This window comes from Oncorhynchus nerka, linkage group LG23 (assembly GCF_034236695.1).
Source record: "Oncorhynchus nerka isolate Pitt River linkage group LG23, Oner_Uvic_2.0, whole genome shotgun sequence".
Lineage (NCBI taxonomy): Eukaryota > Metazoa > Chordata > Actinopteri > Salmoniformes > Salmonidae > Oncorhynchus > Oncorhynchus nerka.
In genome coordinates, this window is record NC_088418.1 from 44,722,923 (window position 1) to 45,011,280 (window position 288,358).

General features: G+C 44.2%; 14 protein-coding genes and 1 pseudogene across 19 annotated transcripts in view; 5 read left to right on the forward strand and 10 right to left on the reverse strand.

The window, feature by feature from the left end:
* Positions 1 to 15,763: 15,763 nt before the first annotated feature.
* On the reverse strand, positions 15,764 to 17,502 carry LOC115106096 (protein SPMIP1-like). The gene is made up of 2 exons (XM_065008146.1): positions 16,291 to 17,502; positions 15,764 to 16,011 (listed from the first exon to the last, which is right to left on the reverse strand). Exons 1-2 carry the CDS (start codon positions 16,685 to 16,687, stop codon positions 15,896 to 15,898), a joined length of 513 nt encoding a protein of 170 aa, XP_064864218.1. The 5' UTR covers positions 16,688 to 17,502; the 3' UTR covers positions 15,764 to 15,895.
* Positions 17,503 to 21,629: 4,127 nt separating this feature from the next.
* On the reverse strand, positions 21,630 to 23,297 carry LOC115106897 (V-type proton ATPase subunit F-like). Its single transcript, XM_029630093.2, has 2 exons — positions 23,045 to 23,297; positions 21,630 to 22,648 (listed from the first exon to the last, which is right to left on the reverse strand). The coding sequence occupies exons 1-2, from the start codon at positions 23,200 to 23,202 to the stop codon at positions 22,447 to 22,449; spliced, it is 360 nt and encodes a 119-aa protein (XP_029485953.1). The 5' UTR covers positions 23,203 to 23,297; the 3' UTR covers positions 21,630 to 22,446.
* An 81-nt stretch (positions 23,298 to 23,378) lies between these two features.
* On the forward strand, positions 23,379 to 26,033 carry LOC115106898 (ragulator complex protein LAMTOR4-like). The gene is made up of 4 exons (XM_029630094.2): positions 23,379 to 23,607; positions 23,933 to 24,016; positions 24,137 to 24,254; positions 24,373 to 26,033. The coding sequence occupies exons 1-4, from the start codon at positions 23,605 to 23,607 to the stop codon at positions 24,468 to 24,470; spliced, it is 303 nt and encodes a 100-aa protein (XP_029485954.1). The 5' UTR covers positions 23,379 to 23,604; the 3' UTR covers positions 24,471 to 26,033.
* An 843-nt stretch (positions 26,034 to 26,876) lies between these two features.
* Positions 26,877 to 30,381, reverse strand: LOC115106900 (ADP-ribosylation factor 4). The gene is made up of 6 exons (XM_029630097.2): positions 30,219 to 30,381; positions 29,423 to 29,503; positions 28,491 to 28,600; positions 28,218 to 28,289; positions 27,768 to 27,893; positions 26,877 to 27,575 (listed from the first exon to the last, which is right to left on the reverse strand). Exons 1-6 carry the CDS (start codon positions 30,283 to 30,285, stop codon positions 27,489 to 27,491), a joined length of 543 nt encoding a protein of 180 aa, XP_029485957.1. The 5' UTR covers positions 30,286 to 30,381; the 3' UTR covers positions 26,877 to 27,488.
* A 62-nt stretch (positions 30,382 to 30,443) lies between these two features.
* LOC115106899 (GRIP and coiled-coil domain-containing protein 1-like) lies at positions 30,444 to 39,625 on the forward strand. Of its 2 annotated transcripts, none has more exons than XM_029630095.2 (3): positions 30,444 to 30,747; positions 32,507 to 33,692; positions 36,733 to 39,625. In XM_029630095.2, the coding sequence occupies exons 2-3, from the start codon at positions 32,586 to 32,588 to the stop codon at positions 38,107 to 38,109; spliced, it is 2,484 nt and encodes an 827-aa protein (XP_029485955.1). In that variant the 5' UTR covers positions 30,444 to 30,747; positions 32,507 to 32,585; the 3' UTR covers positions 38,110 to 39,625. The 2 variants fall into 2 exon arrangements, with proteins under 2 accessions (XP_029485955.1, XP_029485956.1); XM_029630096.2 differs by lacking the exon at positions 30,444 to 30,747 and adding an exon at positions 31,492 to 31,579.
* A 41-nt stretch (positions 39,626 to 39,666) lies between these two features.
* On the reverse strand, positions 39,667 to 47,137 carry dennd6b (DENN/MADD domain containing 6B). Of its 2 annotated transcripts, none has more exons than XM_029630105.2 (17): positions 46,698 to 47,137; positions 46,420 to 46,458; positions 46,265 to 46,307; positions 45,474 to 45,586; positions 45,003 to 45,083; positions 44,781 to 44,841; positions 44,494 to 44,636; positions 44,299 to 44,354; positions 44,001 to 44,123; positions 43,780 to 43,875; positions 43,533 to 43,693; positions 43,294 to 43,448; positions 43,137 to 43,190; positions 42,945 to 43,054; positions 42,727 to 42,829; positions 42,467 to 42,541; positions 39,667 to 42,326 (listed from the first exon to the last, which is right to left on the reverse strand). In XM_029630105.2, exons 1-17 carry the CDS (start codon positions 46,848 to 46,850, stop codon positions 42,204 to 42,206), a joined length of 1,689 nt encoding a protein of 562 aa, XP_029485965.1. In that variant the 5' UTR covers positions 46,851 to 47,137; the 3' UTR covers positions 39,667 to 42,203. The 2 variants fall into 2 exon arrangements, with proteins under 2 accessions (XP_029485965.1, XP_029485964.1); XM_029630104.2 differs by having other exon boundaries at positions 44,781 to 44,886.
* A 145-nt stretch (positions 47,138 to 47,282) lies between these two features.
* Positions 47,283 to 54,930, forward strand: LOC115106902 (leukotriene A-4 hydrolase-like). The gene is made up of 18 exons (XM_029630103.2): positions 47,283 to 47,484; positions 48,202 to 48,332; positions 48,581 to 48,701; positions 49,536 to 49,709; positions 50,021 to 50,073; positions 50,194 to 50,266; positions 50,429 to 50,569; positions 50,670 to 50,693; positions 50,795 to 50,865; positions 51,059 to 51,170; positions 52,098 to 52,242; positions 52,339 to 52,442; positions 52,550 to 52,620; positions 52,789 to 52,843; positions 52,955 to 53,050; positions 53,162 to 53,244; positions 53,332 to 53,436; positions 53,621 to 54,930. Exons 1-18 carry the CDS (start codon positions 47,311 to 47,313, stop codon positions 53,751 to 53,753), a joined length of 1,866 nt encoding a protein of 621 aa, XP_029485963.1. The 5' UTR covers positions 47,283 to 47,310; the 3' UTR covers positions 53,754 to 54,930.
* A 1,414-nt stretch (positions 54,931 to 56,344) lies between these two features.
* Positions 56,345 to 83,878, reverse strand: LOC115106901 (protein-methionine sulfoxide oxidase mical3a-like). Of its 2 annotated transcripts, XM_065008147.1 has the most exons (31): positions 82,746 to 83,878; positions 81,235 to 81,605; positions 80,616 to 80,823; positions 80,344 to 80,460; positions 80,152 to 80,253; positions 79,718 to 79,974; positions 78,859 to 79,116; positions 78,594 to 78,709; positions 78,215 to 78,341; positions 78,052 to 78,145; positions 77,797 to 77,944; positions 77,233 to 77,429; positions 76,882 to 76,982; positions 76,675 to 76,779; positions 76,356 to 76,490; positions 73,638 to 73,751; positions 67,326 to 67,512; positions 65,726 to 65,856; positions 65,429 to 65,501; positions 64,920 to 65,163; positions 64,347 to 64,540; positions 61,934 to 63,106; positions 61,748 to 61,848; positions 61,392 to 61,472; positions 61,155 to 61,205; positions 59,060 to 59,320; positions 58,586 to 58,679; positions 58,401 to 58,451; positions 57,327 to 57,426; positions 57,062 to 57,135; positions 56,345 to 56,948 (listed from the first exon to the last, which is right to left on the reverse strand). In XM_065008147.1, the coding sequence occupies exons 2-31, from the start codon at positions 81,568 to 81,570 to the stop codon at positions 56,761 to 56,763; spliced, it is 5,418 nt and encodes a 1,805-aa protein (XP_064864219.1). In that variant the 5' UTR covers positions 81,571 to 81,605; positions 82,746 to 83,878; the 3' UTR covers positions 56,345 to 56,760. The 2 variants fall into 2 exon arrangements, with proteins under 2 accessions (XP_064864219.1, XP_029485958.2); XM_029630098.2 differs by lacking the exon at positions 61,155 to 61,205.
* A 98-nt stretch (positions 83,879 to 83,976) lies between these two features.
* On the reverse strand, positions 83,977 to 92,673 carry svopl (SVOP-like). Of its 2 annotated transcripts, none has more exons than XM_029630108.2 (17): positions 92,642 to 92,673; positions 92,235 to 92,394; positions 91,454 to 91,612; positions 91,265 to 91,356; positions 91,051 to 91,149; positions 90,880 to 90,951; positions 90,627 to 90,751; positions 90,460 to 90,523; positions 90,262 to 90,387; positions 89,928 to 90,056; positions 89,777 to 89,850; positions 89,414 to 89,613; positions 84,851 to 84,962; positions 84,630 to 84,711; positions 84,418 to 84,507; positions 84,170 to 84,283; positions 83,977 to 84,058 (listed from the first exon to the last, which is right to left on the reverse strand). In XM_029630108.2, the coding sequence occupies exons 3-17, from the start codon at positions 91,605 to 91,607 to the stop codon at positions 84,047 to 84,049; spliced, it is 1,545 nt and encodes a 514-aa protein (XP_029485968.1). In that variant the 5' UTR covers positions 91,608 to 91,612; positions 92,235 to 92,394; positions 92,642 to 92,673; the 3' UTR covers positions 83,977 to 84,046. The 2 variants fall into 2 exon arrangements, with proteins under 2 accessions (XP_029485968.1, XP_029485966.1); XM_029630106.2 differs by having other exon boundaries at positions 91,454 to 91,619.
* A 368-nt stretch (positions 92,674 to 93,041) lies between these two features.
* si:dkeyp-27e10.3 (UPF0606 protein KIAA1549) lies at positions 93,042 to 106,886 on the reverse strand. Its single transcript, XM_065008148.1, is given in 22 exon segments — positions 93,042 to 96,048; positions 96,223 to 96,377; positions 96,463 to 96,590; positions 96,679 to 96,731; positions 96,900 to 97,202; positions 97,331 to 97,478; positions 97,798 to 98,042; positions 98,125 to 98,321; positions 99,245 to 99,387; positions 99,472 to 99,677; positions 99,911 to 100,095; positions 100,321 to 100,498; positions 100,636 to 100,790; positions 100,894 to 100,953; positions 101,206 to 101,392; positions 101,531 to 101,661; positions 102,534 to 102,702; positions 102,941 to 103,026; positions 103,283 to 104,190; positions 104,192 to 104,402; positions 104,405 to 104,611; positions 106,668 to 106,886. Coding segments are annotated over 22 exon segments (4,413 nt in total). The 5' UTR covers positions 106,798 to 106,886; the 3' UTR covers positions 93,042 to 95,820.
* A 1,319-nt stretch (positions 106,887 to 108,205) lies between these two features.
* On the reverse strand, positions 108,206 to 118,276 carry parp12b (poly (ADP-ribose) polymerase family, member 12b). The gene is made up of 8 exons (XM_029630111.2): positions 117,890 to 118,276; positions 117,334 to 117,469; positions 115,909 to 116,173; positions 115,720 to 115,815; positions 113,851 to 113,977; positions 109,620 to 109,788; positions 109,150 to 109,270; positions 108,206 to 108,912 (listed from the first exon to the last, which is right to left on the reverse strand). The coding sequence occupies exons 1-8, from the start codon at positions 118,234 to 118,236 to the stop codon at positions 108,812 to 108,814; spliced, it is 1,362 nt and encodes a 453-aa protein (XP_029485971.1). The 5' UTR covers positions 118,237 to 118,276; the 3' UTR covers positions 108,206 to 108,811.
* An 852-nt stretch (positions 118,277 to 119,128) lies between these two features.
* On the forward strand, positions 119,129 to 134,604 carry LOC115106909 (KICSTOR subunit 2-like). Its single transcript, XM_029630113.2, has 3 exons — positions 119,129 to 119,660; positions 131,966 to 132,254; positions 132,938 to 134,604. The coding sequence occupies exons 1-3, from the start codon at positions 119,432 to 119,434 to the stop codon at positions 133,755 to 133,757; spliced, it is 1,338 nt and encodes a 445-aa protein (XP_029485973.1). The 5' UTR covers positions 119,129 to 119,431; the 3' UTR covers positions 133,758 to 134,604.
* A 178-nt stretch (positions 134,605 to 134,782) lies between these two features.
* Positions 134,783 to 167,251, reverse strand: LOC115106907 (SLIT-ROBO Rho GTPase-activating protein 1-like). Its single transcript, XM_029630110.2, is given in 26 exon segments — positions 134,783 to 136,405; positions 136,408 to 136,633; positions 138,272 to 138,593; positions 143,231 to 143,344; positions 143,745 to 143,925; positions 144,290 to 144,363; positions 144,584 to 144,805; positions 147,633 to 147,738; positions 148,387 to 148,521; positions 148,605 to 148,682; positions 148,839 to 148,899; positions 148,980 to 149,013; positions 149,129 to 149,156; positions 149,434 to 149,518; positions 149,615 to 149,812; positions 150,287 to 150,388; positions 150,524 to 150,745; positions 150,850 to 150,978; positions 151,109 to 151,300; positions 151,943 to 152,005; positions 153,308 to 153,415; positions 153,532 to 153,586; positions 153,698 to 153,893; positions 158,949 to 159,026; positions 159,123 to 159,220; positions 166,625 to 167,251. Coding segments are annotated over 25 exon segments (3,216 nt in total). The 5' UTR covers positions 159,145 to 159,220; positions 166,625 to 167,251; the 3' UTR covers positions 134,783 to 136,220.
* A 65,611-nt stretch (positions 167,252 to 232,862) lies between these two features.
* On the forward strand, positions 232,863 to 239,786 carry LOC115106910 (arg8-vasotocin receptor-like; annotated as a pseudogene).
* A 48,181-nt stretch (positions 239,787 to 287,967) lies between these two features.
* The window catches only part of LOC115106911 (peroxisomal succinyl-coenzyme A thioesterase-like), a 4,352-nt gene continuing 3,961 nt past the window's right edge, over positions 287,968 to 288,358 (reverse strand). For both annotated transcript variants that reach the window (XM_029630116.2, XM_029630115.2), the window contains 2 exons: positions 288,310 to 288,358; positions 287,968 to 288,179 (listed from right to left, as the gene is read on the reverse strand). The exon at positions 288,310 to 288,358 is cut by the window's right edge and continues 93 nt beyond it. In XM_029630116.2, the coding sequence (XP_029485976.2) occupies positions 288,049 to 288,179; positions 288,310 to 288,358 (180 nt within the window). In that variant the 3' untranslated portion in view covers positions 287,968 to 288,048. The remainder of the gene's footprint in view (positions 288,180 to 288,309) is intronic.

Genomic DNA, 288,358 nt, shown 5'->3' on the forward strand with positions numbered 1-288,358 from the left:
GCTGTAATCGCTGCCAAAGGTGCTTCAACAAAGTACTGAGTAAAGGGTATGAATACTTATGTAAATGTGATATTTAAGTTGTTTATTTCTAATACATTTTTTTGTCATTATGGGGTATTGTGTGTAGATTGATGGGGGGGTTGGGGGGGGGGGGCGATTTAATCCATTTTAGAATTAGGCTGTAACGTAACAAAATGTGGGTCTGAATATTTCCCGAATGCACTGTAAACATTTGTCATGCCACGAAAAGAGATACGGTTCTCAGAATCCGCATTTGACAAAACAGTTCCTCGAACTATGCATCTGTATTATTTTCTCAAAGTACTGAGACAGCGGATGAATAGGACAATAATGAGTGTAGAGAACAAGTGTGACTGTGTGGGGAGAGTGTGTGAGCGATCTGGAGATTCTTAGATGAAAAGAGAGAGAGAAAGAGAGGAAAGAAAAGATAGGCTGGGACCTGCTGACGTAGCCTCCGCATATGTTCTGTCTAGAGACTCTGTGTGCGTGTGTGTGTGTGTGTGTGTGTGTGTGTGTGTGTGTGTGTGTGTGTGTGTGTGTGTGTGTGTGTGTGTGTGTGTGTGTGTGTGTGTGTGTGTGTGTGTGTGTGTGTGTGCGTGTGTGTGTGTGACAATAAATGACCTCAAAGCCCACACTATGGGCCCCAAGGAGACGTATGCTGTATGCATGGACGATTAATAAGCAGCTAGTAAGCAGCAGAGGACGGAAGGGTTGACCAGAGGGTGTGTGCGTGCGTGTATCTCTGTCTTTGTGTGCCTGTGTTGTGTGGTCATTGTGTGCCGACAGTATGTGTTTACGGCCACATTCATTTATATTCAGAAGACATTTGTTTGTTTGTGTGGCCCGTGGTTGAGTTGAGGGGATGTCACCAAGTCCTTTTTATATCTGTCACCCTTTCCCTGATGCCTGTTCCTTCACCGGGTCCCTTTTAATTTGATGCCTCTGTCCCCTAAGAGACTCTTCCAGAAGACCTCACTGAAAGTGCTCAGTAATGTAAAAACCCTGGGGTTATCCCAACAGGTCTGGCTCTTCTCCCTTCATCCATCCTTCTTCTCAAACAAGGGCAGTAAACATTACAGGAACCTGCATAAGATGTAAAACTGAGACTTATTGGCAGTATTGACAATACCTTAAAATGACGGACCTCTTTAGGTTGTGTGGTTCCGGCTACTTCTCATAATTGAATTCCAAATGGTGGTTTCGGGCTGGAAGAGACACAGAGGGGAAGATCAGTTCTGTTCTGAATTTAGAGAAGTATGTTGTGCTGTAATGGCCATAGACATTATTACAGTGGACTATATTACGACTGAAAACTGCTGTTCACAAATGCTCTCCATCCAACCTCAGTGAGCTCGAGCTGTTTTGCAAGGAGGAATGGGAAAAAATGTCAGTCTCTCGATGTGCAAAACTGATAGAGACATACCCCAAGCGACTTACAGCTGTAATCGCAGCAAAAGGTGGCGCTACAAAGTATTAACTTAAGGGGGCTGAATAATTTTGCACGCCCAATTTTTCAGTTTTTGATTTGTTAAAAAAGTTTGAAATATCCAATAAATGTTGTTCCACTTCATGATTGTGTCCCACTTGTTGTTGATTCTTCACAAAAAAATACAGTTTTATATCTTTATGTTTGAAGCCTGAAATGTGTCAAAAGGTCGCAAAGTTCAAGGGGGCTGACACCATTCAAACCAATGAGGGTTCGGAACGTTGAAGCCAATTATCTCAGAATCGTCTTTTTATAGTCCCCAGCTCTCAATATGTGTGTGTGAGTGTGTGTCAGTCTGTACGGGTGTACGCATTTTTGGGTAATTTATTTTATTTTCTGCTCTTGGTTTTAGTTAATCAAGCCAGTCAAGTGGCTGCATACTAAAAGCTATATTACCATTTCTTGGAATGAAAGTGAACGTGGCTGAAGTACTAAATGCATAAGTAGGAGGAGAGGGAGGTGGATTACCAATACTATTTCACCATTAAAGTGGGAATTCCAAAACTTTTGGCCCCTGGGGTCTGGAAGAAAGGACAAAGTGAAAAGCTATGAAGCTGACACCAACTTCAATTATGGCAATGCAGTTTCCAGAGACAGCCCACTCCTTAGACTTCAGCCCGGCCCAGATACAATGGACTCCTATCTCTCTTATAGAAAAAAAGAAATAAAAACACAACCGTGACCTCTGCATTTCCCTCTGAGAGAATAATCATACACGTTTTGAAGTAGAAAGGACATTTCTGTAGTGGAAATGAAAGGTCCCTTTGAGAATTTCTAGTGGGGACATATTTTACGTTACTTTTGGCAACATCTCCCCCCTTTACCACCCTAAAAGTATTTTACTGCTAATTTGAGCGGTAACTGCCTGGTGGAAACAATAACTACAGATATTACAAAAAAAGTGTTAACATTACAATGAGAGAGTACTTAAACTTCCATCTGTGTATGATTCGTCATCTGGACCCGGGCCCAGTGCTGGTGATGGTGATGTTGTTAAAAGCCTGACAAAAGCTTTTTGTTCCAGCATTATGATACATTCACAGCTGAATGTTTCCATTCCAATTAGGCACTGATTGCCTTATTACCCAGCATTATGGGAAATAGAGGAGCCAAGCGAGAGGCGAGGATGGCTGTCAGCCTATACTGAAAGAGAGAGAGAGAGAGAGAGAGAGAGAGAGAGAGAGAGAGAGAGAGAGAGAGAGAGAGAGAGAGAGAGAGAGAGAGAGAGAGAGAGAGAGAGAGAGAGAGAGAGAGAGAGAGACACTGCAGAGCAAATCTTCTTTTTAAGAACATTTGAACCTTTATTTAATTAGGCAAGTCTTCTTTGCGCATATAGACTACATGACCAAAAGTATGTGGACAACTGCTCGTCGGACATCTCATTACAAAATCATGGGCATTAATTTGGAGTTGGTCCCCCCTTTGCTACTATAACAGCCTTCACTCTTCTGGGAAGGCTTTACACTACATGTTGGAACATTGCTGCGGGGACTTGCTTCCATTCAGCCACAAGATTACTAGTGAGGTTGGGCACTGATGTTGGGCGATTAGGCCAGGCTCGCAGCTGCCGTTCCAATTCATCCCAAAGGTGTTTGATGGGGTTGAGGGGCCTTCCCCAAACTGTTGTCACAAAGCTGGAAGCACAGAATCTCCTAGAATGTCATAGTATGCTGTAGCTTTAAGGTTTTCCCTTCACTGGAATTAAGGGGCCTAGCCCAAACCATGAAAAACAGCACCAGACCATTATTCCTCCACTATGTATTCGGGCAAGTAGCATTCGTTCTCCTGGCATCCACTAAACCAGATTCGTCCGTCGGACTGCCAGATGGTGAAGTGTGATTCATCACTCCAGAGAACATGTTTCCACCACTCCAGCTGACGCTTGGCATTGCACATGGTGATCTTAGGCTCATGTGAAGCTGCTTGGCCATGGAAACCCATTTGATGCCGGTTGCCTGTTGAATGTCACTGAGCTCTTCAGTAATGCCATTCTACTGCCAATGTTTGTTTATGGAGATTGCATGGCTATATGCTCGATTTTATACACCTGTCAGCAACGGGTGTGGCTGAAATAGTCGAATCCAATCATTTGAAGGGGTGTCCACATACTTTTGTAAATATAGTGTATGTTTGTATGTGGTTGGGTGTGTTTAACAGGAGGTTGGTGGCACCTTAATTGTGGATGACAGGCTCGTGGTAGTGGCTGCAGTGGAATAAGTGGAAGGGTATCAAATATATCAAACATAAGGTTTCCATCTGTTTGATGACATTCTGTTCCAGCTATTATTTTGAGCCGTCCTCCCCTCAGCAGCCTCCACTGGTGTGCGTGTATGTGCGCGTATTCAGCACGTGTGTATCTGTGGCTGGGTGTGATTGTGCTGTGTCTCCTTGTTAATGGGATTACATGGAGTGTTCTGTTCTAGACAATAGATCCTTCATGGATCAGTTGAAAATGAGTTTTATGAGGGCCATGACTGTGGCCACTTCCTTTTACTGCGTATTTTAGGAGGCTATTAGCCCCTCTCCCTCCCATTCCTGCTTCCTCTGAGTGGATGCCTGAGCCAGATGTCTCCCACTCTGACATTGTCTGCTTCAAAATACCTATGTGTTCTCTCTTTATATCCCCCATAAAAGATACAGGGAACAAATATGCTCGAGACACCTTCCCTTTTCCTCTTACCATTAACCATCTCTTACCATCAAGTCTGTCTGTCTGTCTGTCTGTCTGTCTGTCTGTCTGTCTGTCTGTCTGTCTGTCTGTCTGTCTGTCTGTCTGTGTGTGTGTGTGTGTGTGTGTGTGTTTATGCATCAGAGTGTGACTCTGTTCATATTAAAAAGGTATGGGAGGGATTGAGGACATAGATCCCCCCCCTCCTTCTCTATCCTCATTTCTCATAGCTTCCTTCAAGTGTAACGTTCTTGCTTTGTTCTTCCCCATCCTTACATCTTCCTCTACCTTCACCCTTTCTCCAACCCTCATCTCTCCCTCCTCCTTTATCACCATTCCCTTGTCCTCTCCTTCTGTTCTCCCCACCATAATCCACTACACCATCGTCCTCTCCTTCCTACTCTCCTATTCTCTTTCACCTTCACCAACCATCTCTCCTTTCCTTCCCTCCTCACCCACCTCCTCCTTTCCACAGGTGGTCAAATAGGGACTTCTCTCTCTGGTTGATCAGAGCCAGCTGAACCCACTAACGTGCCCCTGCCTCCCCCCCAGATCCCATCTCCCCTGCTGGGCTGAGTGCTGGCTGGCCTGTCCTTAATCCCCTGGCTGCTCCGAGTCTGCTCTCACCTGTCCCATGTGTGTTGTGCTGATGGCCTGCTTCCCCCTGATACCTGATAGGAACATCACTCACCAGCACCAGAAGGGATTTCAAACAGACGCTACTCCTTCAAAGGCTTTAACACACCTTTAAGTAAACAGTAAAGGGCTCAGGTGTGGATATAAGGTTAAGGCTAGAACAATCCGTTTTAGATGTAATTTAGTCATTCATTTTGCACTGTACAAGTAAACACCCGCCACCAGCTCAAGCGTTCAAACGACACCTCAGTGGAAACAGTTGCAACACGGCTACAATATAAAAAAAGCATCGTTTTTTAATATTGAAATCTTCTGTGTGCCTTTCTTGTTTTACTGTCTCAGAATAAATGTCAGTCACCCGGGTGAAAGGAAATCAGGGCTGTGTGCGCTCCATCATTCTCTGCCGAAGGGCCCCCTGAAGGACATCAAACCCATTCAGAGAAATGCTGTAGAAAAGGTCCAGGAGGGATTCTTACCATAACATGACCATCATCATCCTAATTGCTGTTGTCTTTGTTGTTAAACACTGGGAGATCTGTACGCACACCGAGAGGGCTCACCGTTTGAAAGCAAAGCAGTTTAGATAAGCAAGGAGCTTTTCCCGAGTGAATGTCATGTCTAATGCTGTTATGCACTGCAATGTCCGAATGTGGAAAAACAGCTACAATTTAGAGAGAGGGTGGGTGCATGTATAAGTAGTGTGTGTGTGTGTGTGTGTGTGTGTGTGTGTGTGTGTGTGTGTGTGTGTGTGTGTGTGTGTGTGTGTGTGTGTGTGTGTGTGTGTGACCTTTTATAAATCATCCCCTTTACAGGGTTATTTATTCTGTCTGAGATGATTGAATTGGTGAGAAGTGAGCTTGACAGGTTAAAAGCAGTCTATCCACCTCCTCTTCCTCCCTCTCTCTCGCTCTCTCTCTCCTTCTTTATTTTCAGTCTGCTCTTAGTCGGCTCATATTAGGAGAGCCGTTGTGTGAAGATCAAAACTCTCACCAAGAAGCTTTATATTTAATCAAAACTTTTACCAGACACTATGTTCAGGAACAATGACAAACGGCAGCCTATTGTAAACAGCATGATTTCCTCCATCTGAGCAGTGTGTGGTCTTCACTTGACTTCACTTTACAGGCTAGACTAAAGTGATTCCTTATTATACCACCACGGCACTTCACGTAAGTGATGTAACACTTCCTGATAGGAGTGCGAGGAGAAGTTTGCGAAGGGGGAGAGAAATACAGGAACAGAGAGGGAGATATAGAGTGGGGCAGAGGGAAGGATGAAAGAGGGGAAGAAATAGGGGAGAGAGGGGGACCAAAAGAGGGGTGACATAGAAATAGTTTGAGAGAGAGAGCGACAGCGAGCGACAGCGAGAAAGAGAGAGAGAGAGAGACAGCGAGGGAGGGTGATATAGGGAGGGGTATAGAGAGATGAGCAGGCTGGCTAACAGAGGGCTATGGTATCAGCACAGTGCCTGACAGTCCTTAGCTTTAATTAAAGAGGAATTACATTAATAAGCCTGGCTCTGGCCTGCCACTGGAGGAATTCATTACATTTAGACTGTTTGCAAATACCACCTGATCTAACATCTGTTAAAAGAGGACAGGCTGTCCCCAACCAACCAGCTCTAGGCCTATAAACACTCACTAAAGAGTTTGCTACCAATCACAAATGCTGCATAGCTGTGCTCAGGATAAATTAAGTCAATCTACTGCAATGGCCCTCCTAGCTGGAGTCTACCAGCATAATACCACCCTGCATCCCAATGCTGCCTTGTCTCTGAAGCTAAGCTAATCTTTATATTTTTTAGATATAAGGCTCTATGGCAGTCTTACTACCCCTTCATCGCCCATCAAGAAGTGTTGATGTTCTTCTTGTGTAACTTCCAGGTCAAGGCTGCATCCCACATGGCACCCTGTTCCCTATATAGTGCACTGGTTTTGGTCAAAAGTAGTGCACTACATAGGGAATAGGGGGCCATTTTGGACGTCACCAAGGTCTAAGCCTCAATTGACCTCAGTGATCCATGACTTCATTACAACAACTAGATCACTTCTGTGCAGATGACCATCTCCTTGAATGCAGTGTTTTTTTAAAAGGTTTTTAAGTCAAAGAGAAAGGAGTTGATTTAACTGGTTTCGTAATTGCTTCTTGGTGGCTAGCATAGAGGCCTGGCATGTGAGTCTAGGGTCTGTAGTGCAGGGGTACTCAACTGTGAGCCCCAAATACTTCTGATTTTATTTTCTCTCTGGAAGTTAATAAGTGATTGATTGACATCACTGATTAGCCAGTGAGTTTAATGCTTTTTGAGGTCGGTTCGGTTTCGGTTAGATAATTTTTTTAAATTATCACGGATTTTCTAAAATGAAACAAATTATGACATTACAATGATTTTAGAGCTTTTTAATGGAAATTCCAAAGCCCAAAATAGTAAACATTAAATTGCCAAAACATTTTTTTTAAATGGTCTCTGTCAGGTCCACATTGGGTAGGCATCAATGGGAAATTACTTTGAAATAATACAATATTTCAGTTGTATATATTACTTCCGTTTTATTTGATGACTTTATTATGTTTCATTCCTTATTAAAGTCATCATCTCATCTCTGTTCAGGCAGTAGCAGTCTGCCAGCCAGTTGTCTATGTTCTACCCATACTGTACTGTCTGTAGTCATCCTATATAGCTAGCCTGCCTCAGTATGCTGCAGAGCTGTCTGACAAAATCATTGTACTAGTTCTTCAAAATAGATAAGGCATACTTTCACAAACTGTCTCTGTCCGTGTCGTCGTTGTGTGGTGTAGGCTACATTTTCTCTCTCTCCGGGTGTATGTAACCTAACGTACTGTATCAGGCGTAAAAGTGTATCCGTCCAGAAATCTGAATATAATGAAGAGATGTTCATGTCTCCACCCTAACAATAGATGTCGTTGTCCCAAAGGCTGGGAGGAAGACGACACGCTTAGGTCCAAAATAAGCCCATACAAAAGCATTGGGGTTATTTTGGACAGATTTTGGGAGAGTGAAACCTCTTGCTTCGTCCTCATTCTGTCGGGGACAGAAAAAAACAGGTGCAATGGATTATGGTCGTTGTAGTTAATAAACATGTTTCTGAGCTGAACTGGGTTGAATATTTGCTTAATGAAAACTCCCTTCAGCCCAGCGTCCCACACAGTTCTTGACTTGATTTCTCTCCTGTCGTGAATGATTTGATTTCTTTCTAGAGAAATTGCATGTTGGGCTCCCAAAAAATCAAACTAAATGGAACCGACTTCCGTCAATTAGTTGTTTAATAACTTAAAAAAAAAATGTTTATGTTGCTTTATCGCTTAGTACTACCAGACCGTCCACTCACCGGGTGTCCCAGGACTGAATCAACCTCTGATTAGAGAAGAAGAATGAAAAGCAGAACTATTTCTCACCTCGAGGACCGGATTACAGAAAAGGGGGTGTAATATACTGTATTTGTGCAATAGTGCAACTCCTTGCCCTACCACAGAGACCCTGTTGCTTATCGGCCGGGACAGTATAAGATAAATCTCCTATATATGTAACTATGTACAGTCGTGGCCCAAAATTTTGAGAATGACACAAATATTCATTTCCACAAACTTTGCCGTTTCAGTGTCTTTAGATATTTTTGTCAGATGTTACTAAGCACTTCATAAGTGTCAAAGGCTTTTATTGACAATTACATGAAGTTGATGCAGTCAATATTTGCAGTGTTGACCCACCCTTCTTTTTCAAGACCTCTGCAATCCGCCCTGGCATGCTGTCAATTAACTTCTGGGCCACATGGCAGATGGCAGCCCATTCTTGCATAATCAACACTTGGAGTTTGTCTGAATTTATGGGTTTTTGTTTGTCCACCCGCCTCTTGAGGATTGACCACAAGTTCCCAATGGGATTAAGGTCATGGGAGTTTCCTGGCCATGGACCCAAAATATCGATGTTTAGTTCCCCGAACCACTTAGTTATTACTTTTTGCCTTATGGCAAGGTGCTCCCTCATACTTGAAAAAGCATTGTTCATCACTAAACTGTTCCTGGATGGTTGGGAGAAGTTGCTCTCGGAAATGACTTTACCCCAGTCCTCAGCAGTCCAATCCCTGTACCTTTTTCAGAATATCAGTCTGTCCCTGATGTTTTTCCTGGAGAGAAGTGGCTTCTTTGCTGCCCTTCTTGACACCGGGCCATCCTCCAAAAGTCTTCGCCTCACTGTGCGGGCAGATGCACTCACACCTGCCTGCTGTCATTCCTGAGCAACCTCTGTACTGGTGGTGCCCCGATCCCGCAGCCGAATCAACTTGGTGGTCCTGGCGCTTGCTGGACTTTCTTGGGCGCCCTGAAGCCTTCTTCACAACAATTGAACCTCTCTCCTTGAAGTTCTTGATTTTACGATAAATGGTTGATTTAGGTGCAATCTTACTGGCAGCAACATTTTTGCCTGTGAAGCCCTTTTTGTGCAAAGCAATGATGACGGAACGTGTTTCCTTGCAGGTAACCTGACAGAGGAAGAACAATGATTCCAAGCACCACCCTCCTATTGAAGCTTCCAGTCTGTTATTCACTCAATCAGCAAGACAGAGTGATCTCCAACCTTGTCCTCATCAACACTCACACCTGTGTTAACGAGAGAATCACTGACATGATGTCAGCTGGTCCTTTTGTGGCAGGGCTGAAATGCAGTGGAAAAGTTTTTTGGGGACTCAGTTCATTTGCATGGCAAAGAGGGACTTTGCAATTAATGGCAATTCATCTGACCACTCTTCATAACATTCTGGAGTATATGCACATTGCCATCATACAAACTGAGGCAGCAGACTTTGTGAAAATATTTGTGTCATTCTCAGAAGTTTTAGCCACGACTGTATAAATCATGGAGTAGTGAGTTCCATGGTCCATTTAGGGCAGCCTGTAACCATCCCCCGCCCCACCCGTTCTGTCCATTATAGCCCTCTTCCAAACAATTGTAATATTGACAAACCCATAAAGAGGTGCTTGTGCCTGTCAATCGCTCCTCCAGGCCAATCCATTTAGCTGTGAGTGATGTGAACGTACAAGCAACCCCTCCCCCATCGTGGCAGCTATTAAAACGGATCAGGTTTGACAGCACGCTAACAAAATGGCCCGATGTTTGTGTGTTTGTGTGCGTGTGTGTGTGTGTGTGTTCGTGTGTGTGTGTTCGTGTGTGCCACAGGAGATCGGTGGCACAATAATTGGGGAGAATGGGCTCATGGTAGGGTGTTTGATGCCATTCCATTTGCTCCGTTTCGGCCATTATCATGATTAGTTCTCCCCTCAGCAGCCTCCACTGGTGTGTGCACGTGCATGTGTCATTACTTGTGTGTGTGTGCTTAATGCTTACTGTGTGCTATTAGGAGTGGGTGTGTGTTTGTGTTTGTGGCAGCCTACACGCTGGTGTTATATGAAAAGTTTAAGCGCTGTCCACGCGCACCACTGAGTCGCCAGTTGGACAGGATCCCCTGGAACAGAAGGCCTCTCTCTCTCTCTGCCTCTCTCTCTCTGTTGCTCTCTCTCTCTCCGCATCTCTCTTTATGTCTCTCTGCGTCACTCTCTCCTCCCCGGGCTTTTGTTTCTGTATTCCATCCCTGTGTTCACCCTGCATCAGCCACACATGCCTAGACAAAGAGCTGTGACACACACCTGCTCATGTGTCTCTCCCTGCCATGTTTGATTGCTCAAAGAGCAGCCCAGCCTACGATATAATTATCTAATCAGCTAGCAGCAGCGTGGTGTGATTGCATTCCCAATCAGTTAACCCTCTCTCTAATGCACTGATGAGTATACGACCAACGCGAGATATGGAATGTTATGTCATGGATTGCGTTTTCTTGTCTCCGGGATTGGATTGGTCTTTTTACTGATATAATTACTCAAGTAAACAGAGGCTAAGAACACAGACAGAAAAACATGTTCTGTTATCTCTGCGAGACTTGGAATGGGATTGGGATCATGTTTGGACCACTTTGTTTCAAGCACCAAGTGGTACTGTTGGACGGTTATGACTTTGGGGAAATAAAATGTTGGCAGGATTGATATCTGCAGGTGAAATGGCAGGTGTTGTTTTTACACAAAAAATAGAAGTCAAAATATGCTCCCCCAACACTGGCACAGAGATCACAGTCATCCTCATACATCAGAGAGAGAGAGAGAGAGAGAGAGAGAGAGAGAGAGAGAGAGAGAGAGAGAGAGCGAGAGAGAGAGAGAGAGAGAGAGAGAGAGAGAGAGAGAGAGAGAGAGAGAGAGAAACAAAAACCAAGAGGGACAGCTGGAAACAGTTAGAAGAGCAGGAGAGACAGAGAAAGAAGGATGAAGCACTGAAAACTAACCTTTTCAGCAAACTTGGTAGTGACACCCTCATCTCTTTGAGACTGAACCAGAATGAAGTATGGACAACAACAGAAAAGAAAGCGAGAGGGAAGGAAAAGAAAAAGGGTGAAGATACTTGATTATTTAGGAAGACTTAACCATGCGTGTCCTGTCTAGCCATACACCGTTCACGGCATGTCAGCATGAGTAATTCATCTGCCTACATAGTTTAAACAGAGACAGGTACTTAGCTCACAGCTCAAGGACAGATGGCTTGCTGGGGGAAAGGGTCGTAAAGCAAAGTTTTCAGCAGACCGAGGTTAGCTAACCTTTGGCCTTTTATTCAGAATCACTCAAACGTGTGAGAGATTATTCCTCTCCATTAAACGCTGGCGGACGCTGAGTAGGTTGAAAGTGGTCGCTCGTTAAAACCCACTTCACATGAAGAATGAAGGCTGGAGGTCCGATATGTAACCATTAACTAAACATCTTTACAGTCTACTCTGACTCATTAAATTATGTTAGCCATGCCACTGATCTATGGGTCCATGTCAAATCTTCCATCTTCGTTTCCTGCCCAATTGGAGACCGGTATAGCGCCTGTATGGACATAATCTGTCCAATGGTGAAAGGGCAGGTGATAACAGTCATAGATGGAGGTGTGAATTGTTTAACCGTGCCAGAGATCAGTTCTGCCTGGGTTAGGATGACAAGACCTTCCATCACTCAACTGACAAGTGTGCAGTTTGTCTCTATTGCAACACGCACATAAAACGCACGGGCACACACACTCATTAAAAACAAACGTGTGATGTGCCAGAGGTGGGTGGGGGAAGCGTAGCAGGGTTGACCCCCTGTTATAGATGAAGATGGCAGCAGTGAGTCACAGGATAGGATGAAAGAACTAGTCTGCAGATCAGCGCAACACACGGACAGACAGACACACACACACACACACCATGAGTCATGATGGAGAGGATTAACAGAGGAACTGGTGTAATTTGAATTGCATATATGGATCTCTATTGATAGAAGTGGGTGGTTGAAACTTTTGTAAATATCCCTTCGGAGTCTCAAAGAGATGGATTCATTTTTCCCCCGTTAGTGCTGTTGTGCTGTGGAAGTATTCCAGGAGGAACTAGAGCTGTGAATGTCTTATCTATGAAACAATCCAAAAATAATCCAGGATCAATTTTGAAAATCAAGTAATAGGCCATCGACCGGGAAGATATTGGTTATTTAATTTGATTGGCAAGGAGCTCTATTCATCGAAAACGACAAGCTGATTCACTCACTGATTGGAACAATAATCAGCTTCTAAGAAGCCTGAAACATTGCCAATGTCCTGATGCACTTCAACCATTCTAGTAATGATATATTAAACAAATTGTAACATGCAACAATTTCAAAGATTTTACTGAGTTACGGTTCATATAAGGAAATCAGTCAATTCACGACTGGGCAGGGGCGCAGCCATGGGTGGGCCTGGGAGGGCATAGGCCCACCCACTGGGGAGCCAGGGCCAGCCAATCAGAATAGATTTTTCTCCACAAAAGGGCTTTATTACAGACAGAAATATGCCTCAGCACCCCCTCAGATGATCCCACAGGTGAAGAAGCCAGATGTGGAGTTCCTGGGCCGGTGTGGTTACACGTGGTATGTCGTTGTGAGGCGTATTCTCACAATTCTCTAAAACGATTTTGGAGGCAGCAGAGAAACGGTAGAGAAACGAACATTCACATCTCTGGCAACAGCTCTGGTGGACGTTCCTGCAGTCAGCATGCCAATTGAACGCTTCCTCAAAACATCTGTGGTATTGTGTTTTGTGACAAAACTGCACATTTTACAGTGGCCTTGTATTGTTCCCAGCACAAGGTGCACCTGTGTAACGATCATGCTGTTTATTCAGCTTCTTGACATGCCACACCTGTCAGGTGGATGGATTATCTTTTTTTGTTTAGTATATTTCTATTCTCACTGCTCTCATCACAGTGCTTCGGAATCTGGCTGTGGTGACATTTGGCTGCCTGTGCTAATGCTGTCTCTATGGGAGTGTCTGGGTGGGTAATGAGAGCTATTTATCTGACAGAGCACAGCCTGCTGTCCTGATGGGGCTCTGTGATGAGAGAGCATCATCAGACTAGGAATAAGAGGAGCTTGTAATTTCCTATTTGTTTGATAGCTAAAGTGCCAATGGAGTGAATTGCCATCGCAGGTCTCACATTTTTTTGACAATATCTCCTCTAATGCTCTCTGTTACAATAGAGTATTGGCATTGATCTGTCTATGAAAAAACAGTGGCACTCTCTGGAGGTCATTCTCCCCTGTGTTGTCTGGTGGTCAACGCTGTGATTCAAGTAGAATCTTTGACTGACATAAGTAGGTAATAAATTGGGGTAGTTACATTTCACATAAATGCCAGCCTTTGTCTCTTGGGTTACAGTACATTGCTTTGAATGACTATTCATGTAATTTCAGAGAGCCTTTCGACCAAGCTGCCATATCACATTGTCATGCTCACTGCTCTGTCTATTGTGAGGTGTGGGCTCCCCCTTGTGGTGACTGTACGAATACATTTACATTTAAGTCATTTAGCAGACGCTCTTATCCAGAGCGACTTACAAATTGGTGCATTCACAGTGCTATATTAACCAGACCATCCCCTGGCATACCACAGTATTATATTAACCAGACCATCCCCTGGCATACCACAGTGTTATATTAACCAGACCATCCCCTGGCATACCACAGTGTTATATTAACCAGACCATCCCCTGGCACAGTGTTATATTAACCAGACCATCCCCTGGTATAGTGCTATATTAACCAGACCATCCCCTGGCATACCACAGTGCTATATTAACCAGACCATCCCATACCACAGTGTTATATTAACCAGACCATCCCCTGGCATACCACAGTGTTATATTATCCAGACCATCCCCTGGCACAGTGTTATATTAACCAGACCATCCCCTGGCATACCACAGTGCTATATTAACCAGACCATCCCCTGGCATACCACAGTGTTATATTAACACAGACCATCCCCTGGCATACCACAGTGTTATATTAACCAGACCATCCCCTGGCATGGCACAGTGTTATATTAACCAGACCATCCCCTGGCACAGTGTTATATTAACCAGACCATCCCCTGGCATACCACAGTGTTATATTAACCAGACCATCCCCTGGCATACCACAGTGTTATATTAACCAGACCATCCCCTGGCACAGTGTTATATTAACCAGACCATCCCCTGGCATACCACAGTGTTATATTAACCAGACAATCCCCTGGCATACCACAGTGTTATATTAACCAGACCATCCCCTGGCATACCACAGTGCTATATTAACCAGACCATCCCATACCACAGTGTTATATTAACCAGACCATCCCCTGGCACAGTGTTATATTAACCAGACCATGCCCTGGCATACCACAGTGTTATATTAACCAGACCATCCCCTGGCACAGTGTTATATTAACCAGACCATGCCCTGGCATAACACAGTGTTATATTAACCAGACCATCCCCTGGCACAGTGTTATATTAACCAGACCATGCCCTGGCATAACACAGTGTTATATTAACCAGACAATCCCCTGGCACAGTGTTATATTAACCAGACCATCCCCTGGCATACCACAGTGTTATATTAACCAGACCATCCCCTGGCACAGTGTTATATTAACCAGACAATCCCCTGGCATACCACATTTACATTTTACATTTAAGTCATTTAGCAGACGCTCTTATCCAGAGCGACTTACAAATTGGTGCGTTCACCTTAAGACATCCAGTGGAACAGCCACTTTACAATAGTGCATCTAAATCTTTTAAGGGGGGTGAGAAGGATTACTTTATCCTATCCTAGGTATTCCTGAAAGAGGTGGGGTTTCAGGTGTCTCCGAAAGGTGGTGATTGACTCCGCTGTCCTGGCGTCGTGAGGGAGTTTGTTCCACCATTGGGGGGCCAGAGCAGCGAACAGTTTTTGCGAATAGACTCGCAGCAGAGCTTTACTGGGTCTCTCTGCATTAGGGCTGTTTGAACAGACAGAAATAGAATTCCGTAAGGAAAAGAGGAAACTCATTGTTATGTTGTATGTTAGACACATCAGAATAGTCTGTCTTTAATAGGCTACTACCTATAAAACTGTGGTGAGGGGATATATTTACCTCCCTCTAATTTAGAGAGTGAGGTAAAGGGGCTGGTTGGCATGCCTCTTTCCCTACACATTCAGGCACCCGTGTCTGGCCCTCAATTCCTCTCGCTGTTACCAGAGTAGCAAACTGTAACAGAATCCACTCTATTCTCCGGGCTCAGCGTTGGTTCACTCATCCCTGACTACAGACCAACTCTCCTTGCCCACCTGTGGCAGCCAGGTGAAAGTAAACTGATCTGCCCACTTGTGAAAAGCAGGGCTTAATACGATACTAACCCAGCAGGTGAATGATTCATGACATTAGGCCATAGGCCATAGCCTCATAGCCAACAGGGACAAAGGCCTGAGTGTCTGGTGGATTACTTCACATTGATCATTTAGTTACTTAGAATTGAGTGTGTGTTGAAAGGGGGGCCTTAGGCCAACATGACAATATCCATCTCAAACTCCAGTGGTACAAGTTTCCAGAAACACCCTTTTATTTTACACATTATATTTATCAGCTTCATTTTCGTCTTCACAAAACCATGCGCAGGCGTTGGGTCTGTATTGTCAGTTGAGTCCTGTGCGATCCGGGTAGGCACCAATCACGCCACGGTGTCTGAGGTGGCGGTGCGAGGGAAGACGCCGTTCTTGCGGAAAAAGCTCTCTTTCACAATGGCGTTGAGTGCGTACATCGGGACGTAGGCCTTGTTCATGTCACCTGTATTCAGAAATGGGGCGCAAGCAGGGACAGTTACCATGACAACTGGAGATAAGACATGGAATGTAGTAGAGCTAAAAGCTGGGCAGGACCATGATGTCACCCCCTGAATAGTTTTTCTACTATATGCCCCATTGCATGTGATGTTCCAGTTAATTTAGGCTATTTATACTTTAAACATTCCAAATCCATGAGTGTACTATGTTGCTAGAGTGCCTGTTTAATTGGTTAATCAACAATTAAGCCTAATAATTTAAAAGAAAAAATGTTGTTTTTTACCCAGACCCCATCCATACTGCCAGTTGCTGGTTATAGGATACAGGTACTTGACCTCAGGATCCTTTTGCTTCCTGAGGAGGAGGTATTTGTAGCGTCCAGTCTCCTCTAACGAAAAGCCATCATACAGCACATCCCGAGTCTCTCCCGAAACCGGCCGCATCACATCAATAAGGACCTTCTCATCTCTACTTTTGACCTGCGCCCCATCTCTGGTCAGCGTTTTCAACGGTTTCGCTTCACGTTTAGGTTCGTTGATTTGTGGCAGTTTCATCCCTCGTTTTTCACCCACCTTTTTGACGAGTTTAGGTTTGATCCAGTTATCTCGAAACCAATTTAGTCTGACAATTTTTTCTTTCAAAATAGCCTCCTTCCAAAACTCCTGTTTTTGAGAATCCATGTCCGCTGCTCTTCCCAAAAGCCAGCTAGTCTTCTTGCGGGTTGAGGTTATGCACAACTGTCACCCAAAGCAATAAAATATTTGGAATATCCTTTTATTATCTGGATACATTCAGCACCAATACAATCCCCATCACATTAAATGTGCAAGAGAAATTGCACGAGGTGTAGGAATGAATTTTCCATCACCGAAATGTGTGCGCTCGGGAGACCTCTCCAAACATTTGCGTAACAATAGGTTTATTTCGTCACACCAGGGCCGGTTCCACCCTTTTGATTGGCCAAGCGGTCAATATTTTTTTTGTCCTCCCCCCCCCCCCACCCCCTCTTGAAATCGAAGAAAAAAAATGTACGTTTAATGGGAAATTCTTGCAATTCTACACATTTTGCCATGGGGTGTTGAGAAAATGTTGCAGTTTTAAAGCAAGTTGTCTGCAGTTTTACACATTTTGCCATGGGGCAGAGAGAATATTTAGCCATTTTATAATACATTTCATGCAATTCTATCTCGATTTGCCATGGGCCAGAGAGAAATATGGTAAGCTATATGCTGTTTTAAAGCTACATTTCTGCAATTCTACACATTTTGCCATGACTTATGCCATGCTAATGATATCTGAGTGAGAGTGACTAACCAAATCAATGGGGTCCCCCTGGAATACAGGCCCCTGACCACGTCCCCTACGTGCCCGGTTGCTATTCGGACATGATTACTACAAGTTTAGATAACTGGCTAGACTCATTTACCAATCTAAAAATTGTTAGCTGGCATGACTAATTGAGTGACTGCATAATCAAATTTCAAACCTGCATCTTGTGTATTCTAATATTCTAACTCTCAACAGTTGAGAACCCGATTGGGGGCCCTAAACAACCGCTTATGTCAAGCAGGCCCTGTGTCACACAATGACAAATATTTGATCATTTTCTTTATTAAAAGTGGATCATCTCAAATGAATTAAGAAGATAATTAGAATCTGTCTTTAATAAATAGCAACTTTTTTGTTTTACCACACAAATGACACCCTCTGTACAACTCCTTTCCTATTGTGTCCTCTCCTCCATCACCAAGTGCTGCACATAAGCAATAGGTCGGCGGAGTGACTACAATATCTCCACATTTCTCTCAATCCTCTTGTCTTTCCAGATCAGTAGTGACAAAGGAAAGCGGACAAAGAAAAGTACTAGTTTAAGACAAATAGAGCACAGCCAGCAGCTCCTGTATGAGGCCCCACATCACACTTCTTCTCATCTTCCTCCACTCCTCTTCCTCTCATCTCTTGCCATTGCCATGTGGGTCTCTGGTTGCCCCGCCTGCACTCTCGTCCCCGCCCTGGTTCAGTGCATGGCCCAGGTTAATCAGGGCACAGAGACTCACCACGCAGCCTGGAGGAGGTACTACATATCCGTGCCTAAAAAGAGTTGCCAAGAAGGACATAGGAAACATTGATTTCACTTCAACGATGTACAGTTTTGCAATGCTGTTTTGTCTTCCCTCCTTTAGAGATAAAGCGCCACCTACTGATAAAATGTACGACGAGTGACTGAATACACATACTTACAGTGCAAGTTTTCTTATATTCTTAGCGGAAGGAGGACCGTTGTACCTGGGTCTGTGTGCAGGCGAGGGGAAATAAATGACTAATGACATATTGGAAAATGTGCAAAATTAAAGGGTTGGGGGCCTGTTTATAGTAATAGAATAAGGGAACTCACGTAGTTAATGTTGAGTTGCTATCTGTCTCGTTCTGACTCTGCATCAACTCCTCAGGCCTGTTGGCAAAAGAGCTATCTGTCTCGTTCTGACTCTGCATCAACTCCTCAGGCCTGTTGGCAAAAGAGCAACAACAGAGTGGGAGTTGAACTGTATCAGTATATATTTTCTATAGCATACCCACAACGCTTTCCACCAACGGTCTTCCTCACGTTGAGCCATACTCTGTGCCAGTGCTGTTCCAAAGAATACAGAGCCTGTGTGGATACACAGGGCATATCAGTAGTGAGCTAAACTACTCTGTCACTTCAAGTTATAGAACATTTCTTGTTTACTCAGCTGGGATTCATTGCCTACATACAGTATACATATCAAAAACACACACACACACAGGTCATATAAAAAAAACACACATCAAGGCCTTTAGATTCAACAGAAGAGTATCACTTTAACAGTTACTCTGTCTGTCTGTACTTGGTTTCTCTTTGCGTGATTCTGCTCAACTAGATATTCATGGTTGAGTAATGCCTATCATTTTTTTTATGAACCAGAGTGAGTGTGGATTGAATCAAGGAAAGTGCAGACAGGCATTTATGATTCTATTTCTATGTGAAAAGCAGGCATTTATTGCATCACTCCTGGTTTGTGAAAAGCTTTTATTTGCGTACAAAAGAAGTGAAGTATATTAGGTTTAGTCACTTTAAACAAAACAAGTAAGCATTTGACATAAAGTACTCAACACATTGAATGTGATTTATGGACTATTACAATAGTTAATCTACTTTAAAACGCCCCCCCCCCCCCCTAGCATTACAGTTTCCTTTTCATGCTCACAATTTACTTAAACTCTGGTGCACTACATTTCAGAAATAGTTGTAGTGCATTTTTTGGTTTGTTAGAGAGCCACAACACCTATTACCAAAGTCATGCTGCAACCAATGTGATAACACGTGTTATTTAAAAAACGGTGTGCCAATTCAAGCTGTCCTGTGTCAGTGTCATTTTCTGCCTATCCCATGGGGGTCATTGGTGGAGGCGCCCGCTATCTCGTCCCCTTTCTGCAGGGCTGACCCCAGATTAGCGTTCATGCAGGTGGGAAGATAGCAGAGAGACACACTGCCTCTGGGTTGAAAGGAGGGGAGTATCAGGTTAGTCTGGAGTGTTATGGGAATAACTGTGTCGCTGTTGCTAAAGAAACAGTTAAGGTTATGTATATGCCCTATTACTTTAAGTGCAGTTGGACACACAACAGTTGGACACACACACACAGGCTTGTGTGCTCAGTCAAATCATTCAATCGCATTGTACTTGCCTACATTTAGGGAGACTTACGGTATTGGATGGTCGTAATCCCTGAAGGAGAAAGAAAAAAACACAAGATATTTTTGAAAAATGTGTGAGAATCCATAAAACTTGTTCTTTCAAAATCTGGCAAAATAAGATTGAAAAGAGTCAATCGTGTTTATACAGCTAAAGTACATGTGTTTGGCCCTCAGGGGCCATGCTGAGTTTGAAGAGCTGACTTACAATAATGGACTCATATTCTCCATAGGAAGTATAATTCTGTAACGATAGAATAACTTTGTTGGTCAATTGCACACAAGGTCCAACCAAAATTGTACTTCCACTTTTAACCCAACCCCTCCGAAAAGACACACACATGATTTTGGAGAGGTACGGGGGGCTGCCACACTGGGCGTCCAGGGAGATGTTGTTGTGGGAGGTTAAGTCCCTTGCTCAAGGGCATACTGGTAGGTAATGGCATCTAGGATTTGAGACCCGGGATTCAAACTGGCTTGCCTCTCTAAGCGCTAGGCTACTTGCCGCCCAACATGAGATGCAATGTAGTTGTTATTTCTTCTAAATGGTTTACAACATTTGGTTTCAACAAAATACAAATATAAACCCATAAATATACTCACTGAAAGGGGAAGGGAATCTCTGTTTCATTGGACTCTGTGTCATTCGACATGAAGGGTCTGAAAGAGCAAAGCAGTATGTTGGTCTCACTATTCTCACATTTAGTCAAACACTTCCTAGTTTTTAGTAGTATTATTAGAAGTAGTATTAGTAGTAGTATTAGAACCCAACACTCACTGTGTAGATTTGCCCAGTGTGTCGTTGAGTTGAAGAAGAGTCTCATATTCATATTGTCTACAGAGGGAAAAGAATGCACATGCCTCACAGGTTACAACTCCATCCCATCTATTCATTCATCCATCCATACAACCTCTAATCTCCTATTTCCACAGATAGATAGATATCTTACCTCTGAGTGCTGTTGAAGGGGACTGGGAATCCAAAGACGTAGCCCAGGAGGAGGACACCGAGAGACCAGGCAGGGATCATCTGTTCTCCGGAAGGGATGTCAGGTCCGTGAAAAATCCCCAGTGTTCAGGTACTGGTTCATTCTGGGAGGACCTCTTATATAGCTTACTGAGCACCTCTTGGCAACCCTTCCATATCGTTATAAAGTGCAGGTAGTAGAACAGAGCTGTGTTTGTGTGTTGGTGTTTGTCCTTGGTTCACTGAAGAACATGGGAGAATTGAAGGACTCACACGTCCACCAAGATAAATGATGAGGCCCATCACAAGGTTGTTCAAATATTTGCCAGCTGGTTCACAGCATCCGTGTGTGCAGGCCCCCACATACTGTAATACATCAGGTTCAGTCTCAGGGTCAGGCTTTAATCATGGGAATCACTCCGAATCGGATTTATTGTCAGGGTTAATATACTGAGCTTTAATGTTTTTGAAAACAAATTCAGTGATTGAAGCTTGTCCTTCCACCCCTGGCACAGAGATGTTGGGAAGTACTTCACTTCTGCCTAAACTATGCAGTGAGATGTTAAACAAACTTGGGCTTTATGGGAACTTTACCCTACTTCCCAAAAGAAATGACCTGGTCAAGTCACATCAGGAAAGTTTGTATCTCTTTTACAGACAGGGTTGGAGATAGGCATAGTTGGTAGTGGGGTTTCATTATGACTGACATGTAACATTCTTGTCTTACTTCAGGCTACTTGCGCTATAAGACCTTAGAATCAGCATGGAGGACTGCTGGATCTAATTTCAAGATTTTGTACAGTATGAAATAATGACATCTTCCAAGCTAACACACAGGGAATTGTTTTGGCTTTTGTGAGATTGTTAAGTGTGATTGACTTCTAATGTCAAACATTTAAGACAGTCGTGCTGGTCTTAACATGAATAACTTACACATAACAGGTTGGGATAGAATCATTTTTATTTTTGTACAGGTATAAGTTAAAACTGTCACAACTGCAATACATCACGACATTTTGCTCAAACACTGTTGTTTCAAGCTGTGACATTTGTTTGTGTGGATCTTCTGTTGATGAGATGTACAGTACTATTCCCCAATCAACAGGGTACATGTCACCAGATGATGAAATACTACTTTACAGTTTAAGATACACATAGGGAATGTTTCCATAAATTACAAATGTGACATTAAAACAGACACAGCCATGGTCACATGCATGATCTGACAAATGTTACACTCCCTGAATTGCAGATGACCATCCACGATTCTTTGCTGAGAGGTCTTATGCAAGCATACTCTCCCCAAGGTTATGACAAAATGAAGCAAGCATTTGAAAATCAGACTGGATGAGACCACAAGATTCAGTACCTGCGTAAGATTTCGTACAACATGAATAACCCGGAAAGGCATACAGCAAAAACAATTCAACCATCAATGTGGTCAATGAATATTAATAGCATAATGTTCCAGGCAAAGGAATGAAAAACTAAATATTACATCAAACAATTCAACATTGGGTCTGGAGAAAATGCATTGCCGGCTGGATGGAGCAAGACCCTGGCAAGAGATGAGAGTGGGACTGTAGGTACCACATATGGCCTCATGTCAATATGGATAACACATGAAACTGCCACCAGGCCAATTCATTCTTTACAGCCTTTCATGGTATTACACAAGATAACTCATTTAGGATCATGACAGTCTCCAAAATCCCCCTCTTCCATCTCTGTCCCTGCATCTTTGGGTACGTGTTGTGTGGTTATCGGAAGTCCTCAGCAGAGAACATGCCCTTGGCCCTGCGTAGGATGGAGTCCTTGGAGGCGTCGTATGGGTGCTCCTTGGAGGGTATCTCCAGCACGGCAGGGATGGACTCCATGTGCTGGTCGATGGCGTGACGGATCATCTCTGCTATGAACTGGTTGATCAGGATGATGCCGATGTCATTGCGGGCCAGGAAACTCCTAGGGGGGGAACATAACAGAAGTAAGTAAATTAGAGAGATGATGACTGAATATTACAGTGCAGGTCTTTAAACACCAAAAAACAAGGTATGTTGTCCAGCAGTAACTTATATGGATTGAAAGAGATACTAGTAGTATTTCAAGGTGATATGATTAATCAAATCACGTAACTAGGCCTAATGGAATACAGATATCATGATACCACTTACCTACAGATTGTAGCACCAGATAATGTTTTTTATACCCCCCCGCTAATTTTCGATTTTACCAATGCAATTACAAACATAATAGAGCATCAACTGTCTTCACCCTGTGTGCAAACAAGCGCACAGTTTGTCTGCTTTTAGCTATTTATCTTCGATCTCAACATTTGGTAGATAGCTGGCTATAACTTACTTGAAGGTCTCCTCTATCTCTGCGATGCTTGTCTCCTTCTCGACCACCAAGAAATTCGGGCTACGATTTTTATTCAGCTCGCCAATGCCACCGAGTAGGAACCCGGTACACGTGTCTTCATCACCAATGACGGCAATTAATTTACCTCGCCCAGCCATTATTAAATTCTACAAGATAAAACTGCAAAAAACAAGCAATGACTGGATTGTCTTTCCTTCTCTGAATCACGAAACTGTCAGCTGACCAGTACTTCCGCTCTTGATGAGCTCTTTGGAGATGTCAGCTGTCACAAAACGCAGATAGCGCCATCTACTGGTCTATATCATTTTCCATATCACGAAATGGCGAGCAGGAAAATATGACCTGTCTATCAATGACAATGCAACACATTGAATAGCTTTCAATTGTTTTGTAAACGAAGTAGTGGTTTTGGGTTTATGCCTCATCAAAGGATAGAATCATTCTATATCGGAGTGACGTTACGTCACATCAGCTGAGGAAGTTACGTGAAAAAGAGGAAACACTTCAGATGGGCTTCCTCATCGGGCAAAACAAGTGAAATGGTATACACTCTTATATTCTGCTTTACTGATATTCTGTGACGTTGTATTGTGTAAAAGCTAAGTATTCGGTGGTCCATACTGTTGCGTCAGCTACATTGTAGCCTATTTTGTGTGTACTTTTGTGAGCGTGATAGTTTTCTGGCTCCGATGTCTCGCTAACTAGCTGTAAACACTGATTCTTTGTGGCCACTTCTACTATTGACAAAAGCAGAGTTGATGCAAAGTTAATCTCATTTGAGCCTTAAACAGTGTTTGGTGGCAGGTAATTGTACCTCTGCCACAGATCCGAACATGTGTCCATGTATGTCATTTGTTTGTGTTTTAGACTACTAGCGCTCTGACACAGGGTCTGGAGAGGATCCCTGATCAACTGGGATATTTGGTGATCAGTGAGGATGGCGTATTGGCAGTATGTTCACACAAATATGCGTACATGTATGTCTTGCCCTGGTAGCAGCTTAGATAAAGCCCAGGTTGCAGCATGCCTATCCTCCACTCCATCTGACTCCCTGTTACCCCCCTCTCTCAGTCTGCGGGGGAGCTGGAGAATGATGAGCACACAGCTGGGGTCATAATGCAGATGGTGCGGACAGCATGTCACTTCAGACTACAGGGTGCTGCTGAGCCACCCTTCAAACGCATGTCAGGTAAGTCAGACAACACACCTGGGACCTAGGGTCACTCACTCGAACACACATACACACAGTATTGCTGTTACCAACATGCGGTTCTAACCAGACCTCCTTGTGTTCTATTTCTTCACAGTCATGCTAGAGGACTATGTGTACACAGTGACCGTGTCTGGTCAGAAGGTGTTTGTGGTGAAACGTCAGATCAACAAGAGGGAACCTGTAGTGGTGTAGAACCGTGTAGTGAAGATGGGTTGGGAGGACGAAGGACATCACTCCAATCAATTCACACAGGACAGGGACTCTGTAATCCACTGAACTGTTGTGTTCCATTCCTAGTTATATAAGGTTTTAGAACAACAGAAGAAAGCACATATGAAGTTGTACTGAACAAAAATATTAATACAACATGCAACAATTTCAAAGATTTTACTGAATTAAAGTTCATAGAAGGAAATCAGTCAATTGAAATAAATTAATTAGGCCCTAATCTATGGATTTCACATAAGTGGGCAGTGGTGTGGCCTGGGAGGGCATAGGCCCACCCACTGGGGAGCCAGGCCCAGCCCATCGGAATGAGTTTTTCCCCCCAAAATTGCATTATTACAGACAGAAATACTCCTCAACACTCCCCATTCCCCTACTCAGATGATCCCGCAGGTTAAGAAGCTGGATGTGGAGGTCCTGGGCTGTTGTGGTTACCCGTGGTCTGCAGTTGTGAGGCCAGTTGGATGTACTGCCAAAATCTCTAAAATGACGTTTGAGGTGACTTATTGTAGAGAAATGAACATTACATTCTCTGGCAACAGCTCTGTTGGACATTCCTGCAGTCAGCATGCCAATTGCAGGCTCCCTCAACTTGAGACATCTGTGGCATCGTGTTGTGTGACAACTCCACATTTTAGAGAGGCCTTTTATTGTCCCCAGCACAAGTGTAATGATCACGCTATAGTAATGATCACGTTATTTAATACACTTCTTGATATGCCACACCTGTCAGGTGGATGGCTTATCTTGGCAAAGGAGAAATACTCATTAACAGGGATGTAAACAAATTTGTGCACAAAGTTTGAGAGAAATAAGCTTTTTGTGCATAAAGAATTTCTGGGATCTTTTATCTCAGCTCATGAGACCAACATTTTACATGTTAAGTTTATATTTTTGTTCAGTATAGATATTGAAGAATTCACATTGAATGGGCCAAAATATGCATGTCAAACTGCATGTCATCTTAATTGGTAACTTTGTAATGAGAAATGGAACAGAATAGTGCCGTGGTGTATTAGTCCCTACAGTATGTGATAATGAATTGTTGGTTTGTGTGTGGCAGGTAGACTGGAATTCAATCTATTCAGTTTATAGTATCTGTGCACATGCTATTTAGTTTGAATGCTCCCTAATAACCCAGTAGGGTTTTGTTTAACATACTGAATGTTGCAGATAGAAATACCATGGACAGAGCTGACATCTTTTAAATACCTCTGAGGTATGTCTGTTATACTTAATACATTTAATTGTATTAATGTCATGCCCTACGGAATGTGGCTTGATGGAAAATTATATTTTCAAGGTGACTGCTGTTTTTTTCCTAACCTGTACTGAGTGTCATGTGTGCAATGTTTATATGTAATTGCTATCAGTACTAATGTGTGTATATACATATGCAGTGACTGTTTTATCGTGAGCTATTGTCGTTGCATGATAAATTGTCTGAAATATTTAGGGTCCTTCTCTAAATGAAATAACTTGGTTTTTACTATTTTGATTATCTCAAATAAAGCTTTGCTTATAAACATCCACATGCTTTGAACTTGTTTATAAATGCCTTTTTAAAGTTGCACTATGCTGAAATCACTCTGCAATATCCTGGTTGCTAAAATTGTAATAGTTTGCCTAATTTCAGTTTGTGACAAAACCATAAAGCATAGGATGGGGAATCATTGTAGCATTTAAACTTGAAATATTTTTTCCATAACCAAAAAATATATTTTCAGCTGTTGTACAAAACTGAAAGTAAGATGCAAAAACTAAATGGAAGGTGAAGCATAGAAAGTGAACAAATCTACTGCGTCTTGGCTGTATCTCATTCAGCTGTGACTGAGAGTCCCATAGGCAGGCGCACAATTGGCCCAGCGTCGTCCGGGTTTGGCCGGGGTAGGCCGTCATTGTAAGTCATTTGTTCTTAACCGACTTGTCTATTTTTATTTAACTAGGCTTGCTTTCAATGAATTACATATCTTTAACTTACATCTGTGAATTTGGTCAGGTTCCCAAAAAGTTACACATTGCAGCTTTAAAGCCATAATGAAAATATCTAAGTAGGATTTTAATCTGAAAATTAAGAGGGAAATGTAAATTGGCATGGAACTGTTTTTATAAGCACTTTAAAGCAGTTTACTTTCCCAACTACACAATTTCCCCCCAAGTTTCAATTTACTTTTCAAAGTATCAGAGTTGTTGATAAACCTAAGAATCTGCTCTCTTTGCTTAAAACGTACAAACTAAAACTGAACCGGTTGTTAGGGTAAAGTTATGAAGAAACATTCACAACTATTTGAACCAGGGCTACATCTCAAGATTCTCCATTCCTTCATGACCAACTATGTCCCACCTCGCACTCAGAAGACAATGTTTCAACAGTTGAGAAAAGAAAAATAACATTTTATTGCATCATAATGGCCTTTGAAATGACTGAAGGTCCTGCTCTCTTCACATTGTCTAGGAATGGAACTGGCCTCCAGGTTCAGCTCCCTGGAATGACTCAGTCAGGGAAGGCCAGAGGGGTTTTGCATCCAAAACCCCGCCCCTCCCCCATATACTGTTTCCAACAAACTCCCGGTATCCAATTAACACCCCCCACCCCAACCAACAAAACCTAGTGGCCCACCCTTCCATTCCTCAACGATCAACATCTGCACACAACCATCATGTGAATCTGTTTTTTTAAAACATGCAACTTAAAACAATTTTACTGTTGAGGACATTGGGTGGCATAAAGGAAGAAACAGTCTAAGAGACATCTGCAGGTTTGACAATAATGGGAATAAAAGGGAAGAATGATGAAAGAAGGCTTTTCAGAACAGGAACTGATCACAAAGTCCATAACTGCAAGTTCTACCAGACAGACACACTGATCATTTAAAAGTTGCAGTTTTTTCTTCTTCTTCCATTGATGAAATGCTCAGCCTGCAACCCTTCTCTTGCTCGCGTGTTCAGATCTCGTTCGCTCCGGTCCTGCGATTTCTCCATTCTTTAGCGTTTCGACAGCTCGTTGGAAAGCCAGTCCAGTCCTTCGTATAGCCCAGTGCCCTGGGTAGCACAGGTAGCCTGGACATGCCACTGGAAGGAGAGAGACATAATGAGTTGCTGTACATAAAAGCCAGTAATGTCATACTTATGAATAACTCTGCATTGCCAGTGTATACTACATGGACCACATATTTATCTGGTCAGAAATACATTTTACTGTACAACTCTTTGGAAGGACTGTTAAAGTGTGTGTGCATGAGAGAGAGAGAGATATATGCTCACAACTCTGCTGCGCAAGCTCTGCAGGCCCAGTTTGTCTGTGAGGTCGCTCACTGCCATAGCGTTGGGCAGGTCCTGTTTGTTTGCAAACACCAGCAACACTGCCTCCCTCAACTCATCCTCCTGCAGCTGTAGAGAGAGATAAATATATTAGAAAATGGGTAGGGAGAACAAGGGGAGGAAAACATTTATGGAGGCAGCCATTGTCAATGGGAAACCATTTGCCACAGAAGGCTGTGTGTGTCAACATGGATGATGAATGATCAGTCACAATTGCAACTATATAAATAACACCATTACTTACCACTGAATTACTGTTTATTTTCCCATGTCAACCATGAGCTCAGTTTTAGGTTCCTTTTCACAGTAACATGGTAAATGCCAACACAAAAAGCATTACTGTTCCTTGACCAAAAACAGTATCTTATAAATAAACATGTATGCAACACTTACCATTTTAGACAGCTCCTCTGCCGACTCTGCTACTCTCTCTCTGTCGTTGCTGTCCACTACGAAGATAAGGCCCTGTGAAGTCAAGGTTCAAAAGTCAGGCTACTGTTACGTACTTTGTCTATTCTATATATTCACCTAGCTATTAAGGTAAACAAGGGTTATTTTGACAGGGTCCATTCTGACACATATTGATTCTAGCACTATTTGTATAGTTCAATTAAGATATCAAAGATATGCTATGATGACATCACTGCTGTCACAGGTGTGTCATACCTGCGTGTTCTGGAAGTAGTGCCTCCAGAGGGGGCGGATCTTGTCCTGACCGCCCACATCCCACACGGTGAAACAAATGTTCTTGTACTCAACAGTCTCCACGTTAAAACCTGCTCAGTCACCAAAGAGCGAGAGAGCGCATCAGCAACAGGAATTCACAGAGACTAGATCCAGAGTCACCAGTCTGACCTCTACCAGCATAAACAGCTCCGATCTAGATCATTATGCTAGAAATAAGTTTCTGTATAAAATGGTAAGCTAATTAAAACCAATTTGCAATAGGAGTAAACTATTACATGTAGCTCAAATTGAAAAACGATGGAATGGTGACCCAATTCTGTCTATCTGATCTCAGGTGGGACAAACCATTATTTTCTTCCCTACTTATTTTGTCTAGGAGTTTAGACACGTATCGACCAATCTGCTCCATCAAAAGAGCCCACTCACACAGCAAGCCCCAACAGCTCTGGAGCATGGAGGCAGTGTAGCCATCTACTGTTCTTTGTCCCAGAACTACGGTTATGCAAGGCTTAAAACCATTCAGCTCCAGTTCTATAACTCACTGTCATGTCCAAAAATTGTTTTTTTTGCTGAAATTTGAAAGACTGAATTGTTGAGTGCACAGCTCTGTATGGACCTTATTGACCATTTCCATGAACATTAAACAAGGTAGGCCTACATTCCTGAAAGATTTGGCTCAGTGTGTGTGTGTCATGCTACATCAGTCACAGGACAAGACATCAAAAGAAATCTTAATCATTTGCCCACAAGCTTCATGAGAAAGCAAGTCACCCATTTAAATCAGATTACTATGAAGAGATGCTTTTAAAGACAGTCTGCCAGGAGCTGAGAGGGCCCATGTTTTAGATATGGTTGTGTATGCTAGAGATCTATCCATCTTTGGCTCTGGTCATAGCCAGAGTTATTCTTACCAATGGTGGGAATTGTGGTTACAATCTCCCCCAGCTTCAGTTTGTAGAGAATAGTGGTCTTTCCAGCAGCGTCCAAACCAACTACAGAAGAAAAGAGTAATGTCAAACTTCTCAATCATAATAAATCCATATAGATTTTTTTTGTATTGAAAATTATTAACCTACCAAAAAAAAACAATCAAGACAAACGTATTGTACTGCAACTTCATGAAAGAGATGGGCATCTATTACAAAACAGGTCTGTCTCCGTGTCAAATGAAATCCCTCTGACAGCTATCAAACTGCAATGATTTGGACAACGTATATAAATATATAGGGTAGAATCTGAGCCTTTAGCTCAAATTAGGAGCAACATCCACAACCCCAAAATATAGGCTGTCCAACACATAGGTGTACACGTTATGGCAAGAGGGATGGACATGAATCTAGATGCGTTGTATTGAAAACTATAGACCTATTAAAGAAGTTCACTACATCTACCAACTTGTATAGACCTGAGAAATGACGTAGCTAAGCCATTTGTTGGTATTAAGTGAACAAACTACCAGTAATTATTGTGCAATAGCTAGCCATTTTCCGTCTGAGTGTTATCCTAGCTCGTCTGTGTTTTTACTCCGATTGCTCTCAAACGAGTAATGTTCACGTTACAAGACATGTGAACAGGTAGTTTACTATAACTAATATGTTCACAAAAATCTAAGTACATCCCTGATACGGAAACCCCCTCCCACTAGCTAGCTAACGTCAGCTAGCAGCCAGCTAGTTCCTTGGACAGGTTGATAAGAGGATTGCTCACCCATAAGTATCCTCATCTGTTTCTTGCCAAAAAGCCTGGAAAATATCGACGAAATTGTGAGCCCCATGGTGTGAAAGAGCTCCGCGTGACGATAATAAAATAGAAAACCAAAGGTGTTTATTGTAACCAGACAGAGAGTGGGTGCAGCTTCCCTTTCGCAGTCTTCTCAGATGCCACGTCCAGGCCAACGCGGAATATATGACGTCAGGGCTTCCACATAACTTTATTCACAGACTCTCTCCTTCATTTTTGAACCATGTAGCTGTCGTTTATTGAGCTTTTCATTGTACAGTGCGTATAGTGTACAGTATCAAAATATGAAAATATACAGAAGTCGTTCATTGAGAATGTTGAATACAGAGAATCTTCTCTGTATTTGACAGATAACGGATTATTTCGACCTTCGCAAAATGGCCGCTTATAAAGACTGCTTCTAGTAAAAATAAATTTCACATTTAAAAAAATCCCACTGTGAAGAACAGGAAGTAGCTTGGAAAACCGTCGTTTGTTGACACGTCGTATTCCGAATGTGAGTTTACATTAAAGTTATGACATTGCACATCCTGATTATATGAGTGTAATTTTGATTGTACATTGGTGTATCGAACTGGTTGTTGCAAATTATGCTGTCGAGGAGGGCGAGAGAGAGGTCTTTCGCGAAGACCATTCCAGATTGTTGTGTAGTTTAGCATAGCTAATGTTAGCTGTCGAATAATACATTATTATTATTTGCAACTAGTCTGCCCATGTCGGTTGAAATATGTCTTGTAAAGTAAACAGACCAGTAGACAACACGAACAAAGAGTGCTTCAGAAATAATTCATACCACTTGACTTATTACACATTTGTTACAGCCTGAATTCAAAATGTATTAAATAAAAATAATTGTCACCCATGTTTTTTTGAAAATTTGAGCACATTTATTGAAAATGAAATATAGAAATCTCTCATTTACATAAGTCATTCCAGCCCTTTGCATGACACTCCAAATTGACATCAGGTACATCCAATTACCTTTGAACATCCTTGAGATGTCGCTGCAACTTGATTGGAGACCACCTGTGGCCAATTCAATTGTTTGGATATGATTTAGAAAGAAACACACCTGCCTAATATAAGGCCCCACAGTTAACATTGCATGTCAGAGCAGAAACTATACCCCGAAGTCCAAGAAACTGTCCGTAGATCTCAGAGATAGAATTGTCATGAGACATATATATCTGGGGAAGGGTATAGAACCATTTCTAGAGTGTTGAACGTTTCCAAGAGCACAGGGATCTCCATCATTGGGGAAATGGACAAGAATATGGGAACAACCCAGACTGCCTAGAGCTGGCCGTGCAACAAAACTGAGCAACCGGGTAAGAAAGACCATGATCTAGGTCTAAGGGGTGACCAAGTACCCAATGACCACTCTGACAGAACTACGTAGTTCCTTGACAGTCTCTGCAGCACTTCACCAATTGGGTGTTGGGCAAGACGGAAGCCACTCCTGAGAAAAAGGCACATGACAGAACGCCTGTTGTTTGCAAAAAAGTATGTGAAAGACACAGATCATACAGCAAAAGATTCAGTCGTCTGCTGAGATACAAAGTTAACTCTTTGGCCTGAATGCAAAGTGCTGTGTCTGGAGAGAACCAGTCATAGCTCATCACCTGTTAATTGAGCCAAATACAGGAAAAGCATTGAAGAGAACCTGCTTCAGAATGCAACTGACATTAGACTGGGGGAGAATTACGTTCCAACAGGACAATGACATTAAGCATACAGCCAAAGCAACACTGGAATGGCTTCAGAACAATAATGTGAAAGTCCTCAAGTGGCCCAGACAAAGCCCAGACTTGAATCCCTGTGGAAATACTTGAAGACTGCTGTTCACCACCATTGACAGAGTTTGAGAAAATATGCAAGGAAGAATGGGAGAAAATCCCCCAAATCCAGATGTGCAAAGCTGATAGACATACCCAAGACAACTTAAAGCTGTAGTTGCAAACAAAGGTGTTTCTACAAACTATTGATTCTGGGGTGTGAATACTTATGTAAATGAGATGTCTATATTTTATTTTAAATATATTTGCAAACATTTCTAAACATTTTTCACTTTGTCTTCATGGGGGATTTAAATAGATTTAATCTATTTTAAATTTGGGTTGGAACACAGCAAAATGTGGAATACGTCTAGGGGTATGAATACTTTCTGAAGCCAATGTATCTTTGGCACTAGCGTTAGCTTGCTACTGTTTTGTGATGCTATCTAACAATGGTTCCTCTTACTATATTCCATGCAGGGTTTTTGTTTGAGCCAGTAATCATGGATCCCAGCTGGAAGTCAAGCAACTGAAAATAAAACCAAAAACCCACTGAGCCATGGAGAAGTTTGGGATGAGCTTTGGGGGTGGCCCCAGCAAGAAGGAGCTTGTGGACACCATAGAGACTCAGAGAAAGCAGATGGTCCAGTATCAAACACGCTTCAAGGATGTGGTCAGGGCCTACAAGAGCCTGCTGAAGGAGAAGGAGGCTCTGGAAGCTAGTCTGAAGGTACTGACCGTCTCCCAGGAGGTCGACCTCAGCCAGCGTGGAGATGAAGGCTCTGCCAGTGGCAGCAATTTGACCTCTGAATTACAAGATGATCACTGCTCCATGCACAGCGAGGACAGTCTGGACACAGCAGCCTCCGCCGACACTGCTACCAGCATTACCAGTGGGAGCACCAAGGGCGACCAGGCTGAAGAGGAGCAGGGTAGTAGCCCAGGAGAGATGGGGGCGACCGGGCCTGGAGGCCCCTCAGTGTCCCAGAGGTCTGAGGAGGCTAATGGGTCAGAGAGCGGTATCAGCTCCAGCAGTAGTGGAGGGTCTGAGGTTCAGCAGCACCTTACACCCCCACCCACCTTGTCTATGGAGGTTGACCGGAGGGTTCTTCAGCTGAAGACCCAGCTGACCACCCTGACCAGCTCCCTGGCCACGGTCACGCAGGAAAAGTCCAGGATGGAGGCCAACTTCCAGGCCGACAAGCGGAAGATCAAGCAGGACATGGATGAGCTCCAGGGGAGGCTGGAGGAGTCCAGGAGGCAACATGAAGCCGAGATCCATGCCTTGCATGACCAGCTGGCGGAGAGCAAGGCTCGGGTTATAACCCAGCAACATGAGAGAGAGCAGGAGCAGGGTGACCACGCCCACATGCTCAGAGAGCTCCAGAAATTGCTGCAGGAGGAGAGAGGCCAGAGGCAGGATGCCGAGCTTCGGCTGGAGGACGCCAGGGTGGTCCTGCTGGAAGTCACACAGGCCGCAGATCGGGGGCACGATTATGAGGCCCGGCTAAAAGAGGTGACCCAGCAGAGGGAGGAGATGAGGAGGAGCCTGCAGACTGCGGAGGCGGAGAGGAACAAGCCAGACCCCCGGGTGGACGAGCTGCAGAGGGAGCTGACGGCACTCAAGAACCACTTTCAGCAGCAGATGCAGCATGAGATCAGAAAGGTATGGTCATGATTAGGAAAGACTGTACAGTAAATCCATTTGAATTCAATCACATTTGAACAGTATTTAAACAACACTTTCCATGTATGTTTCCTCATGGAGTAGTAGTCAGAAAGGGACTCTTTGGACCTGAATGCCAAAACATTCAGGAGCTAAAGGTATTCAAAGTGACCCATTTTTCATACAGGCAATTCAATGGTAACAGAATTACACTATGACTCTGATGTTTCACTTTAAAATGTATGCCTAACAAGACCGTTAATTTCCAAGTTTAACATTCCATACAACTCGATGCACAAGGACTACTTTGAACAATTTACACAGAATTTCACAAAAACTGGAAGAACTGTGCAAAGTTTGGTAACAGAATTACAGTAAAATCTCCCAGTTTTCCAAACACTGTTAAATATCTGCTCTGAATGAAGATTCAAAGATGTCTGCAGAAAGAATGGGGTGTCGTGCTATGATATGACACCTTTAGTTTAACAAACAGAAACTTTGGTTATTGAACTACAGTAGGTGAAGTGGATTTACACCGGTCCCTGATCTATACAATCCAGAAATGCATAATTATGGCTATGAATATCATTCATTTCCTGGTGATGTATCCTGAATAGATACACGAATGTGAACATGCATAATATCTTTCTTTTGCACATTTGGGTATTCTACACACTGGCTATTATTATATTGAGCTCTGCCCCCAAACAAGACTGCATTTGGTTGGTCTTTGCCCGACCAAATCTGAACCAATCATAGTCTTATGTTTGGACATCACAGTAGAGTTCAGTTCAGTACAATGAAGTACATAATACTGTTCTTTACTGTACTGTCCACACTTGTGAAACAGAAGTCTATGATTGGTTCAGATTTGGTCTGGCCAGGGCGGACTGACCAAATTTCAACAACTTTTCAACGTCTGAGGACATCTGGTGCTCAGTGGTCGGTGCTCAGTGGGCGAGGATGCTTTTTACAGTAAATGGAAAGGGGGCAGGTGTCAAGAGTCGGGAGATTGTAGCCAATTCAATTGTAGTAATTCTGATAGATTTTTCAGTAATTCCATTACCGATTTGGTAAAAGAATAACGAGTTTGAATCGCTTAATTCATTAACAAACTGATATCAGTAAAAACCTAATTGGTACCTAATTGGTAGGTCTACCTTGTTAGTTCTGTAAACTTTCATTATCCTCCCTCATGAGGGAGAGAAATTTGAAAAATATCTTGATATCAGAATTACAATGCACAAGGCAATGTTTATTACATTTACAGAAGATAATGCTTATTAAATTTACAGGAGGCAAATTTATCCAAAATGAAATGTTTATATTAGTTGGCAGCGGTCTTTACGTCAACATTATTGTGTTTTTAAGACTTTCTAGTAGATTTTGTCTGACTCCTTTTCCATTTGTTTGACTAGACATCAAAGCCTTTGCTTATTCCTAATTTGTAGGGTGGAAAATGGTTGAAAAATGTAATTTCACAGAAATATGGGGGAGTCAGTTGGAAGCTGGGGATGATTAGGTGGCCATGATGGTATGAGGGCCAGATGGGGAATTTGGCCACAACACCGGGGTTAACACCCCTACTATTACGATCAGTGCCATGGGATCTTTGAGTCAGGACACCCTTTTTAACGTCCCATCCGAAAGACGGCACTTCACATGTTGTTGCTCGTGTCCATTTTAAAGATGGAAATACCCATACCATTAGACATCCACGTCTTCATCACAGTAAAATATTCAGTTTGATATCATTTCAAAGCTTCCAAACAGGGTTGTTAAACTTTGATCATTTATTTAAATGATCTAATTAACTTTCAACATCAGTTATCTAAAAACGTGTACTCTGATTTTAGATTTGTAGCTTAGACCCTACTTTACATCAGCTGAGGTGTTTGTGTTGTGCCTGCCATCGGTTGAGACACAACATGCTCTTGAATACAGGTTGGGTGCCAATCATAAATGTAACTCATAGAATGGACCTATCCCTTCAGACCACTGCAATTTAGCTGGTACACCATTTCAATTGAACTAATTACTACCACAAAGCTGGCCGCCTGTCCACCCACCCTCGAATGTCAATTTAAATGGTTATGTCTATTCTATTATCTATATTTATATGATTTCAATAGATTTCCTATGGAGGATTGACAGTTGAATTTAAAACCAATATTCCCATTCAAGTCAACATTCTCTGATGTGTGGACCCCCAACCATCTTTGGGTATCATTTGAAAGTTGACATATCAATTTTATTCCCGTTTTAGTATATTTTTCAGCCCAAACTTGACACCCACCCTGTATTAAAGAGCATGTTGTCTCAACCGATGGCGGGCAAAACGCAAAAACCTTAGATTATGTAAATTAGGGTCTAAGCTACAACATATGAAAATATGAAAAAATATCTGAGTTTATGCATATTTATATAATTAACGTTTCAGGATTTTTTTTTTTTTTTTTTTTTTTTTTTGAAAAATGTTTTTTTTTAATCCTCCAAGAAATTATGAAATCGTTTTGACAACCCTGTTTTTAAGCTTTTAAATGATATCAATCGCGACAGTTTATTTTCCAGTGATGAAAACATGGATGTCTCGGGGTATGCAAAATAGGTAAACTTTGAGCAACTATATCAACTATATCTCTTGACTATTTTGGCTTTCAAAACGTCACTTTCTGAGCACTTTTATAATTGGTAAATATGTATGAAATGTTTCCTTCAAATCAAAAGGGGTGCTGTCAGAAAGTGATTGAGTTCAAATGGATTCACCCGGCACTGATTTTAAAAATGTATCCTGTATTAAGGTGAATGACTTGAACATATAAAATATTTGATCTGAATTTTAACAATGTATTCAACAACCCTTGACCTCTTGTATTAGAAATATATTGATCAAATATAAATGCCATGGCAGAGAATAACATGGCATTATAAAGACACTTGCTTTTCAGGGAAAGGAAGAAACACAATACATGAACTGTTGTCTTCCATTGTCTATTTATGTCTCATGGCTGTCATGTGCCTGTCCTTTCTCTATCTGCAGGTGTCGCAGGCAGAGGAGCGTCTACAGGAGCAATCCCAGCTGGAGGAGGGCCGTGTGGCCAGCCTGGAGTTGCGGGTGTCTGAGCTGTCTGAGCTGCTTGGGGCCTGCGAGAAGGCCCGGCAGAGGGACCAGCAGAACGCCCACCGGCTGAGAGAGCGCATCCTGCAGCTGGACACGGAGAACAAGACCCTGGCCATTGCCGCTTCCACCCGGGGCTCCCCGCTGGACCTCAGCATGGACGAGGCCAGCCTGGATGTGAATGTGCTGAAGGAGCGCCTGGAGAAGGTGAAGAGGCTTCTTCTGCTAGCCACACAGAAGAACCATCCAGAGCAGACCATGGAGATAGAGAAGCTGGCTGAGATGGAGGGGCGGCTGGGTCAGGGGACGGGCAGTGGGGGGGAGTCGTCAGACGGGGAGAAGGCCTCGGCGCTTTACTACCAGCAGGAACTGCGGCAGCTGAAGGAGGAGTTTGAGCGCTACAAGGTGCGGGCGCAGGTGGTGCTGAAGAACAAGAACGCTAAAGACTGTAGCCTGGCCAAAGAGCTGGAGGAGGCCCGTGACCAGCTGGCTGAGCTCAAGGAGAAGTACATCAACCTACGTATCCATGACGACGAGGCGGAGGCCAAGCACTGCCGGGAGCTGGAGGAGTGTCAGCAGGGGATAGGGATGCTGCAGCAGGGTCATAAACAGGAGCTTGACCAGGCTGAGGCCCAATACAGAGAGAGCCTCCTCAGGCTGGAGGGAGAACTGCACCGGCAGAGGGACCGCACTATGGCCCTGCTGCAAGAGAAGGACCAGGAGCTGGAGAAGCTAAAGTCTATCGGCTACAGTCTTGCTGGTTACAGAGGCCACCACAGCGACGAAGGAGACACCGGGGCGGACTGCAGAGCGACTGCGGACGTCGGCAGGAGTAAAAACGCCAACAACATGGACGACACGGCGCAGGAGGAGAGTGACATCATCACCCAGGCGTTGCGGCTGGCGGGGCCCAACGAGCCCACGCTCCTCCTGTACGCCGAGCAGCTGGCGAGAAAGGAGGTGGAGATCGGCTCACTGCGGCGGCAGAAGCATCGGCTGGAGGAGGACGTGCACCAGCTGCAGGGGAGGCTGATCGCCAACGGAGAGCGTTACGACGAGGAGGTGGCTGATCTCCGCGGCCAGCTAGACAAACGGCACAGGGACCAGGGCAGGGAGGGGGCCAACCTGGAGTACCTCAAGAACGTAATCTACAAGTTCCTCACCCTTCAGGACACTAGGGGGCGTCAGCAGACCCTCACAGCCATACTGACCATCCTGCACTTCAGCCCTCAGGAGAAGCAGGCGGTGGTCAAACAGCACCAGAACCAGGCGTGGTGGACGGCAGGGATGAGGCGATGAGTTCAGCTCCTCACTCTGCAAATAATGAGAACTCATTTGAAACATTCCTCGGACAGTCAACAAGTGTGTGTTTAGTTTTCCTGAATGAAGTCTATTTATTTTGGTGTGTTGTTTTCCCAGGATTCTGGTGTGGTGTCAAATGAAATGGCAACCAACATTTGAGCTTTGACGCTGTTGATTACATTTTATTTTCCTCAAGACTTTATTCAAAAGGATTGCTTTATGTGTGAAAGCACACAACATTGGATTTCGCAATCTAATGAGTGGCTCTAGAAGTGTGGGTTTGTATTTGTCACTATGTGAAGCAGCATGTTTGGTTGTTTTGATTCTTTGATAAGATCGAATCATAGCATGAGGCTCACATCTGTGTTTCCAGAGTTTCTGTCAAAAGGGAACCAAATATTGACTGTTCTTACAGAGGGATAAGGACAGAATCTAACTTATTGACAACCTCAGTCTTTATCACCTGTGTGAGTTGTTTTTCTCACTGATTATCTCCTGGGTTGTCCATCTCGGTCAAGGGACGTGCGCCACAGGAAGTAGGATCCTATCTAACACAGGTCCCCAAAAAATTGTCTGAGTTTCCTCATCTGCCTTTGTTCACTAGTGATTTCCTGCTTCTATTTAATATTTAAACTATACCTCTGCATATATTGAAAATACATTTTCGATTGATCTTGGTGAGATATTGCGTTTACACCGGCAACCCAATTTTGATATCTTTCTTACAAGTAGTTTTTTTGACCAGTCAGATCAGATATTTTACTAATAATTGGGATGTCTGTGTAAGCACAGCCATAATGACGTTAAAGGCAAGATTCCCTGTTCAAGCAGGCAGAAATACAGACGGGTGTGATAAGTTTAGCATCATATTGAAATAAAACCAATTAGTGGAAAAAAATTTGGTAAAACTCTACATACCGACTGTATTTCTTTCTGTCTGCATGTAGGTCGAATTGCTCCGATAAACATGAAATGACCCTGGGAATCGATAGAACGTTGCTCAGAGATGCACAAATATGATAACATCTAAATGGGTAACTTTAAATCTTTCCTTTTTAATATTGAGCTACTATCAGTTTTAAAGGGATTATTCAGGATTTGGGCAATGAAGCCCCTTTATCTACTTCCCTGAACTCATGGAATCCATTTGTATGTTTCTGTCTGCAGTTTGAAGGAAGTTGCTAACTAGCGTTAGCGCAATGACAGACTTCCAGTCATCGCGCTAACACTAGGTAGCATTGGCTCGCTGAGCTAACTTCCTAAATGAAGTAATAAAAATGGTATCCGTTCATCTGACTCTGGGGAAGTAGACAAAGGGCTTCATTGCCAAAATCTCGAAGTATCCCTTTAATGCTAGATGTGTTGTACATAATTGTATGATTAAAAAAACAATACTTTGGTTGGTAATTACAGTATTTTCTAGTATACAGTTGTGTGGATAATACAATGTTTATTGATGAAATGCATATTTTTGATTCCCTCAACATGAAAATTAAACTTTTTTTCTCAGCGACTCTAAACGTGTGGGTGCATGGATGTATCACAGCCTCGGAGTTATCTTTTAGCACAGTTTCCAACTTTTATTTGTAACACTAACAGTATATTTGCATCAGAAATCATTAACTTTATTTATATACAAAAAAACTATAGGTTATTACAAATAAGTAAACACCAGGATCCAAATAGTAGATCAGTATTATCAATACTCATCTGCAAACTGCAGTTTACTGCTTCCCTAGTGACCAAATGCCTTTACAGTACTTCACAAAACAAATTGAAGAAAACGTATTTAAGTACCACATATACTGTAGCTATTTGAAAAATAATAGGGCTGCGTTTACAAGGGCAGCTCAATTCTGATCTTTTTCCTCTAATTGGTCTTTTGACCAATCATATCAGATCTTTTGATCAAAAGACCAATTAGTTCAACAATGATCATAATTGGACTGCCTATGTAAAAGGCAAGCCTTGTAGACAGACAAAAGGGAGTGAGGTAGAAGCCCTGATCAGCTGCATTCGTTTTACATTCACTGTTAACCTGCAATGTAATGAGTGGTTGTAGTTTAGGAAAGATGTTAGCTGATGGAGGAATATCTAAGCAGAATTAGCTTGGAGCTGGTGTGGCTTTGGCTAGGACTGGCACTGTCAACCTCGTAAAAAAACAACAACCTGCACATACCCACAAGATAATGTACTACATGTGTTTTTTGCACTCATTGACCACTATAACGTTAAATAAATAAGCTCAGTTTCAGCCATATGTCTACTGTGCACTAAGTACACTACATGGCCAAAAGTATGCGGACACCTGCTCGTCGAACATCTCATTCCAAAATCACGGCCATTAATATGGAGTTGGTGCCTCCTTTGCTGCTATAACAGCCTCCACTCTTCTGTGAAGGCTTTCCACTAGATGTTGGAAAAGGGACTTGCTTCCACTCAGCCACAAGAGCATTAGTGAGGTCGGGCACTGATGTTGGGCGATTAGGCCTGGCTCGCAGTCGGCGTTCAAATTCATCCCAAAGGTGTTCGATGGGGGAGGTCAGGGCTCTGTGCAGGCCAGTGAAGTTATTCCACACTGATTCCGACAAACCAATTCTGTATGGACCTCACTTGTGCACGGGGATATTGTCATATCGAAACAGGAAAGGGCCTTCCCCAAACTGTTGCCACAAAGTTGGAAGCACAGAATCGTCTAGAATGTCATTGTATGCCGTAACGTTAAGATTTCCTTTCACTGGAACTAAGGGGCCAACCTGAACCATGAAAAACAGTCCCAGACCATTATTACTCCTCCACCAAACTTTACAGTTGGCACTATGCATTGGAGTGTTCTCCTGGTATCTGCCAAACCTGTATTCATCCGCCCGACTGCCAGATGGGGAAGCGGGATTCATCACTCCAGAGAACATGTTTCCACTGCTCCCGAGTCCAATGACGGTGAGCTTTACACCTCTCCAGCCGACGCTTGGCATTGCACATGGTGATCTTATGCTTGTGTGTGGCTGTTCGGCCATGGAGACCCATTTCATGAAGTTCCCGATGAACAGTTCTTGTGCTGGCGTTGCTTCCAGAGGCAGTTTGGAACTCGGTAGTGAGGGTTGCAACAAAGGACAGATGATTTCTACACGATTCAGTACTCGGGGGGGGGGGGTCCCGTTCTATGAGTTTGTGTGACCTACTACTTTGCGGCTGAGCCGTTATTGCTCCTAGACGTTTCCACTTCACAATAACAGCACAGTTGACCGGAGCAGCTCTAGCAGGGCAGAAATTTGACAAACTAACTTGTTGGAAAGGTGGCATCCTATGATTGGGCCACGTTGAAAGTCACTGAGCTCTTCAGTACGGGCCATTTTACTGCCAATGTTTGTCGATGGAGATTGCATGGCTGTGTGCTCGATTTATATACCTATCAGCAATGAGTGTGGCTGAAACAGCCAAATCCACTCATTTGAAAGGGTGTCCACATACTTTTATACATACACACAAATCTAAACTGAAATCTGCAATATAAGCTTTCGTAACCTGGATATTTAGAGGCGTTTCAATGTAGTGTGATTTGTTTGTGCTTGATCAATATAAAATACTGAGATTGATGAAAGACTCAAAATGTAGTCACTTAAATGTAATTCACCCCTTTTATGGGTTTAATGACAAATAAATAAAAATGTAAAAGGTGCATATGCTAGTTATATTTTACGCTAACAACTATGCATGTTACATCTAAATATCTGGATTAGAGCAAAAGGCTATACTCACATGTCCCTCTTCCCAGGTATATGCTTCAATCCCTCTAGCAACAATCACGATACTTAGTGAAGGCATAATCTCATGAAGCCTACATTTCAACTACTCTCTATTCCCCTTGACCTAATGTTACTGTCGTGATGAAACAGCTACGTTTCTTATATTACCTACACTTCTAGTTCTAAATCTTCCATTATCCTACTCAGAGGGGGTAGTGGTTTGGGTGATAGCAATACTTTTAGTTTCAGATTGTTATTAAAAAGACATCAAACAAAACACTATTCAGTGTCAGTGTGTGTATATATATATATATATATATTCAGAAGTGTGTCAGTGTTTTAGCATCAGTATCTGTGTAGTACAGTCTGCAGGTCCTCTGGTAGAGAGCTGATGACAGTCTGGAGGTATCCCTCTAGTTTCTCCAGCACCCCTTCTTTCACCGGGAGCTGCTGCTTTCCAGCCTTCATCTGGAGTGGGGGACGCAGACAGAGACTAGAGTAGGCAATGGTTTGCGGTACAGAATTCATTTCCCAACACTAAATACAGAATGTTACAAATGGCACCCGTTGAGGTGAGTGTAATGGACATATTGATGGGTTTTACTGACCAGTTTCTCTCTCAGTTTCAGAACCAGGTCCACGATCTCCACCTCTGACTTGTCTTTGGTCCAACCCAGCAGGTCCTGGGCGAGCAGACCATTAACAAAACATTAAACTAATCAACTCTTATGGGTAGGGAAAGGACTCCTAACTGAAGTGAAGTCAGTGGAGTCATGTGGTTGAGTTTATTGGTCACATGATGCTCTGTAAGTAGAGTTAAAACTAATGTCTTGAGGTGTGAGTGAAGAAGCCTGTGGGGTCAACTCACAGCATCACAGACGACCTCTAGGTGGAGACATTCTAGTTTCTGGGTCATCTCCCTGTGTCGCAGGCGATACCAGCCATCGAAGTTGGGGGACCTGAAGAATTTCCTACAAGGCCATACATTGAAGTGCAATGCATTTATGGATGATTTGTTTAGAAAAACAAACGCCACAACAAGATACAATAGTTAGAAATGACAGATGAGGTGGCAGGTGAACATACCTGTACAGGCCCACCCAATCCCCTTTAAGCACAGAGGTGAGCTGAGGTCCAGCGTGCTCCAGAGTCCCCATGAACTCCTCCTGACTGAAGGGACGGATATGAGGAGGGGTCTGAAACACACACACACGTTATTACCATATTCAAACAGTATCACCATACTATAGAAACAGGTTTGTTATCAATATCACCCACCTTCCAAGGAGTCACAGACCTCTGCAGAGGCATCAGGCTGGCCAGGTAACGTTCCTGGGGGAGACAGCCAGAGAGACAGGTGGGACACACAGCAGGACAGACAGACAGTCTATATAGGGGTGGGATGTTAGTGTGATAGGGAAGGCAGTCCGCTCACCAGTGGGATGATGAAGCTCTGGGTGAGTTCTAACAGATGTCTCCTCAAGATGGCGCTCTGCACCTCAGACGGCCTCTTCCTCTGGATCCCTTTTAGGAGTCTTTTGATGAGGGACTTGTCTTTTTGAAGGAACATTTTATGTGCTGTGTAGATACCTACAGGTAGGGAGAACATGTTTTTACACACTAATAACTCACTCTCTCAAACCATGTTGGCTCCATACCTCCAGATGTTTTTACCTGGTTTAGTGTCCAGCGTTTTCAGCTTGGCTAGTTTCTTCACCTTCACCTGCTTGGGCAGATCACCTGACATCTTGAGTTCTCCAAGGCGTATAATGTGGGGCCAGGACTGGAAGGTCTTTATGAAGAAGGGATTAGTGACCCCCAGAATCACATTGGGACTGGAGAGAGAAAGGGAGCAGGGTGAGTTGAGTTGCCCCCCGGGTATGATAGAGTATAAACAGTGTTTAGAGTAAGCCCTACTCACGGTGCCTGTGTCCTAGTGGTATACTCTTTAAACTCAGTGTCGTGTATGGTGAAGTAGGGCCTGTAATCACAGCAATACCGCAGTGGCGCAATCGAGCTGTAGAGATGGGAGAAATAATAATTTCATTTTACAAACTCCCCGAATTACATTGAGTCACGTTACACACACGAGACGCTAAATGTCATACATCATATGGCATATTTCATGCATTTTCTGTTTACCTCACTAGGGCCAGCACGGTTTCCGAGGAGACAGTGGGAGAGGGTGCCATGACGACCACAGGCTCCCCGAGCAGCATGAGTTCCCAGAGCATCTGCAGGTGGATCAGGAAGGACTGGAAACACCTGGACAGGTCAGAGGGCAAAGGTCAGTTCATATACGATGGATGCTGCTTTCACTAATACAATGCATCCTCAAATTAAACTGAAAATACAGCTTAAAGTTCAAGCCATGTAATTTACATAAACACAAACAGATACATAACTATTTACAGTTTATGAAGTTTAGATTTTCACTTACTTGAACAGGTCAAGCTCATGTATGGTCGGTAGCATCATAGGGGCTGGTAAAAGATTCTGATATAACAGAAACATACTTTTTTTTAGATGAACAGTCCTCTAGCGATACCAATCAACTAACATCAACTTTACTAACATCATGGAGAAGTCATGTTTTTATGGGCATGTGGCCCATCACATAGAAAGCTACACCAACCTCCTTTTGTGCCTGTTTCTCCGGGCTTCCCCCTGGTTTGTCGTTTTTGGATGGGATCCTGACCTGCATGACCACGCCCATCACAGGCAGGTTGAGTGTCAGCCCTGGCACCGGAGATTGCCATTGGTCAATCTCGTTGCACACTGCATGGTGGGAGAGTGAGAAAGAAAAAGGTTAGGAATGTAGAGTCCAGGCTGTACATTAGAGCCCTTAGGTAACTATAATGGGAGATTATTAGAAATAAGATAAAGATAAATAAAAAAAGACAAGAAGTTATATCTCCCCACCTGCTTCAAGGCATGGCTCCAACTTCTCAAAATACTCTGGAGCTATGATCTGCAGCAGGGACTGAAAGAGGTGGACATACGGTAGTCTGGACACCAGTACAAGAGACTAGAGAGAGATAGAGAGTGAAAGGGAAAAGGCAGGAAAGAGAATGAAAGAGAAAACCAAATGTGAATACATTGTGGTTCTGATGACGAATCAGATCTGTAACCTAAGCTCCTCACCTTCTGAAAGTAGCCTCTTTTGACAGAGGCGTCCTTGACTTGTCTGAAGTAGACATAGCCATAGAAATGGGCCAGCTCTCGCTGAGGGAGAAAGGGAAAGATGAGAATAGTCAAGCTATTGCAATGACAGACAATTAGTGGTGGCTGACATTATATTCCACTCCAGTCACTGATTTAAGATTAGCTGTCCCTACCAAAGAACCAACCGTAACCCTAAAAGGTAAGCAACCAAACTGTCCCTGGCCTGGACCACTTATTCAGTCAGGCCGATGACAGACGCCCAATCCCAAATCACCCCCTAAGACTAAACCCTACACATTTGTGGCAATGTGAGAGGATTTGGTTGATATAAGCAATATGGTGAAACTTTCACCTAGCCTATCAGAGTGTATTACCCTATTGCTTACACCTGTCAAATCTAATCAGATCTCCAAAAGTGTGATTTGGGATTGGGCCAGACCGAGGGCTCACCTGTAGTGTGACAGGTGCGTCTCTGCTGTAGGCGTCCTCCTCTCCGAACCAGGAGCCCCTGCGGCCCACAGACTGACGCAGTCTGAAGCTGAACTGGGTGTCTCCAAGGCATCCTGGGAAACACATCTCACAGGTCATGTGACTGATATAGATTTTTGGCCCAATCCCAAATCGACCCAACACGTGGAGATCTGAGTGGATTTGACAGTGTAAGCAATTTGGCAGGGATCATCAACTTGATTCAGCCGCGGGCTGATCTTTTCTTGAGCAGATGCTCAGAGGGACGGAACATAATTACAAATCATTTGTAGACTGCAAATTGACCTCACGTAGCCCAAACAGATATAATATTTGACTAAAACCTAATAATTTCAAACCTTGCTTATACGATCACATGTATCTCTCTACTAAGTGTGGGAATACTTTGGAACAGATTTCCAAAGTTAAAGTCACTTGGAGCTGATTTGCTAGTGTTTTTAACAGTCTTTTGCATCCAGCAATTAAAATAAAAACATATTTAAACAATTTTTGTTTTTGCTCAGAAAACTTTGGGGGCCAAATAAAATGCCCTGTGGGCAAATTTCGGCTCGCAGGCCGCCAGTTGGAGAACCCTACAATATGGTAATAGTTCCAACTTCTGATAGGATCGGTGGAAGTTTCACCATATTGCTTAAAAGCCATCAAATCATGTCAGATCTCCACAAGTGCTTAGGGTCCTGGATCGATTTGGGGTTGGGCCTATGACCGTGATGTATTTTGTGATGATAGTTTGTGTCATCTAATACACTAACCTGAGTAAGAGTCAGGGAAGGACAGGTAGCAAATGCTAGTTTTCTGGAGTTTAAAAGGAGAGAAAGCACAATAAAAGACATACACAATTATTGACAGGCAACTAGCTTGTTATGTATGGGGGGGAAATCACAAAGAGCATACACTAATGTCCTACCTCCTTCTCAGTTAGTTTCACATCGTGTGGGTACACAAGCTGGAATAGAGGAGAAAGTGCCAAAATGTCATGTCACTATTCCACACAAGCGCCAGCAGGCCAAATTGTGAAACACATGAGAGGTTGATGTGGGCCAGGTTACTTGGATCATGTTGATTTCTTTCTGCAAGCAAACATGACTTTGTACACAGGAACATTAGCACGCTAGCTAGCTAGATCGGATGTCAACAACACCTGCTACGGATGCTACAGTACAGTACATTGCAACCCCACAATACCTCTATGGCTTGGCCGAGCTCGAGGTCGAAGGTAACGACGCAGACACACTCCAGCCACGACGAGAAACGGGCCCATGGCAAACTCGATTCTGTATTCTCTGCCGCATTCGCCGACTCAACAAGACGCGATTCGGAGCTGTCTAAAGGGTCCATTACGACTCAGTGGTCCATTTCCTCATTGCCCTTAATTATTGTGCTGCCCTGTTGGCTATTTGCTTCGCTCTCCAGTGAGAAGGGCTTGAAGTGACAGCTGAATCCCCCCGTCCTGTATTAACAGATAGTTGTTCTGATAAAAGCTAAAAAATATATTTAAAAAACAAGCGAAATACAAAGACTGCTTTGAAATCTACATCACTTTTCATATGATTCAAATGTTTTCCCCACGACGTATTTATTAACGCAAAGAAATAGATTGTTGAAAGGGAACGGAAATGTACCAGCTCATTCTGGTACATGTAGTGGTTTGATTATTAATTTAGAAAGAAACTCAACACAGTCAGGTCCAGACTAAACTACAACCCCCACAATGCATGCAGCAGGGCGCTGTCACATGGACGTGCGGTGAGCCGGGTTGTAGTTCATTGCTAATGCAAGTTTTTTGCGCTCACTCTTCATGATCCTGGACCCGAACATGGCTTCAGCTACAGACCCGTGCTCATTTTCCTCCTTCTCCAAGTGCGTTACCAAGCATCTGAATCTCACCTACCATGTGGATTTTGACAGCCATGTCATCAAAGCTAAGGTCGCGCTCACCGTGGAGGTTTTAGTGGATAATTTCACGTCTTTGGTACAGTATTCATCTCATTTCTCAATCTGGTTCGCCAGCAAGCTATTAAACTAGCTAGCCAAGTTCATTAATTCTTCCTAGAAAATGCCTTTATGTTGCTACTAAAGTTGACGTGGGAAAAAGCCTGGTTTCAGTACACGTTGTTTCAGTTGGAAGCCTTGTTTCAGTACACGTTGTTTCAGTTGGAAGCCTTGTTTCAGTTCACTTGTTTCAGTACACTGCTACAAAGCATTTGGTTGAGTTTATCAGACACAACGTATCACACACTGCTGCAAGACACGCTCGGAATATCACTCATTTTAAATCTGATCATTAGTGGGTCAATTCAGGAATGATATGTAGCTAGCCATATGTTCTTTGTGGCACTGTTCTGCTCAGTGACGGTAAGACTTTGACAGGTCGAGTTGACATGTGATACCAGGCACGTGAACTTTAGAACTGAGTCCATACTGTGTTTCTCAGAGCAGGTGTAGGAAATGTAGACCGCGACTTGGGGCCAGATAGAGACAGAATTATGTATTTCTTATGGTGACAGCTGTTTTCAGTCACAATCTGGGGGTAGATGGGTGATGTGGTTCTTGTAGTTGCTGACACACACTGTTGGTTACCCAAACTTATTTCCCCACTTCCTTTCTTTTTGTCTTTCCTCTCAATCTCTCTCTCTCTCTCTTTCTCTCTCTCTCTCTCTCTCTCTCTCTCCATCCTTCCTATGATCAGACCCTTGACACGAAGGACCTGAAGGTCTCTAAGGTAACAGCCAATGGACAGGCAGCAAAGTTCACTCTGGGACCCAAGCACAGCTTCATGGGAACCCCTCTGGAGATCACACTGCCCTTTGACCTCTCCAGGTAACCACACCATAGGGGCCTGTTCAGAAGGATGTAATGTTACAGAACGTGAAGATAGAAATGAATTGTGTAGAACATATATGATTGTTTGTCATATAGAGTAGGGGAATAGTGTCTTCTCAATTTCTATCTGTAACGTTCAGAAGACTGCACATCACTGATTGCACCCCAGGCAACTCAACCCTCAGTTATTGAACTGATGGATGCTGGTTTAGGGGTAATATTTAGTGTGTGTGTTTGTTTCTCAGGGGTCAGCATGTGATCGTGGAGGTGACTTATGAGACTGCACCTAGTGCTTCTGCGCTGCAGTGGCTCACTCCTGAACAGACTGCTGGGAAGAAACACCCCTACCTCTTCAGCCAGTGCCAGGTAACACACACACACACACACACACACACACACACACACACTGTGAGTTTATGGACATGCATAAACATTAAGTCTTATTGTTGTTTTTTTTACAAAAGACTGCGCCACAAACAGTACTTTTATGGTAAAGGTTGTTGCTGTGGCATCAAAATGGAACGTTTACACAACCTCCTCTGCAACACCTGCCCAGTGTAACTGTAGTCACGCACAGAAACCACTTCTGTAGCTAGAAGTTCTTATCAGAGGAAAAGTGCTGTTAAATGGTTATAACCAGTGCCAGATGTGAGACAAATAATGCACTTCTACAAACATAAAAAGTCTTAATTTTTGGTAGGATGCCAGTCTTGCTCAACGGTCATTTTAACTGTCAGAGTAGTTGTAAGACTGCCCCAAAAGACATCCCAAAAGAACACTTCCCCAACCCCATCTTCTGCAACATCCGGCCAGTTGTATTGTAGTCACACACAGAGACCTGTGCTGCTCTTTTGAAGTTCTTAGCTGAAGGAAGATGTAATCATTTGATCGTAACCTGTGCCAGTTGAGGTTTCTTTCGCCCCTGCTTTCTTTCTCCATTATACATCCCTCTTCTTCCTCTTCTTCCTGTATCACCTGTGTGTCCAAAGGTGCAGTGTTCCGCTGCGGCACAGATAAGCTTTATGAGAGGACCTTGATCATTGGCTCCTTTGTCGCTGATATTGATAGCAGCCTTCTATATTACTGCACTCAATATGTCTTTGTTTACTTCAATTAAGTGTATTTGTCCCCTCTTGGAGATAAATTCAGATTAGGTGTCTGATGTAGCAATGTGCTAATAACCACCTCGAACCCCTCCAGGCCACCCATTGCAGGAGCATGGTACCCTGCCAGGATACCCCCGCCATGAAACATACCTACTATGCCCAGGTGTCTGTCCCCAAGGAGCTGGTGGCTGTGATGAGCGCTGTACGGGATGGACAGGAGCCTGATCCCCAGGACAGCAGCCGGGCCATCTACCGCTTCAGACAACCAGTCAGTGTCTCTATTCTCTATCACTTTCTATCCATCTATCCATCCAACCGTCCATTGTCATCCATAGCTTAATGCTGCCAGTCTTGCTTTTTTGGCTTGACTGTTCAAGGTACAGCGCTGCCAAAGTAGCTGCTGATCAAGCAATAAGGAGTTAATTACAAGGAAAGTTGAGATGAAACAGCCAGATAACAAAAGGAACCCGTCGTAGCATGCCTGCAATCTGAATGAAGCCCATTCTCAGAGACTGGTGTTGGAGCAGGTACATGGCTGTGTGTGTCTGACCGCTGTTGTTGACCTTTGACACCTCCCAGGTGCCCATGCCCTCTTACCTCATTGCCATCGTGGTGGGAGCTCTGGAGAGCAGGTACACACACACACACACACCCATACATGTAACTATTGCACTGTTTTCCTACTAATTATTTTAAATTAATAAATGATCTGTGAAATATTAGTAATAGATGTTTGCTTGTTGTTTTACAAGAGAGATTGGGCCCAGGTCTCGTGTTTGGTCAGAGAAGGAGTTTGTGGACAAGGCAGCTTTTGAGTTCTCAGAGGTGAGTTTCTCAGTATTTAGTGTATCTTTGAGGTACGTCGGTGATTTGTCCATGTCCCACTCATTCTACATCAGCAGAGTTTAATATTGAAGTGTGTGTGTGTGTGTGTGTGTGTGTGTGTGTGTGTGTGTGTGTGTGTGCGTGTGTGTGTGACCCTCTCAGACAGAGACCATGTTGAAGACTGCTGAGGACCTTGCGGGTCCGTATGTGTGGGGCCAGTATGACATTCTGGTCCTGCCCCCCTCCTTCCCGTATGGTGGCATGGAGAACCCCTGCCTTACCTTTGCCACCCCCACACTGCTGGTGAGACACCTTACACACATCACAATACCAAATCCACCTGCCTGTGTATATATATATTAAAAATAATTAACCTTCCTTTGTTCCTATGTTTATCTTCTAGGCTGGAGACAGATCCTTGTCCAATGTAAGTAAACACAGTTCACAGGTGTACTTGTCTTCTCAAGTATGTGTTTATATCTGTGTAATGGGTGTGTTAACCTGTGTCCTCCTGTTTTCTCTCTCCAGGTCATAGCCCATGAGATCTCTCACAGCTGGACTGGCAACCTGGTGACCAACAAGACCTGGGAGCACTTCTGGTATGGCACAGAAAAAAACATTCTATCCATTTTTCTTTTCTCACTTGAATGAACGGGAATGATATCATGTCAATTGGTGAAATGAGCCATAACTGAGTATCGGACAAATGGGATGGAGAGATAGAAAAGGGCAGATCGCTTTCCGGAGTTAATGAGTTCATAATTAGTGTGTGTGTGACCCTTCCTTCTCCAGGTTGAACGAGGGTCACACGGTGTACCTTGAGAGAATGATTGGCAGGTCTATGGAGAGTGAACAGTTCAGACAGTTCAAGGCCATGGGCGGCTGGAAGGACCTGCAGGAATCGGTGAGAGAACACACACACACACACATGCATGAGTACACTGTAACACTGTTACACACACTGGTACACAAAGCCTTGTTCACACTTGGCAGTTTGAAGTGAATCAAATGAATTTTTTAATATAATCTGTTATTTTTCCGGAAATCTGAACAGCCAAAAACCACATGGAATCGGATATTTCAAGTCACATTTCAAACCAACTTTCGTAGGTGGTTTGAAGTCCGATATACATCTGATTCCTGGCCATGCGACTTGTCTAAACGGTCAAATTGGCTGAATTTGCTCTCAAGTGGTTTTTATTTGGCATATCTTGTTGCTTGCTAGCTACTCTATTGACAGTTTCACAAGAACATGTGGTAGCTAACTAGCTTGTTAATTGTTCACCAACAAATGAGTGAGTCAGCGGTAGAGAGCGAAACAGCTACCTAGCTAGCTAGTTGACTGCTGTGGCTAACCAAAAAGGACTTGTTTTTGTAAGTTAAATCGTCTCGTCATTTGAGGCTTTTCAAAGTGTTCAAACGCTGTGACTTTGCTCGTTCAAAGTAACTAGGAAACGTCCATGGCAGGCATTGTTGTCACCTTAGATTGTTACATAACTTCTGAGTGACAGGAAGAACGAGCACCGCCGCCAATCAGCCTACACCACTGTGCCCACACCCTTCGTTACTATAACAATTAACGTAGGCATGTCAGCAAATGACTCCTGTCTGAACCCACAGAAATCCGATTCTGTCACTTGTAACTTGCTGTCTGGACAGTCAGTGTTTCAAAACGGATTTGAGCGTTGAGGCCTGCAGTGTGAACAAGGCTTAAGTAATGTCTGACTTCACTGAAAAACAAGCCACTTACATGTTCACTTCTACGTGTGTGTGTGTGTGTGTGTAACTCTGTATGCCCGGCCTTATCTGATCTGTTACCTCTGTCTCCCAGGTGAACACGTTTGGGGCCAACAACCCTCTGACCAACCTGGTTCCCAACATGAATGAGGTGGACCCTGACGATGCCTTCTCCTCTGTCCCCTACGAGAAGGGTTTCGCTCTTCTATACCACCTGGAGGAGCTCATGGGAGGACCTGGTGAGAGAGAGACACACACACACACACACATTTCATTCAGTCCATTTTTTAAATTGAAGACACTTGCTTCGTGTTAATTGGCTGTGTCTCTTACAGAGGTGTTTATGGGTTTTGTGAAGTCGTACATCCAGATGTTTGCTTACAGCAGCGTCACTACTGAGGAGTGGAAGAAGTACCTCTTCACCTACTTTAAGAACAAGGTACAGTAACCGCCACTCTCCACCTAACCAAGCTGCTATCAGAGCCCCGTGCTGTGGCTCTTGACCGTGTCTCTGTGTCACCTTTACCGCTCCCTGTCCGATCTCAGGTGGACATCCTGAATAAGGTGGACTGGAACGCCTGGATGTACACCCCTGGGATGCCCCCCGTCAAACCACAGTGGGTTTACCTTACCTAACCGTTTCACTCGAGAATCACTCACCGTGGCTGCCTGTTACCCCTTTCGAGCCACACTTCTGTTAATTTGTGGGTCTGTGTCACCGTTTACCTGTCCACACAATCTGAGGTGTGTGTGTGTGTTAAATCAATGCCACCCTCCCCCCCCAGATATGACACCACCATGGCAGACGCCTGCATCGCACTGTGTAAGAGATGGGTGAAGGTGAGGGTACATGCTCCACATTGATAATGTGTATGTTCTAGAACCTCATGATGGTAGAAGACAGTATTTTTACAAGTTTTACTGTATGTTCATTTCTCTCTCCCTCTCTAGACCAAAGAGGGGGATCTGGGGAATTTCAGTGAGGTGGATATGAAGACTCTCTCCACCCACCAGCTTATAGAGTTCCTGTCTCTGCTCCTGCAAGAGGTAGACACGCCTCACTGTCACTCACCTGGTCATCATAGCAACCTTCCATAAGCCATGTGATCGTTCTATTGGACTCCAAAGCAGACCAATTACCCTATCTTCTCCCCCTAGGATCCCCTCCCCCTCAGCCATGTGAAGAGGATGCAGGAAGTGTACCGACTCAACGCCCTCAACAACGCAGAGATCCGCTTCAGGTGAGTTCCTGTTCTGGGGTCCCATCGTTCAGTATGTACTGGCAAAGTGTGTGTCATTGGCTCTCACGGTTGGCTCCTTTCTTCCAGGTGGCTGCGGCTGTGTGTCAAGTCCAAGTGGGAGGATGCCGTTCCCATGGCGCTGAAGATGGCGACAGAGCAGGGGAGGATGAAGTTCACACGGCCACTATTCAAGTAACCAACGGCACCACTATCTGAGACAATCTCTGTTATTAGATGCCATGCTTTGTTGTGCTTTCTGGATCAAATGATTTCTAGGCAGCATCTTGTTAAAGACACGAGTCCTATTCTCTTCCTTAGGCACCCTTTGTGTGTGTGTTCTACCTAATCCCGCTCTTTCTCCCTCCCCTTCTTTTAGAGAGGTGTACAACTTCGATAAGTATCGCGAGGAGGCGGTGCGGGTGTTCATAGCCCACCGGGCAGCCATGCACCCAGTGACGTCTAATCTGGTGGCCAAGGACCTGAAGGTGGACACTGGCAAGAGCACCTGATTCTGATTGGAATCCCCACCAGAAGCACTCCGAGACCGGCATTTTTACCCGGGACACACCCCGCCCCATTGCCCAAAACGACCGGAGGAAAGCTCGAGAGAAGCTTTCAGTCACACCCCCACTTTTAATAACTCTACTTTGCTCGGCCGCTATTCAGAATTGTCTTTTTTCTGTTTGTTTTACATTAAGGTTCATGATTCGTCGAGCAGAGTTTTGGTCAGTATTGAATTCAATTCAATTCAAACTAATTTGCCACAGCCCACAGGAAGCAGAATTTGAATTGAAGGAAGTAGAATTGAATTCAAACCAATTATACTAAGACATGGAAGTCTCTTAATTTGACAAATCTTTTATAAAAAGCATATGCCACATATTAATACACATAACATTTCAAATACTATGTCTCTATTCAATCAGATCTGCATAGCAGTTGTTTTGACAACGGAGGTGGAACTGTCAAATCAACAAGTGACTCCCAGCATTATACCTAAAGCGGACATTGCCATTGGCTGCATGGCGTTGCATTAACAGAAATCCCATGAAGCCTTTTTTACAAGTTTGAACACTGAGATGTAATCTACACCTCGATTAGGATGATAGAAATCGTCATTATTTTGTTAAATGATTTTTAAATTATTTCTATATAGCCTACAATTTATTGTTCTGAATTTCTAATGCAAGTGAGACTATCGCCGGTCAACGCTTAATCTGATTGAATATAGGCTTTAGTTTGATTATAACTCAAACCAGTATTTTTCTTTGTCAATGAGATGTTAGCTTATTCCCTTTCCTACTAGTGTTTGATCTAATGCATTCTGGGAAATGTATTCGGATATATATATATATATATATATATATATATATATATATATACATTAAGGAAATTATTATAGACAACCCACGACATGATCTTAGAGTATTTCACACCACTGCAGTTATTTCAAATAGTTTGAAGAGAATGTGCAACTCAATTCAGAATTGACCCCAACTTTGACATTGAGGTATTCATCTCAGGGCAGAAAAGTAAAGAGAAAAAAAGTTCAGATTTTTTTTTAATTTGGGGAGGGAAACTCATTTTAGAATGGTTTACATTTAATCCAGAATCAAATACAGAACCAGTGTGGATTAGTTCCAATATCTCATCCTTTATTTGATGCCATTAAACACCATGATCATAGAGTTGTGAATGTCTCGCGTTTTTTCATGATCAGTTGACAGTATTAGGCAGTTTCACGTCCCAGCATTTGCCCTCTAGTAGTAATCCTGAGAATTGAAGAAAGAATCTGAGAGATGGTTACCAGTCAACACTGGTAACACATCTACAGACTTCCATCCCATTCTGCTGGCTTCAGACAGAGAGAGAAAGGCTGGTAGGTAGATGTGCTGGATCTGGGATTTGTGCTGTGTAGGATATAGGGCACCCAGATTGAGGCCAGGATTCAATCCGATTGCGGGTTATAGGCATATAACTTGCAATTGAGCCAGCATGCAGTTTTTTACTGTGAATGGGATCTCTGGGAACATTGCTTTTAGAAGCTGCAGTGCCTATAACACGTGATCTGATTGAACAAACCTGAGTTTGTTGCTCTGGGGTTGCCTTGCAATTATGGGGTTGTGGGTTCAAATCTCCACTCTGTGTTTTGAATGTAGCCTCGGAAATCCAGGACCTAAGGCAACAGCACTAGTATGCTGGAACAATGTGGGGGGCAACCCATCTGCCTGGACTATTTTTGAATGCATTTTCATAGTCTATATGTTAAATATAAATATAGGAAGAGACATGTTTACAGTGTAAACGAGCTGGTGCCTCAGGTGTAAGGAGCTTAACCTCCAATGAAAGGTCATGGGTTCAAGACCTGCGTGCAGCACTGGAATGTTTCGATTCAGAACAAGGGGATGCTACTCAGTCAAAGAGAAGCGGTCGAGACAATCTCCCAGAGAAAGTGTGCACTTATTTGTTTTCAATAGAGACTTCTCTAGATTTAGAAACGAAGGGAGGGCCCTATACATTGCCTTTAAATTACAATTGGGCTTTAGCGCCGTTCTTCCGCGATACACATTGATCGCGATTTTTAAAAATGTACCCCCTCCGCCTCCTATACAATCAGCCATCATTGTGTGGCAGCCACTCCCTCAGGTGGCCTTGACTCACCCTCACCGACCAGTGAAGTCCTCAGTATCCAACCATGCTCCAGAGCAGGCCCCTGGGTTCATGCCTAGGCCCATGTGCTTTAGGGGCCACAGAGCTGGAGCCACAGACTCCGTTACACTTTTTAAAGAAATCCACACTAAACAGGGGTTTGAACCTACAACTCTTTGGCCACAAGGCAGGGATTTAACCCCAGAGCCATTAACTCCTTCACATACTATATCTTTATACAAGTGGCAGGTTTAGACACGAATGAACAAGCTGAGAGTAATCTCAGCAGCTATTTCTGACTGAACACAATAGCCACACCTGTGCAGGAGACGGGACTGCATAAAAAGATTCCCTCCCTATCTCACTGGAATCCCCAGCCCCCAGGTCGTCCTCCCTTCCTCTCCCCTACAGGAGTCCCCCTTATCATCTCAAATGTTCAAACATGACATCATGATGTCAGAATGTCTTTATTATCCAATGTGTGAAGTAAAACATTATTCATGTCAATTTAAAAAAGGTTTTAAAAAATCAGTGCTGTTTCTTTTTTACATAATATACATTTTTCTAAATGGTTAATAAATAACAATACAATTCATTTATACATGCCACATATCGCCATAACAACAGCCTGGGTGAGTATAGTGAGCATAGGGCCATCAGTCAGTCAGTCAGGGGTATAGCAAGATGTGTGTAGCAGTGGGGATTGGGGAAACATCTTCAATCCTAAAAACTGATCATCCAGATATTGTCCCGCCTTGATCCTGGTCATAACGTTGTATCAGAGGGGAAGTGACCTCACAACCGTGACCCTGATCGCAGCTTTAGAGGGGAAGTGACGTGTCTGTGCTTGGGCCCAGTTGTTCAGGTTCAGGCCCAGTTGTTCAGGCCCAGGCCCCGGGACAGCATGATGGCCTCCAGGTCTCTGTCCTCCTGGCTCTCCTGCAGCCGCTGCTCCTCCAGCAGAGACACCAGAGCATCTCTCTGCTCCACCACCTCCAACATCTCCCCCAGGATTAGCTTCTCCTCAGCCAGCTCTGCCTCACCCTTCAGATGGTCTGAAAGAGAGGGAGAGAGGGAGTGAGAGAAGGCTGAAAACAGAATATATTACAAGCGTTATGGTACTGTATGACGTGTGTGTGTTTCCTTGCATATGTATGAGTGTACTTACCATCCACGGCCATCCTCTCTCTGAGCTCCTGTTGGAGACGGCTCTGTCTATCCTCCAACTCCAGCTCCCGAGCGCTGAGGGAGAGACAGTTGCCATGGAGACCACATCAGTCCACAGGGTCGAGCACAAAGACACTGATGACTCAGATAATTGCATACTGCGACCAGGCATACTACATACTGCCATTTCGTCATGAGCGCTCATACTAATCATACATTTGAGTCCAGTGGTGACATATGGGGTCAAAGGTCATATAGATACTCACAATATCATGAGTTCTGACTCATAGCGCATCAGACAGTTCTTCTGCTGGACCAGCTTGAACCACTGCTGCATCAGAGCTGGATCATCCTGCCTGCCCATGACTAAAGGAGAGAGAGGAAGATGGAAAGAGAGGGAGGGGAAGGGGGAAAGAGAGAGGGAGGGAGGGGTAGGGGGAAAAGAGGGAGGGAGGGGTAGGGGGAAAAGAGGGAGGGAGGGGTAGGGGGAAAAGAGGGAGGGAGGGGTAGGGGGAAAAGAGGGAGGGAGGGGTAGGGGGAAAAGAGGGAGGGAGGGGTAGGGGGAAAGAGGGAGGGAGGGGTAGGGGGAAAGGGGGAGGGAGGGGTAGGGGGAAAGAGCGGTGAGGGAGGGGTAGGGGGAAAGAGCGAGTGAGGGAGGGGTAGGGGGGAGAGGGAGGGAGGGGTAGGGGGAAAAGAGAGAGGGAGGGGTAGGGGGAAAAGAGAGAGGGAGGGGTAGGGGGAAAAGAGAGAGGGAGGGGTAGGGGGAAAATAAGGGAGGGAGGGAGGGAGGGGTGGGGGAAATAAGGGAGGGAGGGAGGGGTGGGGGGGGAAATCAGGGAGGGAGGGAGGGGTGGGAATAAGGGAGGGAGGGAGGGAGGGGTGGGGGAAATAAGGGAGGGAGGGAGGGAGGGGTGGGGGGAAAAGAGGGAGGGAGGGGTGGGGGAAAAGAGGGAGGGAGGGGTGGGGGGAAAAGAGGGAGGGAGGGGTGGGGGGAAAAGAGCGGGGTAGGGGGAAAAGAGGGAGGGAGGGGTAGGGGGAGGGAGAGGGAGGGAGGGGTAGGGGGAGAGAGAAAGAGAGAAGGAGTGTCAGGAACCATGGGTAAGATTGGAGGATAATTAATAGTTGGAGGGAATCACAGGAGGTGGGTGGCACCTTAATTGGGGAGGACGGGTTCGTGGTAATTACTGGAGCCGGATCAGTGGATTGGTATCAAATACGTCAAACACATGGTTTCCAAGTGTTTGATGCCATTCCATTTGCTCTGTTCCAGCCATTATTATGAGCCGTTCTCCCCTCAGCAGATTCACTGGATGGAATGCAGCATAGTATGAGGTACATACCTCCCAGGTGCAAGTCCAGCTCTTCACTGTCATTCGACTCTCCCCAGTAGTCTAAAATAAGAACATACCAGGCAGTTGACCACATGACCACACGTACACTGATCATATGCTTAGTCAAACTAACTAAGAGTAATATAGTTAAAACAAACCATGATGTCAAACAGGTTTGTAAATAGTGTGTTTACCTGCTTCCCCTCTCAAGGCCTTCTCCACAGCCACGCCCCTCTCCTCCAGCTGCCTCTGCTTCTCCTCCACCTGCTCCAACTGCCTTTGGATCATCTGACAAGGCCCATTTTATACACTCAAGCCCTGCTTATACCTGATTCTTACATGCGTTATTTGTCCTGATCTTGTCCACATTCTGATTGGTGTAGAGGTGCTGACTAACGGGGGAATAAACTGGAAGCTATAAAAATAAAGAGAGTCACACACTCGATGTATAAACTCCCAGTCATTTATTGGGTAAACTGACTCTCAGAATGTGGACGGATATGAGATATTTTAATACCACGACTAGACATATTTCTGAACATGTGGGCACAATCAGAATGTGGACAAGATCAGGACAAAATATGCATGTTAGCGCCACCTATAACATCAATGCGGCTTCAAACAAATCATACGCACCGTCACACATACATGAGAAACCTACATCCTACCTGGGCTCTGTGCAGTCTCTTGAGTTGCTCCTGTTTGGCCTGTTTGCGCGCTGCCCTCTGTACCCTGCGTGTTAACCTGGCATCTAGCTCCTCCTCCTCTGGGTCTCTGTGGAACATGGCCTCTGACACATCCAGGCTGGACGGGTCCTTCAGGTCCTTCATGTGCACCAGTACCCCCACCACCTCCGTAGGGCACGATGACTTCCGCTGTGTATCCATATGGGGGGAGCTGTCCAGCTCCCTCTCTTTCCCCACGTGCCTCTTTAGGAGAGAGAGAGAGCGTCAGCAGCCTACACACAGACAAACACACATAGCATGCGCGCACACAGACACACACACACACACCGTTAAGATTCGACCACAGCAGCAAATTCTGAGTATACACACTACTGGGGTTTAGGGACGATAAGGACACAGCACAGAGCACAGAACAGCTTGATGCAACCAATGGGAATGTTCGCACTGCCTTAATGGTAATGTTCGCACTGCCTTAATGGGAATGTTCGCACTGCCTTAATGGGAATGTTCACACTGCCTTGATGGGAATGTTCACACTGCCTTGATGGGAATGTTCACACTGCCTTGATGGGAATGTTCACACTGCCTTGATGGGAATGTTCACACTGCCTTAATGGGAATGTTCACACTACCTTAATGGGAATGTTCACACTGCCTTGATGGGAATGTTCACACTGCCTTAATGGGAATGTTCACACTGCCTTAATGGGAATGTTCACACTACCTTAATGGGAATGTTCACACTGCCTTAATGGGAATGTTCACACTGCCTTAATGGGAATGTTCACACTGCCTTAATGTAATGGGAATGTTCACACTACCTTAATGTAATGGGAATGTTCACACTACCTTAATGTAATGGGAATGTTCACACTACCTTAATGTAATGGGAATGTTCACACTACCTTAATGGGAATGTTCACACTACCTTAATGGGAATGTTCACACTACCTTAATGGGAATGTTCACACTACCTTAATGGGAATGTTCACACTGCCTTAATGGGAATGTTCACACTACCTTAATGGGAAAGTTCACACTGCCTTAATGGGAATGTTCACACTACCCTAATGGGAATGTTCACACTACCTTAATGGGAATGTTCACACGACCTTAATGGGAATGTTCACACTACCTTAATGGGAATGTTCACACTACCTTAATGGGAATGTTCACACTGCCTTAATGGGAATGTTCACACTGCCTTAATGGGAATGTTCACACTGCCTTAATGGGAATGTTCACACTGCCTTAATGGGAATGTTCACACTACCTTAATGGGAATGTTCACACTACCTTAATGGGAATGTTCACACTACCTTAATGGGAATGTTCACACTACCTTAATGGGAATGTTCACACTGCCTTAATGGGAATGTTCACACTACCTTAATGGGAATGTTCACACTGCCTTAATGGGAATGTTCACACTACCTTAATGGGAAAGTTCACACTGCCTTAATGGGAATGTTCACACTACCTAATGGGAATGTTCACACTACCTTAATGGGAATGTTCACACGACCTTAATGGGAATGTTCACACTACCTTAATGGGAATGTTCACACTACCTTAATGGGAATGTTCACACTGCCTTAATGGGAATGTTCACACTGCCTTAATGGGAATGTTCACACTGCCTTAATGGGAATGTTCACACTGCCTTAATGGGAATGTTCACACTACCTTAATGGGAATGTTCACACTACCTTAATGGGAATGTTCACACTACCTTAATGGGAATGTTCACACTACCTTAATGGGAATGTTCACACTGCCTTAATGGGAATGTTCACACTACCTTAATGGGAAAGTTCACACTGCCTTAATGGGAATGTTCACACTACCCTAATGGGAATGTTCACACTACCTTAATGGGAATGTTCACACGACCTTAATGGGAATGTTCACACTACCTTAATGGGAATGTTCACACTACCTTAATGGGAATGTTCACACTGCCTTAATGGGAATGTTCACACTGCCTTAATGGGAATGTTCACACTGCCTTAATGGGAATGTTCACACTGCCTTAATGGGAATGTTCACACTACCTTAATGGGAATGTTCACACTACCTTAATGGCATACGCCCTCTTAAAGGCCAGGGCATGAGGCACATATGCAGACTTGGAAAGATGAAGACCAAAAAACAATCAAAATAGGGCACACAATATATAGTATGTCTAGATCACACAAAACGTACTCTAAATCGGAATGGGAGAAGTGTAACATCGCTCAGCAACTCTGCTGTAACTATCTCTAACTAGACTAGGACACAACAGCCTGCATCATACTGCCACAAAGTAGTATACCTCCCCTTCCTCATTCTCCTCTTCCTCCTCAATGGTTTCCTTCTGAAGGTCTGACGCTAGGTCAAACAGTTCCAGACGAAGCTGAAAACATTCATCCATTAAGAGATTTACCTGAACCTCTGAAGACAGGAGATGATATGGTAGCCAATAAAGACCAGATATCCCACAACACATACGACAACAGCCTCCTATAGTGTGAATGAATTTCCTCCAAACAATGACCGTAAAGATGGTTGGCATCCACAGAGCTGATCAGAGGTCTGTAGTGACATCACTGACTCTCACAGTCAGAGCTGTAGTGTAATGTCAGCCTGCTGCTCTGAGATCAGTGATAGTGTTAGTAGTGATGTTCTTACGTTGGCCTTGGGGTTCATGGAGCATCTCTCCATCACAACAGAGCAGGTGATGTCTGACTCCTCCGGCTCCGACCAGCTCTGGCGCTCCCTGAACTTCACACCTGCACAAACACAGAGGTTCACCTTAGGAATTCACTATACTAGATCACCAGTGTGTGTGTGTGTGTGTGTGTTTGTGTGTGTTACCTCTTCTCTCTGCAGAAGTTTTCCTCCTGCCCTGCTCTTTGGGGGCTGGGGCTGTTGTCGAATTGGGAAGGGAAGTCCTGCCCTTCTTCTTCCTGTCCCTCTTATAGCCAGAGATGACAGCTCTCCACAGGCCCAGGGGTCCACCCTCTCCTATGCCCGCTTCAGACACACTCTGGCTGGGGGGCTGGTTGTCCCTGCGGCACTTACGTGAAGGGAAGATGAAGCCCCCCTGGAGAAGGAGGGGAGGCAGGCTCTCTGTGAGTCTGCGGGGGTCCAGACCTTCTCTGCTCTTCCCTGGGAGAGGCTCCCTTCCTAGGGTGATTTTCATGTCCTCCCAGCCCACCCCCATGGCTGCTCTCTCTATCTCCCTCCTCCTCTCCATCTCCCTCTTCCTCCCGATTTCTCTCTCGTCTCTGGGCACTGCCTTAAGGGGCTTCAGGGGGGACAAGGGGGAGCTGATGTCCTCTAAGGGGTCTATTACTTCACCCTTACACAGCTGCTCCCCAAGAGACCCCGCTCCAACAGACCCCCCCGCGGCAGGCCCGCTTCCCCCACCCACGTCCCACGGATTCAGTTTCTTGCCCCCGACCCCCCGCACAACAGCCGACGCCATGATAGGTGCGGGGACAAATCGAGGGGCAGGGCGAGGGGCGGGGCTCTGCAGTGACTCCGCCTCCACATCAGGGTGGGGCAGGCTATCCCAGCATGCCCTGTGCTGGGCGGGGGGAAGGATGCAGGGAGGGGTGAGAGGGTCCGAGGTAGAGGTGGTGGAGCTCCCGCCCACACCAATCCCTGAACTACTGCTGGGGTCACGCACCCTCTCCTCTTGCTCTTTTCTCTCCTTCCTCTCTTTCTCTTCCCCATCCTCCTCTCCCACTTCCGGACCGGGGAAGCAGCCCAAGGTGGTGGAGGAGTTAGGGGAGGGGTAGGTAAAGACAGAGGACATTGATGTGGGTGCATGTGACGTTAAGGGGGTGAATGGTGTTGAGGCAGTGGCTGGAGTGGAGAAGGTGATATTGGGTACACTGGTGGGGTTGTGTGGACCGTGTGTATCGGGTGCTGTCGAGTCAGGCGTGAGTGTGTCTGGAGAGTGTGTGTTTTGAGAGTGTGTGCTCTGCTGCCACTCGTCCAACGAGGCTACCTCCTGAGCAGTGAGGGGGGATGATCCTTCCTCTGAGAGAGAGAGAGAAAGGGAGGGGGAAAAAGAGAGGGATGAGGAGAGTAAGAGAGATGGAAGGGAGAGAGAGAGAGTAAAGGAGAGGAAGTAAAGAGAAAGTCAGAATCTCTACAGAGACTCTAGATAGCAACCTCCTGTGTCTTACAGGAAATGTTGCTTGTGAGCCACAGTTGGTATTGAGCTAGAGTAGGTATTAGATATTTTTGCCGTTGGTTGGCAACACTGTAGACTTGATGAGGCAAATTATATTATTAATAAGGTTTGGGCAACCATAGCCACCAAAACCATTGGACCGTGGGTGACCGAGTTGCATTCGTTTTCCACCTGGAAGGGCCCCTGTCGGCCGGCCTTTAGCCGGTGTTCAGACGGACGGTTCCTGCCGCCCCACGTGGAATTGCCTCTATCGGGGGAGCCCCTGTCGGAGCCGGTTATCCCCGTTTTAATGACAAGCTTCAGCCGCGCACCGTCCGTGCGAGACCCAGCCGATCCAGTGGCCCTACATTGGTGTTCCGGTGCGGGGAGTGAAGTACCCAGGCAGCGATGCCTGTGGTGATGTTCACCCATGCTGTACCGGCGCCAGAGACACGTATTCTCAAACACTGTCTTTAATAAGTACCAAACCCGGCTGACCCAGTGGTCGCTGTTGGCTGGGTCTGGTGCACAAAACCACGAATATCTCGGAAATGAAACCAGATAGAGACATCCCGTCCCTTTCGGTCCGACCCAGTGCCCCTACACTGGGAGTGGCTCATCCAGGCAGCGACCCAGTGGCCGGTTCTGGTATACAGAACAAAAAATCACCTGTGTAAGTCCATGGGGTGCAATAGTTGAGGAAGTTACTGTAATTTCTGCCCGCTAGTGTGTCATTATTCTCAATGACACAGCAAAACATGCTAAATGGTTAGTAACAAAACAATTACCATAATAAAAAGGATAAACATGTTTTGTTAGCTTTCTCTCCTGTGGCGGTGCTATCTGTCTCTATCTGAGCCACAGACCTGAGTGACGCTCCCTCTCCCACGGAGAGTACTCCCCTTCTACCAGCAGGGGGAGACACACCAGATAGAGAGACGGACAGGGAGGGAGGACACACATACACAGACACCGAGAGAAAGAGGGTTGAGAGACCAGAATAGAGAACAAAAGAGAGGAAAGGAAACTAGTCTAGAAAGAAATCTTTCTGACTGACAGCACAGAGACACACACACAGGAAAACAGAGAAAAAGGCACAATTACCATCACTAGATAACTCCTCCTCCTCCTCATCAACCTCTCCTTCCTCCTCTCCTTCTTCTGTCTCTTCTTCGTCGTCTGCTCTCTCTCCTCGGAGGCGTGCGTGTAGTTCCATGGCCTTCCTCCAGGAGTCTCTAGCCAGGTCATTGGTTTGAGCCCGCTGCCTCTCCCCCCCCTCCTCCGTCTCTGATTCCGAACTATGAGGAGAGAGGAAGGCAATTAGTGTGTGTGTGTTCGTGTGTGTAAGTGTGTGTGCAAGAGAAAGGGGGGAAGAGAGAAAGAGGGAAAGAGAAAGAGGGAAAGGGAAAAAGAGAGGGAGAGACAGAGACAGAGGGAGATAGATAGCGAGAGAGAAAGAGGGGGAGGGATAGAGAAGGAGAGAGGGAGATATATAGCGAGACAGAAAGAGAGAAAGAGAAAGAGGGAGAGACAGAAGGAGAGATCGCGAGAGAGAAAGAGGGGGAGGGAAAGAGACGGAGAGACAGAGGGAGATAGATAGCGAGAGAGAAAGAGGGGGAGAGAAAGAGGACACGCTAGATAGAAATAAAGATACATTTTTGTTTGTGTAATGCTGACCTGGAGCCCTCGTTGCTCTTGTCCCACAACGGGCTGCGCTTGTGATTGGCCTTCTTCTCCTCTGTCACCAGCAGACTGAGGTTGTAATTGGCCAGCGTCTCCTCTGGCACCTCCTCCGGCTCATCTGTTAGCTGTTCAGTCTCCAGGCTCCCCAGGCTCACATGGTAGTTCTCCAGCTCTATACGTTCTGGCGTGCCGTGCACGCGCTTAGCCAAGCCACACTCCCTCTCAATCAGAGATGCCACTGAGCGCACACACGCACACATACACACACACATAGAAGCTTTACCAAGCCGGACCCACTCCCAATCAGAGACGCCACTGAGACACACACACCAGCCACACACACACAGACATACACTTAGCCAAAGCCAAACTCAGGACATTCTTTACACACTCAGCGGCGTCACTAAGACACACATTCTGTGCACAAACACACACACAAACACACACACGCATTACGACTGAAAACACACACATGACACAGATACATGAACCTCTTGGCTTACCTGAGGACTTGCGATCTGCTGTCACCACAGTCACTGAGGAGCGAGGGTTAGTGGACAGAGCAGCTTGGGACTCCTGGACGGAGGGGTCAAAGAAGGACCAGTGTATTGATCTACAGAAAACCTCATACATACGTGATGTGTTCTCCTCGAAACAATATAATAAACAGAGAGAGAGAGAGCTCATCATTAACTGAAACCTTAATTGCTATGTCTATACAAATATCAGGAGTTAAAACCCCAGATCAGCCAAGAGCTTCTATTTCGCCAGAGTACGAGGGGAAAGGCAGAAGTCCTTACCAGGTGGGTCCGCTGAGAAGGGGTCCGTTCGTAGGGGGTTGGGGGCTGATCGGAGGTCGGGGGGGCTGCCCTCTTCCTCTGGACCGGCCCAACCAGACGGACGTCATAGTGTGGCTTACAGTAGAACTTCCCTACACACAGAACCAATGAGTTAGAACACGAGACACCGAACCGCCCGATCTGCAGCTCCCATGCATCTTACAGAAGAACTTTAAACAAAAAACTAAGTGTTATCTAACTACAGTAGAAGTACAGAGAAAACCGTGTTAAATATCGTACAGGTCTCCTCCTCAGCTAAATCTCATTCACATTTCCACACAAAGAAAACAGTGTCCCTCGACCTTGAGGAAAAGCTACATCTCTCAGCCTCCCGGGAAAAGAACGGGGAGAATGAAATAGAGTTGTGTCTTACAGTGGGACTCCTCCATAGAAAACAGCACCGGTCTACAGACCGACAGGAAGACACAGTCGATCTGGTCCCTACACTGACAGACCACTTCATATATAGTCTACCCTACACACACTTCTCTCCCGCCTCACACTCAAATGGCTATCATGTGACACCTCATCACTGATTGGTTGAAGGGTTTGAATTCAACTTAGAAATCAACTCCTGACATGACAGACATCTTTTGTATCTGCCCCCCTCCCTCCCTTTACAAACACACAGCACATCTCTAAGAAGTACAATACACACACACACACACACAGTTACGCAAGCAGGCATGCACACACACACACCATAGCTTTTTGTGGGCCCTATGTGAGATTTGGTTGGGGGGCCACCCCCACTTCGTGGGCAAAACATTTTGGTGGCCCTCTTATTCACGGCAGAAATAAACATTTAAGTTTTACATTTAATTTCCTGCAGTTCTACATATTTTGCCATGGGGCCAAAAGAAAATTGTGCAATTTTACAGCAAATTTTTTGCAATTCTACCCAATTAGGGGGCCCCGTAATTGGGGCCCCGTAATCTAAAGAAATGTCAGCTGACATGGCTAATTGAGTGACTGTCAGTGACTGACATAAGAAGAGAAAAACTGCTAATGTCCAACCAAATTTTTTTCTTGCACCTTGTGTATTCTACAGTAATCAAAGATAAACAACCACGCAGTCGGTCCAGGGAGCCCCAGGCCCCAACGGTGCAGTAAGCAACACACTGAGTTTGTGTTCATCATGTGTTAACTGAGTTGGTCTCTGGTCTGCTGATAACCTGGAAGCTTTACAAAGTGATCACGCGGTGTAACATCAACCCAGCCCAGTGCAGATTGGAGAAATCTGTATAAAAACAGAGTGATTGAGTGTCACTAACCCTCATTAACTGCAGGTCAGAGCTGCATTCAAGATAACACAAGTTGTGGTAGAGCATATAAAAAGTTGTAGCTGTGTTTCGATGCCAAGGCCATGCTAGTCGTGGTATTTTCAGTGTGCGTGTGTGTGGTAGGGCAGCCCTTGTCATTCATCGGAGTTACCCATTTTTACCATTACTCTCCAACTCCATGGAGCTCAGTGACACCCTCTCCCTGCCCTCACCCCTCCCAGGTCCCCTTTCTCCACCCCTAGACCTGGTCTCACTCTCCTCCCTCCTCAGGGGCTCACCGTTAGGCCGGTCGTAGGCGTAGGAGGCCAGGCGGATGGTGGAGCTGCAGTGGTCACACTGGAAGCAGCTCCGGTGGAAGAACAGTCCCTCAACACTGAGTCTCTCCATCACGTACACGCGCTTACTGCAGAAGAAACACACATCACTGGCCCCTCCTGACCCTGCCAACACAGAGAGAACGGCAGCCTAAGAGAGAGGAGAGAGGGAGAGAGGAGAGAGGGAGAGAGAGGAGAGAGAGGAGAGAGAGAGAGATGGGGGGGAGAATGAGCTGTAATAGATGGATCACCTCACTTCAGAGTTAGCTTACTACCAAAGAGGTTACAGCATTGCGCAGAGATTCCGATTTTTCACTAAAAATATATGCCAAACATTGATTTCAAAAGTCGATTCAACATCTGATAAATTAAGAATCAACGATGTCTGGAGAAAGAATCAGGTGTCAACTATGACATGACACATTGACTTTGATTATTATTTTTGGGGTTATTGAACAACCGGTAAAAGAATTGCGGAAACGGAATTGCATTATGGGTCCCTGATCTGTACTACATAGAAATGTATAAGTATGGATATGAATGTCATTCTCTTCATGGTGATGTTTCCTAAATAGGTCCACACAATGTATAATCATGGTGCGGATTACGGGGAGCCAGAGGGGGGCTCAGTTTCCCTGAATGAGACATTTGTTTGCCATGCGTCCTTGACAAAAAAAAAATCATATGCCTTTATTCCGTTGCATTAGACTTCTCCGTTGATTTATAATGGTTTGATTTCGTCAGTCAGCTGTTTAGAGCGCTCATTGCTTTGTTTTTCAGGTTGGCGTGGGCACTGGTGTTCTCCGTGCCATCCGTGGGCAGAAGTAGTAGACCATTTATTTAGCTTGACTATTTCCTATCAATAATAATTGTCTTTCCTGGATCAGCGGATGATGGTCAACAATATCACTAGACAACTCGCCTACAGCTAGACCCCAATGCGCATCCAATCCATCCAACAAGTATGCCTATAGTTGACTCTTTCGGTTAGAAGCATTCCATTTTGCAATGGTATAGGACTACATTATTTGGGATTTGTGTGCTGATGAAAACTGTTTTCACGGCGAAACATAAGGAAATGTTATGTAGCCATAGTTACACATACAGTGCATTTCCCGAGATCTCCAAGATCCATGATTTGTACAGGGTTGAAGATCACCGTTCTAATTCAAATGTTAAATGCTTAATAATGACAAATAACACGGTCATTCATGTAAGGAAATAAAGGTCGTGTTTTGTGTCACACGATCTGTGAAGACTCAAAGCATTAATAACTCATGAATTGTGGACACCTCAAAACATATTTTGATTCAACTCATGTATTATATTGAATGTAGGCTACCTATTCTGAGTGTGTTCGTGTGTTTAAAATTGCCATGGCTGAGAAGGTAGGCTACCGGACAGTAGAATAGGCTTAGTGGAGGGTAAACGCAAGTAAACGTTGTTAACCCACCTTAAAAAAATAATGCATTGAAAGTATAGGGTGCGTTTCTTTTTCCACCACGACAGGTGTTTTGCCGAAAATCTCCCCTCACAGAATCCCCCCCTTCGCGTAAACGCGCACACACACAATTCTTTATTGCTGTGAGTTGCTTGTTAGTTGAGATTTCTGCTGTCAGTTTATCCGTTGTCAGTTTATCCTACATTTCACTGATTTTAGTAGCAGAATTTACGCTGCGTTTCATTCGATTTTTTTTTTATGGCTGTTTTATCGCCGGGGAGGCACTAGTAATGTCTGCAGTTTTCGGTTTGGCTATTTGTTTCAAGTGTATCAGTCTATAAATAAATATCTTTGCCAAAATTCGACATCTCTCCCATGTCGTATTCGACTAGTAGTTGTTCTGAAATGTTTATTGCTTGCCTACATTTTACTCCATCCTCTATGTTTAATTTAACACGCATAATTTCGGTTGCCTGACGTGAAGTTTGTACTTTCTATAGAACAATCATCCCCCTTCTAAATTCCTGAAGTTTGTTGCTAGAGTCAAATACTTTATTTTTAGCTCGGGGATTCGATCTTGCAACCTTTCAGTTACTAGTCCAACGCTCTAACCACTAGGCTACGCTGCCGCTGATCATTGACAGCTGCCTTGAAGGACACAAATAGAATCAGTTAAATGTATGTTAAACTGACAACGGGGTGAAGAGCAGAAATCTCAATTAGCAAGCAAGTCACAGCAATGAAGAATGGAGTGTGTGCGCGTTCACGCGACGGGGGGGGGGGGGGGGGGCGTGGTATATTGGCCATATATATCGCAAACCTTTGAGGTGCCTTATTGCTATTATAAACTGGTTACCAGCACAATTAGAGCAGTAAAAATACATGTTTTGTCATACCAATGGTATGATATACCACGGCTTTCAGCCAATTAGCATTCAGGGCTCGAACCACCCAGTTTATAATCCACAAATTACCACCGGCTAAATCTATGAAATTAAAATGACTATGTACTCTGTTCCATCTGATTGCCAGTCCACTGTGTTATCAGCCCAGGCAGGGAAATTCAAAACTTGATCTCCAATGTAAAAAATAAAAAAAAGCATCTAGACATTAGCTCACATTTCTTTTATACTACATTTGTTTTTTTAACAGAGGAGATTTGTATAAACCTCGGCGTCTGTCTCTCCGACATTTGCAACATTGTTTCAATATTCAAATTCGATCTCCAGCTGTCCCATAGTAATGAACGTGTAGGAGTCGGGACGAGAGAGAGGCAGTCAGCGTTTCTCAGCCAGTCGAAATCATGAATCAGCTGGCATCATTTTTATGGATATATACAAAGAAATGTCAATTGAAAAAAAAGGTCAAACGAAACGAAGTGCAGCTAGTTTGCAGTCTTTCCAGCGTCAGTTTGAAGTTATTGTGTTAGCCGTGTTGTTGTCTAGATCCCCTGGACAACAGGGTCCTAACGAGAGAGCACATTTTCTCTGCCAGGCGAAATCGTGCCTCATTAGCACATTTTTATGGATGTATCCAAATAAATGTAACTAGAAAACAGCTTAAACAAATGCAGCTACTGTTGTTATTCTGTCTGGCTGCACTGTTTGACGTGACTGTACGTTAGTCGTAGTTGGCTAGCCAGCAAGCATGGGATAACAACGTTGCCAGCCAGTATGGCAATGGAACATTTAGAACGAACGACTGGGTCGCGTCCGTAGATACAGAAAAGACTGGCAACCGAACCAATAGAACGAACGATCAGTCGTCTCGGGTAGCATCCTTAGATTTGTACCGGGACTATATATTGTGGAATGATGACATAGTATGAATAAATTCATCAAAATAACGTTTTTTAATTAAAACATGTCAATCATAATATGAATATGTACGTAACCCGTTGTATAAAAGTGATAATGCCCTCGAAGCCGGTGTTTGGAGGATAATATTGGCACGGTTTGCCGTAACAACACACGTGCACATATATCCTCCAAACGCCCGGTTTCTCGGGCATTATCATTTAATCATCAAATGGCACTAGTAGGCCTATACATGCCGTTTGGATGCTGGAATTATTTTGGAGTGGAGGCACATGCACAGTTAGACTACTTTTTTAATTGATTTGTTTGACAATCAGATGAAAATACAATTTTACTGTTTAAATTGGCTTTATTATTAGGCCCATAAAAAACGCTCAAGCGTGTGCACTCAATACAGAGTAGACCCGAATGTCATGGAGTAATTAAACATGCAATATCCCCCTTTAGATATTTGGGTATTATTGTATTATTTAAATGAGCGCTGCCCCCAAACAAGAACAAATTTGGTGGGTCTGGTTTGATCCAATCATCGATGTCTATGTTTCACAAGTTTGGAGATCAAAGCACAGCACAGTGGAGTACAGCACAGTAGAGTTCAGTACAATAGAGTACATTATAGTACAGTACAATAGAGTACATTATAGTGCAGTACAATACATTATAGTGTACTCAACTCTAGTGTGCTCTTCGAGATGGGGAAAGGTCTGTCCATAATAAAGAGATTGTCTGCATTTTTGACACCACACTCCACAAAGCAAGTCCTGCCAGCTCTAGTATGATCTTATCTTGATTATTGTACAAGTCCTGTGGTTGAGTCCTGCAAGGAAAGACCTAGTTAAGCTGCAGCTGGCCCAGAACAGAGAGGCAAGTCTTGCTCTTCATTGTAACCAGAGGGCTAATATAAATACTATACATGCCAGTCTCTCTTGGCTAAAAGCTGAGGAGAGACTGACTGCATCACTTCTTATTTTTATAAGAAACAATGTGTTGAAAATTCCAAATTGGTTGCATAGTCAACTTACACACAACTCTGACACACACACACTTACCCCACCAGACATGCCACCAGGGGTCTTTCACAGGCCCCAAATCCAGAACAAATTCAAGAAAGCGTACACTATTATATAGAGCCATTATTGCATGGAACTCCCTTCCATCTCATATTGCTCAAATGAACAGCAGACATGTTTTTTTTTAAACAGATAAAGCAACACCTCACAACGCCTCTCCCCTATTTGACCTAGAACATTTGTGTGTATGTATTGATATGTAGGCTACGTGTGCCATTTTTAAATTGATGCAGTTCTGTCTTTGAGCTGTTCTAGTCTATTAATGTTCTGTATTATGTAATGCTTTGTGTAGACCCCTAGGAAGAGTAGCTGCTTCTTTCGCAAAAGCTAAATGGGGAGCCTAATAAAATACCAAATACATACTGTGTACTGAACTCTACCGTACAGTACACAACTATACACTACTTTTCTTTACTGTACTGAACTCTACTGTACAGTACTGAACTATACACCACTTTTCTTCACTGTATTGAACCATACTTTACTTTCCTGTACTCTAATGTGCTGTATTGTACTTTACTGTGCTGTGTAAACTTGTGGGGCTGTAGGTAGCCTAACTATTAAGAGAGCTGGACCAGTAACCAAAAGGTTGTTGGTTTGAATTTCAGAGAATGCTAGGTGAACATCTGCCAATGTGTCCTTGAGCAAGGCACTTAAACCTAATTGCGCCTTTAAGTCGCTCTGGATAAGATTGTCTGGCTAAATGACAAATGTAATTGTGAACCTAACTGTGGTTTGTGACCACTATGGTTTCCATTGTAGCCAACTCAATTGCAGAAATTACATTACTGATCGATTTACTGGTACTGAATTGATATCAGTAAAAAGCAGTGGTGGAAAAAGTAACCAATTATCACACTTGAGTAAAACTAAAAGATACCTTATTAGAAAATGACTTAAGTGAAAGTCACCCAGTGAAATTCTACTTGAGAAAAAGTCTAAAAGTATTTGGTTTTAAATATACTTAAGTATCAAAAGTAAAAGTATAAATCATTTAAAATTCCTTATATTAAGCAAACCAGATCACACCATTATTTTAGCCAGGGGCAAACTCCAACACTCAGTCATAATTTACAAACGAAGCATTTGTGTTTAGCCCACCAGATCAGAGGGCGTGAGGATGACAAGATATGTTCTCTTTATAAGTGTGTGAATTGGCCCATTGTACTGTCCTGCTAAGCATTCAAAATGTAACGAGTACTTTTGGGTGTCAGGGAAAATGTATGAAGTAAATGCACATACTTTTCTTTAGGAATGTAGTTAAGTAAAAGTTTTCAAAAATATAAATAGTAAAGTAATGTACAGATACCCCCCAAAATGACTTAAGTAGTACTTTAAAAGTATTTCTACTTCAATATTTTACACCACTCATAAAAACACTATAACTAATTGATAGGTATACCTTTACTTGTTACTTCTGTGAACTTTCATTATCCTCCCTCCTCATGAGGGAGAGAAATTAGAAAATATCTTCAAGATATGTGGGTTTTTGGTACAGAATTTCACAGCACAAGGCAATGTTTCTTAAAACTAAATATAAGTGTTGATATTAGTTGGCAGCGGTCTTTACTTCAACATTATTGTGTTTTGATACATTGAAAATACATTTAAGACTTTTTCTGGTAGATGTTTTCTAAAGACCCATTTTCAATCTGTTTGTCCAGAAATCAAATCCTTTGTTTATTCCAATTTTTTGGGATGGAAAATGTTTGAAAAATGTATACATGCCTTAATATATATATATTTTTTAAATGGACTCCTAGCTTTAATTCGACATCCAATTTGACATGTTCCTATGAACTTCACATGTTGGTGCTCATGGGTACTTTTACATGGAAATGACCTACTTCAGAACAAGCCTAGATAGGGTATAATCCAATGCTGGATGAGTTTCGGCCTATCGACAGTATTAGTATGGGTGAGTCGACTCACTCAAATCAATTCTTACCGTTTCCTTCCTATCAGGAGTGTGCTGGGGTGAAGGTGACTCCTGACTTTGAAGCTGATTGGATATCTGTTCAGCCAATGAGCTCACTCCCCCTGTGTACATCTGAACATATTTCTAAAAGACAACAGGAGAAAAGACAGACGGGATGAGGACGAAGGACAGAACAAACAGTAAACACACAAGTAAACAGACACAGACACACTCACTAGGGATGACACAATCGGAGCCATAAACAGAGCGTTTTGATGTGGTGTTATGGATGTGGAAATGGACCACAAAGCTAGAAGCATCAAACCCCTATTGGATTCTATCATTATACTCATTTAACCCTCTTTCTGTTGCAGTGTAATCATTGTCCAAAATAATACATATAAATGTTATCACAAGGCCCTTATCTCACACCAATCAAACTGAATTTGTAGGCAAATAAGAGAGGAGTCCGAGGAAAGAAGGCTATGCAAACATTAACAAAAAACATTCACAGGCCTCTGATTTTTTTTTATCTTAAAAAGGAACATTTCAGTTGCAGTGTTGTCACATGCCACATGCCCTGCGGTAAATTATACAAATATACTTTCTTAAAAGACCAAACAAGATGTACTCTGACTCCAGTTCAGTCCAGTTTAATCCTCTTTCTCTGAAACAACAGTTGTTAATATGATTTACAGTAGCATTTAACCCTCTGGCACTGCCCTGAGGCCCATAGATTGAACTCAATGACTATAGGTCAAGTTGGAGCCTACTTATGGTCCACACTAGCCCAATAATGAACAAATGGGGCCCCACGTTACTCCTTATAGTCCAAGGATCTTACATATTCTGATTAAAGGTTGAATTGGTTCTGGAAGCCAAAACAGCCAAATAATCCATCTAAATGTGAAACAATTCTCAATTGCGGTACGGTTCTAGAAAAACAAATCCCTTTCATATCACATCAAAATCATTTCAAAAATACAAAATCCAGTCGCAGCCGACTGCATTTTTCAGTGACAACACACTTGAGGCGTCTGTCTTCAGTTTACACAGAGGTGTACGGGGACACAGATAGTTAATTGGCACAGGTAGTCCACTCTGTTTTCCACAAACAAACACTGCAACATGGAAATGGCTGTGTGAGAACACTAAACCCTAAAAAGGTGTGTAAGAAATTTAACAAATGTGATTTTTGAAAATTGATTTATTGCTTATATGAAAGACGGGTTTTCATATGTCTCCAAAACCCTACCGCAAGCGATGCGGGTTAATGTTCAGCGCGAGCCTCGGGGCTTTTCTATCGTCAATTGGTGCTAAAAGGTAGTTAGTGTCTATGAATGGGGTAAGTCCACACTAGGGGTATGGTTAAAGCTTTGACCGCGGGCAACGCTTACTGCCAACGTTCACCATGCATCTGTCCAGATCTAAACGTGGATTTGATGTGTTCTCTCAGTCTATTGTTTTCACTACACTGCTAGAACAATTCATTGTCTTACGCCAGATATAGCAGCAACATTTGTCTGTTGGTTGACGGACTGCGAGTCGCGTAAGATTGACGCCACCTGTCGAAAGACAATTCTGACAGTTGGTCTCTTCTGTCCTGGAGATATATCAGGGAACCACTGATGTAGCCGAGAAGAGACCTCAAAAGTCATCACACCAATGACACACAGTCTACAGATGGCTACTGGGAACTTGGGGAGTCTAGGAACATTTATGGGTGGCATGGGACGTCATCACTAGTCTTACATGCCATCTGGTCTACACACAACTACATTACCCAGAATCCTCTGGGGGGGGGGCTACCTGCTCCCCCCTGCTGGGCAGAGTGTGACATTTGACCTTTTCCTTGTACTTGAAACTCATCTGCTCCTGCTGCTGCGTGCGCTTCTTCTGGGATTAGATGGGTTTAGACGGCATCATGTGAGTGGGTGGTTGACGTAGCAAAATAGTGAAATACTGGAATATCTAGGGAACTCTAAGGCTAAGAAAGAGCTATGACAAAATGCCACGCGACTGAACTACACAGCACACATCATGCACCCCCATGTGGTGACACAGAGAGATACAGCTATATAACTCCACAGTCCTCTAAGAACCACAGGTGAAGCAGGAGGGGGACTTACTATTTTGACCTGTTTCCAGGTGACAGCGGAGGCCACAAGGGCTGGCTGGGCCTGGGGGTCAGGGGATGCTGGAGGAGGTGGAAGCGTGTGCATGGAGTCCCCCTGGTGGTCCGTTAGTAGAGGGATTGAGGGCTGTGGAGCCGGGGACAGCCATGGCTACCTTTATACCATACTACAACCACAGCCTTAAGAATCTAGGGCCTAGGCCAAGAGCTACCGCTGTTAACCCTAACTACCGGTCAATCTTAACCCATATTGCTGCAAGCACAGCTGCTCCCTTCAACCAAATCAACCCTTACTTACTGCTCCATGGCTCAGTGAGTCCCATTGGCTCTGACCCAGAATGCCCATCACAGTGCAGCTAATCTGTCTTATCCTCTGAAACCTCAAGAGGAAGTCAGTCGGCTCACACCTGGAGGATCTAAACTACCAACAGCTGTTGATGACAGACCGTGCTGTAGAAGTCATGCTGCAGAACTTCCTTTATTCAGATTAAAAGCACAGATTTTCAATAAGAGTATTAAAAAAAAAACTTTGACGCTTTGAACGAGGGAAACCACTCTTAGAAACACCTGAAAACTTATAGCAGCTAGGAGTTCTGAATTCCATCCCCTCTCACCTGTCTGCGTAGAGCTGCAGCTGGCGTGGAGGAGGGGCAAGGGGCATTCTCCTCAAACTTGGCCAGCAGCTGATTGGCCATCGAGCGCACTCTGCTCTGGCTTGCTCCACCCACAGAGCACAGGGCAGCCTCTTCCTGTGGAAGGCAGAATGGCGGAGAGTTTGACCAGTGTCACTGAAAGGCCAAAGGTGTTGTATTGCTGTTCTAACTTCTAAAATACTTCACATTATCGAAGGTCATCTCATTCATTTAGTCACAGAACTACCGTCAGTTTCAATTTCTGTTACCTAACCCAGGGGTAAAGGTTACACCCTCTCACCTCATAACTGTCCTGAGATCTTAATCTGAGATCTTGTTTCACGTCCTCCAGACATGGCCGACTGGTCTTTCTCCTCTTCCCCACCGCATCCTTCTCCTTCTGCTCCTGGTGGGAGGGACACAGACAAATACATGTAAAACACACATGCACCTATACAACTACACAAAGACAAACAGAGTCCCTGCTTAAACAAACAGGGGTGTGTACCTTGGGGTTGCGCTTGCGGGATGGGCTGTGGCCCAGGCGGCTGAGGAGAGAGGCAGGACCAATCACAGCAGCCCTCCCATCTGGGCTCTCAGTCTGGGATTCTACAGAAAAGAATAGAGGAGAAGAACAGTCATGCACAGCCATTCCTCACCTCCTTTCCTTCACAACCACTGACAGGTAATAGGAATAGTAACAGTTTCACCACTTTGCTTTTGCTTAGTAAGGCATTGAAGATACGTGGTTATGAAGGAGAGGGTTGGAGATGAGAGAGGGTAGGATAAGAATAGAGGGTGATGAGGAGAATTTAACATTAACAGGTCTTAAGCTGACTACTGTGGTTGAGAAACTCACCACTTGGGGGCAGTGCGTCCTTGAAGAGCTGGTGAAACTGGCTGAGGTACATGACCATACAGAGAGTGTCCGTTTCACTGACAGACGCCATCTCCTCGACAGTCATCACAGGAGAGATGCCAAACTCCTTCTCTGCCACCTCCAACCCCAACCTCATATTCACCTCCCCCTCATCCTCCCCCAGAGAGGCAAAGTCACTGTAGAGAAAGAGTCAAAGTAAGAGAGTCACACACACACACTTTACACACGCACACACACAAACCAGAGCAAGAGGACAAAGAGAGGCACTGATCCAATCAGGTAATTAAAAGGGCACTAATCAGGACCATGGTCTTCTCACTCATCACCCTCACCTCTCTCACACACAAAAACACACACATGCACCTGAGCTTGCGTGAAAAGGAAGTGAGACTAAGGTTCGAAAGGTGAGAGGTGGGCTGAGAAGTGAGGCATTGGTAACGTTCCAGTCCAACTACATTGCGCCTGAATGCTACCTTTGGGATGAGCTGTATGAGGCGAGGTGATTTGTGACGAGCAGGAGGCTAGAGGTCAGAGGTGACTCACATGAGGTCAGGGCGGTAGTGGTGGATGAGGGCGCACAAAGCTAGGCCACTCTTCCAGGATGTAGTGAGGTCGCTAACAGCAACGCCACGGTAACCCTGCGTCTGCTGCTGGCACCACGACAAAAGCTTACTGGAGCGAGAGAAGGACTCTGGGGAACCAGATAGAAAGAAAATAAATATGAGTGAAGATAGTGATCAAGCCAATGGTTAGAGTTATGTTAGTGTACCGTTCAGTACTCAAGAGGGTCAGACTCACCCTGTCGTAGTAGCTTCGGCAAGGGGGATCGGGGTTGCGGTTCCTGGACCACACCCGAACCTCCATTCTCTCCTGTGTATATTAGATGGCCCACCTACAGATATTGTCACCATCATCATCATCATCATCAGACCTGTGTGTATGTGTGTGTGCCTGTGTATACCTGTGCGGGGCTGATGAGTTGAGGGTTGATGTTAGGGTAGCGGGTAGCTGGGTCTACGGTGTATTGACCAAAGTTTTTGTTGACATTTTCTGGAGTGGTCTGAGGAAGGAGACGATACAGACTCTCTCTGAAAGAAGGAAAAAAAAGAGAGGAGAGAGAGAGAGAGGATTATTTAGTTATGGAATCAGGTGAATGATCATTTGGTTTCCTAGCCGAGGTGCCCGTGTGTGTTTATCAATGATTTTGGCATGTCACGTATGTTTGTGTGGGTTTGGCAGTGTGTGCTTGTCTAGAAGTTTTACAATGTGTATTTTGACAGTGTGCCCATTCCCTGTTTGCTGGTGCGCGTGCTCTCCTAACTGCAGACCTGCCATCTCACCTTTCAGCAAGTAAGTCCAGAGGGGCGAGGCCTTGAGCCCAGCTCCGTACCATCCAGGCAGAATCCAGTGCTGCCAGGAACCCCCGTGCTATACCTGTCCCCATGGGCCAGAATGGCTAACACACACGCAAGCAGACACATACACATTACAACCATATGCTTACTTACAACAGAATACCTTTCAGAGTACATTAGGATTGCTGACGTTAACATTCTTCTACTCTCCCTCAACTCTGCTCCTCTCTTACTCTCCCTCGCTCCTCACCTCCAGAAGACTGTCTCCCACCAGCGTGACCAGTAGATGGTGTCCATGTCTCTGTCTGACCAGTGCAGCGTTCTCCGACGCGTACATACAGGTGAAGTCAAACAAGGCAACATCAGGCTGCCCGTAGTGGTTCATGGCAAAGTCCAGGGACGGCAGCTGGTGATTGGTGGAGAAGTCCGCCGCCTCGCGGGCATAGGCCAGCAGTGCATTCTGGTCCACGTTTCCCCGTGAGAGAAGTGTTTCTGTGTCTGCATTGTCCTGATAGGTATGACACAGTAAACATCAGTACAATAGAATGCAATCACTGTTTGAACAATAACACAGTTATACAGTCAAAATCAGGGCAGTAAACACAGCAGTGAGACCAACATGAGCAAAATAATGATACAGTCAATCAGTGAGTCATACAGTATTTGTGTGTGTATGTGTCTGTGTGCGTTGTTTTATATATATTTTACTCCCCAATTTTGTGATATCCAATTGGTAGTTACAGTCTTGTCCTATCGCTGCAACTCCCCGTATGGACTCGGGAGAGGCGAAGGTCGAGAGCCACGCGTCCTCCGAAACACGACCCTGCCAAGCCGCACTGCTTCTTGACACACTGCTCGCTTAACCTGGAAGCCAGCCGCACCAATGTGTCGGAGGAAACACCGTACAACTGGGGACCGAGTCAGAATGCATTCGCCCGTGCCCGCCACAAGGAGTCGCTAGAGCGCGATGGGACAAGAACATCCCGGTCGGCCAAACCCTCCCCTAACCCGGGCGACGTTGGGCCAATTGTGCGCCACCTCATGGGTCTCCCGATGCAGTGACTTAGACCGCTGCACCACTCGGGAGGCCCGTCTGTGTGCGTTGTTACCCGCAGAATGACTCCTTTCTCCAGCAGACTCTGCTTCTTAGCCGTCATCACAAAGTAGTGCGTGTCGTCCTTGTAGTACACAATATTCTCCAGGTCCACTCCTGTGGCATCCCGTAGCTCCTGAAAGAACCTCTGGTTGAAGATGAAGGCCACTCCACTGATCTCCTCCACCTTGGCCTCAGCCGTGGTGTTACGGTTCATGAAGTTAGCTGTGATAGCAATGGCCAGCTTGCCTCGGAACTCCTTACGCCTGAACCCTGATTGGACACATGGGAGACAGGATGTGATGGCAAACAGGAAGTCTGGGATCAGAGGGCTAGAAAAATTCCCTTCCTATAAAGGCATTTACTAAGAAATCTGCATCTGACTGACGCTGCATGAGATCTGTTGCTGTTTCAGTTCAGTGTTTCAGTAGGTGCTACTAGATGATTTACCTGGCAGTGTGTTCCGTCGTCCATCAGCTCCGATCACGACATCACACTGCAGTGTGTTAATAGGGTGAGACTTGGGTTTCACCTCCACCCTCCAGCCTACCTCTGAGGCACACACACACACAAAGCTATTAAATACGCACACACACACACACACACACACACACACACACACACACACACGGCAGGTCTTACTCTGTTGCTCCTGGTCCGCAGGTGGCTCCACCAGTCCCTTGAACTCTACGTTGACATGGACTTCCACCCCCAACAACAGAGCCACCTTTAATAACACCAACTGTAGCTGCCGTATACCTACAGAGAGAAGGAGGGAGAGCGAGAGAGGAGGGAGGGAGAGAGAGAGAGAGGGCGAGAGAAATAGAGAGAGGATTCTCTAATGAACATTGAAGCCCCATAGCTGTAACCATGGAGACAGTGGGGCCAAGGGTCAGGGATTATTCCATACTCACTGATGTGGTCAATGGCTCCAGCACAGAACTTTCCGTAGAACTTCTTGGCCCCGAGGCCCCTGAGGTCATGGATGGTGAAAGGCCAGAGGTGGAGGACGTTGTTCCTGGAGAAGGCATCCCTCTTCTCCAGCAGCACCACTCTGGCCCCCAGGAACCCCAGCTCTACTGCTGTACGCAGACCACATGGCCCCGCCCCAATGATCACACACTGGGAGAGAGGATAGCTGGGATGAGAAGCTAGAAACGTACACACTTAAACATACACACACTTGACATCCATATACTATACATATCAGACCTGGGTTCAAATACTATTTCTAATATCTCAATTAATTTCACGTACTTTTGAATGTAAGTATTCAGATATCTTTTAATCGAAAAGACAAGCAGTTGAATATTTTAATGCATTTGGAAATACACTTGGAAAGTATTTGAAAATACTGACTCAAATAAACTCCCATGCATTTAACACAGGCATTACAAAATAATATTTGAAAATTATATTTGGTAGACTATTTCATTTTGACAAATAACCATTCAAATATTCAAATAAATGGACTTGTTTTGGGCTATGTATTTGAACATTTTAAACACCAGATAGTAAATGACTAATAAGTACCGTTGTGTTGGCACAGACACGGCCCTTCCCGTATTCGTGGTGGGCCGCCCGTTTGTCCAGTTTGGCCCACAGTGCGTTGGCCTTCCAGTAGCTGAGGCGTTCTTTGAGGATGTGGTAGAAAGGCCTCTGCGGCTGCGTCGGGGGGTATGTCTGTGGCTGTGTGTGTGTGTGTGTGAGCTGAAGGTGCTCACACAGCAGGTTGAAGGCACAGAGTGTCGTTCTGCAGGTGGACGCCTGGACAAACTCATCAAATAGAACCTGGGCGTGGCCCTCCTTCTCCGCCTCCTGGGCCTCGTCGGCAACACCGGCAGCAACAGGGCACCCTGAGAACTCCATCTCAGCTTCCTGTTCCGGGCTCTTTCATTGGCTGCCTGGAGAGAGAGAAAAGACAGAGACTACGTTCCAGTGTTCCACACTGACCTCCCATGTAGAATCCATGCCTAATAGCCAGTCTGTTTGTGTTATCGTTCCAACTCCTTGCCACGCCAATGACAGCAATGAAGTTGGCATTTGCAAAAGCACAAACAGATATGTGATCAGGCTACATGCGTAATAAATTGCTTTTAAAAACATCTAAGTACATTTCTAAGTTTGCAAGTAGCTGTGTGTGTGTGTGAGGTGTTCTCGGTCTGAGCTGGCTGCATATCAGATGTTAGGTCCCCTGCTAGGAGGTAGGGCTAGAGAGGTTCTTATACTGTTTAGATCCCAGATCAACCAGCTCTCCATGCTGTGCACTGGGCTTATGGGTAATGTAGTATATCCACTGCTGAGACTCTGCTTGTCACACAATCAAAGCCCTCAGAAAAGTGTTCTATATCCTGCTATCGCATTATATTCATTGCACGAAGGTGTGTAAACATAAAGCGCATTATACAGTATATTCTGTATGGTATAATCAGCCAACAATACACGATCAACATATTCCCTTTTTACACAATAAAAATATAGGGTACATAAGGACTTGGGGGGGGAGGAGATAGAATATGTGCCCACATCCCAAGACTGGGACAATAACCAAAGCATTCACCAGACAATACAAAGAGAAAGAGGGAGGGAATGTGTGTGGTTGGGGGGGTGGGTTGGGGACACAATGCACCTCATACATTGTGGAGCCATCTGTACCATGCACCGAGAGAAACCCACACACATACTCCAGCACCCACACACACACACTGTCAGCATAGCAGGGGAGATGTACAGTATGGTAGTTTATTAGATTGAATTAGAACATTTGTTAGATACTCTGTTAATCCACCAAAGGGAGAGAAACAGCAGCATATGACCCCACAAGACTAACAACCTTACAGAAGCAAGACACTCATCTAAAATGGAACGTATAAGTGTCTAAGACATGCTACATAATTACCTTCAACATCGACAAGCTTTCCTTCATTCATTCAGTATTGCCCGTCCGTTATGTCCACACGATTACGTTCCAGATAACACATTCAAGTACACACACAAACACACATTGACAGAAGAACGCACACAAACTGCCGTGTGGGACTTACTGAATGCTGTGTCGTCTTCTGGCCTGTACAGACATCGTCACTCCTGGGCTCAGCCACGGGTTGCCAGGTGTCCCTCAGAATCCTAATGCAAATCTCTCTTCAGCCACAGAAACAACACCCCACAAACCTGCACTGCAGTAGCCTATACTGCAGCCCCCATGGTCTCGGTCTGTCCCCCTCCCTTCCTTATAGCTTGATGTGCATCATGTTGATGCCAAACTCTCCAAGTCTGCCTTTCTCGCTCTCTCACACCCAGACACTTTTCTCATCCAAGGTCAGGGAACAGCCAAGTACAGACTCCTCCCACACAGCATGTTCACAGGCTACACACTCAAACAGGCACTCCTGCACACACACACACACACTCACACCTAATCTCATGGTGTCCCTGGGAAACAGACTGGGATCTAACAAGCTTAAAGAGGAGAGGGATCAGAAGAGAGAGATCATTCTGTAAGAACGTGGCGCTGAGGGAGAGAGATCCCGCTCATAGCCACACAAAAACAGTGGGTATGTGTGAACAGAACACACAGACAGAGGCCTATTTGTGCATATGGCCAAGACCCAAACCCACTAGTGTTGTCAGAGAGAAACGGTTGGGTTACACATTCGGTCTGTGTAGAGGTACCTACACATGACAGAGGAAATGCACGTTTATAGGCCTACCCACAATGTTCAACTTACGGTCATATGAATCTTTGCTAACCCAAAATGATCAATGTTTTCCATAGCTGAAGACCCAAGCCTAATGAGAGGGTGGGTGAAAAAGTCACACAGGGCTGAATCTATGGCTGGACACTGTGGCTAACCCCTGACCCCATGGCTTAAGCTGCAGCTAATACCTGATCACATTCACTGATCCCTACTATATTCCCAGTAACTACTTCAGTATAATGCCCACTCCCCACCACACACACCACTAAGCTGCGGGTGGTGTTAAAGTCTAATTTTAACATGAACCTCTCCATGACTGGGCTTCTCAACCTTTCCTATGAAACCCAACCAAGTCTCCCACTGTCTGCTTAAGATTTCACATAACCCCATTGGATTAGAACTTTGTCTTATAATTTATATAGATGACAGCGACATCTCCCTACGGGGTAATGTCATCATCTAGTGATGGGAAGTGAGACTGAATTCCCCTGCCTGACTAGTTATTTTCACTCAAGTGTACATGCACACTTTCGGAAATATCAATATCTAGATCATTTAAAACACAAAAAGACAGTGGTCAAAGTATACAACTTTTAATGTGTAAATATGCAATGACATGAATGTGTTGAGAATCACATTGCACACAGTCAGGAACTTTGCTGTGAAGAGAAGAAAGTGAATCGAATGAAATAAAGTAACACAACCATGACTTGTAGATCACATACAGAGGATTGTCTTAATGTCACACAATAACACAGACAGTGTCGTACCAGTAGTGCTCGTCCCTTTGTCTCGATTGGCAGTAGAAAGGCTCCAACGGCACAAAGCACACAGGCCACAGTAAATGGCAGCAAAGCTAAAATCACTGAGTGTGACATCAACACCTACAACACAACAAAGTCAAACATTACAACAGACACCCACATTGAAGGATAAACACTCGTAACACACATTCACATGTTAATACAAAACACACACACAATCGTCAGCCAACATGAACAACACACAGTCAACAGACCTGTGCTATGAAGGGGGCGATCATGCCTCCGATGCGGCTGAAAGAAGTGCAGAAACCCATCCCGAGGGAACGCACCGCAGTCGGGTACACCTGAGAGACCCGAAGGAGTCATCAGACACACACACGGTATACACCCGAGAGAGGTCTGTACAACACACTGTTATACACTCAGATAAATCTACGGCCGGAATGTAAAAGTTGTGTCCACATACCTCCGCAGTATAAATATAAACAACATTGAAATTCATGGAGACCAGAGACCTGATCAGAAACAGCAAAATGGTAAAACCAAACCTGGAAAGAGAGAGAGCGAGAAAGTGAGTGACAGAGAGAGAATCTGATGAACAAAAGTATTGATACTGTATTTGAAATTATGGACAAAATAAAACAGTCAAATGACTACGCCCCCACCCCAAGTGTTTACAGTGCATACATAGTAGAGCAAATGTTGACCAGCATGAAGAACAGAGCTGCCATGAGCTCCAGCAGAACCATGCTCAACTTCCTCCCAAACACGTTCAACAGGAATATATTCAGAGGGATGACTGGAGACAGACAGAGAAAGAGACAGAGAGCAAAAGCACAAAAACGAATCAGACTTACACACGAATAGTACTATTATTCAGATAGCTAAACAAAAAAAAAGAGTTCATCTGACCACAACTGTACACACACATACAGGGTTTCCACTTGACACTGCAGAAATATGTATTTCTACTGGTTGGTTAAATTGACATATCAATAAGGTGTTAATGCCATTGGTTACGCTTGCAGAGATAGCGAAAGTAAATACCTTCCCGTCTGATATTTACATGCAAGCGGTAGGTCATGTTCTGAAATTCTATTTTCATATTTACAATGTGTACGAGTTCACTATGTCCTGATGTGTGTGTGTGTGTGTGATATACAGTGGGGAGAAGAAGTATTTGATACACTGCCGATTTTGCAGGTTTTACTACTTACAAAGCATGTCCGAGGTCTGTAATTTTTTATCATAGGTACACTTCAACTGTGAGAGACGGAATCTAAAACAAAAATCAGAAAATCACATTGTATGATTTTTAAGTAATTAATTTGCATTTTATTGCATGACATAAGTATTTGATACATCAGAAAAGCAGAACTAAATATTTGGTATAGAAACCTTTGTTTGCAATTACAGAGATCATACATTTCCTGTAGTTCTTGACCAGGTTTGCACACACTGCAGCAGGGGTTTTGGCCCACTCCTCCATACAGACCTTCTCCAGATCCTTCAGGTTTCGGGGCTGTCACTGGGCAATACGGACTTTCAGCTCCCTCCAAAGATGTTCTATTGGGTTCAGGTCTGGAGACTGGCTAGGCCACTCCAGGACCTTGAGATGCTTTTTACGGAGCCACTCCTTAGTTGCCCTGGCTGTGTGTTTCGGGTCGTTGTCATGCTGGAAGACCCAGCCACGACCCATCTTCAATGCTCTTACTGAGGGAAGGAGGTTGTTGGCCAAGATCTCGCGATACATGGCCCCATCCATCCTCCCCTCAATACGGTGCAGTCGTCCTGTCCCCTTTGCAGAAAAGCATCCACAAAGAATGATGTTTCCACCTCCATGCTTCACGGTTGGGATGGTGTTCTTGGGGTTGTACTCAATCCTCCTTCTTCCTCCAAACACGGCGAGTGGAGTTTAGATCAAAAAGCTCTATTTTTGTCTCATCCGACCACATGACCTTCTCCCATTCCTCCTCTGGATCATCCAGATGATCATTGGCAAACTTCAGACGGGCCTGGACATGCGCTGGCTTGAGCAGGGGGACCTTGTGTGCGCTGCAGGATTTTAATCCATGACGGCGTAGTGTGTTACTAATGGTTTTCTTTGAGACTGTGGTCCCAGCTCTCTTCAGGTCATTGACCAGTCCTGCCGTGTAGTTCTGGGCTGATCCCTCACCTTCCTCATAATCATTGATGCCCCACGAGGTGAGATCTTGCATGGAGCCCCAGACCGAGGGTGATTGACCGTCATCTTGAACTTCTTCCATTTTCTAATAATTGCGCCAACAGTTGTTGCCTTCTCACCAAGCTGCTTGCCTATTGTCCAGTAGCCCATTCCAGCCTTGTGCAGGTCTACAATTTTATCCCCGATGTCCTTACACAGCTCTCTGGTCTTGGCCATTGTGGAGAGGTTGGAGTCTGTTTGATTGAGTGTGTGGACAGGTGTCTTTTATACAGGTAATGAGTGGAGAACAGGAAGGCTTCTTAAAGAAAAAATAACAGGTCTGTGAGAGCCGGAATTATTACTGGTTGGTAGGTGATCAAATACTTATGTCATGCAATAAAATGCTAATGAATTACTTAAAAATCATACAATGTGATTTTCTGGATTTTTGTCTCTCACAGTTGAAGTCTACCTATGATAAAAATTACAGACCTCTGCATGCTCTGTAAGTAGGAAAACCTGCAAAATCGGCAGTGTATCAAATACTTGTTCTCCCCTCTGTATATATATATATACAGTTGAAGTCGGAAGTTTACATACATCTTAGCCAAATACATTTAAACTCAGTTATTCACAATTCCTGACATTTAATCCTAGTAAAAAATTCCCTCTCTTAGGTCAGTTAGGATCAACACTTTATTTTAAGAATGTCAAATGTCAGAATAATAGTAGAGAGAATGATTTATTTCAGCTATTATTTCTTTCATCACATTCCCAGTGGGTCAGAGGTTTACCTACATTCAATTAGTATTTGGTAGCATTGCCTTTAAATTGTTTCACTTGGGTCAAACGTTTCGGGTAGCCTTCCCTCCACAAGCTTCCCACAATAAGTTGGGTGAAATTTGGCCCATTCCTCCTGACAGAGCTGGTGTAACTGAGTCAGGTTTGTAGGCCTCCTTGAACACACGCTTTTTCAGTTCTGCCCACAAATGTTCTATAGGATTGAGGTCAGGGCTTTGTGATGGCCACTCCAATACCTTGACTATGTTGTCCTTAAGCCATTTTACCACAACTTTGGAAGTATGCTTGGGGTCATTATCCATTTGGAAGACCCATTTGCGACTAAGCTTTACTAGGGGCCTGGACATGATGTCTGATCATGTCTGACTGATGTCTTGAGATGTTGCTTCAATATATCCACATAATTTTCCATCCTCATGATGCCATCTATTTTGTGAAGTGCACCAGTCCCTCCTGCAGCAAAGCACCCCAACAGCATGATGCTGCCACTTCCGAGCTTCACGGTTGGGATGGTGTTCTTCGGCTTGCAAGCCTCCCCCTTTTTCCTCCAAACATAACGATGGTCATTATGGCCAAACAGTTACATTTTTGTTTCATCAGACCAGAGGACATTTCTCCAAAAAGTACAATCTTTGTCCCCATGTGCAGTTGAAAACCGTAGTCTGGCTTTTTATGATAGTTTTGGAGCAGTGTCTTCTTCCTTGCTGAGCAGCCTTTCAGGTTATGTCGATATAGGACTCGTTTTACTGTGGACATAGATACTTTTGTACCCGTTTCCTCCAGCATCTTCACAAGGTCCTTTGCTGTTGTTCTGGGATTGATTTGCATTTTTCGTACAAAAGTACATTAATCTCTACAAGACAGAACGTGTTTCCTTCCTGAGCGGTATGACGGCTGCGTGGTCCCATGGTGTTTTTACTTGCATACTATTGTTTGTAGAGATGAACGTGGTACCTTCAGGCATTTGGAAATTGTTCCCAAGGATGAACCAGACTTGTGGAGGTCTATGATTTTGTTTCTGAAGTCTTGGCTGATTTCTTTTGATTTTCCCATGATGTCAAGCAAGGAGGCACTGAGTTTGAAGGTAGGCCTTGAAATACATCCACAGGTACACCTCCAATTGACTCAAATGATGACAATTAGCCTATCAGAAGCTTCTAAAGCCATGACATCATTTTCTGGAATTTTCCAAACTGTTTAAACGCACAGTCAACTTAGTGTATGTAAACTTTTGACCCACTGGAATTGTGATACAGTGAATTATAAGTGAAATAATCTGTCTGTAAACAATTGTTGGAAAAATGATGTGTCATGCACAAAGTACTTTTCGCACAATACATACTACCTCAATAAGCCTGACTAACAGGTGTCTGTATAAAGCCTTGCTACTCTTTTTTCAAATGTCTTTCTACTGTTGTTTTTTCTTTACTTACACACACACACACACACACACACACACACACACACACACACCTTTTTTTTTGGCACCATTGGTTAGAGCCTGTAAGTAAGCATTTCACTGTAAGGTTTACACCTGTTGTATTCAGGCGCACGTGACAAATAAACTTTGATTTGAAGTAGATGTCCTAACCTACTTGCCAAAACTAGAAATGTGTGGAGTGGTTGAAAAACTTGTTTTAATGACTCCAACCTAAGTGTATGTAAACTTCCGACTTCAACTGTATATATAGTGCCTGTTAGATATTTGGGACATCCTGGGATGTGCTTTTGTATGTTATTGCTGTTTCAAGAGCGAGTTAGCTAGCATGCTCTAATTGTATGTTATTGCTGTGATAGTTAGCTAGCATGCTCTAATTGTATGTTATTGCTGTTTCATAGTTAGCTAGCATGCTCTAATTGTATGTTATTGCTGTGATAGTTAGCTAGCATGCTCTAATTGTATGTTATTGCTGTGATAGTTAGCTAGCATGCTCTAATTGTATGTTATTGCTGTAAGCGAGAGTTAGCTAGCATGCTCTAATTGTAATGGTTGCATTAGCTCCCTGCTAATTCACAGTTATTTCCATGCTAACAGACGAATCATGCATCTACAGCCATCAACACACTGTTGTCCTGCACATCTAATGTGCTTCCTTAATGTCTATTGTCAGAATAAACACCAAATAACTGGGACCGCAGGCTGGGTATTCCTTTCTTTAAAAACAACGCAAGAGAGTTACTAAGAACGATCTGTTACACTGGTACCGAGACCAATCTTCTTGTCTTCACTGGACATGTGTTACACATGCACACCCATAGTTCTCCACCTCCAACCCCTCACTCACGGGCAACCTCCCCTAGACAGCTGATGAGGAGGGTCTGGTAGTCGCTAAAGCCGAAGGGAATGCAGTAGCACAGCCCGTCCTCTGGGTGGCTGTGTTTCTGCTGGTGCTCTGCGTCAGCGTCTGTCACACACAGCAGGTTCTTCTCCAGCAGCTCAGAGCTGCTCAACACAGAGCCATAGTAGGAGAAGGACGCCACAAACCTAGACACACATAAGTCAATAAACAACCACACACACACACACAGTTAGAGCTTCACAGCGCAGAGCTGCAGTAAGAAAAGGACAAACCTAGAGCCCTTCCACACTACAACATCAAATACAAACAGGGAAGTAGGAGGAGCAGGAAAAGTGTATGGGGCATTACCATGAGTACCACAGTAGTAGGGAGGTCCTCCTGAATGCTGGACTGACCAGGAGGCTCCAACTGCCCCTGTCTTTCTGAAACACATACACCACAGAGACATCAATAAACACACACACACACACACACACACACACACGCACACACTACTCACCACCACAGGTTCCACGAGGCTCCCTGGTGGCATGGAGGCCCTGTTCATCCTGGCGATACGCTGGAGTGTTTCCACGGCAGCCTGCACGTTCCCTGCTGACACGTTGTAGCGAGCCGACTCCGGGATAAGCTACAGACACATGGGCACGCCAGGTAAGTTAACCAGGATGAGAGTGTCAGAGAGGCTAGTCTCAACACTATTCTGAAGTTGGGGAGTCATGGGGAGAGAAGGGGGGTGGAGGGGATAGAGAAGGAGTAGGGAAGGAGAGTCCCAGAGTGTGTGGGGCGTGTCAAAGAGAGATGCTGCTGAGACTCAGAGGAGGCGGGACTCCTACCTGGAAGAGAAGGAGGAGGATGACACTGGGGATGACGGACAGGCGGATCATCCAACGCCAGCCCAGCGTTGGAACCACAGTCATACCCAGCAGGATGATGAGCATGGAGCCTACCATCCAGAAGATCTAAAGGGGAAGACAAAACTAAAGCTGAAACAACTGTGATGATGATGGCTAAGTGAGGCTATGGTGACTTACTGAGGCGAGAGGTAGCAGGTAGGATCTGTAGCTTGCAGGGATAAACTCGGTCTTTAGGACAAACCTAGGAGAAAGGAGAGTGACATCAGTAACAACGTGTCACAGAACAGGGAACTAGGTGTGTGTGTGTGTGTGTGTGTTGATGTGTGTGTGTGTGTCAGTCTTACCCCTGGGAGCACCCGGCCACACCACAGCCCACCATTAGGCGAAGGAAGATGAACCATCCGTAGGACGGAGAGAAGGAGGTGAGCAGGGAGAAATATGCTGCCCACAAAGAACCTCCAAACACCACCTAGATAGATTGATAGACTGTCAGACACATCTACACATTCACTCCGACACAGATGGTTAAAACCGATAAAAACAGTTTCCGGAAGATTTCATCTTTAGTTCATCACATAAATCTGTAAAGGGACATACCTTCCAGCGTCCATATCTATCGGCCACGTATCCACTCAGCACTCCACACACCATGAACCCTGCAAACACCATCTGAGACAGAGACAGACAGGAAGTTATATCATATACATGTTTAATAGGTACGACCACATATTTAAATGTATCTGCATGCTCATTGGTGTATTTCCTCACCGTGGAGACCAGAGCCACCTCCCAGTCGTCCAGATGCCATTCACAGCGGATCTCAGGAGACACCACGGCCAGCAACATGATCTCCATGGCCTCCGCTATCTACAATAATACATGCACGCTTATATGCTTGTGCACATCCTTTATCAAGAGTCTTTTTCACTTACATACTGACAGACAAATAGACAGACAGCTAGAAACACACACAGACACTCACGCTGGCACTGCCCATGATGACGAACAACAGAACATGGAAGCGACCAAAGCCGATGGTCTCCACCGCTTCCTCCACACTGTACGTCTGCGGCTCTGAAACACAAGGTCAAAGTTCAAATCCCACACATTATCCATTCCCAGCACATGACCAAACACTCTACCCACTGGGTGGTTTATGAGCGGCACTCACCTTTGACCTCTTGGTGTGTTTTGTTGACCTCTTGGTAAAGGCCGTTGACCTCTTGGTGAGGGTTATTGACCTCCATCTCCACTTCCTCTAGCTGGATGGCACTAACCAGCTGAGTCTTCATGGAGGACCTCCTCTGTCTCCCTACACTGCCCATTGACACTGCAGTCTACACCATTACCATACTATTAATATAAAATATTATGCACAGACAGAGCTATGGATGCAAGGACCCATGAGATCAAAATGATAGCTTTAATAATGGTTTGAGGCTATATAGTTTGTTTACAATTACATTGTTTACAAACAACGGAATTAATTTCGTTTTACTGTGCAAAAATAGAAGTAGAAATCGCAAATTGTCCCTTTAATATTATTACAGATAAGATGTCCTGCCAAAAACCTACCACAACATATAACATCGTCAGCTGGCCATAATGTAACATAACCAACAACATTAAGTCTACCTGTCAACTAGCTCTCAAGAACACAAGGGGGCCCAAGCGGGTTCACAGCTTCCCTCTCTTGTATTTTCAGTTGAACATAATGCCCACAGCTGACTCCATGTTAACTACAATCCCGACACTCTGTAATAACGTTTAGAAACGCTAAAATAAAACTACAAATATTCGGCAAAGTTTTCAATTTAAAAAAATATATATACTGAACGTTATCATACATTGAACAGCGCATAGACTTATTATGCGACGTTAACCGTACATCAATAATAATGCACTAAGTAAACTATGCGGTAAATCACAGCACCGCGGGGAATCACTGTTACCTGCTCTTTGTGATGAATTCGCAACTTTGTTGAAGGCTATCTTTGTCCAGATGAATAACTTTTCATATATTAGCCATCTTGAGAATCAATGTCAACGCAGAAACTCGGCGAGTTCTGCCCACCTCGGGACAGGTAAATCAGGAAGTTGATGACAACACCCCTAAAAAAGTCAAGACGACACGTTTTCAGGTTCCGCCTAACGACGTCTGTAACTACATGTGATAATTAGTATTCAAATATTGTAAAAGTTCATAAACAACCCTATTCAAACCGATTTCGGTTTTCCCAGAAGTAAAATGATCGCGAAAGTTTGCTACTTCCTTTTCTGTCCACGATAAATTATATTCAACCAGGACTACCCAACGAGAATTACAACTTGCCTTGGACATTAATATATTTTAGCCTACCTGGTATTGTTGAGATATCTATCTATCTATCTATCTATCTGCCGGTGTGTGTTGGTGAGAGCAAAGCTACAGGAGAGAGGTTGGGTTGCAGATTATGGGTTGACAATAGTTGAGGCATTATTCAGTCAGGTTTATCCTGTTGTTTCTCCCCCCTCTGTGTGTGTGTGTGTGTGTGTTGGAAGGGACAGAAGGGTTAGGTATCAGTTATCAGAATTGGGAAGGAGGTGCACAACTAAACAAAAATACTTCTGTTCCACAGCTGCACTCACCTGTAAGCCTTAGCCAATCTCGACAACAACAAAAAGGTACCAGCAACTAAAATACTATCATTTTTTTTACACGTTTGTAGAGAAAAAAAAGATGAAGACAGAAAAGGCTGAGTTTAAACACATTTCTTTAATGTTTGATTTACACATCATTCAGACTCAATACACCACGGGGATGCAGCTCAGGAGAGAGGTACGAAGAGTGGGAAGGTGAGAGAGCTGTAAAAACAGGTATTGGTGGTCCTGCCCGACAACATTGCAGACACATGCCAGACCTCACAACAGCTGGATAGGTGTTTAACATACCAGTTAACCACAACATGTGATTTTTGACTGAGCAGTCGATGACGTGGCATGCGACCATTGGTTGACGCAATGCAGTGTCTGTGAATCTAGTCGGGCAGGAACCCCACCCTGGTCTGACATTTAATACACCCGAGCGTCTACTACAAAGACACGCCCCACGGTGTGGCCTATAGATGAGCCCGCCCCAGTCTCAAAGGTAAACAAAACACATACCCTCTGGGGACAGAGTATAGGCATATGATATCAGGGCCAACAACACACCTGCTCCGACACTCTGGAGACACACACAGAGAATCACAGATCTAGAAAACACAGAACTATGAAACGCAGATCTAGAAAACACAGATCTATGAAACCTTCATGAGACGCCCGCAGCTACTCAAAGTCCAGAGCTTGAAGTGACAAGAGAATCCTATCTTTTTAGATAGGAATATCAATCAACATCAGTGTGTGTCTGTGCTCCCCATGTCGGTATAGGCTGTGTGAGACTGAGGAGACATCAACACACTCCAACCCCCTGTACAGAGGGAGAGAGGGGTCTGTTATTGTAAGTTACTTAGTAGCACCAGGTGAATCGGTTTGTCGTCCGCGCGCACACACATCTGTGACTCCACTCTCCGTATAATCCCACAGCCTTATTGACATGTACTAGGTCCAATCAGGAAGGTTATAAGTCCCAGCAGATGAAGAGTTCTGAATCAGGATTGGTCCACAGGGAAGATGATGTGTTGGAAGGCTGTCCATATAATTGAGCAATCACAGATAAAATAGTTTGACATATTTTCAGCTAATATTTATTTTCTTTTATATACTATATTTATTGTTATCAATTTTCATTTAGGTTCAAAAATATTATTAGAAAAGGCAAAACAAGAGAATAACACCAACATACTGTATATTTTCTAATGCTTGATTATTATGATGTGTTATGTGCTTGGATGGATCATGTTCGGATGGCACTTCTCACTCTTTACTTGTGTTACAACTCTTCAGTTGAACTTTTGTTTTAAAAAAAAGTTCTTATTTTAGCAGCATGCCTGAGAGAAGACAACAATTAACTGTCACATCACTAATAGCTAGCTAGCCGAAGCCTCAAACGTAGTCAACATGCTGTAGATAGCTAGAGCTGTATGGGCAAACCTTCTCTCGCCTGCACAAACCCACACATTACTGACCATTGACCAAACCCAATAAGACCACAGAGAAAACAGCCTGAAGCAGAGATGGAAGCCAGCCATGCAGCCATACCACCAGCAGATGGAGACAAAGAGCACTTAATAACCATCACCAAACCCACCAACTACTACAGTATAGTATATGTCGATTTGTCCTAAATAGCATTGTTTCCTAGATCCACCTCCTTCAAGAGGTTCACCTTTACATCCATTTGGATAAGAGCTGACCAAGGAAAGGAGATGAAGAAAGGAAGCCATTTGGGGGAAATTAGACATAGTGTTTTTCACTCGCTATAAACCACCCCATCAAAATCCCCAAATTCAAAATCACATTTGCAACACGTTTTGTCGATGTTCATACCATTGTATACAATCATTCCTATTCCAATCTTGAATTTCACAAGAGAAACACTATCACAATTTGACAGAGTCAATCATCACCCCGGAAATATATATATATATTCACATTATATCTGCAAATCCATGGTTTTTCCTTCTTCATTTTTGTGCCGTCAACACATGAACACACGGGCAGGGAGCGACTATGCTAAGCGACGTCTCCACTGCGATAAACAACGTTATGATCAGCTCCACGGCAACAGTGAGCGCAAACACAGGGAGAATACAGCCATAGAACATCCAAACAGTATTGGTCTTTTTTCATCTTCTTTTGAACAAAATAAAGGATTTAAATCAAGTATACTTTCAGAGCAATAAAAAATAAATACAATTTCAATACTCCATTGGTCACCCTTATTCATTCATATTGTGCTCTTTTGGGATTTTTATATCTACTAATATTTTCATATACTTTTTTCATCTGTATATTCAAGTCCCCCGTGCCCAAAGTATACTATACTCCAAATCTCTCTACAGTGCAAGACCTCACCAATATGGCTGATGAATGGAGAAGACCTCACCAATATGGCTGATGAATGGAGAAGACCTCACCAACATGGCTGATGATGAATGTGTGTTGAAGGCAATGCGTGGTTAACTTAATGACAGGAGACATGAGGCTGAGGTTTAGCACCACATACAGGAGGTCAGGAAGGGTAGAGACGGACCCTCTCAAGGAAGCATTTCTATGGAACTGAAGAAAACAAACTCGATCCTCCTGTCCAGTGGAAACACTGTGCTGTTGAACGAGGAACCTTTACAGAGAGAAGAACCCTGTAAAGAACCGTGATGTTATTGTTGTAAGGAAATCGTATCTGTTGCAGACTGGTTCAGTCTTGTTCAGACCAACTTATGAATAGTAGTATGAGCCTCTTTACACCAGTTTAGAGAAAGTGGTTCTGACTGTTTCAAACTAGTTTGGGGTAGTGATTCCGGTCAATCCATACTTGCTTAGGATGAGTAGTTCAAACTGGTTCCGACCAGTTTAGAGTCAGCAGTTTTGACCAGTTATGGGGTAGGGGCTCACACTGGTCTAGGAGTAACTGCTGGCCACAGCAACCTGTTTCTGGGCGAGCCGTCGTAGCTCCTCCCTGATGGCCTTGATGAGGGAGGCGGAGCTTTGGGCTGAGGGGGAGGACTCGTCTAGGGGGAACTCTGGAGTGGGAGGGGCCAGGAGCATTGGGGAGACAGAATGGTCTCCCAGAGAGGAGCTGGGCATCTGAAACACACCGGAGGAGGAGAACTCAGGGAACGACAGCACCTAAAGAGAGGGAGATAGATCCGAGACAGGGGTAAGAGCGAGAGAGATCAAATTACTTCTCTGTAAACTAGATGACTCCTCTGGAAAACAAATGTTTCTCTTCATCTCTGACATATGGTCCGCCCAATACAGTCTCATGCTGTCCCTGTTGGTCATCATGTAGTCTGGACTCACAGTCTCCCTGCTGGCTCCGGGTCTGGAGAGGTCCTGGTCTAAAGGCTGCTGGTTCCAGCTGGAGCCTGTTGGCCCAGAGACGCTGCGGCCCACCCCAGGGTACGCACTGATCCGGCTCGACAAGCCCACCTGAGTCAGGTGATGCAGCTGAGCACCTGAGAACACAAACACACCATATGTAAGTAATCATTAGCTACACACATTAATCCCAATTAACACACACACACATGGTGCCTTTACCTGTGCTTCCCCCAACAGGCCGAGGTCTGGAGGAGGAGGGGGGCTCTTCATACTGCCCCCTGTTGGCGTAGACAGAATCCTGCAACTGCTCCTCTTCAGTAACATAGGCCCCTGAACCCAGGCCCTGCCTGAAACACACACATACACCAGATTTTAGAAATGCTGACATTCACCGAATGTACTTCAGCTTGGGTAGTATGGTAACATCTGTCTCACCTCTGCGACAGGCCTTGTATTGACGAGGGAGACATCCCCAACTCTGCATACCTCTGGACAGGAAGAGGGGAGAGAACATATATATATAGAGAGAGAGAGAGGAGAAACATGTAGATGCAAAGTAGTAGAGGGAGAGAGAGAAGCTGAGAGGTTGAGAGAGACAGCACGATTCATACTTCACAGAAGAGACCCTGGGAGTACACACAAACACACACTCTTACCGCAGAGAAGGGGCTGTGTGTGGGGGCTGCGGGGTAGGAGCCCCACTGGCGTGATGGGTGTGTCTGTGGGGAGGGAGAGGGGCTTGGCAGGGCGGGGCTGACCTGCGTGACCCCGACACTGACGCTGCCCTGGGAGGAGGGCGACACCAGGGCGAAGGCATCATCCAATAGGGAGTGCATCTGTTGCCGCGCCTCCTCGATGGACGGCTGGGGGGGCACATAGGGGGGCGGGGGAGGGGCGTGGTCAAACACCTCGTCGTTAGGGGAGGGGCTGCCGTGGTCTGGAGGTAGGTCTGGGTCGGACTGGAGGAGAGAGAAGAGGAGGAAGTATGAGTGAGCATGTATATGGTGTGTGTGTGGCCTACATGGTGAGACACACATACTATGCGCACCTACACACACACAGTATGCGCATAGTATGTGTGTCTCACCATGTAGGCCACATTGTTGAGTCCAGGGTATTTCCTGTAGGTGGCGCTGTTGTCTGTGAGCAGGCGGTCTCTGTCCGTCAGTCTGTCTGTGTCTGGCAGACTGCCATTCCCCTGCTGCCTCCGCCGGCCCCGAGGAGAGCGCCTCCCCCTGGCAGGGCAGGGAAAGACATCGGCACAGATTAGTCACAGACACATTCATACAACGGAGTCACACAGAACCATCTAATTCAGTCACAGACACTAATACAGATCGGTCACACATATTCAGCGTGACTATTCATTGGCATCTACAGGGAAACCGTGTTCAAGGGATGCAAATATCTTCTATCGAGAGGTCGATGCAGAAGAACGAAAAGGAGAATCTTGATACAAAGAATGAAAACCACCTGATGCTAGTGGGAGGTAGTTATGAAACAAGTTGACCATGGAGGAAAGACGAAGAGTTTGAGTATGTACGACCATCTCACCTCTTCCTGGATTCCCCTGGGGTGGGGGGCGAGGGGTGGTCGGGGTGCAGGATGCTGTCCATGTGGTCATGGGCTGAGCTGTAGAGGCGCTGGGGACACCCTCCCTGCCCCGCCTCCTCCTGCGCCTGCCCGAAGGCATCCAGGATGTCATCCATAGAGGGGAACTCACACTGGCCCCGCCTCTTAGCCCGCTGACGCAGCTTGTTCCTGTGGTGCTCAATCTCAGACTTATGTCTCAGAGCCACCTAGATAAACGCACACACCAAGGTGTTAAGGAGTTTTAAGGTGTGTGTGTGTGTGTGTGTGTGTAATAGTGTGTATTCTCACCTCTGCGCTGACCCTCTCTGTGATGGTGGGGCTGTGTGAGCGTTGTGGTGGGCTGGGCCGGGGCTGCATGGCAATCAGCTGGACCTTGTTGGCCTGGCGACCCCTGCCGTCAGACGAGCCTCGGGACAGACGGTCCACGTGGTCAAAGATGGAGGAAGAGGAGAGCAGCTCATCTGGACCACTGCCTGCGGGAGGGACTGGGGAGCGGGAAAGAGGGAGAGGAGAGAGGAGAGAGGGGAGGGGAGAGAGGGGAAAGAGGGAGAGGAGAGAGGAGAGAGGGGGAGGGGAGGGGAGAGAGGGGAGGGGAGGGGAGAGGGGAGAGAGGGAGAGAGGGGAGGGGAGAGAGGGAGAGAGGGAGAGGAGAGAGGGAGAGGAGAGAGGGAGAGGAGGGGGAGAGAGGGAGAGGAGGGGGAGAGAGGGAGAGGAGAGAGGGAGAAAGAGAGTAAGGTAAACTGTAGTAATATTGTAGCACTAAACTGGGTTCTTCCTGGCAAGCTGCAGCTTTACTGAACCACTCAACATGAAGCGAGGACGTTCCCATCTTATTCCTCCCTATGATCCAGGCCAGAACAAAAAGAAAGGAGGCCAGAGAGAGAGAGAGAGACACAAGAGAGAGAGAGAGAGACACACAGAGTGAGAGACAGAGAGAGAGGGAGGGGGCAGGAAGCATTATCACTTGGTGATCAGGGAGAGCGATTCAGGACATGTTCACATTGCAAGCTTTTTCCTCCCCTCTGTTTCTGCTTCCTCCCCCTCCTCCACTCGCTCTCCATCCTGCGTGCTTCCCCTCTCCCTACCTCTTTCTCGCCCTCCCTCTCTTTTTCTCTCTGATGTATCTCCTTTAATCAGTTGTTCTCCTGCTGATTCAGCGCATAGCTCTCTCTAGGACACACGCACGTACGTACACGCACATTCACACACACAAATATTCACACTATTTCTCCCTCTACCACTTATTCTCCTCTGTGTTTCAGCATGGGCATTGTAGATAGAATAGTATACATGTAGAGATGACCTGATTCCTCATTGTAATCTACCTGACAAAGAATCCAGTTTGTTCTATTATGGTACATTTCTATCAGAATGTTCTGAATAAGGCCTCAGGGTAAAGAGAAATGGCCGTGTCTCTTGCCATTCTTGGGCGTTTTGTTTCGGTGCGGTTTCCCCTCGTGGGGCGTGCCCACATGTCTGGTGGTCTCCTCTGCAGACTCCCTGCCACTCGATTGGTCGCTACCTAACGAGTCGCCATCTGACGGGGACAGTCTGGCCAATCAGAGAAAAACAGCGGTTAGTGTGGGGTTGTGGATTAGTGTGGATGTATCCCTGCGTGTGGATGTGTTTACCAACCTCCCCCTACGGCGGTTAGCGCGGGCAGCCTTGGTGGAGGAGCCCTTGGATTTGGGAGTGTTGAGATCCCCTCCCTCAGAGGGGGTGGACTCTTTGATGGGCACAGGGAGGGCACCAGGCTCCTGGATCACCATGATGTCATCCTTACTGTGCTGCCCCAGGTGGAGCTTGGCGAAGTCAAACCCTTTCACACTGGAAGCCTGCAGCTGGAGAGAGAGGTGGGGGGGGTATAGAAAGGGAGACAGAAAGAGGGGAGAAAGAGAGATGGGGAGAGAGAAAAGGGTGGAACAAGTAGAGATCCAAGCACATCAAGACCTGTATGTATGCATGACTACAGCCTTATGCCCTTCTTATTTTGATGTAATTCCGGTCAGATAACAAATCCAGTCCCTCATCTAGGTTGACCCTCGACCCCTAACCCTTCACCCCTGCCCCTAACCTTCTGTCTCTGCTGGATGGTGTTGATGGCGTCAGGCTGGAACTCCAGCTTCTCCGAGCCACACAGTTTCCAGTAGAGGATGATGATGATGAAGATAGCCAGCAGGACAGGCACCACCACCCCCACAATCAGCCAGACACTGCTGCTCTGAGTCTCAGACGGGGGCACCGTCAGGGTCTCCACAGCTACAGAAGACAAGTACAGTATGTACATATACAATCAGCTTACACTTTTATTTAAGCAATATGCTACTGTACATTAGGAAATGAGTGCAGCCAACCTGCATGGGCATACAATTGCGAATCACTGGATGCTACTTATCGAAATCCCACATACACAAGTGCACATGCGGCCACCCGCTGGTGCGCGGACACACACTCGCACACGCACGCTCGCATGCATAGACTCACGCTGGGCAAGGGGTCTCTGGACGCGGTGCCCCAGTACGATGGCAGCCCGTTGCAGCTCCAGGCGGTTGAGGGTGGCAGCGGTGGCATCAGCAGGGACTCTCTCCCCCTCTGGTCCCTCCACGAAATACACCACTTCCAGAGAACGCCCTGAACCTGCCAGCCTCGACACACGCACCACCTGGAGATAACGCCGTGGAGTCAGAGTGTGTGTGTGTGTGTGTGTAGTGTGTGGGGGGAGTACAGCATGTGCATGTGGTAAGGATGCTACAAACAGCACCCGTAGTGGGTGCGAGAGTGGATAAGTGTGTTGAGTACCTGTAAGCTATTGTTGCCCACGGCCGTGGATCTTTTCCAGCGGGGTCGTTGACTCCCCTCCCCTAGCCCCTCCTCCAGCAGCAGGGCCAGACGGCGCTCCAGACGAGCCTTGAAGCTCCGCTCCGTCACCGTCTGCTCCTGGACACCCAGTAACACTGCAATACACACACTCAACACTAATGCACTTCTCAAAAACGGCCGTCGTGACTGGAACACATGCATGCAGCTCTAGCGCGGTAATTCTCTCCACATTCGTACCGGTGCGGACCCAGGAGGAGCGTAGATGGTGAGAAACGTTCAGCTCGGGGTAGTGGAAGGCTGGAGAGACAAACACAGGACATCAGGTTACTTCACTGATGTCCGTGGGGCACGCAACTCATTTAGAATGGGTATGTGTGGGAGTACAGTACATGCATATGGTCAGGATGCTATAAACGGCACCCAGGTGTGAGAGTGTATAAGTGCGTGCACATGCATGTGTGGGATAGTAACTGGTGTATAGATGGGGTGTGCGTGTAGTGTCAGTGAGGGGTAGATGAGATGTGTGTGTGTGGTGTGTGTGAGACTTACGTTCAGCGATCTGCAGCGCGGGGAAGCCCAGGTAGAAGCTGAACTCCACCGTGCTTAGGTGTCTCAGGTGACCGCTGACCTCTGACCCCAACAGGTAGCCCCGCCCATCACGCAACGCAAACGTGATGTCCACCGGAACCTTCTGGTCACCCTGCGGCTTGGCCTGACCCATGGTGATGTTCAGAAGCTGGAGGTAAACACACACACACACACACACCTTACAGATTGACAAACTTTTTGATTGATCTGAATCTCTTTCCTCAGCTCCGCTGAACCTGCCCAAGTAAATGGCTAGTACACACACATTCACGGCTACGACTCTTACCTGTACAGTAACGTTGCCAAATTCATGTGCACGTCTGCGTGTCTCTGTGTAGGCCATCAGCAGTCCTCTCTCCACTCGCTCACTGAAGTTACACACACGCACATCCACGTGACCGGGCACAAACTGCAGCACTAGAAAACACACACATTATAGATTATCACACTGACAGTACACACACATTGTCCAATGCAGCACTAAAACGCACACACACACACACACACTAATGATGGGAAGTTCGGCTCAGAACTTTGACTCGTTCAGTCAAAAGAACAAATCTTTCGAGTAATTCAGTTCATTTGAGTTAGTAATGCCCAGAGCATGCAGGACCGCCCACCAGCCAACGATGAACTGAAAATTAAAGTCATGATTCTACAAGCCTCTAGTTCACCATAGCTTATTGGAGCTGCATTTTGTGACAGACTTGTAAAAGTTTGATTTAAACTATGTCTAATTTGTAGATTGCTAGGCATACGACTCCTGGGGGAATGCATTGCTTGACTGCCATGAGGGCGATGAGCACAGTATCGTTCAAACTGCGCCCCCCCCCCCCCCCAAAAATTTTTTTTGTTTTGGTTCTACTAAGCTGTGTCATCACAACATTCATTTCATTCAGGAGATCAATGATCAGTTCTGAACATGTATTTTTCTTCTCTATGCTGCCTGCATCATGATCTACTCCCATGTGCCAATATATGACAGACAAGTGGTCTGACCACCATGTCTCTGGAGCCTCTGAGCCGGAGGAGCCTGTATCAATCCTGCTATAGGGCTCATTGCGACCAGCAGGTCAAACGAATGATGTAAATGAACGACTCACCCAATCTCTTTCACTTCTGAGTGACCTGTTCATTTTAGTTGTTCGTTTGACCTGCTGGTCGCAATGAGTCCTATAGCAGGATTGATTCATATATATATATATATGTGTGTGTGAGAGTGAGAGTGAGAGAGAGAGTGAGAGCAAGAGAGCGCGCGAGAGAGAGAGAGAGGAGAGAGAGGTTCCTACCAGAGTGTATCTGGTACTTGTGATCAGGTATGCCGTAGAGAGGTGAGACAGTGGGGAACAAGGAGGAGCTTCGTGTTGATTGGCGCAGAGCGTTGACGACAGACATGGCGGTGAAGATCAGAGGTCCCGCCACAACACGGAACGCAAGGCTAGACGGAGTTCTCAGGAACTGGCAGAAGGAGAGAGGGGGGGGGGGGGAGAAGAGAAGAGAGCAGAGGGAGAGAGTGGAGGAGAGGAGGTTGGGAGGGAGAAGAGAGCAGAGGGAGAGAGTGGAGAAGGAAGCCAGGCATGATTGGCTTTCAAGACATTTGTGAAAGGCAAATTTGCACATTCCTGCAATGCATCTCATGATTACAATCATGCTCTTTCCCCAAAGCTTCCCCAGTGAGTATTGATAGTAGGCCTACCTGCAACTCCACTGAGCGGTTGAATTCCCTCTTCAAGATGTCCCTGACCTGGCCAAAGCCCACAGTGGAGCCAGACTTTGGCAGGACTAGGAAGAGACAGGTTTAACCTCCAACAACCTGCATTCAACTATTGCCAATGCATTCCCTGAAAACACACTCCTAAGCTATATGTTAACCAAGGGATGTGCTCCCTTTAAAACAGGTGACCATGAGATCCCAGCACAACACAATTGACAGGCCAGAACAGTGCAATGCATCCCCATCTACAATATTGGCATACAATTGCCTCTCATAAGTACTTCCATCTCTAGTCTACTTTGAGTTCTACTGGTGTTGTCTTACCCACTCTGACCAGGTACATGTCAGGCTTGGTGACGTTACACAGATACTGGCGTCCTGGAGGGGCTGGGGGAGTCCGGGTGATGCTCGCCAGGGTACCAGGGGTTGTCGTGGTAACAGTGGTTGCCTTGGTAGTGGTCGTCGGTCGGTTGCTGGGAATCTCGGTCACAGGTGGTGGTGGTGGTGGTGGTTTTATGGGTTCCCTCCCTGGAGGTCGCAGCATGGGGGGGCGAGCCAGGCTGGTGGTGTTAGATGGGGGCAGTGGAGGGTGTCTGCCAGGGGTAGCTGGGGGGACTCTGGGCCGCGGAACAGGAGGCTGAGGAGGTACTCTGGAGGTGGGTCTAACTCCAGGGGTGGAGGTACCCTGACCCTCCCAGAGAGTGGGTGAGAGGGTCAGGGGAGGGGTGGGACCTGCTGAGGGGACAAGAGGGTGCTTGTGGTCCCGGGCAGGAGGGGGCCCTGTGCTAGGGGAGGGGGATGGGGGCTGAGTGTGTATGTGTGTTTTTGTGGTAGTGGTGGGTGTGATGCCAAGTTTGGGGGTGGTCTTTGGGGGTGGGATGACAATTTCTCTATCTCTGTCTCTTTCTCCATCTCGATCCCTCTCCCTTTCGCTCTCCCGTTCTCGCTCCCGGTCCCTGTCTCTCTCCCATTCCCTCTCCTCTTCTCTCTCTCTCTCCCGTTCCCTCTCCTCGTCTCTCTCTCTGGCCAGCAGATTGGTGTAGTACTCCAGACTGTTCATATCTGGCAGCAGCAGCTCCGTGGGCTCCAGAGGAAAAATGTCCCCCAGGTCATAGTCTTCTTCATCCCAGTGAGGGTATCCCTCAGGCTGGGCAGGGTGAGTGAAGGGGAGACCCTCCCGGAGGGGGGAGGTGGGGGACGTATAGGGTCGGAGGAGGCTGGAGGACAGGGGAGGTTGGGCGGGAGGGGAAGGAGGTGTCATAGGAGGCCCCGTCGTCAGGGTCGTAGGTGTGACTGGGTAAGGGTGTGGCCAGGGCCAGTTCCTCCCCCTCTGGGCCCATGAAGGAGAGCGTTTCCAGGTAGTCACCAGACCCCCAGGCCTCCTCTAGGGAGGGGGCGTGTTCCCAGGGCGGGGGCGGGGTGAGGGTGGGCTGGCTGTGGGGGGCAGAGGAGGGGGGTGGCTGGGGGACAGCAGGTCCGGGGGTCTCAGGAGGAGATGTATGCCCTGAGCTTCATCGTCCACTGAGGCAGCATCAGTGTTACCATGGGGACTAGTGTCTTTGGGTGGGGTGGCGCCTGGCCATCTGGAAGAGGGTGACGATGACGACCGCGATGAGGACCGTTTTGCTGTCGTTCCGTTGGAGTCCACACCGCCTGTGGAGAGATAAACTACCGTCACAACACGTGTGACTGTCCAGGCCAGAATGGCCCATAGTGCAGGAGCCTCTCCTGTTTCTGTAGCGCGAGGCAGCTTGATGTACAAGTACACACCCTGGACAGGACGCTAGTTTTTCACCGGGCCGTGTACATGTGTGTATGGTTAAAATTCATGTATGAACACAGCAGACTGAGCAGAATCCCTGCGGGTGGCTGAGAGACCTAGTTAAAGCTGAGCTCCATCTAGAGAATACAATGAGCAGAGGATAGAGGCCAGCACTGAGCTCTCTCTCTCTCTCTCACACACACACACACACACAGAGAGTCGACCCTAGCCTTTTAGGGGCCCTAAGCGAGATTTGCTTGTGTGACTTCTATCTCATGGGCAAAACATCTGTGTCTCCCCGTCTTGGCTCATACTGCAATTTTACACATTTTGTCATGGGGCAGAGAGAAATTTTGCAGTTTTAAAATCCAATTTCCTGCAATTTATACACATTTTGCTAAAAGGTGAATATTTTCTGTTTTAATGCCAATTTCCAGCAATTCCACATATTTTGCCATATGACTTAAGCCATGTTAATACAATATCTGGGTGAGTGACTAACACATCAATGGGGGCCCCCTGGAGGTCAAGGCCCCTGGGCACGTGCCCTGCATGATTACTACATACAATTTTTAGATAGCTGGCTAAAATGTTAGCCGACACGTGATAATTGAGTGACTGACATAAGAGGAAAACTGCTGATGCAGTACCAAATTTCAAAATGCCACCTTGTGTATTCTATCATTCTAACTCTCAGCACTAAGTTGAGACCCCGACTGTCGCTTATTTGGAGGGTCGGCCCTGCGCACACAATCGTCACTCAACAGGACACTGAGGAGTCTTACACGCACACACAGGCATTGAAAAACACCCAGTGCCACAGTGCATTTATCATGATTTTATGCACAATATACTGTATCGCAATACAGATTTATCACAGTACAGATGTATGATAATCACTCTGGGATGGTTACCTTGACTCAAACAGAATAAATGAACAATCTCCTAGCTCTCCCTGCTCCTCCATCCCCTCCCTCTCCCACACACACACACACACACACACACACACACACACACACACACACACACACACACACACACAGCAGTATAGTAAGTTACATTATGGCGAGGACCCTGCCTCCTCCTCCTAGCCTTGACTAGGCTCTGCCGTGCATTGCGGCAGCATCACGTGCTGTGTGGCGGCAAGCTCATTGGTATGCTGCAGACATGGCACACAGCTCAGAGGCGTCCCAGCCAACAGCAGGATCAAATCGCACGCACGCATTACATTGATACAGAGAGGGAGTTAGTGATGGAGAGAGCAGAAAAAGAATACAGAGAAACAGAATTAGAGAGGGGAAGAGTAATCGAGAGAGAGAGAGGAGAAAGAAAGAGAACGAGACCGCAGGAATGAAGATGGGTGAGAGAAAAGACTTGAGTTTCTAAGAATAGCATGCAGCACCCTACGTTCGATCCACATGGCTGTGATGACAATGATCCAATCAGCAGTGCTAAACGTCCTTCATCACCGGGCAGTAGTCCGTCTGCCCCTGTCACACAGCCGCCCACAGATTTCTTTATTTTAAGTCAGGATATATTTTGACTTTGAGGGGGTGCTTGTATGCGCCGTGTGTGTGTGTGTGATGCCTCAAGGCCGGTGAGTGGGACAGACTGAGGGATGACTGTGTGTGTAGGCATCCACTGTCCATCTGTCCCCGACGACATAACCGAGTCACAGAGATGGAGGAGGATGAATGGACAGAGTTAAAAGGATGGAAAGACACTAGGTGACAAGATGGCGGTGAATATGGAAGTTGGTGCATTCAGCACCAAGGCCAGCTCCAAAAGTCAATGGCAAGTCAAATACTGGGAAAGTCAAATGAAAGTCAAAAACTGGCCCTGTCTCAGTGTACCTTGATGAAACCAGGTGTGAACAGTAGTTCTTATCATTCTGACTCAAAGATATCAGCCATCCATGACTATGAGGGTAAGACAAATGTCACGTACCTGCAACAGGTGAGCTTGACATCGTCATGGACACCAGCAACGATGCTACCAGCAGGCGCGCGCAATTAGTGCGCAGGCCCTGTGAGACTCCGGGGCACATCCTCGAACACGCGCTCATCAGAATCTTCATGGCACGCTAGTTGTCACATCACACACGTGCGATGCCATCTCTCCTCAATAGCATCATCACTGCATGCTTTCAGGCGACCCTATATGCAAATATCTAATAATACAAATCTATTGAGATAAAGGCCTAATAATACCAATATCTTCATTGTATAGATACATTGAATGGGTTAATGCCTATTTTTAACTAGGCTACTAAAGCAACAGACGCCTTACCAGTGTCCTGACACATTTGATAGCTGGCTGACCCCATTATTGGGAGGCTTCTACTAGGCCACGGCTGCCAACAAACATCATGCATCTCACACATCCGACGGCCACCGTGCAGTTCCTCTATTTATTAGGTCTATTTGAGATAACCAACGGATTTAGTTGTATCATAATTAACCTATAATACTGTCGGACATGACAATTCCAAACGTATTATCCTATCTTCATCATTAGGCTACCTCGTCTAACGGACATTCTTACAGTTTCCCACAGTATGCCTACACGTTCGCAGCAATAGACAAATTGATACATTTCAGTGATAAAAAGGGCGAGCTGTTAATAGCTCAAATTTGGAAGCCTTTTTTAGACTGAATGCTGACAATCGGCTGATAATGTTAAACCAACCTAAGTGTAACTGAAAGAAAAGAAAAAAGCCTAATCAAAATATCTCAAACACACAGTTAGCCTATAGCATTCGGCGCATTTCTTTCTTTCCATAGCCTATTTTTTCACAGCGATGTGATGGAGCCTACCTGCCATCCAGGAGATGCGGTATAGGCGCGTCACGCCTCTCCCAGGCCCATGCAGCCACGCGCTCCCCGGCAAGGAGAGAACGAACACAATTACTATATTGCCAAATGCAGAAACTGAAAACCCGTTTTTTCCGTTAGATAAATAACTCCCAATGTCGCCAGTAATGACTGAATCTGTTCGCGGCCGAGCACTTGAACGTAAGCCGCGCCGTGTTCATCTCGCGGTGAAACGTCACACGCTCATTATTGGAAAACCTGAGATTCTGGACACGTCTCAGTATCATAGTGTCTGCCTCAAATAGGAATATATCATAACGCCTCTAATTTTGTCCATAATACCCGAAAATGACACTCGATTCCACACACAAATCATGAGCACGCTATAATTCGGTTTATTATTGGGAGGCGCGCATCGCTTAGATGGTTTTGCAGCAGAGCGTTCTCTGCAACACCCCAGCATTCCTCAAATGCGTGTGCCAACATACTTGGTCATTGGCTTGGAGAATAGCACTCAAAATACCGGTTAACTTGTTCTGCTTGGTGCAAGGCATAGGCCCTTGTGAATCATGGATCTATATGGATTTCATGTAGAATATTAGGGCCAAATGATCTTCAAAATAAGGTTTCTGTGTCATTAATTATGATAAACATGGGGATACATGCAAATGATAGTTTGAGTATGGTCTTTAATAACATAAAATAGACAAAACTATTCCACAAATAAACATGGCAGACCAGTCTATAGTTTATTATCACATCTTCACACAAATATAGAGATGCATGCTAGGAAATAGAGTTATATACTACAGACCGCGATTAAATCATAACTTGATATTCTACATGTTAAAATATACACAAAAAAAAAACTTACTTCCTCATTTGTCTACAGTCAGTTTGTACATAAAAGATGAGTTGTACCTAGATATTGATTACTTGCTTCCAGGAAACGTAAAAACAGACTTCAGTTGAGGGCTCCAGGTTTCCCAATGAACCCCCCAAAAAATGATTGCAAACAAAATGCATATTATATCACTAACATTATTTGAAATGATCAACACACGGACTTCCCATCGCTGGCTCTTCCTGGCTGTACCTGGTAGTCGTCCCTGTGGTATTGAGTGATTTACATACTGTGTTGTATTGGGGTGACTGTCAGCCAGTCCAATTTATCCCCACTCACCAGATCCAGAGTAAAATGTACTCCATTCATTCAGAGAGCTACTGATCTGCCCATTTATTCCTCCTCTTTATTTTCTCTCTCTCCCTTCTCTCTCTCTACGGTGCAGTCTTGTTCTCCACTTCCATGATGGAGATGAAGCGTGGTCGGCGACGCACCCTCCTCTTGGTGTTGTGTTTGGGGTTCCGCTGGTACATGTCTGCAGGAAGGTTTGAAAGTGGAGGACAAGTTGATGAGGAGAGGGGCAGAGGAAATGAGGGTAGGATAGAGAAAGGAAGAGTACAATAAAAAAAAGGAGGAAGGGAGAGGTCAAAGATGAATGACTCCTCGTCCTGGTCCCTGTACGTTTTTGATATAAAACACATTGATCAGGTTCATTTCTTACACAGCTATTTCAGTGCAGGCACATGTTGGGGGTGTAAACAAGGGCTTTTACCTTGAAAACTGAGGTAGTAGTTGCGGTGACCTTTCATAATGGTGACCTCAGCAGACCTGTCTGCCAGGTACGCTTCTTCCAGCTCCCGGGACGAGAGGGATGTCGTACGCTGTTTATCGTCCTGACCGCAACACCAGCACATATTTTAGGATTCAATCCGAGGCGTTTTATAGAGCAGCACACTGGACTGCCGACAATGCGCCCTTTAATGGTGATTTCCCCGACATTCGTGGAGACAGCATTCACGGTAAACGCTGTGCATGTCAGCTCATGCTAAATTAAAACTCGAGAGTAATGTGCTGCTCTATAGAGCGCCTTGCATTGAATCTGGGCCCTTATCAATAATGAATGCTCTTAAACCATAACGGCACCAATACAACTTAACATCACTGAATCCTCACAACCATATCTCAAACCACAAAACAACCACCACAGAACTCAATTGCCTCCCCTTCTCCCTCCAGACTCACGGGTCTTCCAAACTCAATCCAGTTCTCGTGGTCGCCCTTGTAGTACCACAGCCACTCAGTGGTCAGGATGTAGTGAGCCGGCTTTGTTACCGAGGAAACCGTGGACAGGCGCCGCACGGGGTCTGACTCCTGTGTCATCGTTAGGAAGTCTACTGGCCGAGAGCCCGGACTGAAAGAGAGAGAGAGAGAGAGAGAGACATTCATGGATTGTTTTAATTTTACAGTCAGACTTACATACCGTTGCCTGTAAAAAAAAATATGCTCATTTTATTAGAACCCAGTTCATACCGTTCTATTTCTACCACATTCTCGCTTGGATAAGCCTTTTATATCTCGCGTGCACATGCCGGCAAGTTAAGGAGAGAGAGTGCATGTGGTCCGATATGGGGGGACGTCAGTGGTGGTCGATGCCGTTTAAGATGAGGGAGGACGTTTTTTACTTCATGAGCAGGGCTTTTATTTCTATTACACCATATTGGATGACTGTCATTCATATTCCATTCACCCAGCTAAATGGAACATCGATAGGTTTAGGATACTACTAGTGCTTAGCGATTAGTGCTTTTTGTGGTAAGTTCGGTTTCGGTTCAATAATTTAAAAAAATAATCACAGTTTTCGATTTCGCATGCTTATGTCTATAACGTGAGCTGCTCAGTATGTGTAAATGATCCTTGTTCCTGCAGCTTTTTTGAAAGATATAACGTTATCAATGGAGAACTGCAAAAGTGTTGCTACTGCTCTCGAAAACAGTGCCCTGAATGTATTTTATTTTTATTTCACCTTTATTTAACCAGGCAGGCTAGTTGAGAACAAGTTCTCATTTACAACTGTGTCTGGCCAAGATAAAGCAAAGCAGTGCGGCACATACAACACCACAGAGTTACAAAAAAAACATACAATCAATAACACAATAGAGAAAAAGTCTATATACAGTGTGTGCAAATGAGGTAAGATAAGGGAGGTAGGCAATAAATAGGCCATAGTGACAAATTAATTACAATTTAGCAATTAAACACTGGAGTGATAGATGTGCAAAAGATGAATGTGCAAGTAGAGATACTGGGGTGCAAAGGAGCAAAAAAAAACACAGGATGGGCTATTTACAGATGGGCTATTTACAGATGGGCTACAGATGGGCTATGTACAGGTGCCGTGATCTGTGAGCTGCTCTGACAGCTGGTACTTAAAGTTAGTGAGGTAGATATGAGTCTCCAGCTTCAGTGTTTTTTGCAATTTGTTCCAGTCATTGGCAGCAGAGAACTGGAAGGAAAGGCAGACAAAGAAGGACTTGGTTTGGAAGTGACCAGTGACCAGTACCCACCCTGGAGCGCGTGCTTCGGGTGGGTACTGCTATGGTGACTAGTGAGCTGAGATAAAGGTGGGGCTTTACCTAGCAAAGACTTATAGATGACCTGGAGCCAGTGGGTTTGGCGACGAATATGAAGCGAGGGCCAGTCAACGAGAGCATACAAGTTAACCAATTTAGCAGGCGCTATCGACAAAGATAAGAGGGAAAAGTTGTGACGGACGACTTTCTGCACACGGTCAGTGTGAACTGGAGTGACTTGACACAACGGGGGCCAAACAAGTTGTAACAGAGTAAAAAGGGGTTCCAGTCTGCCGTGAAGTGCTATCCATGTATACGGGTAAGAATCTAGCTTCATTTTTAGATATTATACTGTACATTTCAAATTTTGTCAGAAAGTCGTTTTCATTGCAAGTTAAAGCGTACTGTTAGCTAGCTAGGGAACAGTAGCTTGCTGGCTCGCTAGCTAGCTAATGTTACAAGTATGATCTGTGTAGTAATATTACTAGTATCTCAGAAAACCATTTGCATTGCTAGTTGTAGCCTAATGTTAGCTAGCTAACATTGAACCTAGTTGGTAAGCTTTAGCTACCTGCAGGTTCATACTACAGCATTTCATGCATGGTGGCTAGCTATGACAATCAGTTTGTAATGCTAGCGGTATGGGTTGAGATTATGGTTCATTTGTTGCTACATGTCTAAACAAAAGGACTCCACTTTGCCAGATTACATGACCCAGCAAGTTAGCCAGGTGTGTCTGGGAGTCATTACAACCATCTATTTATTGTATTTCATGAACATGTCTAGACAATAGTGACCAATCCAATTAGGCAGATGTGGCTGGCATGTGGTTATAGCATTTGTTTCACATGACCCATCAATTTAGACAAGTGTGTCTGTCTGGGTAAGCATCATCTAATAATTATAAAATATTTATACATGATTTTTGATAACCATTTCACTGTACCGTTTACACCTTCTATATCCTGTGCCTGTGACAAATATACTTTGCTTTTATTTGATATAGTGTGTGTTTGCCAGAGACGGTAATGTGAAGAACAACATGACCTGCACCAAAGTCAGATTAGGATATAGGCCAAGGACTAAATAAAGTGTATTTCACCTGGAGTTTTTCTTTATTGTAGGCCACTACTTTCACCACTTTTAGTCTTCATCTTTGGTTGTTTACTACACTGCTTACTCACCCTGTTCAGCACATGGCCTCACATGTGAATCATTAAAAAGAGATGGGTGAGGCTATGGCTTAAGAGGGTGTGAACAATAGACAAAGAAAAAGGCGTACCAAAACATTCAAGGGACATTTTCTCAAAAGTGAGGTTACAAGTTTATCAACTTTCGAAACAGAAGTACTTTCCCCATTGTTCCTCCACTGCATTGTACGATTTACCATTTTGTGGCTCCGAGTCTCTACTTTTATCCAATGTAAAAAAAAAAAAAAAAAACGCCATTTTAAATTTTGCTACATAAGACCGAATCGAGGTTTTCGGTCACATTTTTGTCCAGTGTATTTTATAGTAGGGGACGAACGTATAAAATACAAAGAATATTTTTCCCACACAACTTGCGTCACGGCAAAGTGTGGAACCGCTGTCATATAAAAAAGTTTTATTTTGAAACAGAGCCCAAGGTAAACCCATGCGTTTTAAATGTATTTGTTTAAATCCACGTTTCATCACTTTCCTACCCTCACTCCGCTTTGTTAGGGAGCAGGGTCTTAGATTGAGAGAATCTTTATCATAAAACCGACTGAAAAAAGTAGCAATCTACATTTTAAAAAGCATGTCTCGTGTTCATATTTCACAACTTCTGCAGGCTTTTGTAGTTAGGCCTATATTTGATTAAGGCTACATTATTGCATGCTAAATGTTTCTATCAGTGATAGATGAGCGAACAAATAGATGAGCTATGCCACCTCTACTTATTTTCCCAGACAGAGAATTAACCAAATACATCCTACAGAAAGAAAGAAAATCACATTGATTAAGACAAGTCCCAATCTTTTGGTCAGATAGGACTAGGCTACTAAACGACTGCAATTGAAGAGCAAAATAATCCACATAACATACTGCCAAAATGTTCTGATCAGTGTCTATACATGAGCCAACTAGACAAGACGATCATGAGCATCACTCACCTCAACATCGCTAACATTTCCACAGCCTAATTGTAGCCTAACAAACATCCAAATGGAGAGTCAGTGAAAATAACACTCTGGCATTGATTGAATTATCAAGAGGCCCCACGCTTGACCTCAAAGCAGCGCAAAACGGTGCTAAAATAGTTGATCACACACAGGTAAGGCTACAATTCAAATGTATTATAACAATGATGACTTCCGGAGTTTCAGTAAACAACCATTTGATGCATTCGATTGAGTCAGCCTACTTTATTCCAATATGTTCATCATTCAGTGATATTTATTCCCAAAGTAATTATTCATGACTATTTCCAGGTGTGGTTAAGAAAACAGTTCATGTGCTGGGCATGGTGAAGAGACATGCCTCGCAAAGTTTGGAACAGCTAGGAGGAGAGTAGTAAGGGCGCTGCCGAGCTACCATCAAGAGCTTAAAGAAAAACTCCCAAAAACTATCTTTGGTATTTGTTTCATTAGTCAATTGTTGATGTAGTCCCAAATTGTTTTGCATGTCAGCAATCAAGTTAAGATATAGGACTTTCAAAATAAAAAAAATACAGGTGTTTTGGGTGGAATTTCCCTTTAAGAGCATAGTGCATTACGGCGACATTTCATACTGAGCCGTAGGCAGAATTTTACCGCAATCATGACTAGGTTGGTTCGCGGAAATAAAAGTTAGCAGGATGCTAAAGTTGGAGGGAAAATGTCTTGGTTTGAAAGGTGCGGAAGAGTCCACTTTCAACTTTAGTGGGCAGTGGTGAACCCTGACCTGTGTGTGTTCCGGGGGTCACAGAAGGCTCTCTCGATGTCCTCAGTGTGATGCAGGCGTATCCAGCCGTTCCCATCAAACACCTCCCACTTATAGGGCAAGTTAAAATGCACACGGATACACTGGTCTGGGCACACAAACACATTACACAAACAAGCATGAAAGAACCACAACCAAACATACCAAAAGCATAGAAAATATACCAAAAGGGGAGCGCCAAGTCTAGGTCCAAAAGGCTCCTTAACAGCTTCTACACCGAAGCTATAAGACTGTGAACAATTAATCAAACGGCCACACAGACTATTTACATTGAACCCCCCCCCCCCCTTTGTTTTTACACTGCTGCTACTCACTGTTAAGTATCTATGCAGTCACTTTATCCCTCCCTACAGTACAAGTCAAACGTTTGGACACACCTACTCATTCAAGGGTTCTTCTTTATTTATTTTGTACTATTTTCTACATTGTAGAATAATAATGAAGACCACAAAACTAGGAAATAACACATATGGAATCATGTAGTAGCCAAGTGTTAAACAAATCAAAATATATTTTAGATTGTTCAAAGTAGCCACCCTTTGCACACTCTCGGCATTCTCTCAACCAGCTTCATGATGAATGCTTTTCCAACAGTCTTGAAGGAGTTCCCACATATGCTGAGCACTTGTTGGCTGCTTTTCCTTCACTCTACGGTCCAACTCATCCCAAACCATCTCAATTGGGTTGAGGTTGGGTGATTGTGGAGGCCAGGTCATCTGATGCAGCACTCCATCACTCTCCTTCTTGGTCAAATAGCCTTTACACAGCCTGGAGGTGTTATTGAGTCATTGTCCTGTTGAAAAACAAATGATAGTCCCCCTAAGCGCGAACCAGATGGGATAGCGTATCGCTGCAGAACGATGTGGTAGCCATGCTGGTTAAGTGTGTAAATAATTCACCAACAGTGTCACCAGCAAAGCACCCCCATACCATCACACCACCTGCTCTATGCTTCACGGTGGGAACCACACATGTGGAGATAATCCGTTCACCTACTCTGTCTCACAAAGACAAGGCAGCTGGAACTAAAAATCTCATTTGGACTCATCAGACCAAAGGACAGATTTCCACCGGTCTAATGTCCATTGCTCACGTTTCATGTCTCTTCTTAGTGTCCTTTAGTAGCGGTTTCTTTGTAGCAATTTGACCATGAAGGCCAGATTCACTCAGTCTCCTCTGAACAGTTGATGTTGAGTTATGACTGTTACTTGAACTCAGTGAAGCATTTATTTAGGCTGCAATCTGCGGTGCAGTTAACTCTACTGAACTTATCCTCTGCAGCAGAGTTAACTCTGGGTATTCCTTTCCTGTGGCAGTCCTCATGAGAGCCAGTTTCATCATAGCGCTTCATGGCATTTTCTGTTTCTCTTTGCATTTTTGAGCCGTTCTTGACATAATATGGACTTGGTCTCTTACAAAATAAGGCTATCTTCTGTATACCACCCCTACCTTATCGCAACACATCTGATTGGCTCAAACACGTTAAGAAGAAAATAAATTCCACAAATTAACAAGGCACACCTGTTAATTGAAATGCATTCCAGTTGACTACCTCATGAAGCTGGTTGAGAGAATGCCAAGAGTGTGCAAAACTGTCATCAAGACAAAGGGTGGCTACTTTGAAGAATCTCAAATATAAAAATATATTTTGATTCCTTTAACACTTTTTTTGATTACAACATGATTCCATGTGTTATTTCATAGTTTCATAGCCTAGGGAGGTAGGCAAACAAGTTTCTAGGTAGCCTGTTGTATTCGGCGCATGTGACAAATACAATTTGAACAGGCAAAAATAAAGAAATATTTCACATCAAGGAGAAGAGAGCTCACCCTGGAATCTACAGTTCTTGCGTATGAAATGCAGACAAATCTCCTTCCTGTCCTCTTTCTTGACCACAGGACTGGAGACCAGCTCACCTACACGCTCTGAAACACACATATACAGAGGGATTATGCACATATACTGTAGATCAAGCCAAAAGAACACACACACACACTCCAGGTGAGGGATTTACGTACCTTTAGCAGTGTAGGGTGTAGTGGGTGTGTTGAGGCGGTGGAGGTTCTGGTAGACGAAGGGAAGGTCGTTGATGATGTCACCGCTAAGGCCCCTCTCCTCCAGCATGCGGCGGCCATGCTGGTCGATGACATGCTGCCTCTTGCACTTGGGCCCGAACATGCAGTCGTCATGCACAAAGTGCATGCACATGTGCACCTTGGTGCAGCTGTCCCTGAAGGTACATGCGCCGTGGGGCCCGGAGCCCTTGTTGTAGTGAGAGCACACCTGACGTCAGGAACACACGGCAACAACGTCAGAGACAATCATCGTGGAAATGCAGTCACACATAGCCAACCAGAGGGGCTGGGTCAAGCAGTTGCCTTTAGAAGGCTTACATGGTCACCGGCCAAAAAATGATCTAACCTCACACACCAAGAAGTTCTACTTTACCTCTCTGGGTAACGAATACTTCCTGGGGACAAACCCACATCAACAGCGTAAGTTTTTATATTTCCATTTTTTTTATTCTTTAAAAAAAATATAACATTCTTTGTTTGCTCTTTTTTTTGTTCATTTTTTTTTTTTTTTTTTTTTTACACAAGAAGTCCCACAGGTTCAAGGTGGCTTGTCTTCATCTCAGATCACTCTTCACCCACACTGGGCTTTAGGCTGGACGTGATGGTATTCGTAGTGTTTTTTTATTTTGTCTTTTCAACCTTTTCATCGATTTACTTGTGATGTTTAGACTGGATGAGCCAACATTACTCTCGGAAAACTGAACACGCGTTTTTTCCTTTTTCTTTTTGAGAAACTTGTTTGTCTCCGTATAGTTGTCCAATCAGATTACGGGTGCATCTAGTTCGGAGCGGTATCGTCCAATCAGTGTGCAGGATTCACTTCTCACTGGCACTGAACCTGCCTATAGACTTGTCCAGAATTCCCTTCTCTGGAATGCCAGGATGTAAACTACACCTGTCCTTCCCTCTTTGGGGAGATAGAATGAGAGAGAGATAAAAAGAGTGAGAGAGAAAAATAGAGGTCTACGCCTTCTACCCATGAGCTCGTACACAAAGAGCACTCAGAACACTGCTACACTCCCTGAGGGCAGAAACCTGTAATGCAGAAACGTCCCACATTTTACTTAAAGGAGCAAGACAAATTCACACACAAAGAGAGCATGAGACACAGCATTGCCTTTCTACTGTATTCATCTAAGGGAGAAAGGGTATATGAAAGTCTACAAGGGCTTAGGGAGAGGTGCTAGGGATTGGACCTGGGCTCATTTCTTAATGGAGACCGCCAGGCCCTGGTAAAGGCTCCATCCAGGTGTGTAGTGGGGCTCTAGTCTGTAGTGGAGCGGCCTGTGCTGTATTTTGTGTGCGTGTGTGTTTCTGTGAAGCATTTATTTGGGCTGCAATCTGTTGGTGTATGTGTGTATGTGTTACCTCCGGCAGCAGGGTGGGATCATTCTGCAGCAGTAACAGGAACAGGTCATCCTCGTGCAGCTCATGCAGAGTGCACTCCCTCAGGAGCGTGTAGTTATGCTCTGAACGCACGTCATGGGAGAACTTACACTGCTTCCTACAGAGAGAGAACAGCACACACACACACACACAGACCGGAGTAGAGTAGGTAAACAGACAGGAGTGTACCATAAAGACATCAAGCATCATTTTGTTTTTGTGTAGGCTACTGAAAACTCATGATCATGATATGCCTGGTTCCAAATCAAGGAATCTAAGCAAATAGGCAATTCTGCATCATATGGCAATATGTTGTATTTATAATATACCTGATGATATTAATAAATGTGCTAACACACGTTTTACATACATTAGTGGACTAGACTAGAGGATGCAGGTGTTATTTGTCCAGATTGATCAATACAGAATAAAAGGGGGCGTGATGGCTATCTCATATATGCTATGCTGCTGCTAGCTAGCCACTCCCCTCCCCTTCAACCTAGCAAAAACTACTCACCACGGTCGAGGTTTCTCTTACCTGCCTTTCCCAAATCTACAGTTTCCATAAACAAAATATTTGCAAAGGTGAAGCTCCTGGCAATCTCTGCAATCTTGTTTTGTGTAATTTTTACACAGTCGCAGCGACGTTTTGGCGACAATCACACAGTCAGTTCCCCATTCGTCCGTCCTCTCTCGGTTCCGCACCGCAACAAACCGAGAACACTTCTTCACGATGTACCAAAAGTCGTCCTCAGTTATTTCAACACGCTGGAATACTTTCCTGTGCAATTGCTGGAGGGGCAGGGAACCCTTGTTGCTGCATAATATACTGGTGGCATGATGAATTACTCTGGAGTAGCTGGACATTGTTGGTGCCTCTCTCATTTGCGGATGAGAAGGCGGAAGCAGAACACCAGCAACAGATTGTCAGTGCTAGTAGTTCTACTTTTCTCCACGCAGGGGCGATCGAGTTCAATTCAGAGCGTCACAGAAATGCAATGGCGATTGTCGCCCCGTTGTGGCTAAAAGTGGAGTGTTCCGATTTTCAAGCATTCTATTTTCAATAATATGTTACCAATATGGCACACAATCAGTTTTAGCCCCTATATTATACTATTGATAAACACTATTGGTCGTTGTGGTGTACTTTTCCCCTCTCTCTCTGGGTATGTGGTCTCTGATTACTTCATCCATCTGTGACTGATTAACAGCGTGAGATGAAAAAGTGGTCAGCGCTATCCAGTACCCTTAACAATAACCCTTACCTTCTTCTTGCATGTGTGGCAAAAATGTGCTGTGTAAGGTTTTAGCAGATTACATTTTTTTTTCTAGACTATTGAAATCAGTCAATAATAGTTCATGTCAAATACTGCTAACACTCACCACAGCAAATCTGAAGGGTGTTCAAGGATACTTTAACAGCCAAATTGTGTTACGTTGAGTGTTTGTTTGCATGTTTTGTACAATAAATCCAGGTGTTTAAAAAAAACTAAAACATTCTTACATCATACAAAACAGAACGCAGGTATTAACGAGAAAATACATGGTAAATCCAGGTGGTGTTTCGTTCCTATGGCATAGGGATGACATGACACTCCCTACAACTTGGTAAGTACTTAAATATTAACACAGCTCTATCCAACGAAAATAATGGAATGAAACTATTTATTTTCATATTTCCATTCAAGTAATGTTTCTGTATCTACTTGTAGTTTTGAACCACTCCAAGCCAGAAGAGGGCGCTACAGGTTCAGATTGCAACTCTTCCCACGGTCCCGCCAGTCACTTCTGATTTGCTGTAGTATTGTGATGTGAAACCAAGATGGCGTCTACGGAAAGCTAGTTACATTTGTAGACAAATGTATATTTAACGCATAATGTATTTCATTTTAGTTTGTTCTATGCCAGTACTAAATGAACAATACATTCTGACAGATTGGGCCGAGAGTGGTGTTGCTAAAAAAAAATGGATGGCTAGCTAGCATGATAGCAGTAGCATCTAGCTAGTACGCGACCAGTTTAGTACGGCAATAACTTGTGTATCGAATATTTAACTCGCTGTATTAGCTCTCCTAAAAGCATGACCGAGGACGAACTGCGGCCGGTGCCACGTGAGCGGGCGATTCTGGAGAGTTTCTTCACGCAGCTCGGAATGTTCTCGTTCGACCGGGCTAAGGACTATGTGGAGAAAGAGAAGGACAGTAGCAAGAGCGCAGGGGCCATTTGGGCCGCTCTCCTCGCCGCCTTCGCACACCTTTCCGCAGCGGAGAAGGCCTATCACAACATGACGTTCCTGGGACAAAAGATGGGTAAAAAAAAGTACCCCATGTAAACACCCACGGACAGAACATTTATTTTTTGTTTCACTGCTAAACTCATTGGTGTGGCAAAATGACACCCCTCGGTGCAATTACTGTAACCTATTACAAGGGTGGGAATAATGTGTGGGACTTTCCAACTTGGAATCCGTTTAAAAACTTCGTAAATAACAAGGTTGTCAACAAACAACGCATACGAAGTTGTATAGCGGCAGAATAAGATACCAGGTTCCCTACTAATTGTGGGCTATTTTAATTTTTTCACTCACCACGTTTATTCCGTGAAATGTCTGTCCTCACTCTGGTAGCCTATGGACAAACGTTTTTATTTATTTATTATTTATTTATTTATAACAAATCAATACATAAAGCACATGAGGGAACAAGCATAGATTACAAACAATAGACAATCGAGCTAGGGGGTACATAGAATTGTAAGTATAACAGCTTTTTTTGTTAGTAGAGCATTTAACCGTCTTAAAATACAGTTCAATTTTTTTTTGTAGGGTACGAAAATGTGATTTTCTGTTTGTAAATTTACATTTGTGTATATGAAATTTGGCCAAAGGAATAATGAAATTAATTACATGAAAATGGTTCAGCTTATTTCTATTGTATGTAAAGAATCCCAAACAGTACATCTCTCCACAATAGTGTAAAATCTTCATAAATGTGTTCAATTATAAACCTACTGATGTCTTGCCACAGTTTTCTTACATGCATACAATGCCAAAAAAGATGCAAAACTGTTTCTGGGTGGTCATTACAAAAGGAGCAATTTGAGTTGATGTTTTCCTTAAACTTCTTCATATAGTGGTTGGCAGGATAATATTTATGAATAATTTTAAAGGAAACTGCCTTAATTTTGTTAACAAGTAGGTATGTGTGTGGCAACATCCAAACTTTTTCCCAACAGATATTATCAATAAATCCATTCCAATAAGGCATGACATAAGGTATAAATATAACATCCTGCTGAAACAAGGATCGTAATCGCTCTGTTGTTGAATGGACCAAAAGATAAACAAATCTTCCCTACTGATGAGTCAACAGGGTCAACAGCGGGTAGGCTCTGAGTGTCAGGTCTTGACATGTTCCTGAATAACATAGCAACACCTGAGGGAATGGCATCTAAAACAATTGCAAAATCTTTAGGTGTTACAGGGACCTTGTAAAGTGATAAGAATTCTTTATAACTGAGTAAAAGACCCTCTGCATTTACCAGTTGACTCACCAATAGGATATTATTTCGGAACCAATATTCTAAAAACAGGTATTTTTATACAATATATCCCGATTATTCCATATATAATATCTGTGTGGAGAAAAATTGTGTTTTATAAATTAAGGACCATGACAAGAAAACCTGCCGATGAAAAGCAGAAAGTTTCACTGGAACTTTGTCAATTTTATAATTGCAAAACAACATGAAGTTAAGGCCACCAAAAGTAGAAAAGACATGATGAGGAATAAAATTCCAGATAGAAGTGGGTCTTCTTAGGAATTGTTTTATCCAATTGATCTTAAAAGTATTATTTAAAGTAGTAAAGTCCAGAAAATTCAGTCCACCATTCTCATAAGTGTTCATTACAACAGTTTTCCTAATGTAATGGGTACGGTTTCTCCAAAGAAAGTTGCGATCTGGTCGCATCCGCGCTTCGGTCTGCAGGTTGTATAACTTTTTCATTACATTTCATTACATTTCATTATAGTACAACGGTCTGATTTGTCTAATCTTAGCAATTTCCTCTTAGCTAGCTACATAGTCGTCGTTGTATCAAAGATAATTGCGTAATTATCGTATTTCGTCGTCTCCTATCTGTCGTCTCCTATCTGTCCAACACGTTCACCGTCTACCGTAGCACTGTAGCACTGTAGTAACTATCACACTCAACTGAACGTCTTGATTAGTGTAGTGTTAGCTAGCTACATAGCTAGCTACATAGTTGTCTTTGCTGTCTTCGTATCCAAGATAATTGTGTAGCTTAGAGTGTGGAGTCTTAGAGTGATAATTGCGTTATTATCGTATTTCGTCGCCCTCCTATCTGCCTAGCAGCTAGCCAGCTAGCATACGTTCACCGGCTACCGTAGCACTGTAGTAACTATCACACTCAACTGAACGACTTGATTAGTGTAGTGTTAGCTAGCTACATAGCTAGCTACATAGTTGTCTTTGCTGTCTTCGTATCCAAGATAATTGTGTAGCTTAGAGTGTGGAGTCTTAGAGTGATAATTGCGTTATTATCGTATTTCGTCGCCCTCCTATCTGCCTAGCAGCTAGCCAGCTAGCATACGTTCACCGGCTACCGTAGCACTGTAGTAACTATCACACTCAACCGAACGACTTGATTAGTGTAGTATTAGATAGCTACATAGTTGTCTTTGCTGTCTTCGTATCCAAGATAATTGTGTAGTTTAGAGTGTGTAGTCTTAGAGTGATTATCTTAATTCACCGAGGTCAGCTAGCCAGCTATTTTGTCGTCCTTAACGTAGGAGACACTCCTAGCTAGCCAATAGCCAGCCAACGTCTACTGAATAGAACTTTCGCATTCCGGTCGCATTCCGCGTCGCTCCACAGGTAGTATCACTTTTTCATTTCATTTCATTACAGTCCCAACGGTGTGATTTGTTTGATCGTAGCTAGCTACATAGCTAGCTACATAGCCGTCTTTGTTTCAAAGATAATTGTGTAGTCTAGAGCGATTTTCTAGGTTAGCTAGCCAGCTATTGTCGTTCTCCTAACGCAACGTAACGTAACCAACACTGCTAGCTAGCCAGCTAGCTCCCGATAAGCAGCACTGTAGAAACTTCACACTCAACGGTACGACTTGATTAGGGTAGTGTCAACAACGCAGCTAGCCTACCCCAGCAGTACTCTATCATTTTAATCATTTTAGTCAATTAGATTCTTGCTACGTAAGCTTAACTTTCTGAACATTCGAGACGTGTAGTCCATCCTCTGCATTAGCGTAGCCTCTTCTCTAGCCTGTCAACTATGTGTCTGTCTATCCCTGTTCTCTCCTCTCTGCACAGACCATACAAACGCTCCACACCGCATGGCCGCAGCCATCCTAATCTGGTGGTCCCAGCGCGCACGACCCACGTGGAGTTCCAGGTCTCCGGTAGCCTCTGGAACTGCCGATCTGCGGCCAACAAGGCAGAGTTCATCTCAGCCTATGCCTCCCTCCAGTCCCTCGACTTCTTGGCTCTGACGGAAACATGGATCACCACAGACAACACCGCTACTCCTACTGCTCTCTCTTCGTCCGCCCACGTGCTCTCGCACACCCCGAGAGCTTCTGGTCAGCGGGTGGTGGCACCGGGATCCTCATCTCTCCCAAGTGGTCATTCTCTCTTTCTCCCCTTACCCATCTGTCTATCGCCTCCTTTGAATTCCATGCTGTCACAGTTACCAGCCCTTTCAAGCTTAACATCCTTATCATTTATCGCCCTCCAGGTTCCCTCGGAGAGTTCATCAATGAGCTTGATGCCTTGATAAGCTCCTTTCCTGAGGACGGCTCACCTCTCACAGTTCTGGGCGACTTTAACCTCCCCACGTCTACCTTTGACTCATTCCTCTCTGCCTCCTTCTTTCCACTCCTCTCCTCTTTTGACCTCACCCTCTCACCTTCCCCCCTACTCACAAGGCAGGCAATACGCTCGACCTCATCTTTACTAGATGCTGTTCCTCCACTAACCTCATTGCAACTCCCCTCCAAGTCTCCGACCACTACCTTGTATCCTTTTCCCTCTCGCTCTCATCCAACACTTCCCACACTGCCCCTACTCGGATGGTATCGCGCCGTCCCAACCTTCGCTCTCTCTCCCCCGCTACTCTCTCCTCTTCCATCCTATCATCTCTTCCCTCTGCTCAAACCTTCTCCAACCTATCTCCTGATTCTGCCTCCTCAACCCTCCTCTCCTCCCTTTCTGCATCCTTTGATTCTCTATGTCCCCTATCCTCCAGGCCGGCTCGGTCCTCCCCTCCCGCTCCGTGGCTCGACGACTCATTGCGAGCTCACAGAACAGGGCTCCGGGCAGCCGAGCGGAAATGGAGGAAAACTCGCCTCCCTGCGGACCTGGCATCCTTTCACTCCCTCCTCTCTACATTTTCCTCCTCTGTCTCTGCTGCTAAAGCCACTTTCTACCACTCTAAATTCCAAGCATCTGCCTCTAACCCTAGGAAGCTCTTTGCCACCTTCTCCTCCCTCTTGAATCCTCCTCCCCCTCCCCCCTCCTCCCTCTCTGCAGATGACTTCGTCAACCATTTTGAAAAGAAGGTCGACGACATCCGATCCTCGTTTGCTAAGTCAAACGACACCGCTGGTTCTGCTCACACTGCCCTACCCTGTGCTCTGACCTCTTTCTCCCCTCTCTCTCCAGATGACATCTCGCGTCTTGTGACGGCCGGCCGCCCAACAACCTGCCCGCTTGACCCTATCCCCTCCTCTCTTCTCCAGACCATCTCCGGTGACCTTCTCCCTTACCTCACCTCGCTCATCAACTCATCCCTGACCGCTGGCTACGTCCCTCCCGTCTTCAAGAGAGCGAGAGTTGCACCCCTTCTGAAAAAACCTACACTCGATCCCTCCGATGTCAACAACTACAGACCAGTATCCCTTCTTTCTTTTCTCTCCAAAACTCTTGAACGTGCCGTCCTTGGCCAGCTCTCCCGCTATCTCTCTCAGAATGACCTTCTTGATCCAAATCAGTCAGGTTTCAAGACTAGTCATTCAACTGAGACTGCTCTTCTCTGTATCACGGAGGCGCTCCGCACTGCTAAAGCTAACTCTCTCTCCTCTGCTCTCATCCTTCTAGACCTATCGGCTGCCTTCGATACTGTGAACCATCAGATCCTCCTCTCCACCCTCTCCGAGTTGGGCATCTCCGGCGCGGCCCACGCTTGGATTGCGTCCTACCTGACAGGTCGCTCCTACCAGGTGGCGTGGCGAGAATCCGTCTCCTCACCACGTGCTCTCACCACTGGTGTCCCCAGGGCTCTGTTCTAGGCCCTCTCCTATTCTCGCTATACACCAAGTCACTTGGCTCTGTCATAACCTCACATGGTCTCTCCTATCATTGCTATGCAGACGACACACAATTAATCTTCTCCTTTCCCCCTTCTGACGACCAGGTGGCGAATCGCATCTCTGCATGTCTGGCAGACATATCAGTGTGGATGACGGATCATCACCTCAAGCTGAACCTCGGCAAGACGGAGCTACTCTTCCTCCCGGGGAAGGACTGCCCGTTCCATGATCTCGCCATCACGGTTGACAACTCCATTGTGTCCTCGTCCCAGAGCGCTAAGAACCTTGGCGTGATCCTGGACAACACCCTGTCGTTCTCAAATAACATCAAGGCGGTGGCCCGTTCCTGTAGGTTCATGCTCTACAACATCCGCAGAGTACGACCCTGCCTCACACAGGAAGCGGCGCAGGTCCTAATCCAGGCACTTGTCATCTCCCGTCTGGATTACTGCAACTCGCTGTTGGCTGGGCTCCCTGCCTGTGCCATTAAACCCCTACAACTCATCCAGAACGCCGCAGCCCGTCTGGTGTTCAACCTTCCCAAGTTCTCTCACGTCACCCCGCTCCTCCGCTCTCTCCACTGGCTTCCAGTTGAAGCTCGCATCCGCTACAAGACCATGGTGCTTGCCTACGGAGCTGTGAGGGGAACGGCACCTCACTACCTCCAGGCTCTGATCAGGCCCTACACCCAAACAAGGGCACTGCGTTCATCCACCTCTGGCCTGCTCGCCTCCCTACCACTGAGGAAGTACAGTTCCCGCTCAGCCCAGTCAAAACTGTTCGCTGCTCTGGCCCCCCAATGGTGGAACAAACTCCCTCACGACGCCAGGACAGCGGAGTCAATCACCACCTTCCGGAGACACCTGAAACCCCACCTCTTTAAGGAATACCTAGGATAGGATAAAGTAATCCTTCTCCCCCTCCCCCCTTAAAAGACCTAGATGCACTATTGTAAAGTGGCTGTTCCACTGGATGTCATAAGGTGAAAGCACCAATTTGTAAGTCGCTCTGGATAAGAGCGTCTGCTAAATGACTTAAATGTAAATGTAAATGTAAAAGCATCTGGTCTATGTCCTTGCTTATTTTACTGTCAAGATATAAAGATGGAGCACCATATGTTAGTCTAGAGATACCTTCAGCCTTGGTTATTAGGACTCTACCTTTTAAAGATAAGTCCCTCTGTAGCCATTGATTTAGTTTCTTCTGGGTTTTTTTAATAAGAGGGTTAAAATGTAGTAAGCCTCTAGACTTCTGATCCTTTGTAATGGTTATGCCTAAATATGTACGTTCTTCTTTTACTGGATTACCATAATATGAAGGTGTCACACAATCTTTGACAGCCATGAGTTCACATTTATTAATGTTAAGATATAGACCAGACGCTTTGGAAAAGGATTGTAATTACATTGATCGATATGGGAATTTGGTTAGCGTCTTTCAGAAAAAGTGTAGTATCGTCAGCCAGCTGGCTTATAATAATTTCTTTACCAGCTATGGAAATACCTTGTACAGGACTATTATTTAAAGAATTTGCAAGAAGTTGGGTGATTAATAAAATCAGGTACGGAGAGATAGGACAACCTTGCCTAATTCCTTTCTTTAACTCAAATCTAGGTGTGCCATATTTCAATTTGATAGAGCTGTTACCATTTGCATAGAGAGTCTTAATAGCCTTACAGAAAAAATCCCCAAAGCCAAGTCTCTCAAGGGAGTGGAAGAGAAACTGATGCTCTACTGTGTCAAATGCTTTATAAAAATCTAAAAATAATATGAAGCTATCCTCAGTTATTAGGTCTGAGTAGTCAAGTATGTCTAATAATGGTCTGATATTGTTAGAAATATGTCTGTTCCTCATGAAGCCAGACTGTTTCTCATCAATGATTGCATAGAGGACTTCTTTAATTATTTTTGCAAGTAGTGAAGCTAAAATCTTATAGTCATTATTAAGAAGACAAATTGGACGCCAGTTATCGATGAGCAGCACTTATTTTTTAGGTTTAGGTATCAGTGTTATAAACACCTGACTCATTGTAGGAGGAAGAACATTGTGTTTAATACTCTCTAAAAATGACTTCAAATAGGAAGGGAGCTACTTGTTCAGAATATAATTTGTAAAATTCTGATGTAATTCCATCAACACCTGGTGATTTATTGTTCTTTAGATGTTTGACACTATAATCTCTTCAACTTTGATGGGTTCATCACACTGTTTAGATTCTATATCACTGATAGAGTGAACATTATTCAGTGAGTTAAAAAACATATCTGTGGATTCCTGACAGTACGTAGAGCTATACAATTTTCTGTAAAAATTGCTACAGTATTTAGCGATTAATTTTTGGTCATCTGTAATAACACCATCAATGTTTAACTTATGTATAGTGTTATTTTTAGAGTGAAATTTCTCAAGTCTAAAGAAATAGGATGAATTCTGTTCTCCCTCAATCCATTTTTTTCCCATCTTCTCCTCCCCCAAGAGGTCAGCTGGGGACCTCTGAGAAAGGGAAGTTAACTTAATGATCACCTTTTCCTCCTCAGCTCTTCTGGTCTTAGCAAGATTACTACCATATTTTCTAAGATATTTGGACACCTCAAATTTAAAGAGCTCCCAGTTCTTGCAATAAGATTTTTCTTCACAAGCCCTTTCCCAAAAGTGTGAGAGCAGATCTTTAACCTCAAATGTAACTATATCATTATTTAATAATGAGCTATTTAGCTTCCAGTAGGATGCTCTACCAAGGTTCGTATCAGGGGTAGATATTTTGATATCAATGTAAATAGCCTTATGGTCTGTGAGGGGAGTAGTACAAATATTTGTAGTAACACACTCACTATCAATACATTTGGATATAAGCCAAAAATCTATTCTGGATTGTCTGGAGCCTGTTTTCTTACTCCAAGTGAATGATCTTTCGGCCGGAAACCTCTCTCTCCATATATCAGTAAGATCAAACTTTTCTATAAAAAGTATTAAACCCAAATTTCGATTGGTTGGCCTACCTGGGGGCCATCTATCAGTTGAATTATCTATTGTAATGTTAAAGTCCCCTCCTATCAATAATAACGAATTGGGAAATTTAGATAACCAATGAAGTATATGTTTCTCTATAGATTCAAGCAACTCATCATTCTCATGTTTGGTGTTGTACCCGTAGAAGTTTACAGTAATGAGTGTAATGTCATTGTAACTGATCACAAGACAAATAAAGTGACCAAAGGGGTCACATTCCGAGTAGAATATTACCACCAAAGGTATTTTTCATTGTAGTGACGCCAGCGGAGCGTTCAGATCCATGGGAGAGCCAAATATCGTTGCCCCACTGTGACCTCCAGAAGTTGGCATCAGCCAAAATTGAGTGAGACTCTTGAAAAAAGCAAAAATCTGTTCGAAATTGTTTAGCAAATAAAAATAAGGCCTTGCTCTTCACACTGTTTCGTAACCCCCTAGCATTAAGAGATAATATAGACAAAGACAGAACAACAAAGATTATATAAAAGTATAAACTGTAGTAGGATGAGTCAAAGATGTAGGAGCAGTGAACGTAAACGATAAGGAACCGAGATCTGCACCATTTAAGTCCATTTAAAATGAAAATAGCTTATTCCATAACCTTTGAGCTAGATGTTATCTGGCTTTGAAATTCAACTCAACTGGAAATTATGTTCAAGACCAAACCAAGGGTTCTTGTAGTAAGAGAAACTAAAAACCCTCTTTAGTGTAATCAGGAACTATTCTGAGAAATAAAACAACAAATAATAATTTAAATAAAAGGGTACCTACTATTTTAAGTACATATGAAAACTGATCATAAAATAATTGAATAACAAAATGTTTTACATATAAACGTTCCTAAGACCTTTTTTGGAAATAAGTATTAATAACTAAATAGAACAATAACCGTGTAAAGTGAGAGCAGACCTGTATGCCATTTAAAACAGTATCTTAGTTACTCTATACATAAAACATAAATTCAGCTTTCAATCTTCGTAAGTTTGTAAACAAAATAGGTCTTCTGGTCATACAAGAACAAACTAATAAATTGAAATAGAGTATTCCTGAAAAATAGTCACTTGATGCTTGTTAGGTAAACCACATAAGGAAAATGAGAATACCATGGCTGAAACCATCAATCTGTTCCTTCTGGTGAGATTTTAGGGAGGAATATGGATTTCTGAACCGTTGATGAAACCTTGTCCTCCGACGAAGTAAGCAGCCTTCCCCTCACTTCGTGCTTTCTTGATCGTTGGCCACAACTTGTTCCTTCTTTCTATGTCTTCCGGGCTGAGATGCTCGGCGAAACGCATACCATGGCTCTGAAGGAAGGCGTTCTTCCTAGCAGCTTTCCAGACAGCATCCCTGTAGAATCTGGTAGTGAATAGGATGATGATACCCCTGGGTCTTGAATCGCTTTGCTGTTGCTTCTTGGCGAGGCATAACTTCTTGGCAGATACAGATAGCCTCTCCTCGCACATCTTCATTCTCCACCTCTGGCAAGCCGTAGAGTCTCAGGTTCCATTTTCTTGTGTATTGTTCCAGATCAGTGAGACGTCTATGGTAGACATTGTTATTCTTTTCCACCCTTTCCACATTTTTTAAAACTTTTGACACTCTCGTTTTCACATCCTTAATTTCACCACATGCAAACTCCAGTCTTTTTCAAGCCTTCGATAACCATGGTGTTCGCGCCTACCATTTTCTCAATGGCATCACACCTGGAGTTGATGAGTAAGGAGAGGGGGTAGCCACGATGTCAGAGTTCATGTTGGGTTTTTTGGAAGGTGGAGGTTTGCACGGTGTAACCGGTAAAAAGTTTGGTACGGAGCTCGGTAAAAAAGTGTCTGTTCAAGCAGCCATCTTGGCACTCCCCTATGGACAAACATTAAGAATACGCTACGTGGTGAGTTGATGCCTATTCCGTCAACTAGTTGAATTGATGACGCAACCATGTACTTTACGAAGTTTTTGGAACAGATTCCTGTTGGAATGTCCCACAAAATTATACCCACCCTATCACAAGTGGGACTAGTATCACCACGGTGTTATTATCCAGGCGAGAAAGTCACGTTCCATAATAGAACGTTGAAGTGTAGGTTTCTAACAGCAGGTGGCGATACAAGCCCACATTTGTATGACTTGTGTATCCAGCAGCTAATATCACGTCGATATTATGGGGGTAGGAGGAAAAACGTACAACTGGATCAAGGATTTCCTGTTTGGAAGGTCTATCCAGGTGAGGGTGGGGAATTGGATGGATAATGGTACACAGCAGGGGAGCGTGATTAGACCTCTGTTCTCAATTATGGTCAATAATGTTTACTCTCAGGTATGGCCGGATATTGGGAGGTCGTTATTTTCAGATGATGGGGAAGAAATGTGCCATACATAGCCAGCAAGCTACAGGAAGCAATAAGGTAGAGCGGTGGGCATTAATTTGATGATTCAGGTTCTCTGTAGAGAACTCACTTTACCAGGAGGAAGGTGGGAGATGTGGTATGTTTGAGGTGTAATGAAAAAACACTTGTAGAGGATGGGGTCCTTCCAGTTCCTTGGGGTGTACTTTGACATGAGACTAACCTGGGCAGAACACATTGACAGCGTGGTGGGAAAGTAAGAAGGTGCTAAATGTGATGCGCTGTCTGACAGGGAAGGAGTGGGGGGGCTGGGCGTTCCTCATTGAGGACTGTATGTTGCATTGATCCGGTCTGACAGGGAAGGAGTGGGGGGGCTGGGAGTTCCTCATTGAGGACTGTATGTTGCATTGATCCGATCTGTAATGGCAGTGTAGAGTATGGTTCGGCAGCTCGGACCTCCTTGTCATACAGGGACAAGGACTCTATGTAGTGGGATGTTTCGGATGTCCCCAGTGACTGCGCTACAGGTTGGAGATGGGGGATATGCCCCCAGTGGTTGCACTACAGGTTGAGATGGGGGATATGCCATTGTAGATTAGGAGACAGCAGCTAGCAATTAATTATTGGGTCAACCTACAGGGACATGGGGTGTCTCATCCTGCAAAAGGGATTTTACAGGCATGCTGGGAACATGAGCGAGGACAGAATATGAACTTTGGGTGGGTAATACCCAGGCAAGGGGAGATGGGAGTTTAGTCCAATGTTAGCTATTCCTGTAAATCCACCATGGCTACTCCCCCCGGCTCCAGTAGTTGATCAAGAAGTGTTGGAGAGACTACAGAAAGATATGAAGCGTGTTGATCCATCTGATTTGTTTAAGAGACGTCTGGATACTGTGTGTCGGGATTTTGTGGCCATTTACACAGATGGTTCGAAAGATCCAAGGACAGGATGCACTGGGTCAGCATTTGTAGTGCAGGAATGGGGGGAACGTATGTACAGATCATCTGGCTGTATATACGGAGGAGCTGATGGCCATACCGTTGGACTTGAAGTGTGTGGAGGAAGTCAATCATTTAGCTCACGTAGCAGACAAGACCTGCTTTGAGGTACTACAAACCCATGGCAGGATTAGACAGATGGTTATACAGATAATATCTACTTGTGTCCCAGCCCATGTGAGGTTGGAGGGGAACGAGGCAGTTGACGTACTGGCTAAACAAGCACTTAGTAGTAGGGATGTTTGATGTTGTAGTTTCAATGAGCACAGCAGAGGTAAAAAAGCCTGATATGGACAGTGATGGCAGGAGTAGTGGAATAGATACTAAGGGCAGGCATTTATTTCAAGTACAGAGGAATGTCAGGGGAGGGGAGGACAGCAGGAAGGGAGACTATTTTTACAAGATTAAAGGTGGGACACAGCCGGTTGAATAGGTCCTTAAATGTGATAGGAAAGCATCCAACAGGAAAATGTGATTATTGCCAGGAAACAGACAGTTGAGCATGTATTGCTCCAGTCTGGGCAGAATCAGGGGTAAGAGAGAGGATGAGATCTAGTTTGAGGGAGAAGGGGATACAGGAAATTAGTTTAAACGCTCCAGTACAGTAGGGGGCGGCAATGCACCATAACGTTGGATGCCAACCTCAGATAAAATCCACCGAACAAAAAGACAGCACATCGTGTCTACCTCACTCTCTGAGGGGTCGGCTGAAAACGGATGTTTCCGGTTTTCACAGATACAGTATTTAACCTAACTTTCATTTCCCCTGAAAAACAGTTGTTGGGATTCCGCTCTGGTGTGTTTTTACGTCAGCTACGTTAGGCTATAGCTCCCCAAACAACAATTTCAAACATGGACTGTTTTCTCTACGTTGCTCCAATATGTTAATCAGGATCATAACCCACTCTTGCAGGCGGCCAGTCGTTCTTCAGCCGCAAGGACTCCATCCGCACCATCTACACCTCCCTGTTCAACGCGCTGAGGAAGGTGGTGACCATGGGGCGCCACGCCCAGCCAGGCTCCCCTCCCTACCTGGAGGAGCTGCTGTCTCACCTGTCGGAGCAGCTGTGCCACTTCACCCAGGCCCGCATGGAGATGGCTGACCTGTACGAGAAGATGCATGCGCTGGGGAGCCAGAAGAACATCAACTCTGAGGAGCTGGTCGCCACCCTCGAGGCGGTGGTGCAGAAATACAGCTCCAGGTGTGTGGGGCGGGTCATGTGGCTCAGCTCAGCTTAGCTGTGCGTGCAGGCTGTAATAGTGTGTGTGGCTGAGAAATTGCAGGAAAAAAGAGACGGCAAGAGTATGCGGGGGAGGGGCGGGTGGTGGAGCATGACAGAGGAGGGAGGGGTGGGGAGCTTTCTGCTGAAATCAGCAGATATCAAATTTAGTTCAGCCGGAACCAAAGCAAGCCCAACACAGAAAAGCCCACTGTGCGGCTGAGGTGCAGTTCACACTGCAGCGAGTCACGATCTGGCACACACGGGTGGTTGTGCAGTCAGGGGTGAAGGTGACTCTCTCGCACAGCAGTCGACACAGCAATGGAACGTAATCAGCATTGAGACTACACAGGATATTAACTGCTAATTAGGGCCAGCACCTCCACACCCAGTCGCCACATCCTTAGCATCAGAGAACACCAGAAACATCCAATACTGTTCCACGGCCACAGTCCATCTCTTACAGTATATTAATCAGCATTAGTACCAATAAGGCTATTTATCATTAGGATAATTTGTCTAACTGACTAGTGAACACAATTGATTCGTAGTGCAGTGTGATCAGTTTTTAGACTGCCATCTGACACCACCAGCATTTCTCCCTTATATTAGAAATAGCTTGCTCTCCAATGACCCCCTCCATCTCCTCCCCCCCTCCCTCCCAGATTCCACCACCCCATCCTGGGCCGCTTGGAGGGGTGCTTCCAGACAGAGGTGGATGTGGTGACACAGCTCCTGCGCTGCCAGGCCCAGGTGTCTGAGTGGCACTTCCTGCCCGCCCTGCTCAGCCTGCATGGGGCTAGCTCTAAGCTGACCGCCTGGGGACAGCTCTTCCAGCGCCAGAGGGAGACCCGCAAGCACCTGTTCGGAGGCCAGTCCCAAAAAGCCGTGCAGCCGCCCCACCTGTACGTGTGGCTGCAGGGCTTCCAGGGGGCACTCCTTGCTAAATTCAGCTTCTACTTCCATGAGGCGCTGAGCCGCCAGACGGTGTCCGCAGACATGAAGGCCCTGACGGCACGCACGGCGCCCGATTACCACGGCAAGATCTGTTCGTTTATCCGCAAACACGATGCCAACAACGTGTCGCTGGTGTTCGACAACCGCGGCTTGGACAGCTTCCAGGGCCACGGCTACCACCACCCGCACTCGTACCGCGAGGCGCCCAAGGGGGTGGAGCAGTTCCCCGCCGTGGTGTCCCTTCCCGGGGGTGAGCGGCCGCTCACGCACTGGCCCAACGTCATCATGATGATGGGCGACTTCGAGGCGGAGCTCAACACGCCGGACAAGGTGGTACACTTCTATGACGACAAAGTCCAGAGCACTTACTACCTGACCCGACCGGAATCACACTTCACCCTGGTGGTCATCTTCGACGGTAGGAAGTCCGAGAAGGACTCGCACATCACCGCCTTCCTGCAGGAGATCTCTGGCTCACTGAGGAACTCCAAACCATTCAGCACCCTCAAACCTGGCTCCAAGGGCTGAGAGAGAGATGCCCTACTTCATATACATCATAAACTGACTGTGTCCCCATAAGGGGTAGATGGGTGTGTGCGTGTAACTTTATAACAGAGAGACCAGGCATTGTTCCATAGACAGGATGAACAAGTTGTCTAATCATTAGGAAAGCTTCCAGTGACATTGTTGCAACATTCTGATTGGTTTTAGCTTCTTAATATGGGCGGCCAAGACCTTTTGCTTTACTACTTGAAATATAATTAGACCCTCAACATTGGCTTGTTTTAATTCAGAGAATGGCTTCAACCCGTGGTCCAACTGCTTGTTCTGTTGAGCATCCTGATTGGAATCTTTTAGTTTGTTTTGTAAAATCAGTTCTAGACCAAAGGAGATGCGTCACTGACGCAGTGTGGCCTTCTCACAGTGAACTGACTGAGACATTTAACCTGATTCTATTCCAATCACAGGCCAGACAACTTTCTACCCGTCAGGGATATAATGGTGCAATGTACTGAAAAAGCCTTTGCTTAATTTGTATACTTTTGTTAACATTGATGTTTGTTTACCGTCAACAGAAGTGCTTAATTTGTTTTGTTTTTTCCTGGTATGTCATCCTCTATTTAGTTGTACTTATTTATCCGTTTAATTCCCAAATGACTGTAGAAAAAAATGTGTGTGTAAGAGGTGATTTCACACTTTTCGGGAAACTTCTTAAGACTGAGGGTTCAGACGGCCAACTGTAGCACATCTCCATCCCGGCCCCACACCCAGCAGGTGATAAACAAGACAATAATGAAGGATCGACTATGCAAAACGCACTTGTTAATTTCTTCCCTTTTTTTATTTATAATATAAATACAACATCGATACTATGCATTTGGCTATAAGAGCTCGTCTTTAGGAAGCTCAGGAGTTTCAGATACAGCAACACTAACAGACAAAACCATTTCCTTTAATTATCAGACACATTCAGAGAGAAGCCAACATCCCTTAAAATGCACCTGTTCACATGTTATAATGCTACATGCCAAGTACACAATTTTTCCTATACATCAAAGTGCAATGTCACAATAGATTAACTCTAGGATTCATAATTCAGTCTTCTACTAAAACATTTTGATTATTTCATTCTAAGTGCTGCTGCTCTTCGTTCAGGACATGCGTGAGTGGATTACAACTTCCCACAAAGACAAGGGTAAAAAAAAGGCACTTTCACATTGACACACACATCCCCAGGACTCCTCAAACATGCACACACACCAGTTCCCAACCCAGTAAAGAGGACACATTCAGTGTGCTGTTGTTCAAGTGTATTTTGGGCATTTACACCCAAGAGCCCCACCCGGTTTGCTTACTGTGAACTTAAGGTTATTTAGTGACTTCAGTGTAACACAAACAGACACACTATATTCCCACACACAAACTAAGTGCCTGCACATGTTCTGGTACTAAAGGCAGACATGAATAATCCATTTCATCCACCATCGCACTTACAAAGGAACAGAACGAGGGCAGGCAGAGGAAACACACACACAGACAAACAGGGCAATGAGGAAAGAAATCACACATACCCAGACTTGAGGGAAACGTACTCTACAAACTCCTAACCCACTGTACCTCAACCATTTCCCCTGGCCTGAGTGTGTGTGTGTCGGTTGAACACAAGAGAAGGCTGTTTTCTAGTGAGGGTTAACGCCACCGCCGGCCCTGTGACATTAGTGCCCACTGAACATTCAATAGAGAGCTGAACGTAATTAAATACGGGAACATTCATTAAAATAGCTGAACATTGGTTAAATAGAATGTGAGTTTTGTCACCAATGCCTCGAGAGGCTTCAGTTGAGGCATTAGTGAGCTTAGCAGCGGAACCAAGTGAAATAGAAAATAAAAAAGATCAGACATCCGCCCTTGTTTCCACACTGAGTCTCCTTTTACCCATCAGGCACCTCGTCACTCCGCATCGTCCCTTTCTTTTGCTTCGCCAATGAAAATCGCTTGTAGATACAGCAGCCAATTGAACTACACTAAGAATACAGCAGCCTTTTGGTGATAGACCTTCATTAGATGAAGAGCCTATTGTCATTACATAATCAACGTTCACATCACTGAAACTACATTTCACTGGAGAACTACACTTCCCACACATCTGTGACTACATCTCTTTTACAGGATAGGGTTCTGCTTTCTTTAGCTTATACTTTTTTCTTGTACTTCTCCCATTCAGCAGTCCCATTTTACATAGCTACCCTTTGATAAATGCTTCGATACATGGAGAAAGTTAACTCCTATACACCAACAAGAGTACACACCAACCTGACAACACACATAAATATCATGGTATATCATGTATTATTTTGTATTACTACATAAAACCCTTTTCGTTTCAGATCTGTCCTACCGCTTTCTACCCTTGTTCAGGTTTCGAAACAGTAAGCAGGTACCCTGTTCTCCTATTCTTTATTTTGGCCCGGGTTGGCCTGGTTTGGCTCATCACATGGTGCAGGACTTGTCCAGCAGAGGGGGGGTGTTACTCTTGGGGGGCACCAGGGGTTTGGGCCTCAGGGCTGGGGGGCGAAGTGGAGCCCCCATACGGAGTGGAGTCCCCACTACAGGCTTGAAGGAGCCCAGGGTGTCGGGGGAGGGGTTGGTGGATCGGAGGGGTGCGGGAGGGGGCCAGGGAGAGGAATGAGGGGGCTCAGAGGGCTAAGGGGACTCGGGGTACCAGGAGTCCCTGGGGTGGAGGGGGTGCTGTGGGGGCTGGGTGACTCGGAGGAGCAGGCTGTGATTGGGCTGTTCTTAACCTGCTCCAGAGTGTCCAGGACCACGTCTGGAGCCGGTCTGCAGCCCCCACGCTCCATCTGCTTCATCTGCCCCAGAGCCACACTCACACTCTCCTCTATATCCTACGGAGAGACGGGAACGAGGCAGGGTGGGGGAAATAGAGAACATGATGAAGTGTAGTTTGGTGTGTGCAGCAGGTGTCTGTCTGCAAGTACAGTTGATGTCGGAAGTTTACATACACCTTAGCCAAATACATTTAAACTCACTTTCACAATTCCTGACATTTAATCCAAGTAAAAATTCCCTGATTTAGGTCAGTTTGGAGCACACCTTTATTTTAAGAATGTGAAATGTCAGAATAATAGAGGATTTATTTCAGCACATTCCCAGTGGGTCAGAAGTTTACATACTCAATATTTGGTAGCATTGCCTTTAAATTATTGTATCGAGTAGCCTTCCACAAGCTTCCCACAATAAGTTGGGTGAGTTTTGGCCCGTTCCTCCTGACAGAGCTGGTGTAACTGAGTCAGGTTTGTAGGCCTCCTTGCTCGCACATGCTTTTTCAGTTCTGCCCACACATTGTCTATGGGATTGAGGTCAGGGCTTTGTGATGGCCACTCCAATACCTTGACTTTTGTCCTTAAGCCATTTTGCCACAACTTTGGGGTCATTGTCCATTTGGAAGACCCATTTGCGACCAAGCTTTAACTTCCTGACTGAGGTCTTAAGATGTTGCTTCAATATATCCACATAATTTTCCTTTCTCATGATGCCATCTATTTTGTGAAGTGCACCAGTCCCTCCTGCAGCAAAGCACCCCCACAACATGATGATGCCACACCCGTGCTTCACGGTTGGAATGGTGTTTTCTTCGGCTTTCAAGCCTCCCCCTTTTTCCTCCAAACATAATAACGGTCATTATGGCCAAACAGTTCTATTTTTGTTTCATCAGACCAGAGGACCAAAAAGTACCATCTTTGTCCCCATGTGCAGTTGCAAACTGTAGTCTGGCTTTTTTATGGCGGTTTTTGAGCAGTGGCTTCTTCCTTGCTGAGCGGCCTTTTAGGTTATGTCGATATAGGACTCGTATTATTGTGGATATAGATACTTTTGTACGCGTTTCCTCCAGCATCTTCACAAGGTCCTTTGCTGTTGTTCTGGGATTGATTTGCACTTTTCACACCAAAGTACATTCATCTCTAGGAGAAAGAACTTGTCTCCTTCCTGAGCGGTATGACAGCTGCGTGGTCCCATGGTATTTATACTTGCGTACTATTGTTTGTAGAGATGAACGTGGTACCTTCAGGCATTTGGAAATTGCTCCCAAGGATGAACCAGACTTGTGGAGGTCTACAACTTTTTTCTGAGGCCGATTTCTTTTGATTTTCCCATGATGTCAAGCAAAGAGGCACAGAGTTTGAAGGTAGGCCTTGAAATACATCCACAGGTACACCTCCAATTGACTCAAATTATGTCAATTAGCCTATCAGAAGCTTCTATAGCCATGACGGAATTTTCAAAGCTGTTTAATGGCACAGTCAATTTAGTGTATATAAACTTCTGACCCACTGGAATTGTGATACAGTGATATAAGTGATATAATCTGTGAAAAATTACCTGTGTCATGCACAAAGTTGATGTACTAACCAACTTTCCAAAACGATATAGTTTGTGGAGTGGTTGAAAAACAAGTTTTAATGACTCCAACCTAAGTGTATGTAAACTTCCGACTTCAACTGTATGTGTGTGTGAGAGAGTACCTGTGCCAGTGTGTCTGGGTCCAGGGTTCTGGAGCTGAAGCCGTGTTGCCCGCTGCTGGAGCGCCGGATGGGCGTGTCTTCAGGCCGACGCAGCGAATCGTGGCGGCTCACGGTAACTGTCACCGCAGCAGTGGAACGGCGACGACGCTCGGGGCTGTCGAGAGGCGGGGTTAAGCCAGTGCTCCGCCCCAGAAGGAGCTCCCGCGGGCTGAAGTGACCAGTGACGGGCGGCGAGTTCCTCTCCAACACACCCACGTTACCATGGTCTTTAGAGCGACCGAGGGGGCGGCGGAAAATGTCAGTCCGCTTCCTGCGGTGGCTGCTGTCGAGAGACGTACAGTATAGACCGTTAACTAAGATTAGCGCTTGACTAAATCTATACACTCCACAAACCGCTAGCTTATCTTTGTGCAAGTTATAGATCGGTGATGTGTTATTAACTACTGACCTGTTGTAGGTCTCAGGCGGGGTAACTACTGACCTGTTGTAGGTCTCAGGCGGGGTAACTACTGACCTGTTGTAGGTCTCAGGCGGGGTAACTACTGACCTGTTGTAGGTCTCAGGCGGGGTAACTACTGACCTGTTGTAGGTCTCAGGCGGGGTAACTACTGACCTGTTGTAGGTCTCAGGCGGGGTAACAACTGACCTGTTGTAGGTCTCAGGCGGGGTAACTACTGACCTGTTGTAGGTCTCAGGCGGGGTAACTACTGACCTGTTGTAGGTCTCAGGCGGGGGGTAACTACTGACCTGTTGTAGGTCTCAGGCGGGTAACTACTGACCTGTTGTAGGTCTCAGGCGGGGTAACTACTGACCTGTTGTAGGTCTCAGGCGGGGTAACTACTGACCTGTTGTAGGTCTCAGGCGGGGTAACTACTGACCTGTTGTAGGTCTCAGGCGGGGTAACTACTGACCTGTTGTAGGTCTCAGGCGGGGTAACTACTGACCTGTTGTAGGTCTCAGGCGGGGTAACTACTGACCTGTTGTAGGTCTCAGGCGGGGTAACTACTGACCTGTTGTAGGTCTCAGGCGGGGTAACTACTGACCTGTTGTAGGTCTCAGGCGGGGTAACTACTGACCTGTTGTAGGTCTCAGGCGGGGTAACTACTGACCTGTTGTAGGTCTCAGGCGGGGTAACTACTGACCTGTTGTAGGTCTCAGGCGGGGTAACTACTGACCTGTTGTAGGTCTCAGGCGGGGTAACTACTGACCTGTTGTAGGTCTCAGGCGGGGTAACTACTGACCTGTTGTAGGTCTCAGGCGGGGTAACTACTGACCTGTTGTAGGTCTCAGGCGGGGTAACTACTGACCTGTTGTAGGTCTCAGGCGGGGTAACTACTGACCTGTTGTAGGTCTCAGGCGGGGTAACTACTGACCTGTTGTAGGTCTCAGGCGGGGTAACTACTGACCTGTTGTAGGTCTCAGGCGGGGTAACTACTGACCTGTTGTAGGTCTCAGGCGGGGTAACTACTGACCTGTTGTAGGTCTCAGGCGGGGTAACTACTGACCTGTTGTAGGTCTCAGGCGGGGTAACTACTGACCTGTTGTAGGTCTCAGGCGGGGTAACTACTGACCTGTTGTAGGTCTCAGGCGGGGTAACTACTGACCTGTTGTAGGTCTCAGGCGGGGTAACTACTGACCTGTTGTAGGTCTCAGGCGGGGTAACTACTGACCTGTTGTAGGTCTCAGGCGGGGTAACTACTGACCTGTTGTAGGTCTCAGGCGGGGTAACTACTGACCTGTTGTAGGTCTCAGGCGGGGTAACTACTGACCTGTTGTAGGTCTCAGGCGGGGTAACTACTGACCTGTTGTAGGTCTCAGGCGGGGTAACTACTGACCTGTTGTAGGTCTCAGGCGGGGTAACTACTGACCTGTTGTAGGTCTCAGGCGGGGTAACTACTGACCTGTTGTAGGTCTCAGGCGGGGTAACTACTGACCTGTTGTAGGTCTCAGGCGGGGTAACTACTGACCTGTTGTAGGTCTCAGGCGGGGTAACTACTGACCTGTTGTAGGTCTCAGGCGGGTAACTACTGACCTGTTGTAGGTCTCAGGCGGGGTAACTACTGACCTGTTGTAGGTCTCAGGCGGGGTAACTACTGACCTGTTGTAGGTCTCAGGCGGGGTAACTACTGACCTGTTGTAGGTCTCAGGCGGGGTAACTACTGACCTGTTGTAGGTCTCAGGCGGGGTAACTACTGACCTGTTGTAGGTCTCAGGCGGGGTAACTACTGACCTGTTGTAGGTCTCAGGCGGGGTAACTACTGACCTGTTGTAGGTCTCAGGCGGGGTAACTACTGACCTGTTGTAGGTCTCAGGCGGGGTAACTACTGACCTGTTGTAGTTCTCAGGCGGGGTAACTACTGACCTGTTGTAGGTCTCAGGCGGGGTAACTACTGACCTGTTGTAGGTCTCAGGCGGGGTAACTACTGACCTGTTGTAGGTCTCAGGCGGGGTAACTACTGACCTGTTGTAGGTCTCAGGCGGGGTAACTACTGACCTGTTGTAGGTCTCAGGCGGGGTAACTACTGACCTGTTGTAGGTCTCAGGCGGGGTAACTACTGACCTGTTGTAGGTCTCAGGCGGGGTAACTACTGACCTGTTGTAGGTCTCAGGCGGGGTAACTACTGACCTGTTGTAGGTCTCAGGCGGGGTAACTACTGACCTGTTGTAGGTCTCAGGCGGGGTAACTACTGACCTGTTTTTTTTTATGGGGTGGATCAGCTTAATATTGCTGATATTGTCGCTTCCAATCCCCCATATTTTGGGGGCAAATACATATATTGATGTTCATACCAGACATAAACATATACCTTTTTAGAATTGACCTTCCTTTATTATTCCCCACAAACCCTACCACCCCTCCCCCAATTGAAGTAAACTATTAAACAACACTTAGGCTTCTACTTCCAGCTTATACATACTATACACATTTTACAGACACAAGTTATATTTGGATTGTTTTTAGTCCTGGCCTTCCTCTATTTCTGATGTCCATCCAGTTTGATTTCTATTTGCAACTGTTATTTCCAAAGTTCTGAACCAATATACATTTTATAGACCCCGTATGTTTTACATTTATCTTATTAGTCCCACCCTTCAGCTCCATTCAACCCCTCCCATCTATCTCTTGACACCATCCATATTGGATTTCTCTTTGCCATACATTTTTCAACTGTGCCGTGATGCTTCACAAATGTACTAAACCTTTCTATTCTCATAGTTTCTACAGATTGTAAATTAAAGATGAAACATTTTTCTAAAATAATTATATTATTTATCAATTGACTGACTTTTAAAAATCACCCAGTATTTGCAGTGTTAGCTCTAGGTAAATGTTGCAATTCTTCAGCCATTCCTGGACCTGTGACCAAAAACGAGCTACATATGGACAGTACCAAAATAAATAATAAAATGACTGCCTCCTCGCAGCAAAATCTGCATAGCTGGGAAGATTTTATATATATATATGGGATACAAAAAAAACTCGTAATTCATAAAAATCCAAGTAACTTCACAGATCTTCATTGTGTTTTTCAGAGTCAGTAGAAAGGCCTCTTTAGTGTCCTAAGTTTTCATAACCGTGACCTTAATTGCCTACCGTCTGTGAGCTGTTAGTGTCCTAACGACCGTTCCACGGGTGCATGTTCATTAATTGTTTATGGTTCATTGAACAAGCACATGAAACAGTGTTTAAACCCTTCACAATGAAGATCTGTGAAGTCATTTGGATTTTTACGAAGTATCTTTGAAAGACAAGGTCCCGAAAAAGGGCCGTTTCAGACTTTATCATTTAAAAAGCAGGTCGCTTGGTGTAGGCAAAACCATAATCAAATAGGTAAGCTAGGATATGACCGAAGAGTTAATCAGGGTGATTTTTCCACTGTATTTTTGCTAACTTTCAGCAAAAATGTATTGTAGTCAGATCATTTATTTATTTCGAGATATGTATACTGAGTATGTCCACATCCCCATCAGACCATTTTATTGGTAAACTACCCAGGAATGTAAAAGTAGCATTTTTTTGGTGATCCAATATGCAATATTTACTTATCATAATTTGGTTTTAATCCAGAGGTTAGAAAAAGTATCTTGATCCTCTGAGGCTGTAGAGGGATTCTAATTGTGGATTTAAAATAAAATATGAATCAGCATATAATGACACTTGTTTTTAAGCCATGGATTTCTAATCCCTTAATATTATTGTTGGATCTAATTTTTACCGCTAACATTTCGATGGCAATAATAAATAGATATGCTGATAGTGGACAACCTTGTTTTACTCCTCTTGACAGTTTAACACTTTCTGAGATGTAGCAATTATTGACTTTTTTACACCTAGGGTTACTATACATAACTTTAACCCGGATAAGAGCGTCTGCTAAATGACTTAAATGTAAATGTAAATAAGAGATTCTCCAAAATTGAAATATTCCAGGCATTTATATATAAACTCCAGTCGTACTTTATCAAAAGCCTTTTCAAAGTCAGCTATGAAAACCAAATCTGGTTTTGCAGATATTTCATCGTGTTCTATTGTTTCTAGTACTTGTCTTATTATCTCCAAAATATCATCCATGTAAAACAACCTGTCTGATTAGGATTAATAATAACTGACAACCTTTTTAATTCGATGAACTAAGCATTTAGCTAGAATTTTTGCATCACAACATTGAAGTGTAAGATCCCTCCGATTAAAAAACAACAAAAAATGGACTGCATCTTTATATATACTACTTGGATCCTGTTTCAGTAATAATGAAATCAGACCTTGTTGAGTGTCCGATAATCTACTATTTATATAGGAGTGGTTAAAACATGCTAATAATGGTCCTCTGAGTATATATAAAAAAAAAAGTTTTATGCCATCCAGCCCTGGAGTTTTCCCAAAATTAAATGCTTTAATTGCATCAAGAAGTTCCTCCTCTGTAATTTGGCCTCCTCTCAGGCGAACTAGCTACTGACCTGTTGTAGGTTTCTGGCTGTCTGTCAGTAGGAGAGTTCAGCTCACTTCTGGCTTTCTTGTCATCATTGCTAGTGCTTCCACTGTCGCTGTCCACTGTCGATGCAGAGTCAGGCCTGAAACACCACACAGCACCTCTTATCAAATAATCAGCACTAAACAGAACCTGCTCCCTAACCAAATCAGTTTTAAACAGAACCTGTTACCCAACCAATCAGGGCACTGTAACTAATCAAACAAATGATCAAATCAGTCAATCAATACCAGTGTCCAGTAATTGTTCACTGCAATTTAATTAATTTAGGTCGTCAATCCATAAATCCCCCAAAAACAAGTTTAAATAATCAAAAAATGGGCAGTTCCTTTGATACTTCAATTCCTCATTCTACAGTTAATTTGATAACAGTCCACAACGGGATGCCGCTGTAGGCATATTTTACAGACATCTTCTCTTGGCATGGTTGTGTTACTTAGCGTGTATGCTATGTGCTAGCTATGCTGTAGCCGTGTACTTGCCTGTCCTTCAGTGTTATGTACTGGTGAGGCACCAGGCCATGGGTGCCATTGAGTCGCCCCTCCCACCAGTCATGTGACGCACGCTGGAACAGCTGCAGGGTCACTCCCTTCTTAAAGGAGAGCTCCCGCCCCGACCGGCCTGTATAGTCAAACCTGGCCACTGCTTCTACTGCTTCCCCCTCTGAGAGACCGAGAGAGAAAGAAAGATGGGGAGGGAGAAAGAGAGAAACAGAGAGAGAGAGAGGGAGGCAGAAGGACAGAGAGAAAGGAGCGATAAGAGCCAGATCGTATGATCGGGACCTGTCAATAACTCATCTCCCCAGCTCGACCTTGCCCGAGCTCAGCCAATGAGGAACGAGGTGGACGCGAAAGAGAAATCAGAGCATAAGAGTCTTAGCTAACCATCACCCCACTGCATCCCTTCCCCCCTACAATGGGAGAGAGGGGGGTCTCTATGCTAGCTGTTGCCATGGAGACAGCTCTCTATCCATTGGTGGATGAGAGAGAGAAGCCCACTGGGTGATTGTGTAGAGGTCAAAGCATACCCTCCTCACTGGTCTGAGTCTCTGTGCCACCGTCGGGCTCCGCCTCCCCACCCGGCTCGCTGAACGGACTCTCGCTAGAAAGGGAGAGGGGGAGAGAGCGAGAGAAAGAGTTTGGGTGTGGGGGAGGAGAAGGAAGAAAAAGGCAGTGTAAGTACCATAACCGCAGCAGTCAGCAATACTAGACAAACTTGGTAGAACCGGGCCCTCTTGATATTTCACAAAATGGATGAACAGAATGATAAAAGCACAGATGGTTGCAAGGCTTGAGTATACAGTATAGTCCATCTGTCTCACCAGTACTGGTCTCCAGTCATGCACTTCTCATAGACGGGCCCAGGCAGCTCCGGGGGGTCGGGGAAGATGTCGTGGTGCAGGATGACCGTCTTGATGACCTCATTAACATGCGCCTGGCAGGCCACCTGGTCCAGGGCGTCGGGCGTGGGCAGCAGGGTGGGGCCGAAGACGATGGCCAGGTTCCCAGCATCCATCATGTTCTCATCGCTGTACTGGGATAAGCTGTGCAGGGGGCACAGGGCAAATGTTAGTACTTAAACACATCACTTTATTTTTTCTTTAAAACTTTATTTAAATCACATTGAGGTTCAAAATCTATTTTACAACAGAGCCCTGTATACATATACATTGTGTATAAAACAATATAATTCAGCACACAATAACAAAATAAACGTATTGAATAAAAGCAATCACATTAAACTACATAGAGGTCCTCAATCATTAATGTAAACTGCCTGAGTGGCACCAGCACATGTAACTGCAGTGAACTCTACAGACTGTTCCACAGATTAGAGGCAAAAAAATAATAATTAAACGCAGATTTTCCCATATCCGTGGAGACCTATTGTTATCCATTCCTGAGAAGGGATTTGGTCATTTATGATTCTTAACTTCATGAAGTTACATATGAAGGGAGTGTCTGTCAGATTGCTTTGGAAATCAATAAGAGAATGCAGCTCTCTTCTTACTCTCTTCCATCCCACTTTTTTATACAGACTACAATGAGTCCTAAAATTGTCCCCTGTGATAAAACGAATTGCGGCATGATAGACTGCGTCCAAAGGTCTCAAAATAGAGGCTGCCGCGTGCATGTAAACAATATCACCAAAATCCAATACAGGGAGAAGTGTTGTTTGAACAATCTTTCTCCCATTTTCAATACTGAGGCATGATTTATTTCGATATAAAAAAAACAGATCAGTCAGATTTTCTATATGTGTTATGAAGGACAACTTATCATCAAGTCCCCCCTTATCTCAGCTCGCTGGTCACCATAGCATCTCCCACCTGTAGCACACGCTCCAGCAGGTATATCTCTCCAGTCACCCCCAAAACCAATTCTTTCTTTGGCCGCCTCTCCTTCCAGTTCTCTGCTGCCAATGACTGGAACGAACTATAAAAATCTCTGAAACTGAAAACACTTATCTCCCTCACTAGCTTTAAGCACCAACTGTCAGAGCAGCTCACAGATTACTGCACCTGTACATAGCCCACCTATAATTTAGCCCAAACAACTACCTCTTTCCCTACTGTATTTTATTTATTTATTTATTTTGCTCCTTTGCACCCCATTATTTTTATTTCTACTTTGCACATTCTTCCATTGCAAATCTACCATTCCAGTGTTTTACTTGCTATATTGTATTTACTTTGCCACCATGGCCTTTTTTTGCCTTTACCTCCCTTATCTCACCTCATTTGCTCACATCGTATATAGACTTGTTTATACTGTATTATTGACTGTATGTTTGTTTTACTCCATGTGTAACTCTGTGTCGTTGTATGTGTCGAACTGCTTTGCTTTATCTTGGCCAGGTCGCAATTGTAAATGAGAACTTGTTCTCAACTTGCCTACCTGGTTAAATAAAGGTTAAATATATATATATTTTTTTTAATCCAGACACCCAGGTAGTTTATATTGAGAAACAAGCTCAATTTGGGCTCCATTTGTAGCGCAATTATGCAGGTCCTCAGGGCCAACATTTCGTGACCTAGAGAACAGCAGCAGCTTGGTTTTACTTGTATTTTAACACTAATTTATGATCTGTAAGTGATTTCTGAATTGAAACAAAGTCATGCTGAAGTTCACGAATGGCCTGCTGCACCGAGTTGGCACAGGAATACAAAACTGTCATTTGCATAGAGATGCATGTTCCAAGTATTAACAGTGTTTCCTATGTCATTAGTATAGGTGAACAATATTGGACCCAAAATCAAACCCTGAGGAACACCTTTTTGATTCTCAAGAAATTCAGATTCAAACCAATCTGTCAAGATGGCCTGAGTTCTGTCGCGAAGATAATTCTGAAACCATAAACTGGCTGTATATCCCAGGCCTATTTCTTTTTTATAACTTCTTCAGCAAAACAGAATGATCAACCGTGTCAAATGCCTTTGACAGGTCAATAAACAAGGCAGCACAGCTCTTTTTAGCATCCAAGGCATTGACAATATCATTAACAACTAGCATGATTGCTGTGGTAGTACTACACCCAGGCCTAAACACTGATTGGTTTATATTAAAAATGCAATTATCAGATAAAACGGAACAAAGTTGAACATTAACCAAGGATTCAAGAATCTTATCTAAAGAAGGTGGTATTGAAATGGGGTGACAGTAGCAAGATCATTTGTATCCCCAATCTTATGGAGTGGCAGCACATATGTAGATTTCCAAGCTTTTGGAATACTTCCTGATAACAATGTTAAATAAAACATGTGGGCTACTGAGCCAGCAATAAAAGCAGGAAGTAAAACACTCCAGGATACAAATAGAAGTAAACTGAATGTCCATCATACTCGTACCGAATACTGTAATCTAACATTCTGCAATCTAACATTCTCTGCTGTGGTAGATCACACCAGCACCTCACACTTCTCCCTCTCCCCTCGTTCACACTTCCTCCTCCATCTCTATTTGGAGCTGCAGAGATGAGACATTGTGTTCAGCCAAATACAGACAGACCGTGTGTGTGATCTAGACTATTGCAGACCTATATGTTATAGACTAACCCGGTACTGGTTCTCTGTGTTCTCAACTAACCCAGTACTGGTTCTGTGTGTTCAACACTAGTCCAGTACTGGTTCTGTGTGGTTCTCTGGGTTCTATACTAGTCCAGACCTGGTTCTGTGTGTTTCTATGTTATAGACTAGTCCAGACCTGGTTCTGCTTGGTTCTAGACTAGTACAGACCTGGTTCTGCTTGGTTCTAGACTAGTCCAGACCTGGTTCTGCTTGGTTCTAGACTAACTCATTACTGGTTCTGTGGGTTCTATATTTACCCAGACGTGGTTAATGTGTGGTTCTGTGTTAGCGTACAGACACTCACTGGTTCAGGAAAGCGAACAGGTATCTCATCACGACCAGAGTCACCCGTGGAACACCGAGTAGAATCTTACGAATACACTGAGCTCTGTCATACAGGCTCTCTATACCTGTGGGAACACACACACACACACACACACACACCAGCTGTCAGTAATATTCCCAGGAACTCATGAGGTGTAATCCTGACACATCCTGAAATATAAGCAGCCCACAGAGAGGCGGCTAGCTCTGTGTGTGTTTCAGAAAGACAGAAGGAAACTGAGTTGAAGACAAAGAAATGGGACTGGGAGATTGTGTGTGTGTGGGAGGAAGAGAGAGAGAGAGAGAGAGAGAGGGACCCATTTTGACAGTGCCAAAATGGAATGTATTACTCATAAGACTTTTATTACTGCATTTCAAAACTGCTCTTTTTGTCAATGAACAGCCGCTGATCATTTATGGAGACCTAAAACAAACAGTTGCATTTAAGTGAAGCATGCAAAGCAATTGGAATCTGTTGCATTTTAAATAAGTTTTGATGGGCCGTATCGACTGCTGATAAGGTCGTTTTTGCAACACATTGCATGTTAGAGCTGTTCAAATGTCACTGTAAATCACAAAACCTTCACAGCTGTTAATTTTTTTCAAAACACACACACACACACACACACTAATTGCATACACACACAAAAAATAACCCCCCCTGTTAAAACAGTGACCCCTGTCCTCCTGTCCTGCCACCTCCCCACAGCATAGAGAAAGGAAATGCTACTCACGGACACAGGAAATTAGGTCGTTGAACCTTTCCTTGGGAAAGAGGGGGTTCTCCAGCCCCCGGAAGTAGAGCTTCAGTACACCGGCCACCGAGTTGATGTCATGGTTATTCTCCTCGTCAATCAGGGGGTCATTACCTTGACAACAGAGACGGACATGGTCAGTTTCCTCTCCCCTGACCTGGAAGCACAAGTATGATGACCTCACAATGACCTCTCACCTCTCTCAAATGAGTTCTTGATGTCATTGACCTCCACCTGTGACCCCGACACACGGAATATGCCCTGGTGCTGAAGACCTGACGGAGATTGGGAGGCGGTTATGAGAGTCTAGTCAGTACACATCAGAGGAACTTGAAAGGGCTTGATAGGTGTAAGCGGTGTGGATTTGGCCCCTAGCCCCTAAATAGGCTAAGTGGAGGATCCACCATGTTATTTTCAACAGTCGGACTCACCATGGAGGTTGATGTAACGGATGCAGCTCTCTACCAGCAGAGGAATGGCTTTAGTCGAGTCCTAAAAAACACATCCCCGGCAATTAAGCAACCAGCAGAGGCCAACCACACAACCAGCAGGAGGAAGAGTGGAAACATTACCTGGTGTTTGCTATGGGAGTTCTTTCGTCCACGGCTAGAAGGAGAGAAACAAGAGACGAGTGACTCAGTTTTGTTTTGCAGAGCTCAAAGACAAGACGTGAGACAATCTAAAAGATAGAAACAGAGCTTCAGTCAATGATGAGCTGTACCTGGTTGTCAGCGTGTCTGCTATATACCCTGGAGAGACGTGAAAGACAGGCAGACAGAGAGAGAGGAGTTTAATTGTCAAACTGGGAGGGCATTAGCACACAAGGCATATTTCTAAGCCGTAAAAGAGGCCGTGAGAGAGCGCCTCGTTCAACCATCCTGATATTGCGAGCTTACATTCTGTTTCATGACATGGATTCAAGTGAAACAAAACGAGAGCGCAGCGTTCAAGATGGTGGACCAGGCTAACAGAGACAAAGAGGGTCGACAGCGAGAAAGAATGAGAAAGCAAGAGAGTGTCTCTTACCGTCGGCCATGGCTTTCTTCAGTAGGTCGTGTTTGGCCTGTAGTTTGGAGATCAGATTACTGCCCTCCAGATACTCACGGAACTTCTGTGGACCACAGACAGAAGAACATGCAGCTTTCATTAACTGTACATCTACCTAACTGTCTATATCATCTAGCCTGTGTGTGTGTGTGTGTGTCACCGTAAAGTAGAAGAGCTCAGTCTCCTGTTGGTTGGCACGGCGCTTGGCGAGGCTGGGTTTGTTTAAGTAGCCGTCCGACACGCTGGACTTGACTGACTCTGAAGAGGGGCTGTGCGTGAAACTCTGGGAAACGTCATAGTCATCCAGCACTGTCATGTCCTGAAGGGTGGTGAGAGTGGCCCCCCATGTCTTCTTCACCTGGGTGTAGGGGAAATAGAGTTAGACCAAAGTAATCACTCACAGATTGTCTGTTCATGTATTTGTGGATATGAGGTTTGAGCGAGTGTTTACGCACATCTTAAATCTGTATGGTGCAGGTGGTGTTTATTTGTGTATGGTAATTACGGTGTGTGTGTGTGTGTGCTGAAACCTGCAGATGCAGCTCATTACTCCAGTCTCCAACACTTCTGTGCCCTTCAGGGTGAGACAACAGCTGCCCTCCCATTCCACAACAATCCATATACAATCTGCTCAACAGTAATCCACACTCCAAAAACACACTATACATAACCAAAAAAATATATAGCTTCAGGGCTATAGGTCTACATCTGTTACAAAATCAACCCAACCTTCCTCTCCTTCTTCCCACAGCATGTAGTCTGAGAATCAACCAAACTACAGCAAAGCACACTGGGAAACTGAAGTACATATGACTGTTTGTATGTGTCTCACCTCCTCGTTCTCGATCTTCAGGGTGGAGAGGCGTGACTGGAGCTGCTGCAGCCTAGATGTGAGCTCTGCCTGCACCTGTGGCTGGGCGGCTATCTGGGTCACCTGACAGGAAACAGGAACAACACACAGCATGACTGGGCGCTTACCTGGGGGGTTTGTGTGTCACTGGGTGTGCGTATGTCTGTGTGAGTGTATGTATATGTGTGCTTGTGTGTTTTTGCACTTTTGCGCACTCACCGGGTCCCCCATGTGGGGCTGGAAGCTGAAGCGTGGCGGGGGGCAGAAGGCGGTAGGGTAGAGGCCCAGCAGGCGCTGTCTGTCTCGGGCAGGATCCAGGCCCTCTACGGCCCCCTCCAGTACTTCCAACCCTGTCCGCCTGGAGGCCTCCAGACTCAGCTCTGCAGACAGGTAGGTCTTCAATGCACGACTCAGACTGGAGTGGTACCCCAGGTCACAACACTGAGGGAGGGAGAGAGATGGTAATGTGTCTTTCTTTCTCCAACACTTTTTTGCCAACACTGCTTTGGTAAAAGTGAAATCGGCTTGTTTGTGTGTGTGCTCACATCTATGATATCGGGCAGGTCGTGGATGTAGTATTTGAACACAGAGGAGTTGGTGGCCTCCATCGTCAGCAGGTACTCGTTCCTGGCCTTCAGAGACTTCAGCTTGTTCTCAGAGTACTTAGCTTTCCTCTGTAGCAAGAGCAGACAGACCAAGAGAGAAGGTGGGGAGAAAATAACAGTTTGAGACTTTTTAGAGACTCGTAAAAAAAATCTAAATGAATGCAGGAAAGGAGTGTGTGTCCGTCATGGGCCCCTGTACCTTCTCCCTCATCTTCTCCATCTTTCGGGCGGCGTTGCGTCTCTGGTGGCGTTCCTCTATACGCATGCCGAATAACGGCTCCACTCCCCCACCAGGCCCCACTTTGCCAACCCCCACCTGACGCTCGGCATCCCTCAGCTTGGTCTCCGCATTCAACGTCTCCCCATGGTACATGTGGTATGTCTTCATCACCTAGCAACCACAGCCCACAATGCATCAATCTGTCAACAAGTCTGCCCAGGCAAATCATCTGGGCCGTTTTCAGAAGGCACTAATGGTTGGAAACGTTTTGACATGGAAGGCAGAAAGAATGCCCCTCGTTGGATGTCATAAGGTGAATGCACCAATTTGTAAGTCGCTCTGGATAAGAGCGTCTGCTAAATGACTTAAATGTAAATGTAATGTTGGACAAGTTTGGGTAGGGTTTTCTCCTGTTTCGTGCCTCCTGAACGTGACCTTACTGCTCATAGCACAATCACCTATAGAAATGCACCTGATAAATGTTGTACGCCTCCCTTCCCCTGCGAGGTTAGGAACAGATCTGTCCCCTCTCTAAGTTCTTGTTAGCTCATGTGTTTCTTTATTTACACCAGCAGCTTTTAAGGCTGCCAAGCTTTCACTTAACTAAACGCTCCAATCAGCAACTTTTCTTTGCAGCATTTTGCTGAAATCACAAAAGCGACTCATTCCTCAAAAGTTCATGTCGCAATGTTTAAAATGAAGTGTGGCCGTTTTTTGATGTCTTGCTTAAGCACAGGACAAGTGACAGTAAAAAAAAAGCCCTTAAATGTTTAATGGAGACTGCGTGTGGCAGTTATAGAGGATGTCACTTACGGTGTAGAGTTCATTAAGGAGCTTCATCAAGTCCTCCTGCAGCTGAAAGGTGATCTCTTTGCTCTGAGAGTGGGGGGAGGAGGAGAGGGTAGATGAGAGAGGGGGAACGGAGGAAGAGATAGGGGAGAGATATTTCATCAACCCAGTGGAGAAGGGAGGAGAACTCTGTAGAGTTTAGAAACGCACACACAGGTCATCACTGCAAATGAGAAACGTTTCATAATCGGATAAATAAATACATCCATAAACGGATTAATCCATAAATAAAACATATGGTGACAGGAGCTGGGCTGTAGCTCCTGTGTGTGTGTGTGTGTGTGTGTGTGTGTGTGTGTGTGTGTGTGTGTGAGAGAGAGAGAGAGTCCTCATGTATTAAACAGCTCCTTCCAGTTTGGAAGTTTGAGTTATAGCATTCTGTACAGCATTAAGCCAAATGACTCTGAAATCCCAGAATGGATTAATCCCATTCCACTAGCCTTCTTACTGTGAGGCGGACCAGCTGAGCCTGTCACCATGGACACCAGGCTGTCAGAAACTCAGCGGTGTCATGGTCACCAGCCGGTGTCATACTGGGCACACTCACAGTGACTGACAAGTGTCATCTGTGTTCTAGAGCTTCATACAGGGGCGCAACTTTCACTAGGGTTGGGGACATGTCCCTCCCACATTCTGAAATTGCATTTTTGTCCCGCCCCCCCCAGTTTTATCATTGGAATGATATACAAAACGAGGCAACGATGTGCTTTAGGACCATGCGGACACATCCGAGCGGTCGGTTAGAGTGGAGTGTTTATCCAAAAAAATATACACAAAACATTATGTCCCCCCACTTCTAAAACCAAAGCTTCATAAGCAGTTATAACACAGTTACGAAGCTTATATGTCTAGGCGTACTTTATGTAACTACTAGCTATCAGGTCTCTCAGCACTTTAGCTCTCATTAATAAAACAGGAGCCACAGAGAGATTAATAATGAACATGATGAGTTGAACTCGGAAGGGGTTTGTGTGGGTGTGTGTGTTTAACGTGTTCTACAGTACTCGGGAGGCAGGCTTCTCTGAACATACACAGGGGAAAACACTCAAATACACAGAGGAAAATGTGGGCCGATTCTGTACTTTTGATTAAAGCCCATCAGGTTAACTCTGTGGCTCCTTTTATCGCTCCCTCTCAAACCAAGAGGCTTCTGGGAAAATACACGGGGAAATATGTTCCTTTACCTTTCCTTCGAACACGTGAACTCTTCTAGTCCTCTTCTTGCTCCCTCTCATACTAACAGACTTGTCATTACAGCTATAAAACCCTCTATTCCCTTGGGAAAGTCATCTGTGACACGTGCATGAGACGAGGCTGTGATTGGCTCACTCTTTTAAGCAGGCGGGCGGAGTCGTCGCTGATGTGCGTGAGACGGGTGATGACGTTGTTCAGGTAGAGGTCACTGAGGGTGGCGTGGTCCTTACTCTCCCTCCTCACCTGAAGAGAGAGAGATCAAGTGTTTACATTGCCTAAACACAGGCAACTATTTAATGAAGAGAACCAACATGTCAGCAAAATGTGCCTTCACACATTCAAACAAACACTTTCATTACCTGGTTCAGCAGCAGGTACCAGCAGTTAACTGGAGACAGCAAGTTCTGGTCCTTTCTGTAGGAGAGAGAAAGATCGCAGAGGTTGTACTCAAATCAACACAAACACATGCATTAAGCCACTGTTTATGCTTAAACACATACAGTATGCACACACACGTCTTCTTACTTGTACTGCTGGTGGTCCTTGGTGCTGCGTGTCTTGGCCATGAACCTCTCAGCTAGTTTCTCCAGGTTCCTGGAGTACTCGGTCTCGATCTCAGCCTTCTTCCTGAAGAAGTCCTGCAGGTCCTGCAGCAGCTGCACCCTCATCTCTGTCTGCTGTTCCAAACACCGCTGCTGTTCCACCAGCTGGGCTCGCACATCTACACACAGACACAGTGCATCTCTGATTATGAGTGTATACACACACATACGATTATAGAGAGACATACTGTAAACCAATCAGACATGTTTACACACGTGCCTGCATTGATATGGACACAGGTTACCTTAGCGTTCTTAGTGCCCAAGAACACTAAGATAGCCTGCCTAAATGACTACCGACCTGTAGCACTCACGCTTTGAAAAGGCTGGTCATGGCTCACATCAAACCCTAGACCCACTCCAATTTGCATATCGCACCAACAGATCCACAGATGATGCAATCTCTGTTGCACTCCACACTGCCCTTTCACACCTGGACAAAAGGAACACCTATGTGAGAATGCTATTCACTGACTACAGCTCAGCGTTCAACACCATACTGCCCTAAACACCTCCCTCTGCAACTGGATCCTGGACATCCTGACGGGCCGCTCCCAGGTGGTAAGGGTAGGTAACAACACATTCGCCATGCTGATAATCAACACGGGGGCCTCAGGGGTGCGTGCTCAGTCCCCTCCTGTACTCCCTTTTCACTCATGACTGCATGGCCAGGCACGACTCCAACACCATCATTAAGTTTGCTGATGACAACAGTGGTAGTCCTGATCACCGATAACAATGAGACAGCCTACAGGGAGGTGGTCAGAGAGCTGACCGTGTGGTGCAAGGACAACAAGCTCTCCCTCAATGTGATCAACACAAAGGAGAGGATTGTGGACTACAGGAAAAGGAGGACCGAGCAAGCCCCCATTCCCAACGGGGCTGCATCGGAGCAGGTTGAGAGCTTCAAGTTTCTTGGTTTCCACATCACCAACAAACTAACATTGTCCAAGCACACCAAGACAGTTGTGAAGAGGGCATGACAAAGCCTATTCCCCCTCAGGAGACTGAAAAGATTTGGCATGGGTCCTCAGATCCTCAAGGTTTTACAGCTGCACTATCGAGAGCACCCTGACTGGTTGCATCACTGACCGCTAGGCGCTACTGAGGTTAGTGCGTACGGCCCAGTACATCACTGGGGCAAAGCTTCTGCCAATCCGGATCTCTATACCAGGCGGTGTCAGAGGAAGGCCCTAAAAATGGTCAGACTCCAGCCACCCTAGTCATAAACTGTTCTCCCTGCTACTGCATGGCAAGCGGTACCAGAGCACCAAGTCTAGGTCCAAGAGGCTCCTAAATAGCTTCTACCCCCAAGACATAAGACTCCTAATCAAATGACTACCCAGAGTATTTGCATTGCCCCCCCTCCCCCTCCTCCCTCCGGAACGCTGCTGCTACTCTCTGTTATTATCTAAGCATAGTCACTTTAATAACTCTACCTACATGTACATATTACCTCAATTACGTCGACACCGGTACCCCCTGTATTTATCCCTGCTATTGTTATTTACTGCTGCTCTTTAATCATTTGTTATTCTTTTTTAGCTATTTTTTAACCGCATTGTTAAGGGCTTGTAAGTAAGCATTTCACTGTTGTATTCGGCGCATGTGACAAATACGATTTGATTTTAAATACATGCTGTTAGAGCCGATTTGGACATATTTGTATAAAAGACTGAACATACTGAGCTCCATGGACATTTGTGTAAATATATTAAATATTAATGTACATGATGAAATATTAGGTACGTACCTTTATGATTTATATTTACCTGATTGAGATAAATATAGTTTTTGCCCCCCCCTCTTGCCCATTCATTGTATTGTGGTAAGTGTGTTAGGATAAAGGCAGGAAGTTGGGCCTTCGGGGGGGACCTTGCTAGATGCGGGAGCGGTATAGTTTTTTGACCATACAGACATACATAGACAGGTCATATTATGTATTTTCCATATCAAGTAATCTATTTTAAGTTGATTGGAGAATCATTTCTTTGTTAGATATAAGAAGAATAAACCGTTTTGTTGCACCATATCCCTGGATGTCGTTGAATGTTTGGCTGTTTGGAAACCTTGAGTGTGGACTGTATGCGTACCAAACAACCCCGCTTCAGGCTTCAGGCTTAACAACCCCGCTTCAGGCTTCAGGTTTAACAACCCCGCTTCAGGATTAATATCTGAAGGAAATCTCCGGTTCGGACACACGCTGGATATTGTTTTATTTGTAATTGCATTCGGACCATAAGGACAGCTCGCTTGGAAGGACTTGAACTCCTAGAATTCGCCAGCCGTGAGTAACCACTGCGAATGAATGAGCTGCCCTGTTCAATGCTATCGTTTGATCATGCATATTATGGAAGCGCAAATGTGCTTAGAATTGGAATGTTTGATAAACTTGGGAATGGAATTCAAAACACAGCGCTGTGAAAACAATTAAGTAGTTTAAGTTTGGGAAACACTTGAGATCCTATGCACAATGTAGCCTAATCATATGTCTAATATTTGGCCTAACGTGGAATTGCAATGCATCAACGCAACGAATGCAGCTTAAGGATCTAAAGATACTGTGTGTTTAAACTTCATTAAAAGGGACAACACTTATAATGGGATGAAATGTTTAAAACGCATCTGAAATGCCGAACTTGCACATGTTCAATTCAAAATGGGTAAATTTGCTGAAATTGGAGGATTGTGTTTTAAAGCATTAAAGGAAGTCTAAAGGGGCATTACGTTTAACAATCAAAAACCAACAACTGTGTCATTGTAAATTGAGTGAACTAAAAGTGAATGATGGAGGATGAAATCCCAAATAAGACTCCACTGGAGAGGGCAGAGGAGCATCTAAATTCACTCTATGCAGCCCGGGAAAGGCAAACTTGGAGTGTGTACACGCAAAATGAATGAAATAAAAGCCCTTGTTGATGGAGGAAACATTGAAACTGTGAATGAGGGTCTTGAAGCATTTGATGCTGTTCTCAATGACTAAGAATGCTCATGAATCTGTGCTAGAGCTGGTCACAGAGGAGGAACAGGAGAGCATGAACTATTATCAACCAAGAATGAGAACTTATGAACATTTCCTGAAAGAGGTGGAAATATGGAAAAAAGCTGAAGTTGAGCCACAAACGCTCAATGTGTCAAAAACATCAAGTAAAACAAAGTATTCTAAGACTGCTTCCTCAGTGTCCTCTGCACACCTAAAAGCTGAGGCAGAACGAGCAGCTCTACTAGCTCGCCAAGCATCATTACGGGACAAGCATGCATTGGAACTGGAGAAAGCTCAACTGGAACAACAGAAAACTCAACTGAATGTTAGGATGGAAAAAATGGCACTGGAAACAGACATAGCAGCATATAATGCCAAACTGAAGGTCCTGGAGAGTGTTGAGTCAACTTCTCAATCCCATGCTGTGGCAGCCCATTTTCTAAGCCAAGAAGATGGAATGAACTCTTATTTTGAGAACCAGGAACCGGAGGTCTATGAGGAACCTGAACCATCACCTGTTGAGTTTGCTGCATTAGGAGCAGCTCCAAAGACCCCATTTACAAAGGGTTTTACAACAACTGACCACAAAGCCATCAAAACCTATTCAGAAAACAGTCATAAACCACACACTTCAGCAGCCAACATCAAGGTCTAACAATCAACACAGAATCAACACTGAGGGTATCAGCCATAATACCAGCCATGATAACCTCTCTACTGTCATGCAAAGGTGGAATGAAATATCTGACCTCCTTGTACTACAGCACAAACAGGCCACACTCCCTGTTAGGGAGACACCTATGTTTGACGGGGATCCTCTAAACTTTAGGCCATTTATGCGTGCATTTGAGCATGCTATAGAAGATAAGACAAGCAGTCACCAGGATAGGCTCGATTACCTGGAACAGTACACCTCTGGTCAGCCCAAGGATCTGGTCCGTAGTTGTCTGCATATGGAAGCCAGAAGAGGCTATGCAGAGGCTAAGAGGTTGTTAAAGGAACACTTTGGCAATGAAATCAAAGTCACCACTGCTTACATGGAAAAAGCTTGGAACTGGACAAACATCAAACCGGATGATGGAAAGGGACTGGGTGGCTATGCACTCTTAGAGGTTGCTGTAACGCTATGCAAGATCTACAGAACATGGAAGAGCTTAATCTTCCCTCCAACATAAAAGTTGATAATGTCAAAACTTCCCTACAAACTAAGGGGAAAATGGAGGTCTACGGCATGTGATATTTTAGAGTGAAGCCACCGGAGGACCCAGTTCAGTGACCTTGTCACGTTCATGGAAAAATAGGCCAAAATACTGCAGGATCCGTTGCACGGAGATATTCAAGATCCCCTGACCAACAAAACGTTTTTTTTAAAAACCTAAACAGAAGCTGACAGCAGTTCAAGTCCAAGAGTAGGGGAAGCAGCTTTGCCACTGCAGTAGCTGTAGTGGCAGATTGTGACCCTGAAAAACCTCGAAAAGAACAAATATTCAAAGTCAAGAAACCAGGCACCTACCCATCTGATGCTCCCAGTGTCTCATGTGTATTTTGCGCTGGTGAGCATTTCTTGGACGACTGCCAACAGGTGAAGGCACAGCCACACGAAGCCAAGGTGGAGTTTCTGAGATCAAAAGGCCTTTGTTTTGGCTGTTTGATGAGAGGACACTTAAGCAAAGAATGTAAAAGAAGGATGACCTGTCAGAGCTGTCAAAGAAAGCACCCCACTATCCTGCACATTGAAGGAAGAGAGAGATTTAGACCTCTGAAGACAGATACGGATGGTATAGCAGTAAAGCGGGAGGAGACTGTCAGCAGTGCTCTTGTTTCACTGGAAGCTGGTGAAGATACCGGGGCCGGTACAGATTGTGCACTTGCAATTGTGCCAGTTCAAGTAAAGATGGCAAATGGAAGCAACTCTGCGTTAACCTATGCATTTCTCGATTCTGGTAGCTCAGCAACATTTTGTACGGAGAGACTCATGAGGCAGTTGCAAGCTAAAGGCAGTGAGACTGAAATTCTGCTACACACAATGGGGCAGGAGAGTCCTACCAAGAGCTGTGAGATATCTGGATTAGAGGTTGGCAATGTGGAAGGCGACACATTTCTTGCATTACCAAAGGTCTACACCCAAAATAAGATCCCAGTGACAAGAGAGAATATTCCCACTCAGAAAGATCTCAAAAGGTGGCCATACCTGAGAGGTTCAGTTGAAGGAAATTGATGCCGACGTCGAACTCCTGATAGGCGTAAATGCTCCAAAGGCAATGGAACCCTGGAAAACCATAAATAGTCAATAGTCAAGGCAACAGTGAAATGCAGTGAAAACCCTCTTTGGATGGGTGATGAACAGTCCTCTTAACAGTTGTACCATGGCAGAAGAATCTGGGCATCCTACGGTGATGGCCAATCGTATCTCACTGGCCAACCTGGGGGTTCTTCTTGTAAATCACTACAACCATGACTTCCCTGAGAGAGAGTATGAAGAGAAAAGTGAGATGTCAGCTGAGGATCGTAGATTTATGGAGATCGTATTAAGCTCCATAACCCTCAAAGACCATCACTACTACTTACCGTTGCCCTTTCGCAACAAAGATGTAGTCCTGCCAAACAATCATGACATGGCAAAGCAGTGGGCTCTAAATATTATCAGGAATTTCAAGAAGGACAAAGGTTACGCTGCAGAGTACAAAGGCTTCATGGAAAGATGATAACAAAAGGTTACGCCGAGAAGGTACCACAAGAACAGCTCCTCAGAGAGAAAGGCAAGGTATGGTACATACCACACCATGGCGTTCACCATAAGCGCAAAGGAACGATACGAGTGGTGTTTGACTGTTCATCATCCTATAAAGGTACATCTCTTAACAGTGAACTCCTTCAAGGCCCTGACCTGGCAAACACGCTTATAGGAGTCTTGCTAAGATTTCGGCAAGAGCACATTGCCATGATGGCAGACATTGAAGGAATGTTTCATCAAGTACGCGTCCATGAAGATTACTTAGACTTCCTGCGATTCCTATGGTGGCCGGACGGTGATACTAACAAAAGATTGGAGGAGTAAAGAATGACGGTACATCTTTTCGGGGGCTATATCCTCTCCAAGTTGTGCAAACTTTGCACTGCGAAAGAAGACAACTGTGAGAGGTACGATGAAGAGGTGATTCAAACAGTCAAGTCCAACTTCTATGTTGATGACTGCCTCAAGTCAGTGGCCACAGAAGAACAAGCCATAGCTTTCACAAAAAACATCAGGGGTGTGTGCTCTCAGGGTGGGTTCAAATTGACCAAGTGGGTCAGCAACAGCCGCACTCTGCTGGCTTCTATCCCCAATGAACACAAAGCCAAGCAGATAAAAGAATTGGACCTGGACAGAGAAAAGCTGCCTGTTGAAAGAGCACTTGGAATCTGATGGAACATTGAAAGTGATGCGTTTACCTTCTGAGTCACTGTCAAGAACAGACCCCTGTATTCTCTCAACTGTCAGCTCTATTTATGATCCATTAGGTTTCCTCGCCCCATTTGTATTAAAGGCAAAGCAAATTCTTCAAGTGCTCTGCAAGCTAGTGGATGGGACGAAGTCATCCCTGAAGAACACTATTTCATGGAAGAGATGGCTCTCAGAGACCAGCTCTCCAGATTCCCGATACAGGTGTATGATGCCTGAGACCTTTGGTCAAGTCAAGACCACACAGCTGCATCACTTCGGTGATGCAAGTGAACAAGGTTATGGCACGGCAAGCTACCTTAGGTTCACAAACGGTATGGAAAAGGTTGACATTGCATTCATACTGGGGAAATCAAGGGTGACTCCACTCAAGCAGATGACGATCCCCAGACTGGAACTTGCTGCAGTGCGAGTGGACAGGATGTTAAGGTTGGAGCTCCAGATTGAACTTGAGAAGTCAACTTTCTGGACAGACAGCCAGTCTGTGCTAAAATACATCCGCAATGATACCAAGAGATTCCATACCTTTGTGGCTAATAGGGTTGCTATGATCCGTGACCTATCGAAAGCAAAACAGTGGAGGTATTTGAACACCAAACACAACCCAGCCAATGATGCCTCAAGAGGATTACATGTTGAAAATTTCCTGAACTCAAAGATATGGTGCAAAGGACCAGAATTCTTGGAGAAACCAGAAACTCAATGGCCGAAAGTCCCCGAGGAGCTTGGCTCCATCCCTCCGGATGATCCAGAGATGAGAAAAGACGTAATCGTAAACAGTACAAGTGTGGAAGAAAAGAGTCCAACCAGCAAACTGATTGAAGACTATTCAACATGGAACAGCTTGAAGAAAGCAGTTCCCATCATGCTGAAACAGAGACGTCTTCTACAGTTAAGCTAGAAAAGGAAAATTCTCTCTCAAACTGATCCAAGATTAAATCAGAGTCTGACAAACTCACTGTTGGAACAAATTGACAAGTTCAAACTGACGTTTGGAAAAGAAAGTCTGTCTGGATGACCTAGATGAAGCAGAAAAGGTCATTCGATTTGAGCAACGACAGCACTTTAAACAAGAAATTACACTAGTTGTGAAAGGAAAACAATGTGCCAAGAGAAGCGGCTCAATCTGTAAGCTTGATCCAATTGTTGACAATGGCATTCTGAGAGTAGGAGGAAAGTTAAGCAAAGCTGCTATGCCTACAGAACTAAAGAATCCTATTATCCTGCCCAAAGACTCCTACATCTCCAGACGGATCTTACTAAACATCCATGAGCAGGTTGGCCACTCTGGGAGAGGACACATGCTTTCTAGACTTCGCCAGCGATATTGGATACCCTGTGCCAACTCCTTAGCAAGGAAGATCCTTAAGAGCTGTGTCTTCTGCAGGCGGATGCAAGCTAGAGCTGGAGAACAGAAGATGGCCGACCTTCCACAAGATCCGGTGTCACCTGATTTGCCGTCTTTCACCCATGTGGGCATAGATTACTTCGGCCCCATAGAGGTGAAGCGAGGCCACGTTCATGTGAAGCGGTATGTGTGATCTTTACTTGCCTTGTGAGTCGAGCTGTCCATCTAGAAGTTGCTAGTTATCTGGATATTTGTTCCTGCATCAATGCCCTGCGCAGGTTCATCTGTCAAAGGGGCCCAGTAACAAGTATCAGAACAGGCAATTGCACCAACTTTGTTGGAACACACAGAGAGCTAGGAGAAGCTCTGAAAGAGCTGGATCACAAGATTCAAAATGAATCACTGAAGGAAGGAGTGACATGGTCATTCAACCCTCCCTCTGGAGCCCACCATGGGGGGGTATGGGAGAGGTTGATCCGACTGTGAAAAAGATCCTCTATTCAGTCCTTAAAGAGCAAGTACTGGATGATGAGGCTTTGTAGACAGCCTTGTGTGAAGTTGAGGCGATTATGAACGACAGACCAATCACTACTGTAACAAATGACCCTAATGATCTAGAACCCCTGGCTCCGAACCATCTGCTTCATCTGAAAGCAAAGCCAGTCCTGCCACCAGGACTATTCCAGACAAGAGAACTATACTCACAAAGGAGATGGAAGCAAGTACAATATATCACTGACCTCTTCTGGAAGAGATGGATCAGGGAGTATCTTCCACTTATGCAGGAGCGGAACAAGTGGAACAAATTGAAGAGAAACTTCAGTCCTGGTGACCTTGTGGTCATCGTCGATGACACCGCCCCAAGGAACTCTTGGCTAATGGGGCGTGTGGTGGAGGAGTTGCCAGGGGCCAAAGGTCTTGTCCGGAGTGTCATGGTTAAGACTAAGACCAATATCTTACAGAGACCTATCAATAAACTCTGTCTGCTCCTTGAGGCGACTGAGTGACACACACACAGTGCTCCATCTTAGAATCCAACTGTTTGGAAACCTTGAGTGTGGACTGTATGCGTACCAAACAACCCCGCTTCAGGCTTGGGCAGTGGCTATGGTAAAGAGGAAAGGAAGCCACTACACATGCACACACCCTAAACCAGAGCTCTACAGACAAACACAATCATTCAGTTACACAGACACCTCTAGTAATACACACTCACTAACATATGCAGACGTAACACCTTTCCAGACTACTGGCCCATATACTAATGAATTGTATTCGTGTAGTGTTTTTCACTAGGTTTCAAAGCCCTTTACAGATGATGGGAACACCTCTCTCCATCACCCACTAATGTGAAGCTAGGCACCCACCTGGGTGATGCACATGGCAGCCATTTTGCGTTAGAACACATGACCACTAGATATCCACTATCACAGTGGGGGACGTGCATGCGTGTACAAACACACACACACGAGAGAGCATGCATGACTGGAAATCAGATTCTTCAGGCTAAAGGCCATGATATTATTCTATTGGAATCTTTATGAAGCGTATCTGTGCATATGTATGTGTGTGTGTCAATGTCGATGCGGCAGATCTGAGCTCCGTCTTCACCTCCTTCGTCACATGGTTCACACAGTGTGTGGTTGCCAAGACAACAGGTAGTGGAGTGGAGAGGGTCCCCTGGAGATTGGTGTGTCTGCGTGGGCATGTGTGTGTGTGAGAGAGGCCGTGTGAAAGGGAGAGACAGAGGTAAGGAGAGAGAAATATATAATGTGTGTATGTGTGAGAGAGAGAGGAGAAGGGGGGGGGGGGGTGGGAGAGTTATCATTGTGTATTCTCTGCCAGTCCTCTCTTCTCCTTCCTGTGTCAGATAGATCCCTCGCTCTGAAACAGCACAACCACTGAAGTGTGCACTGCCATGCTGACTGTGGGATTGGTGTGTGGGTTTAATGTGTGCTTGTTCTTTAATGTTATTGTGGCCAAAGGATGCGGTCCAAGATGACTCCTTAGAGACAGACGTGCTGAGAGAGAGATGGAGGGCGGGAGAGAGGGATTAAGAAAAGACGGGAGAAATGGAGGGGTAGACACAGGGGAGGGAGTGAGACAGCGGGCCTGAGGAGTGAGTGAGATACACAACTTCTGTTGGACATTGTAGAAATCTTCCACAATGATTTTGCTCTTGTTTGTTGTCTAAGATTAGTGGAGGGTGTCTTTGGTATGAATGTATGATTGTGAATAAGACAACTCTGCACAAGCCAGTAACAATTAATTTCACCAATCTGACACTAGATTACCTTTCATGGCTTAGACACCTGGAGAGAGTGGGTGGGTGTGTGTGTGTGTGATGTCACAGCTGAACAGGAAGAGGAATCTCATCCTGGCCCGTTTCCATGACAACCAGGTCCAAGGACACAAGGGCAGAACACCGCTGGATGATCATAAAGGGACACACACACACACAGAAGTGTTGGCATTGGCCACCAAATGATTCTTCCTTCAGTCTCACAACCACACACTGTTGTGAGTGCTCTCTCTCTCTCCTTATTTGCTTCCGCCCTCTCTTCCCTCCTCCCCCTTCGTTCTCTCCCTCCTTCTCTCCCAGGCATGTAGATGTGGGGTCAGTAATTGTACACACATGCAGACACAGGCAAAAGCAGAGCTCACTTTCACAGGGCCCCCCTCCCCTCCTCCTTCACTCTTCTCTCCCACTCTACTTCCATTCCTCTCTCCCCACTCTCTCTTTCCCTCTTTTGCATTTATCATTCAGGCTTATATGATCCAAGCCATCACTTGATGTTATCAAACATTTAAAAAATCTCCCATATCTTTGCACACAGAGACAGCCAGACATTAGCATGGTGGAATACATAGCAGAGGTCTGAATACCTGGGTATACCTGGGCTTCAGATCAACCCTCTCACTGATAACGTGACACTCAACACTCTCACTGTGACATCATCACGTTAATAGAACTGCCCCCTCATAAACACAGCTGCTCCCGACCAATCACAGCCCGGGGAGGGAAGGCAGACTGCAAAGCCACATAGCGACAATTCAGATACATACAGGTACCTCCGCTAAGATGGGAGAGAGCAGCAGCAAAGCGGCACTGTATCTTTAAGTGGTCATTGTAATGCAGGGCATCCCCAAGTGTTTTGGCCAGCTGCCAGACTGGGGATGGGCGCGCGCACACACACGCTCTCCGGTGCTCTCCATTAAATCTAATCACTCAAAGTCACTGTGTCGATGTCGATTCAGTGTGTGTGTGCCCAGGGAAGAGCCTGTGCATTCAGAGTTCCTCAGTGACAGAAAGAGCACCGTAGGAGGGAGAGAAAGAGATGAGAATTTCAGCAATGTGTGCGTGGCTGAGCTGAGGATGTATTCATGACCTTTCCTGATCAGAATGCATAAACACACACACACACACACACACACACACACACGTCATTTCAGTCCAAACTCTCCAACAGCGTCTCCATTTCCTCCTTTCTCTTTGATATCAACCTGCAGGGGACATCAGGCATTTTCACAATGTGGAGCTCTTTCCTGTGAAAAGTGAAAGCCATTTCCTTTTCTGAGATAAGTGATCACGTGGGCATGAAGGCACTGCAGGTGATAAAGTGAGAATGTTTTATGTGCTCTGTGGTGCTGTGAGTGAGAGCGATTGAGAGAGGAAGAGTTCATCCCACACAGCCCTTGCAACATGCCCATGTAATTATGATGGGTGTAGAGCCATGTTCAGTTTTGTGGCCTGGCTACCATCTTGGTTGGAATGTCCTACTGTTCTGTGTGCAGTCCTCAGTATAATAATAATACATTACATTTGAATAGCGCTTTTCATAGAATCAAAAAACAAACAAGCAATATATCATGACAGGTCAATCAATAGAGGTTGACAGCTGCATCCTACGGAGATGGTGAAGGTCAGTTCATGGGTGAATGAAGAGAGCTGGTCACGGGGTGGTAGACGATGGTGATGGAGTCTGCGGATGATCTTGTAGAGGACAAGTCTTATAGCCACTGCACTTCTCCTCTTCCACTCTGTGTAACACAGTGTAGGATGGTGATGCCTCGGCAGCCCTGGGCGCCAGAACGCTCACCACACAAAGTAGTCAGCTAGGTCACCCGTGATACAAGTCTGTGTCCAACGTCCATCCGGAAGACGTGACATTTAACAGAATCGGTCTCACGTGGAACACCTGCACAGTCAGTCAGTGCACTCCCCAGGTGTCCCCCTCATCTCATACTGTTCCACAGGGCATCATGGTGGGGAGGGGGGGGCAGTTCCATAGTTACAGCACTGTCACTGTCACAGTAACCACATCAAGCCTCTCTCCGAGGACATCAGTGGGGTTGACGACGATGAAACCTATGCCGTGTCCCACTCCCACCATATGCAGAGTGCAGTGCTCATTATATACAGTTCGTCACGCACACACACACACACACACACACACACACCGGGGGAGCCTGCTGCAGTCACAACCTCTGAGGTAAACCAACAGTGAAACAGAACCAACACAGACAGAGAGAGACAGAGCTCCCAGCTATGGCAAATACCCACCTACTACTCCACTCTATACCCACCTACTACTCCACTCTATACCCACCTACTACTCCACTCTATACCCACCTACTACTCCACTCTATACCCACCTACTACTCCACTCTATACCCACCTACTACTCCACTCTATACCCACTGACTGTAATGTAGCCTACTACTGTCAAACACCCACACTTCCACATGGCTGAGAATGATCAAGGGCTCTGCAGATTCCGCTCCTCCCCTCTCCTCTCCCCCTCAGGCACCTTGCAGCACTCAGGATGAACCCAGAAATACTGACGTCTCATACTGAGGTGTCATCCCCACTACACATCCATTCTCCAAACAAGCCGTGTGTGAGGCAGTAGAATCAGACATAACATATGCAGGTGTAGTGTGTGTGTTTATATATATATGAATGTGCCTAAGAGAGAGGGGTGTGTATGAGGGGTGTATATGTGTGCGTGCATATCACTGTGTGCAGGTTCGCGTGCGTGTGACGCCTTACTAATAAAACAAATAAAAAGCATACCTTTCACCTGGCTTTCATACTCTGCAATTATCTCTTTGTCCTTCTTGCTCCTGACCAGGTTCGACATGTCGGCGCACTAAGGATGGTCAATCAGATAACGGTCCAAACCTTGATTATTCCGCTCCACCGCGCGTCTACGATGCCCGAGGCGCTCCCCAAACCACAGGTTACATACTAGGGAATAGATCCACTCACTGCCGCAACAACAGAATGTATGATTCCTCCCCAAGGGATGGCGGATAAAACGCTCAATCATCCAGAATCACCCTCTCCATAGAGCCACCAGTGACTGCCTGAGCCATGCTAAGTTTGGGTTCTCTGTGAGCTGTCAACTGGGAAGCAGGTAGAAACAATTTCCCATTAGCGAGCTCAAAGAGCGCGGGAGAGGCAGCGGCAGTAGCCTACACACACTGGGCTGCGGTAAGAGAGGGGTGCACGCCCACTAGGTTTTCCAGCGGAGCACACCCTGGTCTCTCGTTCGCCGGAGTTTCTCCTGTACAAGTCTCTCCCGGGGTGTTTGCGTGAGTACTATGAACAATATGTGTCTATGATCTAACACTGTAGTAACCTTTCACACAAACTATGGGCTACGCTACTCCGCTCCAGCATGCTACTCAATGCCATGGGAAAGGGTGGGACTCGGGGGCGGGTACCCAGATATGATTGACAGTAAGGCCTACCGTAACCACTTATGCCTTGTTCACATTGGCAGTTTGAAGTGACTCAAATCTTATTTTATTTATTCGAATCTGTTCCTTTTCCTGCAGTCTGAACAGCCAAAAAGCACACGGAATCAGATATTTAAAATAACCTTTTGTAGGTGGTTTGAAATCAGATACAAATCTTCCTTGGCCATGTGACTTGTTTCAAATGGTTAAATCTGAATTATTTCCGCTCAAGTTGTTTTTAGACTGTTATTTGGCATATCTAGCTACTCTGTTGACAGTTAGACAAGAACATGTGGTAGCTAACTAGCTTCTTTATTGTTTACAAACAAAACAGTGAATGTGCTAAAGCCAAACAGCTACTTAGCTAGCTAGTTGACTGCTGTGGCTAACCAAAAATGACTCGTTCTTGAAAGTTGGCTCATCTTCTCCTTTAAGGCTTTCACTGTGATTTTGCGAGCACCTCCACCAATCAGCCTACACCACTGTGCACACACCCGTTGTGACAACTAGCATTGCCGAGTCAGCAAATGACCGCTGTTTGAACACGCATCCGATGTGGTCACTTGTACATTTCTGTTTGGACAGTCGGTTTTCCAAGGCATGCATTGTGGACAAGGCTTTATAGTGCTTCGTGGCTCGGTCATAATAAAGGGCGTCGGATAGGACCCGTGTCCAATTAGGATTTATGACTAATAGGTCATTTATTAAAATCCTAATTAGGTCATTTGTGAGATTCATTCAGAGGGGGTTTGTGTCAGCAGTGCAACACAGGTGCGTGCCTGCAGGTAGCCTAAAATAACTTACTTTCCACTGTAGAGGAGCCACATTTCAACTCTTTGAGTTAAGTGCTAACAGAGAAAAACTGGATATAGTTGAAAGGGGCTTTAGGGGCTTGTATGAAACAGAGAATGAGAAGCCATAATAGCTGCGTTTACACAGGCAGCCCAATTCTGATCTTTTGCCCAATTATTGGCAAAATATCTGATTGGTAAAAATACCAATTAGTGGCAAAAGATCACATTTGGGCTGTGTGTAAATGCAGCAAATGTTGATTTTTTAATTCTTATTCTGAGGACACTGTATTGGATTTCACTCTAGCCAAGCATTAATTAGAAAGGCAACCAACTAACTGAAATCTACCAAGAATTATCCTATGGAAAATTGTCATAAATATAGTTAGTTATATCTGGAGTACCTAAAATAGGCCTAGTTGGACATTTATAACCAAGTGGGAAGGTGGTATTTACCAGTTGTGAAGTCGTAAATACCAGTTGGATGAGTTCACGTGCTTTTAACTCGATGAGAAATGTAGATTGTTTCAATTCATCCCTGCCTACATGTACAGTGCCTTCAGAAAGTATTGACCTAGGAACATACCCTCTGTATTTTCCTAGCCCTCGACTTCTTCCACTTTGTTGTGTTACACTGGCCTAAACACAATACCCCATAATGTCAGTGGAATAATAGTTTTTAGACATTTTGACAAATTAATTAAAAATGAAAAGCTGAAATGTCTTGAGTCAAAAGGTATTCAACCCCGTTGTCATGGCAAGCCTAAATAAGTTGAAGAGTAAACATCTGCTTAACAAATCACATAAGTTGCATGGACTCACTATGTGTGCAATAATAGTGATCACCTTTTGAATGACTACCTTATCTCTGTACCTAACACAAACAATTATCTGTAAGGTCCCTCAGATGAGCAGTGAATTTCAAACACAGATTCAACCACAAAGACCAGGTAGGTTTTCCAATGTCTCACAAAGAAGGGACCCTATTGGTAGATGGGTAAAAAAAAGCAGACATTGAATATCCCTTTGAGCATGGCGAAGTTATTAATTACACTTTCGATGGTGTGTCAATACACCCAGTCACTATAAAGATGCAGGTGTTCTTCCTAACCTAGAGAGGAAGGACTTTAAAACAGTTTAATGGCTGTGATATGAGAAAACTGAGGATGGATCAACAACATTGTAGTTACTCCACAATAGCAAACTAAATGACAGAAAAGAAGGAAGCCTGAACAGAATAAAAAATAGTCCAAAACATTCATCCTGTTTGCAATAAGGCACAAAAGTAAAACTGAAAAAAATGTGGCAAAGAAATTAACTTCATGTCCTGAATACAAAGAGTTAAGTTTGGGGAAATTAGAGAATTACCCTGAAAAACTCACAGCTGTAACCACTGCCAAAGGTGACTCTAACGTGTATTGACTCAGGGGTGTGAATACTTACATACTTTTGAATTCAGGCTGTCACACAACATGTGGAATAAGTCCAGGGGTATGAATATTTTGAAGGCACTGTGCATATCTACCACAAATATCATAACCCTGCACATTGATATGGTGCTGGTACTCCCTGTATATACTGTAGATTCATTCTTGTGTATTATATTCCTCATCTTTTTATTTTCTTATTTTGAACTTTGCATGGTTGGGAAAGAGCTCATACGTAAGCATTTCACGGTAAAGTCTACACCTGTTGCATTCGCCGCATGTTACAAATAAAATTGGATTTTGATTTGATTGGCTAATGGCAACAAGCTGTGTCAACCATAAACTAAAAGTACAGCTATCATGCTTGTAAACAAATTATAGTGTTCAAAAACCATATTAAACCAAGATTGCTTTTTATAAATAATGTTTTGTTGCATTTAACTGCCAAAAATGCTGTTATCGAGGTAATTGCTTAGGTCATAGGTCAGCATGTGGATTTTTCCCGGTCCTATGTGGTAAATACAACCTTCCCACACCTACTCATTCAAGGGTTTTTCTTTATTTTTTACTATTTTCGACATGTAGAATAATAGTGAAGACATTACAACTATGAAATAACACATATGGAATCATGTAGTAACCAAAAAAGTGTTAAACAAATCCAAATATATTTTAGATTTGAGATTCTTCAAAGTTGCCACCCTTTGCCTTGATGACAGCTTTGCACACTCTTGGCATCCTCTCAACCAGCTTCATGAGGTAGTTACCTGGAATGCATTTCAATGAACAGATGTGCCTTAATAAAAGTGAATTTGTGGAATGTCTTTCCATCAAATCAAACTTTGTTTGCCACATGCGCCTGAATACAACAAGTGTAGACTTTACTGTGAAATGCCTACTTACAAGCCCTTAACCAACTGTGCAGTTCAAGAAGAAGAAAATATTTACCAAGGAGGTTAAAATAAAAAGTAATAATAAAAAGTAATACAATAAGAATAACAATAACGAGGCTATATACAGAGGGCACCGGTACTGAGTCAGTGTGCAGGGGTACCGGCTAGTTGAGGTCACCTGTACATGGGGGGTCAATGTAAATTGTCGGGTGGCGATTTTTATGAATTGTTCAGCAGTCTAATGGCTTGGGGGTAGAAGCTGTTGAGTAGCCTTTTGGTCCTTTTGGTTCTTAATGTGTTTGAGACAATCAGCTGTTGTGACAAGGTAGTGGTGGTATACAGAAGATAGCCCTATTTGTTAAATACCAAGTCCATATATGGCAAGAACAGCTCAAATAAGCAAAGAGAAATGACAGTCTATCATCACTTTGCGACATGAAGGTCAGTCAATCCGGAAATTTTCAAAAACCTTCAAGAAGTGCAGTCGAAAAAACCATCAAGCGCTGTGATGAAACTGGCTCTCGTGAGGACCACCACAGGAAAGGAAGACCCGGAGTTTCATCTGCTGCAGAGGATAAGTTCATTAGAGTTACCAGCCTGAGAAATTGCAGCCAAAATAAATGCTTCAGAGTTCAAGTAACAGACACATCTCAACATCAACTGTTTAGAGGAGACTGCATGAATCAGGCCTTCATGTTCAAATTGCTGCAAAGAAACCACTACTAAAGGACACCAATAAGAAGAAGAGACTTGCTTGGGCCAAGAAACACGAGCAATGGACATTAGACTGGTGGAAATCTGTCCTTTGGTCGGATGACTCCAAATTTGAGATTTTTTATTCCAACTGCCGTCTCTTTGTGAGCCGCAAAATAGGTGAACGAATGATCTCCGCATGTGTGGTTCCCACCGTGAAGCTTTGAAGAGGAGGTGTGGGAGTGCTTTGCTGGTGACACTGTCTGTGATTTATTCGAGGCACACTTAACCAGCATATCTACCACAGCCTTCTGCAGCGATACACCATCCCATCTGGTTTGCGCTAAGTGGGACTATCATTTGTTTTTCAACAGGACAATGACCCAACACACCTCCAGGCTGTGTAAGGGCTATTTGACCAAGGAGAGTGAAGGAGTGCTGCATCAGATGACTTGGCCTCCACAATCACCCAACCTCAACCCAATTGAGATGGTTTAGGATGAGTTTGACTGCAGAGTGATAGGAAAAGCATCCAACAAGTGCTCAGCATATGTGGGAACTCCTTCAAGACAGAAAAGCATTCCATCTGGTTGAAAGAATGCCAAGAGTGTGCAAAGCTATCAAAGGCTATAAAGCCAATATATATTGATTTGTTTAACTTTGTTTGGTTACTACATAACTCCATATGTGTTATTTTATAGTTTTGATGTCTTCACTATTATTCTACAATGTAAAAAATAAAGAAAAACCCTTGAATGAGTAGGTGTTCAAACTTTTGACTGGTACTGTGTGTGTGTACATACACACATACATACATACATACATACATACATACATACATACATACATACATACATACATAAACATTACACAACATGTTGCAAATCGCAATTTCAACAATGAGTGGTTTGGAATGAATCAGTGGCTAACCGCAACAGTTGCAAAGCAATCACTAGCCTGCTATTCAGTGGAGAGGGTGTGTGTTCCAAGTCTGGGTTTAAGCTTAAAATGATAAACAGTCACATGCAACACCATGGGCCAGAAAAGTTTGACTACATCGGTCATGCTGTCAATCCAGCATGACTTCTGCCGTGTTCAAAACAACTGGAAACTGAGAAATGAGACTTTGATGACAAAATTTGCCCACAAGAAGGACTGCCGCGCCATCTTCCTTTTCAAGTGAGCACAGCACAACAAGTTGAGTCCAAAAATGTCTTGTATGCTGCTGCATGAATGATGTAATATGCCAGGGAGATACACTTAGTATTACTTTCTTAGCTACAGTATATGTGCCTCACCCTAATAATGTGGTTCCTTTCCGCCTCATAACTTAGCCTACTGTTCTGACTTGGTGGTGCACATGTAGCCTGTAGCCTGTTTTAGAGAAATGTCATTATCGAATTTTGTAAGAGCTTTCATTGTCTGCTTATATGACCCCTTTATTTATCCTACGATTCTGACTTGGTGTACAGGGAGAATACTGTAAGAACTGCCCATGTTCTGAATTCTGTCGCTGTACATTTCAAAAGTACTTAACAAATAGTTATATTGACTACATCCTTATTAGCACGCTCATTGTCTTCATCAAAATTACGGATTGCTTCTGATCCACTCATCGTTCCTTTATACAATAGTTTGTACATCTCAATTGTCAGTAGAAAACACATTTGTTTAACCTCTCTGGGATCGTTCGGGAAGCTAGCGTCCCACCTCGCCAACAGCCAGTGAAATTGCAGGGCGCCAAATTCAAAACAACAGAAATCTCATAATTAAAATTCCTCAACCATACAAGTATTTTACACCATTTTAAAGATACACTTCTCGTTAATCCAACGACAGTGTCCGATTTCAAAAAGGCTTTTCGGCGAAAGCAGAACATATAGCAGGCCAAACTATCCCTCTCAGCACTGCCTGGACTGCGAAAAAATGCAAATGCTTTCTGTTTGAGTTATATTAGGTTTTATTTTCATTTCATGTTAGGTCAGCAACTAGTCACAGAAAGCATTCAGCCATTTTCCAACCAAAGAGAGGTGTCACAAAAAGCAGAAATATAGATTAAATTAATCACTAACCTTTGACGATCTTCATCAGATGACACTCCCAGGACTCAATGTTAGACAATACATATATGTTTTGTTCGATCAAGTTCATATTTATATCCAAAAACCTCAGTTTACATTGGCGCCATGCTCAGAAATGCCTCCAAAACATCCGGAGAAATTGCAGAGAGCCACATCAAATAACAGAAATACTCATCATAAACTTTGATGAAAGATATATGTTTTACATAGAACTAAAGATAAACTTGTTCTTAATGCAACCGCTGTGTCAGATTTCAAAAAGGCTTTACGGCAAAAGCACAATATTCAATAATCTGTGAACAGCATTCAGCCACAAAAGCAAGCCATACAGTTATGGGGGCTGAGTCACTGGCTTACTGGGGCTCTCTCATGCCGTCCCTGGAAGGGGTGCGTCACCTGAGTGGGTTGATTCACTAATGTGGTCATCCTGTCTGGGTTGGCGCCCCCCCTTGGGTTGTGCCGTGGCGGAAATCTTTGTGGGCTATACTCGGCCTTGTCTCAGGATGGTAGGTTGGTGGTTGAAGATATCCCTCTAGTGGTGTGGGGGCTGTGCCTTGGCAAAGTGGGTGGGGTTATATCCTTCCTGTTTGACCCTGTCCGGGGGTGTCCTCTGATGGGGCCACAGCGTCTCCTGACCCCTCCTGTCTCACCCTCCAGTATTTATGCTGCAGTAGTTTATGTGTCGGGAGGCTAGGGTCAGTTTGTTATATCTGGAGTACTTCTCCTGTCCTATTCGGTGTCCTGTGTGAATTTAAGTGTGCTTTCTCTAATTCTCTCTTTCTCTCTTTCTTTCTCTCTCTCGGAGGACCTGAGCCCTAGGACCATGCCCTTGCTGTCCCCAGTCCACCTGGCCGTGCTGCTGCTCCAGTTTCAACTGACCTGAGCCCTAGGACCATGCCCCAGGACTACCTGACATGATGACTCCTTGCTGTCCCCAGTCCACCTGGCCATGCTGCTGCTCCAGTTTCAACTGTTCTGCCTTATTATTATTCGACCATGCTGGTCATTTATGAACATTTGAACATCTTGGCCATGTTCTGTTATAATCTCCACCCGGCACAGCCAGAAGAGGACTGGCCACCCCACATAGCCTGGTTCCTCTCTAGGTTTCTTCCTAGGTTTTGGCCTTTCTAGGGAGTTTTTCCTAGCCACCGTGCTTCTACACCTGCATTGCTTGCTGTTTGGGGTTTTAGGCTGGGTTTCTGTACAGCACTTTGAGATATCAGCTGATGTACGAAGGGCTATATAAAATACATTTGATTTGAGTTACCTGCCAAGTTGTGGAGTCAACAAAAGTCATAAATAGCATTATAAATCTTCACTTACCTTTGCTGATCTTCGTCGGAATGCACTCCCAGGACTCCCACTTCGACAAGAAATGTTTGTTTTGTCGATTACATCCATATTTATGTCCAAATACCCCCGTTTTGTTTGTGCGTTTAGATCACTATTCCAAAGGCACAATGCGCGAGCGCAAAATCCAGACGAAAAGTCAAAAGAGTTCCATTACAGTTTGTAGAAACATGTCAAACGATGTTTACAATCAGTCCTTAGGGTCTTTTTATGATAAACCTTCAATAATATTCCAACCGGACAATAGCTTATTCATAACAGAGGAAAAATAAGTAATGGCGCGCCCGTGTGACCGTGCAGTAAACAACTGATTGGCCTCAGCCTAGTCCACTTGTTGAAACAGATCTTATTCGACACCCTTCTACAATAGAAGCCTCAAACCACTTTCTAAATACTGTTGACATCTGCTGGAAGCCTTGGGAAGTGCAATCTGCCACCATAGACACAGCATATTGGATAGGCAATCACTTAAATTAAACTACAAACCTCAGATTTCCCACTTCCGGGTTGGATTTGTCTCAGGTTTTCGCCTGACATATGAGTTCTGTTCTACTCACAGACATCATTCAAACAGTTTTAGAAACTTCTGAGTGTTTTCTATCCAATACTACTAATAATATGCATATATTAGCATCTGGGACAGAGTAGCAGGCAGTTTACTCTGGGCACCTTATTCATCCAAATTACTCAATACTGCCCCCCTGTCACCAAGAAGTTAAGCAAGTCAGTAATATCAGCATTTATTGTTATTTTTTTAAAGGCAGTAAATGAGGCTGAATTAACTGTTTCGCTGCCAGACAAGTCTCTGCTGATAGCCAGGTATAGCGGTGGTAAGTATTCACTCCAGGGTGCTGAAAAGAAACCCCTGCTGTTGGGACAGCTTTATGTAGACCCTAACAGTTTGTGGGAACCGTTTGTCACCGTTATAGTGCAATTCATGTATTGTTTAGTGTTGTGTAGTGGGTTTGCTGCCATGAATCTAAAACATTATTATTATTATTTATTTTTTACTTTGCCCCACCAAAATTTACATCTACACTGCCCCCAGGACTTGCACATTCCGCTGTGTGTTGATGCAGACTGGTCTGCCATCTAGTGACACTATACATATTTACAGAACCCTCTTCAGGATGCAGTCTTGCCTGTGGCCCTGCCACCAGATGCCAGCAGAGTCCTGCTAGTTACTCCACTTATACATCCTCTGGACCTAGCTCTTTATAGAATAGTGTGTATAGATATATATATAATACATGGTTTCTTGGTGGAGATAATGAATATGAGGTTGACAAGTGGTAGAATTACCCTTTAAATAATATGTCAGAACCCCACTGGCAGGCAGTGCTGTTGTGTTGGCCCTAGTGGTCTCCCATATCTAGCTTGATAAATTAAGGATAGAGAGGATGTAGGATATGATACTGTGGGAGGGGTTTACATGATCAGGTTCAAAGCACTTCATGCTACTGGGTTGGAATAAAACTCTGCACCCACACAGGCCCTTTACAGACGGAGAACAATCAATCATGTTGGGCCTGGTTGAGAGGTTCAGAGCATATGCTCATCTGCAGGAATCCGTGCATAGTCAGTCATACAGGCTATGAGTAATATTGCTGTATGCTGTTACTATGGTGTTCATGCAAACAAACCTGCACTGTTGACATTGATGGACGTCTCATCCAATCAGAGTCTCAGCTTCTCACTATCATTTATTTACATGAATTTAATTACCTCATGGAGCAAAAATGTATTCAATTTATGAAGAGAATTTTCTAAATTCTTACGTTCCATCTATCGATGGGAGATGAAGACACCGGTAACTTCCAGGTTGAGAGGAAGTAATGTTATCGCCAGGTAAAGGTTAGTCGAAAAATTGCTGCCCAGACTTTATGCCAGCTAAGCTGTAGGGGAGAGTGGGTTAAGTTGAGCCAAAGGGTTCGTTGAACCTGTTTCGCGGAAACCATACACAATTAATCATGTGACCAAATATTTAGGAAGATGTCATCATTTCATGGAGTCTGAAGGAAGAAACCACATGGAAAAGTGGTAACCAGTGTTGGGGAAGCTACACTGAAAATATAGTTTACAAAGCTACCAATTACTTCACACTGGAAGAAGTTAAGCTACACTAAAGCTACTCTTAAGAAAAATGGTTTACTTAACTATAGTTACTTTTAAAAAGTAGTTCACTCCATCCAAACTACTTTGTGGGGTCATATGTTAACACAATGTGTAATTTAGCCTATTAAAACACCCCCCAAAAATTCAAGTGTCAATTAGGCAGGTCTGATGCTGAAAAATATATTATTGCCTACTTCACCCATATTTTAGTTTTGCAAAAAAAGTGTGTAGTTCTAGTAGTTAGCTACACTGCTGCATGGCAAACAAGTAAGTACTGAAAACACTACCTAGATTCAAATTTAGTTCAGCTTCCACCTACTGCAAAATGTAGTTAAAGACATTAATTGAACTAGATGTAGTTCACTACTTCCCAACACCGGTGGTAACCAAGTTAGGTTCATTAAACAGATTTTCACAAAGTCAAATGAACGTGTTTGGTTTAGATGCAAGCATCATGAAACATAAGTATATCATTTTAAGATAGTTCATTACATCAGTTGGAGTCTACAATATGAGGTCTTAAACCTAGAATGAAAGTACATCCTTGTTGCTGTGTTGGCTAAAATAGTACAAATGTTTGCCTTGGTGTAACTTGAGCCAATGTCCATGGGGTAAATTGTCTCTTTTATGCATATGGAGCCGATTCAGACTTAGGAAATGTACGTTTTCCCTACGCATGTCATTACTACGCAGTTCTCAGTAATTGGTATTCAGACTTACCTTATGCAGGGCGTAACCGGATTTGCAGGCATGGTCCCCTTCCACAGTCTGAATACATTTTATTAAACCGCTGAAAACCCTCCCACTTGCTGGCCAACAGATTTGCCAACCGATTTTCTTGTAGAGTTTTCATTCAATTGAGTTTTAGTACATTAATCTTAAACCATCCCTTTAAGTACCTTTTAATTTGGTCACAGACTCACTAGAATGCATCGAAATAACAGTTTCAGAATATAAGTGATCAATGAATGGAAGCCATCTAAATATATGCATATTTGTCTCCGTTTCGGCACCAGCTGGTTTAAAATGACTCTGATTTTGTAGATTATTTAGGCACATTTTAAGGTTAGGAATGTATTTGGAGAGCTTTTACACACAATGTATTGATGAATATTTTTTTGTTTGTTGAATTCATCCTGAAAGTTGCCATATTCAAGTTCAAACCGTTAAATATTGGAAGGTGAAAAAAGTGTACAATAGGGGTTGAACAATTGGCTAGTCCAATACATCTACCCTAATCCTCAGTAATAACGGAACTGTAATGACCAAGGTCAGTCATCGTGAACCGTGCGCCAGGCTCCACACCATACGGCTACGTATGGTCTGCATTCCATAAGGATTCATATAGGCTACATGTCCCAAATTATTGCACAACGTTAGCCTAATATGATCTACTATAGCGACCCTCCGGAACAACTACACGCATGTGACAGAGAAAGGAATGGAATGATGCAACATTTAGTCTACACATTGAAGGAAACTAACACTAAAGTTACAATTATATGGGCATTACTGATATTGGCTAATATTTAACATTCTACTAATTGTAAAATACAACTGAGAAAAGGCAGGGCATATCATTAAAAAATCATGCGCAAAAATCAACTTGATCGGTTCGGCGTTACAAAAGCCTATAGCTTGGTGCAGCCTAGCGTATAAGAGCGTTGGGCCAGTAGCCGAAAGGTCGCTAGTTCAAATCCCCGAGCCGGCAAGGTGGAAAAATCTTCTGTTCTGCCCTTGAGCAAGGTAGTTAACCCCCAACAACAACTGCTACCCGGAGCCGATGAAGGCAGCCCCCGCACCTCAGAGGGGTTGGGTTAAATGCAGAAGATACATTTTGGTTGAATACATTATGCTTTGCAACTGACTCGATTTTCCTTTCCCTTCCCTTGGGTCTGCAAATTTCATCCCCGCAAATTACAATTAAAAATTTGAATAAAGGCACAGCTATTTATAGCCTACTTCACTGTGGAAAATGGGCCGCAATATACATGCCATGTTGTAATGATTTTCAGTTTGCTTCCGTATGACTGGTTTCACATTAGTCTCCAGGGATCATAAGGAAAAATAATCTAAAACAATTGCTCTTTGTATTTACAATCCCGGTCTCCAAACGGATTACTCATTTACCTACCTCTTTATCGATTTATACATTACAGTGATTGGAGAATGCTGTTATTTCTATTGGGGAGGGGGGAAAGAAAGCTGTTTTTTCTACTTTGGATCCGGTTCGCTCAACCTTTTTTCACGGTTTCATCGCGGGTAAATATGGTGGCATTATGAGGGAATATGTCAGAATATGGAGTATCTATAGAATAGCGGGTAAATATGGTGGCATTATGAGGGAATATGTCAGAATATGGAGTATCTATAGAATAGCGGGTGAATAGTATGACATTCTCATGCTTAAATTCAAGGTCAGAATACGCAAAGTGAATCAAAAGGGAAATAAGTTCCATTATCTCATGAATAACTCGGTGGTTGGAAATCTGAATAGTATTTTTGCAATGTATCATGCGTATGAACTCAAGATATCTGCTTTGTAACAATAAAAATGGACTATCTTCGTGCCCAATGTATACAAATGTAACACGCCTTGGACTGAGATGTGGTCAGCAGATGAGAAACCTGAACTAACAGGGTGAGATGATGAGACGGAGAAACGTTAGTGTTTAGTAGTAGGCACTCTCCAAGATGTATTAACATTTACATTTACATTTAAGTCATTTAGCAGACGCTCTTATCCAGAGCGACTTACAAATTAAAATATTGTTCTCTTTTGTTCATCTTTTTTTGTTCTCAAAATCAATTAAACAGTAGATTACAACTTCATTGTATTATTAATTCTTCCCATTTCATAACCAAGTATCAAAAATAAAAGGTCTCAAAAAAACTATCACCATACATCTACACACTCACATTATATATAACTCATTGTAAACTGGGTGGTTTGAACCCTTAATGCTGATTGGCTGACATCCGTGGTATATCAGACCATATACCAGGAGTACAACAAAACATTTATTTTACCTGATCTAATTACATTGGTAACCGGTTTATAAAAGCCATAAGGTACCTGAGGGTTTGTGATGTATGGCCAATATACCACAGCTAAGCCTGTGTCCAGGCACACTGCGTTGCATAGTGCATAAGAACAGCCCTTAGCCATGGTGTATGGGCCATATACCACACCATCCTCGGGCCTTATTGCTTAAATGTACTATTAGTGTCAATTTAGAAACCGCTATAAATGACTGGAGGCCTGTGCTAAACAATGCTACAACCATTGCATCATAAACATTAACATGTCAGCTAACATTAACCGAAACCAACTAGCCTAGACTAGATCTAGTTAGTCCTTAGCCAAGCTAAATTTGGTTAGCACAAATCTAGCAAACTGTTACATGCTATTTCCATATAAATATTAACAACATATTTTATAGTGACATCACATATTAACATATACTGTATTACCTGAACTAAACTGAGCCTTTGTTCATAGAAAATAAAACAAATAGGACGTAAAACATTGTACAAAAAGTTCAGACGCCATCTTAATCCCTTCTCTTACATATAAACCATTAGCAGCCTAGCCAACATTCATTACTTACAATGGGGAAAATACCAAACAGTTTTTCAGTCGGGTTAAAACTCTTTTCAATTGCTTTCAAAGATCACCAAACTCATGGACTATGTAGTTAACCATCTCAATAATTTGAGTTTAATATTGCACATTACATGTTGGCTTTTCCTTCACTCTGCGGTCCAACTCATCCCAAACCATCTCAATTGGGTTGTCAGATGATTGTGGAGGCCAGGTCATCTGTTGTAGCACTCCATCACTCTCCGTCTTGGTCAAATAGCCCTTACATAGCCTGGAGGTGTGTTGGGTCATTGTCCTGTTGAAAAACAAATTATAGTCCCACTAAGTGCAAACCAGATAAAAAAAACATATTTTACCTTTATTTAATAGGCAAGTGAGTTAAGAACAAATTCGAATTTACAATGACGGCCTACCAAACCCTAACCTGGAACTATTTTTCATGTTCCATTTGTTTTGTCTGGTTGTCACACTCACCTGGTTTCAATTCCCTAATTACATGTTGTATATGTTCCCTCTGTTTCCCCCATGTCCTTGTCGGGATTTGTTTATTGTAAGTACGTGTGCTTTATTTGACTGGTGCGATACGGTTTGTTGTGCCCATGTGTTTTGTTACTTTTGTATGCTGGTAGTTATGTACATTAAACGGCTCCGGCTATTTACCAAGTTCTGCTCTCCTGCGTTTGACTTTCATGCCACCAGTTACGCACTCCTTGACAACAATATGTCTGTGAAACTATATATTCACAGTATTATGAATTAATTGTGGTTTATTTGGTAGCATTTCATGGTGTGACCAATTTTACTAATTTGCATTAGTACTGTACAAAGTTAGAGGTGCGCTGTTTGATTGATTCCGCCGATGTCGCCTATACCTAAATCCGCCACTGCTGGCATGAACTGCCCGCTTCAGGTCCTGCCACAGCATCTCGATTGGATTTAGGTCAGGACTTTGACTTGGCCAATCCAAAACACAAATCTTGTTTCTCCTGAGCCCTTTGGTAGATTTGCTTGAATGCTTTGGGTCGTTGTCTTGTTGGAAGACTCATTTTTTGGCCCAGCTCAACTTTCTTGACTGATGGCCTGACGTTCTGTTCAAGAATCTCCTGGTATACCTAATAATTAATGGTTCCCTTAATGTTAAATTAAGGGAATTAAAGGTTCAAGTTAAATAAAAGTAAAAAATCGAATAATAATGTGGAGTCGTCCAGGTCCAGAGGAGGAAAAGCTGCCCCAGATCTTGACATTCCCACCACCACACTTGACTGTTGGGATAAGGTTATGTTGGTGGTAGACAGTGTTGGGTTTTCGGCAAACATACCGGTGTTGATTGTGACCAAAAAGGTCAATTTCGGACTCATCGGTCCAGAGAATGGACTTCCAGAAACCTTCAGATTTGTCCAGGTGGTCTCTGACAAAGTTAAGAGGGGCAGTTTCGTTCTTTCTTTGACAGCAGAGGCTTCTTCCTAGCAGCCCTCCCATGAATGGATGCCCTGCTATGTTGTTGTCTTACGTCTCTTTTTTGTAGTGTTGTGTTGCCTCTCGTGTGTTTTGTCCTATATTTTTTTATTTTTTTATTCCAGCCCCTGTCCCAGCAGGAGGCCTTTTGGTAGGCCGTCAATTGTAAATAAGAATTTGTTCTTAACTGACTTGCCAAGTTAAATAAATGTAATTTCGATTCAGTGTTCTTATTGTTGAAGCATGCACATTTACCTGAGATGCAGCAAGGGAGGTCTGCAAATCTCTACATGTTATGTTTGTGTTGGCTTTTACCGGATTTATTATTGTTTTGTGGCTCTTGGAGATATTTTGGAAGGGTGTCCACTTCCAGGCCGAGTTGATGTCATGTTAAAGGCTCTCCATTTATACATTATTTGCCTCACAGTGGACTGATGGAGCTCAAATCTTTTTGGGATGATTTTATAGCCTTCCCCAGACTGATGTGCCCTCGCCACCCTCGTCCTGATGTCCTCTGAGACATCAGGTCTGCTTTGCATTCACCTGGATGGGTAACACCAAACCACATTTCTTATCTCTATTCATCAGAGTCCCGCTCAAACTCTTTCCTAACAATCTCTCCTTTGATTGGTTCATTTGGTACCCAATTATTTACCCACCTGAATCTACTTACCTACGTGATTTAGCCAATGCAACTTGGGGTTCACTTATTTTTTCACCTGCACTAATTCCTTCTTAATTTAGTTTTTCTGCTACGTGCATGATTTCCTCTACACCAATGTTGGTGCAGAGGAAAAATCATGCGTGTAGCAGAAAAACAGAACGGCATTCTGAGAACATTACTACACACAGATCATAAACGCAATGTCAGCTAGCGAGCCAGCCATCTAACGTCCTCCGTATACGTATATGAACGCTTCACAGCAGACTGCAACCCCTTTCATTAAAAAGACGTCCTGTGTCATTTCCGTTTTGTTTGTACAGCTTGCTTGGCCCGTTGTGTCAAGTCACTCTGTTTCACTTTGACTGTGTGCAATGCCATAAGAATCATCTTAAGCTTTAGCCGCGACCAAAACTCTGACCATTTTACTCACCCTAGCAGAGCTGGTTAGGCTGTTTTCATGTTATCCAGAGCGTTGGTTAACTAACTGTCCTCCTGGCAACAATTACGCTTTATTCCCCCGACGTTTACTGACACCAGCCATATTCAACAGGTGTTGAATGTAGCTAGCTAAACAATGAACCATAATCCCAACTCATGACGTTTCTACCCTGCATGAATCTGCAGGTAGCTAACCAACCAGGTTTAATGTTAGCTAGTTAACATTAGGCTATAACTAGCCAAGCAAATGGCTCTGAGATAGGAATAATAAGATCATATACATAGCGAGCCAGCCAGCTAACGTTAGCTAGCTAACAGTACACTTTAACTTGAAATGAAACCACTTTGTCAAAATTAGAGAGGTGTAATATCTGAAAATGTAGCTAGCTAGACTATCTTACCCGTCTCCTGACCTGAGCCTGTCACGGATGCCATGGTTGCCCTTAGTTTGAAGATGTAATCGGGAGACAGGTGTTTTCTCCATCTCCTTAGCTATCATACTCGAATTCCACCGATTTCAAAACTCGGTCCTCCAGAAAGTGGAGAGCCATACTTATGCAGTTTTACTACACAAAAAAAAAAATTAAAGCAGCGTTAGACCTACACATACTGACGAGCTCAAATAGACAGAAGTGTGCTATATGGCAGCCCAATCCAAGCTCATCTCTCAGCATCTCAAGCCCACTCATTATCTCAGCCAATCATGGCTAGCGGGAAGGTTGTTGACTTTTTCTGTGGCTAAACCAACTAGGCTCGTAATTTTAACAATTTTATTTGTATTTACAGATGGCATACACGTTTTGTTATTAAGGCACATGAAAGTTCACATGTTCAAGAAGGCATTTCAGCCAAAAAACTAATTTTTATTTTAAAAAAGTTCACGTTCAAACGGCTCTCCTGTGAAGTAGTGACCCGCGACACATGCCTAGTTTCCTGAAACAGGTCACATATGGTATTGGTGAATATAAACCTGTTATGTCAGATCAAAAAGACTGGTTCTAAAATAAGATTTCATGGCAAAAACTTAAATAATCTGTAATTGCACATACTTTCAAGCAGCACTGTATATTTGTGTGCGTCACACAAACATAAAACAAGCATGGGTCTGGCCACCCTTGAGGTTCTTGAGAGAGCAGCCAAGGAAGTAAGAGAAGGGAAGAAATCCATTAGCGCAGCAGCAAGGATAGAAAAATAGACTGAATGACCCTGAAGAGGTACATTGACAATAATAGCATGTATCTGTGCAAAAGAGAGGCTATGATAGAGTAGCAGAGGCACACAATGTCTTATCTGATGACATGGAGACATATCACAAATCTGGTGGTACAGTTTCATGGGCTTCAAATGCAGAGAACTTTCCTGCGAACTGGTACTTCTAAACAACATCCCGGTCCCAGACAACTGGTCAAGCAAGTGATACTGAACAGAGATCTACTATATCTGAATCAGTGGGGGCTCCTCAGAGGAGGAAGGGGAGGACCATCCTACTGAGTGAATTTCATAAAAATAGTGAAACATTAAAAAAAGTTATCCTTTTTTTAGATAAAACTATACAAAATGTATGAACATTTCACCAAATAATTGAGTAAAACACACTCTGTAGGGTAGCACCATGGTGTAGCCAAAGGACAGCTAGCTTCCGTCCTCCTCTGGGTATATTGAGTTTTTTTTTTTAACCCTAGGAGGCTCATGGTTCTCATCCCCTTCCATAGACTTACACAGTAATTATGACAACTTCCGGAGGACATCCTCCAGAGCTCTTGCAGTATGAACTGACATGTTGTCCACCCAATCAAAGGATCAGATAATTAATCTGAAAGCATAAGCTAGCTAGCACTGCAGTGCAGTGTAAATAGAAAGAACGACAATAGTTGGAGGAGCGAGAGAGGAGATATTTTGTCATTTTCTTTTCACTTTCACTTACATAGCTAGAAATTTCAGCTTGCCTAATCAAACACCTGGGTCAAAAAGAGGAATGTTATGTTATCTAGCTGGCTATGTCTATCCAACACTGGAACTATTTCAAGTCCAGATAAGCTTTTGGTTTTACAAATTTATTGCCACCGGGGCCCGCCGGTGTAACTGCTAAACTGCTTACTGACTGTACACTGTACTGCATGATTGTAGCGAGTTTACTAATGTGTTAGTTCTATTAGCTATGTTGACTATGACATTACTTTAGTTAATATGGTGACAATGATATAGGCTATGTGTAGCGGCTATGATATGAAGGTTTGGCCTGGAAAGTTTTTTTTGCCTGGTCACAGACAACTGATGTGTTGTGCATTGAGTCCACAAGCGAAGGGAAAAGGTGAGAGGAAAATAGTGCATAGATGAAAGAAGGAATACAACGAGCTGTTTGTATGTAGCCATGAAAGTTGACTGTTTACATGTGATCAAGTTTGTATTCATTCTTCCGATTCTGTTGAAAAACGTTTCTTAAATGGAAGCAAACGGAACGAAACGGGGACAAACATACCTGAATTTGTCCAATAGAAGCTCTCGTTTGCAACTGCTGGACTAATGATTACATCCTGGGTCAGCTAGATGCAGGCAAGAGTGTGCAAGGTAGTATTGAACGTGTCTGTCCATGTGTCCCTTTCTGTCACCTCAAATCTTTCTTTCGACCTGTGTTCAGCTACATTGTAAACTTTTGTTCATAGATGGGTATCGGGAAAAGTAAGAGTATCATGTAGTAGCCTAAACCTATCAATGTTACATTGAACTGGGTGAATAGAATATGAATGACAGTCATCCAATATGCTGTAATAGAAATAAGGCCATGCTCATGAAAAAAAGAATCATCTTAAATGCACTGACCACCACTGATCTGAATGAAGGCATACAGTGCATTCAGAAAGAATTCCGACCCCTTGACCTTTTCCACATTTTGTTACGTTACAGCCTTATTCTAAAATGTATTCATTAACTTTTTTCCCTCATCAATCTACACACAATACCCGATAATGACAAAGCAAAAACAGGTTAATAGGAATGTTTGCTAATTTATTAAAAATAAAAAACAGATACCTCATTTACACAAGTATTGAGACCCTTTGCTATGAGACTCGAAATTGAGTTCAGGTGCATCCTGTTTCCATTGATCATCCTTGAGCTGTTTCTACAACTAGATTGGAGTCCACCTGTGGTAAATTCTATTGATTTGGACATGATTTGGAAAGGCACATACCTGTCTATATAAGGTCTCACAGTTGACAGTGCATGTCAGAGCAAAAACCAAGCCATGAGGTCAAAGGAACTGTCTGTAGAGCTCTGAGACAAGAGGCACAGATCTGCGGAAGGGTACCAAAATAAATTCTGCATCATTGAAGTTTGGATAACCCCAAAACTATTCCTGGAGCTGGCCGCCCGGCCAAATCAAGCAATCGGGGGAGAAGGGCCTTGGTAAGGGAGGTGACCAAGAACCCGATGGTCACTCTGACAGAGCTCCTCTGTGGAGATGGGAGAAATTTCCAGAAGGACAACCAGCTCTGCAGCACTCCACCAATCAGGCCTTTATGGTAGAGTGGCCAGACGGAAGCCACTCTTCAGTAAAAGGCTCATGACAGCCCGCTTAGAGTTGCCAAAAGGCACCTAAAGGACTCAGACAATGAGAAACAATATTCTCTAGTCTGATGAAACCAAGAATGAACTCTTGGGCCTGAATGCCAAGCGTCAGGTCTGGAGGACACGTTGAGTGGCCCAGCCAAAGCCCGGACTTGAACCCGATCAAACATCTCCGGAGAGACCTGAAAATGGCTGTGCAGCGATGCTCCCCAGCCAACCTGACAGAAGTTGGGAAGATCTGCAGAGAAGAATGGGAGAAACTCCCCAAATACAGGTGTGCCAAGCTTGTAGCGTCAAACCCAAAAGGTAATTGCTGCCAAAGGTACTTCAACAAAGTTTTTTATTTTATTAAAGTACTGTGTGAAGGGTCTGAATACTTACGTAAATGTGATATTTACATTTTTTTAAATATTTTTTTATATACATTTGCAAAAATGTATAACCCGTTTTTGCTTTGTCATTATGGGGTATTGTGTGTAGATTGATGAGAAAAAATGATCTAATACATTTCAGAATAACGCTGTAACGTATAATTTTTAAAACAGTTGAGCTCGCAAGATCATGATGGTTCGTACGAGGCTAGGTAAGTTTTGCAATGTTTTCAAAACTGTTTTGTGCACTTGAATTCGGATTATTTCCAGGGATACACAACATCCTGAAATATATGTAGATACCTTTGTTGGAAAGAATACTATATTTCCCTTGATGTAGTCATGTTGAATATAAAAAATGGCTCAACTTACCCTACTCTCCCCTAACATGTATGGAGCATACAATTCACATACAATTCTGTAGTTAAGGTGGAAGATGGCTAGGTAACTGCAGTTTGACTTGACAGGAAACTAAACTAGAGTTTTTAATCCTGGTGCTGAGCACGTGCATTATGTACAGTCGCGGCAAAATATATTGGCATCCTTGCACTTCTCAGCATAATCAAACCTCGCCAATAATTGATTGTTTGGAGGGTGTTCTATTTTTACATTTATGTTTAGATGTTATTTTATCTTTTATAAACAATACAAAAAGATCCCACTGCTGAAGGAGACACAAGAAAGCCTCATTTGAATTGAAAACAAGCCTAAATCCTGGGGGGAAAGTTCTGTGTCCCAATGAAACACAATTAAAGCTCTTCGGCAATACAGATCAGCGCTGTGTTTACTAACAACCAAATTTGAAACATTCAATGACATGAACACCCTCTTTAAAATCAAAGATGCAGGAGATTTGATAATGTTGTTGGGTTGCTTTGCTGCTTCTGGTACTGGGGGCCGTGAACTTGCGCAAGGCATCATGATTATCAGGTGTTTTGTATAGTCCAATGTTCAACTTAGTGTCCAAAAGGTGGGTCTCCATTGAAGGTTGTGGGTCCTCCAGTAAGTGAATGACCCCAAACACACATATCTAAAAGCACCCATGAATGGTTAAGTGATGCTGGACTGGCCAAAGAAGAGTCCAGATCTGAATCACATCCAAACCCTATGGCGAGTTCTGAAAACAGCAATAGAGAGTAACCCTCAAAATATGAAATAATTGAAAGCATTTTGCTGGTGAGAAGTGGGCCAAATTGTCAGTAGAAAGGTGCAGCAAGCTCATTGTTGGCTACAATAAGCATTCGTCTGCAGTTATCTTGGCCAAAGGCTGTGCTACCATGCACTAGCTCCGGGATGCCAATCATTGTGTCAATGCCATTTGTCTATATTTTTCGGAATAAAAATTGTAAATGTTGATTTACAAAAATAAAATTGGTTCCAATAAAAAGGTTAACAGGTAGCCTATCGGTTAAGAGACAGATACAAATAAACAGTTATTCAATACAATGCATCATTGTTTAAGCCAATTTGTAATGCTATTTGTGATATAATTTGCTGATTTCCGATGGCCACCAATGACTGGTTCCTGGTCTCCCCTTGGCCACCCCATTAAACAAATCCTAGAAACTCCCTGTTCCTCTCCCCACGAGGCTACTCGAAGCCCCTGAGGACTGTTCAGACTAACCAGGCAGTAAGTGCCCTCATCACATCACTTAAGCCAGCCACAGGCCCAGCTCTATTAGGTTAGCCACGGACCGAGAGAGGAGAGGACCATGTCCATGTTACACAACCCTCATTTACCAGATCTGAATGATAGATAGACTGTGGTATAGTCCCAAATACCACCCTAATCCCTATATAGTGCACTTGGGCACTGGCCAAAAGTAGTGCACTATATAGGGAACAGTCCCAAATACCACCCTAATCCCTATATAGTGCACTTGGGCACTGGCCAAAAGTAGTGCACTATATAGGGAACAGGGTGCCGTTTTTGGATCGCAGGCTGTGTTTGGCTTAAAGCATCGTGTCGCTCACTGTCTGTAGATATGAGTACAGAGCAGCAAATTAGTGGATGTGTGTATTTGACTAGCATATGGAGTTGTGGATCTGTTGTGGATGGTTAGAGGCATTTTGTGCTTTGATGGTCTGTTTTTGATCTATAGTTTCCTGTCCAAGCTTATCTGTGCATGGAGCTTATCTGTGTATTTGTACATAAGAAAAGTACATAAACAGCCTTCTTTCTCTCTCCCCCTGAGGAAATCCCATTCCAGTATGACTAATAGACAGACATTACTCTGGATCGACAGGGGTAGAAAAGGGTTGGCCACCCAATAAATATGTAGATAAGGAGGGCCAAAGGGGATGATTTGATAAAAGGAGACAAGCATAGATCTACGTGAAATAAACTAAAAGAAACTCACTCAAAACATGGGAACATGTCACCACCGGAGTCCGGGGTTAGATTCCGAAAAAGGGGGATTAGATTCCATTCTGCCTTTAAAAAGGCATGGTTCAATGAAGCTATTGTCTGGGAATGATTTTCTACACCTGGAGCTAACAGCAGTCCTAACTGAAGTAAAGGTAGTTAGGCTGTCTGCGATCAGACAATCTACCCCTCACTGTTTCCTGTATGTAACCTCATTAATGGGTCCCCCTCCTTCCCATCACTGTCCCCCACAGCAGCAGTCCTGATCTCTCTCTCATCTTTTTCTCTCCTTCTTTTGTCAATCGCCCTCTATCATTTTCTCTCTTTCATTCCCTCATTTCCGCTCTCCTGAGTTCAAACAGATTGCACTTTTGCATACCTTGGAAAACAGGTTGTTCTATGGCAGAGCCTTAAAAAATACACACACACACACACACACACACACACAAGCTGATTCCCAATCCTTCCAGAGGTGAGAAAATAAATCTGTCTGAGCTCCAGTGAGTATATCAACATTGAATTAAGGAAAAATGAGTACAGTCCATTACAGGAGACAAGCCTACAGGAAATGAAAGAGGAAGAGAATGAAGGATGGAGGGCAGGAGATCAGCGAGAGATGGATGCAGGGAGTTCAGAGAGGGAAAGAGGTGAGCAATCTGTCTGTCTTCGTAGGGAGTTCCCCATTGACCTACCATTGACAATGTGAGACTCATTTTGAGGTGGATGACCCAATAAGAGGCCTTTCACATGTCCTCTAACTCACGCTCTCCCTGCCCTGTCCTAGTAAACTCTGATATGAGGGGGTCAGATACAGAGGGCTCAGCCTGAACCCCCTCACCAGTCATGTCATGGGTCATCACTGGCTCTCAGCTCACCAGGGACATTGAGGGATTCTCTGTAAACATACTCGTATATCAGAGTCACACCAGACCCTTTTCACAAGGTTGAGAGGGAAGCTGGACCACACAAACACATGCAAACACACACACACACTTTGTTTCTCGTCTGCCTATATTGCCTATCTGTAGTTAGAATACCATACATTCCTTTACCTCACGCCACTCCCCAACTGTTCCATATGAGGGAGGGAGAGATGGGAAGGGATGGAGAGAGTGAGTGAGAGAGAGAGCAAATTATGAGTCTGTCTCTAAACAGGGAAATGTAATGACTGATTAATCCCCAGCCATCACATTATTTTATATCTAAAACATTCCATTACTACACATCTCCATAATCACATTCCATACCATTCACACATACATACACATTTTGGACAAACTCGTACATCAGCGTCACACCAGAACTTTGTGTTGTCCAATTTGTCTCGTCTGACCCTTTTCACAAGGGTGCCTATATCAAATCAAATTGTATTTGTCACATGTGCCAAATACAACAAGTGTAGACCTTACCGTGAAATGCTTACTTACAAGCCCTTAACCAGCAATGCAGTTTTGAGAAAAAATAAGTGTTTGGAAAGTATTGACTAAAATAAACTGAAGTTAAAAAGAAAGAAAAAACAAACAAATATTTAAAGAGCAACAACAAAATAACAGTAACGAGTCTATATACAGGGGGTACCGGTACAGAGTCAATGTGCAGGGCACAGGTTAGTCAAGATAATTTAGGCAATATGTACATGTAGGTAAAGTGTCTAGTGCATGGCTAATAAACAGAGATTAGCAGCAGCGACAAAATTGGGGGTGGGGGTCAATGCAAATAGTCTGGGTAGCCATTTGATTAGCTGTTCAGGAGTCTTATGGCTTGGGGGTAGAAGCAGTTAAGAAGCCTTTTGGACCTAGACTTGGTGCTCCGGTACCGCTGGCCGTGCGGTAGCAGAGAGAACAGACTATGACTAGGGTGGCTGGAGTCTTTGGCCATTTGTAGGGCCTTCCTCTGACACTGCCTGGTATATAGGTCCTGGATGGCAGGAAGCTTGGCCACAGTGATATACTGGGCTGTACGCACTACCCTCTGTAGTGCCTTGCGGTCGGAGAGCAGTTACCATACCAAGTGGTGATGCAGCTGTAAAACTTTTTGAGGATCTGAGGACCCATGCCATATCTTTTCAGTCTCCTAAGGGGGGATAGGCATTGTTGTGCCCTCTTCACGACTGTCTTGGTGTGTTAGGACAATGATAGTTTGTTGGTGATGTGGACACCAAGGAGCTTGAAGCTCTCAACCTGCTCCACTACCGTCGATGGGTATGTGGGCGTGCTCCGCCCTCCTTTCCCTGTAGTCCACGATAGTCTCCTTTTTCTTGATCATGTTGAGGGAGAGGTTATTATCCTGGGACCACACTACCAGGTCTCTGACCTCCTCCCTAAAGGCTGTCTCATTGTTGTCAGTGATCAGGCCTACCACTGTTGTGTCATCTGCAAACTTAATGCTGGTGTTGGAGTCGTGCCTGGACATGCAGTCATGGGTGAACACTGAGTGCAGGAGGGGACTGAGCATGCACCCCTGAGGGGCCCCCATGTTGAGGATCAACGTGGCAGATGTGTTGTTACCTACCCTTACCACCTGGGGGTGGCCCGTCAGGAAGTCCAGGATCCAGTTGCAGAGGGAGGTGTTTAGTCCCATGGTCCTTAGCTTAGTGATGAGCTTTGAGGGCAGTATGATGTTGAACGTTGAGCTGTAGTCAATGAATAGCATTCTCACGTAGGTGTTCCTTTTGTCCAGGTCGGAAAGGGCAGTGTGGAGTGCAATAGAGATTGCGTCATCTGTGGATCTGTTGGGGCGGTATGCAAATTGGAGTGGGTCTAGGGTTTCTGGGATAATGGTGAGTGAGCCATGACCAGCCTTTCAAAGCACTTGATGGCTACCAACGTGAGTACTACTATATTGCCTAGGGGAGAGTGGGGTAAGTTGAGCCAAAGGGGTAAGTTGAGCCACCCTCGTTTCAACGAAACCATACACAATGTATCATTTCACCAAATATTTAGGAAGAGGTCATCATTTCAGGGAGTCTGTGAAGGAAGAAAACCACATTACATCCCCAAAAACAGATTTTCACCAAGTCAAATAAATGTATTATGTTAGAGGTCTCATGATGCTTGTATCAACCAAATTAAATCATTGTAAGATTGTTTTATACATCAGTTGGGGTCTCTATAAGCTTCAATATGAGATATTAAACCCAGCATGAAAGTGCATCCATGTAGCTGTGTGGGCTTACATAGTCAAAATGTTTGCCTTGTGGTAAGTTGAGCCAATGGTTGATATGAGGTAACAGCAGGGGCTGGCCTATGTTCAGAGTGTTTTAAAAAGTACAACGTGTTCAGCCTGTGTTAAAAGATGCTTAAAACTATAAAACACAAAAAAAGCGATTGTGTTGAACTGTGTTTGGGAAATAAATATTGACATGGTTTTAGGTAGTGGTAATACTTCATTCAGTACAGAAATAAGCAAATTAACTTATTTCTATTGAACCGTGGTTCAACTTACCCCATACCCGGGCCGGGGTAAGTTGTAGCCTCGTACTAACCATCCTGATCTCGCAAGGTCACATTCTGTTTCCCTGCAAAGAGAATGTGAGCTCGCGAGATCATGAAGGTTCGTACGAGGCCAGGTAAGTTTTGCCAAGAGACCACTTTGTTTTGATTGCTCGTCCAAACTGTAATGTTTACATGAATTCTGATTATTTCCAGAGATACACAACATCCTGAAATATGTCAATATCTTTTGTTAGAAAAAAAGACTCCTTTTCCCTTGACGGAGTAATGCCGAATGTAAAAAAATAAAAATAAAAAATGGCTAAACTTACCCCGCTCTCCTCTATATGTAGTTAGATTACCATACATTCCTTTACCACACGCAACTCCAACTGCTCCATATAAGGGAGGGAGAGAGAGGAAGGGATGGAGAGAGACAGAGCTAGAGAATGAGTCCGTTTCTAAACAGTAAAATGTATCAACTGATTCATCCCCAGCCATCACATTACCGTTGATTTATATCCCAAAAATTCCATTAGTGCATAATAAAACGCATTCCATTCACACCCTAATAGTTCTGCAAAATTGGTCGAATATTATTCAAAACTGATTCCCAGCTGTAACGGCTGCCAAAGGTGCTTCCACTGTGTATTAACTCTGGGTTGTGAGGACATATGCAATTATTTTAGAAAAATGTATTAGAAACATTTTCTATAACTTTCCTTCACTTGGAAGATCAGGAGTCGGTTGTGTAGATCTGCGAGGAAGAAAAATCGAATGTAATCTCTTTTTTTAAATGTAATTCTAAGGCAGCAAAATGGAAAGACGCTAAGGGGTGTGTAGACTTTCACTAGGCGCTGTTGCACATACACACAAATGCACATCGCATACTATGTGTACGCAGACACACACACTGTGAACTCACACTGTTCTGGTATAGATTAGGAAGCGTAAAGCAGATGCAGGATTCACACATGGGCTGTGAGTGTGGGAGTGCTGACATGGTCATACTGTGGCATGAGGGGGATAGAGGGGGGGCAGCGAGAAAGAGGGAGCAAGCGATGGAGAGCAGAGGTAGAGCAGGGGGAGGGGGGCAGCGAGAAAGAGGAGCAAGCGATGAAGAGCAGAGGTAGAGCAGGGGGATAGAGGGGGAGTCGAAGGAGGGAGCAAGCGATGGAGAGCAGAGGTAGAGCAGGGGATAGAGGGGGAGCCGAGAAAGAGGGAGCAAGCGATGGAGAGCAGAGGTAGAGCAGGGGATAGAGGGGGGGGGGGGGGGGCAGCGAGAAAGAGGGAGCAAGCGATGGAGAGCAGAGGTAGAGCAGGGGGATAGAGGGGGAGTCGAGAAGGAGGGAGCAAGCGATGGAGAGCAGAGGTAGAGCAGGGGGATAGAGGGGGAGTCGAGAAGGAGGGAGCAAGCGATGGAGAGCAGAGGTAGAGCAGGGGGATAGAGGGGGAGCCGAGAAAGAGGGAGCAAGCGATGGAGAGCAGAGGTAGAGCAGGGGGATAGAGGGGGGGGGCAGCGAGAAAGAGGGAGCAAGCGATGGAGAGCAGAGGTAGAGCAGGGGGATAGAGGGGGAGCCGAGAAGGAGGGAGCAAGCGATGGAGAGCAGAGGTAGAGCATTGGGATAGAGGGGGAGTCGAGAAGGAGGGAGCAAGCGATGGAGAGCAGAGGTAGAGCAGGGGATAGAGGGGGAGCCGAGAAGGAGGGAGCAAGCGATGGAGAGCAGAGGTAGAGCAGGGGGATAGAGGGGGAGCCGAGAAGGAGGGAGCAAGCGATGGAGAGCAGAGGTAGAGCAGGGGGATAGAGGGGGAGCCGAGAAGGAGGGAGCAAGCGATGGAGAGCAGAGGTAGAGCAGGGGATAGAGGGGGAGCCGAGAAGGAGGGAGCAAGCGATGGAGAGCAGAGGTAGAGCAGGGGGATAGAGGGGGAGTCGAGAAGGAGGGAGCAAGCGATGGAGAGCAGAGGTAGAGCAGGGGGATAGAGGGGGGGCAGCGAGAAAGAGGGAGCAAGCGATGGAGAGCAGAGGTAGAGCAGGGGGATAGAGGGGAGAGTCGAGAAGGAGGTAGCAAGCGATGGAAAGCAGAGGTAGAGCAGGGGGATAGAGGGGGAGCCGAGAAGGAGGGAGCAAGCGATGGAGAGCAGAGGTAGAGCAGGGGGATAGAGGGGGAGTCGAGAAGGAGGGAGCAAGCGATGGAGAGCAGAGGTAGAGCAGGGGGATAGAGGGGGAGCCGAGAAAGAGGGAGCAAGCGATGGAGAGCAGAGGTAGAGCATGGGGATAGAGGGGGAGTCGAGAAGGAGGGAGCAAGCGATGGAGAGCAGAGGTAGAGCAGGGGGATAGAGGGGGAGCCGAGAAAGAGGGAGCAAGCGATGGAGAGCAGAGGTAGAGCAGGGGGATAGAGGGGGGGGGCAGCGAGAAAGAGGGAGCAAGCGATGGAGAGCAGAGGTAGAGCAGGGGGATAGAGGGGGAGCAGAGAAGGAGGGAGCAAGCGATGGAGAGCAGAGGTAGAGCAGGGGGATAGAGGGGGAGTCGAGAAGGAGGGAGCAAGCGATGGAGAGCAGAGGTAGAGCAGGGGGATAGAGGGGGAGCCGAGAAGGAGGGAGCAAGCGATGGAGAGCAGAGGTAGAGCAGGGGATAGAGGGGGAGTCGAGAAGGAGGGAGCAAGCGATGGAGAGCAGGGGGATAGAGGGGGCAGCGAGAAAGAGGGAGCAAGCGATGGAGAGCAGAGGTAGAGCAGGGGGATAGAGGGGGAGTCGAGAAGGAGGGAGCAAGCGATGGAGATCAGGGATAGAGGGGGGAGCCGAGAAGGGGGGAGCAAGCGATGGAGAGCAGAGGTAATGCAGGGGGATAGAGGGGCTTGAGAAAGAAGGAAATCAGGGGGTTAGAGTGGGTAGACCAGACATTAAATCGAACCTTTCCGTGATCATTACCTGATCGGAAACAGTGACGAAGATGGACTTTCCTACCATGTGAATGTTATACACTCACCGAACAGTTTATTAGGTACACCAAACTAGTACCGGCTTAAACCCCCCTTATCTCCAGAACAGCCTGAATTCTTCAGGGAATGGATTCTACAAGGTGCCAGAAACGTTCCACAGGGATGTTGGTCCATTCTGACACGATGACATCACGCAGTTGATTGGACGGTGATACATTCATACTGCGAACAGCCCAAAGATGCTCTATTGGCTTTGGTAGGCAACAATGTTTAGATATGCTATGGTGTTCAATCATTGCACAATTGGTATCAATAGTCCTAACGTGTGCCAGGAAAGCATTCCCCACAGAAGTGGAACCCGGTGTGGTCGCTGCAATAGCCCATCCGTGACAAGGATCGACGAGTTGTGCGTCCCGAGATGTCGTTCTGTCCACCACTCTTGTACTGTGCCGTTATTTGTCTGTTTGTTGCCTTCCTGTTAGCTTGCATGATTCTTGCCATTCTCATTCAATCTTTCTCATCAACAAGACGTTTTTCACCCCTGGGACTGCTGTTGACGGAATGTTTTTTGTTTGTCGCACCATTCCCGTTAAACCCCAGACACTGCCGTGGGTGAAAAGCCCAGGAGGGCGGCCGTTTCTGACATACTGGATCCGGTGCGCCTCGTTTTGCCCATTCTAGCAACTGAACAGCAACTGAATGGCACGTGACTGACTGTCTGTATGAGCGATCAATTTTGGTGAACGGGGTGGTGTACCTAATAAACTGTCTGCTGGGTATCTCGCTGCATAGTACTAGCTAGCAGCATACTGACCGGAGCCTGTGGTCACTCCCTGCCTGCTGAAAAGTCACACCCTTAAACTCTCACCAAACAACACACACTCACATCACACACAAAAACATAATACAAAGACACACACACATCCTGCACTTTGATGACACCGTGCCATTATCCAAATGATCAAATGGAACTCTCGGAGCCATCAAAATGTTTCTCTTTGCTGACAAGGAGAGAACCATCATATCCTCTCCTTGGGGCTGGTGAGGAGGAGTCCATTTACCGAGCTGTACTTAGTCAGATATCAAATCAAATCAAATGTTATTTGTCACATGCGCCAAATGCAACAGGTGTAGTAAACCTTACAGTGAAATGCTTAGTTTACAAGCCCTTAACCAACGACGCAGTTCTAAGAAAAATACCAACAAAAAAAAGAAATAAAAGTTACAAATAATTAAAAGCAGCAGTAAAATAACAATAGCGAGGCTATATACAGGGGGTACCGGGAACAGAGTCAATGTGCGGGGGCACCGGTTAGTCGAGGTAATTGATATGTACATGTAGAGTTATTCAAGTGACTATGCATAGATAATAACAGAGAGTAGCAGCAGCGTAAAAGGGGAGCAATGCAAATATTCTGGGTAGCCATTTGATTAGCTGTTCAGGAGTCTTAGGGCTTGGGGCACCACTAGGGTAGCTGGACTCTTTCACAATTTTTAGGGCCTTCCTCTGACACCACCTGGTATGGAGGTCCTCTATGGCTGGAAGCTTGGTCCCAGTGATGTACTGGGCCATACGCACTAACCTCTGTAGTGCCTTGCGGTCGGAGCCCAGGCAGTTGCCATACCAAGCAGTGACGCAACACATCAGGATGCTCTTGATGGTGCAGCTATAGAACCTTTCGAGGATCTGAGGACCCATCCCAAATCTTTTCAGTCTCCTGAGGGGACTATAGGTTTTGTTGTGCCCTCTTCACGACTGTCTTGGTGTGCTATGATATGATTACTTCATATGAACACCACGAGCCACGGCCCCCCGGGGAACAGTTAGGAGATGACAGACCATTTGACTCCGAGATTACTTATTTAAGATGAGCATCACACATTAACAGAAGCTGTCTAAGATGGTATATGAATAATATATAGAGGTTCATTATCTTTATGGATGAATCCTTGTGTCACCCATAGAGAAGAGTTCTATTTCCTTCTGTGGTTTCACTTTGTAACGGTTTTCTTCCGTTGAAGGAGAGGAGGACCAAAATGCAGCGTGGTTGGTGTTCAACATGTTTAATAAAGACCATAAACTTGAACACTACAAAATACAACCCAACAAATGTGAAAAACCAAAACAGTCCTATCTGATGCATAGACACAAAGACAGAAGACAACCACCCACAAAATATCCAAAGAACAGGGCTGCCTAAATATGGTTCCCAATCAGAGACAACGATAAACACCTGCCTCTAATTGAGAACCAATCTAGGCAACCATAGACTTACATAAACACCTAGACTTAGAAAACACCCCATAAACATACAAAACCCCTAGACCAGGCAAAACACATAAATCCCCCATGTCACACCCTGACCTAACCAAAATAATAAAGAAAACAAAGATAACTAAGGCTAGGGCGTGACACACTTCTCATAGGACAATAAATTCAGAGATATGTGAGTGAGGGAGTGTGTGTATGAGAGAGAGTGTGTGTGTGAGTTATATTGTAGCAATCGTTACAATTCTCACCAAGGTTAACCCTATTGACGCGATGCGAATGGTGTCTGCCTTTCACGCTAGCGAACCTTGTTCGCTTCCCTGCCCCACCATTCGTTACACTGGTGTCGGAAGTGGGATTGCAGCCATGAGGCTATCGAAATCCAGAGGCGGACATGTGAGGAGGCTTGAAAGAAAGTCGAAGCACGGGGACATGCCTTCCTGTTCTGAGGGGGGGGCACTGTAGCTATCCTTGCTATATGAGCCAGAGGAGAGGGGTTAATTATCTTTATGGATGAATCTTTCTGTCACTTACAGAGGTACGTCTTCTATTTAATTCAGGGGTTTCACTTCTCAAATGACAATGAATTCAAAGATATGTTATTGAGGGAGTGTGTGTGCGTACGTGCATGTGTGTGTGTGTGTTATACTCTGGTCACATCCATAGAGCACATAGCGTTCTGACTTCTGAGTTGAGGTTCATCTGGCTGAACAATCAACAAAATTCCAGAATTCCTTAAGTGGCCATTAGAGATTTAAATCACCACCAGAGCCCAGGACGAAACCACAGAGCAGTGTGTGAGTGTGAGAGTGAAATGACACAGTTCCAGTACATGGGGATAATTGATTTTTAAAAGTCACGAAAGACTCCAGCGAGGGGAAAAAGGGAGAGCGAGAGAGAGTGAGGGAGACAGGGGCAGGGTAAAGGCCTACTGGGAATAAGGGATGTTAAGGTAGAGGGATGGTGGAATAGACAGAGGAGCAACAGCGACCTGATACAACACACTCACACACACACACACAGTATACAAACACTACATGGCCCAAAGTATGTGAACACTTGCTGGTCGAACGCCTCATTCCAAAATCATGAGCATTAATATGGAGTTGGTCCCCCCTTTGCTGCTATAACAGCCTCCACTCTTCTGGGAAGGTTTTCCACTAGATGTTGACACATTGCTGCGGTACTTGCTTCCATTCAGCCACAAGAGCATTAGTGAGATCAGGCACAGATGTTGGGCATTTAGGCTTACAGTCGGCGTTCTAATTCATCCCAACGGTGTTCGATGGGGTTGAGGTCAGGGCTCTGTGCAGGCCAGTCAAGTTCTTCCACACCGATTTCGACAAACCATTTCTGTATGGACCTCGCTTTGTACACGGGGGCATTGTCAAGCTGAAAGGGCCTTTACCAAACTGTTGCCACAAAGTTGGAAACACAGAATCGTCTAGAAGGGCATTGTATGCTGTAGCGTTGAGATTTCCCTTCACTGGAACTAAGGGGCCTAGCCCGAATCCATGAAATCCATTCCTCATCCACCAAACTTTACAGTTGGCACTATGCATTGGGGCAGGTAGCGTTCTCCTGGCATCTGCCAAACCCAGATTTGTCCGTCGGACTGCCAGATGGTGAAGCCTGATTCATCACTCCAAAGAGCGCGTTTCGACTGTTCCAGAGTCAAATGGCGGTGAGCTTTACACCACATCAGCTGACACTTGACATTGCACATGATGATGTTAGGCTTGTATGCCGCTGCTCGGCCATGGAAACCCATTTCATGAAGCTACCGATGAACAGTTATTGTGCTGACATTGCTTCCAGTGGCAGTTTGGGACTCTGTAGTCCCAAACTGATTTTTACACACTTCAGCCCTCACCGGTTCTGTGAGCTTGTGTGGCCTACCCCTTTGTGGCTGAGCTGCTATTGCTCCTAGACATTTCACTCTTCACAATAACAGCACTTACAGTTGACCGGGGCAGCTCTAGCAGGGCAGAAATTTGACGAACCGACTTGTTGGAAAGGTGACGCCCTATGACGGTGATACATTGAAAGTCACTGAGCTCTTCAATAAGACCATTCTACTCCCAGTGTTTGTCTATGGAGATTGCATGGCAGTGTGCTCAATTTTATACTCCTGTCAGCAAAGGCTGTGTCTGAAATAGGTGAATCCACTCATTTGAAGGGGTGTCCACATACCTTTTGCATATACAGTGTACTGTACCTTACACATATATAACTCATAAACTCCCATAACTGAGTGAGTGTAACAGTCCAGAGTGTGGGACCTAATGTCTTATTTACATTTCCGTGTGTCCAGTTTCCCTTGGGGTCAATTGCTAGATGCAGAATCAGACGCTGTTATCAATAACACAGAATTGCACTGAAACATGGCTTATGTGTTTTGCTGTGGTCCGTGCCGCTGACAAACAAACCGTAGGAGGTGCAGAGGGTTCCCTCTCCCTGACTGCTGCCCCCCCCCCCCCCCCCCCGGTACACTGACCAGGGAGAGACTGACTGACTTGTTGTTTGGATTACAGCTGGAAAGAATCATGGATTCGATCAAAATCACATTGGAACAGAATCCCTCAGCCACATCGTCACTGACATGTCAGACACGCACACACACACACACACACACACACACACACACACACACACACACACACACAGTAATAACAGTATAACTGTCTCTGAATTGTATTTCTAAAAATACTAAGAATCCTGACTTCATAAGACAGGAATTCTGCCTGGAATCACCAATAACCGAGGGACAGAGTTGGCTTAAGAACACGAGATGCAAAGTCAGTGGCGGTTCTAGCTTGTAACACTTATATAGATATATATTTTTAAAAAGACTCATAAATATCAGAAAGAAGTAACAAAGATAAATAGAAACAAATTGATTTGGCACTCGAGCATCAATACATTATCCACCCCCAAACACAGTCAACCAAAAGTCAAGACTAAACCAATTCACCTTGGTGGTGTGCAGACTGGTTTTATATTATTCTTAACGATTTCGAAAACAACCCAGAAAAAAAATGATGTCTGTGAAACTATATATTCACAGTATTCTGAATGAATTGTGGTTTATTTGGTAGCATTTCGTAGTGTGACTGATTTTACTAATTGCATTAGTACTGTAGAGGGGTGCTATTTGATAGAGGTCAACCTACCCCCACCCCCTCCCCATCTCGTACTTCTGAGTGGGGAGACCTTCCCAGGAAGTAGCCTACCTAGCTCAGGGGCCCAACTAGAATCATGGGCCCATTCCGACAAGGATAATTGACCCACAGTCCCACACGGTGACATGATATCATTGACGTGACGCGCAAATGAGCGATAGAAAACCGATCTCGCAAATGTCACCATTCCAAAAGAATTGTGTGGGCGCTCCGTGCTGCCACCGGCAAGATGCCGCCCTGGGCGGCTGCCCATGTCGCCTATACCTAAATCCACCACTGTGTAAAATACAGACACACGGCCAAATGGAGAACACATCAGAGAAGACCATAACCGTTTGTCATATAGAACCTGACCTTGTTCCTCCCAATGAACTGGAAGTTAGTGCTTGGGTCAACAACCCCAAGTGCTTAATTTAAAGATGCTGTTTACTTTGCAAATAGCTCATAGATTACTGTTACAAGCAAAGTTCCTCGAAACTTTCCATTTGTTTATTTGACAGGGACCATGTACAGCTAGTGATCTACAGTAGCTTGTTTGTGCCTGGGATCGCTGGACACAACACATAATCAATGTTCTCTTCGGTATAGTCCCCCAAAGCTCTACATCACACACTAGAAATACAGGATCAGATATGCCAGGTGTTGATATGTAACCCTTCCGTGTGTGTGGTGTGTGTGTGTGTGTGTGTGTGTGTGTGAGAGAGAGAGAGCAGAGTGCGGCCTGTAGGTCTAGGTCTCAGTGTTCTCTCTATCCGCTGATTTGTGTCAAGATTAAATGATAAAGTCAGTGTTGGCTGTGTTTGTGTTCATGTTCATTGCTTTGCTCAAGCCACCTGGGAGGCGTTTTGTTTTACTTAGAGCTTTAGTGTACTGAATCTATTTGTTTGCACTTGTGTTTCAGAGATAGAGAAATAGAGCAAGAGAGATGGAGAAAGGGAGCGAGAGACAGACGGAGATCAAGAGAGTGAGAGAAAGAAAGTGGAAGCGAGGCCGTATCTGAATTAGCACAAAGAGGCATGACTGTAGTACTGTAGGTCACTGCTCTCAAAACATGTCCCTCTCTAAAATGTCCATCTGCTCTACATAAACCCTTGGTTGGCTCATCATTGACCGTAAACCTGTCTCATGGTTCTGGTTCTGAGCGGTTCACTCTGGCCAGAGATTGCATAGCAACAGAGACACACCCCCAGAGATAGAGTGGCTCGTTCAGCTTAGTCATCTGATTGGCGGAACTTCTTTATGGCCCCAGTCAACACCTAGCACCAATAAACTTTGTTTCATGGTTTCCAAAACAGATGGTTAATGACACTTCACCACACCACTACAATAAAACTACATTGACCTAATCTGCATAGTCTGAACACATACGCCAGCACTCAGGCATGAACGGATGCTCTTTCATTAACAGGCTACGGAGTAGGATAATTATGGTCTGTCTGACAATGAAGAAGTGAGAGAGAGAGGACTGAGGGAGAGAAACAGAGCCAAATGTATGACCCATATTAGAAACACATATTTCCCTCAGATTACACAGAACCACAAAGAATTCTAAAACAAACCCAATTTTTGATAAACTCCCATATCTACTGGGTGAAATACCACAGTGCGCCATCACATCAGCAAGACGTATGACCTGTTGCCACAAGAAAAGGGCAACCAGTGAAGAACAAACACCATTGTAAATACAACCCATATTTATATTTATTTATTTTCCCTTTTGTACTTTAACTATTTGCACATCGTTACAGCACTGTATATATACATAATATGACATTTGAAATGTCTTTATTCTTTTGGATCTTCTGTGAGTGTAATGTTGACTGTTAATTGTTATTGTTTATTTCACTTTCATGTATTATCTTCTTCACTTGCTTGGGCAATGTTAACATGTGTTTCCCATGCCAATAAATCCCTTAAATGTCAATTGAAAATAAAATTGAATTGAAAAACAGAAGGAGATAAAATAAGAAGGATTGAAGGGTGTGAGAGCAATGGAGACAAATTACACAACATCTAACATCACCTTTGATCCACAAGACCAGGGTTGCCTGGTGGGTCATGGGTATAATCTATCACCTCGAGATGAGCTGGGTTGCTAGCACCATGTGCATGCGTGTTGCAACTAATAAACAGGAAGCTGTCATCAAGGCTAAAGGGTGGCTACTTTGAAGAATCTAAAATAGGTTTTGATTTGTTTAACACTTTTTTGGTTACTACATGACTCCACATGTGTTATTTCATAGTCTGTCTTCACTATTATTCTACAATGTAGAAAATAGTCTAAATAAAATGAAAAACCCTTGAATGAGTAAGTGTGTCCAAACTTTTGACTGGTACTGTATGTACAGTTGAAGTCGGAGGTTTATATACACTTAGGCTGGAATCATTAACTCGTTTTTCAACCACTCCACACATTTCTTCTTAACAAACTATAGTTTTGGAAAGTTGGTTAGGATATCTACTTTGTGCATGACAAGTCATTTTTCCAGCAATTACATATACTAAGTTGACTGTGCCTTTAAACATTTTGGAAAATTCCAGAAAATGATGTCATGGCTTTAGAACCCCCACAACAGCTAATTTACATAATTTGAGTCAATTGGGGGTGTACCTGTGGATGTATTTCAAGACCTACCTTCAATCTCAGTGCCTTTTTGCTTTACATCATGGGAAAAACAAAAGAAATCTGCCAAGACCTCAGAAAAAAAAATTGTAGAGCTCCACAAGTCTGGTTCATCCTTGGGAGCAATTTCCAAACGCCTGAAGGTACCACATTCATCTGTACAAACAATAGCATGCAAGTATAAACACCATGGGACCACGCAGCCGTCACACCGCTCAGGAATGAGGCCCGTTCTGTCTTCTAGAGAAAAGTGCAAATCAATCCCAGAACAACAGCAAAGGACCTTGTGAAGATGCTGGAGGAAACAGGAACAAAAGTATCTATATCGACAGAACCTGAAAGGCGACTCAGCAAGGAAGAAGCCACTGCTCCAAAACCGCCATAAAAAAAGCCAGACTACAGTTTTCAACTACACATGGGGACAAAGACCGTACTTTTTTCTGGTTTGATGAAACAAAAATATAACTTTTTAGCCATAATGACCATCGTTATGTTTGGAGTAAAAAGGGGAGGCTTGCAAGCCGAAGAACATCATCCCAATCGTGAAGCACGGGGATGGCAGCATCATGTTGTGGGGTTGCTTTGCTGCAGAAGGGACTGGTGCACTTCACAAAATAGATGGCATCATGAGGTAAGAAAATTATGTGGATATATTGAAGCAACAGCTCAAGACATCAGTCAGGAAGTTAAAGCTTGGTCGCAAATGGGTCTTCCAAATGGACAATGACCCCAAGCGTACTTCCAAAGTTGTGGCAAAATGGCTTAAGGACAACAAAGTCAAGGTATTGGAGTGGACATCACAAAGCCCTGACCTCAATCCTATAGAACATTTGTGGGCAGAACTGAAAAAGCGTGTGCGAGCAAGGAGGCCTACAAACCTTACTCAGTTACACCAGCTCTGTCAGGAGGACTGGGCCAAAATTCACCCAACTTATTGTGAAAAGCTTGTGGAAGGCTACCCAAAACGTTTGACCCAAGTGAAACAATTTAAAGGCAATGCTACCGAATACTAATTGAGTGTATGTAAACTTCTTATCCACTGGGAATGTGATGAGTGAAATAAAAGCTCAAATAAATGATTCTCTCTACCATTATTCTGACATTTCACATTCTTACAATAAAGTGGTGATCCTTACTGACCTAAAACAGGGAATTTTTACTAGGATTAAATGTCAGGAATTGTGAAAAAGTGAGTTTAAATATATTTGGCTAAGGTGTATGTAAACTTCCAACTTCAAATGTATGTTGGAAAAAAAACAAATGAGAACCTATTTAGCATGTTTTGCCAAACAGAACTCACCTAGAATGTGGTTACCATGTGTTCAGCAAAGAAGGCTGGTGAGAGAAACTATAGAAGGATGGGATCATTGTAATGTATGGAATAGCTCCTCCCACCAGCCCCCTCTGGTCCTCAGAGTATACAATATAATGTTCTGGACAAGTTTCAAGAGACGGTGCAAAAACATTTTCTGATGGTTAGGAGAATATTCGATCAACATTGTTGCCATGTTCTCAGACTATAAGATATCAAATCTTTTTGTTTTTGAATGTATCTATGCTTGCAATAACAAAGGGATTGAATACATTTCAGCTCTTATTTGTGTTTGTTTATTATTTCTAAAAACATAATTCCACTTTGACATTATTGGGCATTGGGGGAAGGCCGGTTACACAAAATCTAATTCGGAAAGTATTCAGACCACTTTACTTTATCCACATTTTGTTACGTTACAGCCTTATTCTAAAATGAACTAGATTGGGTTTTTTCCTCATCAATCTACATACAATACCCCATAATGACAAAGCAAAAACAGTTTTTTTGCAAATGTAGTCAAAATAAAAAACATTACATTTACATAAATATTCAGACCCTTTACGCCGTACTTTGTTGAAGCACCTTTGGCAGCGATTACAGCCTCAAATCTTCTTGGGTATGATGCTTCAAGCTTGGAAACACCTGTATTTGGGGAGTTTCTCTCATTCTTCTCTGCAGATCCTCTCATGCTCTGTCAGGTTGGGTGGGGAGCGTCACCACACAGCAATTTTCAGGTCTCTCCGGAGATGTTCGATCAGGTTTAAGAACGGGCTCTGGCTGGGCCACTCAAGGACATTCACAGACTTGTCCCGAAGCCACTCCTGCATTGTCTTGGCTCTGTGCTTAGGGTTGTTGTCCTGTTGGAAGGTGAACCTTTGCCCCAGTCTGAAGTCCTGAGCACTCTGGAGCACATTTTCATCAAGGATTTCTCTGTTCTTGGCTTCGTTCATCTTTCCCTCGATCCTAACTAGTCTCACAGTACCTGCCACTGAAAAACATCCCCACAGCATGATAATGCCTCTAACATGCTTCACCGTAGGGATGGTGCCAGGCTTCCTCCAGATGTGACACTTGACATTCAGGCCTAAGAGTTAAATCTTGGTTTCATCAGACCAGAGAATCTTGTTTCTCATGGTCTGAGAGTTCTTTAGGTGCCTTTTGGCAGACTCAAAGCTGGCTGTCATGTGCCTTTTAATGAGGAGTGCCTTCCATCTGGCCACTCTACCATAAAGGCTAGTTTGGTGGAGTGCTGCAGAAATGGTTGTCGTTCTGGAAGGTTCTCCCATCTCAACAGAGGAACTCTGGAGCTCTGTCAGGGTGACTAATCAGGTTCCTGGTCACCTCCCTGACCAACACCCTTCTCCCCTGATTTCTCAGTTTGACAGGGCGGCCAGCTCTAGGAAGAGTCTTGGGGGTTCCAAACTTCTTCCATTTAAGAATGATGGAGGCCACTGTGTTCTTAGGGACCTTCAATGCTGCAGAAATTTTTTGGTTCCCTCTTCCCAGATCTATGCCTTGACACAATCCTGTCTCGGAGCTTTACGGGCAATTCCTTCAACCTCATGGCTTAGTTTTTGCTCTGACATGCACTGTCAACTGTGGGATCTTCTAATATAATAGACAGGTGTGTGCGCCTTTCCAAATCATGACCAATCGATTGAATTTGCCACAGGTGGACTCCAATCAAGTTGTAGAAACATCTCAAGGAGGATCAATGGAAACAGGATGCACCTGAGCTCAATTTCGAGTCTCATAGCAAAGGGCCTGAATACCTATGTAAATAAGGGTCTTATGTAAATAAGGGTCTTATGTAAATAAGGCATTTCTGTTTTTATTTTTGTGAACATTTTTAGAAACCCGTTTTCGCTTTGTCATTATGGGGTATTGTGTGTAGATTGAGAATTTGTATTTATTTAATCCATTTTAGAATAAGGCTGTAATGCAACAAAGGTGAAAAAAAATCCAGGGGTCTGAATGCACTGTATGCTTTCAGTAGTAGATTCATTCTCTGATCCTTTTGATTGGGTGGACATGTCAGTTCATGCTGCAAGAGCTCTGATAGGTTGAAGAATGTGATCTGGAAGTTGTCATAATTACAGTGTAAGTCTATGGAAGGGTGTGAGAACCATGAGTCACCTAGATTTTGTATTGAAGTCAATGTACCCAGAGGAGGACTGAAGCTAGGTGTCCTAAGGCTATACCATGGTGCTACCCGACAGAGTGCTGTTGAGGCTACTGTATACCTTCATTGCATAATAGTGTGTTATCAGTTATTTGGTGGAGTGAATATGTTTTTTGTGTAGTTTTATCTGAAAAGGATAACTTTTTTAATTTTTATTTTTCTGAACTTCACTGAGGATGGTCCTCCCCTTCCTCCTCTGAGGAGCCAGATTGGGTGTGAAATCCGTCAATCCCACCACATCCCCACCCTCACAATTCCAGGTCACATTTCGGGGGAATAGAGACCGATTCACAAAAAAGGCCTAAATCAGGCCACATTCATAGAAAGTCTCATAGTAGGAGTGCTGATCTGTTATCAGTTTTGCCTGATTTAGATCATGATGAATACAATTATATGGACAGGGGGGATCTGATCCTAGATCAGCACTCCTACTCAAGTGTATCGGCCAATCAACCAATACCATTTTTTTTACCCTCCTTTTTCTCCCTAATTTGGATCTTGTCAAATCGCTGCAACTCCCCAACAGCTTGAGAGGCAATGGTCGAGTCATACGTCCTCCGAAACATGACCCGCCAATCCACGTTTGTTAACACCCACCCCCTTAACCCGGAAGCCAGCTGCACAAATGTGTCAGAGGAAACACCGTTCACCTGACCACCGAGGTCAGCCTTCAGGCGTCAGGACCACCACAAGCAGATACTAGAGCACGATGAGCCAAGTAAAGCCCCCCCCCCCCCCAATTGTGCGCTACCCTATGGGACTCCCGATCACGTCCAGTTGTGATACAGTCTGGAATTGAACCAGGGTCTGTAGTGACGCACTGAGATGCAGTGCCTTAGACCGCTGTGCCACTCGCTCAAATATTCTCGCTCTTATCCATAATAATCAATTAAATGTAGACTAGCCTACCCGCACTGTATCTGCGAGCTGTTGGGTAGAGAGCACGTGCCTAGACCAGAGTAGGCACATTTGCTATTTTATTCAACAGTTTTTGTGACCCCCCAATTGTGCGCTACCCTATGGGACTCCCGATCACGTCCAGTTGTGATACAGTCTGGAATTGAACCAGGGTCTGTAGTGACGCACTGAGATGCAGTGCCTTAGACCGCTGTGCCACTCGCTCAAATATTCTCGCTCTTATCCATAATAATCAATTAAATGTAGACTAGCCTACCCGCACTGTATCTGCGAGCTGTTGGGTAGAGAGCACGTGCCTAGACCAGAGTAGGCACATTTGCTATTTTATTCAACAGTTTTTGTGACAAAACAATCCATAGAGTTGAAAATGTGATAGAAACACACTGAACTTTAGATTTTTATGAAAACATTCGCAAAAAAGTACATTTTGTGTGCTGCATGTCATCACGTAATGATTTTAGAATATTTGCATGGAAACATAGCTACAATAAAAACATTTACTATCTAGGACCTAAAGGGGTTATTCGGCTGTCCCCATAGGGGAACCCTTTGAAGAAACCATTTTGGTTCCAGGTAGAACTGTTTTGGGTTCCATGTAGAGCCCTTTCTACAGATGGTTCTACATGGAACCCAAAAGGGTTCTGCCAGGAACAAAAAAAGGGTTCTACCTGCAACCAAAATGAGTTCTTCAAAGGGTTCTCCAATGGGGACAGCTGAAGAACCCTTTTTTCTAAGAGTGTAGTGTTATTTCCTGATAGTTGCTGGTTGAAAATATAATCTACAAGGACCTTCTATTCAGCAGGTTTGCAAGGGCAGGAGTTTCCACTTTCCATAGTAGCATCACAATGTTCCAAACCGTTCTGCCAAAACTGGCTGGATTGGACCTTTAATTGGATTTGCAACTCTCTGCTTTGGATGTGTGTTATTTTATATCATTCATCATTTACGATATATTAAATCTTGTTTGAATTTGATTGCATTGAGAGACTGAGACCCACGTTCCGACTTGTAGGCCATGGGGACAATTTGCACAAAGTTGTCTTCCTGATTGATTGGCAGCCATTTGAGATTCACAGGAGTGTCTATAAATTAGCACAGCTACTGAAGTCTGCCAAGTTAAGTAGCAGTCCTTCAATCAGATCATCAACTTATATTCCTCCTTATGACTATGACAGACTCTCCACAAGGACAGGGATATTGTAAATTGAACCAGGGTTTATGGATTGACAGTACTTTCTTAACAAAAACTAAGGAATTCATAAAAATTCTAGCACAATACATGTTCAGCAGACCCAATTATCGTATGGGATGCCTTTAAATGTACCTTTTTAAAGGCCATTCAATACCATTTTAATTTCAAATACAAAAGAGAAAAGACTTACAACAGAAAATCTAACATTACACATCATGTTGATGAATGTACTAAAGAAGCGTTGAATAATCTATATGCAAAAGGATTTTGAGGAACTTATTCAGGAAAGATTGGGTTTCACTTGTCTAAAAAACAGTATAAGGGCACAAGGCGAGACCCAAATGCAGACACATGAGGCAGATGGTTGAGATCCGATATTTATTATACCAAAAGGGGAAAGCAAAAGGCAGGTCAGGCGAGAGTTCATAAACCAGGTCAAAGAGTCCAAAGAGTAGCAGGCGATAGGCAGGCTCGAGGTCAGACACCTGGAGGTGGGTGGAGACAATCACAGAGACAGGTGAAACAGATCAAGAAGTGACAGCACCCCCCCCCCCCTCTAGGGATGCCACCAGGCATCCTACCTGGGCGCGTACCTGGCTGACCGGGATGTCAGCGGGGAAAGTTGGAGATGAGGAGCGGGTCCAGGATGTCTCTAGCGGGAACCCAGCACCTCTTCTCCGGGCCGTAACCCTCCCTGTCAACCAGGTACTGGAAACCCCTGCCCTGTGGTCGAACACCCAGGAGACGTTTCACCGTGTATGCAGGATGGCCATCGATGACACAGAGACAGAAGACAAAGGGCTATGAGACACAGGCTTAATCCTAGCCACATGGCAAATAGGGTGAATATGGCAGGTACGGGGTAACACAAGATGGAATGCAGTGGAACTAAGGACCCTAGAGATGACCCTAGAGATGGGAAAACGACCAATGAAACGGGGGAACAGTTTGCGGGACTCCACCCAAAGGGGCAGGTCCAGAGTGGAAAGCTATACCCTCTGCCCAATGCGGTGGTGGGGAGCTGGAGTCCTGTGGCAGTCCGCTTGTCGACAATACCTGGAGTTGGTATGCTCTTATCCAGGTACGCCAACAGCGTGGGACAAACATCTGGGCCGAGGGAAGAGTGGAGGTTGATACCCCATAGAGCACTGAAAAAGGGGAGAGTCCCGTGGCTGAAAAGGGAAGGATGTTCCGGGCATACTCCACCCAGACCAGTTGTCAGCTCCAGGTAGTGGGGTTGGTTGAGCCCAGGCATCTTAGGGTGGTTTCTAGGTCCTGGTTAGCTCGCTCTGACTGGCTGTTGGATTGGGAATGGAATCCGCAGGACAGGCTGGCCGACGACCCAATAAGGGTGTAGAACGCCTTCCAGATGAGAACTGAGGACCCCGGTGGGAGACCATGTCCAATGGGAGTCCATGGATCTGGAAGATGTGCTGCACCATAAGCTGGGCCTTCTCCTTGGCAGAGGGTAGTTTGGGGAGAGGGATGAAATGGGTTGCCTTGGAGAACCGATCCACTACTGTCAAAATGATGGTGTTGCCATCAGACGGGGGAAGCCCAGTGACAAAGTCCAGAGAGATATGGGACCAGGGACGATGAGGGACAGGCAGTGGCTGAAGGATGCCAGAAGGAGCTTGCCATGGAGTCTTGTTCTGAGCACACACTGTGCACACTGCGACGAAGGCAGAGATGCCAGGAACCATTGTGGGCCACCAGAAACATTGTCGTAGGAAGGCTAGGGTATGACAGGAACCTGGATGACAGGTCAGCCTGAAGAAATGAGCCCATTCCAGGACCAGGGACCAGACTGAGTTAGGTACAAACAACCGGTTAGCCCGGGCCCCCTTGCGGACCAAGGTTTCAGTACCCTAATCCACTGAAGCTGCAAGGCATGAGGTAGGGAGAATGCTTTCGGAGACCGAGGGTGTGGCAGAGGAACTGTATAGGCTGGAGCGGGTGTCAGGCTTCACATTTTTGGATGCTGGGCGGTAGGAAATGGTGAAGTTGAATCTTGTGAACCTTAACTCCAGGCAGGCGCGGTGGGATTTAAGGAGCTTCGCTGTATGGAGATATTCCAAATTTTCATGGTTGGTCCAAACCAAGAATGACAAAACGGGCTACAACCCAGGATGGAGCTCGTGGTCCAGTCAATAACAGGATTGTGTTTCTGGAGCCAAGAAAATCCCAAAACCACAGGAACATGGGGGGGGGGGAATAAAACATTTAAATCGATGAGGAACTTATGGTCTCACTGTGGTTTCCTGATACCCGTATATGAACGGGCACAGTGCTATGGGTGACTCTTTCAATAGAGCAACTGTCCAGTGCCCTGGCATCCATGGGGACAGAGAGAAGTTGAGTGAGAATACCTCATTCAGAAACCATGGTAGCATCCATAAAATGTTCATCAGCCCCAGAGTCAATGAGCACCCGGAGAGACTTAGATTGGTCTCCCCACAGCAGAATCACAAAAAGGGTGGACGGGTGATGGAAGTTAGAGGACTCCCAGTCTGGTTCACCAGAGTACTTGTACCCACTAAAGAAAAGGGTTTCTTAACTGGGCAAGTGGCTATATAATGTCCTGTACAGTACAGACAACAGTTATGCTTAATTCTATGTGAGTGTTCCCCAACTGACGATAACCTAGCTCTTCCCAGTTGCATGGGCTCGGGAGTATCCAACTCACCCGTCACCGATTATTCTCTGGGAACCTCTGGTGTTTTCAGCTCTCATCGGAAATACAAACTTCGGGGATTTCCGGATTCCTTTCGGACAGGCGCCAGCATCAGCAGACGAACACGTGTTCATGAGACCCGACCTCTCACACCGGCATTCTCGTAGGCGCCCATCAAGCCTAATCGCCAGGGAGATGAGGGAATCGAGGTCCAGTGGTATATCCCGACCTGCGAGCTCGTCCTTTATCCCCTCCGACAGTCCGTGGAGAAAGGTGTCAAACAGAGCCTCCGGATTCCAGGAACTCTCGGTGGCCAATGTGCGAAAATCTACTACGTAGTCTACCATATTACTGGAGTTCTGATGTACCTGCAGTAGTTTGAGCCGCCTCCCTCCCGTTCACTGGAGAATCAAAAACCTTCCTCACTTCTGCCATGAATTCCTCCAGGCTATGGCACACAGCAGATTGCTGCTCCCACACAGCCATTGCCCAGGAGTGCGCCCTTCCGGACATTAGCGTGATTAAATACGCAATCTTCTCTCGGTCCGATGGGAACAAAGAGGACTGGAGTTCGAAAATGAGGGAGCACTGGGAAAGAAATGCCTGTCAAGTACCAGGATGGCCTGTATAATGCTCTGGAGGAGGTAAGCGGGGTTCTCGGGGAGCTGGGGTAGGTTGAACAAATCCACTAGTAGTAGAAAGGTTACTGGGTGATTGGGAGGTCTCAGAGGTGGCGGGCTGCCTATGAGCTAACTCACTGATTTGCTCCATTTTAGCCTTGAACCCTTGGTCGTGGCGTTCTGTCAGGGAACGAAGCCCTTCCAAAAGGTCCAGCAGCACCTCCTCATGCCTCCCAATGGTGGCTCCCTGCAGAGAGACAGAGTGACGGAGCTGGTCCCAGTCTGATGGGTCTGTCATGGCCAGTTCGTACTATAAGGGCACAAGGCGAGACCCAAAGGCAGACACAGGAGGCAGATGGGTGGGCTCCAATATTTATTATACCAAAAGGGGTAGGCAAAAGTAGGTCAGGGACAGGCGAGAGTTCATAAACCAGGTCAGAGTCCAAACAGTACAAGGGGATAGGCAGGCTCAAGGTCAGAACAGGCAGGGTGGTCAGGCAGGTGGATACGGCGTCAGGACAGGGAAGGGTCAAAACCAGGTGGGCTAGGAAAAAACAGAGACTGGGAAAAATAGGAGCTAGAAGAAAAGCTGGTTGACTTGGCAAAACAAGACGAACTGGCACAGAGACAGGAGACAAAGGGATGAATACACTGGTGTCACGCTGGTGTAAAGGATTTGGAGACAGGCACAGGAATACACAATGTGGGTTTTTAATACACCCAAAACAAACACGTATACAAACACTGGGTTGCACCCAAACAAAAGAGCGAGGGTAAACCTCGTTGAACAAAACGGGACGATACCCGTAATACACAATATATAAAGTACGCAGCATAACAGCTGCACCAACGGACATGGGAACAATAACCGACAAAGACAGAGGGAACAGAGGGCACATATATAACATACTAATCAGGGGAAATGGGAACCAGGTGTGTGTAATCAGACAAGACAGTCCGGGGTTGATGATAATGAATCCCGTTCAGTGAAGCCTAGAAAGTCAGTGACGTAGACCTCCGGAACTGGTGAACAGAATGAGCAGCAGTACCGGGGGGGATCCATGACAACCCAGGGACTAATGGGGAAAACAGGAGACACCTGGAGGTGGGTGGAGACAATAACAAAGACAGGTGAAACAGATCAGTGCGTGACAATCAGCAAATTGGTGGGGATTTAGGAGGTGTTTTGAAAGACACTCATGGGAGTGCCCACTGAAAGTTGACTAGCAGCAAGAACTGGGACCTAAAAGACATTCACTATCAGCACCCACTAAATTTGCCCAAGAAGAGACAAACAAAGGAAAATCCCACACCACACTTAAAGACAGGACGCAAAACAAAAACAGGGAAGATCAGATAAAAGATTGTTTGTCTGGAAATCAAATTGGGAGAACCAACTAAAGGTGTTAACCCTCCATGTTTCTCAAGACAACTGAAGAACTGGGCCAGCCACTCTTAAATAGCACCTGGGCCAGCACAGGAGAAACACCTTCCCACTAACGAGCTGACCAACCAGCACAGTGTTCTGACTAAGGAGGTGACACCAATCGGTGCACCCTATGTGCTAATGTCCAACCTCAAAATGTAAAAACCAAAGCCTGTAACAGACACACATTTTTTATTTTTTATTTTATTTTTTACAAATGCTTAATTACATAGGACAAACTATGGTTGGCATCTCTCTCTCTCTGATCAGTCTGTTGTAATTAGCCTACGATTAGCCTGGGATGCGTTGTCACCAACACCAACGCTTTGATTTAATGTATCTTTTTTCTAATGTATTAGTTTACCTCTAAATTAGTTTGCAATGATTGACAGTCATTAACACAGAGGACTGGGTTCAGCGGAGCACAGCAGAGTGTGCTACTGAGTTCAAAGCCGCCGAGCTGCACGGTAAATTTGACATACGCCCGTGAGCGTCCAATGAAATTAGGTTCGTAAATGTGTAATAATGAGCCTGCGGACTATCACATATTTGCAGCTGTGGATTATTGAGCAGCAGACAGTAGATGGCCTGAAGGGCTCATAGTTAGACTCTCTGACACGTTTACACACATCTTATCTAGTCATACAGGTAAAACCAGAGAAATGATCCCTTAACTCTATAACATTGTTATAGCATCATTATCAAAACGTGTCTGACATCTTTATGACATTAAGAGGGCCTGGGCCGGTCAGTGTGTCGGGGGGCTGAGAGGGAGAGATTGAAAAACAGAGGAGACATATGAGAAGAGAAGCAGTAGAGACCGATGAGATGAAGAACAGAAGACAATGGCAGTGGTAAATCCAGGAGGGTTAAGTGCCTCTTGGCAGTAATCTGCAGATGGAAGGGTTTCAAAGCCTCTCTGAAACCACGTGGAAGAGTGGGAAAGGTGAAAACGGATGGGATGAGTGTCCATCATAAGAGGATGAGAGATAAGAACAGGGTATGGGCCTAGAGGTAATGACAAACTGCAGTAGGGTGAAAGGATGAGGACGAGGTAGCGAACACACACACACACACACACACACACACACACACACACACACACACACACACACACACACACACACACACACACACCTAATTACCTGAGACAAGAGTTGATCATACAATCTACATTCCAATCTGGAATAGAACACTAATACATTCTTTATTCTGGAAGTATCGCGCTTAGCAGAGCCACCACACTTTTCATACAAGACGTAATGTTATACAGAAACACACTGTTATATAGAAACACACTGTTGGAATCAAGTATCTGCTTTTTCCTAACTAGGCAGTTTTCCCTTACCACTGTTGCCTGAGCTGGCTCTTTTTGGGTTTAGGTCTGGGGTGCTATTCAGAACTTAATGAAACATTTATTATATTATTATAGAAGGGTTGCTCCGTCACTCAGTCACGTAGCCATGTTGATGCTCATAATTAGGATGGGGACTATGGACTTTAAACAAGGGCTAATGACTGTTTCGTCTAAATTACACTACAGGGGCTTGGGCATACAATAACATTGCTAAAGTATACACATATTTAGTAGGAAACAACTTTGCAATCATCATGTTGTCAAATATATTTTGGACAGATGGCAATATTGTCATTAGCTAGCAAAGTTATTCAAAAATAATGTTAGCTAGCTCAAATCTGAAGGTCTCCCTTTAATCTTAGCTAGCCCGCTAAGACTGTAACTAAATACTGTAACTAAAGTCAATCTGGCAACATCAAAATGATTACAAAGGGTTTTCCTGCTAAGTATTTGTATTTGTGTTTTAAAGCTACAGTAATGCACTTTACACCAAATCTTCATCATTGCCCAATGAGGATGATGTAGAATGCTCAGTTGGGCATCAATCCTAAATCAAACGTTCAAAACAGTATTGTGATGCAACGTGCAATCCGTGAATATACAGTACCAGTCAAAAGTTTGGACACATACTCATTCAAGTTTTAAAAATATCTTCTCCATTGTAGAATAATAGTGAAGACATCAAAACTATGAAATACACATATGGAATCATATAGTAACCAAAAAAAGTGTCAAACAAATCAAAATATGTTTTAGATTCTTCAAAGTAGCCAACCTTAGCCTGGATGACAGCTTGGCACACTTGGCATTCTCTCAACCAGCTTCATGAGGAATGCTTTCCCAACAGTCTTGAAGGAGTTCCCACATATGCTGAGCACTTGTTGGCTGCTTTTCCTTCACTCTGCGGTCCAACTCATCCCAAACCATTTTAATTGGGTTAAGGTCGGGTGATTGTGGAGGCCAGGTCATCTGATGCAGTACTCTATCACTCTCCTTGGTCAAATAGCCCTTACATAGCCTGGAGGTGTGTTTTGGGTCATTGTCCTGTTGAAAAACAAATTAAAGTCCCACCAAGTGCGAATCAGATGGGATGACAGTTTCACCAGCAAAGCACCCTCACACCATGACACCTCTTCCTCCATGCTTCACGATGGGAACCACACATGCGGAGATCATCTGTTCACCTACTCCGTGTCTCACAAAGACACAGCGGTTGGAACCAAAAATCTCAAATTTGGATTCATCAGACCAAAGGACAGATTTCCACTGGTCTAATGTCCATTACTTGTGTTTCTTGGCCCAAGCAAGTCTTTTCTTTCTATTAGTGTCCTTTAATAGTGGTTTCCTTGCAGCAATCCGACCATGAAGGCCTGATTCACAGTCTCCTCTGAACAGTTGATGTTGAGATGTTACTAGAACTCTGTGAAGCATTTATTTGGGCTGCAATTTCTGAGGCTGGTAACTGCACATACAGTGGGGCAAAAAAGTATTTAGTCAGCCACCAAGTTCTCCCACTTAAAAAGATGAGAGGCCTGTAATTTTCCTCATAGGTACACTTCAACTATAACAGACAAAATGAGAAAAAAAATCCAGAAAATCACATTTTAGGATTTTTTAATGAATTTATTTGCAAATTATGGTGGAAAATAAGTATTTGGTCACCTACAAACAAGCAAGATTTCTGGCTCTCACAGACCTGTAACCTCTTCTTTAAGAGGCTCCTCTGTCCTCCACTCGTTACCTGTATTAATGCCACCTGTTTGAACTTGTTATCAGTATAAAAGACACCTGTCCACAACCTCAAATAGTCACACTCCAAACTCCACTATGGCCAAGACCAAAGAGCTGTCAAAGGACACAGGAAACAAAATTGTAGACTTGCACCAGGCTGGGAAGACTGAATCTGCAATAGGTAAGCAGCTTGGTTTGAAGAAATCAACTGTGGGAGCAATGATTAGGAAATGGAAGACATACAAGACCACTGATAATCTCCCTCGATCTGGGGCTCCACACAAGATCTCACCCCGTGGGGTCAAAATGATCACAAGAAGGGTGAGCAAAAATCCCAGAACCACACGGGGGGACCTAGTGAATGACCTGTAGAGAGCTGGGACCAAAGTAACAAAGCCTACCATCAGTAACATACTATGCCGCCAGGGACTCAAATCCTGCAGTGCCAGACGTGTCCCACTGCTTAAGCCAGTACATGTCCAGGCACATCTGAAGTTTGCTAGAGAGCATTTGGATGATCCAGAAGAAGATTGGGAGAATGTCATATGGTCAGATGAAACCAAAATATAACTTTTTGGTAAAAACTCAACTCGTCGTGTTTGGAGGACAAAGAATGCTGAGTTGCATCCAAAGAACACCATACCTACTGTGAAGCATGGGGCTGTTTGTCTGCAAATGGACCAGGACGACTGATCCGTGTAAAGGAAAGAATGAATGGGGCCATGTATCGTGAGATTTTGAGTGAAAACCTCCTTCCATCAGCAAGGGCATTGAAGATGAAATGTGGCTGGGTTCTTTCAGCATGACAATGATCCCAAACACACTGCCCGGGCAACGAAGGAGTGATTCGTAAGAAGCATTTCAAGGTCCTGGAGTGGCCTAACCAGTCTCCAGATCTCAACCCCATAGAATCTTTGGAGGGAGTTGAAAGTCCGTGTTGCCCAGCAACAGCCACCAAAACATCACTGCTCTAGAGGAGATCTGCATGGAGGAATGGGCCAAAATACCAGCAACAGTGTGTGAAAACCTTGTGAAGACTTACAGAAAACGTTTGACCTCTGTCATTGCCAACAAAGGGTATATAACAAAGTATTGAGAAACTTTTGTTATTGACCAAATACTTATTTTCCACCATAATTTGCAAATAAATGCATAAAAAATCCTACAATGTGATTTTCCTTCCTCATTTTGTCTGTCATAGTTGAAGTGTACCTATAATGAAAATTACAGGCCTCTCTCATCTTTTTAAGTGGGCGAACTTGCACAATTGGTGGTTGACTAAATACTTTTTTGCCCCACTGTATTTACTGACCTTCGTGTCTTAAAGTAATGATGGACTGTTGTTTCTCTTTGCTTATTTGAGCTGTTCTTGCCATAATATGGACTAGGTCTTTTACGAAACAGGGCTATTGTCACGTTCTATAAAGGATTGGAGACAGGCACAGGAATATGTAATAGGGGGTTTTAATACTCCACCTAAAAATACAACATGCCATGAAAAGACACGGGGACGAAGCCCAAAACAAACACGTATACAAAAACACAGGGATGTAACCCAAGCAAAAGAGCGAGGTTAAACCTCTAATAAATTCAAGGGACAAGACACGTAATAACAATACATGGGACGAGACCCGTAATAATGAGTACACAATACATGCAGCACGAAAGCCGAAACAACAATGTACAGGTACTCACAAGACGAACGGGAACAATGGGAACAATAACCGACAAGACAAGGGTGAAAAGAGGGCACATACAGTGCCTTGCGAAAGTATTCGGCCCCCTTGAACTTTGCGACCTTTTGACACATTTCAGGCTTCAAACATAAAGATATAAAACTATATTTTTTTGTGAAGAATCAACAACAAGTGGGACACAATCATGAAGTGGAATGACATTTATTGGATATTTCGAACTTTTTTAACAAATCAAAAACTGAAAAATTGGGCGTGCAAAATTATTCAGCCCCCTTAAGTTAATACTTTGTAGCGCCACCTTTTACAGCTGTAAGTCGCTTGGGGTATGTCTCTATCAGTTTTGCACATCGAGAGACTGACATTTTTTCCCATTCCTCCTTGCAAAACAGCTCGAGCTCAGTGAGGTTGGATGGAGAGCATTTGTGAACAGCAGTTTTCAGTTCTTTCCACAGATTCTCGATTGGATTCAGGTCTGGACTTTGACTTGGCCATTCTAACACATGGATATGTTTATTTTTGAACGATTCCATTGTAGATTTTGCTTTATGTTTTGGATCATTGTCTTGTTGGAAGACAAATCTCAGTCCCAGTCTCAGGTCTTTTGCAGACTCCATCAGGTTTTCTTCCAGAATGGTCCTGTATTTGGCTCCATCCATCTTCCTTCAATTTTAACCATCTTCCCTGTCCCTGCTGAAGAAAAGCAGGCCCAAACCATGATGCTGCCACCACCATGTTTGACAGCGGGGATGGTGTGTTCAGGGTGATAAGCTGTGTTGCTTTTACGCCAAACATAACGTTTTGCATTGTTGCCAAAAAGTTCAATTTTGGTTTCATCTGACCAGAGCACCTTCTTCCACATGTTTGGTGTGTCTCCCAGGTGGCTTGTGGCAAACTTTAAACAACACTTTTTATGGATATCTTTAAGAAATGGCTTTCTTCTTGCCACTCTTCCATAAAGGCCAGATTTGTGCAATATACGACTGATTGTTGTCCTATGGACAGAGTCTCCCACCTCAGCTGTAGATCTCTGCAGTTCATCCAGAGTGATCATGGGCCTCTTGGCTGCATCTCTGATCAGTCTTCTCCTTGTATGAGCTGAAAGTTTAGAGGGACGGCCAGGTCTTGGTAGATTTGAAGTGGTCTGATACTCCTTTAATTTCAATATTATCGCTTGCACAGTGCTCCTTGGGATGTTTAAAGCTTGGGAAATCTTTTTGTATCCAAATCCGGCTTTAACCTGTTGCTTCTACCCTCTACTTTTTTGAACATTCTGTTAAAAATCGCGCAACATTTCAGCGCCCTGCTACTCATGCCAGGAATATAGTATATGCATTTGCTTAGTCTGTGTGGATAGAAAACACTCAGACGTTTATAAAACTGGTTAAATCACTGCTGTGGCTTTACCAGTACGGCATTTACATCGAAAAGCACAGGAAAAACTGATCACTGAAAATGGGAAAATATATCCATGCGCTACTTGAACCCATTGATAAAGGTGAACCACAATTAATTGACTGAGGTTGCAGTACCTACAGCTTCCACACGGTGTCTAGAGTCTTGTCATTTCCCTTCGAGTTTTTTCTTGGTCAAACACATGCAGGGCACCGTATTTCTTCAGGTCTAGGACCGGATATTTTCGTTGAGTTTCTAGCCGGACATTTTTCCAGACGGACAGCTAATGATCTTTACATCGCCTCCTGATGAATTTTATCGCTTATTAACGTTTACTAATACCTAAAGTTGCATTACAAACGTATTTCGAAGTGTTTTGTGAAAGTTTATCGTCGACTTTTGAATTTAAAAAAATGACGTTACGTTTTGAAAACGCTGTTTTTTTCGTTTATCACACAGTCTACATATAACGATATCTTGGCTTTATATGGACCGATTTAATCGAAATAAAGACCCAATAGTGTTTATGGGACATCTAGGAGTGCCAACAAAGAAGATGGTGAAAGGTAATGACTGTTTTCTATTTTATTGTGCGGTTTGTGTAACGCCGAAATGCTAATTATTTTGTTTACGTCCCCTGCGTGGCTTTTGTGTTGTAGTGTATTGGTGCATGCTATCAGATAATAGCTTCTCATGCTTTCGCCGAAAAGCATTTTAAAAATCTGACTTGTTGCCTGGATTCACAACGAGTGTAGCTTTAATTCGATACCCTGCATGTGTATTTTAATGAACGTTTGAGTTTTAACTAATACTATTAGCATTTAGCGTAGCGCATTTGCATTTCCAGAGCTCTAGTTGGGACGCAAGCGTCTCAGGTAGAAGCAAGAGGTTAAACTTCTTCACAACAGTATCTCAGACCTGCCTGGTGTGTTCCTTGTTCTTCATGATGCTCTCTGCGCTTTTAACGGACCTCTGAGACTATCACAGTGCAGGTGCATTTATATGGAGACTTGATTACACACAGGTGGATTGTATTTATCATCATTAGTCATTTAGGTCAAAATTGGATCATTCAGAGATCCTCACTGAACTTCTGGAGAGAGTTTGCTGCACTGAAAGTAAAGGGGCTGAATAATTTTGCACGCCCATTTTTCAGTTTTTGATTTGTTAAAAAAGTTTGAAATATCCAATAAATGTCGTTCCACTTCATGATTGTGTCCCACTTGTTGTTGATTCTTCACAAAAAAATACAGTTTTATATCTTTATGTTTGAAGCCTGAAATGTGGCAAAAGGTCGCAAAGTTCAAGGGGGCCGAATATTTTCGCAAGGCACTGTATATACAATTACTACTCAGGGGAATTGGAATCAGGTGTGCGTAATGAGACGATTCAGTGACGCCTAGATGCCGGTGACATTGACCTCCAATACTGGTGCACGGAATGAGCAGCAGTACCGGGGGAATCCGTGACAGGTATCTACTGTATACCACCCCTACCTCGTCACAACACAACTGATTGGCTCAAAAGCATTAAGAAGGACAAATTAACTTTTAAATCAAACCAATCAAATAAAATACAACAGGTACAGACCTTACAGTGAAATTCTTACTTACAACTTACAATTTCAATTTCTTCCTCTGACACTGCCTGGTATAGAGGTGGCAGGAAGCTTGGCCCCAGTGATAAACTGGGCCATGCACACTACCCTTGCGGTCAGAGGTCAAGCAGTTGCCATACCAGACAGTGATGCAACCAGTCAGGATGCTTTCGATGGTGCAGCTGTATAACTTTTTGAGGAGCTGAGGAACCATGCCAAATCTTTTCAGTCTCCTGGGGGGGAATAGGCTTTTTCGTGCCCTCTTCACGACTGTCTTGGTGTGTTTGGACCATGATCGTTGGTGATCTGGACATGAAGGAACTTGAAGCTCTCAACCTGCTCCACTACAGCCCCGTCGATGAGAATGGGGGCATGCTCGGTCCTCCTCTTCCTGTAGTCCACAATCATTTCCTTTGTCTTGATCATGTTGAGGGAGAGGTTGTTTTCCTGGCACCTCACAGCCAGGTCTCTGACCTCCCTATAGGATGTCTCATCATTGTCAATGTTCAGGCCTACCACTGTTGTGTCGTCGGAAAACTTAATGATGGTATTGGAGTCATGCCTGGCCATGCAGTCATGAGTGAACAAAGAGTACAGGAGGGGACTGAGCATGCACCCCTGAGAGGCCCCCGTGTTGAGGATCAGTGTAGCAGATGTGTTGTTACCTACCCTTACCACCTGGGGGCTGCCCGTCAGGAAGTCCAGGATCCAGTTGCAGAGGGAGGTGTTTAGTCCCAGGGTCCTTAGCTTAGTGATGAGCTTTGAGGGCACTATGGTGTTGAATGCTGAGCTGTAGTCAATGAATAGCATTCTCACATACTGTAGGTGTTCCTTTTGCTTCCCGACTCTCAGTGCACATTGTTACAGAATGACGCCTTTCCAAAGGGAAGCATCAGGGAGTTTTGTTTTGTTTTCGTGTTGGAGGTGATGTCGGGTCTGGGTGTCAGAACCAGAGCTATCGGGGAGGCCTCAGCTGCTTTGTCGGATTCCCATGCATCAGCGGGGTCGACGGGTTCCCCTGCCTTAGATGGATTTATGGGTTTCCATACTTCAGCGGGATTGATAGACTCCCATGCCTCAGCTGGTTCGACAGGCTGCCATGCCTCATCGGGTTCGATAGGCTCCCATGCCTCAGGTGGGTGAACAGGTTACCGTGCCTCGATCGAGGTAACCGGGGAGGTCTCAGCTGGCTCATCAGGTTTCCACACATCAGCAGGGGTGACTGGTCCGCACCTGATCCCTGTGATCATCCCTTTGGTTGGGGTACCGCCATGTATGCTCTCTCTGGTGCTCTAAGTCACCATGATCCCACATCTCAGCCGGACTGACACGTTATCCCGCACCTCAGCAGAGGCGACCGGTCCGCTCCTGATCCCCGGGATCGTCCTTTTGGTCAGCGTTCTGCGGCTTGGGGGTAATGTCACATGTGCTCCATCTCCGACCTCTAGGTCACCAGGCTGCTGGTTATGACGCACACCTGTCACCATCGTTACGCACACCTGCGTGTCATTAGACTCACCTGGACTCCATCACTTCCCTGATTACCTTCGCTATATATGTCACTCCCTTTGGTTCCTTTCCCAGGCGTCATTGATGCTGTTTCAGTTTCCTGTCTGTGCTTTGTTCATGTTTCTTGTTTTGTATTATGTTTCATTTATTTTTTTAAACATTCACTCCCTGAACTTGCTTCCCGACCCTCAGCTCACATCGTTACAAAGGCAAAGGGTGGCTAATATAAAATATGTTTTTTGATTTGTTGAACACTTTTTTGGTTACCACATGATTCCATATGTGTTATTTCATCGTTTTGATTTCTTCACTATTATTCTACAATGTAGAAAAAAAAATGTATTAAGAAAAACCCTTGAATGATTAGGTGTGTCTAAACTTGTGACTGATACTGTATGTTTGCTTTATAAATCCATTTCGATTCCATTTAATCAACCCCACATTGGGACTGTTGGGTTATATTACTGTCTCTGTATGATGATGGGTTTTCAACCACACAAGACTCATCTTCACAATATGAAGGGAGGGACGAGTAGGGATGGAAGGAGAGAGAGATAAGGTTTATCTATTTATCATCTGTTTTGCTATTCACTGCTCAAGCCTTTGACCCTTTCGTGTCTATCTTTTATTCAGGATTAAAGGGTTAGACACCAAGGGGAAATAGGGAAGTTCAAAGCTGACCTCAGAGCAGTGGATGGCTTGTATCCCTTCACTGTACATCAATTGAAAAGTCTAGGTAATGACTTATTAGGTGGTAAAATTACAGAGGGTTACTACTGTGTGTGTGTGTAATCCTGACATTGAGCTATTGAATAATGGGCTAATATGCATAAGCTTCTAACTTAGGCTACACATCTCAAGCCTGTTTGTCTCCATTGTTATGTTGCACAAGTACGCACCTGGCCTCTCCTCTGCCTCAGATAATCCTCTTAAATCTTGTGGAGTCACAGGAAAAGCCAGACTACAATAACTTGTTGGATACTTATTAGGGGTTCACAGCGATTCTAGTTTTTTTCTTTGACATGATCAAATAAACAAAGCATAGATTGGTCACTTTTTTCTAATTTGGCACACAGACACTAGAGGTCATAAGTAACTTGGTCAAAAAGAATGGCACTGATCGGCCAATAGATGGCGCCGTTATAAGCAAGCTCATTTAAACCCTCATATGGCGCCCTGTTAGGTTTAAACTTTATATGTAGCTGTCTTACCACATGCTGAACAAATTTGCCTCAAGGACCCATAAGGTCCGTCAGGACAGATTTCCATACAAAAGCTATAGGACCTTTATTTTTTATACTAGGCCTTATAGCCTATCCGAAGAAAGAAGCAGGCTTGTTCTTGGTAATTTCTGTATGTAAAGCAAAACTAAAGCATAGGCCAAATTTACTTTAGAGGAAATTTGAGGAGTGAAAGTGAATTGGGGTGATACCTTTGGCCAGAATCAACCGGATTGCTTCTGGTTTTCAGGGGAAATGGAAAGAGAGCCTGTTTTTGGATGTTAACAAGGTGATACTCCATCTTAACATCTCCTCCACACTTACTGGATTGGTTCAACAGTGCAGATGAGAACTTCCCGACAGTTTTTGTTCTCTCGTCAGGACTGGAAAGAAAGAAACACCTGCTATGTTAGGTTACCACCTTATTAATAATAGGTCTACAGCATGCCATAGGATGTGTTGACCAGTTGATTGACAGGTGTACTGTAGAACGATAAACAATACACTTTCCTCTGGTATGGATGCTCGCCAATGTGGGTTCGAGTCCAGACTTGCGATAAACTTCTTTAAAATAACTAACACTAGTACTGCAATACTGCCATCTTTAGGATGATAACGAGAGTGCTTGACTTTGTTAAGGATGCTCTTATGGAATAGTTTTTGTTCACGTCCATCTACAGTACAGTACCAGTCAAAAATGTTGACACACCTACTCATTCAATTTTTTAAAATTTTTTAAAACTATTTTCTACATTGACTCACAATTGGTCCAGCATCATCCTGGTTAGGGTAGGGTTTGGCCGGCTGGGATGTCCTTGTCCAATTGCACTCTAGCGACGTCTGTGGTGGTCTGGGCGCATGCACGCTGACACGGTCGCCAGGTGCAGGGTGTTTCCTCCGACACATTGGTGTGGCTGGCTTCCAGGTTAAGCGGGCATTGTGTCAAGAAGCAGTGTAGCTTGGCTGGATCATTTTTCGGAGGACGCATGGCTCTCGACCTTCACCTCTCCAGAGTCCGTACGGGAGTTACAGCAATGGGACAAGACTGTAACTACCAACTGGATACCAAGAAAGTGGGGAGAAAAAGGGGTAAACAAAAAAGCTAACTAGTACCCTCGTTATGTTGAGAGCACAACCTATTTATCTCATGATCACAACATGACAAAAGTTGTTTTGGAGAGATCATGAGATAATCAAAAGTACCACGCATCATCCATTAGTTTGTTCAGATGCACGATAACCACTTAAATCAAGGCTGCATTGTGCGCAATGCAGGCATTTAACGATGCCTGACAGGCAACCCTGTTTCCCAGCGTGAGCTAGCTAATTAGCTAGGTAGTCTTGTAAGCTAGTTAGCTGGCTAGCTAGTAAGCTAGCTTGTTATCTATGCTGGTTGTTAGCTTGCAGGCTGATATTGAATCTGATCAAGCTCTGAGGCTGAAATGGAATCTGATCTGCCTGTCAGGAATGGAGCTCACCCACTGTAAATTTAAATATTATCCACAAAACATGAAGTGTCCCTGACAATTATACACATACCAGTTATGCAAGCTAACAACCAGCATAGATAACAAGCTAGCTAGCTAGCTAGCTATCAAGACTACCTGGCTAACTTACTCACTCACTCACAAGACTAGCCAGCTAGCTGTGTTGTTGCTTGCATGTGATTGGCTATGGTCTTGGGGGAGGCATACAACCTGGGAGACAGGGTTGCATGTCAGGCATCGTTCAGGGCTTAAATGCCCCAAGAGCTCTTAGCTCAAGTTAAGGGACATTTAGCCTGCTAACATTCTAACTTATAAACTGATAATGAGCACCAAACACAAATGAAAGCATGATGTTAGCATGAAATGTACCATCCCTTAGTGTAGCAATCAATAAAAACAAATGCGCTGATCCACAGTGGGCTCTGCCGCCTCAACCATACTGTCAATCTATCAATATGTCCACTCCTATTTATAGAGTTTATCTTGTGAACTCGACAAAACAACTTTTGTTATGTCGTGATCATGAGACAAATAAGTTGTGATCTCTAAATAATGAGGGACTTACTTTTTTATTCATATGTCCTCTCTGGACTTCCATAGGTAAGTATAGGGCTAAACAATGATTTATATATACACTAGATGATTAATAGTGGGCTCTGAAGCCACCACGCTTCCATTTTGGCACTCACTCATCGTTGTAAAAAAATATTTAGGAAGTTATAGAAATGCATTTATTAATACCTACATTTGTTTTTGCCACATTTATTTTATTACAGACACCATAATGCATACATTTACATTGTATTATGTGAGCTACACATAACAATAAACAATGAAAAAAATATACTAAATCATTTTCATAAAAGTATAATTATTAAGAAGTTCTAATGTTACTGTCCCCACTCCAACAACAAAAATACTTAAATACATGTACTTTTGTCTATGAAACAATTAATATAAATATTCCTACGGAGGACTGGTTCTTCTGGGGAGAAGAAGTCGCTTCAAAGCCTCTTATTGGCCAATATATAGCACCTGGCTAATGTGTCCCAGGTGATCTGATGGGTCCAGCTACAATGCAACGTCCTATCACGTACAAGTAAATCGATGATTTGAATTAGCTGATGCTCATTTTGAGTCAGAGAAACTGTTTAAATGTAAGCTGTTTCTAATGTTCGCAAGTATCCCAAAGTCTTTACATAATGGCATGTTCCTACACGTGTAAGAGTGTATAGGGGGTGTTAAAAGTATATACAATCTGATAAGGTATGCAAAGATTCCCATGAGTCTTGGTATGGCTGACAAATAACACCAACATGGAACCACGCATAAAATAAATACATTAAAAAATACACAAATACACACACAGTCATGACAAGCTAACTACAGCAACACCACACTGGCAGTGAGACTGATGGCAAACTGTTATTTCACATTCTTCACAACACACTATTGAAACATCAAAACACACACAATATAGGAACTCCACAGAGACAAAACATTAATTCAAGATCTCTCCCTAAAAAAAACACCCACATGATATACAATACAACAGACAGAAACAATAGGAGACTCTGCCTATTACCCCCACAGAATAAGCTCTCTCATACTCCAGGACCAACCATCAGCTATCAATAAGTATTTTTGTAAATACAACCCAGCTCATAACATCTCAAAGAGTTACCAGATGTCACGTTCTGACCTTAGTTCTTTTATTATGTCTTTGTTTTAGTTTGGTCAGGGCGTGAGTTGGGTGGGTTGTCTATGTTCCTTTTTCTATGTTTTGGGATTTCTGTGTTTGGCCTGGTATGGTTCTCAATCAGAGGCAGCTGTTTATCGTTGTCCCTGATTGAGAACCATATTTAGGAAGCCTGGTTTCACTTTTGAGTTGTGGGTGATTATTTTCCGTGTTAGTGTTTGTTTCCACACGGGACCGTTTCGTTTGTTTCACTTTGTTATTTTATATTGCTGTAGTGTTCTGTTTGTCTTATTAAAATGGACACTTACCACGCTGCAAATTGGTCCGATCTCTCTTACTCCTCATCAGAGGAAGACGACGAACGTTACACCAGACTTGAGGAATGACAGCTTATGAGTGTGCACAGGGGAATGGCACTTCAGATATGTTCTCATTAGAACACCTTTGTTTTGGTGAAAACTTTAGTTGGCCAAAATTCCAATAAATCAAACTTCTTTCCCTTCATACCCCTTATATCTGCCTGGAAACTGTCATCATGACAACCACATTGAAAAAATGGATTTGATGTTTTGCGGACACACATATCATTCCAACCAGACAGTGAGTACATGTGTATGTGTGTGTGTGTGCATGCGTGCACTAGAGCATGGGTTCTCAAAGTGGGGTCTGCGGACCCCTGGGGTGAGTGAGGAGAGTAAGGAATGAGGTGAGGTGAGTTGAAGGTAGAGGCTGTAACCTAACCCGGGGGGTTAACCTAATACACATCACAATGCTGGGAGGTATGGCTGGCATCTGTCATACTATGAGTGCTGTCATTACCTCACACACTGTATGGTCTATAGGCTGACTGGCTACTAAACCATCTCATGATCATCTGTACATGGCGCCGACAGAGAGGGCTGCCTCGCTTCTAGTCCTTAGGAAACTTTGCCATATTTCGTTTTTTTTTATGTAGTATTTCTTACATTGCTAGCCCAGAAAATCTTAAGTGTTATTACATACAGCTGGGAAGAACTATTAGATAACAAGAGGATAATACAGTGCCACCGACGCTGCCCGCTACCAAGGAAAGCGTGCCCCCCCTCTCCTCGTTGGCCGACGTCAGTAAGACATATAAACGTGTTAACCCTCGCAAGGCTGCCGGCCCAGATGGCATCCCTAGCCGCGTCCTCAGAGTATGCGCAGACCAGCTGGCTGGTGTGTTTACGGACATATTCAATCTCTCCCTATCCCAGTCAGCTGTCTCCACATGCTTCAAGATGGCCACCATTGTTCCTGTACCCAAGAAGGCAAAGGTAACTGAACTAAATTACTATCGCCCCGTAGCACTCACTTTTGTCATCATGAAGTGCTTTGAGAGACTAGTCAAGGATCATATCACCTCCACCTTACCTGCCATCCTAGACCCACTTCAATTTGCATACCGCTCCAATAGCTCCACAGACGATACAATCACCATCACACTGCAGGCAATCCCATCTGGATAAGAGGAACACTTATGTGAGAATGCTGTTCATTGACTACAGCTCAGCATTCAACACCATAGTACCCTCCAAGCTCATCATTAAGCTTGAGGCCCTGGGTCTCAACCCCGCCCTGTACAACTGGGTCCTGGACTTCCTGATGGGCCGTCCCCAGGTGGTGAAGGTAGGAAACATCATCTCTTCTTCGCTGATCCTCAACACTCAAATCCTCAAATGAATTACTTAAAAATCATACAATGTGATTTTCTGGATTTTCTCTCACAGCTGAAGTGTACCTATGATCAAAATTACAGACCTCTACATGCTTTGTAAGTAGGAAAACCTGCAAAATCGGCAGTGTATCAAATACTTGTTCTCCCCACTGTATATATTCTTATTACATCCCTTTACTTAAATTTGAGTGTATTAGGTAGTTGTTGTGGAATTGTTAGATTACTTGTTAGATATTACTGCACTGTCGGAACTAGAAGCACAAGTATTTCACTACACTCGCAATAACATCTACTAACCATGTGTATGTGACCAATAAAGTTTTTTTTTGATTTTACTCCCCAGCAGAACATCTCAAAGACCAACCTGTTCTTCTACAGACCACTGGGCAATGTTGAGGCAACATGAAGACTCTTCTCTCTCATTGCTCTCACAAAAACACATGAATTAAATTATTAAAAAATATGTTTTACTTCCTTCCCGGAACAGTGGTTCAAATATAGTTACTACTTATAGTTATTACTTTTGTTTTCAGTTCAGACTCAGGGGCTCTATTCTATAGAACACACAAAAAGGTTTTTTGTGGATAAGTGGAATGCAGTATTCATCTTCCTGAGCTTTTAGGGTTTTTAATGATTGTTTTGGTTGAATAGGCTTGTATACCAGCCCTCTAGGTTCCTAGCCTATTCCTTCTCCCCAGACGAACTCAATGACTCAGCTATTGTTCAGTGGATTCTGAGTCAAACAACACTCACTATAGCTTCATATTGCTTTGGTCTGACAGACCCAGAACTCTCTGCTAAACACACGCACACACAACCCTATACACACACTCCTGTGGACTGTATATTTTGATCTGGCACTGCTCGATTCAACAGTCTTCCACAGGGCTGTGCTCACTCACACAAAGGCCTGGTAATTTCTTTGACACTGGTGGCCACTTAGAGAGATAAATTGAGGCAGAGACCATACCAAATAATGTGTGTCATATGCCGCCAACACATATCAAACAAATATCATGAGCAAAATTACACCAAACACGCCTCCAACACAATCATCAAGTTTACAGATGACACAACAGGGGTAGGCCTGATTACCAAAAATGACGAGACAGCCTACATGGAGGAGGTGAGGGCCCCGGCGGAGTGGTGCCAGGAAAATAACCTCTCCCTCAATGTCAACAAAAACGAAGGAGCTGATCATGGATTTCAGGAGACAGCAGAGAGAGCACAGCTGTATCCACATCGACGGTGCTGCAGTGGAGAAGGTGAAAATCTTCAAGTTCCTCTGTGTACACATCACTGACAATCTGAAATGGTCCTCCCACGCAGACAATGTAGTGAAGAAAGCACAATAGCCCCTCATCAACCTCAGGAGGCTGAAGAAATGCAACTCGGCCACTAAGACCCTCACAAACTTTTACAGATACACCTATGAGAGCATCTTGTTGGGCTGTATCACCGCCTGGTACGGAAACTGTATCATCCACAACCACAGGGCTCTCCAGAGGGTTCTTCACTACATTGTCTGTGTGGGTGAACCATTTCAGATTGTCAGTGATGTGTTGTGCGGTCTGCCTATATTATCACCGGGGGTACACTTCGTGCCCTCCAGGACATCTACAGCACCCATGACACAGGAAGGCAAAGAAGATCATGAAGGACCTCAGCCACCCGAGGTCAGTACAGGTGCATCAAAGCTGGGATCGAGAGACTGAAAAACAAATCCTATCTCAAGGCCCTGAACTTAGTCACTGTCAATAGCTGGCTACCAGCGGGTTACTGCACCTTAGAGGCTGCTGCCCTATGAACATTGACATGGAAAACTGGTCACTTTAATAACGGAACACTGATAAATTGTATAATGTTTACACACTGTTTTACCCATTTCACATATATATACTGTATTCTAGTCAAGGCCATCCTATTAAATTATTACTGTACAAATAGTATTCTATCCTAGGTGTTCTACAGATATACTATATATTTTATCCACCCGGACAGCTGATGAAACTGAGAAATACTCCTATCTGTAATAAAGCCCTTTTGTGGAGAAAGACTCATTCTGATTGGCTGGGCCTGGCTCCCCAGTGGGTGGGCCTTGCTCCCAAGTGGGTGGGACTATGCTCTCCCAGGCCCACCCATGGCTGCGCCCCTGCCCAGTCATGTGCAATCCATAGATTTGGGCTTAATTTATTTAAATATGAACTCCAACTCAGGAATATCATTGAAATTGTTGCATGTTGCGTTTATATTTTTGTTAGGTAAATATTTATACTCCGGACTCTGACATTGATTATATTTCTATATTTCTTAATTCCATTATTTTACTTTTAGATGTGTGTATTGTTGTGTATTGTTAGATATTAATGCACTGTTGGAGCTAGGAACACAAGCATTTCTAAATATGTGTATGGAACAATAACATTTGATTTGATACATGGAGTTGAGTGATGTATCACTGCCTGCAGTGAGAGTCTGACATGCCTAATGACTGGCCAGTTTCATGAATCCATATACTCTGACATTCCCATTACCCTCCATTGTTTGTCATCTAACAATACATTACATAACTCACCACTCATCTGGCCTTCTCTCTCCGGTTCCGACTCTTTGACGTGAGAAACATGCTCTTCTGTGAGAGCTGCATCACATCCCTCTCTGCTGGTTTTCACTCTCTGCGTACAGATTAAACATTGGAATTGTTGTAAGGTTACAGGGACAATGTTGTAATTCAGATCAGAAGAGCTCAGTAAGTAGAGGAGTGTTTCACACAACCCACACATGTTGTATATTATGTTAGAAGACAAGAGAGGTGGACGACCTGACCAGGGATCCTTTTCAGCAGTCAGAGGGAGGCAGTACCATGGGTGGGCAGGTAGAAAGATAGACTTTACAATATTTGAGAGGAGATAAGAGGACACAATCTCCCTGCCCTGTGTCTCTACTGTAATGTGGAAGCAATGCTCTTCTATTGCTCCACTAAAGAATATGAATTACATTTACATTTTAGTCATTTAGCAGATGCTCTTATTCAGAGCAAACTTAGTGCATTCATCTTAGAGGCAATCATCATTTGTTCATCCATTTTTAGACATATAAATGAAGAATATGTACCCATTGATTCTTGAGGAATATAACTCATAAATGCCTTATGAGCTTAGTTAAACTGTTGTACCACATTAGAACCGAAAATATATGCTTGTTTTACTACAATGTTGGTAAACAAAATAAATGTAAACAAACACTGTATAGCCTAAATATATGGTTAAAACTACAGTGCCTTTGGAAAGTATTCAGACCTCTTGAATTATTCCACATTTTGGTGAAAGAGAGTGATCTGAATCTATTGTGCATAAAACATGAAAAAGTGATATGTCAGAATGTAATATAATAGAAAACCTTTTATTGCCCACACCAGGGACGTCACTAGAGATTCGTGTATAGAGGAGCTACGCCTCTTTTAGGGGGGTCTGGCATACTCCCTGTCCTTTTATTGTTAGCTTGCAGTCTCAAGCCACAGAAGTAGCTAACATTTAAGTTAATGTAGGCCTAACGGTGCATGGACACTACCGTAGATAGAGGTAAATTGCCGCGTGTCGCTCAGGTCGCACATTGTGACTCGCTTGTGGGCGTGCTGGCAGCATGTTCGATTGTGCGTCAAGAATTCAGCATAGCAAGTTTGTATGAACGTCTGGTTATTAAATGGGTACATAGTTCAATAGTAATATCCTCTAAAACGCTCTAGTGACAAACAAACTTTGCTGCCCTGTTTCAAATGATCTACATGGCTGGGAGAACCTATTCAAGTAAAGTAAATACATTTAAAAAATGTAAGAAAAACCGACGTATTATTAGCTAACTAGCTACATTGCAGGCTAACTCAAATGAGCTGCTAAATGAACTAGCTAGTTGGCTAGCTTGCCAACTTCACATAATGTATAGATAGCTAGCTAAGTTAATTAAATATCACCAGCTACCTAACCTCATATTAGCTCTGTATCTTGATTTATTTATCACTGTAAAAAAACTAACTCCAAATGCATTTGTAGGTAAGTTAGCTAGCTAACAGCCATGGAGGAGCGGGAAAGGATAGCAGCCGAACTGTCAAAAGTGAGAGTAGGCTATTCTGGATAGGGCAGGTACTTTTGTGTAGTTCCTGTCCTTTGAAGTGAGGACGGTGATAATAGTAACATAACATTCAGTACGGTATAATTGGACTATAATGAAGTCTGTTTCTTGTGAGGTGTTCTGTCCTCAGATAAAGAGAGCTATGAAAGCCAGTCTACATATGAAGAGCAGTGGTTCTCAGTCCTGGGGTCTCAAAAGGGAGGCACATTTTTGTTTTGCCTTAGCACTGCACAGCTGATTCAGTTGATCAACTCATCAAGCTTCGAGTTGTATTTCTGTATTCATTCTTTGATATGATCCTGTTATTGTCACATGCTATATATGCACGTGTGTGCCCATTCATCTTAATATCCAATGTTTTCATGAGTTGTTATAAGGGATATTATACTTTAGTAATCCATAATGACCCAGTGATGTAAAAGTCTAATAATGACATTGTCTTCCATATTACTACAGATACCTTGTAACTGGAGATTCCTTCAAAACGATTGCCTACAGTTAATATATAGGGCACTTCAAGGTTGGGTGACCAGGGCCTCCTGGGGGAATTCAGGTGTGTGAAGGCTACCTGTGTCCTGCATAACTTGATGAGGATGGACACGAGGACCAGGAGGGGATAAGCAGCTTGCCGCCGTGTGCCAGAGTAGAAGTCTGCTGCTCTGTGAGATGTTTCAAGGATGGGGTCTAACAACTCAGCAAGAGAGGAAATCTATGTGCGGGAGATCTTCACCTCCTACTTCTTTGAAGATGGTGCTGTTCCCTGGTAACACCATTGACTACACTATGCACAACCAAAGGCTCTTTTAATAGCCATTGACATTGCAATAAGAGTATTCTTCCATTTACTTAACGATGTCAACAGCAGTTATTCAATTCCCAGTTTCTCTCCCCTTGATTTCAACTTCTCAGATGAGGGTGCTGTTTAGCCACGGGTGTGATGTCTGTACAGAAACATTTTAAATCACCCATATTGATTTTTTTTTAAACAATTAGATACGCTATAACCCACACACTCATGTATCAATATGATTGTTGGATTGTGTTGTGCAGTAAGCAGGCTTAGGTGTATAACTGGCTCCTTCCACCTTCAAAAAATAGGCAAGAGGGCCAACCATGGAGAATAGTAAGATAATTCATTATTTCTATAACTACTCTATATTGTTTGTCCTCGTGTGTCCGTTCATGTTTTTCTGCATAAAGTACTCTGCAGCCCCTTAGTGTGGTGTGGACACCAGGAGAGGCCGCACAGAGCTTCCTTTTGAACACAGTCACTTTAACTACCTTATTTTTCAATAACAGTCTCGTTCAATTCATCCCTCTCTCTTCTCCCTAAATCCTCTAGGTTATATCAGCTGTGTCAGTGAACCCCTCCCACATCCGAACTGGCTACATAGAGGGCACAACATGATCAGAGGTTAGAGGTCACTTGGTCAGGTCAACGTATTATTAAAGAGATGCTTTACATTGAAATAGAAATGAAGTAGTCCCAGAGTTAATGATCCAAGGTCCGTTTTGCATTTCACTTCCTGATTGATGACTAACAACGTTAGAATAAAAATAAGGCTTAAACATGCTCTCTCTCCATCTGTCTTGTCTGCAGATATGTTTTGATGTGAGAGGGGATGCCAACCCCCAGTCCTATCATCGCCACCTCACCTGCTTTTAAGATAACCTTTGGGCTGTCGAGTGATACTTATGTGATTGTGATGACCTGAGAATATTTAGGTAGCACTGTGATTCATTAATCATATGCTGCCTTCCCTGCTCCTATGTTTGACCTCTTTCCCTTTTACACCTCTCCCGCCGCCTCTTTCTTCATAATGCACAACAGATGTGCATTGAAGTACAGATTGAACTTGAATTTATAACATTACCATTATAATATTTATAATGCATGTATTTATAACACTTGGATAATGAGATTTTCGATAAAGCATTTTACATTCTCTACTGGTTGAAATTAAGTCTAATTTGATTAAATACTACACCTATCCTGTGTTTATCAGATCAATGCAGGTGAAGGGCATTCGGTATTGAGATGAACCGGTTTTAGACTATTTACATGATGCATTGGAAGTGTAGTGTACTGTTTTTCTGTATATATGAATTACAAACCAGCCTTTAACTATTTAAATCATGTTTCTAGTCTATTAGCTTCAATGTGTAACCATTGATGTCCCAGGACCAAGATTAGCAAACCCTGTTGAAGTGTATAATTGTAATACATACATGCAGAGTCTTTCAAAAACTGGAATTTGATACTCCTGTTATTGGATATGACTGAAAAATAATCTCAAAAGACATTCATACCTGAACTGCACATTTATATGCCACGGTAGAGTACATTATCAGTGAATATATTAAAATGTACAGACTACAATGTGGGGATCTCAATTATGGTAATAACTACATGTATATACAACTTGCATCCTTGACAAAGTTTTATTATATTCTACTCAATCCATAGGCTTCATTAATGTCATTCAGACTGTTTTGAAGTTGATACAACTGGCTACGATAGCTGAGGTTCATAGCTAGGTTCTGAACTAATATGTATACCAAACGTCTGGGTCTATACACAGATCGGCTAGATAGCTAGCTACACATCCATAGGCATACAGGTATTTGTTCCATCACTGCACACTAAGCAAGAACATAGCTACGTTGTTAAATCTATCTGCACTGCATGCTTACAAAATTGTATACATCCACTGTTTCACAAGACGACAGATAAAGACCCCTAGCGACGTCCCTGGTCAACACAATGTGGAAAAGTCCCTCTGGCATCACAGTAATATGATAAACATCACAGAAAAACGTTACATGACATCAGAACATCTTCATCATCTCAAATACAAAAATGGGTCACCTTACATGTTTAAAAAAGATTGTTGTTACCTTTTCAAAAATGATTCTTAGAGGTATGATAAGTAAATGGATATGGAATACTGACCAGTAGCGCACATTGTGAATATTTACCCACTGATTGCACCATTCGTTATTGGGCTTTGTAGTACAGAATCTGGAGACATTTACAATGTAAGGCATCGGTGTGTTCCCTATTTACTTGCAAGTGGTAACGCCTCTTTCAGAGAAATTCCACCCATGCAAACAATAATGTTTGCCATACATGTTGTTTCTCTCTGCTGTTGTTTTTGTGTCCTAGGCTCTTTAGAGGCTGTTGGCGACGAGGAGGGTATTGGCGGTCTCTGGGGTATACAATTATTTAAAAAGGGTTGGTGGCGACTGCGCACAGATACAGTTTCACACCATGAAGTGCTCCACATCTTTGCCAAGCCAACACAAATGTTGGTCTGTGCGCAAAGAGCGAGTTTATGTAGACGATAGACTAAGACTTGCTCAAATTTAAAGCTAGGTGGCAGCAGGTGATCGTGCGCGCGGATTGGTTCAGGAAACTCATGCACTTCTCCGGAGACGCATTCTTCCCTTCAGAGAGCTCACTCACCCTCATGGAAGAAAATGTGAACATAGCCTTCGACCCCACCCGCAAGCCGGGGACGATGGAGGACCCTGGGAACTACACCGGCACTTTTGGGAACTCCAGCGACCCGTTTGGCCGGAACGAGGAGGTCGCCAAGATCGAGATCACGGTGCTTAGCGTGACATTCTTCGTGGCTGTGGTGGGGAACCTGAGCGTGCTGCTGGCCATGTACATGAGCCGACGGAAGCCCTTGCGCATGCACCTGTTCATGAAACACCTGAGCCTCGCGGACTTGGCTGTGGCCTTTTTCCAGGTGCTGCCGCAGCTCTGTTGGGAGGTCACCTTCCGCTTCTACGGGCCTGACCTTCTGTGTCGTATCGTCAAGCACCTGCAGGTGCTAGGGATGTTCGCGTCCACCTACATGATGGTGATGATGACGCTGGACCGCTACATCGCAATCTGTCACCCGATGCAGAACATTCACCAGTCCACGCAGCGCGCCTATATGATGATCGGGGCCACCTGGGTGTGTAGTCTTGCCCTGAGCATGCCCCAGTATTTCATCTTCTCACTGAGCGAGGTCCGCCCGGGCTCGGCCGTGTATGACTGCTGGGGACACTTCATCCAGCCGTGGGGTGTGCGCGCCTACATCACCTGGATCACCGTGGGCATCTTCCTCGTGCCCATGGCCGTGCTCATGCTCTGCTACGGCTTCATCTGCCGATCCATCTGGCTGAACATAAAGTACAAGACCCAGAAGAGCACGATTGCGATGGCACTTGTGACCAAGAATAGGCTGATCGGAAAGAGTTCAGTCAGCAGCATCACCACAATCTCGCGCGCCAAGCTGCGCACAGTGAAGATGACTTTCGTGATCGTGCTGGCGTACGTGGTGTGCTGGGCTCCGTTTTTCACCGTACAGATGTGGTCGGTGTGGGATGAGAGCTTCTCGTGGGATGGTACGTGTTGTATTGCGACTTTGAGCCTTGAGTTAGTGGCAGCGCGCGCTGGTGCCATGTCTCCGTTCATTGTGTTTTTAAACATTCTATTATTGCTTAGGCCTACTTACTCAATAATATGTTGGTGACAGTGCACAGCACCAGCACATATTTCATGCATTACCCAAGGGGCTTCCCTAAAATCTGCTTCACTGCTCTCCAAATTTAGATAGCTTTTACGCAACAGTTTACCACGAATATAGTGAGACAAAAACTCTATGACTCCTTCTCAGATACATAGACCTAACTGAAACAAATAGACTATACAGACAGTCAATACGTATTACTTGAGCTATAGACTGTGCAAACTGGAGTCCTGGGGTACATTATTGTGACCGCAATGGAATAACCGCGCACAAAAATATCTTACTGGAAGTAATTTGATGTTCAGTTCTGTGCATTAACTCATAATCCATTGCCTTGATGAGGTTTGAATGTAGCTGATGTTATTCCATCTGCCGTGGCTTGAATTATCGGACAGTGCGGAATAGAAAGACAGCAGAATCACCTAAAGGGCATACGTAAGTGTTAAACACGTGCCATATAAAACAACCGTTGTGCAGGTGTGACAGACAGTTGTGAAAACGACCATCGGTCTTAGTTAGTGCATTCATCTTAGAGGCAATCATCAGTTGTACATCCATTTTTAGACTTATAAGTGAAGAATACGTACCCACTTGATTATTGAAGAATATAACTTATAAATGCCCTATGAGCTTCATTAAACTGTGTGCCACATTAGAACCGAAAACATATGCTTGTTTTACGCCAATGTTAGTAAACAAAGTAAATGTGAACAAACACTGTATAACCTAAAAATATGGTTAAAACTACAGTGCTTTTGGAAACTATTCAGATCCCTTGACTTATTCCAGGAGAGATGGATGCACTGACTATAATCTCTCCTGGAGATCTCCAAACATTAATTAAATATTTTGCTGGAGAGTCAGTGACCCTTCAGACCTAGTGGCTTGCTGAGACTCCCTCGAGAGTACGCATAAATAGTGTGTGTCACTGCTAGTAGATAAACAGAACAAGCTTGAATGTTTTCTCCTTCACTGACTGGCCGACACCCCCTCTTCCCCGTTTCTCTCTCTCCAGACTCCGAGAACACCGCAGTCATCATCTCAGCTCTGCTGGCCAGTCTGAATAGCTGCTGTAACCCGTGGATCTACATGATCTTCAGCGGCCACCTCCTCTCTGACATGGTCCACTGTCTGCCGTGCTGCCGGAGGCTGTTCCACAGGTTCGGCCATCAGTACTCGAACAGCAGCATCCGCCACACCACACTCCTGACCCGGGTACCACTCCCGGGCCCTACCCCGGCGGAGCTCAGAGAAAAGCTCTTGCAAAGATTGCATTCACCACTCCCACAGGAACTGTCAATCAATCCCGGTGGAGTCTTGACCGCGTGCTCGCACTAAACACTGTCCATATGGTTCAGTTTATGTGCCACAGCAACGACAGCTGTCGTAGGTTTAGGGGGAGGCTTAATGGAAACAATGTGAACAGAGTCAGTGCATCCATCTGTCCTGGAGATTGTGTTTCTGCTCCGAGAGGTATTCAACGCACATCAATCCGTCAGTGGAAATGTGGCAGGCTATAACTAGGATATCCTGTCTCTTTTTGCTAAATGTGAACTGACACAGTCAGGAGGCATCTAAAACACTCTAATATGTATGCTCTTACAGGCTCTTATGGGCCCAGACTCATGCAGCGATCAGAATCGTTGCCATTAACCAGTCATTCCAAATGAACCGAGAGGTCAGGTCTGTCAGTATGTGTTGTTCAGTAACTCATCATATGCCTAATATATGGTAATTGCAATGTTTAAATGACAGGTTGACTGTGACTTGATGATTGTGTGGTTATGTTTAGGTTTACAGTACATTGTCCCATTAAAAATGTTTATAATTTTTTTTTTAAAGGTTGAATAAAAACAATAACACACCACTCTTCTTTCTCCCTTCATCACTCTCCCCCAACGAACCGCTCTCTACCCCTCTCCCCATCAAGCCCTTCACTCCATCTTTGTGAAGTATGTTGTTGTTTCCTTCATTGACTCTCCATCATCCCTTAGGGTTTCCAGTCTGTGAGAGTTGATAAGCTTGAAATTAGTCCGTTCGGTGTTGAGTATTCTGTGTGGGGAGTGTCGAGGCGGGAGACTGGCACCTGGATTCCATTCCGTTTGAAATACATTCCAGTCTAAATACATTTAGATAAAAGCCATGCATCGACATTTGATGTTATTGTAATCATATGACATATTTGAAATGTACAGTGTATACTAAATGAAATATCACTATTATCAAATGTAATTTGTCATATTGTCGTGGTCTGGGTGTAGTTGGTGCAGAGGAGTCAGGCGCAGGACAGCAGAGATGAGAAACAAAAGTAACTTTACTCAAATATTCCAATAACATGTCGTAATACTGAGCCCACAATAACGGACCGAACATACATAAAACAATCACGCACAAAAACCATGGGGAAAACAGGGTTAAATAATGAACATGTAATTGGGGAATTGAAACCTAGTGTGTAAATTAAAGACAAAACAAATGGAAAATTAAAAGTGGATCGGCGATGGGTAGAAGGCTGGTGACGTCGACCACGCCGCCCGAACAAGGAGAGGGACCGACTTCGGCGGAAGTCGTGACACATATGCGCTGAATTCAACAGGTGTAGACCTTACACTGAAATGCTAACTTACAATCCCTTAATCAACAATGCAGTTTTAAGAAAAAAAAGTGTTAAATAAAACATTTAAATAATTAAAGAGCAGCAGTAAAATAACAGTAGCGAGGCTATATACAGGGGGTACCGGTACAGAGTCAATGTGCGTGGTCACAGGTTAGTCGAAGTAATTGAGGTAATATGAACGTGTAGGTACAGTTAAAGTGACTATGAATAGATAATAAACAGAGAGTCGCAGCAGTGTAAAAGAGGGGTGTTGGGACATTGCAAATAGTCTGGGTAGCCATTTGATTATCTGTTCAGGAGTGTTATGGCTTGGGGGTAGAAGCTGTTAAGAAGCCTTTTGGACCTAGACTTGGTGCTCCGGTACCACTTGCAGTGCGGTAGCAGAGAGAACAGTCTATGACTAGGGTGGCTGGAGTCTTTGACAATTTTTAGGGCCTTCCTCTGACCGCCTGGTATAGGGGTCCTGGTCGGCAGGACGCTTGGATCCAATGCTGGGCCGTACGCACTACCCTCTGTATGTCATGGCACAAGGTGAGATCTAGATGCAGACACAGGAGGCAGATGGTTGGAGTCTTACAATGTTCATTAATCCAAAAAGAGTAGGCAAGAGAATGGTCGTGGACAGGCAAAAGGTCCAAACCATGAGGTACAGAGTGGTAGACAGGCTCGTTGTCAAGGTAGGCAGAAAGGTCAGGCAGGTGGGTACAGAGTCTAAAACAGGCAAGGGTCAAAAAGCAGGAGAACGGAGAAAAACGTTGGTTGACTTAGAAAATATACAAGACGAACTGGCATTGAGAGACAGGAAACACAGGGATAAATACACTGGGGAAAATAAGCGACACCAGGTGGGAGTGGAGACAATCACAGAGACAGGTGAAACAGATCAGGGCGTGACACTGTAGTGCCTTGCGGTCAGAGGCCGAGCAGTTGCCATACCAGGCAGTGATGCAACCAGTCAGGATGCTCTCGATGGTGCAGCTGTAGAACGTTTTGAGGATCTGAGGACCCATGCCAAATCTTTTCAGTCTCCTGAGGGGGAATAGGCTTTGTTGTGCTCTCTTCACGACTGTCTTGGTGTGTTTGGACCATGTTAGTTTGTTGGTGATGTAGACATCAACTTGAAGCTCTCAACCTGCTCCATTACAGCCCCTTCGATGAGAATGGTGGCGTGATTTGTCCTCCTTTTCCTGTAGTCCACAATCATCTCCATTGTCTTGATCACATTGAGGGAGAAGATGTTATCCTGGCACCACATGGTCAGGTCTCTGACCTCCTCCCTATAGGCTGTCTCATCATTGTCTGTGATCAGGCCTACCACTGTTGTGTCATCGGAAAACTTAATGATGGTGTTGGATTCGTGCCTGGCCATGAAGTCATGAGTGAACAGGAAGTACAGGAGGGGACTGAGCACGCACCCCTGAGGGGCCCCCGTGTTGAAAATCACCTGGGGGTGGCCCATCGGGAAGTCAGGGATCCAGTTGCAGAGGGAGGTGTTTAGTCCCATGGTCCTTAGCTTAGTGATGAGCTTTGAGGGCACTATGGTGTTGAATGCTGAGCTGTAGTCAATAAATACTATTCTCACATAGGTGTTCCTTTTGTCCAGGTGGGAAAGGGAAGTGTGGAGTGCAATAGAAATGGCATCATCTGTGGATCTGTTGGGGTGGTATGCAAATTAGAGTGGGTCTAGGGTTTCTGGGATAATGGTGTTGATGTGAGCCATGACCAAACTTTCACAGCACTTCATGGCTACAGACGTTAGTGCTACGTGTCGGTAGTCATTTATGCAGGTTATCTTAGTGTTCTTGGACACAGGGACAATGGTGGTCTACTTGAAACATGTTGGTATTACAGACTCAGTCAGGGACAGGTTGAAAATGTCAGTGAAGACACTTGCCAGTTGGTCAGTGCATGCTCGGAGTACACGTCCTGGTAATCCGTCTGGCCCTGTGAATGTTGACATGTTTAAAGGTCTTACTCACATCGGCTACGGAGAGCGTGATCACACAGTCATCCGGAACAGCTGATGCTCTCATGCATGCTTCAATGTTGCTTGCCTCGAAGCAAGCATAGAAGCAATTTAGCTGGTCTGGTAGGCGCGTGTTACTGGGCAGCTCGCGTCTGTGCTCCCTTTTGTAGTCTGTAATTGTTTGCAAGCCCTGCCCCATCCGACGAGTGTCAGAGCCAGTGTAGTACAATCGTTCTTAGTCCTGTATTGACGCTTTGCATCTTTGATCGTTCGTTGGAGGGCATAACGGGATTTCTTATAAGTTTCTGGGTTAGAGTCCCACTCCTTGAAAGCGGCAGCTCTACCCTTTAGCTCAGTGCAAATGTTGCTGATAGTCCATGGCTTCTGGTTGTGGTATGTAAATCCGTTTTCACTACGGGGAATGATGTCATTGATGCACTTATTGATGAAGCCAGTGATTGATCTGCTGTACTCCCCAATGCCATCAGAAGAATCTCTGAACTTTTCCAGTCTGTGCTATCAAAACAGCCCTGTAGCTTACCAACTGCGTCATCTAATCACAGCTTTATTGACCGAGTCACTGGTGCTTCCTGCTTTAGTTTTAGCTTGTGAACAGGAATCAGGAAGATATAATTATGGTCAGTTTTGCCAAATCGAGGCAGAGGGAGAGCTTTGTACTCGTTCCTGTGTGTGTAATAAAGGTGATATAGAGTTTTTTTCCTCTGGTTGCACATTTAACATGTTGGTAGAAATTAGGTAAAATGGATTTAAGTTTCCCTGCATTAAAGTCCCCGGCCACTAGGAGCGCTGCCTCTGGATGAGCGTTGTTCTGTTTGCTTATGGCCGTATACAGCTCATTGAGTATGTTCTTAGTGCCAGCATCGGTTTGTGGTGGTAAATAGACAGCTACGTACGAATAATATACATGAAAACTCTCTTGGTAAATAGTGTGGTCTACAGCTTATCATGAGATACTCTACCTCAGGTGAGCTAAACCTTGGGACTTCCTTACAATTAGATTTCGTGCACCAGCTGTTGTTAACAAATATACACAGACCGCCAACCCTTGTCTTACCGGAGGCGGCTGTTCTATCTTGCCGATGCAGCGTAAACCCCGTCAGCTGTGTGATATTCATGTTGTCGTTCAGCCACTACTTGGTGAAACATAAGATATTACAGTTTTTAATGTACGGTTGTTAGGATATTCGTAATCGTAGTTCGTAAATTTTTTAATCCAATGATTGTACGTTGGCTAATAGGAATGATGGTAGAGGCAAATTACCCACACACCGTTGGATCCTTATAAGGCACCCCTACCTAAGTCTCCCATATCTCTGTCTCTTTCTCATGTGAATCCCAGGGATTTGTGCCGACTCGTCAGAGAAAAAAAATCTTTGTTCAGTACGAGGTGAGTAACCTTTGTCCTGATATCTAGAAGCTCTTTTCGGTCATAAGAGAGAGTGGCAGAAACATTATGTACAAAATAAGTTACAAATAACGCAAAAAGACACACAATAGCACAATTGGTTAGGAGACCATAAAAAGACAGCCATCTCTTCCGGTGCCATTATACATGCCATTATATTTGCCATCTCAATGTGTCCTCTTTCACCTGTACATATTATGTCTGAGATTGTAGGACATTATGCTGTAAAGATATGGAATATATAACGCGATCTGGCATGGGACAATATGTTTTCATGTCACAAGAGCTCCACACCTAAACCTAGGCTTATACCAGTTATTCTAAACATGTACTCACAGAGTTTATTTTAATAACAGATGTTTATATTATTAGACATAGTTTACATATCAAGTACATATTCGACAGAGAGAGAAAGAGAGATTGTGTGTGTATGCTTGTGTGACATTAAGAGCAGATACAAACTATACACAGCCATGTTACAGTACCAGGCTGACTATGTATTGATATCACATACAGTGCACTCTGCTTATAGTGAATGCCGTTTTAGTAATAGTGATCAAGTTGTCCTGCTCAGATGTAAATCACTATAATGAGAGTAGACTGTTCTCTGTACCCTTCTCTCTTGCTGTATGGAAGACAGGTCAGCTGGGGCTCAGCAGGCACCACTAAACCTCACCTAGTCCTCTCCTCATCCCAAGCCACAGCCACGTGCAGCGTTACAACACGTTACTCCTCTCAGTTAACACTTGGATCACATGGCTCCCCCACAGGATCCCTCCCATCTGGATGCAGTATGTCAGGTTTGGTACGCAGTCCCTCTCATTTCCGGAGAGAAGTGAGGGATTTCTGACAAGGTACAAATCTGTTGTTCTGCCCCTGAACAGGCAGTTAACCCACTGTTCCTAGACCGTCATTGAAATTAAGAATTTGTTCTTAACTGACTTGCCTAGTTAAAGGTAAAATAAAAAAAACATTTACGGATAGCCGGGGGCACACTCCAACACTCAGATTATTTACAAAAGATGCATTTGTGCTTTGTGAGTCCGCCAAGCCAGAAGCAGTAGGGATGACCACATGTTCACTTGATAAGTATGTGAATTTGACTATTTTCCTGTCCTGCTAAGTATATAAAATGTAAGAAGTCCTTTTGGTTGTCAGGGAAAATGTATTTAGTAAAAAGTACAATATTTTCTTTAGGAATGTAGTGAAGTAAAAATTGTCAAAAATATAAATAGTAAAGTAAAAAACAGATACCCCCAAAAACAACTTAAGTAGTTGTTATTTTTACACCACTGCCACACACACACACACACACACACACACACACACACACACACACACACACACACACACACACACACACACACACACACACACACACACACACACACACACACACACACACACACACACACACACACACACACACACACACACACACACACAGTACTCTATAACAGGGGTGCCCAAACTTTTTCACTGGGGGGAACGTTCCGCGTGTTCATGACACAAAGAGTTCACACCCCTATTGTTGGTTTTAAGGTTTTGTATGATTAAAGCTTATTTTCTGCAATTCTACACATTTTGTAATGGGGTGCAGAGAACATTTAGCAGTTTAAAGCTTATTTTCTTGCAATTCTATACATTTTGTAATGGGGTGCAGAGAACATTTTTGCAGTTTTAAAGCTTATTTTCTTGCAATTCTATACATTTTTCCATGTCCAATGTGTGTTCATTGAGTTTTTGAGTGATATTTGAGTGATTCAAACATTACAACAAAATCTATGAGCTAAAAAACCTAGCAAAAAAAACATTAGCTAACAGCGGTTAGATGATCTGCACATTTCTGATTATAAGTTATAAATAGCTCTCTAAGGTATGCAATGACTGACATGACAAGAGGAAAACTGATGATGCACTACCAAATGTCGCAATTGCACCTTGTGCATTCTACTGTCACAACTTCCAAGAGTAATTTGAAAGCCGGAATGACATTTCCCCTGGGGTAATGGGATTAGTTTGGCTAGTGATTCACTAAGGTTCACTGAGTTCTCCCTGTCCTTTTGTTGCCCTGTTCCCTCAGGTGTGTGTGTGTAAGACTGTGCATGTCTGCCTACTCCCTTTCTAGGGTCAAGTTCACATTCCCAAAATGTGTTGCTGTGTCTGTGTTTCCTAAAAGAAACACACACACACACACACACACACACACACACACACACACACACACACACACACACACACACACACACACACACACACACACACACACACACACACACACACGACCCAGGGTGGCTGGTAGCCTAGCGGTTAGCGCATTGAGCCAGTATCCAAAATGTTGCTTTCTGAATTCCCGAGCCAACAAGGTGAAAAATCTGTCCAGGTGCCCTTGAGCAAAGCACGTAACCCTAATTTCTCCAGGGTTACTGTTGATAATGGCAGACACTCGCCGTGACCCCACTCTGAGGGTGTCTCGGGGGTTGGGATATCCCAAAAAACATTTCCAATTCACACATGCATATAATACACACGTGTGCATGTGTGAAATGGGACAAATATAAGCACCCACTGTAACGGTCGTCGTAAGGAGGAGACCAAGGCGCAGCGTTGTAAGCATACATTCTTAATTTATTAAAGAATGAAACACTGAAACAAACAACCAAACGAACAGTGACGCTATACACATAAGCGCTAACTACACAAATACCCTAGGCAAAATGGCTACCTAAACATGGTTCCCAATCAGAGACAACGATAAACAGCTGCCTCTGATTGAGAACCAATCTAGGCAACCATAGACATATAAACACAAAACCCCTAGACAATACAAAAACCCCTAGACAATACAAAAACTAAACAAACCACCCTCATCACACCCTGACCTACCAAAATAATAAAGAAAACAAAGATAACTAAGGTCAGGGCGTGATACCCACCTAATTATTATTGTCATTATCAGTAGCCTAGAGTTTCAGAGTGTTGGGCCAGTGAACGAAAGATCACTGGTTCAAATCACAGAGCCGACTCTGTGAAAAATCTGTTTTTTGTGCCCTTGAGAAAGGCACTTAACCCTAATTGCTCCTATAAGTCGCTCTAGATAAGAGCGTCTGCTAAATGACTCAAATCTTTCTTTTTATATCAGGATGTGTGGACTGGAGGGTCCAAAAGGAGGAGGGGGCGGGTCTGTTCTTTGTTCTTGGGGAACTGCAGGGAGACTCGGGTGTCTCTCAGGGACTGATGTACACAAGCTGAGTGGGGTAAAGAAGAAGGGTATACTGACTTACTATACCACAATGTCACAATACTCCATTGATGATGATCATCATCACTTACATATCAAATTCAGTGGGGGGGGGGTCAAAGGTCAGCACACTGGTACTTAAAAATTACTGGACTCTCTAAGAGAGAAAGGTTGAGCATGTTATAAGACCACATGTAGAGAGGGAGATGAAGTGAGAGAGAAGGGAGAGCTTGATAGAGATAGGAAGAGAGAGACAGTTTAGTGTTCGGCACAGTGAATGCATAGGCATAGAATAAAAACTCTGTTAAACCTTGATTGACCACTCAGATTACATCATTATTATTTTGTATCTCTCGAGCTTGACTTTCACTAAATTTATTGAAATGGTACTCCTGTGTCCCACTTGGTTATTTTCTGTTGTAAAAGTTACTCAACAAACACATCACACACAGAGAGGAGAGAGAGAGAGCTGGCCCAGTCTCTGGGGTTGAGGGTGTACAGCGGCCAGGTGGTCTCCTGGGATTGGACGCTACGTCCCAGTAGGAAGCCAAACAGGACAGGACAGGAAAAGGACATACATTGTTTTGGAGGCATGAAGTACAGATGGCAGTGGAGATGGAATGACCCCAAAACATTAATTGTAAAGACGTTAGGGTGGAGTCACATCCTGCCTAACACCAAAATGGCATATATCTAAACTATACATCGTACTCAGTCCGTCTTTTATAGGTATGTCAATCTCTCTCGCTCTCCCCATACCCCTCTATTTGTCTCTCTGACTTCCCTACACTCTTTCGCTAACTCTCCCTTTTACTGTCCTTCTCTCTACAGTTTGTAACCATTCCAATCTGGGGTTTTTTTCCTCAGTTTCTCCTTCCCTCACTCATTGTTGTTTTGGATAAGGAGAACTGTAAACATGTCAGCACCTAGCATTGCATTGATTAGGAACAAGATATGGCCAAAACAAATACCTTTAAAAGAAACATAGCAAATCTATCATCACAAGATCAATATTGCCGGTCGTTTTAGCTCGACTGGTGGCCTGGGGGAGGGTACTTACTAACCCTGTTAATATCACAGCAGACTCCTATAATAACGGGAGAGGCACACAGTGGATCCGTTGCACAGACGTGCAAAACACACACGCGCACATAAGGCTTAGAGGGCTGTAGATGAGTAATATTACTGAGATGTTATTACGGGGTTGTTCTTGTTATTACAGGGTTATAGATTCCATGTTAGTGATATGGGTTTAAAGGTAGTCTTTAAAGGACTACCTTTAAGGGACTACCTGTCCTGTTTGAAGGAAGATTTTGTGAAATCTTAGATTGCAGAAAGAAGAAGAAGAAGAAGAAGATGGAGCTTTTGGCAGGAGAGCGCACAGTATAGCACAGTATTGGGTAAGAGTCTCACACATGGTAGACATATTGTAGAGTGTAATGGTGCGTGTGGTGCGTCTCTGGAAAAAGACTAGTACTTGAGGAGGAATGGCAAAGAAGAGGAGGGCTAATCAGATCCAGTGCTGCCTTTGGCTGCCCAGTCCCACAGAATCACTTCATCCTCTCCTGAGAACAAACAGTACCCATCATATCACGTATAGTACATCTGATTATATAGAGTTGACATCAAACACATTCTCATCTTTAGCAATAACTCAAGAAACCTATTCTGACAGATACCTCATAGAACAATGGGATTATAGAGTTGAGATCAAACACATCATCTTCAACAACAACCTATTCATCCTCTACCAAGGACATGCATATCACATCAGCTGCTATAAAACGTATTATCAACAAGCCCTGTACAACCTATTACAAGGGAGAGATGCCCACGTAATCTGATCAGACTAGTGAAGGATCAGACTGATTGCTTCCTGTGTATGTGTCAATCACCATCAGATGAGGCTGCCAATGAGGTTACCTGCCTCTCACCTGTTCATTCATTAACTTCAACTCAGAGGGTCCTGGAAGGATACAGGCCATCTCCAACCCATGTCCTAAGAATGAGCTCAAGCAACCTGCCACCAACACCCCAAAGGGGTCACATAGGTATGGGTTGTGTCTCTGCAGACCGACCGGACCAAGGTCAACTGCCGCTATGTAACATGTACTAACAGGGTACAGGATTCGATAGGATGCGCATAACAGAACATACTTCGTTAACAAGGCAACATTTATAGAGTAAGAAGGGAACCTTTCACCATGGGAGAGACAGTTGTCAGGAATGTGAAGTCAGTGGGATAACTTTCAGTCAGATACTAGCATCCCTGCGTCGGCTCCATATAAAGTGAGAACACCTACAGCAATGTTATTTACCAGCACATACTGTACTGCAGGGTCCCCCACCTGGTAGCCCTCAATGTAATTTCTATTTAGATAATGATCCCTGTTGTACTGCGTCCTTCCCATTTGAAATATATTTAAACTACCTCCAGAAGGTTTTTGATGTGTCTGAATGAGCTGTTCCCACATTCTTCAAGGACGAGAAGTTTGTTTCAACAGCAATATAAGACTTCTCTGTACTTACATAAGAGAAAAGAAAGTGTCTGAACTGAAAACTATGAGGAGAGAGGAAGTTATAGGAAGTGAATCCCCGTGTTGGCAGACTTCTGTGTAGTCATTAAAAAACAAACAGGTCCTACATCAACAGCAGCTGCATAAATCATCTGCAGAAACATAAGGAGAGGTGTTTTATCGTAATGTACTATTAATCGAGGGTAAGCCCTTTGATGCTGGGGCTCATGACTACTGTATTGTGTGTGTTTTGTGTGGGGGGGTGATTGTTCTTAATTCCCTCTGATAAGGGATGTACGTGCGTGTGTGTACAGACCTGCAATCTGTACAAAACATGTCAACAATCCATAGTGTGTGTGTGGGGGGGGTCACCTTAAAGGTCACCTTAAATGTTTTGTCACAATTACACTTTATCGCACACTTTTAATTCCATGCATCTAGAAATAAAATGGTACTGATATCAATATAGGTATACCGCCCCTTCTCTAAACAATGACGTGTGTAACTGAAAGGAATGTACTGCATATTTATTAAACATTCATGTATCAAGAGCTGTGGTGTGCTGATGTCTTGCTGTAACCCCATGGTCCTAACAGCAGCAGAACAGTTTCACAGCGCCCACTGGTGGTGATTCAGAATGGACACATAAGGTTCAATTGTAGAATTGTAGATTCCGTTCAAAAATATATATAAGTTATATGTTATAACTTAATTTCACAGAAAATGGAAGACAAAACATTCAGGCATTGTTCATTTTTCCCTTTTCGTCCCACCTCCCCCCTGAATAACTTCAAACACATTTTTGACACAAAATAAGTTAAACATAGAAAACAAAATACAAGATAATGGGGGATTCATTTATATAGAAAGTTACCAACAGCATTTGACAAATCTGCTCAGCTCTTTTGTATGCAAAAAAATTGTCGCTGACTAACATCACGTTAGTAACGCATGAAATATGAACTGTTATATTATATCTGTAAATGTACAAACCCTATGTTACGACTATCAATAAACATTTACACATTCAATTCTTACTTTACGTCTCCCTTTACTCGGTTACAGATCTTTTTATACGTACAAACTTGTGTCAGGAATGTGGCAACTGTAAAGGACATGAACCGAACGTGTCTATCAGAAGTTTGCTAATCAATCAAGCAACTTTAGCCCAAGACGTTAGAGTTGCTTTGCAGCTTTGATTTCATTTCCAAAATAAAAGTCTAGAGCTTGTTTTAGAACGGCATTCGATAACGACGTTATACCAGTAGATGGTGTAGTATAGGCTTGGGCCTTCAGCAAATGACTTGTGTGAGAATGATAGTATAAATACACAGAACAACAGCCAGTGCTATCTCATATAGGCCCATCCTCAGTGGAACACACACAATAGTCGACAGATTATATTATGTCGAATAAAACAACCATTCTAATGCAACACGAAGATTATAATATAATCTTACAAGCACTATAACATAATCTTGCAATTTTCCACGACAACTTTCCAGTAGGCTTTAAATTGAAGATATGGCAAATAGGCAATATCGTCCGTGGCTTGTCATTGTTGATGGACAACAATAATTATTTCACCTCTTTCACACTCACTTCAAGGAATTCAATATTTTTGATGAATGAGCAATTTGATTCAATGAATGATGGAACTGAGTTGCCTTTTCCCCCAAAATGTCATTGAAGGTGCTCCAAAGCTTTTTACTATCATTTTTTATGTAATTTCTTTGTTTCAAAGTGTAGTTTCTTCCTTTTATTCAGTTTAGTTACATGATTTCTCAATTTACAGTACATTGCCATTCCTTTTGCATCATCCCTCTCAACCATAACATTTTTCAATTCCTCATCAGTCCACAGGAATTTAAGTTTTTACATACATTTGTAATGGGTGCATGCTTATTAGTAACTGGGATAAGCAATTTCATAATTATGTCATGTGCAGCATCTGCTTGCTCCTCATTACACACCACAGAGCAATACATATTCTTTACATCAACAACATAGGAATCACTACAAAACTTATTGTATGACCTCTTATACACTATTTTGGGCCCAGCCTTTGGAACTTGGGTTTTCCTAGATATGGCTACTATATTGTGGTCACTACATCCAATGGATTTGGATACTGCTTTCAAGCTAATTTCTGCAGCATTAGTAAAGATGTGATCAATACATGTTGATGATTTCATTCCTGTGCTGTTTGTAACTTCCCTGGTAGGTTGACTGATAACCTGAACCAAGTTACAGGCACTGGTTACAGTTTTGAAGCTTTTTTTGAGTGGGCAGCTTGATGATAGCCAGTCAATATTTAAGTCACCCAGAAAATATACCTCTGTTGATATCACATACATTATCAAGAATTCCACACATGTTATCCAGATACTGACTGTTAGCACTTGGTGGTCTATAGCAGCTTCCCACAAGCATGGGCTTTAGTTGAGGCAGATGAACCTGTAGTCATATTACTTAAATAGTATTTAACATGAGCTCCTCTCTAAGCTTTACAGGAATGAAGTTCTGAATATAAACAGTAACACCAACATTGGCATTTCTGTTTTTTGTTGTTGTAAATGTTATAACCTTGTATTGCCACCTCGGTATCAAAGGTATTATCGAAGTCAGTTTCAGATATATTCCGAATTTGAATGTTACTAGCAAGTTATTATATTAACATTGGCTATTTTGAGCACTTTTCTAGGATGCTTGCTTTACTGGGAAGGTTAGCAGAAGTAGACATTCTCATGTTATTTATGTTAACGCAGGGTGAGCTGCACACAGTGGACTTCCTACTAGGGCACACCACCTCAGTGCTAACAGCATAAGTCTGGTTCATATGCACATGCTTTTTGCATACAATAACTGTAGGCTCAGCAGAGGCATTCAGGGACATAAACTAGGTTACTTACATTGTCTACCAATGCCACTGGTATAATGTACATTGCTGTTAGGAATTTTATGAATACCTGACTAAACAATATCCCCATTTTAAATAGAACTGTAACTAAGTAAACTTATACTCTGTTTTATTATATCTGATTAACAATAGGAGTTCATAAGTGAGGGATTGTGGGGCCTGAAACAGGGGGTAATTACATTTAAATAAATACCATTCCAGCCAGGTTGGATGAGGTTGGAAGTGTTTTTTTTAAGTAAGCAGAAAATGTCACGTTCTTTCAAAATCGAACCCAGAAGCAGACCAGGACAAGGAGAGTAGGAAGAAGGTGAGTATGTATTTACACGTGAATGTGAATGGGTAGATATATCCAGGTGGCGTAGCGGGCAGCGGTGGTGAGTTGATGGGAGTAAATAGGTGGATCCAATGGGGTAGCGGAATCTTCCGACGACCAGGTGGGAATGGGGTAAATGATCCGGGGCGAGTAACTGAAGACAGAACAAACAGAGGTAAGTTTAACGCAAGCAATACGTAAAAAAACAACAAAACAAATTCTATCCAACTTGAGGCTGATACTATCGCACAACATACTGTTCATGGCTAACGATCCGGCAGGGAATGACTGTCAGGTCCGGGCTTATGAAGAGGAGAGATGATGATCAGGACCAGGTGTGCAGATAGCTGATGTGATACAGGTGCGGGTAATCAGAACTCCCAACTAGCTACATTGCCCGGCAACCAGACAGGGTGCGTTCCAGGACGCCGGAAAAAACACTCCAGGACAGAACACAGGCAAAAAACAGACTCAGGAAACGGGATTCGTGACAGAAAAGGTCTTTAACCTATGGTTGAACCGACGAAACTTAGCTCTGGGGTGTTTTAGATAAGGCAGTTAGTGCATTCCCAGGTTTTCTGTTAACTAGAACTGTCAGCTAAGTGGTGATCGATAATGGTGAGGGATCAAGAGTTAATTCAGTTATGTTGTGTGTGCGCTAGTGGGTCGGAATGAACTTTTAAACTTGCTCTGTCTTGGTTGGAAGGAGGAGATTCATTCTAGAACCTGTGACGTCATATTTTGTATATAAACTGTTGTTCGTGGTTACATGGCAGCGCGCTCCGAGAATAAATACTATGATCTATTTTTGATCAGACTGGTCTCCGTCTATTTTAGGCAAATAAGAATCTTACAAATTCTCATAAAATAGACTAAGTGAATTCAATTAATGAAAACATATTGGAAATAATGAAATTACAGTAACAATTACAGTAACAAGATTTCCAAAAACTTGCCTCTGTCGTCCGAGGGTAGAGTCGAAAGCCGTGCACGGACGGGTCTGGACTCGTTATTTAAAGACCTGGCCTCTGAATTGAGGTTTAAAGAACAGGCCGGTATATATATCTGAGGTCGACAGAGAAGGTGACGGAATCGAACCGGCATTGCTTTTCCCAGTCTACAGGACGACGGTAAACAGTCTTTATTCTCGAATTTGGGAGGAATGATTTAAGATATTTTTGATTGGATGTTCTAACGAAGCTTAGAATTAATCAATGATAGGTGCTTGAATATTCTGAACAAATACACTAGGTTACTACTTTGTAGTTTAACCAAAATCGATAGAAAGCAAGGCAGGTCCGAAAAGACCTGAGGTAACGAATTCTACCACAAATAAATATAACAGAAGGAAGGAAGGGATATAGTAGGTATGGGTAAATAGGACGTTCGTTTGGTACAAACAATTCAATACTTGTCACACCCTGACCATATTTTGCTTTGTATGTTTCTATGTTTTGTTTGGTCAGGGTGTGATCTGAGTGGGCATTCTATGTTGTGTGTCTAGTTTGGCTGTTTCTGTGTTTGGCCTGATATGGTTCTCAATTAGAGGCAGGTGTTAGTCATTGTCTCTGATTGGGAACCATATTTAGGTAGCCTGTTTGGTGTTGGGTTTTTGTGGGTGATTGTCTCCTGTGTCAGTGTTTGTACCACACGTGACTGGTTTCGGGTTGTCACATTTATTGTTTTGTAGTTTGTTCTTGTATAGTTTTTCTTATTAAGAACCATGAACTTCAACCACGCTGCGTATTGGTCCACCTCTCCTTCGACGGAAGAACCCCGTTACAATACTCAATATTCAATACTTAAAGAAAGTAATATCCAAAAAGGTGGAGAGGGAAACCTAGTCTAGAGAAGTGAGATATGCGATATTAACGTTGACAGTCCCAAGGAACAATAGTTTATAATGAGCTTATAATTGTATACGGGTGAAATTTAATGTCTGATCAAAAGTCAAATCTATAGACGAAGTTTCCAGAAAGGAGAAGAATCATATAAGTCCATACACATAGATTGTAGCTAGGTAACGGTATATAGCACATACATAGATCATAGAAATACACACACATAGAAGGTAAAAAATAGAAAGGCATAGATAAGTGATTAAATACCATAGCTACAAGTAACGGCAAGGATTTATCAAATATGAGTAGTAAATCCTCAAAGGAGGTCCCGGTATTAACGGGAGACCAGCGATTTATGGAGCATAAAGATGAGAGAAACAGAATTCTGTCCAAAATGGAGTAAGCGGTATGAATTTGATGGGAGTCTGAATGTTGAAAAACTAGAATTGCTTATAAAACAGATACATAAGGAATGTGGAAAAGATGTGAAGAAGCAGAATAAACAGGGGTTGTACACAGCCGGAGTTTGGCTTTCAGAAGCAAAAAAGAGAGTTGAGGGTGAAAATAAGAGGAAACCCAAAAAGAGCCAAGATGCGCTGCCCTCCGCTCCCGCAGATGAAAAAGTTAGCCAATTGGGCGGGGGTGAGGGTAACAAACTATATCCATCTCGAGTATACCAAGAATACAGAGGTAATCCTGTCGATGAAATAGTGGTTTTGAGAATACGGCTGCAGGAGCTACCTGCAATATCACCACCCATTTACATTTAAGTCATTTAGCAGACACTCTTATCCAGAGCGACTTACAAATTGGTGCGTTCACCTTATGACATCCAGTGGAACAGCCACTTTACAATAGTGCATCTAAATCTTTTAAGGGGGGGGGGGGTGAGAAGGATTACTTTATCCTATCCTAGGTATTCCTTAAAGAGGTGGGGTTTCAGGTGTCTCCGGAAGGTGGTGATTGACTCCGCTGTCCTGGCGTCGTGAGGGAGTTTGTATATTTAATATGCCATATAGTATTTAACAGTTTCACTAATTAATTTGAATTAACTTAATTATTATGACACACCCCTCACTATTGTCATTGGTTACACTACTATTTGCACTGTTTGTCTACATAACCTGGTTCAAGTATTCATGACATCACCCTGAGGAAGGCACAGTGATGCTGAAACGTTGGTAAAAACCCATTAAATTGCTGGGAGTTTAGACATGGAGACTTTATTTTGATAGTTTATTCTCCGTTAGTCAGCACTTCCTCACACACTATTTTTCTGGGTGTGCGCCAGCTCATGTTTTTGAAGGGTAGGTAACAACACATCCGCCACGCTGATCCTCAACACAGGGGCCTCAAACTATCATGGTTCAAGCACACCAAGACAGTCGTGAAGATGGTACGACAAAACCTAATCCCCCTCAGGAGACTGAAAAGATTTAGTATGGGTCCTCAGATCCTCAAAACGTTCTACAGCTGCACCATCGAGAGCATCCTGACTGGGTGCATCCCTGCCTGGTATGGCAACTGCTCTGCCTCCGACCGCAAGGCACTACAGAGGGTAGTGCGTAAAGCACAGTACATCACTGGGACCAAGCTTTCTGCCATCCAGGACCTCTATCCCAGGCGGTGTCAGAGAAAGCCCCCCACACTCTGTTATCATCTATGCATAGTTACGTTAATAACTCTACCTACATGTACATACAGTGGGGCAAAAAAGTATTTAGTCAGCCAATTGTGCAAGTTCTCCCACTTAAAAAGATGTGAGAGGCCTGTAATTTTCATCATAGGTACACTTCAACTATGGCAGACAAAATGAGGAACAAAATCCAGAAAAATCACATTGTAGGATTTTTAATGAATTTATTTGCAAATTATGGTGGAAAATAAGTATTTGGTCACCTACATACAAACAAGCAAGATTTCTGGCTCTCACAGACCTGTAACTTTTTCTTTAAGAGGCTCCTCTGTCCTCCACCTGTATTAATGGCACCGGTTTGAAATTGTTATCAGTATAAAAGACACCGGTCCACAACCTCAAACAGTCACACTCCAAAATCCACTATGGCCAAGACCAAAGAGCTGTCAAAGGACACCAGAAACAAAATTGTTTCAATCATCCGATTAAGCATATTTCTATATGTTACTATCCAAATGTCAGATTAAGAGATTAAGACTAATTTCCACAGTGACGCAATGCTATTCCCAAACATACCTAATCAATTAGTTGTTTTCAACAATATTTTAACCTGCAGGAATATTTTCACATTTCTATCTCATGGTTAGGAATACACACTCAGAGCCTATGAGGCTTTTCTATCCCATGGTTCAACTCATACATTTACATGTTTTAATACTTCTAAAATGGGGTACAGGTTTAAAACAAGTAAATGTTAAAAATAATTACAGATAGCTGACTCAGCCTCAGAGCCTTGTGATGGCCTTACACCTCCACACAGGAATACACACTCGGAGCCTATGAGGCTTTTCTAAAAATGACACTTTGCGTGTTTCACTCACCTCTTTATTGAAAAAAAAACTAGGTTCGAGCTGTGGTATCCACTCAGATCAAAGGTGGGTTCACCTGCTCCGTTCCCGAAGTGTGGACTCCCTGAGATCCCAAGTTAGAGGGATCTCTCGTGCACCATTTAGCCAGGTCGTCAGTCACCAAGTCAAGATTCACGCCCTCATCGCCAAATGTGGTTGTTGATTTCTTTCATATCAAATGAGGTGACAAACGTATCACACAAGTCAGAGTTATACTTGAACTAAATCTTTATTCACTTAATAATGAGGGAGCAGGTCAAGACAACGTACACATAAAGTTAATCAATTGAGTGGTCTACGATAATGATGACTGGTCGACGAATCACCCCCAGATGATTCGTTGAGAGCCCCGATACAAAAGTACAAAGGTCTTTTATAGCCAAGATGCACCCCGTTCAACCTACATGACAAACAACAGATGTATAGAATGGGTCACAAGGTTAAGATTTGTATGAAAGATACTGTCTGCTGAGAATTATAAGTATCTGATGTAAAAACAGTACTCTTTGCAAAAGACATTGTAAATCTCTGTCATTGTTTTCTCCCAGAGGCCCATCCTCAGTAGAACACAGACACTATAGTTACAAGAATCCTCTATTCTGTTGCATAAAACAACCATTTGATGCAATAAAAGTATTATAACATAATGTTGCAGTTTTGCTCTGTGTCCCCTGAAAGTTGACTAGTAACAACAACTGGGACCAAAAAGACACCCACCACGAGACCCACTAAATCTGCCCAAGAGGCAAACAAAAGAAAAACCCACAACAAATGTAAAAAAAGGGATGCAAACCAAATAGGTGGTTAAAATAATTTATTACAATCAATACCATTCATACTATTACAAAATCATAATTCTCATTCATTCTTAATTAATTCTATTTACAAAACCATCAAACAAAAACAAACCTCAGGGGAGCATCGTCCCTCCCCGTCATACCTAACCAATACCTAACCCTTTCCCTATCTCCCCTTCCCTAATCTATCCCCTTACCAAACTCACTCTAACACTCCCAGCCCTAAACCCCCTTTCCACCTCTCCCGTGCCGCATGCTTCCCCCACTTCCTCTCCTCCCTCTTCATCCTCCCCCTCAAATCACCTTCCACCCTTCTCACTATCCCTTCCACCCCCCAATCTCTCCCTGTCTTGACAAAATTCTTCCTGGCTTCCCACAGTCCCTTTTTAAAGAGACTCATGAGAAGCCAGAGCAGAAACCTGTCCCTATCCGTTCCCTTTGCTCTCCCTACGCCTCTCTCTAGCCTAGCCCATGTCAAAACAAAATCACTCCTAACCACACCTAGCATCACCCGTGCCCTAGCCCAGACTAGTCCGGCAAAGGCACAGTCCCAAAAGACATGGCGCACAGTCTCCTCCCTGCCACAAGAGGATCTTGGACAGGTGGGGATTGCACCAAACTATACCGGTACAAGATGGAACGTACCGGCAAGCGCTATGAAGGCTCAACCAATTCAGGTCCTTGATCCCGTTGTCCAGGCCCCGCGCCTGCACTCCCTCCCAGACCACTGACGAGATGCCCGCTACAGGCGCAGGACTCCCTGCCTGCCTGACCTCCTCGTACAGGTGCCTGTGGTCTAAACCTACTCGGGCAACTTCAACCTCGGGGTGCGCACGCAGCCACTTGGCCGCATGGCCAAAGTGCCACGGCAGCTGTTCCGCCCGAGGACCCGCGTTAGACCACACCATTACGCTTCTCGCCTGGTACGAGAAGAACACCCGCAGGAGGTAAACGGACGGGTGTATCACTGGCTGAGCAAGCTCCGCTAACAAGAAAGAAACAAAAATTGAGTCCAGCTTGAGGGGGAAATGTGGTACCCCCCCTACCTCCCTCCCCGATGGGACAGATCATGCGTGCCCTGGCGACCCACTCGCACCTGCCACTCCACATAAACTGAAACACAAGCCTCACTAGAGGCCTCCTCAGACAAGCCGGCAATGGGTAGATGTATGCCAAATACAAAAGAGACGGCAACACATCCACCTTTAGGACCAGGACTTTGCCCATAAAAGACAAATACCTAGCCTTCCACATTGCTAGCTTCCTCTGTACCACTGCGATACGCATGTTCCAGTTTAGCGTCGCTGAGCCGGAGGTCTCAAAATGAACCCCGAGAATCCTCTGGGCCCCTACACAGAGAGATAACCCCCCCAGGCACATCCGTTCTACCGCGCCATCTTCCGAAAAACTTGACGGAAGACTTTGCATGGTTCAGAACTGCTCCCGACGCTCGGGTAAAATCCCCAAAGATGGCAAGGGACCTTGTCAGGCACGAGTCCTTGCACAACAGCAAGGAAGTGTCGTCGGCGTACTGCGTCATCTTAACACGCAGCCCACCACTTCCAGGGATCAACAAGCCTTCCACCCCTGTGTCTGCCCTAATGGCAGCCCCCAGAGGCTCCATGTACAGTATGAAGAGGAGAGCCGAGAGTGGGCATCCCTGCCTGACCCCAGACGAGAGGTCAAAAACGTCACCTAAGTGACTATTTACACTAACTCGACACCCCGCTCCGACATATAAAGTACGGATCCATCCTATAAACTTCTCCCCAAATCCTAATCTACCTAACACCCTGAATAGAAAAGATCTATTCACGCGATCAAAAGCTTTCGCCTGATCTAGCGCTGCTACCATTAAAGGCAGCCCTCTATCTTCGACCCAAGCGATGGAATCCCTGATCAACTGTAGGTTCCATCTTATAGAGTGGCCCTCTACCCCGCACGTCTGATCCTCGTGGACGACGTAGGGAAGGGCTGTGCGCAACCGGTCTGCTAAAACCTTTGCAAGAATCTTGTAATCTACGCACAGCATGGTCAATGGCCGCCAGTTGCCAAGGTCAGTTGCTTCCCCCTTCTTATAAAGAAGTGACAGCACACCAACAGCCATTGATCCCCCCGGGACCCCGTCTCAAGGATGGCCTTCAAGACTTCGAGAACCACTGGTCCAAGTATACCCCAAAACTTGAGGTAAAACTCAGCCGGCAGCCCATCCATCCCAGGCACCTTCCCTTTTCCCATCCTCCTAAGAGCGCTCTCAACCTCTTCTAGTGAGATCTGGGCCTCCATCACGTCTCTAATGTCCTCTGGCAACCGCAGGGACAAGTGTTCTAAAAACACATTTCCCTGCTCTACATCTATTTCCCTTTCCTTAAATAAACCTTGGAAATGATCAGTTGTCACCCTGACCATTTCCTCTGGTTTACTTACTATACTACCATTTTCTTCCCTAACTCCATGCATTACCTTCCTACTCTGCCTGGCCCTAACCGACTTAAAGAACATCGCGGAACAAGTCTCATTATGTTCTAGAAAGCCACTATGCGCACGCTCCAGGAAAGCTCGAGCCTTCTGCTCCTGCAGCTCCCTGAGCTGCGCCTTTAGGGCTGCGAATCTCTCCCAGTCAATCGACCCGCCGAGGTTGCCTGCCTCGTACTCGAGTTCAATTAACCTTTGGATACGATCCACCTCCCTCCTTTCCTCCCTTTTTTTCCTTCTACAATATCCTATTATAAAAGCCCTTATCCTCCCCTTAACTAAATCCCACCACTCTAACACCCCCTCGCACATAGACCGGAGGCCGTCAAGCCTCCGAAAGAAACAAAAAAAATGCGTCAACGAAAGCCTGCTCCTCCAGTATATCCCGATCTAACTTCCAGTACCCCCTACCGAAGAGGCAGACTGGCGACCCACCTGCAGGAACACCCCGTCGTGATCCGTGAAGAAAACAGGCAACAGCCGCCCAGACAACTGACCCAAAGACCTGGATACAAAAATGTGAGTCGAGCCTCCGCGCAACCCCCTGGAGTTGCGCCATGTAGGACCGACCATTGCCGGAGTAGTGTGCAGGCCACCATCAACCAGACCATGGCAAGCCATTAGCCCAGAGATGGCACCTGCACTGCTATCACCGCCTACCCCTAAATCTATATTAAAGTCTCCTCCTATCACCAAGTGCCTGTTTGTAACACACAGGGGCGCCAGACAGTCCACCATCTCCCTCCTGTCTGCCGCCACCTGTGGCCCATACACCCCAATTAACCTATATCTAGCTTCTCTAAACTTAATATCTATCCCCAAAACTCTACCCTGCATTATTACAAAAGTGTTCTCTATTTTAACCTCTCTATGCCCACACAAAATCCCTACTCCTGTTGAGTGCACCCCTCCTATGCCCCAAAAAGATTCCCCCTTATCCCACTCCCTCTTAAATCTACACACATCCCCACCATCCCTCAGGTGAACCTCCTGTAAAAAACAGAAATCAAACCCCACACCCTCTAAATAACAAAAAACCGCCCTCCTTTTAACATTATTCCTTATCCCCTAACATTTAGACTAAAAAAAGAAACAGAACTATTCATTTAATTATTAACAACAAATAAAACCCCAAAAACCAAAGAAAAAACAGGAGACTCACCCAATGCTCCCCTGGTCCATCTCCACCGGCGGGGACGTCCTCTCCACTCCTGACGCCCCCGTCCTCCATCCCAACCCATGACCCAGGCAGTGTGTTGGGTCCTCCCTCCCCACCCACCATCCCCCCCTCCCTGTTTGCCTCGGGGCTGCATGTAGGGGACCCCATCTCCTCAAAGAGGAGTTGGGATCCTTCTAGCAAACAGCCCACCGACCCCTCACTGGAGTCATCCACTAAAATGCAAGGGGCTGAGGCAAACAGGGAGGACAAATTACCCTCCCCTCCCCCGCCACTCTCTTAGCCCCCCTCCCCTCCACACCCCCTCCCTCTCACTACCTGCCAAACTTCCCCTCTTCTTCCCCTTCTTCTTTGGTGTAGGAGGTAGCGGGGAGACACAACGTCCCATCCCCGCTAACCCCCCACCAATTCCCTTGTCTCGTCCTCGAGGAAGCTTGGCAGGCTGTCCCCCCACTCCTTCCCCCCATCCCCCTCCCTCCCCTCCCACCTCCACACCTCCCTCCGTCCCCGTCACCTCTTCCACTCCTTCTCGCACCACTGTCCCCTTCTCCCTCTTCTCTGCTCCTTCCCGTTCTTCCGCCTTCTTTTTCTTCTCTCCTTCTTTTCCCTTCGGTCCATCTTCTCTCCTCTTTCTTTTCGCCTCTTCATTCTTCCCTTCTTCGTCCTTCTCCGTCCTTTCCCCTGTGCCATCCGTACAATCCGCATGCGTCCTCTCTTTCCTCCCCCATCCCCCGCTCCCCCCCCAGCTGCAGACGCGTATGACCTGTGACGAGCCGGGCAATCACGCCACAGGTGTGCTCTTGAGCCACACCCGTGGCAAGCCTTGGGCTCGTCACACTCCCTGGCCTCGTGCTCTTCCGACCCACAAAACCGACATTTCTTGTTACTGCACGAGGCCAGGGTATGGCCGTAGGCCATACAACGCCTGCAGAACGGGGGCTGACGTGCATAGTATAGGGTTCCCCTGTCAGCCCCCAGGGAGAACATTGCCGGAGGATGGAGGTAGCCATCCACACTCTTCGGGGACTCCCTGAGTAACGCCTGGAAGCCTCTCTTCCCATTCCAGAAACCCAGGGAGTCCCTGAGGTACCTCGCTGAGGAGACATTGTCCATGTACCTCCCCAGAAAGGCCCTCACTTCTTCGTCCTTCACGTGCGGATTGTACATGGTTACGGTGACCACCCTGAAGTTGTTTCTTGCCAGGCTGGTCACCGTGTAATGACACAGGGGACCTTCTTCTTTCCCTTCCGTCACCGTCTTCATAATCTCATTGTGTTTTTCTTCCAAATATAGGGTTACATCAAACCCCTTCTCCATTGGGTTCCCCTGAAGGCATAGAACATCTTTAACCTTCAATTTTAGGTGCCCCATTAGGATGTTCCTCCCGAAGGTTTCTCTCCCCCAAGGCTCCATCTCTTTTCCCCGCCAAGAAAAGCGCACCGTGTTGGCCAGTCCAATCCCCGGAACCGACGGTCCATATGTACTTTGTGCCATCTCCTCACGGACGATGGCGCACCCGTCCCACCACCTCAAACTTAGAAACAGGAAGCAAATCAAAAACAGGAATAAACAGCAAGCCAAAAAGGTGGAGCAACTAAAGGTGCTGACACTCCACATCTATCAAGAAAACTGGAGCACTGGGCCAGACACTCTTAAATAGAACCTGGACCAGCTCAGGTGAAACACCTTCCCACTAACGAGATGGACAAGCCAGCACAGGTGTAAGACATACTGACTAACGAGGTGACCCCAATCGGTGCAACCTACGTGCTAAGGAGCTCTACAGGCGAAAGTCCAACCTCAAAACATAAATGGAAAAACTAAAGACTAACACCTTCCCCCTTAATAAGAGAATGCTTACCACCAACATAAAACAACTTCAATTACACATTATAATCAACTACAATCCTTCACCTTCACCAATATAAACATGGTGTCTACTGGCTATCAACAATTAAAAACAAGAAAAAAAAAATCCCCCACTAGCTTCTAGAAGTCTTCCTAAAACTCACTAGCTTCTAGAAGTCTTGCCCCCTTGGAATGAGCCCAAACTAAAATAATTTCCAATACGGAAAATGTGCAGTCAAAATCAATTGTGATCCATGGCAACTCACTGGCTAAGCGCAAAACAACACTTTTTGACTGCCCACCCTTGAGACGATCAACAACCAAGTTGTCGTTACCAAGGACATCTGATTTCAAGAAGAAACTCCTGCAATATCCGTAGTAACTTCCCAACTCACGGCGGAGCTTCTTTCTTTTCAGGGTTCACTAGAAAGACATGTTGTTGGATCGGGGCCCAGTCCCCAATGTCACGCTCTAGTACATTTGGGTTGGCACATCTGAGAATGTTTCCCTGCTTAGAATATCAGGGTTCAATGTCAATATAATTGTAGCCCCAAAAAATGTCAGTTGGTTACATAAATAATTATGATTATTAAATGTTACATGAATTGTGAATATGAAATATTTGGTTGCATAGTCTTATTTTCAACGTCTTTTCAATTACATTTTGCTAGGTGGGATAGCCCCAATGTCAAAACACAGTTTTAACGTGTCTAAATCAATAACAAATATGCAGAAACAGTTTGTGATAAATTGAAAACCTAAACATAAAATGGGCTATTTACACAAACATCTGCCACAATAATCATATTACTTGTATTTTTTAAAACAAACTCCTTATAAACTGCACAAGCACCAGAAACGCTGTTTTGACAAGTAGCAATAAATCACTGATATCAATTAGGGGGGAAAATCAGGTTGTTCGTGCTGTTGAAACTAACACAACTAAAAAACAAAACACATGGAAATGGGAGATATCTTTTACCTCACTGGTTAGAGGACAACCTGCAGAAGACAGTCAGCAACATTTTGGAGAGATGCATTTAAATAATGTAGGGGTCGCTAAACAAAGGAACACAACACTTATTTGTCATAATTCCTCGATATCATGTTGAAATCAAGTGTGCGACAGGAGGGAGATGAGGTTACATGTCCTGTTAAAACTAACAGCTCAAAAACCACACAGAATCTGAGAGTAATGTGTACATCCCTGGTTAGGGGACAATTTGTAGAAAACAGCTAGCTACATTTTGAAGTGTCGCATTTTTTACTCAAGTGGGTCATCAACGTCGTAAGTGTAACACAACTCGTCAATTTTTGTTAAATCACATAAATAGTACTCTTTCAATTCAGAGCCTGAATTTTCCGTGAAGCTAACATCCCTATCAAGTTCAAATCAATAGAAAAGGGGCAAACGTTTAGGGTTCGACATCGTGACATGACTAAAATACTCCTACTACAATGTTGAAACGTTCTACACTGTGACATTAATTAATTGACATCATGAAACAACTCCTTCATGTATTTTCTTATGTTTGATCAGATGTATTTTATCAAGGACAAACACTGATCACAGCTGAGAATTCTCTCCTGTGTGTGTTACATGTTGTGTGTGTTACATGTTGTGTAGTCCGCTTGCTAAACGTAGCAAAACTCTTCCCACATTGAGCAATGCTATGAGATTTCTCTCCTGTGTGTGTTTTCTCTGGTGTGATATAAGGCTGGTTGACTGAGTAAAACTCTTCCCACATTCAGTACAGTTATAAGATTTCTCTCCTGTGTGTGTTCTCTGGTGTGATATCAGGCTGGTTGACTGAGAAAACCTCTTCCCACATTCAGTACAGCTATACGATTTCTCTCCTGTGTGTGTTCTCTGGTGTCTAGTCAGCTTGTAAGATGTAGCAAAACTCTTCCCACATTGAACACAGCTATAAGGTTTCTCTCCTGTGTGTGTTCTCTGGTGTGATATAAGGGTGGTTGACTGAGAAAAACTCTTCCCACATTCAGTACAGCTATACAATTTCTCTCCGGTGTGTGTTCTCCGGTGTCTATACCAGTTGCTAGATGTAGTAAAACGCTTCCCACATTGAGTACAGCTATAAGGTTTCTCTCCTGTGTGTGTTCTCTGGTGTGATATCAGGGTGGTTGACTGAGAAAAACTCTTCCCACATTGAGTACAGCTATAAGGTTTCTCTCCTGTGTGTGTTCTCTGGTGTCTAGTCCGCTTGCGAGATGTAGTAAAACTCTTCCCACATTGAGCACAGCTATAAGGTTTCTCTTCTGTGTGTGTTCTCTGGTGTGTTTTAAGTTCATATGAAAATTTGAAATGTTTCCCACAGTCAGAGCAGATGTGAGTTCTCTTCCATGAGGGTCTCTGCGGGTGTTTCTTGAGGTTCTGATCTGGAGATACTTTTCTCTGCCTCGTCAGCATCATGAGGTTGTTGAGGCTCCCCAGAGGATCCACGATAGTCCCGTCTCTCTCCTGCGTGAACCACAAAGTCAGACAGATGGTTAAAGGCTCACAAATATGTGAAGCATGCTGAAGCCGAGGGAGGGATAATAGAGATAGAAAAAGGAAAAAAGTCGAGAAAAGCGGATAGGGTGAGTCAAAAGAAAGAAAATCAAATCAAATGTATTCATATAGCCCTTCGTACATCAGCTGATATCTCAAAGTGCTGTACAGAAACCCAGCCTAAAAGCCCAAACAGCAAGCAATGAAGGTGTAGAAGCACGGTGGCTAGGAAAAACTCCCTAGAAAGGCCAAAACCTAGGAAGAAACCTAGAGAGGAACCAGGCTATGTGGGGTGGCCAGTCCTCTTCTGGCTGTGCCGGGTGGAGATTATAACAGAACATGGCCAAGATGTTCAAATGTTCATAAATGTCCAGCATGGTCAAATAATAATAATCATAGGCAGAACAGTTGAAACTGGAGCAGCAGCACGGCCAAGTGGACTGGGGACAGAAAGGAGTCATCATGCCCGGTAGTCCTGAGGCATGGTCCTAGGGCTCAGGTCCTCCAAGAGAGAGAGAGAAAGAAAGAGAGAATTAGAGAGAGCATACTTAAATTCACACAGGACACCGGACAGGACAGGAGAAGTACTCCAGATATAACAAACTGACCCTAGCCCCCAGACACATAAACTACTGCATTACTGAGACAGGAGGGGTTAGGAGACACTGTGGTCCCATCCGATGACACCCCCGGACAGGGCCAAACAGGAAGGATATAACCCCACCCACTTTGCCAAAGCACAGCCCCCACACCACTAGAGGGATATCATCAACCACCAACTTACCATCCTGAGACAAGGCCGAGTATAGCCCACAAAGATCTCCGCCACGGCACAACCCAAGGGGGGGCGCCAACCCAGATAAAATGTTTTAATTGTAACAAAACTGGACATTTCGCCCGGCACTCCCTGCAAACGTCACCACCGAGATTGTAATTTAACTGAGGGGAAGGTCAGAGGCGACAATCGTGAGAAAAAAAAGGTTCAGATACAAAGAGAGCGAGATTCATGAGAATCCTCGCTGAGGAAAAGCTTGGGCTTTGAAATTAGGGCTATTTTTGTTGTCCCGATGCCGAAGTTACGAATACAGACAATTGTAGGATGGGTTTATTTGTCTTGGTTACCCAAATAGCATTCGTGGATCAGTTGTAGGATTTTTGCCTGCAATGCGAGAGGCCCGGGTTCAGTTCCCTTTGACTAGATTCAGAGTTTTTGATTTTACTTAAACTAATTGTATGTTTTGCGGAGAAAGATATGGTCGCTAGTGTTTGTATAATATATACATTGAATTTTTTTAATGGATTGTTTAGGTTAAATTGAGTGACTAATACATTTAAAAAATATATATATAACGAAGTGAATTTTGAGGTAAGACGATATCTGTTCACTAAATGATCTGTTTGAATAAGGTATTGGGAATGGAGACGTAATTAAAATGCTGAAAGTAATAAGAGTTAGTTGCTGTGTTGGCTACTAATTTTCAGAGTAAGTTGTTAAGAGGCAAGTAGATTTGTTATGGAATAACGTAAAACTGCGTCATTACATTTGATAAACAATAACGTTACTCAAATTGGTTTGACCGTTGTTCAAGTACACTCTTTTCTGTACTTCTGGCAGTACATTTTTGGTTGATTTATGTAGTAAGTTCTATTCAAGATCCAACAGATGTGATAAATTAGGTTTGGTTTATCGAACCCTGCTGCAGACAGCCAACAATAATTTGTCGCTGCGGAATGGGCATGGACTCATGCGCTTGTTGATGACATCACTCACAAGGCACTTTTGTCGCCACGGCAATGATGTTGTGACTGGGGGTGACAGAGAAAATGGTTTGTCATTTAGAAGGAAAATGCGTGCATTATTGTTGTGAGTCACTTTTCAGGAGTTGATCAAAATTTCAAAATACATTTTCAAAAGCTAGCTGTAAGTCGTCAGGGTAGTCAGGAAAGATGCTAAAAACTAGCAACAGATTCGCTAGGTGGGCATCATTGACTTGTGGCGTTTATTGTATTATCTGTGGCTGTAAGAAGGGGAGATCTGAATGTTTGAATCGTAAAACATTGTGATAATGGATTCTGATGGTTATTGATTCTTGGTTTGATTGTTTAAGTAACACCAGTTAATTTGAGCAGGAAAGTTCATGTAGTCTAACATTATAATCTGTTTCCATTATGTGGAAGAATGTCAGGGTATTAATGTTGAAAAGCAACCTCTATAGTAAAAAACAATTGCATATGTTTTGGGAAATTAGCTAGGTTGAATTTGGTTATTTGTGCTTTCCCCCTGATACATAGACATCTGTCTCAAGGGCATCAGCTGTTGTTTAAAAAAAAAGACATGCGGACTGTGTTTTATTTTATTGAGATGTAAACACGAGTCTCTGAGTAATTTTGTCACCTGAACCATTATAGTAGTGAGTTCTTGTATAGTTTGTTTTTTGCTGATTAAAGTGGTTTGTTTATTTGGTTACTGTTTATTGTTTATTTTAGGAGTTGATTTAACTTAATTAAACATTGTATTCTGGTGTGTTTAAGTAGGATTCCTTCTTCCGGGACTGATGGAAGTTATCTAAAATATGTAAATTGAAGGAGCCATGGGAGAATACATTTACATTTTTATTAAATACCTGGGATTAAATTACTGATTTCTTACACTGAGAAATGTACGACATTTGCGACAGAGGGAAAAAGTAATACATTAGATAATAATGTTATCAGGTTAATTGTATCTAAGGGTAGCATGTTCACTTAAGTATACATATACATTGACGTTGTTTAAAATTTATGATTAATGATTTGAGGTAAAGAGGAATTATCATTAGGTTTGGTTTATAGTTCACTTTTGAGTTTCTGAATCGATGTAGCATAGTGAATGCTAGTTAGGCGTTTTGTGTTTTTTTTTCTGGGAGAATGGGAGTTTTATTGTCTCTCTTTTGGATGTTTCCTGGGACTATAATCTTGGGGAGAGTGGATGAGATTGAGGCCATAAACGACCAAATTGAAAAGGGCCTGGAAGTTTTTAATTTTTTCATTAAGGTTTGCAAATATACACACATAAAACATTTGTTAGGACTATTTGTTTTAGTGCAAAGGTATTTTAAAGGGGCACGCTCACATATGGAATTGTATGTGTTTTTATTTTCTGAGTTTTAATTACACAAGTGATTTTTATTTATTTTAAGGATAAATGGTTCTTTAATATGTCTAATGTGGTATGGAACATGACTATGAAAGGGTGGTATGACCTTTGACCTTATCATGGCCATCTTTTCTGATCAGGGGAGGGCCATTTGGATAATGAATTTGTGGTCATTTGGGATACTAGTTTTAAGGTAAATTAATTATAATGGAGTGTATAGTTCTCGGACATAATTGTAGTTTGAAACACAGAGAAGGAAGTGGAATGGAGGCAGGACAAATTATGGGGAGTGGGGAAATAAACTCCAGTGAGAAAAGAGAGTGATTCAGGATTCTGTTTTAAATTTGGCTGTGAAGTTTTTGAATTGGCTATTATTGATTTGGTATTACAACGGAAAAAATCATATTTATCATTGATACTAAATAGGGGGAGATATCATACATTGAGGTTTGGACAGGAGATATATTAACCTGTAGTGACACCCCATCCCGTGAACGGGACCGTTGTCATCATCTGACACTAATGAGCATAACGCAACGGACATAAATCTTCCTAGAAAATCTTCCTATTCATGAAAATCACAAGTGAAATATTTTGGAACACAGCTTAGCCTTTTGTTAATCACCCTGTCATCTCAGATTTTCAAAATATGCTTTACAGCCAACGCTAGACAAGCATTTGTGTAAGTTTATCATAGCCTAGCATAGCATTATGCCTTGCTAGCAGCAGGCAACCTTGTAACGGAAATCAGAAAAGCAATCAAATTAAATCGTTTACCTTTGATGAACTTCGGATGTTTTCACTCACGAGACTCCCAGGTAGACAGCCAAAGTTAATTTTTTCCAAAATATTATTTTTGTAGGTGAAATAGCTCCGTTTGTTTTTCACGTTTGGCTGAGAAATCACCCGGAAATTGCGTTCACCACAACGTCGAAAAATATTCCAAATATTCCATAATATCGACAGAAACATGGCAAACATTGTTTAGAATCCATCCTCAAGGTGTTTTTCTAATATCTATTCGATAATATATCCGTCGGGACAATTAGTTTTTCACTAGGACCGATTGGAGTAATGGCTACCTCTGTATTTTACTCGATACCACCATGTGACCACTTACGCAATGTGGCCGCCTACGGCTATTCTTCAACAGAAATGCGTAAAACTACGTCACAATGCTGTAGACACCTTGGGGAAGCGTAAGCTCGTTGATGGTACATTCACAGCTGAATAGGGAGTCATGGGAACGCAGCGCTCTCAAAACCTGGGGCACTTCCGGATTGGATTTTTCTCAGGCTTTCGCCTGCATCATCAGTTCTGTTATATCCAAAGCTGTCAATTATATGCATATTCTAGCATCTTTTCCTGACAAAATATCCCGTTTAAAACGGCAATGCTTATGATTTTATAAGCATTACAATTATTCATGAAAATAAATAAATTTCAGTTCTTAGGGGTGATAAATTACTGTAGATAAGGTATTCCACACTATGCAACATATATTAAATTATTGCTGAAACTGATTTTAAGGTTAATTCATGTTGTTGTCAGATAAAATACTGTGGACTCCTGAAGGAAGAGCTTATTAGTGTAGGAAGGATTTGATATGGTTAGCATTTGTTTTGGCTTTGTTTGACTATTAGGAGTTTTTTTATTTAAATAGTATTACATTTAACGGGGATATATGACATCTATGATGATTTATGATTATTGTTAGGATCGAGATAGATTGATTAAGGATATGTAAGGACTTTAGAGATTGCCACTCATAGACATGTTTTTTCTAAAATCAATGATTTTAGATAAAGTCAAACAGTGAGACGCTTAGTGGTATTTGAAAGATAGGAGAGAAAAGGGTTACTGTTTAAATCGATAAATATATATATCTAAGAACATATATAAGTATCACAGATACTTCAGGATAGATATGAATGGACGCCCAAGGGAGAATTGGACATGTGGAGAATGAAACGGGCGCTCCTACATGATGATGTCAGACATAAGGATAATTTACTAATCTTACCCAAGTCATTGTTTAGAGTAGGCAAGGTTGTTACCTGGGCAGAGCCAGGTATCAAAGGGGGGATGGGTAAATTGTGGTCTAGGATAGGATGTGGCCTATTGGATAATAAACAAATAAAACACTTTTTTTTAGCTAACAAGTAGGTATAGAAGTTAAAGATATAATCAGATAGAACAAATGAGAAACTGTTTGTTAACCAAACCTGTATGTCCAAGATTTTATACACTACAGGTGAAGTCACTCAATCCAGTCCCTGAGGCCTGTTGGGGGGACCATACCAAGGACATATCACACTGTGGGAGGGTAAGACACACTGACACTCTCGAACAATCACAGTGTTCAAGAGGAGAACTGGAATTAACAGAATTCCGGGGGCCATCTCTCGAATGAAGATTTCCTTTTCCCGTCATTCCATCCCTGTGTTTGTTCATAGAAGTGAAAGTGTGTCTGGCTTCTGGCTGCTGATGTGTTTTCCAGGAAAGGGTGGGGCTTCACAGGTGTACTGACCATCCTAAGCTGTCTGATCGTGGGAGCCATCTTCCTGATACACCATGAACCCTGAGAAGGCCAGAGGGTAATATTGACACGTAGTTAGACAATGAGGATTTAGTATTAACCAAGCATAAGAGATCACTTGATCTGGATAAACAGGAAGTGAGAGTGGAGATTGAGAAGGATGTCTCAGTGGAGTTCTATGTAGACCAAATGGGGCCTCTGACTCCTTGGCAGTTTCGGACTAAGAGCAGCAGCCATTATGGAAAACATCTATGCAAGTCCCTGTGTAGTTCATGGAAACAGGTTATAGCTCACATCATGTGAGAGGGCTACATAAATCTACATACAGAATGGAAGAAGATGGAGTGTAGTGAAAGTAAGGGTTTCAGTTGATAACCTAGTGCATTCCGGGTAGAAAAGGTTAGAGCAGATGATAGCTCTACAGTCAGCAGAATACAAGCAGAGTCCCTGACAAAGCAGATACTGACCGTGGAGTTGTCCAGAGCCAAGAGCCGGTGTGGATAGTTCAGATGAAAGATCTTGAGGAAGTAATTGAGATGGAAACTGGTTATGGGGATTCTAACCTATGGTTAGAATGGATTCAGTATGAAGCAGATCAGTAGCGAAAGAAGAATGTTAGGTCTGCGCCTCAGCAGAACCTCAGTTCATAACCATTCCCTTTCCATTTGATGGAATTGATACACATAGGGAAATGGCCTGTATGGTAATACTATTTAATAACCTCTTGAGGATAGTGAGACGCTAGCGTCTCAAGTGGATTCAAATAATAAAACGCTATAAAATTCAAACTTTCGTTAAATCACACATGCAAGATACTCAATTAAAGCTACACTTGTGAATCCAGCCAACATGTCGATTTTAAAAATGCTTTTTGGCAAAAGCATAAGAAGCTATTATCTGATAGCATGCACCCATCTGAACCAGTAGTAAACAAAAGAGCTAGCGTAGCAGGCGCTACACAAACGTTGAAATAAAATATAAAATATGCATTACCTTTGACGAGCTTCTTTTGTTGGCACTCCAATATGTCCCATAAACATCCCAATTGGTCCTTTTGTACGATCAATTCCGTCCATATATGTCGAAAATGTCCATTTATAAAGTCCGTTTGATCCAGAAAAAAACAGCTTAGAAAAACACTATCCCTCTCTCTTTCCATCCCTCTTTCTACCTCCACACTATCTCTCTCCTTCCATCCCTCCTTCTCCCTCCACACTATCTCTCTCTCTTTCAGTCCCTCCTTCTCCCTCCACACTATCCCTCTCTCCTTCCATCCCTCCTTCTCCCTCCACACTATCCCTCTCTCCTTCCATCCCTCCTTCTCCCTCCACACTATCCCTCTATCCTTCGATCCCTCCTTCTTCCTCCACACTATCCCTCTCTCCTTCCATCCCTCCTTCTCCCTCCACACTATCCCTCTCTCCTTCCATCCCTCCTTCTCCCTCCACACTATCCCTCTCTCCTTCCATCCCTCATTCTCCCTCCACACTATCCTTCTCTCCTTCCATCCCTCCTTCTCCCTCCACACTATCCTTCTCTCCTTCCATCCCTCCTTCTCCCTCCACACTATCCCTCTCTCCTTCCATCCCTCCTTCTACCTCCACAGTACCCCTCTCTCTCTCCTTCCATCCCTCCTTCTCCCTCCACAGTATCCCTCTCTCCTTCCATCCCTCCTTCTCCCTCCACACTATCCCTCTCTCCTTCCATCCCTCCTTCTCCCTCCACACTATCCCTCTCTCCTTCCATCCCTCCTTCTCCCTCCACACTATCCCTCTCCTTCCATCACTCCTTCTCCCTCCACACTATCCCTCTCTCCTTCCATCCCTCCTTCTCCCTCCACACTATCCCTCTCTCCTTCCATCCCTCATTCTCCCTCCACACTATCCCTCTCTCCTTCCATCCCTCCTTCTCCCTCCACACTATCCCTCTCTCCTTCCATCCCTCCTTCTCCCTCCACACTATCCCTCTCTCCTTCCATCCCTCCTTCTCCCTCCACCCTATCCCTCTCCCTCCACACTATCCCTCTCTCCTTCCATCCCTCCTTCTCCCACCACACTATCCCTCTCTCCTTCCATTCCTCCTTCTCCCTCCATATTGTGAACCAGTTCTTGCTTTCTGATCATAATGAATAAGATTACATGGACAGGGAAGTCCTTGTCCAAGATAAACAGTCCCACTCAGATGTTGGAATACAGGCCCAGGACTCATCTGTTGCCCACCACTACACATGTGCTACGTGCATTCATCATCCTAGTGTGATATATTGAAGAACTGCAAAATAATGACAACATAGAGCTATATTCTTCTCTGATTTATTTACATCATAGACAACACATTTTCTATTATTTCCTTGTGATTCAAAAAATAGAATCAATCATCTGTGTACTATGGCAGTTAGGTTTCAGGCACAGGTGTTAACACTTTTGGCAGGTTGAAACTCATGCAGTTCAGTGAATGAGACTCTGACCCACTACTGTGGACACTCCTCATCAGCCCTCAATTTATGTTATACAGCTGTGTCCACTGGTCTGATGACAATCAGTGTTTTCACACATATTAATCATTAAGAGTATATTGATGCACCCGTGCGTAAATCTAAGTAACATTATAATAATCCCCATCAAAATCCCATCAGTTAAAGATAAATATATATTTTTTTTCGTGGAGTGTGTCTCAATCCACCGCATCCGCCTATGTTGACATTGCACATCTGAGGTGTTTGTCAGACCGATACATCTCGAAAATTGGTCTTCTCACAAAAAAATCGAATTCCTTATGATACATTTTTGGACTGTCTTTTTTCCCATTTATGAATGTGTTATTCAATGCGTTTCTATGGGCTATAGTAGTAAAGACCAAATTCAATATTTTATGCAATACATTTTTTAAATAATACCTAAAACCAGATGTACACCACACAACTTTCCAAATCCTAACTTCGCTGAGCCTCTCAAATTAAACAACCGTCTTTTCTGATGTTTTTTTCTTTTGACAACGCAGTGGTGCGCACACTAAACGACATGGGAAAGACAGGGGTCACACACTACAATATTCTTCACTTGGTCGTTAGGATTATCGATACCACGCTGTCTCGCGAAAATAATTATGTGATTAGATTGTTAACATAGCTACAACGAGCGGTGGCTCAAAGCAGCCTCAAACGTTTTCAGTCAGACATTCACGCTTGCCATACTGACTTGAAATATCTAGCATTTTGAATTGAAGAACTTTGCTTGTGAACTGCAACGATTTGACGCTTTGGTTAAAGGCAAGTAAAAATGCATACTTTGAGTAGTAGTAGTAGTAGTAGTAGTAGTAATAATAGTAGTAGTAGTAGTAGTAGTAGCTCACATTCTGGGTGATGAGAAATATCATCATCTCACTGGTTTATTATTTTTTTTATTTCACCTTTATTTAACCAGGTAGGCTAGTTGAGAACAAGTTCTCATTTGCAACTGCGACCTGGCCAAGATAAAGCATAGCAGTGTGAACAGACAACACAGAGTTACACATGGAGTAAACAATTAACAAGTCAATAACACAGTAGAAAAAAAATGGGCAGTCTATATACAATGTGTGCAAAAGGCATGAGGAGGTAGGCGAATAATACAATTTTGCAGATTAACACTGGGGTGATAAATGATCAGATGGTCATGTACAGGTAGAGATATTGGTGTGCAAAAGAGCAGAAAAGTAAATAAATAAATAAAAATAACAGTATAAAAACAGTATGGGAATGAGGTAGGTGAAAATGGGTGGGCTATTTACCAATAGACTATGTACAGCTGCAGCGATCGGTTAGCTGCTCGGATAGCTGATGTTTGAAGTTGGTGAGGGAGATAAAAGTCTCCTACTTCAGCGTTTTTTGCAGTTCGTTCCAGTCACAGGCAGCAGAGTACTGGAACGAAAGGCGGCCAAATGAGGTGTTGGCTTTAGGGATGATCAGTGAGATACACCTGCTGGAGCGTGTGCTACGGATGGGTGTTGCCATCGTGACCAGTGAACTGAGATAAGGCGAAGCTTTACCTAGCATGGACTTGTAGATGACCTGGAGCCAGTGGGTCTGGCGACGAATATGTAGCGAGGGCCAGCCGACTAGAGCATACAAGTCGCAGTGGTGGGTGGTATAAGGTGCTTTGGTGACAAAACGGATGGCACTATGATAGACTGCATCCAGTTTGCTGAGTAGAGTGTTGGAAGCCATTTTGTAGATGACATCGCCGAAATCGAGGATCGGTAGGATAGTCAGTTTTACTAGGGTAAGCTTGGCGGCGTGAGTGAAGGAGGCTTTGTTGCGGAATAGAAAGCCGACTCTTGATTTGATTTTCGATTGGAGATGTTTGATGTGAGTCTGGAAGGAGAGTTTGCAGTCTAGCCAGACACCTAGGTACTTATAGATGTCCACATATTCAAGGTCGGAACCATCCAGGGTGGTGATGCTAGTCGGGCATGCGGGTGCAGGCAGCGATCGGTTGAAAAGCATGCATTTGGTTTTACTCGCGTTTAAGAGCAGTTGGAGGCCACGGAAGGAGTGCTGTATGGCATTGAAGCTCGTTTGGAGGTTAGATAGCACAGTGTCCAATGACGGGCCGAAAGTATATAGAATGGTGTCGTCTGCGTAGAGGTGGATCAGGGAATCGCCCGCAGCAAGAGCAACATCGTTGATATATACAGAGAAAAGAGTCGGCCCGAGAATTGAACCCTGTGGCACCCCCATAGAGACTGCCAGAGGACCGGACAGCATGCCCTCCGATTTGACACACTGAACTCTGTCTGCAAAGTAATTGGTGAACCAGGCAAGGCAGTCATCCGAGAAACCAAGGCTATTGAGTCTGCCGATCAGAATATGGTGATTGACAGAGTCGAAAGCCTTGGCGAGGTCGATGAAGACGGCTGCACAGTACTGTCTTTTATCGATGGCGGTTATGATATCGTTTAGTACCTTGAGCGTGGCTGAGGTGCACCCGTGACCGGCTCGGAAACCAGATTGCACAGCGGAGAAGGTACGGTGGGATTCGAGATGGTCAGTGACCTGTTTGTTGACTTGGCTTTCGAAGACCTTAGATAGGCAGGGCAGGATGGATATAGGTCTATAGCAGTTTGGGTCCAGGGTGTCTCCCCCTTTGAAGAGGGGGATGACTGCGACAGCTTTCCAATCCTTGGGGATCTCAGACGATATGAAAGAGAGGTTGAACAGGCTGGTAATAGGGGTTGCGACAATGGCGGCAGATAGTTTCAGAAATAGAGGGTCCAGATTGTCAAGCCCAGCTGATTTGTACGGGTCTAGGTTTTGCAGCTCTTTCAGAACATCTGCTATCTGGATTTGGGTAAAGGAGAACCTGGAGAGGCTTGGGCGAGGAGCTGCGGGGGGCGGAGCTGTTGGCCGAGGTTGGAGTAGCCAGGCGGAAGGCATGGCCAGCCGTTGAGAAGTGCTTATTGAAGCTTTCGATAATCGTGGATTTATCGGTGGAGACCGTGTTACCTAGCCTCAGTGCAGTGGGCAGCTGGGAGGAGGTGCTCTTGTTCTCCATGGACTTCACAGTGTCCCAGAACTTTTTGGAGTTGGAGCTACAGGATGCAAACTTCTGCCTGAAGAAGCTGGCCTTAGCTTTCCTGACTGACTGCGTGTATTGGTTCCTGACTTCCCTGAACAGTTGCATATCACGGGGGCTATTCGATGCTATTGCAGTCCGCCACAGGATGTTTTTGTGCTGGTCGAGGGCAGTCAGGTCTGGAGTGAACCAAGGGCTGTATCTGTTCTTGGTTCTGCATTTTTTGAACGGAGCATGCTTATCTAAAATGGTGAGGAAGGTACTTTTAAAGAATGACCAGGCATCCTCAACTGACGGGATGAGGTCAATGTCCTTCCAGGATACCAGGGCCAGGTCGATTAGAAAGGCCTGCTCACAGAAGTGTTTTAGGGAGCGTTTGACAGTGATGAGGGGTGGTCGTTTGACTGCGGCTCCGTGGCGGATACAGGCAATGAGGCAGTGATCGCTGAGATCCTGGTTGAAGACAGCGGAGGTGTATTTGGAGGGCCAGTTGGTCAGGATGACGTCTATGAGGGTGCCCTTGTTTACAGAGTTAGGGTTGTACCTGGTGGGTTCCTTGATGATTTGAGTGAGATTGAGGGCATCTAGCTTACATTGTAGGACTGCCGGGGTGTTAAGCATATCCCAGTTTAGGTCACCTAACAGAACAAACTCTGAAGCTAGATGGGGGGCGATCAATTCACAAATGGTGTCCAGGGCACAGCTGGGAGCTGAGGGTGGCCGGTAGCAGGCGGTAACAGTGAGAGACTTATTTCTGGAGAGGGTAATTTTCAAAATTAGTAGTTCGAACTGTTTGGGTATGGACCTGGAAAGTATGACATTACTTTGCAGGCTATCTCTGCAGTAGACTGCAACTCCGCCCCCTTTGTTAGTTCTATCTTGACGGAAGATGTTATAGTTGGGTATGGAAATCTCTGAATTTTTGGTGGCCTTCCTGAGCCAGGATTCAGACACGGCAAGGACATCAGGGTTAGCAGAGTGTGCTAAAGCAGTGAGTAAAACAAACTTAGGGAGGAGGCTTCTGATGTTGACATGCATAAAACCAAGGCTTTTTCGATCACAGAAGTCAACAAATGAGGGTACCTGGGGACATGCAGGGCCTGGGTTTACCTCCACATCACCCGCAGAACAGAGAAGGAGTAGTATGAGGGTGCGGCTAAAGGCTATCAAAACTGGTCGCCTAGAGCGTTGGGGACAGAGAATAAGAGGAGCAGGTTTCTGGGCATGGTAGAATATATTCAGGGCATAATGCGCAGACAGGGGTATGGTGGGGTGCGGGTACAGCGGAGGTAAGCCCAGGCACTGGGTGATGATGAGACAGGTTGTATCTCTGGACATGGTGGTTGTAATGGGTGAGGTCACCGCATGTGTGGGAGGTGGGACAAAGGAGGTAACAGGGGTATGCAGAGTGGGTCTAGGGGCTCCATTGTGAACTAAAACAATTATAACTAACCTGAACAACAGTATACAAGGCATATTGACATCTGAGAGAGACATACAGCGAGGCATACAGTAATCACAGGTGTTGAATTTGGAAAGCTAGCTAAAAACAGTAGGCGAGGCTAATCCGCTAGCACAACAAACAGCAGGTAAAATGGCGTTGACTAGGCAACGGGGCCGACAGGTAAGACAAACAAGCAGAATGGAGTACCGTGATTAATGGACAGTCCAGCGTGCGTCAGCTATGTAGCCAAGAGATCAGTGTCCAGGGGGCAGCGGTGGATGGGCAGGGGGGCTGGGCTGGCGAGTGTTATCCAGGTTTTTAAAAAACTAACAATGACTAACTAGCTTGTAGCTAGTTAGCTGGTTAGCGTCTGGAGGTTCTTGAGTGTGTCATAAAAATAAAAATAAGAGTAAAAGTAATAGCGATTCCGTATCACATTGGGTGAGGCAGGTTTCCGGAAGGTATAAACAAATTAAAAATCAAAAAGAGATAGAAAGTAAATGGGGTCAGAGAGTGATTGGGACGCGGTGGTTCAGACGGTTAGCAGGCCTGTGCTAACAAGCTAACAGTTCGTAGGCCCGAGCTAGACAAGGTAGCAGTTAGCGGACCGGAGCTTGACAAGCTAGCCGTTAGCAGGCCGAATTAGCAAGCAGGGAGATAGCGAGGGCTAGAGAGTTAACCTTTGGGGGACGTCGCGATGGGGTGAGTCTGTTTATTCCTCTTCATGCGGTGAGCTGGAGATACAGCGATTCAGAAAGCTCGCGGGCCTTGGCCAGCAGATGGATCTTTGGCGATGTCGCAGCGGAAAAGCCTGTTGAAACCCCTCGGACGATTATGTCGGGCGGACCAGTCGTGATGGATCGGCGGGGCTCCGTGTCGGCAGTAGAGGGTCAGTAGAGGGTCCAGGCCAATTGGCAAATTAGGTATTTTTGGACCTCTTCGGCTAGTCGGGAGATGGGCTTAGCTCGAGGCTAGCTCCAGGCTAACTGGTGCTTGCTCTGGGACAGAGACGTTAGCCAGGAGTAGCCACTCGGATTGCAGCTAGCTATTTACGATGATCCGGTATAAAGGTTCAGAGCTTGCGGTAGGAATCCGGAGATGTGGTAGAGAAAAAGCAGTCTGATATGCTTTGGGTAGATGTCGCGCTGGTGTCCTAGTTAGCGTTGAAGACCGCTAGCAGTGGCTAGCTAGTAGCTAGTTAGCAGCTAGCTTCTGATGAGGGTTCCGATTCTAAAGTATAGAAAAAGCAGATCCGTACCACATTGGGTGATGCGGGTTGCAGGAGAGTATATTCAGCCTGTAGTTGGAAAGTGAGATTAAAATATGTACGAAATATATACAGAAAAAAAACGAGTGTAAAGAATTGCTATTATGCAGGAGACCAATCTATTGCTAAATACATGGCTATTGCATTGTTATAACTGAGATAACACATAGCAACGTATTTTCACAGTAAAGCCTGTGGGGTCCCCTACAGGATAGCTCCCACATTACACACATAATCTCCCTTTTAACCGAACACTGTGTGCCCGAAGAAGATTCTACGATGACGGACAGACAACTGAGCCAATGGCGGAAGACTACAGACTACAACCAGCTGAACCAATCCGGAGATCCGATCTTCCTAGAGTCAACCTACTTTCTGTGACGTATATAAGGGCTGTGCTGACTGTTTACGCGCTCTCTGCCTGCTGTTCCAACACGAACTAACGGAAGAGCCGTAATTACGCTGTACTACATATTTTCACTCTGAATAAACTGTTTACTTGTCATAAAATTTACCACTTAGTCTGAATCGATCCTTGACCGGCTCACCCATCTACATATCCAATTGCTAACAGAAATGGTACGCAGAGGATGGTTAACTAACGGTCCAGTCGAAGCGAGCAGATTGGGTGTGAGAGAGGGGGTGAGCGCGTGGAGAGGAAGATTCGAGAAGGACGGGTGATTTGATTTTCGGGGGGTGGACAACAATTCTACTCAACTCGGGAAACTGATCTAAAGGTGCACCATAAATAAGGTAAGCAAAACCTGTTAAATCAAACTTTGCATATTGTCGTATAGTCTGCCTAAATTTTGATCAGTATTTCAGAGTAAGTATGAATTCTTGTGTAAATTTATAAATTTGCTGACGAGTCGAAAAGAACAGTGTAGTGAAGATATGTAGAAACAAGCCAGCGACGGCTGGTGTGATATAAATCATTGATGAGATATCAGTAGGGGATAGTTAATTACTATTCATTAAACCTGGAACCGAGGGGAGAAATTGTAATTTTCTCCCGTGACCCGGTCAGCACAGTCTGATAGCTTTCAATTGATGAGAGATCACTTAAAGGCCTAGATAATTCCAATAGGGGTCGGACATATATAAATTCAGTTCCGATAGGGGTTGGACATGTGTATTAATTCTGATAGGGGTTAGTGCGATATAAATCAGGAATAGAGATCGGTAAGGGATAGTTAATTACTATTCATTAAATCTGGCACCGAGGGGGGAAATGGTAATTTTCTCCCGCGACCCGGCACGGCTCAGTCCGATAGAAATTCACTGATAGGGATCGGCTTTCAGAGGTCAGAGAGATAACGTGTATTAATTCTGATATTGTTAATTCGATAGGGGTCAGTAGGGGATAGAGTTGAATTCTAGAGTTGAATTCTATCCAGTAAATCCGCTTAGTTCGGTCTGATAGGGGTCGATTAATAAGAGGTCAGAGATATAACCTGTAATTGTGTGTTTTGTCTTGTTTTGTCTATTTGTAACTGTTTATATGAAAATGCAAGGTGGTTGTAATTGTTTCCATTAAGATTGTTGGTGGTTACATAGAGAGAAAGAGGCAGAAAAGAAAAAAATCACGTATTTAGGAGGGAGGGGTCAGATACGAAGGGAGCGAGATTGATGAGAATCCTGATTGAGGGAAAACTTTGGGTGTTTAGGTTGGTGCTGTTTTCTGTTGTTCAGATGCCGGAGTAACAAATGCAGATAACTGAAAATTGGGTCTATTTGCGGAGAATCCATCGCATTGGTGGTTCAGTGGTAGAATTCTCGCCTGCCACGTGGGAGGCCGGGGTCGGTTCCCAGCTGAGGTGTAAAGAATAGTTATATATGTCTGAGTTTTTGGTTGTAATTGAACTGGTTGTTTTGCAGAGAAAGTTATAGTCACTAGTATTGGTATAAGATATAAACTGAACATTTTAAATAGTTTGTTTGGTTCAAATTGAAAGACTAATTCATTCAACTTAATATAAGAACGGAGATTTTGATGCAAGGCGATGTCTGTTCACTAAATGATTTGTTGGGAATAATACATTGGGAAAAGAGTCGTAATTAAAATGCTAATTCAAAGACGAGACAGTAACTTAAATCAAATTAATTCTGAATAATAACGGGGGAACAATTACGATAGATTTGTGTCCATCAAAATGTTTTTATAAAATTAGCGAATTGAGAGATGTTGATTGATGTTGTAAACTCTAATTCAGGATTCAACAGATGTGATAAATTAGGTTTGGTTTATTGAACTCGAAATACTGTTGTTGCAGACAGCCAACCATTATTTACAATGAGTTGAAAATCGTTGCGAAATGAGTCAAGATTGAGCGCTTGTTGATGACATCACTCGCGAGGTTTCCGTCGCCACGGAAATGATGTCTTGACTGGGGGTGACAGAGAAAATGGTTAGTGTCCTTTAGAAGGAGGTGCGGCCATTAATGTTGAGTCACTTTTCAGAAGTTGATAAACATTTCGAAATACATTTTTAAAAAAGGAGTATGTAAATCGTCAGGAAAGATGCTAAAAACTAGCAGCTGATTCGCTGGGTGGGTATCATTGATTTGTGGCGTTTATTTGGACTGTAATTGGGCCGTGAGAGAGAGGGATTGGATGTCTGAGTCATAAAACATCGTGATGGTGGATTCTGATGGTTGTTGATTTTTGGTTTGATCGTTTGAATAGCACCAGTGAATTTGAGCACTGTTTCCATTATGTGGAACGGTGTCAGGGTATTAATGGTGAAAAGCAACCTCTATGGTAAAACATAATTGTACATGTTTCGGTAAACTAGCGAGGTTGAATTTGGTTATTTGAACATTTCCCTTGATACGTAGACATACGTAACAGGGGCAAGTTGTTTTTCCTTGAGGAACACGCAGATGGTGTTTTGTTTTATTGAGATGTAAATGTGAGTTGAAGGAGCCAAGGGAAAATACGTTATTTTTATTAAATATCAGGGATTATAATCTTGGGGAGAATGAGGCCATAAACGACCAAATTGGAAAGGCCTGGAAGTTTTGATTAATCATTAAGGTTTGCAAATATATACACATAAAACATTTGTTAGGACTATTTGTTTTGGTGCAAAGGTATTTTAAAGAGACACGCTCAAATATGGAACTTTATGAGTTTTTATTACACAAGTGAATTTGGATTTTAAGGATAAAGAGTTCTTTTAATGTCTAGTGTAGTATAGAACTTGACTGTAAAAGGGCGGGTTGACTCATGGAACTTATCATGACTGTCTTCTAAGGTCTGATCAGCCTTAGGGGAGAGTCATTGGTATAATGAATGTGGTCATATAGAGTTACTAGTTTTAAGGTAAATTCATTATAAAGGAGTTTAGGTTAGGAGGTTAGGATAGGATATATATTAAGCCAATAGGGCAGGGAATTAAATAGAAAAATAAGTTTCAGTTCTTAGGGGTGATAAATTACTGTAGATAAGGAATTCTGCACTCTGCAACATATATTAAATTCATGTTATTGTCGGATAGAATACTGAGGGTCCTTGAAGGAAGGATTTTGATATGATAAGCATTTGTTTTGAATTTTTTGACCAATCTTACCTAAGTCATTATTTAGAGTAGGTAAGGTTGATACCTGGGCAGAGTCAGGTATCAAAAGGGGGATGGGTAAATTGTGGTCTAGGATAGGATGGGGCTTATTGGATAAGAAACTAAAAAAAAAAATTAAAAAAATGTAAGCTAACAATTGGGAATAGAAGTTAAAGATATAATCAGATAAAACATATGAGAAATTGTTTGTTAACCAAGCCTGTATGTCCAGGATTTTATGCATTACAGGTGAACTACAGGTGAAGTCACTCAATCCAGTCCCAGAGGCTTGGGGACCATAGAAGACCCCTGGTGACAGCTAGCTGAAAGAGCTACCCAGATTCATATCGCACGGCGGAAGGGTAAGACATTTTTTCACTGTCGGACAATAAACAGAGTTCGGGAGAAGAACTGGAATTAACAGAATTCCGGGGGCCAACTCTCGAATGAAGTAACCCTACCTGTCCTATCACCCCTGTTTTTGTTCATAGAAGTGAAGATGTGTCTGGCTCTGGCTAAGTGATGTGTATTTTGTTCCAAAATAAGCATAAGAAATCCCTAGATCTGGGTAGACAAGAAGTTAGAGTAGAGATTACATGATAACCGACTTCGGACAGTTCTAGGATTGGAGAAGAGGGTATCCTTATAGCATGGGGGATCCCACAAGGGTGGATAGGTTTTCCATGATATGGGGAAACCTGGGAGCAATGTTGAACTTTGTAAAGGTGATGAAGTCCTACTAACCATCAAAACTATTAAGCTCTCTGATGCAGGCACTCACACCCTCGGACTACAAAGGACGAGGACAGACATGATGGGTGTGTTTTCTATTAAGGTACTGCCAAGACCAGAGGTAGCCGGACACACTCCTCTACCACCACTGTGTTAAAAATACCATTCAGGTAATTAATGTTAGAGACTATTCGGCTATGGATCAATTAGAAACTGAGACTGGTTTTGATAGTAGGGACAATTTGTGGCTGTCTTATATGAGGTACACAGCTAAAACCCTGAGAAGAAAGGACTGTATTATTTGTAGTCATGATAGACCTGTTCTGGCTACACACCCATTTGCTGTAGGAGAAGGAGGGGGGTGGTTGTGTATTTTGAGAAGTTTTTACCAGGTTAAGCCCAATTCAACCCTCTGTTCCTCTTTGAGCCTTGTGTTTCCTGCAGTACCTCCTCATCGGGCCTCTTGGGGTGTTGAGGCATATGGGGGCAATTACGAGTGCACCACGGGTACAGGTAATGGCATTGATTATGGGAGATTGCCTGAAGCTGATTGCAGGAGTAACATAACCATTAATTCCACTTGGCCAGTTACAGGCCTAAACCAAACTAGTGGTCTGGCTGATGTATGTTGGATGAGTGGAGCAAAAAGAGTGCTCAGACCCATTCTTAGAGGAGAATGGCAAGGTACGTGTGGTCTGACCAGTTTGATAATTCCACGGACCATTGTTGATGTTGTTGCTGAACAGCGGATGAGTTCTGTAACCAGGGGACCTGAAAACATTCCATCCCATGGGAGACATAGATGTAGTAGTGCTCCATGGACAGAGGATGTAGTTGACATACACACTAACCTGTTGGGAGTGCCAGTGGGGATTCCTCATGAGTTTCAGGCCTTGGGTAGGAATGATGGACTCTGGCACTTACTACCTACTATGGGTCCAGCCATGGTGGATGCTAGACAGACTGCATGGATTAATTATATCTACTATAGTCAACAGCGTTTTGTGAATTACTCCCGTGATGCACTCACTAGTATGTCTGAACAGCTTGAGGCCACATTTGGGGTTTCCAGACAGAATAGACTTGCCTTGGATATGCTTCTTGCCAGTCAGGGGGACGTCTGCAAGATGTTCGGTAAACAATGTTGCACATATATTCCTAATAATACCAGTCCAGATGATAGTTTTTAAACTTCACAATCTAAGGCGGGGTTGATGCACTATCTGCTAAGATGAGGTCCACAGGGGGGTGGAGGAGTCTGTTCTCTTGGCCTGGTTTGGTAAGTACACTGGTATGATGGTTACTGGATTTCTGACCCTAATTCTTGTATTATTTGTTATTGATGTGATGTGCTGCTTGCATCATACCGTGTTTTGAGAAGTCTGTTACAGATGTGGTGAGGGCTTCAGGCATATGCCTTTGCTTGATGCTCCAGTTGGCGATGCCGATACGGAAGCATGCTTTCAGGGGAGGATGGGACTGACTGAGGATGACACATGGTTTGAAGTCCCTGGGTGGCAAGGAGCCCACCTGGTACAGGATAGGAGTAGCTGAGAGGACCAGATGGTTTCTAATAATTCTTTACTCTGTTTTCCATGACCAAAGTTTTATCCTACATCTTACATGTCAATAGCAATAAAGTTTTATCCTGTTTTTGATAAGTGACACCCTTGGGGGGAACAAAAGCATACAACAAAGGCATATATAACTTGTTATTAGTAATAAACTTTTTATTATTTTCATGAAATGCTATGACTGATGAAATAAAGGATAATTGAGTGACACCCTAGCGGGAGTCAAAAGGGTGACCTAAATTTCACACTATTTTCTTTTGTTCTGTTTTTGAATGAGCTGTTCTCTTTTAACATGAGGGTAGTTTAAACTTTGTAACTGTTATGTGATTCATTGCTGAGTTTTTGTTCACACCCTTGGGGTTATTTTACATTATAGCCATTACCATATATATGATTGAATATTATCTGCTGTTGCCTGGTGTGGATGTATGTATATGTGTTATGCTACCTAGCTGATTTGAAACATTGTTAAAAGTATCAGGGCCATGGAACTTTCTCATGCTGGAAAAATACAGAAGGGAGGGCACATTCAGAGCGTGGGGTTGCGAGAACAAGCGGTCTTTTTGGTTAGATAACAGGAGCCAGGTGCGAGATAACGGTATGGAGCATGAGACCCATCTTTCAGTTTTTGCAGCAATTTTAGGAGGGGGATCCAGTTGCTTTTATTGATTAAGCTTCTCCATTGTATGTCGTGTCCCATCTGGGATGGGAAGAGGGGGAAATTATTTTTCTTTGTGGGCCATTTCCGGATAGACATACCTAGTTTGGGATATTTTTCATTTTGGATTATGTCTTCGTTTTTGCTTGGAGTAATGTATCTGGACTATATCACATCTATTAGGAGATGTGAAGAGAGGGTATCAGAAACTTTTTCCTGCTGGAAAAAGTTGGCTAATGTGGACAATAATTTTTACTTTTATTTTGAGCTGTTCTCCGCTCTGTTAAATGAGGGTTGTAAGTTCCTAGGTGACTGGTAGCCAACTTAGTACATAGTGGGATTGAATGGAGAACATGATGGTAATACATAAATATCTATTTCTGTTTAATACCGTGCCTTATTTCATAGTCCTTTTGGGAGAAGTTTCTCTTTGTGTCTGGATCTAGTTAGGTTGTGTCACGTCTCTGGTGAGACGTGAAGAGAGGGTTTTGTAAAGAATTGCTATTATGCAGGAGACCAATCTATTGCTAAATACATGGCTATTGCATTGTTATAACTGAGATAACACATAGCAACGTATTTTCACAGTAAAGCCTGTGGGGTCCCCTACAGGATAGCTCCCACATTACACACATAATCTCCCTTTTAACCGAACACTGTGTGCCCGAAGAAGATTCTACGATGACGGACAGACAACTGAGCCAATGGCGGAAGACTACAGACTACAACCAGCTGAACCAATCCGGAGATCCGATCTTCCTAGAGTCAACCTACTTTCTGTGACGTATATAACGGCTGTGCTGACTGTTTACGCGCTCTCTGCCTGCTGTTCCAACACGAACTAACGGAAGAGCCGTAATTACTCTGTACTACATATTTTCACTCTGAATAAACTGTTTACTTGTCATAAAATTTACCACTTAGTCTGAATCGATCCTTGACCGGCTCACCCATCTACATATCCAATTGCTAACACGAGGAAAAACTATATTTACACTATACAGGACGGGACAAGACAAAACACTGGTTTCTTCTCTGGCGAGCTCTCATTGGCTATTGCTGATCACCCGTTCTCAAAACATTTTGAAAATATCGGGACGTCTGGGACTGCTCAAAAATGAGATTAGTAGCCCTCAGATTGTGTATCTTACCCGCTCACATTAAATGAGCGTTGTGACGGCCAAACGCCTCGGGTAGGCAATGACATGGGGATTTGGTCTTCAATTTCAAAAACTTGTCTGGGAGAGCTAAATCGGGGCCAAAATCGTGTAGCATACACCTGGCTTAGGAGTCCTACAATTCTAAATCAAATAGCTAAATTATCTATGGTATGACTAAAACAATTCCATGATAGCTTAGTAGAACCCTCCCACCCCCCCCCAAAGGCTTAGACTTGATCATATTTTAAGTGTTCATTTATTTTAACAGTTATAGCTTAGTCAATCATACTAGGCCCTTGATGCTCCCCGCGTGTGACATCACAGCTTGGCCTTAGGGACAGAGTCGGGGCTGAGGTAGAGGTGTTGCCGTAGGAAGCTAAGGCTCTTTTCCCAAAAGTCTTCCTGAGCATCGGCATGCGGCTTGGTGTACCCTCCCCACAACACCATCACTGCAACACATACACAATCATTAGTTACATTGGAAGTAAAGAATTGGTTTATATATATATATATATATATATATATAATATCTCTTAGTTCAGGTGTGTATACTATAGGTGTAAGTTGTGTGTACAGTACCTTTCTGTCGTGTTTGCTGCACCATGAAGTTGCAGGCTCTGAAGTGGGG

Bases quoted from the DNA above. Each gene is read 5' to 3' on its own strand.
- LOC115106909 (XM_029630113.2), top strand. From the start codon at position 119,432: ATGACCGAGGACGAACTGCGGCCGGTGCCACGTGAGCGGGCGATTCTG. The intron at 119,661-131,965 runs GTAAAAAAAAGT...CCACTCTTGCAG, and splicing joins GTTCCTGGGACAAAAGATGG to GCGGCCAGTCGTTCTTCAGC. The intron at 132,255-132,937 runs GTGTGTGGGGCG...CCTCCCTCCCAG, and splicing joins GTGCAGAAATACAGCTCCAG to ATTCCACCACCCCATCCTGG.
- LOC115106899 (XM_029630095.2), top strand. From the start codon at position 32,586: ATGGAGAAGTTTGGGATGAGCTTTGGGGGTGGCCCCAGCAAGAAGGAG. The intron at 33,693-36,732 runs GTATGGTCATGA...CTCTATCTGCAG, and splicing joins TGCAGCATGAGATCAGAAAG to GTGTCGCAGGCAGAGGAGCG.
- LOC115106898 (XM_029630094.2), top strand. The intron at 24,017-24,136 runs GTATGTTCACAC...CCCCTCTCTCAG, and splicing joins GTGAGGATGGCGTATTGGCA to TCTGCGGGGGAGCTGGAGAA. The intron at 24,255-24,372 runs GTAAGTCAGACA...ATTTCTTCACAG, and splicing joins ACCCTTCAAACGCATGTCAG to TCATGCTAGAGGACTATGTG.
- svopl (XM_029630108.2), bottom strand. From the start codon at position 91,607: ATGGGCAGTGTAGGGAGACAGAGGAGGTCCTCCATGAAGACTCAGCTG. The intron at 89,851-89,927 runs GTGAGTAGTGTG...TATGTGTTTCAG, and splicing joins GCCTCGTGGAACCTGTGGTG to AAAGACAGGGGCAGTTGGAG. The intron at 84,712-84,850 runs GTATGCACTGTA...CTCTCTTTCCAG, and splicing joins GTCAACATTTGCTCTACTAT to GTTTGGTTTTACCATTTTGC.
- LOC115106900 (XM_029630097.2), bottom strand. From the start codon at position 30,285: ATGGGGCTCACAATTTCGTCGATATTTTCCAGGCTTTTTGGCAAGAAA. The intron at 28,601-29,422 runs GTAAGAATAACT...GTGACTGAGCAG, and splicing joins AACCACAATTCCCACCATTG to GTTTTAACGTGGAGACTGTT. The intron at 27,576-27,767 runs GTGAGCATATAT...CTCTCCTTCCAG, and splicing joins AGAGCTTGCGCAGCAGAGTT to TGGCATGTCCAGGCTACCTG.
- parp12b (XM_029630111.2), bottom strand. From the start codon at position 118,236: ATGAGAGAGGCACCAACAATGTCCAGCTACTCCAGAGTAATTCATCAT. The intron at 117,470-117,889 runs GTAAGAGAAACC...CTCTCTCTGTAG, and splicing joins TGTAGATTTGGGAAAGGCAG to GAAGCAGTGTAAGTTCTCCC. The intron at 115,816-115,908 runs GTACGTAAATCC...TGTGTGTTTCAG, and splicing joins TACACCCTACACTGCTAAAG to AGCGTGTAGGTGAGCTGGTC.
- LOC115106096 (XM_065008146.1), bottom strand. From the start codon at position 16,687: ATGGATTCTCAAAAACAGGAGTTTTGGAAGGAGGCTATTTTGAAAGAA. The intron at 16,012-16,290 runs GTAAAAAACAAC...TTCTGAATACAG, and splicing joins GCAGTATGGATGGGGTCTGG to GTGACATGAACAAGGCCTAC.
- LOC115106901 (XM_065008147.1), bottom strand. From the start codon at position 81,570: ATGGAGTTCTCAGGGTGCCCTGTTGCTGCCGGTGTTGCCGACGAGGCC. The intron at 80,824-81,234 runs GTACTTATTAGT...CCTCTCTCCCAG, and splicing joins GTGTCTGTGCCAACACAACG to TGTGTGATCATTGGGGCGGG. The intron at 65,502-65,725 runs GTAAGGACTTCT...CCCTCCGTCCAG, and splicing joins CTTCTCAGCGGACCCACCTG to GAGTCCCAAGCTGCTCTGTC.
- LOC115106902 (XM_029630103.2), top strand. From the start codon at position 47,311: ATGATCCTGGACCCGAACATGGCTTCAGCTACAGACCCGTGCTCATTT. The intron at 50,694-50,794 runs GTAAGTAAACAC...TTCTCTCTCCAG, and splicing joins GAGACAGATCCTTGTCCAAT to GTCATAGCCCATGAGATCTC. The intron at 52,443-52,549 runs GTACAGTAACCG...GTCCGATCTCAG, and splicing joins TCACCTACTTTAAGAACAAG to GTGGACATCCTGAATAAGGT.
- LOC115106897 (XM_029630093.2), bottom strand. From the start codon at position 23,202: ATGGCTGGGCGAGGTAAATTAATTGCCGTCATTGGTGATGAAGACACG. The intron at 22,649-23,044 runs GTAAGTTATAGC...TTCCCCCCCTAG, and splicing joins GAGATAGAGGAGACCTTCAA to GAGTTTCCTGGCCCGCAATG.
- dennd6b (XM_029630104.2), bottom strand. From the start codon at position 46,850: ATGGACCCTTTAGACAGCTCCGAATCGCGTCTTGTTGAGTCGGCGAAT. The intron at 43,694-43,779 runs GTGAGTAGGGCT...TTCTCTCTCCAG, and splicing joins ACCACTAGGACACAGGCACC to TCCCAATGTGATTCTGGGGG. The intron at 42,327-42,466 runs GTCAGTAAAACC...CCCCCACTCCAG, and splicing joins TGAAACTGAGAGAGAAACTG to ATGAAGGCTGGAAAGCAGCA.